Here is a 288,358-nt window from a genome sequence, read left to right on the forward strand (position 1 = left end):
GCACAAACAGAAAAAAAATAATAAAAGAGGATATTTGTAAAGTCTGATATGATAGTTTTCATAGTTGCTTCAGAGGGAAAATTAGAAGGCAGAGATAAGCTAAACGATTTTGTTAAATCCTAGGGAACTTTTATCTTCCCTCTGACACTGCTTGGGAATTCATGTGTGTTCATGTGATATATTTTCTGGTTCCCTTTGATATCCATTCTACCACCTCTGGACATAGTTCTTTGACTCAGTCCTATCTACCTGGAATGATACATGGCCTTCTGAGGAACTTTCCTCTGCCCGGAGAATATGCACCACCAGGCCCAGATGAATGTCCCTAGGAATCTTCCTGCCAAAACCTTAATTCAAGACTTGATTAACAGCAGGATGGAAAATGTTATTCTGCTTATAGTAGTGAATGAGCTGGCTCCTGAGGAGCACTGAGAATTGGCTCTCTAGGGAGGTAGGGGGGTGTTAAGCCCTTACACCTGCAGGTGACAGGCTCATTGTTCTAAGAGAAGATACTAATTGTTTGCTCTCTTTGTGGAGTTTTTCTGTTAAATTCCCACTTGCTATTATTGCCTGGCTTGCAGCAAAGAGTCCTATTTAGTCTAACCAGACCTTTGCAGTCTCTCCCCACCCTGGCCTTGGTCCTGAAATATTCTCTCTCCTTACTTGGCCTCTTAGAAGTCCTGACTCTTTTCAAGATTCAACTTAGATACAAAACAAGGCCTTTTCTGATGCCCTTCCCTTCCCAGGAGTCAGTGCACCCAACACCCTCAAATATGTGTGTGTAAAGCACATGCATATAAAATACACACATGTGTATGTATGGATATACATATGTATGTTTATGTATACATATATAACAAATGTAATTAAATTTTATTACTTGTTATAGAATATATGTAATAATACATAATACATTATATTAAATTTGTATTATATCTACATATTGTTGCTTCCCCTCAGAGAATGGAAGTACACAGTTCTTTCCAATAATAGTGTCTCACTCAGGGGAGACACTTAATAAATGCTTAAAGAAGAATTCAAATGGAGCAGCTAGGCGACACAGTAGATAGAGCACCTGCCCTGAAGTTAGGGGAACCTGAGTTCAAATCTGGCCTCAAGAAAATAATTACCTGCCTGTGTGACCTTGGGCAAGTCACTTATCCCCACCGCCTTGCTAAAACAGAAAGAAAATAAAAGAAATTAAATGACATTCTATCATTTATTCTCTGTCACACCAGGTCCCCATAACCCATTCAGAGAAAAAAAGATTCTGGAAAAGTCTGAAATAATCAGAATCCTTTGTTCTTCTCCTTGAGAATTTAATCATTAATATAAGGATGACTCTAAAACAAGATAAGAGTGATGTCAAAATCCCAGAACATCTCCTATAGGCAAGAGATCATGGGGAAGAATCCATTAGCATCCTGCTATAGGAGAGACAAGGGGATGGGTAAGGGCTTAGAACTGGAACCAATTCAAAGACAGAAGAGTGAACACAGTCAAAAAGAAGATACTTTACCCTGATGGAATAACCTAGTTCTTGATTAACCAGGAGTATAATATTCCCATAGACATCAGGAAATCAGATGCCCAGGTTCTTGTTAGAACTGTCTGTGTGACCTTAAGCAAGTCATTTCTCTTTTTTTTACTCCGTTTCTGCCTTTGTAAAAATGTGGGAGTTGGTCTACAAATTTTGGACTCTGTTTCAGCAGGTATGTTCAAGTTTTGTTTTGTTTTAAAAGATGAAATAATGAAAAGAATTTTAAACAACTTTATCAAAATGACTCCTGATAGCCCCTCAAATTGGTGACACAAGGCCAATCCATGTGAAGGGAAGAATGTATTATCAGTTACATAAAGTGAACTTTGTCTTGAATTGAAATAATTCTGGGTGATGTATGATTTTTTAAAGCTCAGATGAATGAGAGTGACCATAGAAAGCAGAGCTGTAATTTGGGTTGGACATCAGAGCTTTTTCTCAGGGCAACAAAATATAGAGTTGTGAAAACAATCATCCCTGAGCATGCTTCCTGCCTTCCCCTCATCCACAGCAGCTTCTCTCTATGTGAGCTCCTTCCTCCCCATCCACTGCTTCTCACCCAAGCTGTATTTCTGAGTGTCTCCAGACTTCTTTTATTCCCTTCCTTTTGGTGGTTCTAATTCTCCCAGATTTCATTACCATTATTCCAACTGTCTACTCACCTTGGGCTATCCCTTCACCAACTGTTCCTCTTCTCCACCTGGGAAATTTCTTGTTTCATTCCCCTGTAGTTTGTGGTCTTTACCATCATGGTCCACAAGGATACTTTCTCCATCTCACCCCCTTTTATGTATTAAATTCCTGCATTAGAATAGAAACTCTTTGAGGACCAGCATTTTCTCTTTGCACTTGCCATCCCAGCTCTTAGGGCAGGGGGGACACCAGCTAGTCTTTCAGCCATGTCATTCTATCATAATTACCCATCCTTTTGTGGCTGCATCTCACTTGAGCTCCTTACCAACTTTCTAACCTTACTCTTCCTGAAAGTTTGCACATTGTTAAAATCATAGGTCTGGATCAAAATAATAATATTAACAATGACTATCTGTAATGATAATAAGGGTAGGACCCACCTCATAGGGTTGATGGTTTTTAAAATTTGTTTTGGTTTTGGTGAGGCAATGGTATGAAGTGACTTGCCCAATGTCACACAGTTAATAAGTATCAAGAGTCTGAGGCCAGATTTGAGCTCAGGTCCTCCTGACTTCAGGACTTGTGCTCTATCCACTGCACTACCTAGCTAACCCCCACTCCCCTTATAGGGTTTTCATGTCCTGGAAGAGATAACATGTATGAAGTTTCAAGTACTATATAAATGTCAACAATTGTTATTAAAATGGATCTACAATGATACTTGTGCTACCAACTTTACAGTTACTGTGAAGAAAGGACTTTGCAACTTATAATGTAATTGATAAATGTTAACTAATGTGATTATTTTGCCTCACTCCCATGGCCAGGTCAAGCAAAACAGCTTCATCTATTCATTCCACAAGAAGAGATTGAGTATCATTGTCTACCAATAGATAACTAGCGTCCTTCCTTCTGCCTTTGATTAGTCACTTCCTAAAGTGACTAAATATTAAATAACTCTTCCGCAGACCAACTGCTTAACAGTGATTTTGATCTTAGAGGTAAATTATTTGCCCATCCATGATCACACAGCTAGTAGGTGGGCAGGACTTCCTGACTCCTAGGCTAGCCCTCTGTTCATGCTTCACACTCCTCATCTCCATGTGATGGAGATATCCAAGAAGACTTCCTATAATCTTCCTATTGCCACATAAGTGGTAAATGATAGAGGTGGGATTCAGACCCAGCTCTGACTGACTCCAAGGCCAACCCTTGATTCCCCCTTGGCCCCAGTGCCTTTTCCTAGATATACCCATCTGTTGCTTCCTCTATTGGGAGAGGGTTTAATCCTAATCTTTATCACCACATGAATCTTTTCCTAATCCACCACACAGGATGATATATGCTAATGGTCAAATATTAATTATTTCACTAAGTTATTGGGAGAAAATTGGCTTTAAAAAAAGTCATAAAGCATGATTCAAAAACCTAAGCTACTATTATCTTCAACAGGCACAATAGCCCTTTGCATCTCATCTGTGTTTATTTGGGGTTTTAATATAATGCCATATTCAGGACTAAATTGCTCACAGAATCTGAGCTGTGTCCATATTATTATGGGATTTTTAGGTTTTGCCCTTTCAAATGCCAGCTTATTATTTATTTTAACCCCAGATCTAAAGGAGGAGGGGTGAGAAGCTGGAGGATAGGCAGGCAGAAAATCAAGGCGGATACTTTAGTTGTGATATTTAAGCAAATTTTTATTCTAAAAATTACTTTATAAATAAAGACACAAGGGCTCAAGAAGGTGAAGAGATCCATCCAAAGCCACACAGCTAAGATGCAATATTAAAGCTGGGACTCCCAGTCCGGACCTTCTGACTGCAATGTCTGCAATTGTTTTTCCACTGCTTTAGTCTGCTTCTTTAAGACCTTGAGCAAGTCTCTTAGCTATTCTAGGCCAAGCAATCTTGGACAAAGGGAGACTGAAGATTCCAAGTGCTGTGAATTTCTAGGAAAGGTGTGCAGAGTGTCTGATCACATGGTCCCCAAGTGTTCAGGTCTCTCATTTCAGGAGCTGGTTTTCTTGTTTCATTATTTGATTTTGGGTTCACTCATTCCCTCAACAAATATTAACTGGATATCTACTGCAATGTGTAATGTGGTCTGAACCATCACTTATTGTTGCTATACTGGTAAACAAACCCTTTTCCCACTGGATTTTTCATGTTGGGGGGGACTTAAATGGGGGACTCTTCTTTCAGCTCTGACTGTGGACAGAGCAATGCAGCTGGGGTTGTTTATGGACAGGTTTCCACCTGGTTCTGAAGCAGGGCTAAAGCAAGTAGTGGGGAATTGTGGACAACTGCATTATTTCTTCCCTTAAAACCACAATTATCCCCCAAAGACTCTGCTCTGCTTTTTTTTTAAAATAAGTTGCTGTGGCTACAGATCTTAGAGACCTGATATCATTATGCAAGGCTTAACAAGTCTGTTAGGATTCTCACAACTGGGGGTTTAACTTCTCTTTGATCAAATACAAACACATGTGAATAAATGTATACAGATATCATACACATGTGTGCACAATGATCATATAAATATAAAGTATGACTATATGCACATGCACATATCTACAGTATATATGTACTGAAATATATATATATATATATATACACACATAACATGTATGCATAAATGCATGCATTTAGGGAATTTTGCAAGTTGGTCAGAGCTTCTGACCCTAAGGATCTGTGATCCTCTGGAGAAATCCTGGCTAAGGACCAAACACTGCCCACAGAAGGAACCAGGCCCTCCAAATTCAGTCACCTGGCTAGTGATTTTTTTTTTGTCTTATTGTATATACTTCTTGAATCTGAGCTTTTTTTAGCTCAATCAGAGATTTATTGAATCAAGGAACTAGAAGGCAAATAGTTCCATGGAAAACGTGCTGTATTTGGAATCCAGGGACCTAGGTTCAAATCTTGCAATGTCAATTAGTCCTCTTACAAGCCTTGGGTGAGTTTTTTTCATTTCTGTGGGTGTAGGTAAATGAACTCTCAACAGTCCTTCTAGATCTCATTCCTATGAGTCAAGAGAACTCTCATCAAGCACTTTAGGAAAGCTGTTTTGACCTGGAGTGGTCAGAACTGCTGACCTTGAGAATCTGAGATCCATCTCTGAGTCATGCCTAAGGATCAAAACAAGCACATGTCCACAGTAGAGAATAACAACCTCACTAAACAGGATTTGGTTTCCTCTTTAAATGAAAAGAACAATCATTGGTTTTAGCCATTTTTACCTATAAGGAAATAAAATATGTTCATTAGAACAATAATTACAATTAATTACAAAACAATCAGTAACATAAGACATATCACCCTACTATAATTACTGAGAACCTATGTGTGGAAATGGATAGAAATTGACCCCAGTGAAGCCAAAGATTCAAGTCAATGCCAAGTATTTCACACATGCGAGCTGTGTGACCTTGGGCAAGTCACCAGTGCTTAGCACAGTGCCTAGAATATCATAGGTGATTAATAAATGTCTGTTGACTGACTGACACAATGTCTCAGTATCCCAATCAGTCCTCCCCAATTCTGTTACAGCCAAATTGCTCATATGAATAATGAAAGGGATTTCAACAATGGGAATTGTGCCATTCTGATGAAAATAATTTCAGAACTTCTTATATCTATGTGTGTAAATACATATATATATATATATATATATATACATATTATAACATGATTATATGTTCCAGGAACTGTGCTTTAGGTCAAAAAAATTTTACCCCCTTGATCTCCACAATAAATCTTTATTATTCCTATTTTCCAGATGAGAAAGCTGAAACAAATAGATGGTTAAGTGACTTATCCAGGGTCACCAAGCTAGCAAGTGACTCAGGTTGGATTTCAATTCAGATTTTCCTGATTCCAGCCATGCTATACTGTCTCCCCTCAAATATGCATGCATGCATTCACACTTTACATTTATATATGTGACCAACATATACAAACTAATTGCATGCACATGTATGGATATACACGTAAGTGTATACATACACACAATAGACATATACATCCATATGGCTTAAATAATTATAAGGGCCAGTGATACAGCTCTCTCAGGTTTGCAAAGGTATTTCAATGTAATCTCTGCTGAATTCCTATACGTATTTCATAAGAATGTCATTCTTGTATTTAGAATAGTAAAAATCTCACTTAGAATTTTGCATGAAACAAAATCCATCCTCCTATCCAATATAAGAATCCCTTCTACAGAATCTCTGACCTTGAGGCAGCTGGTAGCACAATGGATAGAGAGGGCTGTACTTGGAGTCAGAATGAAGTGAGTTCAAAACCAGCCTTAGACTCTTATTAGTTATGTGACTTTGGATAAGTCACTTAACCTGTTTATCTCAGTTTCTTCAACTGGAAATTGGAGATAATAATAACATTTATCTCTCAGGTTTGTTATGCGTCTCAAAAGCAATAATCTTTATGAATAAAGTGATTATCACAATGGCACATAGTAGGTGCGATATAAATTCTAACTTTATCATTATAATCATAATAATCATTTATTATTATTATTATTATTATTATTATTATTATTATTATAGTATTTCCTTGAACACTTCCAATGAAAATATACTCACTACTTTGGGAAGTAATTCATTCCTTTTCCCTCTTTGAAAGTACATCTGTCTCCCTTTTGTTTACAGAATTAATATTAGTCTTGGTTCTGTCCACTGAAACAACTAGAAATGTTCTTTCCTTCCTGCCCAGGACAAGCCTCCTGATATTTAGAGACAGTCCTGAATTTTCTCTTTTCCATGTTAAATAATCTTCAACCATATGACATGGTTTCCAGACTCTTCTGACTCTTGAACAAGCTCCCCAAAACATCCTCTAGTTTGTTAATGCCACTTGGAACTGTGGGACACCAAATGGAATGCATTCTTTTAAATGTGATTTGGTCAGCACAGAACACAATAGGAATAGTATCACTTCATCTGAACATTACTGCATCCTGCTACCAATATAGGATTCCTTCAGCTCTGTCCCAGTATGGTGCAATCAAGGTGACCCTGGGTTTTTGAATGTTATACCAGCAGAATTCAAGGTTTGGAAAGAAATTTCTACCTGGAAAGCTATCTTGGGAAAGCAACAACAACAAAAAAAAACCAACAGGCAAATTAGATAGCCCACTGCTAGTTGGGCAGCTAGGTGGCACTATAGTGCACAGAGGGCTGGGCTTGGAATCTGGACAAATCTGACCTCTGACTCTAGCTATGTTTCCTGGGCAGGTCCCTTAACCCTATTGGTCTCAGTTCCTCATCTGTAAAAATGAACTGGAGAAGGAAATGGCAAACCGCTCCAATATCTCTACGAGGAAAACCTCATATGGGATCATGAACATGACTAGACAGCAAGAACAAAAGGTGGCCCAGTGGCCCAGTTCTTTTTGCAGCAAGTCCGGGGCTTTTCCTACTATATTAGAGTCCTGTTATCAGAAGATTGTGAAGAATATTTTCTTTTGTCCACAACAATTAATAAATCCATTTACTAAGGCATGGGTAGAAAGAATACTTAAAGGAAATAAATCTTTTGAAGTAAGATTTCATTTCATTTTCATTTTTTTAAAGCATCTATGTTAACTGTTGGCTTATACTAAGCTTGTATAAAAGTAAAGCCTCCAGGAGTTTTTATTTTCTTCTTACATCTCCCCAACCTGCAATTGTTTTTTTTTTAAACCCAAAATGGTGAATTTTACCTTTATCTCTGTTCAATTTCCTTGTGACCCATCCTCTCTCCATGTCAAAATAATTTTGTCTTGTCTCTGGTAATTGGCACATTACTTTTCTCCCCAGTCCTTTTTTGGGGGGGGGAGCTCTGAAGAAATTTGACAAGCAAGCCTTGCACATATTCCTCCAAATTATTAATAAAAACATTGAAGAAGACAGAACCAAGCATGGGGCACTGTGTCATACAGAGAGAGACCTCCTTTCTGGTTGACAATGAGTCATTAATCAAAACTGGTTGGTATTGATTCACAGCATGGACCCCAGGCTCAATCAATACTCTAATGGCACCTGTAATCAAAGCACAGGGTCTGCCTCATGTTAACAAATCAAACTATAACAGGATCTCCAACTCTTTCTTCCCTTTGCTAAGAACAGTTGTTAGCATTCAGCTGTCATCAACAGTAATAGTTGTTCTAAATCTACTGCTTATGTTACCTATCTTTATTAAAACCCCCAAAGCCAACTGCTAGCCACGTTCGTCTCTTCCTAGGGCAGAGGAAGTTCTTTCCTTCTTAAGAAGATAAACTTTGACTATTAGAGGTGAAGGTAAGAGAGTAAAGATGGGATGGCAAAAGGAAGGGTGATTTGTTTGGCTACCCTGCTGGGTCAGTTTTGCTTTTTACCTACAACCCTGGAGATTTTGAAATAATTGGAACACACTAGAATGACTATAATGGAGGTCAAGGAAAATCAGTTAGGCAGGAGGCAGATGGTGAGCCTTCCATTGCTTCTTCATTACCACTTCTCTCACCTTTCCTATTGCCCAAAGGGGTAAAGGGACTGAGCTGTCTGAGCATAGGGGAGGGGGAATGAATTGGGAAATGGGTCATAAAATTTGAAGACATTCAAACACCCACTGGCTATAAAAGCTACCTTATGCTTAATTCTAATAGTCACTGAGGCATCATGATTCATTCCCTGCTGGTTTCTCCTCTGCTCATGAGATTAGGTGGTGCCTGGGAGGAAGGGATTGGAAAGGGCAGATCTCCTGCCTTTCTCTCATCCTTCAGCTCTCAGGTCTCAGATTGGGAAGGAGAGGAACCAGTCAATGCCTTATTTCTCTGTCTTCACCCTCAAATCTAGAGGACTGAATATCTGTTTTGGAGGTGGAAGGAGAGAAGAAGAAAGTCTGAAAAGCAAAAAGAAATAGGAGAGAAAGGAAATGCTACAAGTCTCAAACAGGGATTTATTCTCCGATAAATCTGGAATTATCTCCAGAGAATTCAGTTGAGTCCCGGAGACGGGGTCATCTGGAAATGGGGCCCTAGTGAGGGATGCTTACTGGATTCCTGCATCAAGTATCCTGTGAGAGGATGGGGGACACAGTTCAAAAACCCCGAGGTCCAAATGGGACACCTTTAGCGCTAGTCAGATCTTGAGAGGCAACCTGTTGTAGTCTAGAAATATGGCTTGATCTTGGAGTTGGAGATCTGGGTTTGAATTCACTGGCTGTAAAAAGCCCCTAGGTTTGCTGAGCCTTAGTTTTCTCATCTGTGAAATGGAGACAACTGTTGCTTTCCCTACCTCACAGTGTTACTGTAAAGAAAGTATCCGTGTAAAAGCACCCCACAAAGGAAACTATTATTATTTCAGATTCTCCCTAGCTTCTTCTCCCCTTCTCTTTCCAGCCAACCGGCTGAAAAGAGGTCCTGTGCTTAAAGCAGGTCCAGGCTGTTGGCTCTTTCTACCCCCTCGAGCAGATGGGGGCCTGGAGGTTGGCAGAAGGGGGGTACGAAGACGATGCCACGATTTGGGTGTTCAGTCTTTCCAGACTCTGGCTCAGCTCGGCTCCCTTTCTGGTGGTCCTTTTTCCCCAGGACCCGCAGCAGCCTTCCTTTCTTGCAGTGCGCCCCCAGGCCCAGGCCCCGGGCGCTGTCCGAAGGCTGAAAGCCAAACATCTCCGAGTCTCAGGGGAGGAGCGCTGCCCCACCCGCCCCGCCTCCTTCGCTGGGTCGGACCTGGGCCGGATTACGGACCTCCCCAGGGAGGGAACAGGAGATCTGGGACCCCAGGCCTGGTCCCACCCCGCCTTGCAGCCCGGTTTTTTTACCCCTCTCCGGGCTGCTGTGACGCTTCCCAGAGGAGGTGCCGCGGTCCCCCAGTGTTGAAGCCGGGCAGGGGAGGGGTGCGAAGGTGCTGCTGCCGCCGGAACTGTCCGGTTCTTGGGGTGCCAGTCTCCTGTCCGGGCAGCGGGCGGCGAGGGGAGGGGCGGCACACACACACAGAGACACAGGCACACAGACACACACGCACACACACGCTCACAGACACACGCACACACAGGCACACAGACACACACACACACACACACACACACACACGTGCGCGTGCGCGCGCAAACCTCCAGGCACACCCCCCAAAGCCCACTGGCACACACACTCACACTCACACGCGCGCGCGCGCACATCCACGCACACTCACACACTCGCACACACACTCCCATCCCCAGACCCGCGTTCCGGCTCTCCCACTCTCGCCCTCCAGCCCCGCGGACAGAAGCCGGCACTTTACAAAGTCCGCGGGGCGCGGGTCCGGCCGGCGGCAGCCCGGGCCCGGCTGGAGCTCCCCCGGCCCGCGCCCCGCTCTCCGCCGCCCCCGAGGTCCCAGTCAGGCTGACGGGCTCGCGCCGCTCCCGGGGCTGCCTGCGGCGGCGGCAGAGGCAGAGGCGGCGGCACCGGCGGCTTCCCGAGGAGGAGGAGGAGGAGGAAGAGGAGGAGGAGGAGGAGAAGGAGGAGGAGGGAGGACAGGAGAAGGAGGAGGAGGACCCCGAGGAGGAGAGGAGGAGGAGGAAGGGCAGGAGGAGGAGGGAGGGGGCGCGCCCCGGAGCCCCGCGGCGGGCGCTAGCCGCGCAGCCGGACTCCTCCCTCGCCGCCGCGGCCGAGCCAGCAGCGGGAGTCGCCTCCTCCCCGGCCCGAGGGAGCGCAGCTCCGCGTCGAGCCATGGCGGCCCGGGGCCGGAGCCCCAGCCCCAGCGCCCGGCCGCCGCCGCCGCCGCCGCCCGGGCCCCTGCGCGCCCGCGCCTGAGGGGCCGCGGCTGCCGGACCCCACCTCGGCCAACCTCTCCGGCCCCCGACGCGCGGCCTCGCTCCCCGAGGGCAGGAGGCGGAGCGGCGGCGGCGTCCCCAGGCAGCCCCCCGGCCCCGCCGGCCATGGAGAGCCCCGCGGAGACCCCGAGCAAGGCGGCGGAGTACCTGAAGGAGCTGAACCGGATCATCGAGGCGCAGCAGGGGCTGCTGGAGCGGCAGCGGCGGCGCATCGAGGAGCTGGAGCAGCAAGTGGCGCGGCTCCGCCGGGAGAACGCCTGCCTGCAGGAGGAGCACCGGCGGCACCTGGCCTCCTGCCGCCTCGGGGCCGCCGCCCCGCCCGGACCCCCGGCCGGACCCCCGCCCGCGCACCCGCCCGCGCCGCCCCTCGGGGCCATCCTGGAGAACGCGCGCCGCGAAAAGTAAGCGGGGCCGGGGCGCGGGGCGCCCGGGCAGGGCTGGGGGGCGCACCCGGGAGTTTGCGCCCGCAAAGTTAACGGGGACTCGGCAGGCTCGCCCGGGCTCTTTGGAGAGGCAGGAGAGGCGCGTGCGGGTCGGATGCACCTTCTGGGCCAAAGCGAAGGGCGGCTTTGGGGAGCCCTGAGCTCCCCGGCTCGGCTGCGCGGGGCCACGAGGCTCGCTTCCCCCGTGGCCCCCGGCTCTCGCTCTCCAGCGGCGGCGGGCAAGCTCCCCAGCTGCTTTTTGGCCGGAGCTTGGCGGTGGAGATGCGAAGGGACAGGGTCGGGCTGGGAGCGGGGCGGGGGAGAAGAAAGCGGGGGGACTTTCTTCTCTCAGAAGCGTTTCTGTGTCCCTGGAGGCTCGCTCTCTCCCCCTCTCGTCTAGCCAGCCCAGGGGGGGATTCGGGGCGCGTGACGCTTTAGGGGGTCGCCCGGAATTCAGCAGGAGGGAGTTGCCCTGTTTCCTCCTCCCTCTCCCCAAACCCTGTAGATTTCCCGAATTCCGAGCCCTTTGGCGTGGGCTGGCTCCGGACCGGGGCGGACTAGGAGAAGCCCCCGGGGTTTGGGAGGAAGTAAGGGCGGCGTGGAGAAAGGAAAGGTAGGCTGCTTGGGCAGGTCCCAGGGCCCCTGGCCCCTACCGAGGCGGCAGGGTGCTTCTCTTCTCTTCTCTGAACGCTAAGCCAAGGCCACTTCGCCAAGTACCTCTCTGCTATTGGGGGGACAGGGGACGATCTAACCCTCCAGACCCCACCCGGCTGCGAGAATCTTTTTGTAAACTAAGGGGGGCGCTCCATATGGGAAACCAGACGGAATCTATGAAAGGAATGACTCCCTGTCTCCCCCTGGCCACCCTCAGCTGGGGACCTTTCCAGAAAGCACCTTCACCCCTCCACCCCACCACTGGCTGCCGGATGAGTCACCCCTCTCTAGTGAGCTGGGAGTAGAGAAGGGATCTATAAGCGATCCCCTGTCTCGGGAGCCCCTAGAGAAATTGTGTGCTGAGGCCACAGCTTTGTCCCAAACCTCCCTCCTTCCTGGCATCCATTGTACTACCCCCCCCCCCAGTCAAAGAAGACGATTTTTCTTCTATTTCCCCAAATCAAGAGACCAGGTTAACATTTAGAGATCGTGTGTGTGTGTGTGTGTGTGTGTTGTGCTGTAATTTATGTTATGTTCTTTATGATGTGTATTATGCTGTTTTATGTTGTGTATTGGGTGCTGTGTGTTTTGCTCTTTTATGTTGTATTTTTTATGTGTATTGTGCTGTTCTGTGTTTTGTGTGTGTAATGTTGCAGTGTGTTGTTTGTATTGTGTTTTATGTTGTGCTTTGTATGTGTGTTGTGTTTTATGCATGTGTTGTGCTGTTTTATGTTGTCTTTCAAACGTCGTATGACTGTTTAAAATGACTTCTTGTTTCTGAGCCCAGGAGCACTCTTGTCTCGGATGGGCTCCCCTGGGAGGAGGCGGTAGCCACAGGATGGCCGATTTTCAGCTTTTGCTACAGCCCCCTCCCTCCCCCTCTCCAGTTTCTTGGTTCCTAGAGCTCCAGCCCTCATTTCTAGCCTCCATGCCCAACGTCCTTAGCACTCTTAGGCCAAGCCTGAGGGGGGATGAAACTTCTGTCATCATCCCATGCCAGATCTTCTCCAGTGATTCCTTCCTCTTGGATTGGAGCAAGTGAGGCTAAGGTCTGGGAAATTCAGGAAGGGGCAAAAGTGAAATCCCCTTCTGCCAGGTTTTTTTTTCTCTTTTTCTTTTTCCTTATAGTTCCCTTCTCAGGACTCAGCTGTCATTATTGTTTGGGCTAGATTGTGAAAGGAGATTTAAACAGAGATAAAAGATGGGGCAAGAAGCCTATATTCTCCTTGCTCCCCATCTTCCAATTTAGCATAGAAGCTTAGAACCTCCAATTTTTGCTACATAACTCCATTGTCTCCAGAGTAGTAATCTTTCCCTCCTCTGCCTTCTATTTTCTTCTTGTTAGTGCCGAAATCTCTGTCTGGACTATTCCTCCATTGTGGTTCTTCCCTCTGTTGTTTCCAGAGGGAACTGGGTTCTTCTAAAGCTTCAGGACCCTGGAGCCTATAATTATTCCCTAGACCTAAGTTCATGGGGGGAGGCTGCCATCCATGTTTCCTCCTTGAGTTAGAAACAGAGATCCTTGAGGAAAGACCTCAGCCTTCCCCAGCCTGGATATACTTGTGCTATTTTTCAATCTCCCTTTAAATCAAGTGAAACAGCATCAGGGCTAACTTCTCCTCTGGCTGAGATGGAATTGGGACAGATAGAAACACAAGGATTGGAGGGGAAGCCCGAGATAGAGGTGAAACGATTAGGTGGCTAGTCCAAGAGAAGAGCTTATACTGAAGAAGTTTCTTCTTGGCTCAAGATCTCTGAGCAGGTTGTTCCAGGGAACTTTCTGAGAGGTTATAGGCACTTGGAGAAGACCACGTTTATTTTCAAATATGTCTTTCTGAGCTTAACTCAGTCACTGGAGAGGTGACATGGTAGGAACCCTAGAATTTAGGTGCTGGAAGGGTCTTTAGAAATCACTTAGGTGAAGTGGATAGGGTACCTGGCTTGGAGTCAGGAAGTTCACATCTGGTCTCAGACACCTACTAGGTGTATGACCCCCTCAGCAAGTCATTTAAACCCTGTTTGCCTCAGTTTTTTTCATCTGTAAAATGAGCTGGAGAAGGAAATGGCAAACCACTCCAGTCTGTCAAGAAAACCCCAAAAGGGTCACAGAGTCAGACACAACTAAAAGGAATGAACAACAACAAAGTCCAGCCTCCTTATTTTTACACACAATGAAACACAGGTCTAGAGATCAAGTGACCAGATCAGCATTGCATTGTATCAGCAGTTCCAGATTAGAACTAAGGTCCCCAAATTCTTAATTGATTCCCCTTTTCACAGCACCATGTTGTAGCAAGGTGAAGTGTTTCAAGTCTTAGTCATGGAGTCATAAGACTGACACTTCCTAGGTAGGTGACTTGGAAAAAATTACTTAAAAACCTCTATGCCTCAGATTCCCCCTTATATAAAACAGAGAGAATACTAATAATATCTATTCACTTCAGGAAAGCATTTGGTAAAATTTAAAGTGATCTGTAAGAGATATTGTTGGGGTTTTTTTAGGCTTTTTTGCAAGGCAAATGGGGTTAAGTGGCTTGCCCAAGGCCACATAGCTAGGTAATTATTAAGTGTCTGAGACCGGATTTGAACCCAGGTACTCCTGACTCCAGGACTGGTGCCTAGCTGCCCCCTCCTCAATCTTACTTATCAAACCAGGCCTGGAGTCTGGAGAGCCAGTTCTGGTTTATTTTGATTAAGCATAGGAAGGGTGTGATCAAGAAAGGACACCTACCTCCAGGTTACTTTCAATTCCAGGAGGAATCACAACTGTGCTAAGGGAGTGGTTGTTCATAAGTAACAAATATGTCATTAGGAGAGGAATCTTTGTAGTACATGGCTTTTTACACAGTGTTGAAACTCTCAGGTAAAGGGGTAGAAAGACAGAAACCCTCTGTTAATCAAGGGAGCCAGGCTACCATGGGGAAAAAAAAATCTGGGAAAAGTAGTAGGTTTCTGACCTTCATATCGGAAGAAAAGTCAAAATATGCTATCACATGGAGAAATAAGCAGTTGAGAGTGCAGAGGTTATCACTCTCCTGGTGGATACATTTTTGCTTCTTTTCAGTCCTTTCCCATAACCCTTTTCACAAGCTATCTTCCATAGCCTCCAGAGAGATTGGCAGGCACCTTTGTGTACCCAAAGTCCTTTCTCCATTTTTCCAGATGAAAGAAAAACAGATGATTTCCAGGAAAAATGCTCTTAGGAGTTTAAAGTCTGCCCAGGAGATGAAATTGGCATCACAGGAAAACCACCTTGTTGTTTTCATAGGAAACAGTGACACATGTTGGTCGGCAAATGTCTCGCAACACAATCTCTGGGGATCGATTTTTCTTCAAAAAATCATTCTTGGTAACCAAGTGGCAAACTTCGCTGATAGAAAGGAATCAACGATTTCAAAATAGAATGTATATCTGTCATCATCAGTAATTAATTGCTTTCCCTGTATTTAGTTCAGATTTTTCCACCCCTGGAAGGACTGGGGATGAGGTGGGGAAATGTGAAAATTGCCTTTCTGAAGGAACCTGGGTCAGCCAGACTGGCTGGCTTCTCTTGATTCCGGAACAGCCAATGACAATAAAATCAGGCTCAGAATAAACAAAATGTGGCTGTTAGTCTATTGTCAGGTCTTCTATGAGGTGTAATGAACCGGTATATTAACAATAACAATTGGTGCTCGTCAAGGGAAAAGCACTAGTCTCGTTTGCAATGGCTCCATTTCATTCAACATCTCACTGGTGAGAGGACCCCTCCCAAAATACACAAGACTAAGCCACCAGCTTCAAGAAGTTGGACAGTGACAACTGATGCCAGACAGGACCCCGAGTGTCTTGTCTCCGAGACAAGTCCTCATAGTCAGATGGATTAGGGTGAGACGGTATGCTCTGTACCCCTATTGAGTATTGAGATCACTGACCTCCTGGCTTGCCATATTTAATGGCTTGAAGCATCCACCATTGCTCCAGTGCTAGAGTAAGAATGTTGGACTTGGAATCATGAAAGATCTGAGTACTAATTTCATTCTTGATACTTCCCAGCTATGTGACTTTGGGCAAGTAACAGAACTTTACTGAGACTCAGTTTCCTCATTTTAAAAATGAGCATTAAGAAAAAAAACCCAAGCTGAGACAGCTAGGTAGTACAGTATATAGAGCACCTCCCCTGGAGCCAAGAGGACCTGAGTTCAAATGTGGTCCTCAGACACTTAATAATTACCTAGCTAAGTGACCCTGGGTAAGTTTTTTAAAAGGTTTTTGCAAGGCAAATGGGGTGAAGTGACTTGCCCAAGGCCACACAGCTCTGAAGTCATATTTGAACTCAGGTACTCCTGACTCCAGGGCTGGTGCTCTACCCACTGTTCACCTAGCTGTCCCATCGTGGGCAAGTCTCTTAACACCATTGCCTTGCAAAAATAAAAAAAAAAACAAATGGGGGAAGAAAAAACACAACTCCCTGCCCCCCCAAAACAAACCCCAACTTTTTCTCAGGGTTAATCTCTCTCAAGATCAAGAGCTAAGATATGGGACATGTTTTACAAACCTTAAAGCCCCATACAAATGGCAGTTATTTTTACTATTACTAGTCAATACTGACAAATGAGATTTTGGCTAAAGTCTATGATCTGATAATTGAGCTCTAAACACTAGGTCTCTTGGTGAATGAGCAAGATGGACTTTTTAAATTGCAATTGATGTACATGTCAGACTTGTTTTGTCCATATACTTTAATATAGTGTTGTAGGATGTTACCCAATTTCCTTATTTGAAAACTGAGAGTCAGGTTAGATGATTTCTAAGGTTCCTTCTAGCTCAAAATCATTATATTAGTACCCTCAAAGTTGAAAGTGACCAGATTCCATAGTTGTTTTAAAAGCTAACATTGAATGATCTTTATATACAGAGTCTAATACTTGATGCTATGAAGGAACACAAAAGGAATTTTAGGCAAGACCTCTCCCCTTAAGGTGCTAACATCTGGTTGGGTAGCCTGAATACTTACAAACACATCTGTGAGAAGAGAAATGAGCTCCATGTCTTCAAGCAGAGCAAGAAAATCTATACTTAAATATCATGAGGGTAATAAGAACATTCAAGTATATGCATAGTGTCTGACTTCACTCTCTCTTTGGTGGCTTAGTAAGATGAAAAATCACTGCTTAACCCAACTTCTGAATATTTATACTCTCCACCCTCTTTTTGGAGAATTGTGATTGTAGCAGTAAGCATGGAACTACCCAGTTGGGTTCATTGGTGTGGTTGTTCTTCAGATTCCTGTTTGTGTTGGGGATTGTAGAGGGGAAAATGTCCTTTCTTGAAGATAAAGATACTGAAATAGTGATCTTCTCTTAGGGTGAGAATGGAAGGAGTATTTCAAAAGTTAGTGTTTTTTACTCAAATCAGTTTCCTATATTTTAAGGCACTTAATCTAGGAGCAATCAATTTCTGGACTTTTAGTGCCTCTTTTGTGGTAGGTACTATCTTAGACCCTGGGGACATAAATAAAAATAAAACAATCCCCATTCAGTTTCTTATAACAAGGCAGTATCCACAACTAATTAATGCTCTGATATTTTCAGTGTTGATTTCCTTTGCCTCATCATGGTCATTGGTTAATTTGTACTGGTTTTGCAGCCTTCACTCTGTATTAGAACATCTAAGTCTTCCCAAGTTTCTTTATGGGAAAGCCATCTAGTCTGTAGCTTTCCACTGTCCCATTCCATACATACATGAATCACAGACTATCTACTGACATTTCTTGAGGGGAATATTTCCTGGAAAAGAGAAAATATTGGGTCAACTGGAAACTTGTAAATATAACAAATTCACTTAAAAAAAACACTTTCTTAAAGGAGTTAGTAAAAATTAGATCTTCCAGCTCTAGGTCTCTAGGTTTTACAAACTTTAGGCACTCATTTTTTTTGTTAACTTTTACATGAGTTAGCAAGGAAGTAACAAGAAAGGCAGATCAGACCCTTATTTAGTAAATTTGTTCTGACAGTTGGGCAAAGGTAAATGATGATCTAAGACACTGTAACTGGAGGGAAATCATGGGTTAGCTTGCAAAAGGCTAAATCTGAAAGGCAGAGTTCTGATGGAGTAAACTGATACTATCTCTGACACTGATGGTTGAAGAGAAGAGCCCAGTGTGTTAGGCTAAACATCAGGAAGGGGAACTTTGATCCAACTTCTGTCACTAGTTCTCTTTGTCCCTTGTACAAATCCTTCACCTCTCTGAACCTTGTTTCCATTTTGAAAAAGTGAGAGAGTTAGACTAAAGTTATCTTTCAAGGCAATGGTGTTCTGTGAGTCTTTGAAACTTTTCTTAGGCAACAATAATAATTCATGTAACACTTTTCATACATTATCGCCTTTGAGGAAATGAGACAAACTCCCAAGCAAACCTTTTAATCTTGTTATGTCTCCTGCATCTGGGTTTGTTCCCACTGACTTGGGGAAAAGCCAGAATTTGTTCATTTCTGTTAAAGTAAATATTTTATTGATAGTCTCCTAAAATATAGACTTGTCACTTCCAAGTGCCAACCCCCATCTACCCCTAGAAGAACCCTCCTTGATCACAAAGAAGCATAATTAAGCGAAATAAATCAACCCTGGGCATCTCTGACTCTGACAACTCCTTCCCTAAGATTTTACCATCTCTCAGTCACGAGGTCAGAGGCATTATTAGTCCTCTGAAGTCACAACTGGTGTTCTAATATTTTCAGTGTTGATTTCCTTTGCCTCATCATGGTCATTGGTTAAATTGTACTGGTTTTGCAGCCTTCACTCTGTGTTAGAACATCTAAGTCTTCCCAAGTTTCTTGAATTGTTCTGTTCATCATTTCCTATATGAAAATAATTCCATTGCATTCATATCAGTTTGCTCAGCCTTTTCCCTGTCAAGGGGTCCCCATTTTCCTCCCAATTCTTTTGTACTTCAAACTTAAATCTACTATAAATATTTTCATATCTATGAGCTCTTTCCTTCTGTTTTTGATGTCCTTGGGTTATATCACATTATGATTGTTGTTGTTATGATGATAATAACTATGATGACTAAGATACATTGGCGGAGAGGGAATGTGGAGAAGTAATATCAAATCAGCAAACACCAATTTGAAGGGCGGGAGAGAGACAGACAAGAGACACACACACAGAGAGAGAGAGAGAGAGAGAGAGAGAGAGAGAGAGAGAGAGAGAGAGAGAGAGAGAGAGGAGTACTTTCAGGCCTTTGTTTTAAAAAAGCTTAGTTCAGGTGGAAAGATAAGACATGTTTTAGACCCTGACCAAACTGATATCTGGGATTCTCTACAATGCATCCATTTCTGTGTTTCCATGCAGATTTGAATGTCAGTCTAAAGGAGTTGTTTATAGTCTGGAGTGGACTTTCCTCCCTCTTCCCTCTTTCTTCTAGTCCTCAAGCGCTGTCAAGTAATTCAGAAGAGTAGAACATTCTGAAGATCAAAATTTATGACTCATCCTGTGGGAGGATTCCAATGAAATCCAAATATCTATTTAGTTAACAAACAAGCTCCATTCCCAGGTCTGTGCTGACATTCAGGATAACGATGTAGCATAAATTAAGAAGGAAACCCAGTAGATATGGTAAGCTTAGAGGGAATGATTTCACAGAAGAGCTTACATGTTCAGGGTATTATTTATATTCTGTTGAATGTACACATTGGTGGGTCTCTGTAAAGAGCCCACTAAATGTGTAGCCCACTCTTTAAACAATGGCTAAAAATACCAGAATTGTGATTTAATTATTGTGACAATTTTGAAAGCTACTGAATTATGAATACAGATTCAAAAGGGAATGGGGTTAAAACTGCGATTTCATTTGTATGGGACATTTCCAGTTGAGGAAATCCTTACCTAATCTCTCCTTCTACCAAGAGTGGCTGGCATCTACCATGTAATTTATGGTTGTTATAGAGTTGCCTAGAGTAGTGAGAGCTTAAATAGCTTAGAATAGTGAATGACACTAGATATGGGATGATCAATGTAAAGATAGGTATGGTTTAGACCTGGAAGGGCTTTGAGATCATCTAAGCCAAGGTCCTCATTTTTAAGAGAAAGGAACATGAATTTGAATAGCTCAAAGTCATATATTAGTGGTAAGGGACAGATCTGGGCTCCTAGTTCATGTCCCGTGACTACAAGCCCATTGTCTTTTCTATTGAGTCATAAGTTAACATTGACAAATACTTACGTGTATTATCTCTTTAGATCTCAAGGTTCTTTTCATCTCAACTTCTGTGATTCATGTTGATCCTTGTAAAAACCATGTATTGTTATCCCCATTTTACAGATGAGGAAACTGTGACTTGGGAAGAAAACATGACTTGCTCAATATCTACCAGTTACCACATGGCAGTGGTAAAATTTGAGCCCAGGCCCCTGAATTCCAAGTTCAGTGTCTTTTTTTCCCCCCAACATTGACTTATGTCTGTTAAATGAAGAATATTTGAGTGCCTATGTTTTTAATCAAAAAAATGAGCTTCAGGTATAGGGAAATTGGAAATTGTTTTGTCTGTCTAAGTGAGTGCTGATAGACGAGACCAAGAATCATGGTACCATGAGATTTGAAACTGGGAAGGATCATATTACAGATTGGGAAGTTGAGGTACAAAGAAGAAAGGTGTTTTCCCTCATTTATCTGTACTTATTATTAATAATGAGAATAGTAGCTGACATTTACATGGTATTTTAAAGTCTGCAAAATTTTCCAGGAAGAAATCAAATATTTATTAACCATATACTCATTTGCACAGGCACTTTGCAAATATTTCATTTGATCCTCACAACAACCTTCTCAGGTAGATGCTATTATTATCTGTATAGTATTACAATTGAGGAAACTGAGGCAGTCAGAGTTAAGTGACTTACCTAGCAATACCCACCAAATAAATATCTGAACTCAAGTCTTTCTGTCTTCAGGTTTAGTGCTTCTCAACAATCCTGAGAGGTTGGTGTTTATACTAACTTTATAGATTAGGATACTGAGACTCAGAAAGGTTAGTCAGCTTGCCCAAGGTCACCCAGCTACTAAGTGTTACAATTGAAACTCAAGGTTATGTGGCTTAAAAGTTTTGCAGTTCAGACATTTGCTAGCTATGTGACCCAGGACAAGTCACTTAACCTTGATTGCCTCAAAAAAAACCCCAGTTGTTCAGTTGTGATTCTAATTCACATCTTCTTTCTCCAAATCCAGGGTTCTTTTGGAGCAGCTCATAAACTCAGAATACAGTGTAACAAAGTCAGGACATTTGATTGAGGCAGATGAGCCCCTTTCATGCTGGCAAGGAACCTTGGCTGATTAGGAAAGGAATTCCCTTCCCTCCTTCTCCCACCTCTATTTCTATCCTTTCTTTGTGAAATCTATCTGTCATAGTCCAACTCTTCCTGCTTCCATTCTCAACACTCCCCTGCTCTGCACTCCTTTTCCTGTATCTGGTGTATCTCTGAAAGAACTAAACTCTGAAATGTTTTAGTATCATTCTTCCCTTAGCCTAGGATACTTAGACCTTGGGAATCATTCATTCACCATTACTCTTGATTCAATGAGCTGTCCTTAAATGATCCGTTGGGGAATGGGGAGTGGGAGACACACACAGTCTCAGGAATTGGGTTTGACAATAAAGAACAGAAAGAAAGAACCCTACATATCCATATAAATGTATGTGTACACACACACTTACACACACACATACATATATTTTGGTAGCAATAGGTATCTCCTACACCTAGATTCAATGCAATTCAGTTTGATATACATTAATAACCAGGTACTCTACTCATTCTAGGATTGTTGTTGAGTCATGTCTGACTCTTTAATGACCTCATTTGGAGTTTTCTTGGCAGGGATATTGGACTAGTTTGCCATTTTTCTTCTCCAGATCATTTTATATATGAGAGAACTGAGGCAGAGTTAAGTGACTTGCTCATGGTCACACAGCTAATAAATGTTTGAGATCAGATTTGAACTCATAAGATGAATCACTCTATCCACTATGTCACCTAGCTATCCAGTACCAGGCTTACAAAGGCAAAAATAAAAGTTCCTGCCCTCAAGGAGCTTCCATTCTGCTGGAAGGTATGGATTGACAAATGTTTTACATCTGTCTGGAGATGGGGTGGAGGATGTAAGCAATTTTAATAAAATTAAAATTATATACATAATTAATATATTAAAATTTGAAACTTTACCTGTATTCTGTTGTTTGTTTTTGGAAGGAAATGCCCATGGGTTACATAGCTAGGTTATTATTGTGTCTGAGGTCACATTTGAACTCAGGTCTTCCTGACTCCAGGACCAGTGTTTTATCTATTGTGCCCCTTAATCTATATTTTTAACATTTCTTCCCATCACTTTCTTAAGTTTAGAAGATCAACAAAAAACTAAATCAAGCCTTGATTTGTAGTTTTTGCCAATTTCTAAAGTGTAAATGTTCATATCAAATGGTTCAGAGAGGTAAATATAAAATAATTTTGCCATATATGACAGAGTATTAATGACTGGGGTAGGAAGATCACATAAGAAGTGGTATATGAATTGAGTTATGAGGATAGCTTGAGATCCTGAAAGGCAGTACTGATGAGGGCAAGCATCTCAATCATAAGGAATAATCCATGGAAAGGCTGAGATTTGGGAGAGGGGAATTCACATATGGAGAATAGCCAACAGACCAGTTTGACTCATGTGTCTTTGTGGAGGGGAGCTGGAAAGATAGTGGGAGGTAGATTGGAGGATTGACTGCCAGCAGCTGAGGATTTTGTATTTGGCAACTGTGTGAAGGCTGAAGTAGAAGGAGAGAAGCTGGAAGCTGGGAGACCAGTTAGGAGTTGAAGTAAGAGTTGATTAGGATCTGAATGATGGTGGTAGTTGTGTGAGTGGAAAGAAGATAGGTTGTGGAGATAAGGTCTCAAAATTGACATCAGATTTGACATAGTGGGTGTAGAAAAAGGAAGGGTCAATGATGATTCCACAGTTAGGAACCTGAGGAATCAGAAGGTTGGGAGGATAGAGATGTCAGGAGTGTAGATCTGGAGAAGGTTCTATTTTGAACAGGTTGAGTTTGAAATGCCTTGGGGCATCTAGGGGGAGGAATGGAATTCAGAAGCAGGATTTGGATTGGACATAGATTTGGGAGGAATTGTATAGTTTAGGAGTTGATAAGATCATTTAGGGAGAGAACCTATATTCTTGTATAAAACTTGTTTTGAGGGGACAAAATGTATTTCCCTCTGAAGAGCAATTTGTTTTTTTTGTTTGTTTGTTTGTTTTTGTTTTTTTTGCTAGCACATGGTGAAGACAGTGTGGAGAAAAGGAGGGGCATTTCTTTTTAGGGGGAGAGAGAGAGAGAGAGAGAGAGAGAGAGAGAGAGAGAGAGAGAGAGAGAGAGAGAGAGCTGGGAAGCCAGAATGTGCCTCTGGGGATGGCTACTCTTAGTGGATGGAAACAGTATGGTGAACCAGTGAAGGTACTGAAAAGGAGCTGTCATATGGAAGGAGAACTGTGAAACACTGGAAGTGAGAAGAGGGTATTCTTTTTTTTTTAATTGTTTTTTGAACTTTACAATTTTCCCCCAATCTCTCTTCCCTCCATCCCTTACAGAAGGCAGTCTGATAGTCTTTACATTGTTTCCATGCTATATACTGATCAAAATTGAATGTGTTGAGAGAGAAATCATATTCTTAAGGAAAATATAAAATATAAGAGATAGCAAAATTACATAATAAGATACCTTTTTAAAAAACAATTAAAGGTAATAATCTTTGGTCTTTGTTTAAATGCCACAATTCTTTTTCTGGATACAGATGGAATTCTCCATCACAGATACCCTAAAATTGTCCCTGCCTGTTGCACTGATGAAATGAGCAAGTCCATTAAGGTTGATCATCAGCCTCATGTTGCTGTTAGGGTGTGCAGTTTTCTTCTGGTTCAGCTCATCTCAGCATCAGTTCATGCATAGCCTTCCAGGGAGAAGAGGGCATTTTAAGAGATCAGAGAAGAGGCTGTAAGGGTGTGAAGTGTGTGTGTGTAGGGGGGACTATGTATGTAAATAGAAATAAAGGAAAAAATATAAGAAATATATAAAATATATAAATATTTAAAATAAATAAGAAAAATATAAACTATTGATGGGTTAAAATAGGAGTTGAAAAGGTTCTAGATCTCAAGTCAGAGGACAATTTTAACCCAATTACAAACTAGTTTTGTGTCTTTGGGCAAATAGTTTCCTTTCTCTGGGTCCAGGTTTTCCCTTCTGTTAAATAAAAAGAGGAGAAGGTTGAACTAGATTGTTCTCCAATATCCTATCCCATTTGAAATTTTAGGATCATTACATCTTAGGGAGGATGCTCCTTAGCCAACAATTCACTCTAATTTCTTCTTGAAAACTTGTTTTTGAGGGGACAAAATGTATTTCCCTCCAAGGAGCAATTAATTTTTTTACTAGCACTTGGTGAAGACAGTGTGAAGAAAAGGAGGGGCATTTCTTTTTAAGCACCTCTTTGAACTCTGACAAGTTAAGTAAATTATGATAGCTAAAACTTTCTGGCTGAAATCTAGAAAAATGTCTAGTTGTAATGCATGTGAAATAAAATGGAGACCTTTTTTCATAAACTTTCCTAATTTATGGGAAACAAATGGGAAGATTTGAATGCCAAAAGGGAAGCATTGTACATGTAGTAATTCCGTAGCTTCACTGGATTAGAGATAGAAGGAAACCTTTAAGATCTTTGAGGTTAGAGTTTCTCAAACCTTTTGATCTCAGGAACTCTTTACTCTCTTAAAAATTATTGAGAACTACCAAATAACAATCAGTATTTACTTATTAGAAATAAAAACTATATGGTTGAAAATATTTTTCATTTGAAAAATAATAAACTCTTTACATGATAAGATAAATGACATATTGTATGGAAAATAGCTATATTATCCAAAACAAAAAAATAGGAATAGAGAAATAGAGAAAAAAAATTATTTTTCATGTATTTTTATTTTTTGCAAATCTCTTTAACGTTTGACTTAAAAAAAGACAGCTGGATTCTCATAGCTGCTTCTGCATTCAATCTATTGTGCTGTGTTGTTTTGGGTGAAATACAGGAAGAGCTGATAGTGATGCTATCAACTATCAACTAAATAAATTTTATCTATAGGATGAAAAACTGGCCTTTCATGTATAGATAGTTGGAAACGAGATGGGTATTGTAATAGGCAAATAACATTTTAAATATTGTTATGAAAATAATTGTAACCTTTTAGAGTGTCTCTGAAAGGGTCTGTCAAATTCAATGGCCCATGGTTGATATTATGAGAATGTAGATCTAGTGCAATTATTTCATTTTATAGATGAAGAAGTTGAAGGCCAGAATAGAGAATTGTCAGCTAGGGAATCAGGCTTACCTAGATAATTAGTGTTAGAGTCAAAATTTGAACTCAGGTCTTCTGACTCCAAAATTAAACTACACTGCCTTTTCAGATAAAGTCTTTCAAAGCAAAGTAAGTCATTATGTGGCTAGATTTGGGGAATAGCGCTTTGGAATAACTTGGATGGTGTTTTAGATTAAATTGTTCAGATTGCTGATCTATCATTTATTTTTTTTTTCTTAAGGAATCACTAAGATTTATTTGGAAAGAGATCTCTATTCAGCATCTCAGGGTAAATGACTGTTCTTATAATTGTGAGACTGGAAATTTGTCAGGGGAGAATAAATATGTATAAATAATAAGACAGGTGACTTGGGATGAGAAGGTTAGTGCAATAAAAATCAGCTAATTGAATGTAATACAGCAATAATAATTGTAGCCCACGTTTATATAGTGTTTTATCACATATTAAGGACTTGGAACTAGGAGGAGAGGGACTGACTTTCAAGACCTAGCCCTTTCACTAACAAAAATTAGACATGGGTCAAAGATTCTCCAGCTCTAAAATGTAGGGTTTGAGCTCAGTGATCTCCAAGATCTCCAAGGTTTTAGCCAGAAATAGCTTTCTGAAATTTGGTGACTGCTTGAGAGAGCTGGATGACCCAGTGGATAGAGTATTGGGCTGAGGGATCTCATCGGAAAAATCCGAATTTAACTTATTAGCTATGTGTAGAATATGTGTAGCTTCTTTCTATATAACCATTTTTCTATTATCCGTAATATCTTTATTATATCTCTGTCTGTCTATAAAATGATGATAATAAGAGCAACTACCTCATAGGGTGCTTTTAAAGACCAAATTGTAGAGACAGACAGACACACACTCATGCACACACACACACACACACACACACACACGCAGAGATACAAACTCAGAGACAGACAAACAGAAACAGAGGTAAGGGAAATAAGGAGGAAGGGAGAGAGGGAGAGAAACAGCTTTGCCCGCTTTAAAGTGCTAGATATTATTATTCTGTGATTGAGGTGATTCCTTTGTGTTTACTTACCCACATGTTTTTGGGTCTGATTTTTTTTTTTTGGCTTTTGCAAGGCAATGGGATTAAGTGACTTGCCCAAGGTCACACAGTTATGTAATTATTAAATGTCTGAGACTGGATTTGAACTCAGATCCTCCTGACTCTAGGGCCGGTACTCTATCCACTGTGCCACCAGTTGCCCCTTATCCACGTGTTTTTACTCCCAAAATAGAATATATGTTCTCTGAGGGTAGGGCCTGTTTCTTTTTTTTAGTCTTTCTATCTCCAGTGCCTAGCCTAACTCCTTGTGAATAGTCATATTATAAGTATTCTAGACTTTTCTTTCCTCTAACTCAGACTCAGCTCTCTGAGTGATTCTCAATTATTGAGATTTTGCTTTTTCTTCCCAAACCATATTGGGAATCTTTTCTTCATGTTGGCACTTCACTGATGCGTAGGCACCAATATAAACAGTGGGGCACCAGCTTATTTGTTTAATGCTTGGATTGGCTTGTGGATGTCTGGCATTGGAAGTTGCTAGGGATAGTTTTTTTTTCTCTTTTGTTGAAAATGTCACAACATCTCTTGGCCACTTTGGAGCTGACAGTGTCACTGAGACTGAGTTTCTCTCTTTGTGATGAGTCTTTATCTGCCTACTGCCACAAATAACCAAGTTCCTTCCCTGTCTTGTTGCCCTCCAAATTCTCCGAGCATATGAGAGTGACTCAAAAGAGCTTGCTGGGACTTCAGATTTTAGCCTTTGTAGTGGACTGTAAAGCTACTTGATTCTTCTCATCTATGTTTTGGCCGAGCTCTGTCTCAGTAGGTAGAGAGTCAAACCGGTCTAAGTCATTTGAAAATGCCTGCTTCCTCCTGGGGGAGAAGGTGTGACCTTCTACATAGGAATATGTGTAGGAAAAGAATGCTAATTTCTACCTACCTGAAATCATAGGTTGCCAGAACTTGAAGGAACCTTAGATCTAAGGCATCCAACACTTCATTGTACAGAAGAGGGGAATGAGAAACAAATTCACTTGGCAACCAACTATATGTCAGTCTTCAGATCAAGGACTACGAGGTCTTTAGGGTCCTATTCCAATTTTGCTTTTCAGTATTTCACATTGTCTCATGTAATACTTCACATTTATATAGCCTTGTTTATAGGGTTTGCAAAAGTCTTGAGAGATGATCTGGCACAGTGAATAGAGGACTATCTTTAGTATCAGAATTCCCAAGGTTGTGTCCTAACTCTGACATGTACTAGCATGGACAAGTGACTTACCCTTTCAAATTTCCAGGCAACCATCTAGGATTATTAGTTCCAGATGAATTGCTGATTGATTTATCCAATGACATGTAACTGGTAATATCATACTGGGATTGGAACCCATATCTCCTGACTTCAAGACCAGTGTTTTTTCTGTTATACTTCTCTGTCTCAGTGAGGACATTTGGTTCAATATAACATATGTGTGCATGTATGTGTAGATACATATAATATACATCCAAAATATTATTTTTGTGATATATATGCACAAAATATACACAAGACACATGCAATATACTATATGTGTATATACACATAGTCACACGATATAAGGAGCAGCTAGGTTGCACAGTGGATAGTGTTGGCCCACAGCCAAAAAGACTCATCATCCTGAGTCCAAATCCAGCCTTAGACACTTACCAGTGGTATAATCCTGGGCAAGTCACTTTATCCAGTTTCCCTCAGTCTTCTCATTTGTAAAATGAACTGAAGAAGGAAATGACATAACTCTTCAGTTTTTTTGGCCAAGAAAACCCCAAATGGGGTCACAGGAGTTGGATATAACTGAAATGACTGAAAAGCAACAAAAATGTGCATATATATATGTTTTGCAAAAATTCTGTCAAGGAACCTTCAGAGATTTCAGAGGATGACATGACTATCAATGGCCCAGTCTCATGCTATCGTACCAGTTAACTTCCATGCCCAGGCTCCAGAAACAAAAACTAATTTTGTTGCCAGTTAGCATCATCATTTGGATTTGTATGTCTTCTCTTTTGCAAATATTCGAGTTCTTTACATTAATCTCTTAGGAAACTGCTGGGAAATCTGTACTAAGTTTATGTATAAGATGTCGTGAGATATTACAAATGTTTTATATCATACATAAAAATGATCATTTCTATTCACTCCCTCTGATGGCTCTTGGACACTTAGCAGCATTATTCTTATGTCTGATGCAGCATCCCACTCAAGTTTTGGCCAGCTCCTGGTAAGGAGTTCAAAGCTTGATCCAAATCAGTTTTGTTTGAAACATAGAGTGAAAAGCAATCAGTCTAATGACAAAGGATTGAAAGAGCCTCTTGTGGAGGAAATTTGACTGTGAGCTGAGCCAATCTCTGAAATGGAGTAGTATACCATACACAAATGTTCCTATTTAAAAGCATTATTCCCTCTTAAAATGCCATCATTTTCCTGAATTGTACTAAAGGGCAGGAGTGTAAAAGTAAACATTTAGTCAATGGTAAGCTTCCAACAAGCAAAGTGACCCCAAACACTGCATAGAGGTATGAGAAGGCCAGCTTCTGATGGTATTCCCATTGGGGAAAAAAACTGAAGGCCAAACAGGGGAATTATCTGAGGTAGTTGTGCTGGAAAATGTGAATAATTCTTGGTAAGGAGAACTTTTGAGTCAAAATCTGTGGTTCAAACACATTTTAAAGCTATATCTACAAATATTTTTTATTTAGGGAAGAGGGGTCAGGAAGGGTCAGACTGATGATTTCAACAGAGTAGATAACACCCTCTAAAGATGCAGATCAACAATACTTTGAACCTCTCAGTCTTAGATCATTTGATCAAGGGCAGTAAGAGGTCTAGAACTAGGAAGGAATTTTTTAGGCCATGGCGTCTAGTCCCCTTTCAATTTATAGTTGAGGAAATGAGGCACAAAGAGGTTAAGTGATTTGTCCATAGTTTCATAACTAATTAGTGTCTGACTGGAGCAAGATCCAAACCAAAATCTTTGCTCTAGGTCCAGTGTTCCCCCCATTGGCTAATCAATACTATCTTTGTTATTGTTAATATTATCAGTTCCTCAGATTTGTCCTTGTTAGCAAACATTCACATTTATATTTTACTCTAGAGTTTGGAAAGCTTTTTCCACACAGCTACCTTTTGAGTATTTCCATTTTACAGACTAGGAAACTGAGACCCAGGACATGAAGCAATGTGCCCAAAGTCATCCGGCTAGTATATTCAGAGTGAAGACTTAAAATATGGATCACTTGACTCCAAAAACAAGTTGTTTATTAGTCATTTTTCAATGGTGCCCGACTCTTCATGACCTCATTTGGGGTTTTCTTGGCAAAGAGACCAGAGTGGTTTGTTATTTCCTTTTCCAGCTCATCCTACACATGAGGTAACTGAGGCAAACAGGGTTAAGTGTCTTGCCCAGGTCACATAGTTAGAAAGTATCTAAGTCTGGATTTGAACTCAGATCTTGACTCCAGTCCCAGCAGTCCATCCATTCTGCCATCTAGTTGCAAGCTTTCCACTATAAGCCAAAGCTTATGCAAGAGTGAAAAATAAATACCAGATCACAATCCTCTCTCACTCAGGCTAACCCAATTGGAAAATTAACCAGAATAATTTTCTACTTGCTTAGAACTGATTATAATAATGCTAATTAAGAAGATTGTGTGAAATAGTGGGATAAAGTGTTAGACTGTTAGAAAGTATCAGGAAATATGCATTCTCGTCCTGGCTCTGGTGGTAACTAGCTTTGTGACTTTGGATATCATATGTTCACTCCCTGGGCCTCTGGTTTCTCACATGTAAAACAAAAGAGTTGGACTTGATCCAATTTAGTCCGAAGAATATTTATTATTCTTAGTCTGAAGTATATATTATTAAGCCTCTGCTCTATGCAAAACATTTGGGACAAAACTATGAACAATTGCACAGTTCTTTGGTTCATTTCAGTCACAGGGAGTAACTATATAACTCTGGGTAAGATGACTTAACCACTTTTTGCCTCAGTATCCTTAGTTTTCAAAAGAGAGATAATAAGAGCCCCTAGGTCCCTTGATTGTTGAGAAGATCAAAGGAGATATTTATAAAGTATTTAGAAAAATGCCTAATTGTACACTTAATAAAGTTTGTTTCCTTCTTTTTCTTCCCCTTTCCCTCCCTTCCTCTTTCCTTCCCTTTCTCTCTGACTTTCTTCTTCCCTCCAGTCCTCTTTCCTTTCTTCCCTGGGGGTGGGGGAGGTTGTTAAGAATGGAATCTAGAGGCAAAGAGGATACAATGAGCCAGATAAGGAGGCTCAAGTTAAGATAAGAGGAAAAACCAGGGCAGAGCCACATGGAATCAAAAAGACCAGAGAACAGACAGCAGGGAGGTATTGTCCATTGTGTCAATCACTATAGAAATGAAAGGAAAGCTGAGGATAATATCAAAGATTTTTACTCATTCCGACATTCTGGATTAAGTTGTATTCTTCCCCTTGTTGACTAATGGAATGTAATGGCTCCTTCCTGGCTTCTCCTACGAGTAGTTGATGTTAAAGGGAAAAAATATCCCTTCCTCCCTGACCATCTTCAAACAAATATGGACGGAGAAGAAAGTCTCTGGACAGATGGAAAGTTCCCGTAGACTTTAGTTCTCTCTTGTCTCCCTTGAGGGCACTTTAGGAGGATCTTGTTAGCTGTTTTTTCATGCCATGAAATCATTTCCCAGAGCTTTGAGGGCACAGTGAAACCATCCTTCTCTTGTTGCGGATGGAAATTATCTACATTTTTGTTGTGTGTTTAAGGCATTGTCAAGGTTTTCAATAGTAGAGAAAGCTACCTGGATACTTAGTCATGGGATAATAGATTGGAATAGAAAGGGTTGTTAGGGAAGAGCTTGTCCAACCATTGTAATGTAGTTGGGGAAACTGAGATCCAGAAAGGTTATTGGATTTGCCTAAGGTCACATAGGCACCAAGAAACAAAATCAAGATTTAGACTCAAGTTCTTCCAACTCCCAAGCACAGAACTCATTCCAGAATACCAGGCTTTTTATCTACATGTCACCTGTTATTTTGGACATTAGGAAGGGGGCTGCACTGGTAAAAGCTGTAGAGCATTAATTGGACTTAGGTTTATTTGGACTTTAGGTTTATTTGGTAAAAATCTGTTTTGCCAATGAGTTAAGTGGTAAGACCACCTGAAATGGCCTTCAAGCCATAACTGGAACTTGGTGGGAATTGGGAGGATTTCAGATTTGAAACTAAGGAAGGAAAAGGCAATTGGTCTTGAATCCTGAAAAAGAAATAATGATTAATTGGGGCACCTGGCTTAAAGTAGCAAAGCCTATAGGTCTTTGTGGACCAGATTGTTCTGAGATTTTAGCTAGAGATAAATGACTAAATTTCACTTGAAAGAAGATCCAGCCTTACCCATAGTAGGCTGGCAAAAAGAGGTTGGGAGCAAGACCAGAATTTTCTGAGTCAAGTCAAATAGGTTAATTGGAAAAGATCTCTGGTCTAGGTCTTTGTAAAGCTTATTTTGTTTTATTTTACAGTTTTCTTTTTATTGTCTAGAAATCTTTTTTAATTCTAATTTCTTCCATCCCACATGCTCATATCCTCTGTCTGTCTATTAATCAACAGTATTTATTAAAGGCTTATTATGTGCTTGGAGAGGACATCTAGATGACACAGTGGATAGAGGCCAGCTCTGGAGCCAGGAAGGGTCAGTTACTTAACACTGTTTGCCTCAGTTTCCTCATCTATCAAATGAAGTGGAGAAGGAAAAGACAAACCACTCCAGCATCTCTGCCAAGAAAACTCAAAATGGGGTCACAAGGAGTTGGACATGACTGAACTGATTCAACAACAATTGTTCCTGATACTGTTCTTAATTGGATATAGAAAGATAGGCAGAAACAGACTTCTTCCTTAAGAGGATCACATTCCAATGCACACTTAGGAGGTGCCCCATCTACCTCTTCCTTACCCCACTGAATACCCACCCATCCTCTTTAAAGCCTAGATGGAATGGCACCTCCTCCTAGAAGTTTTTCTTGATCTTGGCCATCAGTAATGATTTTCCCCCTTGCAGCTCACATAGCACTTTGAACCCCTCTTATACATTTTATTTAGATACTTAAATATGTGTCCCAGTCTCCTACAGAACTGTAAACTCTAAGAGGTCAGAGGTCTTGTTTTTATCTAAACTCTCTATACCCTCCCCCACATCTCCCAGTCTCTAGTCCTGAATAGATAAGGAATTTAATAAATGTTTGTTGACTTGAATTGATCCTCAGGATTATGTATTGATTCTGATCATGTGCTTTATATCTTTTATCAGACAAGCAGCCCTGCTGACACCTGTTTTGGATTGTTGTGTGCTTTTAAAGCATTTACCAGTCTACTAAGTCAACTTTAAATCAATTGTATTTGTATTTAAATGTCTCTTTTTCCTCCTCTCCTTTTCACTTCTTATATCTCCTTTTCTCTCTTTTCTTCTCCTCTCTTCTTTTTTTCCCTTCCCCTTCTCTCTCCTCTTTCTTCTCTCCTCTTTTCCTTTTTCTCTCCTCCCTTGTTTCTTTTTTTACTCTTTTGCTCTCCTCTACAACCCTTTCCCTCTCTCACCCCTTTCTGTCATCCTTTCTGCCTCCCTCTCCTGCTCTCCCCCCTCCCCACCTCTCTCTGATTTCTTAAAAAGATCTGTACAGTTTAGCTGGAAGGGCTTCAGAGATCCAAATATCCAGTGGGGAAATTGGAAAAAGCAAATATCAATCCAGGACTCCAATTCCAGCTTTTCGATGGGCTGGTTGGCAATGCTTGAACAGCTGTTCCTCAGGCCAGGCTTGATGGTAGCAGTTACTGGCCCAGTTCTTTGGACTCAGTTGGAGCATGGGCTTGAGAGATAAAATCTCATAGAGAGAGAATGGAAGATTGAGGTGATGATGATGGTTATGGCTAATTATCAGGTTTCACCTTTCCTAAACAATTTCTCCTTAAAAATTACAGCAACACAATAACAATAACAAGAGATGAAACAAAGCAAACCAGAGAACTCACGTATAGCAAGACATTTGAATCCCCCTTACTCTGAGTTGTATTTTTAACTTGTGCCATATGGCAGAACAACCAAAACATTCAGTAAGAAGGAAAGAGAGCAGTGGAAATCTTCATCTCTAATACGTTTTTAATAACTACGGTAATTAAGAACACTGCAGTCATATCCCAGTCTTCCACCAAGGCATTTTGCCTAGTGATTGATCAAATGTGAGAAACCATTCCATTCTGTTTTTTTTCCCCCAGTAGAAAGATGTGAAAAGATAAGAATTGAATTTCGCTATCTTTTCTTTTTAATATCTCATTTGAATATTTTATTTTAATATCTCATTTTCTTACTACTAGTGCATCCTCTAATGGAAGTACAGAAGAAGCAAATAAACCACCTGATGTTTGCTTTCACTGACAAATCCATCTTTGATGGAGCTGCCAAGTTATAAGGACAAAATCATGGGTGAGGAATTATTGTGATGGGAGCCTGTTGTTGTCTTGTGCTTCTGGATGGATAATGTGATCTTAAACAGAAATCTGAACCTAGCATCTGGTGACCATCTGCCCATCCTTTGAGATTTCTTCCTCTGATGTACCAAGTTCTTTTCACTTTTTCACATAAAAACATAAATCAAACAAACAAACTTCCTAGCTTGTTCAACCAATAATTATAGAATCATAGAATGTTAGAGATAGAAGAGACCTTAAAGATCATATGACCCAGCTCCCTTCATTGAACAGATTAGGAAAGTAGGGCATCTGGAAGCCTATGCTCCCACATAGGAGACAATTGGACCTACTGGAAAGTGTGTAAACATCTGGAAGAACATTTTGAGTGTGGCTTGCCTCTGAAAAGAGCCAGGATTCTAAGTGTTACTTGCATCTTTCCATGGTGGCTCATTCACTAAGAGTGACAATAAAGTGCAGGACTTTAATATTCACAGGGGATTACAGTGAAGGGAGAAAACTGATTTATTACCCTGTAGTCTTAAAGCTTCATTCAGTAAGTGTTCAATACAAAATGACCCCAAAGGGGCAGCTAGGTTGCACAGTGGATAGAGCACTGGATCTGGAGTCAGGAGTACCTGAGTTCAAATCCAGCCTTAGACACTTAATAATTACCTAGCTGTGTGGCCTTGGGCAAGCCACTTAACCCCATTGCCTTTCAAAAAAAAAAAACCCTAAAAAAATGACCCCAAGCTTCTAGAGTCTGGTCAGAAATAAAAAACCTGTGGCTTTCGTTGCCATTGCATTGTATGTACAGAGCCACTGTTGCATTTTCCTGGGTATTATCCTAGTCTCATAATCACAAATGAAATAAAAGATGATTCCTTATTATTTATACCCAGTTTTCAAGTTGAGAACATAAAAGGGCCACATTTTTATTTGTCACTGGGGGGGAAAATCCCTTCAAAGCTCAAATATTCAGAATATCTCTTTTTTATCATTAAAGGATCTTGCTATGGGGGAAGGGGGAGGGAATCCTGATTATATACACTGTACTAGTGATATATTTTTATATTCCCCAAATGGAAGATTTAAGTAAAATCTAATGTGTTTTCTTTTCCTATCCTGAATTAAATGGATTGGGGGGAAAAAAAACCCTCCTTACTCATGTAACATAGTCATTGTGAATTGAAAAGGACTAAAAGACCTGGGTTTGAAACTTGACTTTGCTACTTAATTAATACCTTTGTGTCAAGGATAGCATTTTATTCTTGGGTACTTCAGTTTCTGTTTAAAATTTAAGAAGGTTGAATATAATATGAAGTTGATATATTGATAGGTGATTTCTGAGATCCTATAATTCTGGGTGGTGCAGTGGATGGAGCACTGGCCCTGGAGTTAAGAGAACCTGAGGTCACATTTGGCCTCAGATATCTAATATTTACTTAGCTGTGTGAATCTGGTCAAGTCACTGAACTCCATTGCCTTGCAAAAAACAAACAAAAAAAGATCCTATAATCTTATGATCATAGTGACTTTTCCTTCAGGTCTATCATAAGCGCATCATGCTGATATTTATTTCCGAATGTGGTTTTGTGGTGCTATTATATTCTGTATGGAGTGAGTTGGTTTTTGGGTGCTATTATGTTCTGTATGGAGTGAATTGATCTTCCTAGAGAAAATGTCAGTTGGGAATGTCAGTAGTTTTTCTTAAAAATATTAAATATAAAATTAAGTATATTTGATTGAGCTAAGGCCTCAATATATAAATTTATTACATGCATCATTTGGAGGAGAATAGGAAAATAGATTAGATTTCTTCTATTTTACCACTGGTTTTCTCAATCTCCTTTATCCTAGGAATTCTCCATGTCAACCCTTCTGGATCAGTCTCGTTGTTGTTGTAGTAATGGTATCAGTAATTGTTGATAGTGATGATGATATCAATATATTTCTGTTCCATGAACAAATTAGTATAGTGAGTTTTCCATTTACATCCAGGGTTCCATAATCCTTTCCATAATTGAAGTTCAACCTCAGAATTATCCTTGATTTTTCCTTCTGCCTCATTATCATCAATTGCCGAATCTTATTGTTTCCTCCTCTAAAACATCTCTTTCATATGTTGTCTTTTTACATGGCAGTCACCCTAATTCAGGGGCCCATTAACTCTTGCCCAGGCTACTATAGACATTTTCTGTCTAATTGGTTTCCCTAACTCCATTCTCTCTCCTCTATAATTCATCCTCTACTTAGCTGCTAAATTAATATTCTTTTTGCAGCTTATTTTTTATTATATAAATATTTTATTTGTTTTCCAATTACATTCAATGGTAGTTTCACAATTTTTTTTGAGGCTTTGAGTTTTTCAGTTTTTCTCCCTCCCTTTCCTCCCCCCTCCCTGCAACAGAAGGCAAACTGATATAAAATATATAAAACTGAGGTTTTATATTTGCAACCATGACAGGCATAGATTGAAACTGAACTTAAATTAATATTCATAAAGCACAGATGTGACCATGTCATGCTGCTATTCAAGAAGTTTTAGTGTCTCCCTATTGCTGCTAGTATATAATTCAGACTCCTTTATTTACCATTTGAAGTCTTTCACAGACTAACTCCTTTATTACATAAGCTATGTCCCTAGCTTATATATTTTTTCATGTTATTTATTCTCATGGACTTTATGTCTTGAGCAAAATGACTTACTGGCTTTCTTACATCCTTTATCCAGTCTCCCCTACCCCCTTCTAAACCTCCCCCCTTCCATATTTTCTCTTTTACTACCTTCACCCAGGCAGACTTCAGTTCAAATGGCTCTTCTTACTTCAGCCCTTTCCTAATCCCCTCCTTGCCAATTGCTTTTCCTATGAAGAACATAAGATTTTTGAAGGTGACGGTGGTTTTCATCCTTGTCTTTACCAAGGCAAAAATCACTGGGACAGTGCTTTGGTGCTTAGTAGGTATTCAACTGAATTAATTTTAGCAATACAAAGTAGAATATGATAAATACATGAGGGAAAACGTAAGGGACTTTGAGATCAGCCTCTGAGCTGAGCTGACTGAGGACGTATCTACAAGCTAGGTAGAGGCTTGTCCCTTTTAAAGCTGATACTCTGGGAGGCTGGTCCCCAAATCACACTGATGGAACAGTGGAATATCAGCTCTTGTGCAAATTAAATTGACAAGTGAAAAAGTCTTGAGCACTGATTGGGGAGAAGAGAGGTTAGGAGCCTACTTTTTATGAATAGGGGGTAGAAAGAGGGTGAATGTGAATGAGAGGCAATAGACAAGAGAGGGGGAAGAGCATTGGCCTTGAATCCTGTGAAAAATGGGGCTGTTTTTTGACAAGGTTTAGCTTATGTTACAGATGGCTCTTTTGGAGTAAGGGCAAGGGGAGAAAGGAGAGAAAATGAGAGGAAAAGAAGGAGAAAAACTAGGCAATAAGGGTCCCAGTAAGGGAAAAACTGAGAGCCTTTGAGAAGGAGGTAATATTGAAGGAAAGATCACAGAGCAGTGTAATACAAGGCTACCTCAGTGGCTGAGCTCCAGCTAGCTAAAAGTCCCATCCTTTACCTTGCCTGCCAACTCATGTTTAGGTCCTTAAAACCATTCCTGGGGCCCGAAAAATAACAAAGTGCTTACTTTCTTTTAGGATTTGAATTGTTTGCTCCTGCCTTCCAATCCTACAAGGGAAGCGGGATCCTTGGGGCTGAAATATTGTGTTTATGTGTGTGTGTGTGTGTGTGTGTGTGTGTGTGTGTATGTGTGTGTGTGTGTGTATGCTATTTCCTTTCTTTTACTTATCACTCTTCTTTCTTTCTTCCTTGCCTGAAATTCTAGGAATTGTGGAAACAATTCTTCAAGTCTATAATATCTTTCTGAATATTATGATGGATGCATGTTCCTTGAGTCTATAGTGGATTGTCTTTCATTTTTAGGCAAGCACCTACCACAGGGCCCTGCCCTGTGCATAGTAGATGCTGAATAAAAGTTGATTGTTGTTATGTAAATCTAGATAATCTCTGCCCTTATTCTTGTTGTTAGGAAAATTGAATTTTTTAATTTTATTAAAGTCTTGGTGAAATCTCCTTTGACTTGGAAATTGAATCAAGTATAGAAGGGAAAAAAGAGGAGGGGGGGCCTGAGGGGAAAAAAGATTCATATAGAAGAGAGAAAGGAAAATAGAGACAATAGGGAGATGGAGATGGAGGGGGACAGAGAGACAGACAAAGAAAAGAGAAGTAGAAAGAGAAGGTAGAAAGAAAAAGACAGGCAAATGATAAAGGGTAGGGGATGGAAAGAGAGTCAGGGATTGAGAGGGGAGAGAGGAGAATGATAAAAGGGAGAAGGAATTGGAAACAAATCAGAAGAGTGATAAGGAGGAAAACAGAAGTGGGGGAGAGAGGAGAATGAAGAAAAAAGAACCAGAAAGGAAGGGGAAAGGAGAGGAGAGGGAATAACAATATTTTTTTTCCATTTTTTTGGAAAACTGTTCTGCCTCCCATGCACATATCATCAACCCTTTCTGAGAGCCATGGTTTATGTGACCTTTGGGTCTCTAAGATGTGATTCTGACTGAAAAGAAGATAGTTCATTTTAAAGTTGGACTCAAGGGTTCAAACTACCTCATTCTGCCACATCTCAGGACTGGCCTGTCTTCAGATAATGACTGTGGGAATTGTACTGTAGCTGGACTATTTTTATCCACCTCAGCAAAGCTTTTGACCTCTCTAATCCTGTACATAAACTGGGTGGCCTTGGGTTTCTGGGACATGTGTTGAGATTGACTTTCATTTTACATATAACTTGACTGTGTCTCATTTGGTCATATTTTCTCTAGAGCCCAGACGGTGTTTTACATATGGTGGGTGTGAAATAAAGGTTTTGTTGAGTTGAGTTGAACTGATCTGACACAGTTCACTTTGAATCATGTGTGCATGTGGTGGTGGTGGTGGTGGTAGGGGATTGCAGGTCAGTTGATTGAGCATGAACATAAAACATCAACCCTATATGTAGAGAACAGTTATGTCTGGCAGCTTACATAATAAGGCTCTAGCAATGATGTTTTAGAAACCTGTTTTTGTTGACAGAGATACTATCTTTAATATTGCTCTTTACTTAGGGTCTTCAAGTAAGAAAACCAATCGGAGATGGCTTTGAACCCTTACCTAACAGGCACATATAAAATCTGTCTTCTCAAAGGCTATACAGTTGGCATCCAAGATGAATCAGAAGACCTTGAATTTAGCATTGGAAAGAACCTCACAGATCACTTAATCCAACCTTCTTATTTTATAGAGATCTCAAGTAGTTAAATGACTTCCCCAAGATGAGAGTTAGCAATTTAGTGACAGAGGCCAGGTTCGACCCTAATTTTTGTACTCCAAATCCCATACTTTCCCCACTGCATCATTTGGCCTCGCAAGGGGTCCTTTCCTCCCTCTCTCCCTTCCTCCTGCACTCTCTTTCTCCTTTCTTCTCTCACTTTCTCCTACCATATCTACCTTCCTGAGTGAGCTAGGTCAGATGGACAGGAGTCAGAAGGACAGGAGTTCAAATCCAACTTCAGACACTTGACACTTACTGGCTGTGTTACCTTGGTTATGTCACTTAACCCTGACTGCTTCACATTCAGGGCCATCTCCTGTCATCCTGATTCATATCTGGCCACTGGACCCAGATGACTCTGAAGGAGAAAGTGAGACTGGTGGCTTAGCACAGGGCGCCCCCCCACCTCCCTGCCTCCCTACCTCGCTCAAATCCAATCCACATGCTTGTTATAGTATCATCTCCCCTGATGCCATGGCCCTCTTTGAAGGACAAACGTCATTATGATTATCATCATCCTCTCTCCCTCATTAATGATTTACATTATACTTCATAATTTTCAAAACACTTTCATATAAATATAGATAAAATCACATTTGATTTTTACAGCAGCCATGTGATGTAGACAGGGTACTTTTTAATAGATGAAGAAACTGAGGCTTAGAGTGATTGAGTTACTTTTCCAAGAACAAAAGAGCTTTGATATCATACTGGACTATTTTTTGACTTCTATTGTACCATGATGTCTTATAGTACTGGCATAATTTATAATTCCTCTCCAAAGAACGTTAACTAAAGAGATACTACTCTCCCTTCTCAACTCCCCCCCCCCCCCATACTAATACTAATCAGCCATGGGTTCTCTCCCATTTAACACAAGTGGTCTGGAAATCTAAATCTTTTCCCTACTCTCATTTGAAGCTATGGGATTTGATATACTGATCTATGGATCTAGAATCAGAAAACCTGGGTCCAGATCCAGAATCTCTTCTCTTCTCTGGGACTCAGTTTCCTAATCTGCAAAAATGAAAATGGGTGACAGGATGGCCTATAAGGTCTTTTCCAACTGCAATATCCTATGGTTTTATCTCACCACCACCAAGATGTTGGGGCAGAGGGACATCCTATCCTTATCACTTAATACTGAGAAGGTTTACTCTTTCCTAGAATGAATAACAAACATACTGTTTTTACTGTTTCTATTTCTCCCATCCTCCCCCAATATTCCCACTCTTTGACATGAAGGGAAGGAAGGAGAGGACATCATATGATTTAGAAGGACTGGGTGGCAAAGGAAAAGCCAAAACCCAAAGCATGGCTCAGCAAGTGAAGGAAGCTCTCTAACTCTCAAGCTTATCTGTTCTCCACATTCATCATAAACGTGGAAGTCCTATCTGACTCCAAGCTTATGAGTAGGATAACATATGGAGATCAAAGTTCTTTTATTTAAAATTTTTTTTCTCCTACCATAGTCTGAAGGAGACAAAGTAACCAGTCTTACAAGGTCCCTGCCAGCCACTCCTTCTTGGCAGAGAAAGCAGCGGGCATCCAGGGAGCTGTTACTAAAGTTGGTCCAACATTGATTGGTTACAGTGTTTTTCTCTTTTCCTCTGTCCCTTTGCTCCAGAATAGATGACAGTGATGAACTTGCTACCACTTCTCAAGTTATTAACTTGTTTTTTTGAGGGGATCTTGGTGCTTTGTGCTCTGGATTGTCTATTTTTTATTCTTCTTAGTTTTTTAAGTATCATGGGCATTGCTGTGCAAAATCACAATAACCCTCCTTCCCCCCAAAAAGTTGGTGTCTTGTACCCTAATATTTGACTTAATTTTCCTTATTTCCCGATAAACAATATTGAAATGACTATTTAACCATCCCCCTTTTAGCCTCATTTTTCCCTTTTTAAGTTTAAGGATTTAGACTTGGAAGGAATCTTGGAAATCTGTTCATCCAACCCTCTTATTTTACACCTCAAGAATTTCATTTCTGCTGTTTGATGATGTAACACGCAACTCATCCAGAAACTGTGGGGTCTGGAATTTGGTCTCATTGCCCTTCCCCTTACCCAAGTATAGCATGGTGGAGAGCTCTGAATTGGGAGGTAGAAGACCTGGGTAAAAGTCCCAACCAATTTTGCCACTAATGTTTTCATTTATTTTGAATAATAATGTTTTATTCATACATTGTGTTTTTCTAGCAGTCCTTTCTTGACATATCTGATTCCCAATATCATCATTCCCCCAATAAATCCTCCTTTGCAACAGTTAAACAAAACAACTGACACAGTGACTATGTCAGGATATGTACCATTCCACCCCCAAGGTCCTTACCTGACCTCTCCTCCAACAATTTTCCCACTAAGCCCTCCTTTGTTACAAAGAGTTAAGCAAAACCAATTGACACAGTAATCACGTGACAGTGTATGCTTTGTGCAAACCCATCACCACTTCAGACAGTACACCTCAAATCACCATGCAAATCTCCCTTTCCCCTCTCCAGGAAATATTCATTGAGATCCCCATTTGCTAATGTCATAGGATCACTGATGTAAAGTTGAGATTTTATAGGCTATGTAGTCTAAACCCTGGTCATATGGATTGTATGTGTCCTTGAATCTAATACCTAGCACATAGCACTTCGGCTTGACAAATTTTTCATTTTATTTTTAAAAATTTTTATTTAATTAAGGCAATGAGGCTAAGTGACTTGCCAAGGTCACACAGTTAGGTATTATTAAGGTGTCTGGGGTTGTATTTGAACTTAGGTCTTCCTGACTCCAGGGTCAGTGCTCTATCCACTGCGCCACCTAGCTGCTCTGTAAAGTACTTATGTAGTATTGTATATAGTTAGTTTTATATCAATGTCTATATACCATCTTCTACTTTTAAACTATAACTCTTAGACAGTAGGATTTGTACACTTTGGGAATTTATGCATTTATATTTCCCATCATTAGGGCAGGAAAGTGGCACAGTGGATAATGTAAGGAAGACATCTTCTTAAATTCAAATCTGGCCTCAGACATGACCTAAGTGTATGATCCTGGGCAAGTCATGTACCACAGTTTGCCTCTGTTCCTCATTGTAAAGTGAGCTAGAGAAGAAAATGGCAAATCATTCCATTATCTTTGCCAAGAGAACCTCCCAAGGTGAATCATGAAAAGATGGACACAATGATTGAACAACAAGAACTTCCTATCATGCATCTCCTAGTTTTCTGTATATTGTGTTTAATAAATGTTTGTAAATGATTATGTTTGTCCTTCATTCTCAAAGAAGCCATGATATCAGGGAGGTGATGCCATGACAAATACATGAACTGGATTTGAGTAAGGGGGTGCTAAGTTACCAGCCTAACTTTCTCCTCTAGCACCATCTGGGTCCAGTGACCAGATATGAATCCAGATGACTGGAGATGACTCTGGATGTGAAGCAATGAGGGTTAAGTGACTTGTCCAAAGTCATCCAGCTAGTAAGTGTCAAGAGTCTGAGGCTGGATTTGAACTTGGATTCTCCTGACTCCAAATCCATTGCTCTATCCACTGTGCTACCTAGCTTCTCTAAATGTTTGTAAGTAATAACTATTTGAAAGGTTGAATGAACATATGACTGATAAGTTCCATTATTTTTATATCTAAAGGACAGTCATAACAACAAAATAATTATCTAGAATACTAGTGGTCACATCCAAACAATTACAGTGTTTTTTAGTGAATGTCTTCTTTTAAAAGAATGATTTAGAGAATTCTGTCATCTCAACAGGCCAAAGTGAGTGTTGAGGCAATATGGTATAATAGAATAGGTATTATATTTGGTGACAGAAGACCTTGACTCCAACATCTCTGCTGATTGTTCACTGTATGATTTTGGACAAGTAACTATTTCTTTGGGTCTGTTTTTTTTTCCACTTGGAAAGAGTTAAGATAGGGTAGTCTAAATCTTCCAGCCCTGACACTTTATGACTAACAAGTTAACTTTATCATAGGTAGATGAGTTTGCCAAGGACTTAAAATAGCCTTAGAACATAGAACATAATTGTAATAATAGCTCATATTTGCATACTCATTTATAGTATATAAAAATGTTTTCCCCTAGAATCTCATTTGGCTCTTACAAGAGTCTTTGAGTTAGGTAACATAAATATTACCATCCCCATTTTGCAGATTATAAAACTGAATCCAAGAAAAGTTAAGTGCCTTAGCCAAGGTCACATAGCTAGTCATTGGCAGATCTTTGACCCAAACCTAAGTCTTCTGACTTTCACTCCAGAGTACATTCTACCACATTGTAATTGGGTGAAAGTAGTCATTTTGGTAACCTTTCCTACCTCTTGAGTGGAAAGTAATTCACTAATTTATTTGAAAAGCAGGTATAAAGAATGGGCAATAAACATATTGGGTTTCCTTTCTGTTCCCTTATCTGTTCTTATCTCACCTCGCCTACCCTTTTTAACTCCCCAACTGTCTGTCATACTGATGTTTGTACATAGATGTTTTCATGTCATCCCTCCCATTAGACTGTGACCTCCACATAATATATGTTTAATAAATGCTTATTGATTGAATGATTGATTGGAATAGCATCTCCTTATCACTGACTTCACATGACTTGAAAAGGTACCCAGATCCCAAAGTCTGAGTTTGCAGGCTAAAATATGAATGCTGCTTTATATTATAATAGAAGCTACCATATTTTGAGAGGTATAAAATTTGTATCATTTATCTAATTGGTATAGGAAAAGAAGAACCTGTACATTATTTTTTACAAATTCATAAAATCCTAAAGTTTGAAGTTTTAACATTTGCTTCCAGATAACTTAGTTGCCTTTTTATAGTCAGAGAGGGCCCTGCTAAATCAGACTTCTGGAATCTGAGCTCTGGAAATCACCTAAAGAAACTAAACCTCTATATATTTCTAGCATTTCATTAATCTAGAAAGGTTAATCTCAGTAGATTAAAGTTCAGTCTTTAATTCTATGTCTTTCTAGTGTCAAAGCTTCCAAGATTAAGGCAAAAAAATTTTTTTGCTAATAAAGGCTGTGTTCAAATTATAGCTTGTTCTGGTCATCCTCCCTTCTGACAAGATAGTAAGTGTGGGGGCTGCTAGGTGGTGCAGTGGATAGAGCACTGGCCCTAGAGTCAGGAGTACCTGAGTTCAAACCCGGCCTCAGACACTTAATAATGACCTAGCTGTGTGGTCTTGGGCAAGGCACTTAACCCCATTGCCCTGCAAAAAACCTAAAAAAAAGATAATAAGTATGACAAGTAAAGGGGGCAGTAGCAAGAAATAAGTTTGCCAAGAGGTTTCTGGAAGTCAATACAAACTATCCCAAAGATCAAAGGTGCATAATTTATAAATTGTATCCTAAATTGCATCCAAAATTCACATTCTAGTAATATATGCTGAATCAGGGGAAGCCATCCAGGAGCTATTGTCAAAGGTTTCTCTTCCTATGATATGTAAATCTCAGACAAATTTCAAATCTCCATGGTTCCAGAGCAGCAAAACATCAAACAGGTGCTTAGAGATGATGACTTTGAGGTTTGATTTGGTTACAGTTAATGAACTAATCCTAAGGCTGGTACAGATAGGAATGGGTCTGTTTCTCCCTCAAAAATGATCAAAATGAGACTTCAAACTTCTGCCTGCCCACACCCTCTTCTATCTCCATTGGGTTCATGCTGTTCAGTGGTTCCCAAGTGTAATCTATGATAACAGGGCCTTACTTTCTGTCTCTTCCCCTCCCCACCCCCATCCTTTTTGTAGAACTATCTTTCTTTACCATTCCCTTTCCTCTGTCCCAGTTCCACTCTGTACCTTCAACCACTTGTCTCTGACCCCTCAGTGCCTGATTAAAGTGCCCCATTTCCCGCTGCCAATTGTGTGGTATTTCCCAGTGACTACCCAAAAAGTCACACACACATACACACACACACACACACACACACACACACACACGCACACACACACACACACGCCAAGGTTTCTGGCAAAGACCAGCATCAGAATGGGAAAGATACCTGCTAGTAGTATCAGTTACATCAGGGGTCCCCAGGTGGCCTACAAAGTCCCATAGTATGCTCTGACTTGGTCTTCCCATCACTAACAGTGACCAGGTGGTGCAGTAGATAGAGCACTGACCTTAGATTCAGGAGGACAGGAGTTCAAGTCTTGTCTCAGACACTTACCACTTACTAGCTGTGTGACCTTGGGCAAGTCATTTAACCCTGACTATCCCACATCTAGGGTCATCTCCAGGCATCCTGATTCATATCTGGTCACTGAACTCAGATGGCTCCAGACAAGAAAGTGAGGCTGGTGACTTAGCATAGCCTCCCCTTTGTTCAAATCCAATTCATTTGCTTGTCATGGCATCACCTCCCTGATGTCATGTTCATCTTTGAAAATGAAGGATAAACATTACTATTGTTACTCAAAGAGTTGGGCATGCCTGCACCCATTCCATAAATTTCACAAACTAATTATCATTTTAAGGAATTGTTAGTTTTTCAAATGGATGATGTGTCTAAACAGTTAAATGAAGGTGGGTCTAATGTGTCCTTTGATTTTGTCTGCTTAAAGCGTAGCCTTTCTATTTGTGCCCTTGATCCCATTCCCTCCAACCTCCATCAGCATGCCCCTTCAGTGATTTCTCTCTCATTTTCAGTCTTTCTTACCTCCTGTATCTTCCCCTGGTGCTTGCAAACAGATCTTTCTCATTTTTTCCAAAAACAAACCTTCACTTAACTCTGCCAGCTCCCTTAAGCTATGATACTATGTCTCCTTGTTTTAACTGCTGACCTCCCAGAAAAAGTCACCTTACACTTGTTGCTTCCAATTTCTCACCTCCCACTCACTTCTCAACTGCTTGCAATATGATCATCCCTCAAATGAAACTGCTGTCCCAAAGGTTACATAGGATCTCTACTGCTCAATCCCAAGACTTCCTTCAATTCTCATCTTTCTTTACGCTGTCCATCTCTAGACACAAATCAGCAACTCTGTCCTTATTCTTTGGATTCCATAACAGTGCTCTGTCATGATTCTCCTCCTACATAACACACTTTTCCCTCCATCTCCTTGCTGGATCATCTTGCCAAAATGCAGGCATCCTCCAATGTTGCTTCTGGTCTTCCTCTATATTTTCTTTTCTTTTTCTTAATTGATATTTTATTTTCTTTTTCCAATTGCATGCTATGGTAGTTTTTCACCATTCATCCTTTTGCAAATTTGCAAGTTACAATACTTTGCTCTATATTTTCTCAGTGGTGATCTCATTAGCAACTTCCCTGGGTTCAACTGTCATCTTTATGCAGATGACTTCTTACTCTATACATGCAAATCAAATCTCCTAAATTCTGTTTCTACACCATTAACTGCTTGTTTGACTTATATATCACATAGTTACTTCAATTTCACCCAGGCTAAAACAGAAGTCATTATCTTTCCTCCAAAACCTGTTTCTTCAAAGTGAATTATTTCAATAGGAGCAACCACTATCCTTCTGGTCACTCAGCCTCACAGCCATCAATTGATCCTTGGGCAGAAGACCTGAGTTCAATATCCAGTCTCAGACACTAGTTCTGTGTCTAGACCAATCACTAAATCTGTCTACCTTAGACATCTTTAATAATAGCATCTACCTCCCAGGGTGGTTGTGAGGTTTAAATGAGATGGTTTTGTAAAGTTCTTCACAAACCTTAAAATGACATGATGATGATGATGATGATGATGATGATGATGATGATGATGATGATGATGATGATGCTATTCTTATGGTAGTGGTTTTTGTAGTGGGGGTTGTTATTGCTGTCCTTAATTCTTCCCTTCCTTCCAGTGTACACATTTCATCGGTTACTAGGCTTGTTGATGCCACTTGAGTCACATCTTTTACTACTACCCTTTTGCCCAGACTATTGGAAGAGTCTGGTCCTTTACTTCCCTGCTCCCAGGATCTGCCTTCTCCAGGCCATCTTCCATTCAGTTGCAGAAATAATTTTTCCCAAAGCCACAGATAGGTCTGACCACGTCACTTAGTGGTTCTCTCTAGGAAAAATATAAAAACCCAAAACTAATCCTCAGCCTAGCTTTTAGAATGCTCCCTTTCTCATTTTCATTTCCATTCCCATTGCCTTATCTTTCCAGACTGATCTTCAAGCACTCTTCATTCAGCCAAAGGAGCCTATTTGCTCTTCGGCATTCAGCATCTCATCTCCCTCCTGTGCACCTCTCTACAAGCTGTTATTGGAATATCTTCCTTTCTTAGCTTCATGTCTTAAAATTATTAGCCTCTTTAAAGGCTCAGCTCATCTGCTACCTCTTTCCTATATAAACCTTTCCTGATACATCTAGTTTGTTAATGATCTCATTGACCTCGAGTTCTTTTATATCTATTTATCAATTTTCCATGTGCTTCCTCTCCCCCTAGTAGAATACAGGTTCCTCAGAGGCAGAGAATTTTCCCAATTTATCTTTTAGTTCTCAAGTTACTTCTACATTCTACTTCTACATTCTCAAGCTATTTCTCCTTGGTAAATTTTTATTGAATTAAAGTAAATAAAAGGAGAGCTCTATGTGTTCTAAGTTCTCTTTATGGATAACTAGTTACATGAATTTGGGCAAGTCAGATGATCTCTCTGCCCCCAGCCCCAGTTTTCTCACTTGCCCAAATAGAGTTGGGCAAGATCACCTGTGGAATCAAAAGATCATAGGACTTGGAACTTGAAGAGACTTAAGAGACCTCATTTTACTGAGGAAAGTGAAGTCTAGAGGAGATGCAATAGCTTGCCCCGAGTCATACAATAGAACTGAAATTTGAATTCAAGTCTTCTGGGTTCTCCTTCTGACCTTTTGTGAATTGCAGTGGTCATCATTATAGCTAGCTTTGGGGTTGGGGAGGAGATTATTACTTGACAGATAATGGATAGATAGAATGACCTTTTTAGAGGTGAGAAATTAAGAAACACTAAAACAAAACCAAAAGAATGAAAACCTAGTAGAAATTGTGAAATATCTAATTGGAAAAGCAACTAACCTGGAAACATCCAGGAAAGATAATTTAAAAATTATTAGGCTACCAGAAAGAAATAGTGTGGCCGGGGGGGGGGGGGGGGGGGGGATCTGTCCACTGGTGAATGGCCAAATTCAGGAAAATAACAGTTGACATGGGTTTATTACTCCTCACTGCTATTTCAAAATGTTTTCGCCTCCACTGACCTCTTCCTCCTTGTTCTTCCAAGAAATATCAGAGTTATAGATTATACAGTCAGTTTGCCTTGGGGCCTTATTCCTAGGTCATAAGAATCCTTTGGCTGGGGAGCTTATTTCACTGTTCCAATGCAAATAACACATCCTGATGGCAGTTGTATTGCAAACTCCCTCCCCTGCCTGCTTACCCTGGTCCTGGCCTCAGCCAAAATGCTCTTAGGCATTGCAATATCCAGGAGGTGAGCTACTTCCTGCCATTGCGCATCTGGCTTCTGTGTTGGCAGGGGCAAACTCTGTGCCAATGATTTGTGCTCTATGCCGAAGCTTTATTGCCGGCACAACCCGTCTAATTAGTCATATTTTGAAAGCAGAGCTGCTTAATTGCAAGCACTACTAAATATTGGTATATAAATAAAATCATTAATAACTGTACACACAGGAACTTTTCTTCCAAGTAACAAACACAAAAATGAGGTGCAATTGAGAATCTATTTGGAGTTTCAACAACGATCCTCCTGGAGGGTAGACTGGTGCTTGGGTAAGAGCTGAGCATGAAAGCCTGGGGAGAATGATTTCAGCCCACGCAGGTTGTTCAGAAGGGGCCTGCTTTTAAAAGCCCAGAGTGAAGTAATGGGCCTTCTGTGATTAGGAAGCTAATTTACATGGCACTGGAAACATTTATGGTTTTAACCACTCACTGCATTAATCAAACCATCTTCCTGAAAGCTATGTCTGGATTGATTGCATTTTATGATGTATCACAATTTCTTCATTTAGAAGAAAACATAATGGTAATTCCCCAGTTCTGACACTCTATTCCCAGCCTGACTTTGATTATAGAAGTTGAAAAACAGAGAACCTGAGATTCAGAAGGAAGTTGGGGTCATCCAGTCTAACTTCACACACCGGTGATAATAGCTGTTAATAAAGGCCTTATATAATTTTATGATGGGCAAACTATTATCAGGTTCTTCAGTCTTGAGTAAAATCAAGGCTCTGAATTTATTGTTTAGTCATGTTCATCTCCTTTGTGATCCCATTTGGGGGTTTCTTGACAAAGATAACTGCCATTTCCTTTTCCAGTTCATTTCACAGATGAGGAAACTGAGGCAAACAGGGCCAAATGACTTGCCCAGGGTGCAACGGCTAGTGTCTGAGATCAGATTTGCTCTCGGGAAGATGAATCTTCCTCACTTGAGGCCCCATACAATCTACTGCTCCACCTAGTTCCCAAGGCTCTGAGTGTGATACTCTAAAGTGTGCTATAGACTTCCCAGAATGGGAAGAATTCTGAATCTCAGTTATGGTAGAGATGGTAGAGACTTTAGGAATAATTTTGTCCAACCTTCTCATTTTATAGATATGGAAATTGAGGCTCAGAAATGTAAGGTGACCCATCTAAAGTCACAGAGGCAGATCAGCGATAGTTTAGTGGAGAGGAAGCTGGATCTGAAGTCAGGGATCTTGGGTTCAAATCTTACCTTGCTTGCTTAGTGCCTGTTTGACCTGAGGAAAGTTACTCTACTTCCCTGAAACCCAGATTCCTCATCTATATAAAGGAGAAGTTGGCCTGGGGTCCCCTAAGCAGTCCCCCCAATGTAGAACTCTTATCCTATGATTAAATGAGGATATCTTGAAGATCTGATAAGAATGGTTACTATATAATATCAAAGTGCTTGAAAGCTCTCACTTTGATTATTTGAACATTTTTACCTTTACTTTCCAGTCCTTTCCCAGTCTTCATGTCATGAAGCATGATTTTTCCATTTCCTGTAACCTGTATTTTATTAGGAAAATAAATAAGGTGCTAAAGCTTTTCCTGTAAATCTCTTACAATTTGAAAATATACTCCATTCAGCTGGCATAATTGCTCCAGAAAATAACCCAATCTAGTGATAATATGGATAAAGAAATGGCATAGCTAGAAATTCTGGGCTATCAATTTAGAAAAAAATTAAGGAAAACCTTTTTTTCAAAAGACAAAAGTGCTAAGCAAAAAGTAATATAGATAACAATTTCTTGATACCTGTTATGAATTGAACTGAAGATAACAGGAATTTCCAGCCTTTTGAAGAAATCAGAGGCAGCTATCTCTTGGGTTCCAACCTATACTAATTCTCTACCATATTTGCCTTATATAAATGTTTGTACTCATGAATATTTAAACTTTAAATAAGCTAAGTCCCTGCTGTTTATCAAGCATTACTTGATAAATTTAAAAATTTTAAAAGTGACACCTAAGCTGGCTTTTAAATATACTTCCATACACACATCCATATAACCATACATACATACTTATTTATATACAAACATACAAACACACATACATGCATACATATATGTGGAAATGCCAGGATCTTTTAAAAAATGTTTTCCCCCCAAATCTCACTCCCCTCCCCCTCCCACAGAAGGCATTCTGTTAGTCTTTACATTGTTTCCATGCTATACATTGATCAAAATTGAATGTGTTGGGAGAGAAATCATATTCTTAAGAAAAATAAAATAAAATATAAGAGATAGCAAGATTACATAATAAGAGAATGTTTTTTTTTTAAATTAAAGGTAATCATCTTTGGTCTTTGTTCAAACTCCACAATTCTTTCTCTGGATACAGATGGCATTCTCCATTGCAGACAGCCCCAAATTGTCCCTGATTGTTGCACTGATGGAATGAGCAAGTCCATCAAGGTTGATCATCACCCCCATGTTGCTGTTAGGGTGTACAGTGTTTTTCTGATTCTGCTCATCTCACTCAACATCAGTTCATGCAAATCCCTCCAGGCTTCCCTGAATTCCCATCCCTCCTGGTTTCTAATAGAACAATAGTGTTCCATAATGTACATATACCACAATTTGTTCAGCCATTCCCTAATTGATGGACATTCACTTAGTTTCCAATTCTTTTCTATCACAAGTAGAGCTGCTATGAATATTTTTGAACAAGTGATGTTTTTACCCTTTTTCATGATCTCTTCAGGTGGTATTGCTGGATGAAAGGGTATGCATAATTTAATTTTTTTATTTTATTTAAGGTAATGGGTTAAATGACTTGCCCAAGGGCACACAGCTAGGCAATTATTAAGTGTCTGAGACAGGATTGGAATTCAAGTCTTCTTGACTCCAGGGCCAGTGCTCTATATACTGTGCCACCTAGCTGCCTGGTATGCACATTTTTATTGCCCTTTGGATGTAATTCCAAATTGCTCTCCAGAAAGGTTGGATGAGTTCACAGCTCCACCAACAATGCATAAGTATCCCAGATTTCCCAACATCCCTTCCAACATTGATCATTGTCCTTTCTGGTCACATTGGCTAGTCTGAGAGGTGTGAGGTGGTACCTCAGACATGCTTTAATTTAGAAATGCCAGGATTTTTAATTTGGAAATGCCAGGAGAGAAGACTAGAGTGGCCATCATCCTTATCCCCCCCCCCCCCCATCTCTGTTGCCTCCTTATAATGAACTTCAGGCTTCTCTTTGGTAACCTCCGAACCTCCCAGGCATGGTAGGGGTTGTTTCAATTGTAACTCAATCTAGGGAACTAAATTTTTAATCTAAAATCATAATGGTGAATCCAATTAACGCTGAATGGAAGTCAAATGTTAAGACCATTTACCTTTTTCCTCCAGCTCTAAAGTTCTGTACAGGTGCCATAGATATTTTTACAATTTATGGCTAATATATCTGTAGTAATATTTATTTACCTAATCCTCAGATCTGAAGGAATAGTTGTTTTTATCCCAATCCCTGAGAATCATAGTCCTCAACACCTGAGTTTTTACTTTCTTTATTTTTCTGCTCCACATGGCACCCTCTTCTTATTTTTCTCTCTTCTCAAATAGTGTCAACATGCCACATGGCCCTAAGGAGACTTACCTTAGGATTTAAGTTGAACTTAATTTAACTTTCTTAATTGATTTTTGAATTGACCTTCTTTGAACTTAGAGGGGAAGGGAAAAGGCAAGAATCTGTGAGGGTGGGAAGGGGCATGGCCTCTGGGGAAAACCAGCTGCTAGTTAGAGAAAGGAGGTGGAAGAAGTGTAGGAAGATATCCTTATTGAAAGTGATTTGTTGGCAGTGGGTGATGGGAGTGGGGAAGTTGGGGGTTCCATGGGGCACAGTGAAAGAGGGTGGGCAGAGGAAAATGGGAACTAAGGAAAGATAAAACTGAGATGAAGAGATATATTCATAGCTGCACTTCAAGACTTACAAAGTACCTTACATACTTTAAACCTTATTTGACTGGCACAACAGCATTACTGACATAGCCATTTCACACATAGGGAAGCTGAGGTCTTGAGAAATTAAACTACTTGTCATAATAACAGAACTAGAAAATGCCAAAAGATTTGAACTCAGGTTCAAGTATAGCACACAACACTATAACAGTATCCTCTCAATTAATCAATTATTAAGTGCCTTCTAAGTGCCCTCAGATTTCCCTCCATTTTGCATTCTGGTAATCAAAAACTTGTTCATTCTTTGCCCAATATTTTGAGGGATGGAGCTTTAAAAAAACTTACTATAAACTATGTTTTCTCAAATCTATCATTATAACCTTTAAGAATTTATCTCTTCTAGCAACAAGTTTGAGAGACAGCATTTTGCTGGGGATTTCAGGAAAGAAATACAATGAAATCTCAAAGAGTTTACTTTCATATGGGGATATGTTGGTGCCTATATAAATACATACAGAATAAATATGAAGAAAATAAATTCAGAGAGTTGAGAAAAAGAGCAATAGCAGTCAGGAGGAACAGAAAAGACTTTTTGTATAGAAGGATACTTGGGATGTAATTTGTAGGAACAGATTCATGGAGATGAACGTGAAGAGCATTCAGCTAGTGGAAAGGGGAGAGAGAGAGAGAGAGAGAGAGAGAGAGAGAGAGAGAGAGAGAGAGAGAGAGAGAGAGATTTCAACAAACTGGGGAGAGAAAGGGGGGAAGTGGGTTTTCCGTTGAGAGGAGTTGTTTAGGATGCTCCAGGGATCAGGAGATAAAGTTGGTGGTGCAGTTTACATTAGAGAGACTTCGATTGCCCTATGTTTGGAATCTTTCCAAGTAGGAAAGAGTTTATTGAGTTAGTGAATCCTATGGTTCTAACTGGTTTCAAAAAATGTGAATATAAACTGTGGCAGGAGCTATTTGTTCAGATGATCTGGTTTTCAACTCCCAGATACATATAGATTTTTTCTCCCAAGTTTGCCTTTGGGTAGATAAGATAAATGGAAAGAATATTTAGAAAGGGGATTCTGTGACATGCTACCATATTTTTGCTAAAACGTTTCAAACCTGTATACTAAGTATTGCTTATAAATGATTATTGCCATAGGGAATAATGAAAGTGATAGTCACCATTCAGATACATCACATTTAGAGATATCTGGAAGATAACTTTACATGGACAGGTATAAAAACATGTACATATTCATAGAAAGTTAGGCATGAGAGGCAGCTAGGTGGCATAGTGGATAAAGCACTGGCCTTGGAGTCAGGAGTGCCTGGGTTCAAATCTGGTCTCAGACACTTAATAATTACCTAGCTGTGTGGCCTTGGGCAAGGCACTTAACCCCATTTGCCTTGCAAAAAAAAAATGTAAAAAAAAAAAAGAAAGTTAGGCATGATAAAGTTTCTTGTCCTTATTCAATCATTTCTTCAGTTGTTTCCAACTCTTCATGACCCCATTTGGGGTTTTCTTGGCAGGGATATATTGGAGTGGTTTCCATTTTCTTCTCCAGCTTCATTTTACCTATGAGGAAACTGAAACACACAGGGTTAAGTGACTTGCTCAGGGTCTCACAGCCAGTCAGTGTCAGAGGTCAGATTTGAAATAGAGGAAATGCTTTATAAAACTTGCTCATTGTTATTCATCTTGGTGTGGAATTTGCATCCTGACTCTTTACTTTATCGAATTGATCTTGATCTTGGCCCTACATTTTCTCTGATCAGGATAATTTTCTGTCTTTTGCCCCTCAGTTTACCCAATCATGTCATGATTACCAATTCTTACAATGCAGGAACTTCTCCAGACAGTCTTTTTTTTTTTTCTGCCCCAACTAGGGAGGCTTCAACCTGAAACTAAAAAAATAAATAAATAATAATAATAACACTAATGATAATTTCCTTAGACTTTAAGGTTTGCAAAACTTTTTATATATATTATTTCCCATAACCTATAGCAAGTTGGGACAGTTGTCCTGCCCAGGGATGTGGCCAAGAAGAATAGTATCCTGTTATCTTGGTAAATAAAGTCCTTCACATTCTCTCAATTAGTGAAAGAGTTTTCAACTGCAGTTATATTCAGAGGATGATAATCTGATTGCAAAATTATCCATTGGTGGAGAATTTTCAAGTTCCCCAGTGGAGTATGTTTCTATTTCTAATACAGGAAATGCAGTTTCTGTTTGATTACTTCTATTTAATCGCTTGCCAAATTCTGCAGAAGATCCCAGCATATGCATTTTAATTGATGTGCATTTTGCTTCTGTAATGTTATGCCATTTACATGAGGGCTCTGAATAACTACAGTCATTCAACATCATAATTTTAGTGCCCTTGGAAGAGCGTGAAAGATTGTGTGATGCCTTTTAGCCAAAATAAGCCCAACCCATTCACGGTAATATTTGTTTTTCCCAGATTTAGATGCAATTGACTGGCCTCCAGAGAAACTCCTTATTTTCCTCCCCTACTCCATGTTCTCCTAGGAAAATTAGTCAATGGAGACTTCAAAAATAGAGTTAAATTGATTGCCTCCACTTCCACCTACATTTTGCACTCTGGCAATCAAATGCTTGCTCTTCTTTGCCTAATGCTTTGAGGGGTGGAACTTTTTTTTTTAATTAAATTGCCATAAACTGTTCTCATACAAATCTATCATTATATATTTTAAGGATTCATCTTCTCTAACAACAATGTTGAGAAAAAGTTTTTAAATATTATTCTAAAATGGGCACAAATATTCCCCCCATGCAGTTGGATAGAATTGCTCTTGAACTCTTTTTTTTTACAAATGATTTGCCCAAGGTCACACAGCAAAGTAATTACTAAGGGTCTGAGACCAGATTTGCTACCTAGCTGCCCTCTTGAACCTTCTTCTAATGGGTTGTCATCTCTATAGTTTTGCATCTGTGATGTGTTCAAATGAATGAGCAGAGTTAGTTCTTCAGGCAGGAATCTTAGACTCTTGTTATATCCTCACACATAGCACATATTTAGTATCTGTCTCAGGTGATAGCACTGGACATGGAAATGCTGTTTATCATTTCTTAGATAAAGTTTTGGAGTAGGAGTAAGGTCTTTGTTGAAGATCCAGCTTAATCACTTTGTATATGATGTTGGACAAGTCTCTTAACTTCTATGGGACTCATTTTCCTCTTCTGTAAAATGTGTTCAACCAGCTGGTCTCAGAGATCCCCTTTTATTCCTGAAATTCAGTGGTTATATAATTATTATTAACTGACCATTGTCATTTACTATGATAATTTTCAATAAATCACAAGGAAAATGCTCTTGAAATACTATAGTACAGTGGTATCATACTAATAATGTATGTGATAATAACTTTCTATTCTAAAATTTTAAAATCCACAAATTAGTTAGGGAATCTATTGTTGTATAGAAGCAAGAACATTCAGAAGATCCCAGATACTAGCCCCAGCTCTGCCACTGCTTTTTGTGTGATTTTTCTTTTTACTTTATTTCTCTGACCTTTAGTTTTTTAATGTTTAAAATAAGGAGATTAGATCAGATAAGTGATAAAATCCTTTCTATTGTTCATTTATTTAAGTAAAATAGTTGAAATAAAACTCTGTCTACTGAATAACCTAAGAGAAAATACACTAAAATAATTCATTAATGCATGCAGTTAATTTTATATATAAATATGTATATATATGTATATATTTGAAGCAGTTTTGGGGTTCAAACTTTTGATTTCAACTATGTTGATGAGCTCTTGGTATGCAAAGTGTCTTCATTAACCCATCTGTAATTTTCAATAATTAAGATTTGCTGAGATATTGATATATTAAGTAATTTACCCATGGTCAAGCAAAAGTAATGTGTCAAAGTCAGGATTTGAATCCAGGGCTGCAACTGTGCAGCCTCTCCAAGGAAACCTCCAGTCCATTATCTCGATGCCAAAAATTGGATGTGTGTTTCATTATCAGTCTTTCAAAATTTAGCACGGTCACTACTTTGGTCAGAGTTCTCAAGTCTTTAAATTTGTTTCTTCTCTTGTTGTAATGTTCATATAAGTTGTTCTCCTGGTTGTGCAGTCTCATTAGTTCATAGGAGTCTTTACATATTTTTCTGCATCCATAGTATTCACAATTTCTTGTCTAGTGAAATTTGATTGCATTCTTAGATCACAATTTGTTCAGTCATTATCCAATTACTGAGTACTGAGTTTGTCTCCATTTCTTTGCCACAACAAAAGCAATGGTACTATAAATATTCTTGCATCAATGAATCCTTTTCTTTTGTTCTTGACCTCCTTGGATATATTCCTAATAGTAGTATCATTGTGTGAAAGGGTATATATTATTTAGCAACTATTGGAGTATAGTTTCAAATTATTTTTCAGAATGGTTGAACCAGTTCATAGAACCACCGATGATACATAATCTTTCCAAAAATTGCAACTTTCCACTTTTGTCATATTTGTCTATCTGAATTGTATAAAGAAGACTATCAAAGTTCTTTTAATTTTGATTTCTTTTTTTTCAAAATTTGGAGCATTTTTTAAAGATGTTGATGACTTGAATTTCTTCATTTTGAGACCTGCTTGTTTATATCATTTGACTTTTTAACTGGTGAATAGCACGTATATGCCCATATACATAAATGTGTGTGTCTGTGTGTGTGTGTGTGTGTGTGTGTGTGTGTGTGTGTGTGTGTGTGTGTGTGTGTGAACCCTATTTTTATCCTGGATTTTAGACTTTTATCAGAGAAATTTGATGGGGAGAGTTTTTTCCATCTATTTTCTGAAACTATTTTTTTCTTGCACAAATGAGTCAACATGTAAATGTATTTTGAAAACCTTTATAATATAAAGTACTGTATAAATATAAAAATACTTTTTACTTTTATGCAATTGAATTTTCCATCTTATTTTTTAATGATTATCTTTATTGCTTGCTTGGGTAGGAATTATCTCCCTAGTCATAGTTGTGAATAACCTCATTCCTTTCTCCTTTAATTTTTAATTATGATATAATCTTCTATAATTAGACTTGTGTCCATTTTTAGTTTATTGTGACACGTAGCATAAGATGTTAGTCTAAACCTATTTTCTCAGAAATTTTTCCTGGAAAAATTTTCCTAGAAATTTTTGTTAAATAAGGAGATCTTATCTCAGTGATTGGTGTCCTTAAGTTTGTAGAACATTATGCTTTTGAATTTTCCACTGCTTCTGATGTTCCATTGCTTCTTTTTTATATAATCTTATCTATTGTTCAACTTTTCTGTTATTGACAAGCATTAAATTTCTTTCATAATTATTGCTTCATAGTTTTTCCTTGGTCTCTTTCACACCTACTTCTAAAAATGATTTCTCTTGAGATCCCGAACATTTTGTTTTTCTATATGAATTTTGTTATTAGTCTGAGTAGTTCTCTGAAAATAACTCTTTGGTAGTTTGAATGGAACTAAATCTGTAAATTAATTTAGGTAATACCACTTTATTATATTGATGCAGCCCAATTGGAAGAACTTAATATATTTTATGTTATTTTTCTTTTAGTTCTACGAAAGTAGTTTACTCCAAGTCAGAGGCAGTTCACAACTCTCCCAATTGTGGCCTGAACTAGACTCAAGTCTTATAGGCAAATATTTAACAAGATAGACAAAAATACAATAGAACATACATAATGTTACATTTAAAAATCTAAGTCATTATGCAACCAATAAGAATTCTTATGTATGTATTAGTAGCCTATATGATACGGATGTGTCTTGCTAATTCAAGTCTAAGAGATTTCATATGTTCTATATATTTATTTTGAATAGAATTTCTTTATTTACCTCATCTTGTTGGGTTTAACATTATAGAAAGGGTAATGATTTTTGTGAGTTGATTTTGCATGCTGTGACTTTATTGAAATTATTATTTCAGTTGATTGTAGTTGAAAAATAAGGGTTTTCTAGGTCTTAAATCTGTAAATAATGGTAATTTTGTTTCCCTTTGACTTCCTTTATTTCCTGAATCTGTTTTTCTTGTCTTATTGCTAGAACTAGCATTTCTAGAATGATTCTATATTGAATGATTGTGATAACAATGTAAATCTTTGCTTGACCCCTAATCTATTGGAAAGTCCTATAGCTGTCAGATGTTCATCCCTCCCTCCACACTCCCCTTCCAAGCCCAACACTCCCCACATACATGTTTGTACTTCTTTCAGGTCAAACCTCTGCCTCTGGAAGTCTGATCTTTCCTGGGGTCTTCTCAAATTGTCTTAGGATAGCAGCTGCTTTACCCTGAGCTATTTCTGTTGCTCTAGTGTCATGTTCTGTTTTTTTTTTTTTTTGTTTGTATGTTTGTTTGTTTTCTGGAGGAAATAAATAAAAGTTTTCTGCCATCTTCCCAGAATCCTCCCTATGCATTCGAATATTTTCAACAAAAATGGATGTTGTATTGTCAAGAGCTTTTCTTCATCTACTGATTATCATGCAGTTTTTGTTGTTTTTGTAATTAATAGGGTAGGTTATGATTATAATTTTCCTAGTGTTTAAATAACTATGACTTCTAGTATAAATCCCTGAGTGGAAAACTACTTGGTTCCAGGCCCTGCCTTCTTCCACAACACTTACCTGGGATCTCAGTTCTGGCCTGGGACCAGGAGCTGGACTCTGTGTTGGAATCAAGCCTAACTCATTATTGTCTTCTGTAGCTTCTCTCAGTATTCTAGGGATTAGTCCATTGCAGGTCACACTGGTCTTCCTTTTCTCCTTGTTGAGTCACTTACTGGAAGTACCTGACTTCTGAAACTTAGGTTGAATTAATGGGCTCCCTATTGGGAAACTACCAGGGAAATGGCTAAAATCTCAAATTAATTTCTTACATTGTCCTTAGATTTTCAGGAATATTAACATTTGTCTAGTTTTTTAGTGTTGTCATCTGTTGGGACATGCTAACCAATGCAGTGGCCTTTTTTTGGATTGAAGGTCTTTATGATGTCTTTTATGTGTTAGAGGTAATCAATTATATTTTTCTTTGATTCTGTTCCATTTGGCATTCTTCATTGTTAAAATTTATTTCTCAGGAGAGAAATTTTTGTGTCATGATCTTTTTGGCAATGAGAGTTTAGGACCCCTTCTCAGAACATGTTTTTCAAAATCATCATTGAGTAAAATATTAAATTTCACTTTCAAGTTGGTGAAACTAAAGATGTGATTTTTTTTTTATATCCAATTCATAGACTTCCTGAAATCTATCTATTTCATCTATTATGAAATGGTTAGTAGCATCATGAATAGAGGGCTAGGCCCAGGATCATGAAGCTCAAATGTAGACTCAAACACTTCAGGTTTCTAGATTTCTGCATTTTTTTAAAAAAATGACTTTGTCATGTAGTATGTTAACTATCCCTCCTATTTTTATGCTAGCTGCCAATTTGATAAATATCTATCATCTGTGGCTTCATCCCAGTCTTTTGAGAGTAATGTTGAACAATGCAGGGCCTAGAACAAATTTCCAGAACACTTCCCTAGAGACCCACCTCCAAGTTGACTCTTCCTTGGTCATTTAGTCTGTAGAAATTGACTTTACTGTGCAAAACAGAACATCAGAAAGGATTGAGGTAGATATTGGTTTTATAATCACAGAATTTCAAAGTGTCAGGAGGCTTCATTGGTCTTAGAGCCCAAATCTCTACATTTCATTCATAAACATAGTAGGAAATATTTTTCAATGGGAAGACTGGAGTTCAAGTCCAGTTCCAGATATGTACTAGTTGTATGACCCTGGGCAAGTTGCTTAACCCCAATTGCCTCAAAAAATATTATACTGTGAGTGGAAGCAGTATATCTTTAGGGATGTGAATTGAAATGACATGTATGTATAAATATACTGATATATCTCACAATATACATACACATATATAATTCATGTATAAATATATTTATGTGTATATATATATATGTTCATATATAGACTTCCTCTTAATTGAAATTATTTTGATCAGTGACAGAGGAAGACATAGAATGTATGCTCATCAAATTTGCAGGTGACACTAAGCTAGGAAGGATAATTAATGTGATAGATGACAGAATTGAGATTCAAAACGATCTTGACAGACAGACTGAAATACTGAGTCCAAACCGATAAGATGAAATTAAATAGTAATAGGCATAAATTCTTGCTTTTAGGTTAGAAATAAATTTCCCAAATTTATTATGGGAGAAACATGACCGTGTTCATGTGAAATGTCCCTGAGCTTCTTGAGGACAAGAGATTTGCTTTCTTTAACTCTTCATCTCTCCCAGGACCCTGCATACTTCATTGTACATAGTAAGCAGATAGAGGCTCAGTCTTTAAAGGAATGGGAGGTGGGGCAGCTAGTTTGCCCAGGTCCTGGAGTCAGGAGGACCTGAGTTCAAATCTGCCCTCAGACACTTAATAATTACCTAGCTGTGTGGCCTTGGGCAAGTCACTTAACCCAAGTGCCTTGCAAAAAACCCCAAAACAACATCAACAGCAACAACAACAACAGAAATAGGATAAAGAACTAGTCAAGAAATTGATAGGAGGCAAAGGTTTCTGGAAGACAACAGTGTCAAATTTGTCCATGAGTTAAAATAAATGAAAACCAGGTCAAGGCAATCCCCAAGTCATTGTCAACCTTGAAGAATAGCTACCTTCATAAGGTGGAGCTAGAAACCCCGATTACAAAGGTTTAGGGAGAGTTGATGATAATGATGGTGAGAAAGGTGAGCCAAGGCAGTGGGCTTGCAAAGTGGCAGATTTCAAGTCTTTATGTAGAAACTGGATCTTCATGGCATCTAGAGCTGTCCAGCAATGAGATAGACGGTTGCCACAAACTGTAAGCAATGTGTCAGTGGAAATGTTTAAGTAGAAACTCAATAACTATACATCAATGATGTTTAAAGGCTTCCTGCACTGGGTGGGTTATTGGACTAGATGACTGATGGAGTCTGGTTAGACCAGGGAGGAGGGTGAGCTTGTGGACAGAAATAGGCAGAATGACTGATAGGTCCATTAAAAGCGGTCCCTGACAGGAAAGGAATTCTTCCAGCCCCTGTGATTAACCTTATCTAGCCTGTTCACAGAATTGATATATTCGGGAGGGGCGGGGTGGTGGTGGCTATTTACCTAGGTTTTAGTATGATTTCAAAGGACTGCAAAAGTCTTTGTGTCTCTGAGTACAAAGCTATCCTTTGAGCTAACCACACTTCGCTATTCAGACCTCCTGGAAGGTCTCCAGTGAAGTACCCCAGGGATCTGTGCTGGATCTTGTGCCATTAAATATTTTAGTTCAATACTTGGATTAAAGTCATATGTGGTAGCTGCTCCAAGTGATAACACATTGCATGAAAGACAGCATCCAAAAGCATCTTGATAGATTAGAACACGGGCAAATTGAATATGATAAGTTTTAATAGGAATGAATTTTGGTCTTGCAATTGATTTAAAAAATCAAATTCATAGTTACAAGATAGGAGAGATATCACTAAATAGTCATTTTTCTGAAAAAGATCTGAAGGTCTTATTAGAGATCAAGTTCAAAATATGTCAATAATATCATAGAACACTCAAAAGACTGTTTTACCATCATAAGTTGCATTAGGAGAGTCAGAGCCTCCAGAAAGAAGAATGTGTTTCTGCTGCTACAGTGATCTCCTCTGGACAAACCACATCTGGGATATTATATTTACTTCCAGTTACCACCTTGTAGGAAGAACATTGATTAGCTGGCTAGAAAGGATCTTAGAGAAAAAGACAGTTGGTATGATAAAAGACCCCTAGCTCATAACATCTGAGGCCTAATTAAAGGAATGCAGAATGTTTGGCCTGGAGAAGAGAAGAGACACTGGGGGAATATGATAGCTGAATTCAAATATTTCAGGATCTTCTACATGGAAGAGAGAATATACCTGTTCTGCTTGACTCTAGAAAGGAGAACTAGAAGTGAAGGTGTAAAAGTTTGAAAGTGGCGGATGTAGGCTTGATATATGAAGAAATACTTCCTGAGAATATTGTTTTTGTATGGTTGTATCTCACTCTTCATGACCCCATTTAGGATTTTCTTGGCTAAGATATTGCAGTGGTTTATCATTTTCTTCTCTAGTTCAATTTACAGATGAGGAATTGAGGCAAAGATAGTTAAATGACATGCCCAGGGTCACAAAGCTAGAAAGTGTTTGAGGCCAGATTTGAACTCAGGAAGATGAGTTTTCCAGATTGCAAGCCCTGGTTTGTTATGAGTGTCAAAGAGTTAATGTTTACAAAGCATTTTGCAAACTTTAAAGTGATCCATTGAAGCTAGCTAATATAGACATATGCACAAGTATACATTTATATTCACATATATCCTATATAAATGTATGTGGACATACATATTTTGGAGAGTTTACTACAGACTAATTTCCTTAGTTACATCACCTGAGGATAAAGCCACATCCTTGAGCCAGGTCAAACAAGTACAAGTTCCTTTATGTTTTTTTACCTCTGTGATTTTATAGAAATTGTTCTTTAGTTGTACAAACACCTAAATGCTACAGGCTAATTAGAGATATAAGACTGGAGGGGAGAGGAGAGCCCACAAGACAAAAGAAGGAAACTCAGACATTGGTTGGGGGAAAACCAAATACTAAGGTAAGAAAGGAAAGGAATGCTTACCTGCCTTAATCATTGAACAGCTGCTTCAGTCAAACTGAGACATTAAAGACCTTAGTTTAAAAAGACCAAGTCTCCCATTGCATCCATGGCCATCTACAATTGTCCTGAACTATATCTGGCCACTGGACCCAGATGGCTCTAGAGGAGAGAGTGAGGTTGGTGACTTTGCACAGCCTTTCCTCACTTAAATCTTAAATAATTTGCATGCCATGGCCTCACATTCCTGATGTCATGGTCCTCTTTGAGAATGAAGTTCAAATAAAAGCAAAGAAGAATAAATGAGATGAGACATTTATGTAGCATTTGGGGAATTGGAGATTGGAACTTTTAGCTGGAAAATTAAGATGCTTCATGGAGTGCAGTTTAGCCAGAAATGGAGTTAGGACCTAAAGGAACCATAAGGACAACAGCTTTTTCAGTTACAGGAGAGGAAAGGGAAGGCACCTCTAGTTTAGGTTGGGAGGCTGAAATAGAATGCACCTAGAAAAAATATTCAGAGAACTTTATCAACCTTCTTCTTTGCATTAGCTCAAATATTTATAGTTTTTGTCTTTCCTGACCACAATTACATCATAATAACTAACATTTGTAAGATGCTTTAAGATTTGCAATATGTTTTTTACAAAATGGATTATATTTGATTCTCCTAACAATCCTGGGAGGGAAGTGATGTTACTGTCTGTATTTTTGCAGATAATAATTGTACAGATAAGCTAACTGAGGTTAAAAGAAGGCAAGTGACTTACCTAGGGTCACATAACAAATTAGTCCCAGAGGCAGAATATGAGCTCGCGGTTTCCTGATTCCAGGTACAGTGCTCTTTCCACTAAACAACTTAGCTGCTGATCTTAGCTCTTTGAGAATAGAGTTTATATATCCAAGTTTATATCCAAGAGAGAGCTATCTTGGAATCTCCAGTACCTAACACAATGCATATGAGAGTAGATGAGCAGATTTCCAGAAAGTTTGTAATAATCTACCTTGAAAGCCAGGGAGACCAGAAGGAATGATTTTTTTTCCTGCTCAAGTTGTACCATTTAGCTGTTCAGTGTCCCTGTAATTCCTGGCCTATGGAATTTTTCCCCTGAAAAATCCTCACAGTTGGAGTAAAATTAATCCTGAGATACATCAATTGACTCCAGATGATTCACAGCAGAAGTGAATAGAGACCCCAGGAAGAGATGCCCTCACACAGGTGGTAGCAACGAAGGAAAGAAGCCTGGTGCTTTCTTATTGTATTTCCTGACTTGTGATTTTTCCATTCGACTCCTTTTCTATATCATCACTGAAGTTTTTAGTAATATTTATTAGTTCAGCAAGCTGTATTTTGAAGTTGATAGAGAACTTCAAATTTTCCATATAAAGCAACTGCCTGGAGACACAATGATGATGATGATGATGATGATGATGATGATGATGATGATGATGATGATGATGATGTTCATGGTCATTCTCACATTTTTTCTTAAAGTCATCACTAATGTTTAGATTTCCAGTGATGGATCCTATGCAAGTAGAGAGGATTGATTGAATCTCCCTGAGATACTGAGTTTAAATAGAATTATTTTGATTTGGCAGGTTTCATTCCCCACCCCATTCCCTCCCAATTTCATTGAAAGAAGCAGACATTGTAATAGGTAATTGCTTGTGTTGGACTGGGTATCAGTTGATCTAGACTTGAGCTTCAGCTCTGCTGCTATGCTCCGATGTACCATAGGAAAGTCATTTACTCTTTGACCCTCAGATGTCCTCTCTCAAAAATGGCAATGACAAAACTTGACCTACCTAGCTCAAAAAAAGTCATTAGGAGTGTGAAGCATTATGTGAATGTGCAGGGGTGAGGGTGGGAGCAGGGGATAGTGTGAGCTAGTATTATATTAAGGTGGGTTTCCCTTTGTCACATGATTATAAAAATTGTCAAAGAATCATTCTTAAAAACCCTTCTAATCTCTATAAAAATGAATAGGGGTCTGAGTCTAAGGTTCCCCCCCTAGAATCACTGTAATTCATTTTCTATTATAATTGACAATAATTTTATTATTCATATAATCATTGTCACTCAGTACAATTTAATTACCTCTTATGTGCTAAGCAGTGGAGACACAAAGCAAAATGAGATACTCTACTCATTGAGAGTACAGTTAAATTTTTAGTTAAAGTCCATCCTTTCTAATTCATCCTTTATTTCTTTGGTAATTTTGTAGAAAAATGATCTCTCTAGATGTTTAGATACCATCTGTTCTGAGGCCTCTCAAATTTTGTGGCTTTTGTCCATGCCTTCCCATGAACCTGTCACAAGGGGGTTGATCAGGTGTGCTGTAAGACTTCCTCAATATCTCTTGATTTTGTGTGGATACCAGTGGAGCATTTGGGCTGTCTATTGTCACTCTTTTTTTAAAAATCTTATTTATTTTAGGCAATAGGATTAAGTGATTTGCCCAAGATCACACAGCTAGGCAATTATTAAGTGTCTGAGGCTGGATTTGAACTCAGGTACTCCTGACTCCAGGACTGGTGCTCTTTCTACCACAGCATCTAGCTGCCCCTATCCCTCCATCTTGATAGATGACAGGCATATATATATACACATATATATACATACATATATCTCCGATAAGAGATTTTACTTCTAGGATGTGAGCCTTCATTGCTGGTATGTTTTTGTTGATTCACTCTCACCATGTGCTATGTTTGTACTCCAGTCACAGACTTTAATAGGCTGTTCAAGAAAGCAGTGATTGTACCAAAATGGAGTAGAGCAGGGGTCTTCAGATGCCTTGGCTTGTTTCTGGTGAACTAAGAATGTTTTTAACATTTTAAAATAAAATTATAATGTATTTAAAATATAAAAACTATTTTTAATTATAGGCTAAGTCTTTAGCAGGAGTTTACTGACTTCTGGACTATACCATGTATATAAGTCTATTTTGAGGGCAAGACAGTTTTGAGTGATCAATTTTCAAAATAAGTGAAGAAAGGAAGATGGTTAAACACAAAAATTATGAGTTTATTTTTTATCAGAAATAACAATACCAATGAGGTAGCCTAGAAAATATCCATTTATAGGCCTACTTTTGCATCTCTACCAAGTCTTTATGAGACTAAACTACACATCTACCAAAGAGATCATTGATAAAGGTATGAAAAGGACTTTTTACAAAAATAATGTACTCTATCAGATACCATTTTCACAGACCCATTGAAAAGTGTGAAGAATATAATCTGCCTTGCTTATTGTTTGTTGAATGAAAGCTATTAATGTTTACTTTGCCAAGAACTTTGTTAAATGTTGGGGATGCAATTTTTTTTTTTAACAGAGAATACTTTCTGCTTTCAAGGAGATCTGATTGATGAGTGTGGTGACTAAGGGAGGAGTGTTTTGTTCTGTAGAGGTGAAAAGCCAATGAACAAGGAAGGTGAATGGATGATGAAAGGGTCTATAGATGGTGAAATAGCCTACGAATAGATAGGATGTGAAACTGGTCCTCTTTTAAAAAAACAGGAAAAATAACAGTAGCATAGTCTGCTGTACGTAGCATGATGTTATGTCACAGTTTGTGTGGAAGGATAAGTATAGGCCTAGTGTCAGATTAGGTCTGCCTTCAGTGGACCTACCTAATTATGGAAAATCCCATCACTAGTAGGTTGTTCCCTTGGTGATGAATTCTTTGGCTATGTCAACCCATTAAACAAAGAAAAATGTACAGTAGATCTCAGTCTAGTGTGGCCTCCCACCACTTCTGCAAGAAGGGTAGGAAGAGGATACAAGTAATCACACATTTTTTGTAGACCACCTATTGTAATTGTTTTTCCTTTGTTCTCAAAGAGGACCATGACATCAGAGGGGTGATGCTATGACATGCAAATGAATTATATTTAAGTGAGGAGGGGCTGTGAAAAGTCACCAACTTCACTTTCTCCTCTGGAATCTTCTGGATCCAGTGGTCAGATATGGATCAGGATCACCATCTATAAAGATTTTAATGTTTGTCCTTCTTTCTCAAGGAAGACCATGACATCGGGTAGGTGATGCCATGACAAGCACATGAATTGGATTTGAGTGAGGGAGTCTCCCTTTCTCCTCCAGAGCCATCTGGGTCCAGTGGCCAGATAAGAATCAGGACTGCTGAAGATGGCCCTGGATGTGAGACAGTAAGGCTTAAAGGACTTACCCAAGGTCACTCAGCTAGTAAATGGCAAGTGTCTGAGGCTGGATTTGAACTCCTGGCCTCTTTTGACTCCATGATCCTTGTCTAGTGACTAACATACCAGGATACATACTAGTAGGAAAACCAAATCATATTAATTTCCACATTCTTGCCAGAAATGAAACTAGAAGATCAAAAGATATCGAGGCTAAATAGGATGGCTTTTCATTTTCCTTGAGGAACCAAATAAAGACATCCACAGAATTTCTCTTTTAGTCCATGAGAAAATATGAAGACACATTATTTCTTACGAATTTGGTTATTTCTTACTATAGTGAAAAGCATTTGAAAAAAGACCATTGTGAAGCTGATTGATACTTATATTACCAATACTTTTTGAAGAATGTGATTGAAGTCCTTCATGTTAATTCAACATAAATTTAACACTAATTTGACTTTAATTTGTTGTCTCAGAGAAGATGGTAAAAATCCATTTTGGACAATAGAGTTCAGGAATAAAAGATGAAGGAGATCAAAGGCTTATAGACAATCTGAAAGTCTCATAAAGAAAGAATATTTTTTATAAGAAGAGAGTCAATGCAGGCAGGAACACCAGTTTTACTCTTTTGGGGCTCCTCCTCAGAAGCACTAGGCCTGTGTTTCTATCTACAATTTTATAGTAAATTCCTTTGCAGGCCCTGTAGTCAGACCACTAGGATCTGGAAAAAGCCCTTCCTCAGGGAAAATCTTATTAAAGGTCCCAAACTAAAACTCAAGGAAGGCATTTATTTGAGTTTTCATCCCTCAGCAGAGTGGAGAAAACTAGTCTGATGGGCTCCCTCACCATAGCCAGTCCTTGCATAAGGGCAGGAGCTCTAAGAGGAGACTTGTGGATTGGAGCTGGCCAAAGGATCAAATTGTCATCCCTTAACCTCTGTCCAGGAAGTCACCCTGCAAGGCAACTTGGAATTAATTAGTAAAAAAGGAGGAAGGAGAAAGAAGAGAGAGAAGAAAAGTGAGAAAATGAATAAGGAGGGAACGAAAGACATAGAGAATTGAGAGAGAAAAGAAGAGAGGATGGAAAAGACATGGAGAGAGACAGGAGGGGAGGGAACAGCTGCTAGATATAAGTAGCACTGAGTAACATAAAAAATGAAATTGCTTATATTCTAACAGATGGGAAATATCTGGTTACTTATGAGGAAGTCACTTTTAAATTCACTCTCCATATACAATTGAATATCTACTTCTTAGAGCAGAGACAAAAATCAATAGTAAACTAGAAGAAAGGATAAAAATGTAAAGTGATTGCAATGAGGTAACTAGAAACTGACCTATTTAAAGAAAAACCATTTTGATGGAAGAATAAGATATGAATAAAAGTATAGACATTGACATGGACTACCATTTCCTAGGAAATTTTTTAATTTTTTTTTATCCATTCTATTTTATTTTATTTTTTTAATTCTCATTTTGTACAAATTTTTTTTACATTAATAAAATATTCTTGTTTAAGAGTAAACAAAATACCCCTCCCCCCATGAATATAGACTTGCTTGGGCGATAAAGTGAAGGGGAGAGAAAAAAATTAAAATAAAAAAAATAGTAATAATTGTAGGTATGGCCATGTGGCACAATGGACGAAGCACCAGCCCTGGAGCCACGAGCACCCGAGCCCACATCCAGCCCCGTAGACCCAACAATCACCCAGCCATGTGACATGCAAACCACCCGATCCCTACTGCCCTGCAAAAACCAAAAAGAAGGGGAAAAAAAGACCCCAAATAAAATAAAATAGTAATAATAGTAGGGGTGGCTGGGTGGCAGACAGAGCATTGGCCCTTGAGCCAGGAGCACCCGGGTCCAAATCCAGCCTCAGACACCCAAAGATCACCCTGCTATGTAGCCCCAGGCAGGCCACCCAGCCCCATTTGCCCTGCACCCTCCCCCAAATAATAGTAATAATAAATGTGCTTCAGTCTTTGTTCCAACACCAACAACTCTGTCATGGGTGGATCACATTCTTTATGGTAAGTCCATCACAAAAGTTACTTCTATATTTTTCCAACATTGCCATTGCTGATCACAACTTCCCTCCTTTCTTATTTCTCCACTACCATGTACTATATATTTCTCTTTCCTTTCACTCTGACTCTGCTGTAGGGTCTCTGAGTGGCACAGCAGACAGATCCCTGGTCCTGGGGCCAAGAAGTCCTGAGCCCCCCTACCACCCCTTAGGCCCAGAATCCACCTGGCCCCATGGTCCTGGACAGGCCTTCCAATCCCAGCCCCTTGCAAGAAGTAAAAAAGAAAATGTGTTATATCTGACCACTCTCCCCCCATGGTCCATCCTCTCCTCCTTTATTCACATCCCCACCCCTTCCCCCTGCTCCCTCCGCCTTCTTACTCCAGATGCCTATACCCCATTGAGTATATATGCTGTTTCCTCTCCTAGCCACCTCTGATGAGAGCAAAGGTTCCCTCATTCCCCCTTGCCTCCCCACTTCCATATCATTGCAATAGCTCTTTGCAATAAAAACAATCTTATTATATGAAATATCTTGGCCTATTCCCCCTCTCCTTTTTCTTTCTCCCTTTCCATTTCCCTTTTTTTCCTATTAACTCCATTTTTACACCATATTTTATCTTCAAATTCAGCTTTCTCCTGTGCTTCAACTATAAAAGCTCCCTCTACCTGCTCTATTAACTGAGAAGGTTCATATGAGTATTATCAGTGTCATTTTTCTATGCAGGAATACATGCAGTTCATCCTCATTAAGTCCCTCATATTTTCCCCTTCTCCTCCAATCTCCATGCTTCACCTGAGTCCTGTATCTGAAGATCAAACCTTCTGTTCAGCTCTGGCCATTCCAACAGGAACATTTGAAATTCCCCTGGTTCGTTGAAAGTCCATCTTTTTCCCTGGAAGAGGACATTCAGCCTTGCTGGGTAGTTCATTCTTGGCTGCATTCTAAGCTCTTTTGCCTTCCGGTATATTGTATTCCAAGCCCTACGAGCTTCCAATGTAGTTGCTGCTAAGTCCTGTGTGATCCTGACTGTAGCTCCATGATATTTGAACTGTGTCCTTCTGGCTGCTTGTAATATTTTCTCTTTGACTTGGGAGTTCTGGAACTTGGCTATAATATTCCTAGGTGTTGGTTTTTTGGGATCTCTTTCTCAGGGGGATCGGTGGATTCTCTCCATTTCTATTTTGCCCTCTGCTTCTAGAATATCAGGGCAATTTTCCTGTAGTAATTCTTTGAAAATGATGTCAAGGCTCTTTTCCTGATCATGACTTACTTTCATGTATTCCAATAATTTTTAAATTATCTTTCCTAAGTCTGTTTTCCATATCAGTTGTTTTCTCAATGAGATATTTCACATTTTCTTCTAATTTTTCATTTATTTTTTGTTTTGAAGTATTGATTCCTGATTTCTGGCAAATTCATCAATCTCCCTGAATTCTATTCTTTGTCTGAAGGATTTGTTCTCCTCAGAGAGTTTTCTTATCTCTTTTTTCCATCTAGCCAGTTTTGCTTTTTAAGGCATTCTTCTCCTCAATAACTTTTTGAACTGTTTTATCCATTTGACTTAAGCTGGTTTTTAGCATGCTATTTTCTTCAACATTTTTTTGGATTTCCTTGACTAGGCTGGTGACTTCATTTTCATGTTTTTCCTGCATCTCTCTCCATTCTTTTCCCAGTTTTTCTCCCAACTCCCTCATTTGATTTTCAAAGTCTTTTTTTGAGCTCTGTCATAGCCTGAACCCAATTTCTGTTTTTCTTGGAGTCTTTAGATGCAGGAGCTTGTGCTTCCTCATCTTCAGACTGAGTATTTTGATCCTTCTTGGGCTCATATGCAAAATATTTCTTAATGGTCTTCCTCTTGTTTCTCTGCTTGCTCATTTTCCCAGCCTGGGCCTGGTTTTGGGGTGCTTCCTGAGCTTTTGGGACACTCCCACAAGGGTCTCAGTGTGTGAGGCTCTGTCCTCCCTCCTGGTCTGTGAATGACCATAAGTGCCCCCCTCTGCCACGGGGCTGAGGTGGGGGGGCCCTGCTGTTCTATGGGGGGGCCTAGACTGGGATCAGGATCTGAATGTGGTCAGAGCCCCAGAGTCCTGTTCCAGGGGCAGAGGACAGAGCTCTGCAGTTTCTCTCTCTTCACTCCCCTCCCTCTGCTCAATGGGTTCATGCCCTGGGGCTCCCGCTGCTTGCTGTGTGCCCTGAGGGCTGGACTCCAAGTATTCCCTCTGGCAGAGGTCCCCCACTGTTCCCCCACTTTGTGCCCGGTGCTCCCCGGGGTGCAGCTCAGGAGACTCCATCCCCTCAGCCCTGGGGCTGCCTCCCAGAGGCTGAAGTTCTTTGGCTCTGGCATGCTGCCCCTCTGGTGGGCCGCCCCTCCAACCCCAGCGAGCAGAGCTTTTCTGCTTTTTTCCAGGTTACCTTGAGTAGGAGAACTGCCTCACTGGGTCCCTTTGTGGGTTCTGTCTTTTGAAAGTTTAGTTATTTTCCTTAGTTTCAAGTTTTATCAGAGAGCGCCTAAGACTGGATCCCTTCTTGTCGCCATCTTGGCTCCGCCCCCTTCTTCCTAGGAAATTTTAAATTAAGACTGTTTAACTGTTGTAAATCATTTGCTATATTGATTTGCTATATATTAAAGCCTTTCTAGGAATGTCTTAGGATTTTTACATCTGAGCAGGGACCTTAAGATATTGGAGGTCTATTGAATTTTTTTTAACGCCTTCCTCCTTTCCTAAACTTTATACTAACATCAATTTTCAAATCTTTTGGCTTCTTATCCTATAGCTATTCAACCCTTGCCAACCCCTCACCCCTTCTTTTGCTCTTCCCTCTCCTTGTTGCTGAACAGAGCCAGAGGAAGTCACAAAACAATGCTGACAACTACAAATTTAATTGGGCTCTCTCCATAACAAGGCAATCCTTTTATTCCTACCTGGAGATTATGCTTCAGTTTCATATCCTATCCAACCATCTATCCAAGCCAACTCAAGCCAACTCATCAGTTGCCCATCACCCATGACCTTTTTCCTCCCCCTTCTGAATCAGACACTACCACACTAGACCTGAGAGTTGGACCTCCACTCCTAGGGCTTCTGAAATCTTGAGTCTAGATCTATAAGTGTGTGCGAGCCTGTCCACTATTTCTACTAGTTGCTTATTCTGTCTCCAGCCTGCTTTTCCAACCTTATTTCATATTAATCCACTCTTTAAGCTATCCAAACTGTATTACATCAGTTCATTTAAGTTGATATTCCATCTCTTTTCTCTGTACATGTGAGCTTCTGCCTGGAGCAGACACCGGCTTCACCTCTCTTCCTGACCTTACTTCAAGACCCAAATCAGGTTCTACCTCCTTCATGAAGCCTTACTTCATCAACCTTGGCCATTGATGTTTTCTCTCTTCCTGGTTTTCCTGGAGCATTTTGATTGGATCTCTTTTATCTCCATCCCTTTATGTCTTTTAATAGACATATCAATATATATATATATATATATATATGTGTGTGTGTGTGTGTGTGTGTGTGTGTGTATGATTGAGTAGAACATATGCTCTTGGAAGGCAAGCATGGTTTAATTTTCTTTGTCTATTGCTGGGGTTCTTAACTTTGGTGTCTAGAGACTCCCAAGAGGTTTGTAGATACATTTGAGGAGAGTTGTGATTTTGGATAGGAAAAATTATGTCCTTTTATCATTAATTTCTACCTTAAGTTTAATAGTACCTTCAAATATTTGACATAATTTGGAGAAGATGTAGATAGGGTTTACCCCACTGCTAAAGTGTTGTTGCTGTTGAGTAGTCATGTCCAACTTTTTGAGAACCCATGTGAGGTTTTCTTGGTAAAGATACAGGAGTGGTTTGCCCTTTCCTTCTCCAGCTCATTTTACAGCTGAGACAAGTAGGGTTAAGTGACTTATTCAAGGTCACACAACTAGTAAGTGTCTGAAACTGGATTTGAACTGAGATGAATCTTCCTGACTCCACACCCAGTTCTCTATTCATTGCACCACTTAATTGTGATCATCAAGAAAATGAACTATTGGTCTGTGCATTCTCAGTACCTAGAATAATGACTGGAATATTGCTACTTGTTAAAAAAAATATACTTAACTCCATTGTCTTGCAAAAACAAAAAGTTATTTAAAAATATTATCAAGTTTTTATTTTTCCCCTCTACTTCCCTTCCTCATTGAAAAAAAGAGAAAAAATCCTTCTAAAATATAAACATTTATGTAAAATAGATTCCTATATTGACACTGTATCCCAAATTGTGTTACATTCTGAATATTTAGTCCATCTCCTCTTGGTCAGGAGGTGGGCAGTATCCTTCATCATTGGTCCTTTGGAATCATAATTGGTCATGGAACTGATTAGAGTTCTTAAATCTTTCTCTTTTTGTTTTTAACATTTATTGAAATTTTATTTAATTTTTCCAATTACATGCTAAGGTAGTTTTAACATTTCTGTTCTTAAATCTTTCAAAATGAACTTAGGAGAAATTTAATTTTATCTTGAGAAAAATTGAGCTATAGATGACTAATGATGATGATAATAATTGCAATTAGAAAGTACTTTAAGATTTGAAAAGGAAAGTGTTTTTATAAATGTTTTCTCATATAATTTCCCTTTTATTAAAATCTGTTTTATGTATGAGGAAATTGCAAGTGACTTATTGTGGGATCTTACAGCTAGTGTCTGAGACTGGACTTGAACATCAGATTTCCTGTTTCTAGGTCATACTCTATATCTTACATGATCTTGCTTTCTATGACTAGTAATAATCAACATAGTTGGTTATCATTGTATACTTGATACAGTGTGAAATATTTATAAGGGCCAAGTAGTTTGTAGACATCAAAAAATCAGATGTTATTGTTTTTGCTTACATCCATGCCTCCTTTTGAAAGATGCTATTTAGTTGTTAAAATGGACTTACGAAAAGCTTAAGAGGGGCAAAAAATTGCTCCATGCAGCCACTGCTGATAGAAAACTCCTCTTCCCCTCTTCCCCCTTTAACCCCTCTCTGAGGATCCTCTGAGTGCTTAGCCCAAGTGATAGATAGTTGTCAACATCCCATTAAGTCTTTAACTTACAGGAAATGCCTTCTTGGCTGCTCTGACCTAGTCTTTGTAGCAGTTTTTGCCCCTGTTGCAAAATTAAGACATCTTCCTATGGGGGACACAGAATGAAAAGAAAAATCTTTCCTTCACAGTCAAATGCTTCCCTTCCTGTATGTCTTCTATAAGTGTGATTATAACCCGAGTGAGCCAGACACTTAAAATGACAGGACTTTACAGCATCACAACTTGAGGAAGAGCCATTATATTAGATGAAAATATATAGGTTTCCACCATTGGTAGAAAGCTGATTGATTCAGAGTAAGATGAATATTTTTAAATGTATCCAATGTAGGAGAAGGGAATAAGGATTTATTAAGTGTCTATGTGCCAGATATGATGTTAAGTTCCTTGCCAACATCATTTCATTTCATTTGATTTTCACAACAACACTGGGAGGTAGGTGCTATTACCATCTACATTTTACAGTCAAGGAAATTGAGGCAGACAGGAGTTAAATGATTTGCCCAAGGTCACAAGTGAGGAAATGTCTGAGACTGGATTTGAACATAGGTTTTGACTTCAGGCCTAGAGTTCTGTGCCCTCTAGTTGTTTATATTGCTTCAATGTATTGATTTATTTCATTTGACTATACATATTTGATACAAGGGATAGTTTCTACTGAGATCTGAGATCAGCGAAGTGGATTAGCAGAGAGTAATAGACATGTTTTAAAAGAACATCAATAAAACATGAAAAAATACTGGTGTTGAAATGACAGTTGCCGATTTGAAAGGGAAAATGAATGTCATTGCATTTATCTGCATAAATAATTTTATTTTAGATTAGGAAAGAAGTAAGTCTCTTTTGGAGAGAAGTTGATTTAGAAATAGATCATTTCAACTGGTTTTTAGCCTTAAGGGACTTGTATCATCCATGAATGAAAGCGCTCCACACATGTTTAATTGGACATTCTTCAAAGGAGCAGATCTGCTTCTCAGAGAGGCAAAGACAAGGATGGGAGAGAACCTAAAAAAATACAAAACCCAATCAGAAAATATTTATCCACAGAAGGAAAACATTTGTCTGAAAATCTGGGAGGCCCTTCTTTAAAGTGAAAGGTGGCACATGACCCTCTCTATTTGCACATCTACATGATCTGGTTGATTTTGACCTTTCTGAGCTCCTTTTATTTTGGATGATAGCTACCATCAATTAATTTTTGAACCTTTAATGAGAATTTCACTTGGTGAGTGATGGTTAGAAATATATCTCATTAGTATGGAATCTAAACATCTATTCTTCCTCTCCTGTAGGTAATGGATCTCTGGGATGGCCACTACCCTATTAATGATCTGGTGGGGGGGGGGGGTTCAGGTGACCTGATTTGATCAATAGAATCAATCTTAATAATTAATGTCTGTCTTGTCCCATCAGCTCTGCCAATTAAAGTGAATCGTCTTCACTTAGTTCAGGGAAGCAGAGTAATAGAAACTGCGTTAGGAATTGGTACTCTTTGGCTCTCTATCAAGTAATCTGCCGTTTGTTTTCACCATTCCAGTTTAGCAGGAAGAGACCCAAGATTAACCACGTGCACAGAAACCATTCCCTTCCGGAGGAAGGATTGAGTAGAAGGTCCCTCTCTTGTTTCCATTAAACTGAAGATATTCATATTCTCCCTGGATTTTGGGATCTAATTGCAGACTAATACTTTATTCCTTTAATAAATCAACAAACATATTAAGCACCTGCTATGTGCCTGGTGATAAAAAGAAAGGCAAAAACTCAAGGAGTCCCTGCCCTCAAGGAGTCTGTATTCTAAGGAGAGAGGCAAAATGAAAACAACTGTGTACGTAACTATATCTATATCTATCTATACACACAAAGTAAATAGGTAATCTCGTAAGGAGGGTCCTCTGTGGGGGGGGGGGGAGAACCAGAAAGGGTTCCCCCATAGAAGGGAAGACTGTCCTGAAGGACAGTCAAAAGTAGAGATGAAAAGAGGAGTGCATTCTAGATTTGTAGAAATGTGAGTGGGAAAGCATTGAGTGGAAGATAGAATTCAAGTAAGGCAAAGGTTTAGTTTCTTTTTTTAAATGTTATTTTATTTTTTCAATTACATACAAAGATAGTTTTCAGCATTCATCTTTTTGTAAGCTTTTGAGTTCTATATTTTTCTAAAAGGTTTAGTTTTTCAATAAGAGATTTACTAAGAGAATGCAAAATAAAACAAAATGCAAAAAAACCCACTCTCAGAGTATGACAATTGTATCATATGATAAATATGACAGTCTAACTGTCATAGTTACGGAAGGAAACCCTCCTCTCATTCATATTCCCTCTTATAAATCTGTCTGAATTTTCATAACTCTCTGTCTGAGAGCTACCTTGGCAGAAGATGGCACTTTCCTCTCTGAGTCCCTAAAGATATTCGGGGCTGTCTGGGTCAGTTTAGATGACCTGTCCATACTTAGCAGATGCCTCAGCTGCCTTTTTCCTTGAGGGCAGTGTGTCTTCTGTCTGGGAAAGTTCTACCCTTGCTCTTGACCTATTTCATTGTCAGAATAAAGAGCCTGAAACATTCCCTTGTCATTTTTGTAGATTGGTTCTAGCCTAAGACAAAGATGTTATAACTAGCATCTGGCCAAACCTGGAACCAATACCCATTGTTCTCAGTAGTCACCAACCTCCAGGATCTCTCAAGCTAGCCTAGAAAAGGACTAAGATGAAAACTAATGTAGTCCTTAACCTCATAGAGCTTATAGTCTAACAGGAAACAAATGCATTAATAAATAATTTAAGATGATTTTTTGAAATGCATGTGTGATACTTTTTGAAAGTAAATTGAATTTGTTACTCCCACAGCCACCACCCTAGTCCAGGTCTTATTACCTCTTGCCTAGATTACTGCAATAATTGGGAAGACCAATTAGGACACTCCCAAGAGATTCAAATCCTTTCCTCCAAAAGTAATTTTCCTAAAGCAAAAGTATGACCATGCCATTCCCTTTCTTAATAAACTCTAATAGTTCCTGGTTGCTCCAGGAAACAAATAGCAGCTTTGTTGTTTAGTTTTTAAAGTCATTCACATTCTGGCCATCAGACTACCTTTCCTAACTTATTATACATTACTCCTCTTCCTGCAATCTACTGTCTAGCCACACTGTGATTGTCTTGCTGTTACTCACACATCCCTCTCCCATCTCGATACTTTTATGCTGGTTATCTCCCCTATCTGGGACACCCTCCCTCTTCCCTCTCTGCAGTTTAAGATCCCTTGTTTCCTTCAAAACTCTGCTCAATCAATACTTTCTACAAGAAGCCTTTTATTGATTCCCCTCCCCAAGCTGCCAGTGCTCCCCTTTCCCTTAATTTACATTAGATTTATTGCGTATAGATTTATTCATGTTACCTATTGCCCTCCAAGAGAATCATTTTGCCATAAGGGTTTTCTGAATTTTTGTCTTTAAAAAAAAAGTATAAGGCTTCTTCTCCCTCACCCCCAAACCCACAGACTATAGCCAGCTAATTTCTTTTCTCTGCAAAGTATTGCTTTAACCTGTCTTTAGAGAGCCAGCTGAATATAAGGAAAAGAACACTGATTTTTTGAAAGCAAAGGATCTGCTTCATGCCCCATCTAGGTCATCTATAAGCTGTCTGAACATGGGCAAATTACTCAACCTCTCTCACCCTCATGTTCCTCCTTTGTAAAGAGAGAAGAATAATATTTACCCTACATGCCTCCCAGAGTTAGCTTTGTGCATATAAATATAAAGCATGAAAGTTAACATTGTGATTAACTTTCTAACCCTATGAGACAATCCCCATTAGAGATCAGTTCTAGACACCAAACCAGATTGGAAGTAAAAAAACTTATTTCACTGAAGGAAATCTGAAAATTTGCACTGAAAGTCACTGAAGGTCTTTTTTCAATCTAAATACATGAGCTGCTAAAAAATATCCCAGGGACCATGTCTGGGAAAGTTCTGTTTTATTTAGTTTTCTGAAGTTTCTTGAGGGTAGGGATTATTTTTTCTTTTTTGTTTCACTTTTTTTCCACTGTGACTCGAGAGCTGATCTAGAAGCCAGGAAGGTCCAAATTCAAGTTAAGTTGTAGACATATACTAGAAAACTCATTATCCCTATTGGTTAAGAAAGTTTTCTTCATCTGGGAGCTACCTGTGCTAAATGAATCCACAAACCTAGTCTTTATTCCTGTCCTCACAGTGTCTAGCACATAGTAGTCTCATTAAGTGATTGTTGATTGGATTCACATTCTGGGCTTAGCATTTGAAATAGAGTGGGTTTGTGGTCATAAGTTTCTGTGTTGTAAATAGATTTATGGTCAAAACTTCTTAATCTGATTAGTATTCTTAGGTAGAGCTATTATAATAATAATGAAAGCTCATGGAAGTCTCAGAGAAGGTGTCTATCTTCATTGTGGAAAGGGAGTTTCTTCATTCAGGACTACCTTAAACCAGAGAAATTATAGGTGAGTCCCTAACCTTATGGGATAGCCAGGTGGCACAGTGGATAGAGTGCTGGGGCTGTAGTGAAGAAAAGGCATCTTCCTGATGACCTGAGATATTTACTATTTGGGTGACCCTGAGCAAGGCATTTAACCCTGTTATTCTCATCTGTAAATAAAGTGGAAAAGGAAATGACAAACCACTAGTATTTCTGCGAAGAAAACCTCAAATGGGCACATGAACAGTTGAACATGACTGAATAATAGCAACAACAGCCCTACTTTTGAGGAAAGAGCTCCATAGTTAGTTTTCCCGGGGTGTCTCATTGTGAAATAAGGGTCACCCTGAATTCTTCAAGGCTGCATCAGTACAATGCAAGTTTTTTAGGTCCTGTCTCATTAGAGCAGCCTTGACTTCAGGATCCATGGCAGACTGTATAGCATTTCTCAGAGTGTCCTCATCACTAGATTGCCCTAGGAGGTGATGAATCTTTGTCTGCAATAACTTTATGAGTATATCCTCTAAGTTGTAGAAGGGTGGCAATCTGCTTCAGCAGAGGGAGGTGCTCAACCTGCTAAATCACAGATTCTTGAAGTATTATAGACTTGCTAGCAAAGCTCTCCTTACAACAATCCCATGAGGTATTACTTCAAGAATTCTTGTTCGTGTTTCATAGGTGATGAAACTGAGCCTCACAGATACTCTGGACATTATATGATTCGACTGACCTGTTTGGGAATCTAGAATATATAATTCAAGTGACTGTACCAATAGTTCATAAGAGGCATAGTCAGGGTTCCTGAATCTGGCTTTGATCCACTTACAACTACATGCCATCTTGTCTTTTAGTTCTTTCATAAACATTGATTGCACTATAGCTCACACAACTACGACTCAATTTGAAGGGGAATCTGCAATTTTAATTTAATACAAACAAAGGAAGTATAGGACTTATTCTAATACTCCTTTGAAAATTGAATTCAGTTGCCTGTCTTTGCCCCCAGCAGGATCACCATGGAATTAGTTGCATTAGCTTAAAGAAACTTATCCTAAGATGAAAACATAAATGGGCAAAATTGATCTTGTGAAATTGTTTCACTTGCAAATTATGGGGACTAGTAAAAGTTATGAATTTTGATTTTTTTTCTTTTCCACTCCCAGTAATGGAAACAGAGTTAAAGTGATGTTTGGGGTTATTATCCCCTAACATTTTTAAACAACTTTAATCCTGAGAATTTGTTATCACATAAAATTTCTAGCTCACATTTCTAGCCACCCCTAAGTCTGCTCTGTCCAAAATCAAGATAACTGCATCAAACTCCTTCCCCCCCACCATTGATGGGCTCCACCTGGTAACTTACTGGGGGAAATACATTTCAAGAGGAAACAGCCTAGAGATAGTGAGATGCTGACATTGATTGTGGCTCTCAGCCCAGAGGAAGCAGCTGCTGTGCTTCATCCAGCTGGGATGTTGGGCCAGCAGACTTAGCTCAGCTCGCCCTTGCCCACAGCACTTCAAGTGTCCTAGATGGAAGGACATTGGCTTGAAGTCAGGAGACCTGGATTTGAGTCCCAGTGCTGCTACTTCCTAGATAAATGATTTAACCTCAAGGAGACCCCATAGTTTCATCATCTATAAAAGTGTGGATATAATAATTGTGCCTTTTCAGGTTCTTGTGAGGAAGGTACTTTTTAACATGCTTGTAATTCTTGCTATGGGAGAGACTAAAGGTTGGTGGATCACATGAGTTCAGGACCACTGAGCCACAGTGGGACTGAGGCCTATTGGATGGCCACTCTAAATCTGGCACCAAAATGGTAAACTCCAGGGAGTGGGGGGGAATTGGATTAGATCAGAAATGGAGAAGGTCAAAGCTTTTGTGCTGATCATCAGTGGCATCTGGCTTACAAGTGATTACTGAACATCCAGTCTGTGTGAGATGGGGGACCCAGTCTCCAGAAAAAGGCTTTTTAAACTATAAGTTGCTACATAAATGTCAGGAAGTGTTTATGATGATGATGATGATGATGATTAATAATAATAGTCATTGGCAATTGTATGACCCTGGATAAGTCACTTAGAGTTGTAGGCAATTCTGTAACACTCTAAGTTGCAGAAAAAGTTGAAAAGAAAAAATGTTGAAAGAAGAAATTTCCTCTCCAAGGAATTCCCTATAATAGCAAAATCACAGGTTTAGTCTCTGCTTTCTACCTACCTACCTATATTACTTGGCATGGAAATTACTGATTAGTATGTTAATTCCTTTTGTTCCCTCTTTCCTCCTACCACTAGTAGCTATCTGGAGGGAGAAACTGAAAATCATTTTTGGGACTTAATAACAATCAACAGCATGTTATACCACCCAATCAAAATCTTGGTAGCTGTTATCTACAGACTTCCAAGACACTTCCCTTCCTTCTTCAAAGAATTCAGCACCTGGCTCATAATCTTTCATTTTCCCCCCAATTCCTGTACCTGTACTAAGGGTCTTCAATGTATATATTAATATTTCTTTAAATTTCTTAATCTCTCAGGTCATAAACTTATTCATTTAACATGACTAACTCCTCTAGCCCACCTCAGCCACGTACAAAGATGGTTATATCCTTGATCTTGCTATGACTCATAAATAGACTACCTCTATGTTCATAAACTCAGAAATTCCCTTAATTTATCATAATCTCTTGTATTTCCATGTCTCTTAGTACCAAATCCTGCTTTTCATCCATATTGAGACCTCTAATCTCTCACTTGTTCAGTTCTCTCCCGGGTCATCACCCTTGCACTAGTCACATTCTCTTAATTACACTGTACTGATCCTTTGGTGGATCCGTCCAGTTCTTTATTATCTTCTTTTGATTTGTTTCTAACTGTTCCATGTCAAATTCTAGACTTTCATTGCTCTCATCAAGCCTCTGGTTTTGTTCCTATACAAGAAGTGCTGAAGAAGATGGAGGAAAACCTCCCAACCATCCTAACTGGGTCCAGTACAAATTTACATTACATAACTTCAACAGGGAACTCACTACAGCTCTCTAGTTAACTCACTCTCCCCAGCAGCTCTTCCAAATCTTTTCATCCCTCTTTCAAACCTTTCATGGCTCCCCCTGCCCAAACCTCTCACCTGAGAACTTTGCCTCATATTTTATAGCAAAAAGAGGCAATTTATCAAATGCTTGTTCTTCTCTCTTCCTGTTTATCTTATATCACCCAGATGTCTTCTGCCACTATTTCTTTATTCATTCCTGTCTCACATGATGAAGTAGTTCTTCTTCTTGCCAAAGCCTCTACATGCTTAAGTGATCCCACTCCATCCCATCTCCTTCAATATTTGTACCCTCTTTTTCCTATTTTCTCACTTATCTTTAATCTCTCTCCCTGTGTACTAGTTGCTTCTTTTTTTCCCAACAAACATGCCTTTCTTTTTCCCCCATCTACAAAAAACTCCTTGATCCTTCCATCCCTACTAATCATTGTCCAATGTATCTCCTTCCTTTTGTAATTAAACCTCCTGAAAAAGCCATCCACAATAAATGTTTCCTTCTCCACTGGTCCCCATGCTCTCAGCTCCAACTGCCTATTAGACATCTCATGTCTTCTAGACATCTTAAATTCAACCAATCCAAAACTCAATTTAGGATCTTTTCCCTCAACCCTCCCCCATTCCAAATTCTTTTATCAATATGGAGAACCCCACTACTCTCTGTCCCCCAGACTTGCAACTTGGTGTCATTCTAGACACCTCACTCACATCCACACATCTGAGGAAAGACTTTTATTGGTGATCTGGACTAATATAAGGCAGGGTTTTTTAATCTGGGATGTAAAAGCTTCCCCACACTGACAAAGGTCTTTATGACACTCACAAATATACTAAGAACTCCTGGTCTAAGAGCAGAGTCCTTTTTAGAAATAAACTAGAAATGGTCCATGTTGCCAATTTGTTTGGCCTGATGTTGAGTCGAGAACAATCTTAAAAACATTCAGGATCCGTTTGTCCCACCCTACCCCCCCAATCTGGAGATGAAGAAGGAAGGACTGCTTCCTGAAGCACTAGGGTTAAGAGAAAGATAGAAAAATGGGGGAGATAGGGATATTAGGAGGAGATAAAAAAGTATGGGAAATGATTAGAATTTCCATGTGAAATTCTTCCCCATGCTTACCGAAGCCCTAGTACCAAAGCTTCTGATAATGGAAACATTGGACAACATTTCCTTTAATAGAAGAGTGTTACTACTGTAATTGAGGGGACAAAACCAAGCCAGAGAACAATTAGAGAATATGAGACAGTATACAATTAGGTGCTAAATTATGTGGAAGATTTTCATGGCTGTAGGGGTCCAAAGGATAGGAAAATCAATGAGGGTTGGAACAATCATTGAAGGCTTCATGAAAGAGTTGAGTATTGATTTGGGCCCCACTGATAAGCAGCAAAAAAAAAAAAAAAATCTGATACTCCACTAATTTCCCTTAAAATATCTTCACAAATTGCTTTTAAAAATCAGCCTCTACTCCCCCCGCCCCAACCCAATGTCAGCTTGCTATGAGATTTCCATTGGAAGTCTGCAGTTTCCCACACCCTTCTTTGCTCTTTCTTCCCACCTTCTGGTCTTGTATATCTTGGATTGGAATTATATGAATACATATATGGATGTGTACCATCAACATGAATTTCTGTGTAAACCTTTGGCATAGAAATGGGTAGAATGTGGTCGGTCTCTTGAAAGCCAGCCACCAGAATTTTATTTGACCCACTTCCTCATTTGTTTCAGTTAAAATCCTTCCTTCAGCAAGAAGCTTTCCCTCTGCCCTTTAATGTTAATGTTGTCCATCTGAGATTGTCTATAACTTATCCTGCCTGGAGTATTTTATTTGGATAGATTTGTTTGCATGTTAGATTAGATTTTAAGTGAGATTAAATTAGATTAGGTTTTGAGCTCCTTAAGGGAAGGGACTGTTTTTGCTGTTTATTGTATTCTCAGTGCTTTATTTAGTACAGTGTCTGGATCATAGTAGGCACTTAATAAATGCCTGTTGATGACTTAACTGCACGTATCATAACTTCCCTTGAATTTATTGCCTATTATGGCAGGAGCAAAAAAAAAAAACCTAGTCTGGCTTTATGCTCCACCCTACTCAACCCCCAGCATAGAACAACTGGGGCGGCTCCCAAGTCATGCCTGAATCTCCCAGCATGGAGGGGAAGGGTTTCCAAGACCAATAAAAGGGACATCATTCTTGCCCAGGAAACCCATCCTTTTTCACCCTTTCTAGCATACTGGTCACTAATTTTCTCTAAATGAATTTCCATCTGTGTTATTTTTCCTCTCTGTTCTGTCAGCAGGAATACTCAACGAGGTACAATTGGGATGATTTGTGACAGCCCCCAAATCATCCTCATTTCTAAGGTCTGTCAGTGTGGGGAAAAAGTAGTTTCCAGTGGCTTCCATTTGTTGCTGGTAAAGGAGTAAGGTGGAATGCCCAGCAGGCATTTTTTGGGTGTTTAATTGCTGAAATATAAAGGAAGTCATCTCATGAATCACTTCCCAGATGTAAAACTTGCTTTCCCCTTTTCTTTCTTTTTTTTGCTCTCCCCCCCCCCATAATTCTTATGCTTGGTTAAGGGCAGGAAACATTAATGCTTCTTAATTCATCCCTTACATTTACAGCTAATGAGAAATGTATCGTATTCTTCTGGTCCTTGCTGTTTCTCGCTCCACGAAAGCTAATGAATCTCTCCTCCTTTTTCTTCTTCATTTTGTTCCCTCCAGGGCTTCACTCCATTTATTTTGAAATGTGACTTGAGTTTGTCAGCCATTGTCTATTCGAGTGTGGCTTCTTTAGGCTTTAGCAAAGCTGTGGGAGAAATATTAAAGGCGATATAAATATCAGGGCAAACAGGTTATTAATGAGTTTCTTTGCTTGCTGGATCTATTGCTCCTGTTGACTTAATATCTTATTGTGCTTTGTATCTTGAAGGCATCAGGTGGTAATGGATGAGGAATCAAAAGGCACCTCATGCCACCAGGTGGTGTTTTTATTAATGACTCCCCCGGCCTGAAAATTCTGTCTTCTGTTTATGTACTTTATTTTCTGCACCTCTCTGAAGATGGATCTCTGTGTTGGCAGACAAATAGAGGACAGGGCCTGGCATAGGATTTTTTATAAATGTCATACCTTCTTTCTGTAAAATGAAAGGGGTCGGACAGAGGATCTCTTAAGTCCTCCTGTATCTCTGAATTCCATAATCCTTTGATGGGGGGGGGTAGAGGTCCATTCATAAGAATTAGAGAGTCTGGGAGTGTGTGTACTTCTGATGTCTCTGGTTCAAAAATAGCACTTCAGACTGGGAGAAGGAGGGGGGGATTCTTAAGCTCATTATGACTAACTGGGGAAATTAACACTAACCTGGCACTGTTGATTGGGAAGTCGCTCGGGGAAATGTGGAACACGGAGTGACTTTTAAATGAGACTGTTTGGACTACTGTTTTGCCCAGCTGGCAATTTTACAGTTTGTACCTCTGCTTTGGGGCATGGCCTTTGTGCTTCCTGCCTTTCCGTTAATGGAGAAGCTATTGGGTCCAGATTATCCTGTGGCAGAGGATGAGAACGATGATCACAGAAACTGGTTTCTGGAGAGAAGGAGGAGATTATGAGGGGCCATAGCCCCCAGTCTGGACTCTATTTTACTTGTCCTTCAAAAATGTGGGAATATATAAGAAATATTAGTGGATAGGATGGGGGAGATGCCAAAGGGCCTGGTCTTTGAGTGGTTATTCTTCTGAAACCAAGAGAATAACCCTTGAGTCTTCTGATGGTATCTATACTTTGTTTGGGCTGAATCCTTGATTAAAAGAGAGATACTATTTCTTAGTCATAAGTATTGAGTGTATTAAGTCCTCAAAGCCCCAGTGTTGATGGGATTTTACAGAGAGATCATATTGTCTTTTTTTTAATTTTTTTTTTCAAGGCAAATGGGGTTAAATGGCTTGCCCAAGGCCACACAGCTAGGCAATTATTAAGTGTCTGAGATTGGATTTGAACCCAGGTACTCCTGACTCCAAGGCGGGTGCTTTATCCCCTGTGCCACCTAGCCACCCCGAGATCATATTCTCTTAATCATCATCATCAAGAGATAGGTATGTAAACCCAGGGGGTGAAAACGTCCCCACTGAAGTTTTTAAGTTAAGAAGTCAGATCTGTATGTGTTCTGGGCACCTCTTCTTGGGTTTGTTACCCCCACCCAAATTGAATCCAATTGTGAGTCCATACCACACCAAAACTCAGTTAAAATCTTAGGATCATAGATTGAGAAATGGAAGGACCCTCAGAGGCCATCTACTCAAGTTGTCTCCTTTTACAGATAAGAATCCTACAGTCCAGGAGGTTAAGTTATCTACTGGCACATATAGACAGACAGACAGACACACACACACACACACACACACACACACACACACACACTAAATTCTTAATAAATGCCTGTTGATTGATTGATTGCCCAAGCTAATATTGTAGTAAGGACTGGAGATAGGATTTGAACATGTATATTCATATATATCTTGAGCTCTTTTCTCTTACCTAAGGTAAGATAAATACAGTCTAAAAAACACATTTTCTATATAGATTATTCATTATCTTAGATTTCACTGAGTAATATAACCTTCACACCTTTCTTCTATCAATACTTAAGTGTCTTCTTCTAGCTATCAACATCTTATCTTTACTTTGGTATATAGACATTCCAACTCTCAACTGTACTTTCAATTGTAATTAGATAACAATTGTATTGAATGTGGCTTGGGGTAAATGACATGAAACACACTTTTTTTTTAATGACAAATTTTGCATATAGGTGTAAACCTGGAACTCCCTGAGTACAAAATGACAAACTGAGGAAGAGCATAGCTATCATTTGGTAGTTTCATTTCCAATTTCTCTCCCTCTTCAACATAGACTTGAGAAGAAAAAAGTCATTACACATATGAAGCCATGTAAAACAAGTTTCTGCATTTAATTGGTTATTCTTGATAGATTTCATGCCATTATTTATTGTTTCTCTGCCATCAAAGGACTATAGATGCTTCTGGATCTCTTTAAATCTTGGGTAACGCACTGATTGTTTTATCCTAGTCATGCGTCTGCTCTCACTGGAGGTGATCAGTAGACTGCAAGTTCCTTATATGTAGGAATGTTTTGGTCTTTGTGTGTACAAGGTCTGCTCCATAGCTGACACTCATTAAATGTCTGAGGGATTGAATTGTATGGAATCAGCTCATGTGTTTTTCTTTTGTATAATTAGATGTAGCAGTGTCCTCTCTTTTTAGAGCCCAGAGGCACTGAGCCGAAAGTGGTTTGATACACATTAATAAAGCTCCTTTTAGCATGCCAAGATGTTCAAGGACGTTGTCTTATTTCAGTAAAGTTGTGACAGACTGTGTGGTACATGGCTCAGAGAGGCAGTCAGGAACAAACAAAGGGGAAAAAACCTCTCCAAGTATGAATTTCTGGGATGTTCAGGACAAGCCCTGTCAGTCATTATAACCAGAGGTTGTTTTCTGCTGGCTTCTGACAGTAATGACTGCGAATTTCAGACTTATAATGATAAATGACAGGAAAATACTGAGAAGGAATGTGAATACTAGAGTTAACTGGTTATGTTCAATCAAGACCTTTCATTGGTTGGATGTAAGATTTCATGGTGTAAAAGTTTGAATTGTCCACGAAGAGTCAAATCTAGAATTTCTCCAAAGTTGAAAAGACAATTGTAAAGCTATATGAACAATGGTGAATACTTAATCTCCCCAACTTGCAACAGAGTGTCTCAGCAATCTGGAATTGGCTTTGGAGGTAGAAAATTTGAGTTTGGATTCTGGCTTTGTCTCTTATTGTTTGTGGGATTCTCGAGCTAGTCATTTCCACCTCTCAGAGTCTCACTTGTCTCTTTTGAGGGGCTTGAACTGGATGACTTCTAAGCTAGAAGTCTAGGGAGCTATTGTATGCTTTTCTAAAAGGATGGCTAAGGTTTGGTTTTGTTTCAGGTGGAAATTGAGGGCAAAAGTCTTGATTTACTGAGCACAGTAAAACTGTACTTCATGTCACTTGTGGTAATTGTTGTATCTGAGGAAATAAAAATGAAGTGTGTGTCTGCAAAGAAAATGGATCATCTCGGTCTTCAATAGAAGGACCAGAATTTAAGAATACTTCCAAGGATCAAACACATTTTTGCATTAATTGATGGGTCTGATCCTTCTCCAGTGTTCACACACTGTTGAGGTCATTATAATGGAATGATCTGGAATGAGAGTTAAATACCTATCCTTAAACTTTAACATTGAAAGTGACTTAGTGTAGTGTGGTAACCATGAATGAATTAGCTTGTAGGTGGATGTTACTATATACATATGCATCTTGGATAACTGAAAAGGATCAGGCTAAGTGAAAAAGTCCTGGATTCTTGCAAAACACAGTCCTTGGATTGTGTATGGATCTGGTTTTGACATTTAAGACAGAAGGATGAGGGGCTTGGATACAAGCTGACATATGGAAATCATATGTATATGGAAATCATTATATGTACACACACACACAGAAATGGACTACTTTAGTTTCTTACGAGAGGCTGTACAACAGAGTGAAAAAATGTCAAATTTGGGTTTAGGAAGACTCAAATTCAAATTCTTTTTTTTCATACCCACTAGCTGTATGAAAATTAGCAAATTGCCTAACCTTTCTGAACTTCAATTTCCTCATCCATAAATTGGGAGATAATAATAGCTGTGGTATCTGCCTCACAGTCCTCTTATGAAGATCAAATGAAGAATTATATGTAAAGTGTTTTGTAAACTTTTTTTAGTTTAATTTTTTTAAAATTTAAGACAATGGAATTAAATGGCACGCCCAAAGTCACATAGCTAGGTAATTATTAAGTGTCTGAGGCTGGATTTGAACTCAGGTCTTCCTGACTCCAGGGCTGATACTCTGTCCACTGCACCACTAGCTGCCCTTTTGTAAACTTTAGATTTTTGCAAGGCAAATGGGGTTAAGTGGCTTGCCCAAGGCCACACAGCTAGGTAATTATTAAGTGTCTGAGACCGGATTTGAACCCAGGCACTCCTGACTCCAAGGCCGGTGTTTTATCCACTACGCCACCTAGCCGCCCCCCTTTTGTAAACTTTAAACAAAGAGGCAAATATGAATTAATAAAGGGAATAGAAACAATTAAAAATAATAATAGCTAATACTTTAAGGTTTGCAAAAGTACTCTTGGAAGGAAGTTATTATTATTATTATTATTATCTCCATTTTACAGATGAGGGATCTGAGCAATTTTAGGCTAATTACTATAATTTAATAGTAGTTTATATGTTGTCAATAGAAATAGGAAGAAAGAACAATCATCAAATCAAGGAATTATCCTCTTTCTGACTTAAAAAAATGTTCTGGTTACCCAATCTGTTCACCAGCAATGGTAATTCATTAGTATGTGAAATTATTAAAGAAATGAAACTGTTTATCTTTCCATAAGTTCTTTGGAACTTCCCACCAAGAAGCTCAGTCATCCCTGGCATTTAGAAATAGCTTTGGTTAAGGAACAAAGCTTAATTTTCTCTTGATAGGAAAGAAAGGAGGAAAGCAAAATTCATGAACTTTCTCACTGTTAGGCCTTAGTATGAAACTGTCCAACTACTGCTCCCACTTTTGTTAACATTCATAGCAACAGACTTTATCTGCTAGAGGGCGTGATGGGTCATCCCCAAACCTGCCGGATCCTATTGATATTTTCAACTGGTGTCATCTCTCAGAGTAACAAGTTCCATCCATTTACAACCCACTGTGTTAAATGGATGTTTCTTTCATTTGTCCTAAAACTACCTATTTCATGCTTCAGGAAACCTTGACTCATCTCCCTGGTTGTCTATATTCTCCTTTCTGAAATTATATAGTATAAATTTGTCATTTTAAATATATCCAGTGTTGGGACAGCCAGGTTGTGCAGTGAACAGAGTACCAGCCCTGGAGTCAGGGGGACCTGAGTTCAAGTCCGACCTTAAGACACTTAATAATTACCTAGTTTTGTGACCTTGGGCAAGTCACTTAACCCCATTGCCTTGCAAAAAGCACAAATAAATATATCCAGTGTTTCTTCCCTACCTTCTCTCATGTATGCTTCCTGAGAGCAGGCTTTGTTTTCTGCCTCATTCCTAGCATTATATGTTTTTCAGAGTAGTCTCTCAGTAAAAGCCATTCTAAATGGAGCAAATTCAGGAAGCTTCCTTAGATTTAAATATTCTGGGAAATGATTAGTTTGTTTTCTCTCCATCCAGAAGTTTTGTAATTTTATAGAACTGGACCTTGATCCTTCTTAGTCTTTTTCCTTCTTGAGGAAAGGATACCTTCTGACTTTCTACACTTTTGTCTTTTCCTTTACCCTAGGGAAATGTAAAAGATAAGCATTCTTTTAGAAAAAGATTAGAAGTTGTCTGATTCTGCTGGACCCTGTTTGGGTTTTTTTTTTTTTTTTGGCATAGATTTTAGAGTGACATGCCATTTTCTTCCCCAGCTCATTTTACAGATGAGGAAACTGAGGAAAACAAGGTTAAGTGACTCAGACCCAGGGTCACACTGTTGGTAAGTATCCGTATCCACATTTGAACTCAGGTCCTCCTGACTCCAGGACCAGCACTCTATCCGCTATGTCCCTTACTGCCTCTAATAGTGATAGCTCATATTATGAAATTTCTCTTTCCTTTTCTCCATTAGAAAAAGAGGAAAACTAGAAATGACTAGTTTTATCTATGTTCCTAAAATGGTCAACAGAACTATCTTTTTTTTTTTGAAATTGATAAAATGATGAAGTATTTACTTTGTTCTCTGTGTCTTTCAAACAATTTCTTTTAGACATCAGTGTCTACCTGAGCTGGGTAAACCCTGGAAGAGCTTTTGGACTTTAAAAACCTACAACCACAGAGTAGAGATTAGGGCATTCTTTCTGGTTAGCATCTCTTAAATCCAAGCCCCAAATCTCTAGAGCAGGTAGGAAAATGGAGCTTAATTTTTCTACCTTGGAAATGAATTCTTTTTTTCAAAACCATAGATCTGTCCCATGCTGAACAAATTGGATTCATGAAGAGCTGACCCAACCCAGTGGACTCTGCTAACAGTTGGATAATAGCTTGGACTCTTTCAAATAGCCCCCATAGCTTTCAGCCTCCTAGTGGTCTGGTCCTGATCTGATCACCTGGAGGTTTAACTCTTTGATCTCACAGAGAAGAGTTCAGATGACTCAGGGCCCTCTGATTCCTCTTGTCCATCTTGCCTCCTCCTTACTCTGCCCCTCCTCTCCTAAGGATACCTCTCATCTCATACCACAAAATAGTCTCATCCTCGAAACCCTTTGTCTACCTCCTCTGGCTTCCTCTTGGCAGCTCTGGAGAGGCTCCAGAACCCTGCCAGAGGCAGATTGAAGCCAGCTGCCGGGTAGAGGGCAGAAAAAGCTGCCAGCAAAAAAGCAGTATTCCTTTTAATTACATTAAAAAGCATGTGGCAGACACCCTCCCCATTCTTGCCAGCTGTGGCTGTCAGCCTTACCCAAGTACATGCAAAAAGACTGCTTGGCTCTGGTAGATGAACAGCAACTTCCAAGGGGACTAAGACCAGTGGGTGAAGGTTAGAGGTGAGTGCTGAGGGATGTTGGCCAATTCCCTTTGGCCCCGTGCAAAGTCATTATCAGTGCAATTATTTATTTCTCAACTATAATGTTCTATGAGCTGGGCTAGGTATTGTAGGAGATGGGCATAAAGAGAAAATAAGACAGCCTGTGCTCTTAAGAAGCCAATAGGGAACAGATACAAACATTCACTACAGTTATAAAATAATGCCACCAATTCTCCATGGAGGAATTATGGGAGGGCATGAGCAAGACTTGCCCAAGATGAAAAAATAAGTACAAAATGTCTTTCCAGAATCTTAGTCTATATATAGTAATGCTCAGAACCAGATGTGAAAATCAAACTTTTCTCACTTTTGAGTTGGTAAACAACAGCTTTAGCTTCTTGGTGATGATAAGACTGGGGGAAAAAAACCCCAAAACTAATGTGGTCTTGGAAAGCATTGAAGAACATCATGTCCAGGACTAGAAATATGATGGCCCTACTTTACTCTGATTTGGTTTGATCATATTTGGAGTGCTATGTTCATTTCCGAGTGCCCCATTTTAGAAAAACCATTGATAAGATGGAAACTCTCTAAAGTAAGGCTACCCAAGGTAAAGAACCTTGATTTCATGTCATATGAGAAGCAACTGAAAAAAAAATCTTTTTAACCTAGAGAAGAAAAGACTTAGGGGATAAGACAGTCAAGATAAATGTTTTAATGCATGTTAAAGACTACCATGGAGAAGAAGGAAGCACGTAAGAATTATTTCATCCTTTTAAATTATTTTAAAGTTATAATAATATAGTTTTCAACATTCTTTTTCTTTTTGGACTTTTTGCAAGCCAATGGGGTTAAGTGGCTTGCCCAGGTCATACAGCTAGGTTATCATTAAGAGTCTGAGGCCAGATTTGAACCCAAATTTGGTCCTCCATCCACTGCGCCACCTAGCTGCCCCCAAAACATTCATTTTGTAAGGTTGTTTCCTTCCTCCCTTTCCTCCTCCCAGTCCAGAATAGCAAATCTGATATGGGTTATATATGAACAGTTGTGTTATATTTATTTCCATACTTGTCATTGTGTGAAAGAAGGATCAGAACAAAGAGGGGAAAATTAACAAGAAGGAAAAAGCAATAAAACAGATTTTAAAAGGTGAAAATAGTATACTTTGATCTTCATTAAGACTTCATAGTTCTTTCACTGAAAGTGGATGACATTTTTTTTTTTAAAAGATTTTATTTATATTGAGTTTTACAATTTTCCCCCTAATCTTACTTCCTCCCCCCCCCACAGAAGACAATTTGCCATTCGACATTGTTTCCATGGTATACATTGATTCAAATTGAATGTGATGAGAGAGAAATATACCCTTAAGGAAGAAACATAAAGTATAAGAGATAGCAAGATCAGTCTACAAGATATCAGGTTTTTTCCCTAAATTAAAGGGAATAGTCCTTGGTCTTTGTTCAAACTCCACAGTTCTTTCTCTGGATACAGATGGTATTCTCCATCACAGACAGCCCTAAATTGTCCCTGATGGTTGCACTGATGGAATGAGCAAGTCCATCAAGGTTGTTCATCACCCCCATGTTGCTGTTAGGGTGTACAGTATTTTTCTGGTTCTGCTCATCTCACTCAACATCAGTTCATGCAAATCCCTCCAGGCTTCCCTGAATTCCCATCCCTCCTGGTTTCTAATAGAACAATAGTGTTCCATGACATACATATACCACAGCATATTGTCCTTTCGGGTCATATTGGCCAGTCTGAGAGGTGGGAGGTGGTATCTCAGAAATACTTTAAATTGCATTTCTCTAATAATCAGTGATTTAGAGCAATTTTTCATATGACTATGGATCGCTTTGATCTCCTCATCTGTAAATTGCCTTTGCATATCTTTTGACCATTTGGAATGACGTTTTCCAATCCAAGTCTTTTAGAATCGTCCTTGATCATTGACCTGCCAAGAGGAGCTAAGTCCACCATAGTTGAACATCTCACATATTGCTATAAATGTGTGTACAGTCTTCTTCTAGTTCTGCTAATTTCATTTAGCATCATTTCATACATGATTTTCCAGGTTTTTTTGAAATCCACCTGCTCATTATTTCCTACAGAATGATAATACTCCATCATGTTCTGATACCATAATTTATTCAGTCATTCCCCAGTTGATGGGGAGGTCAATTTTCAATCCTTTGGCAACAAAAAAAGAACTTCTATAAATATTTTTTTGTAAATGTGAGCCTTTTTAATTATCTCTTTGGGATATAAACCTAGTATTTCTGGATCATAAGGTATGCACAGTTTTATAATCCTTGGGGCAGAGTCCCGAATTGCTCTCCAGAAAACTTGGATCAGTTCACAACTCCACCAACATTGGAGGAGTATATAGTCTTCCCACATCCCCTCCAACAATTGGTAATTTTCCTTTTTTTTTTTTTGTCATAATGGCCAATCTGATAGGTGTGAGGTGGCACCTCTGAGTTGGCTTAATTTGCATTTCTCTCATTGATAATGATTTTGAGCATTTTTTCATTTAACTATAGATAGCATTAATTTCTTCAACTGAGAACTTCCTGTTCATATCCTTGATCATTTATCAAAGCTGGTATTTATTAAGTACTTATCATGCTCTAGGTCCTGGGAGAAAGGTGCTATGTTATTCCCAGTTTATAGTTAAGAAACCTGAGGCAGGCAGAGGTGAAGTGACTTGCCCAGTTAGTGCTTGTCTGAGGCAAGTTCTAAACTCAGGTCTTGCTAGACCTTTAACCACTGCACTACTTTCATGACTTGTTTTCCTTGTCTCAGAGAGCAGCATCAGGAGCCTAAAACTAAGTGGCAGTTGTAGGTTTGAGGTTAGGAAAAACTTCATAAAGATTATCCAGAAATGTAATGAAATACCTCAAGTAGAAGTTGGTTTTCTTTAGGAAAGGTTTGTCTTTGAGCCTATGTTGCCAGACCAGCTTGGGGGGTAGAATGGTATGAGTTAGAGTGGATGATGACTTAGGTCTTTTCTGGTTCTGATGTTCTGCAAACTGACTATTCTTTGTGGTTGAATCTGCATCAAGGGATTTATTGATAAAATCACAGATCCTTGGAAGTCTTGAAATATATACAGACAAGAATCACAATCAGATGCAATAATTTAAATTTTCTCATTTTTGAATTGTAAACAGTAGGTTTAGTATCTTCAAAAGTAAGAGATCTGTATGTGACATTGTCCTTGCTACTGCCAAAACTTTCTTCATGCTTAAAAAGTTGAAGAATACATGGATACAAAACCCAGTGAAGAAACAAAACCCAGCTAGCCATGGAATGATTCTTAATACTCCTGGGATCAATCATTCCCTACAGATTGAGTAAGGAGTCTGCTTAAAATGGCTATGATGGCTTTAACTGAGAAGAGGAAGAGAAAATTGTATCTTCCAGCAACTTTCTATGCTGCTCCCCATTTATTTCTCTCACAGGTGCCACTGAGTTGGAAGATAACCTCATAGTGTAGGAAGATGAAACTTTCTCAGTATTGTGTCTGTCAGCAAGTTAGAGGCATCATGACTTGTTTGCTTTGTTGTGATCCTCATGGGCTTTGATTTTTTTTCCCACATTTATTATCTTCTCAGGGAAGATGGCCCATCCTCCAGTAACTGAAGACTTACACTTTGACCTCCTTTTGTTCTCCCCTTGCACCCCCTCCACAGCTTTGACTTCCATGATGTAGCTTCCCAACACCTATTCCTATCCAGATCCTACCCACCTATAAATGCCCTCTTTAAATAGTCTCTCCTCCATAAAGTTTTTCCAGACCACTCCTACCCCTAATGACTTCTCCTTCCTCTGAATTTCTCCAGCATTTCTATTTGTATCAATCATTGGAGAATTTATTGGCCAATAAGTAAATGCCATTATATGGAATCTCTTATTTTCAAACTTTTCATACATTTATTTCTCCAGTTAGAATGAAAACTCTTTGAGTGAATACACTGTTGCCCTCCTAGCAGTAGACTTTGAAGCTTCACTAAATATTTATTGAGTCAGTATCTCACATTTCTGAACCAATTTCAGGCTTGTCAACTGGTTTCCTCACAAATGAATTTTTAGGGTTATTATCTGTAATTTTATAGGTGAAGAAGTTGATGGCCAGTGATTCAAACTGACTAGGTTACTGACTCCAAATTTGGTGCACTTTCCATAGTACTGAACTACCTCTGAGTAATTTATAGGATTGTATATTTTATTCTTCTTCAGTTTGCAAAAATGAATTCATACTTCCCACCTGTGAAAGTTTCTTTATTTCAATTCAGTCCAGCAATCATCTAATTTAATTAATATTGTTAACATTGTATAATAAATATTAATAATATTAGTAATTTATATTAGTCTTGTTCATAAGTAACATATAGATGGTATTTTAAAGTTTTCAAAGCACTTTAAAAATAACTCATTTCATTCTCACAACCCTAGAAGGTAGGAGCTATTATTATCCCCCCAGAAATATTTGAAATATATTGAAATAAAATTTGAGAAGAATGAAAAAACATTTAATAAATTCTTATTTTCTTCCTTCCACTCTATAGAGAGGAAGATGAGATAGACAGAGATTAATTGAGTTGCCCAGAGTCATTCAGTGTCAGACTAGATTTGAGCTCATGTCTTCTCAATTCCATTTTCAGTACTCCATCTTACTGTACCACTTAATCACCTTGTGTTAAATATTTTCTGTGTTATTACATTGTCCTAAGTGTTGGGAATACAAAGAAAATCTAAAAACTCCTATTCTCAAGAGGTTTCCATTCTTCTGGAGGATACAGCATCAATATAAATAAATGTATTCAGACTGGTGACTTGTAGGGGTTAGAGACAAAAGAGTCAAGAAATTGAAGGAATTAGGAAAGGTCTCTTCTAGAATGTGGCACTTGAACTAAGTCTTAAAGTAAGCCAACAATAAGGATAGATAAAAATATTGAGAGTAAATGCACAACAATTTTGAATGAGGAAGAGTTCCAATGACTGGAAGGTAGAAAGATCAGGGAAAAGTGACCATGGGAACCTCTGTAGTGACCTGGTCATCTGTGGTATTATACTTAATATGATGTATTTTCTAATGCTAGTCAATGAAAAAGCTTTGTTTTCTTCTAAAGAGAGAAGACATTTAGTTTTAAAAAAATCAACTTCATAAATACAGGATGGGAGAGAGATGATTAGACAATTGTTTATTATTAAAAGATATGGTTCAATTGGGGAATGTCTTAACAAACTGTGGTATATGTATGTCATGGAACACATTTATTCTATTAGAAAACAGGAGGGATGGGAATTCAGGGAAGCCTGGAAGAATTTGCATGAACTGATGCTGAGTGAGATGAGCAGGACCAGAAAAACACTGTACATCCTAATAGCAACATGGGGGTAATGATCAATCTTAATGGACTTGCTCATTCCTTCAGTGCAACAACCAGAGACAATTTTGGGCTGTTTGCAATGGAGAATACAATCTGTTTCCAGAGAAAGAATTGTGGAGTTTGAAAAAAGACCAAAGATCTCTTTTATTTCATTTTTCTTCTTTAAGGATATGGTTTCTCTCTCATCATATTCAACTGAGATCGATGTATATCATGGAAACAATGTAAAGACTAACAGAATGCCTTCTGTGGGAGTAGGGGTAGGGAAGCAAGAACGGGGGGGGAATTGTAAAACTCTTAATAAAATCTTTCTAAAGAAAAAAAATCAAAGATATGGGAGTTTTTGTAAATTTAAAATTAAATATGAGGTTGCAGAAGAAGTGATATGGCAGCCAAAAAATTGTATTGTGAGGGGCATCTAGGTGGCACAATGGATAGAGTATGCTCCAGAGTCCAGGAGGACCTGAGTTCAAATCCTGCCTCAGCCACTAAATTACCTAGCTGTGTGACCTTGGGCAAGTCACTTAACCCCATTGCCTCACTCCCCCCCCCCATGGTGTTGTGATTTTGAACTATTGTAAGGCATGCATCACTTCCAGGAAAAGGAGGTAACATTTCCTCTGTTTGCTGCTCTAATCAAATGATATATGGAGTATTATGTTCAGTTCTGGGTACCATATGTTAGAGAGGATGCTTCTAGGTTCAAGACCATCCATAGAAGACTATCCAGAATGATGAAAGACCTAGAGTCCATGCCATGAGATCACTTGAAGGATAAGGATATGATTAGCCTGGAGAAGAGAAGACATAAATGGGAAAATGATAACTATCTACAAGTATTTATAGGGCTGTCATGAGAAGGGTTTATAATTTAAATGTATTCTGTTTTGTCTCAAAAGCAGAATCTTCAGCAATTGGTGGATATTGCAAAATAACAGACTTAGGTTTGATAAGTGGGAGAAAAATCTTCCTACAAACTTAAATTTTCCCCAAATGGAGTGGCATGCCTTGGGAGGTGATAGTCCCCATCCTCAGAGGTCTACAAGAGGAGACTGGATGACCATTCCTTACAATGGGCATTCTTTTGGGGCGTGGATAGCATTAAATGGTTATTGGGTTTCCCTTCCAATTCTCAGATTCTGTGACATGGAGAGAGAAATTTCATATTACCTAATCTCCAGTGGTCGCCTCTATGCTACTATGGGCTCTCATTTTGCCTTTATATCTAATATACTGGTTGTAACCTTTTGAAAATGTCTGAATCAATAGTCTATTTCATGATGAAAAAACTCAAATTCTTCCTTGTGTGGAGGGAGAACAATAGTTCTTGAATCAGGAAACTTGGGTTCATATTCCACCTCTAAAACTGACTTCCTATGAGACCTCAAGTAAACAAATTACTTAAGTTTCTGGCTGGGTAGCTTCTGAGGTACCTTTCTCTTCTAGCATTAGAATCCTAGGAGCCTATTCTTCGGGGTTATTCATCTATGGGCTTCAAAGTTGTTCTGTTGCCTTTGGGGGAACTGGGTTTTGGAGTTTTCCAGCATGATCCTGGCCTTTGCTTGGTGGGTTGAAGGCTTCCCAGGTGCCCCTGATTCATAGAACCAATATAAAGGAAGCAAGATGTGTCTCACTGGGGATTGCTCAGCAAATTCAGTTCAGGAAAGGCATACAAACCACTTACCATTCCCAAAGTGCCATCTCAGGTACTACTGATTCTGGGCACACATGATAGATAGGGTTGTTGAAGAAACTGGGTATTATGAGAGGAAGCATTCTAAATATATTGCCCTATATTTAGGGGCTTTTATGGCACAAGACATAAATGTGTTAGATTAAACTGACTTCCCTGCCACTGCCATTTTCACAGAGATTTAGTGGGTCTGAATAGCCTATTAAAGTCTTCTTAGGATTAGAGTCTATGGTCCTTCAGACCTTCAATTGAATTTGCATTACAGGACTGGGGAGATGGGAAGTTGCTTGTACCATCAAGCATTGCATGACTGATATTATTTCACCCTCCATTGTGGACCTCTAGGGATCATTCCAGTAGAGAGCTAAGTCATTCAGCTCTGAACTTCTTGGAAATGTAGGTTTATCCTTATATCTAACCAGTTCATTTTACTGCCTGGCTATTACTTGTGTGTCTCACCCCCACCACCATCTTTTTTGTTCCACTTCCCATTTGGAGAACTATAACCAAGTCAGCATTAACATTGCCTCTGGAAAAGATTGTACCACTGGGCTTCCCCATGATTCAATTTAGCATATCTATCTTTCTAAACCAAAATGCCCTTCCTTTGGGTAGCATTCTCCTAAGTATATTGTCTTCCCTGGTTACAATGTGAGCTCTTAGTATATAGTATTTGGCCCACAGTAAGTACTTACTGTTGCTTGGTGATGCAGTGGATAGAGCACTACTGCAGTCTGGAAGACTCCTCTTCCTGAGTTCAAATGTGACCTGACATTTTTACTAGCTGTGCGACCAGCAAGTCAAATAATCCTGTTTGCCTCAGTTTACTCATCTATAAAATGAGCTGGAGAAGGAAATGGTGAAGCATTTTAGTATTTCTGCCAAGAAAATGCTATATTTGAGGTCATAAAGAGTCAGACATAACTGATATAACTGAACAATTACAAAAGCACTTGGTGATTTTTTTTATTAATTCTTTTACTCACACATTATTCTTTCATTTACTTGTGATTTTTACTTAATTTTCCTCTCCACCCTGTAGATTTGTGTCTCTTCACAGAATGGAAGTGTTCCCAAAAAATATGGTCTGCCAAGTGAATTTATGTATGTTGAAGTCTATTTTTTTCATTAACTTGCATTGTAAAGTAGGCCTGTGTGTCCCACTAAGAATGAATTTGGCGACAATCCATAATGAAATCGTATTTAAAAATGTGATGATCTTGTAAGTCACATTTAGAAAGGAAAAGAGCATTTTTCTGATAAACTTTCAGTGATAATAAATTATAAACTATAATACCAAGAAATGAAGGTCCTTTTGATGTGTGACAAATTAGCTCAGATGTCTAAAAGAAAAATAAACTGACTGCACAGAACACAAGACAGAAAGATCCCTTGAATTCTATCAAATATTCTCTCTTATAGTTGATGGCTTCGATTCATGCAACTCTCTTTGGTGGTTCAGCCCCTGCTTCCTAGCTCTGTGCAGAAGACACCAGATTTTGTAAATAATAGATTTAACTCAGCTGAAGAGAAGAGAAAAACAAAATCATGGGCAAGGCAGGAGTAAATGGCCAGATGGGAGCACGATGACTGGGACTGATCGCAGACAATAAATGGGGGGGGGGGGCATAGTTATTGAAACACATGGCCTAGAGTGCCTTAAAATTCAGCTAGGGCACGCTCATCTCAATGTCTACTCTCTAGGCTTATGCTCATGCAGACCCCAGGAGTTGTATAACTTGTGTTGGGGGAATTATCTTGTTGAATAATCCTTTCATTTAACTATAGATTAGGAAAGCTATTTCAAAAAAGGGGGAAATAATCCAGGATTATTTTCAAGGGCCAAGAAGAGCTCAGGGTCTCAACCCCTACATAAGCTGCCAAAAGTGATGGAGCTTGAAATGATGTCTCATAGCCAGTCACTTTTCCCCTCCGACTAGGAAATGTACTTAGAGCCAGTTCCCTAAATTATAAATACTGCCTAGCAAGTTTCTATATAATGAGGTATAGTTGCCCCCCTTTTCTCTCTAACTTCCAAGTCAGACTTAATGTTCTTAATCAGCTAATAAAGTGCTGGAACAGACCAGGGAAGCTATGCAAATGAGCAGAGGCTTAAGACTTAAAATAATTAAGCTTTCTCTCTTCTATCTTAATTCTTTTTGTTTTGACTTCTTTTACAGACACAGCTTCCCTGTAAGCTCTAAGTATATCTTTGGCAGACAGAAGCCTTAAATTTCATAGTTTCATGAGATGGGCAGAGGGAAAAGATACAGCTGGAGTACGACTGGAGTGGTTTGCCATTTCTTCTCCAACTCGTTTTACACTTAAAGAAACTGAGGCAAACAGGATTTGAACCAAGCTACAAATTTTACATTGCATATTAGAAACCAGCTAGGTAATGCTGAGTGCTGAGCCTGAAGTCAAAAAGATCTGAGTTCAAATCCAGATTAAGTAGCTGTATGACCCTAGGCAAGTCACTTAATCATGTTTAGGACAGTTTCTTCAACTCTAAAATGAGTTGGAGAAGGAAATGGCGAAGCATTCCAGTATCTTTGCCAAGAAAACCCCAAACTCCCATGAATTCCATTATCATATCTATACTTATGCTTTGGGTGGCATTCTCCTAATGGAAGAGTCAGATATGACTGAAAATGACCTTGCAAAGAATAGGATGTCGATTCCTGGTTTTCTATAAGATTATATTTACAAACTGGAACACCTCCTTCAACCTGCTTTTTTTTAACTCCCCAAATCTAATCATCTTTTTCTGTATTTCTACCTGCAACTAAGGTCCTTCTCATTCTGACCCCAAGATTCATGAGATGAGGATGAGGCAAAGATGGAGCAGGATCATCTAAGATATCCATCTCTTAGGCATTGCTGAATCAGTCATTCACTACCTCCTTTATTGAGCTCACTTCCCTTATCTTAAACTGTGTGTAATATTGTTACACTCTGTTTCACAGAGCTGTGACTGGGAAAACTTTAAGAAGGCAGGGTGGGAAATGTGGCTATGGACTTGAATCCCAGATCTACTACTTACGATCTGCATGACCTGGGGAAGGTCATTTGCATTCTGGACACCTTCTTCATCTCTTCCTGTTCTTAAGAAACCATATAAATTCAGTCCAATAGTATTTCTTAAGCAACTACTGTAGGTGAGGAATTGTGTTAGAAACTAGGTTAGTAAAAAACAGTCCCTGCCCTTGAAGGCCTTGCATCCTACTTCAGGGATACAATGTATAAGGGAGAGAACAGCAACAGCTGATAGGAAAGTCTTCCCATGAAAGATGCCACATGAGTTTGGGATGAAGAGACTCGGAGAAGAAGGAAATGCATTTTAGGGATACAGGAAAACTGGACCAAAACCCAGAAGCATTATCAAGTGCCAGAAAAAGCTAAAATGAATGTGTGCCAAACATCAGGGAAGATGTTGAAGGATTCTTAGGGCTCACCTCAGCAGTTTGTCTTTAGCTCTATAAATTAGCAAGGATTTACTAGGTCCTGGGAGATGCTCAGGACCCCAAAACCTGTCCTTGCTCTCAATGAACTCAGTCTTTGGGGGAGACAACATGCAAACAACTATATATGAACAAGACAGATACAAGACAAATTGAAGATAATCCCTAGAGGGCAGGCATCAGTATTAAAGAGGACAGAGAAAAGCTTCATTGTAGAGAGTAGGGTTTTAAATGGGACATGAGGGAAGACAGGATAGTCAAAAGAAAGAGATGAGGTAAAGAGTTGTTGGGATGGTGGATAGTTAGTTGGAAGATGGACTGTCTTTTATGCAGACCAGTGTCATTTAATTCAAGACTATGTGTGAGGATTAAGAAGACTGCAAAGATAGAGAGGGTCTGAATCTCAGTTACCTTAAGTCCCCTACAGGATTTTGTATTTGATTCTGAAAGGGGGAAGAAGATGCTAGAGTTTTTTGAATGGGGTGGGCAATAACATGGTCAAACACAGTTTAGGAATATCACTTTGACAAATGTAGTGGAAGATGGACTGGATATTTGAGGCAGGCAGATCAGTCAAGAGTCTATTAGTAATCTGGGAATGAGGTGATGAAAATCTGAGCCAGGGGCAGTGTCAAAGGGAAAAAGGCATATCCAAGAGATGCTATGAAGGTAGAATTGACAGGATTTGGCAATAGATTGTCTATGGGAGGTGAGAGACAGTGGTCCAGGATCATGCCTAAATTGTGATCTTGGAGGACTGGGAAGTTGGAGGTATTCCTAATAGTAAGAGGACAGTTATGAAAGAGGGAAGGTTTTTTGGGGGAAATTCTTTTGCATATGTTAAGCTTAATATGTTCCTTAAGACATCTGGGTTAAGATGGAGAGAGAGAGACTGGAGGCACAAAATTGGAGTCTAGGACTCCAATCACTGATAATTGAATTCATGGGAGTTCATGAGCTCACCAAATAAAAAAGGATGGAAGAAGAGAACCTTGACTAGAACCTTGGGGTGCATCCTTACTTAGTGAATGTGATAGGGATATAGATCTAGCAAAGGAGTTGGAAAAGAAGCAGTCAGATGGAAGCATTATGGAAAGCTATTGAAGATTCTCAAGCAGGAGAATGCCATGGTCAGATTTGTGTTTTCCAAAAATTTTGAAAGTTATAGGAAAAATGACTTAGAGACTCTCGAAATCAAGGAGTTGGCATGACTTTAGCACCTCTTTCTATCCCATAGCACAGGAAGAGTTATACTAAGGTAATTATAAGATTTTCTTGCTGTACCTCATACAAGCATACCATCTCTCTAGACTTCTGGCATTTTCATTGACTGTCCCTCATATCTCCATCTCTCTCATTTCCAATTCTTAGATTACCTGACTTCCTTTCAAGTATCAGTTAAAGACAGATCTACTTTCTGTGAGAAACCTGTCCCCGGTCCTCTTTAATCTTAAAAACATTCCTCTGAGACTACCACCAACTGGTTTGACTGTGTTCAGTTTGCACATCATTGTTTGCATGTTGTCTCTACCATGAGACTCGTTAATTCCTCAAGACCAGAACCACTTTTTGGCCTCTTTTTGTATCTCTAGTCCTTAATACAGTATCTGGAATGGAGTAGGCACCTAATGATTGTTTGTTAACTGACTGAATAAACAGAACAAGGACACTTGACTTCTCCAGTTAAGTTCTAAGATAATTTCCTTTTTATATAAAATCGATTTGTCTTTTTTTGTTTATTTTTTTTGTGGCTCATTTCCACTCCTTGTGGAAAAACAATGGGATTGGATGTTTTCATATAACAACCTAAGCACCTACCATAGTCTTGCCTGTAGAAGATAATTGACATTTGTTAAAAAATTGAATGAATGTGTGAAACTGTAATATCTGAATGAATGAATAACAAGTACATTTATTAAGTGTCTACTGTTTCTAAGGTGCTAGGATGGAAACTTTGGAATCTGGAAGGGACAGTAAGAAAATGTAGTCTATAGTCCTGGTTCTCAATAGATCTTTTCACACAGGATGTTGCATTATCATCAGCATCCATGCTACTCATACATGTCTTAGCATGTTCTTGTCAATCAATTTTATATTAGGAGAAATTATGGACAAAAACCAGTTGTAACTGTAGAGGTCTTAAATCTTGAGCAGACTGTATTGTAAAGATAACAAAACATCTACTGGGCTTGTGGAGTTTTTTGTTTTTTTGTAAATCTGTAAATTACAGGCACTGTGCCTCATTTTCCAGATCACTAATTGCATGCAAAACTTTCTGAGTTTGTAGCAGATGCTTGTAACACCAACGGCTCACTGAGAAGGAAAGGGGGTGCTTTAATGTAGTCACTGTGAGAATGGACCATATGCTTTATCACTTGCCGTCACATTAAACCCTCTGCTGAGGACATGCTCGTCTTATTCTATACTTTCTAGGCGTATGTTCATGCAAACCCTGGGAGTTCCATGATTTTTGTGTTGGAGGAAATCATCTTCTCAAATAATCTTCCTGCATAGTTAGAAGAATGTTCAAAAAGAAAAAAAAAAGCCAAGGAGAGTCAATTCTGTATTATTTATGGCGATCAATGGGAAAAGCTCAGTGTCATCATGGACCTTGAATAAATTGCACAAGAAAGGTTGACTGTCCACAATATCTTCTGAAGCATCTTGTCATTGGGAGAATCCAATAGAAATGCCCAGACAATGACAGAATAATGAAGGTTGCAGGGCATAAGAGACAATTCCACTTGGAGATCAATGAAATGGATTAGATTATTCATACTAAGGGAATAGAAGATTTGAGGGGAAAAGGTTGCTTCTTGTCCTTCATGATCAAAGAAGACCAAAATGACATCACTATGCTTGAGACAAATTATAGTGGGTCTGATTGTGGCTGCTCAGACTAATATGAGCTCAGTATGCTCTATCATAGATTGATTAGGCAGAAATAGTCCATGTGAACACCTGGTCTGCTTGCATTAAACTTAAGTATGCCATATTTCCTTTGAGCTACTTCAATTTTACCTTCCTCTCAGCTCAGCTCACTACTGAGGGCACACACTTCTGGGTAGTCCTGTACCAGTGTCTCCCATGCTTTACAATCAGTTCTAAAGTTCTTAAGAGAGACTTTAGGGTGTTCCAGTATCACTTCTTCTGACCCCCTTGTGAGAACTTACCCTGTGTGAGATCTCCATAAAATTGTCTTTTTTTTGGCAAGTATACTTCTGGCATTTTAACAATGTGCCCAGTCCATCATAGTTGTGTTTTCTGTAATAATGTTAAAATGCTTGGCAGTTTAGCTTGAGAAAGGACCTTAGTGCCTGGCATTTTCTCCTGTCGGGTGATCTTCAGAATCTTCCTAAGACAATTTAAATGGAAGCAATTCAGTTTCCTGGTACGGTGCTGGTAGACTCTTCAGCTTTCACAGTATATAACAATGAAGTCAATACAACAGCTCTATAGACTTTTTTTCTCTCCCACACTTTCTTTTGGAGCCTCCAAAATATTAAACTAACTCTGGTATATATCAAATTCATTATCAATGTGTACCTCCCTGGAAAGTACGCTGCCAAGGTAAGTGAACTTGTCCACAGTACTCAAAACTTCTCCATTTGCTGTAATCAATGATTCCACATATGGATGGTGAGGTACTGGCTGATGGAGCACCTGTGTTTTCTAGGTGTTAATTGCTGGCCAGAATAAGTACAAGCAGCAGAGAATCCATCCATAATTTGTTGCATCTCAGCTTCAAAAGCTTCATTGAGTGCATAATTATCTGTAAATACAAGATCATGCACCAACACTCCCTTCACTTTTATCTTGGCTTCTGACCTTTTCAAGTTGAAGAATTTACTATCAGTGTGGTAGCTGATCTTGAGGCCATGTTCATCCTCAGTGAAGGCATTTTATAACATGACAGAAAACATCATGCTACAAAGCATGGGAGCAAGGACACATCCTTGTTTCATTCCATTGGTGACCAGACAATCTCAAGAACATCATCATCCACTATCCAGAACCCAGGCAAGCATGCTGTCATGTGATTGACAATACTGATGAACTTCTATGGGCAACCAAATTTTGACATAATTTTTCATAAGCCCTCATGCTTTGATGATATCAAAAGCCTTGGTCATATCTACAGACCATTTTTCCTGGGGTTGTTGGTCAGAAAACACCATATTGACTGTTCCTCGACCCTTTTTGATGCCACACTGGCTCTTATGGAAGTGACCATCTTCTAGGTGAAGGATCAACCTATTGACAAGAATCTTACAGCAATGCCTAAAAGAGAAATACCCCTTTGATTGTCACAGTACAATCTATTCCCATTACCTTTATAAGATGGACAATAGAGACATCCTTGAATTCTTGGGGGAAATCTCTTCATGTCATAAAACCTAGAAAATTTCCATCAGTTTTTGGATGAGCAAAGGAACCTCCACTTTGTAGATCTCAGCTGGAGTAGAATTAGCACCAGGTGTTTTGCCACTTGAAAGGAATTTAATGGCATTCAAAAACCTTCTTCTGTTGGAACTTCAACTAGGTACTGATTGACTTCAACTTGCAGGAAATGATCAATGGCTTCTGTGCTGATTAATGACAGTCTGTTCAGAACACCATAGAAGAGTTTAGCCCATCTTTCTAGGATCATATCCCTTTTGTTAATCAATGTGGCTCCATCAGCACTGAGTAGTTGAGATGCACCATAGGTCTTTGGTCCATAAATAGCCTTCAAGACATCTTAAAGCACTTTGCTTTTGTTATCGTCTCCATAAAACAGAATTTCATCTGCCTTCTTACTAAACCAAGAGTCCTGTATCTCTCTAAGTTTTGCTTGTATTTGGCTTTTAATAGAATTAAATGCTGCCTTCTTAGAAATGGATGAACTATCCTTCTGGTAAATCCTATAGAGTTCTCATTTTTCATTTAGAAGCTCTGTAATTCCCCTTCAATTTCTTCAAACAGTTTTGATGTTGGCTAGTGTTCTGACCCAGATGAGCAAATGCAGTACTGTACATCAGATCTCTTTTTCTACTCTACTGTTGTCAATTGTGTATTGGCTCAGTTTTCCTCCAATTTAGCAACAAACTGTTCCCTCTCAGAGAGATACTGTAATCTCTTGACATTAATTCTTCTGGTAGTCATTTTGACTTTGGGCTGCTGCTTTGATTGAATGTGAATGTTTAGCTTTCAGGTGATGATGAGTTTGTGATCAGTCCAGCACTCTGCACCACACATTACCTTTGTAACTCTCACATCCTGTCTGTCTCTTCTCCTTACAATAACATGGTCCATTAGATGTCAGTGTTTGCTGTGAGAGTACATCCAGAAAGTTTAATTGCATTTAGGTAAATAGAAGACAGTATTTGTGATGAGATGAAAAGATGTACAAGTCTTCAGGAGTAGGTGACCATTGCTGTTGTTGTTTTCAGTTCCATTCATCCCAAGGACTCTCTGTTATGTCTAATAATCTGAGCCTACTCTAGCATTAAAGTAACCCAGAAAAGGGAAGCTAAAGAACATGATAGATATCTTTAGTCCTTAATACAGTATCTGGAATGGAGTAGGCATCTAATAATTGTTTGTTAACTGACTGAATAAATAGGAAAAAGGACACTGGACTTCTCCAGTTATTTAAGTTCTAAGACAATTTCCTTTTTATGTATAATAGCTTTGTCTTTTTGTTTGTTTATTTTGTGGCTTATTTCTACTCCTTGTAAAAAAAATGGGATTGAATTTTTTCATTTATCAACCTCAGCACCTACCATAGTCTTGCCTATAGAAGATAATTGATATTTGTTAAACAATTGCATGAATGGATGAAACTGTAATATCTGAACAAATGAATAAAAATCCATATCATCAAGGGGAAAATAAAAGAATAAAAAAAGAAATCAGCATATAATTTGTACACCAAATAGATTTTGACAAATCTATTTGAAAGAATTTTTTACAATTATCTCAGGAACTAAGGAAGAAATTATTTAAAGCTGTATTATTTGATTAATGATCACAATTAACTAGACAATACTGTATATGATAGGAAACTAATGTGAAGTTCAAATGTAAAATATTTCATCCTATTGATGAACTTTAATTACATGCTGGTTGGCAACTGATCCCTGATGAAATAATTGGTGGGAGGAGAAGATGAGAGGTCAAATAAAAGCTAACTTGCCCCCTCCTGCAGGAAGATCCCCTAGCTATTAGTACTGTTCTCCTTATCACCACTTCCCTCCTCTCAAATTGCTTTGCATTTTTATTAATTTTTAATTAGTGTTCAGTTGTTTCCCCAATAGAATGCAAGCTCTTTGAAGACAGGAAGAGTTTCTTGCTTGCCCTTTTTTTTTTCCCTCCCTGAATAGTATTCTGAAATCTTAAAGGTTTCCTCAAAACAATGAGTAGCAGTTTCTGCTAATTGCTGGCCATATTCAGACAGACACCAGGAATTCAGGAGACAGACAAAGTGTATAGAAGGTTGGACCTGGAGTCTGGAAGACCCAAGTTCAAATTTGGTCCCTGAAACTTACTAGCTGTGTGAGCCTAGACAAGCTACCCTTCATCTCCCTCAGTTTATTCTCCTGTAAAATGAGGATAATAATAGTACCTACCTTATTGGGTTATTGTGAGACTCAAATGAAATCATATTTACAAAAATTGCTTAGTCACTTAATAAATAATTATTCCTTCACTCCCATAACTGTTGGTATATTTAAAGGCATACTGGAACTTAGAAGTCATGGGTTCCAAACTAATCTTTGCTATGTCCTTGTCATGTGGTCCCAATAGGCCTCAGATGAGAACCTTCCAAGGGCTATTGTCTAGGATTCTTCCATGACAGTTTCTTATACCTGAAGTCATTGAAGATCTCCAAAACTCTCACCTAGCTTCTCTGAGTCCTTGTCTCAGTCTCTGCCTAGGTTCAGATCTCCTACCTCCCTAGATGGAATAGGAACAGTCCAAGTATTCCATAGTATCAGTGCAACTTAAATATGATCATGCCTGAATCAGTATGGTGGATAGACAAGGTAGAACTGAAATGAGCTCAAATCCTGCTCTGTTACTTAAAACTGTGTGATTTTGGGCAAGATCCCTGGATTAGTTTTCACATTTCTAAAATTAGGGGGTTAGATCTGAATAAGGGGAACCTGAATAGTACAGTGGAATAAGTACTGGCTTTGGAATCAGGAGAATCTGAGTTTAAATCCAGCTGCAGACGCTTGCTAGCTATGTGATAGTGGGTAAGTCGCTTAACCATTTTACCTCAATTTCCTCATCTATGAAATGAGCTGGAGAATGAAATGGCAAACCATCTAGTATCTTTGCCAATAAAATCCCCAATGGAGTCATGAAGAGTTGGACATGACTGAATCCACTGAACAACAACAGATCAGATAACGTCTGATAAATGTACTCTTTTAAATATACATTTTTTTTCCCCACAAACATAGCAGAATTTTTTCTTCTAAATGAATGCCATCCCCTTCAATATAGCTATTCTGGAAAATTATTAAACGCAGTCCTTTTACAGGTCATGGTCTCGTAGAAAATCAGATTTAAAGGGAACATTAAGGGGTGATCTAGAAATGATGGATATAAGTAGTTCATAGAAACATTAGAAAATTTGTATCCTGCAGAATGAAGTCAGTGGAACCAAAGGAATAATGTACACCATCACTATAATAACATAAATGAAAACAGTATTCAAAGGCAGTTAAACCCAAATGAATTGCAAAGGTCAACTTTGAAATGGGAGAACAGGTAGTGAAACAAACTTCCTTCTTGATAAAGAGGTGAGGAAATTAGGTAAGCAAAATATTGCATGTGATCTCAGATGCAGCCATTTTATCATCTGGTTTTGTTTAAATGTTTGGTTTGTTGTTGTTCCCATGGAGAAAAATAACATAAAATATATCAAGAAATGACTAGACTATATAAAAAAGCTATTAAAAATGGTTTTTTAAGTATCTTTGTTAAGAAAATGCCAAATGGGGTCACAAAGAGTCAGGATTGACTGAAATGACTGAACAACAGCAAAAAGGGATGTCAAGAGCCTTAAGAATAAATTACTTTAGTCTGTCCCTTATTTTAAATAAAAGAAAACCAGGGCATTTCTCAATGGAAGTATGATATAAAAAATAACTAGATCTAGAGTTAGAGAACCCGGGTTTGAAGCTAATTAGTTGTATGATAATGGCCAAATCCCATCTACTCATCCCTCTCTAGACTTCAATTTCCTCCTCTGTTTGGTGAGACATCTGATGTGAGACTCTTGGAAATGGATTTGAAGTTGGGTTTGAACCCCCCCAAAGGAAGGTAGATTTTTCCCCCTTTGTTGTCACAATGTTTTAGATCAATCACCTTCTTTCCTCCCATCCTACTTCTCAAGTTTAGTGTCACTAGACTATCTCTGAATAACTTTTGATAGTGTTTTTGTGACTAGAGCACCAGGACATGAGTGAGGAAGAGTTATCTTACTGAGTTCAAATCTGGCCTCAGACACTGACCAGCTGTGAGGTCCTGGGTGATGCACTTAGCCCTGTTTGACTCAGTTTCTTCATCTAGAAGAGGAAAGGACAAAGCACTCCAGTATCTTTGCCAAGAAAACCCCAACTGAGATAACAAAAAGTCAGTCAAGGCCAAAATGACTGAACAACATGTTTCTAAAAATTGAATGCAAAAGTTTACTCTATGAATGCTACTTTTTAAAATATGCTGCAGACCTTGAAGACAGTTCCCCAAGAACAATCCAGAAATGCTTTGACAATGGTAGTTTCCTTGACTGCTGAGTCTTGAAGGATGAAAAGGATATCAGTGGATGGAAATAAGTTGAGTAGATGGAAGAGACTACCATAAATGAATGACATGAACAAAGGGAAAGATGGATTTGAAAAATAATGAAGAGTATAGAAGAAATGTAGTGTGTATTATGTAGAGTGTATTAAGCCTTGGATTAAGGCAACTACTTTGAAGGGCACCATACTCATTTCCTTGAATAACTTGTGGTCTGTGGGGAGGGAGGAAAAACAGTCCTGTTACCATATTGCTACAGCTCATCTATATCTGGTACTATTTATTCACAAGATTTGGAAATTGAGAAACTAGGTTTCTCTCCACCTGGTAGCTGAGTCAGAAATGATATGAGCAGTTTAGCAAAATTTAGAGACTAAGATTGAAGAGGCAAACATGCAGAATTTTTGTTGTGGGCTGTGCCGATGTTGAATTATTCATCATTTTAATATGCCCTTTTTACAAAATCTATTATAGTGTTCCAAAACTTACTAGTATAGGACAGCATGTAGCTGATGTAATAAATATTAATTATTTATGTAACATTTGTTATTTGGGTAGTGGAGCACTTTATATTCATGCTTAAGATTCCTCTTAAAAATCATTTGGGGAATGTTACTATTACCTTTGGTGTTATAAAATAATAATAATTATTTAGTATAAGCTTTGTTATTAAGTAACAGTAATGTTAACACATTTATAAAGCATTTATGATTTCCAATGCACTTTTCTCATAAGTATTGTGAGATCTATTGTTCAAGTATTTCCCGTTTCATTTTTTCACTTAATAGTATTTTATTTTTTTCAATTACACTTAATGATAGTTTTCAGCATTCATTTTTGTAAGACTTTTGAGTTCCAAATTTTTTCCCATTCTTCCCTTCCCTTCCCTTCCCTTCCCTTCCCTTCCCTTCCCTTCCCTTCCCTTCCCTTCCCTTCCCTTCCCTTCCCTTCCCTTCCCTTCCCTTCCCTTCCCTTCCCTTCCCTTCCCTTCCCTTCCCTTCCCTTCCCTTCCCTTCCCTTCCCTTCCCTTCTTCCCTTCCCTTCCCTTCCCTTCCCTTCCCTTCCCTTCCTCCCTTCCCTTCCCTTCCCTTCCCTTCCCTTCCCTTCCCTTCCCTTCCCTTCCCTTCCCTTCCCTTCCCTTCCCTTCCCTTCCCTTCCCTTCCCTTCCCTTCCCTTCCCTTCCCTTCCCTTCCTCCCTTCCCTTCCCTTCCCTTCCCTTCCCTTGCCTTCCCTTGCCTCCCCTCTTCCTAAGAAAGCAAGCAATCTGATATAGGTTAGACATGTACAATCATGTTAAACATTTTTCTACACTAGTCACATTGAGAAAGAATCTGGGATTCAGACCCAGATCTTTTTCAACTTGAAACTCTATGCTCTTTCTGCTGATATCAGCATTAAGGATAATCAACTAATCAAATTCATGCTATGTTCTAAATGACTAATAATGGCTTTATGTGTTACTCCCTTCCAAAGAACATTTGCATTTTACCAGGATTCTCTAATACCTTAACCTAAAGTATAATTTTTGTCATAGTGTAAAGTAAGGTAGATTGAGAGGAAGGAGGAGAGTCCAATGCCCTTAATCTTGTACCACATGGGCGACCATCTACTTTACCAAAGAGAAAAATGACCTGAATATCCAGGGACCACCTCCACTTCTTGACTTGTAAGAAGTGACCCCAGAGACATATTGATATTTTACATGAATACATTTTGCAGAAGGATATGGATTGAACTCCCACCCTTGGTTTTACCATATGGTTCTTATGGCTCCAGATCTGTGATCCTAACTATGCCACTTGAAAACCTACCTGCAACCAAATGCATAGATAAAATTTGGCAACAAAAGATCCTAAGGAGGGAAATGATCTGTGTAAATAACCCACAATTGGTAGAATTTTAAACCTAAAAGGGATATTAGAAAATCACTCTCCCTCCCATCACCATTTTACAGATTATGAAACTGATACACAGAGAAGGGAAGTTGTTTTTCCCAAGGTTATACAGCAAGTCAAGGACAAAGTTTACTTCTGTTAAAATAGTCTCTGAAGGCAGAAGTTTGACTTTATCAGTCCCCTATGGATTTAGTGACTTCCTATACCATTCTTCAGCCTGCCACTGAAGGCTCACTGAAAGTCTACAAACTTTCTTTCCAGAGGTGTTTCCCATTTTCTCTAGGCATTCTGTCTTCCAACTAGATTGATCTACTTGAGATTCTCCAACCCTCACATTCCATCTCCTTCCTCCATGATTTACTCAAGTCATCTTCCATTTCTGAACATATTTTATCCTCATCTCCACCTCTTGGAAGTTTTTTCTTCCTTTAGAGTTCAGTTTGTATGCCACCTCCTTCACGGAAACTTTCTTAATCTCATTCCCAGTCCCATTACCCATTGTTAGTACTCTCCTGGTCTCTAGTTCCTTTTATTCATTTACCTATGAGCATGTGGCATCCCTTAGGAGGATATTATTAGTTTGAGGACAGGGATTATTACTCTTCTGTTTAATTATCCCCAGCACTTAGTATAATGCTTTGTACATAATAGGTGTTTCATATATGTTTGTCAAATGACAGCAATTATGTTTTAGGATTCTGTAAGGCAATGCAATAGGATTAAGTGACTTGCCCAAGGTCACCCAGCTGAGTAATTATTAAGTGTCTGAGGCCAGATTTGAACTCAGGTCCTCCTGACTCCAGGGTCAGTGCTCTATTCATTAGCTGCTCCTGTTAACTCTTTAATTAAAATTTTAAATTATCTTCTCAATTAACAGGAATTTATGTCCAAAAAGATAATGTTTCATTCCTTACCTTTCTTTAGTCTGTATCACCTCTTAACCAGGAGGTAAGGAGCATTCTTTATTTTTAATTTAATTTATTTTTTCCAAGTATACACAAAGGTAGGTGTTCTTTCTGCAGACTTTTGAGTTTCACATTTTTCTACCACTCTCTTCCCTCCCCTCCACCTAGGCAGCAAACAGTCTTAGAGAGGCTGTACATATACAATCATTTTTAACATAATACCATATTAGTCATGTTGTGAAATAAGAATTAGAACCAATGGGGAAAAGTCATGGGAAAGAAAAAACAAAAGAAATTCAAAAAATTAACAAATTGTGCATGGCTCCGCATTCAGACACCATAGTTTTTTTTTTCCCCCTCTGGTTGTGGATGGCATTTTTCATACCAGGTTTCTCGGGATTTTCTTTGATAAATGAACTGCTGAGAGGAACTGCATCCATCATTGTTGATCATCTCATAATGTTGATGTTAATGTGTATAATGTTCTTCTGGTTCTGCTCACTTTACTCAGCAACAGTTCATGCAAATCTTTCCTGGCTTTTCTAAAGTCCAGCTGCTGCTGATTTCTTACAGAACAAAAGTCTTCCATCACATTCATATATTACAACTTGTCTAGCTATTCCCCAATTGATGGACATCCCTTCAATTTCCAATTCTTTGCCAGTACAAAAAGAGTTGCTGTAAATATTTTTGTACATATGGGTCTTTCTCCCCTTTTTATGATCTCTCTGCCATATAAACCTAATATAGTGGTAGTGCTAGTTCAAAGGGTATGCAAGTTTTATTTCCATTTGGCCATAGTTCCAAATTGTTCCAGAAAGGTTAGATCAGTTCCCAACTCCACCAACAGTGCATTGGAGTCCCAGTTTTCAATGAATAGCATTCTTAATAATAATTGGAATCATAGTTGACCAGGTATTGTTCAGAGGTTTTTAAATCTTTCAAAGTTGTTCATTTTTACAGTCAATATTGTGTAAGATGCTCTTTTGGTTTTGCTCATTTTAGGCTGTATCAATTCATGCAAGTCTTCTGAGATTTTTCAGAAACTGTCCCTTTTATCATTTTTATATAACAATATTGCATTATATTCATATACTATATTCTCTTCTGCCATTCTCCAAGTGATGAATGAGCACCCCCTTAGTTCCTAGTTCTGACTGACTCTTCTGTGCCAATCATCTAATGTAATGGAAAGAACACTGGACAGAAGAAAAAGAAAAAGGAAGAAAGAAGACAAATTATGCCAATTATATCAAACCTCATAGCCTAGCATTTTTTTCGGGGGGGGGGTTGTCTCTCCTTGCCCTTGCTAGAAAAATCTGTATAAATTCCAAGGGCAGGGAATGTGAGGACTGGTACAATGTGATTGAGGATGGGTGACCTTTTAAAGTTTCCTTCTGCTTCTGTTTATTCACCTGTAAAATGAGAAGAGTTATACTTAGACGCCTCCTAGGGATGTTCTGAGACTTGCTTAATTAATGTTGAAATTGCTTTGACAGATTCAGATGAAACGAAGGAGCAATAGAACTGCTAGGTGGCAATTTTACTGTTTGTTGTTTCATTTTTTTCCTGTACTTCCCCATGAGCCGGATGCACCAGGCACCCTGTGGGTCACATCCCTGATCCGGTGCTGTCTGAAGTCTCTGGGCTTGCTGAGTTGGATGATTGGCTGGAGACTTCGTATTTCAGCCTCTAGTTATTCTTGGCTTCACTTTCTTTCCCAATGAAGCTTGGAAGAGTGAGTGGTGGAGGCTCCAGGGAATGTCATGAGTTCCAAGGGTGCAAAAGAAGCCTCTCATTTAAAGCTGCTGAAGCAGTCTTTCAAGTGGGATGCTGATAGAGGAAGGAGAAGAGTCATATTCTCTTCTAGCTCCTGAACTGCCGGGAATAGAACCTTCTTCATGACTTGTAGTCAAAGGAGCAGACACAACAAAGGGAGGCACAACAAAGTTTTTGGTTTTCATCATGAATTCATAAAATTGGAAGTCTTTTATAAGTTGATCTCATTTAGGTAATAGAATCATAAATATAGAGTTGAAAGAAACTTCAATGATCCTGATTCCAAAGGAGCCAGCCTTCGTTACATTTTACCATGTTCTCTACTACCTAATTAGTTAATTTATCTGTCAATGTATTTATCTCTGGTTTGTGAGTTTAAATGCCACCAAAAAGAACACTTTTATATACAAAAGAGAACAGGAAAAAAGAAGAATTCTATGTAGAACTAAGACTATTATTTATAGCTTGATATTTAGAAGTATATAATAAATTCAATGTGTTTCTTTCAAAGCTGTCCTGCTTGTGTTTCTTTCTGAACTTCAAGACAGAAATTTGTCAGCATTTTGTTGATATGAAGCTAGTTTGATTCTGAATACAAGGAAAAACCTTCCTTGACTATGATAACAAGTTTGTCTATATTAATAAAGTCCATTGCCCACCATAGGAAAGATGGGGAGAAGAAGAGATGCTGAGCCCCCAGATTAGTCTTTTGTTTGGCAAGAAAATATATGAAGTTTCTCTAGAACTTGGCAACAAGGGAGAAATATTAGATATTTTAAAAATCTTATTCCTAGGGGCAGCTAGGTGGTGCAGTGCATAGAGCACCAGCCCTGGAGTCAGGAGCACCTGAGTTCAAATCCAGCCTCAGACACTTAATAATCACCTAGCTGTGTGGCCTTGAGCAAGCCATTTAACCCCATTGCCTTGCAAAAAAAAAATTCTTATTCTTAAATTTGAACCAAAATTTGCCTCAAAATGTTGTGCATCCCCTAATCCAATGTTTTACTGTCACCTGAATGTGACATTTCTGATTATTCAACATTATTAATAGGAATCATGCCACCCAACTCCACTCCACATATATTCATCCCTCTAGGGAACTGAGGAAAGTACAGAGAAAAACATAACTTTGTGTCTAATGAGGTGGAAGAGAGGAGGTGCTGGTTCATAGCAGTTAGAGATGGAAGGGTTCTTCAGGTGAGACTATTTCAACCTGTTCATTTGAAGAAGAAAGTGACTGAAATGTTAAAAGAAATAAATGCTAAGTGACTTGCTTGAAATATTAAAACCGTTAAAGCCAATAGTAGATTAGATCCAGGTCCTCCAACTCAAAATTCTGTGCTCTTCTGTGCTATGTATAGAATTGGATTGATTTTCTTGGTGCCTCCGCTTTCCCATTTATCTGCTTCAATTTTGTCGAGGGAGTTAGGAGGGGCACCTGGAGTCAGACAGATCTAAATTCAAATCTGACCTCAGTTTGTGATCCTGGACAAGCCACTTTCCCTCCACTTACCTCAGTTTCCTCAGTTGTAAAATAGAGATAATCTATTTGTGAAGATCAAATGATATACGATGCAGTTAATTAGAAAAAATGTTAGCTATTATTATTTTCTGCATTACACAAACAAGTTGTGGAGTTGTTAACTCATTTCAGCTACCGCATTTCCCCATGTATAAGATGCACCCTTTTCCAAAAAATTTGGAAAAAACTAAAAACTGGGAGGGTCTTATGCAATGGTTGTAGATGTTTTACTTGCATTTCCCACTTTTTTGAACTTGTCTTTGCAATCATTGTTTCACATTTGTTATCAGTGTATTAGAATACATTTTGCCACGTTCTGCTCAGAAATAGCTCAGAATAGATTTTTGTACAGTGCTGAATTCAAGTTCAAAATGATCCAGTTTGCAAAAGTGAATGGAAATTGTGCTGATGAAGTCTTCTGGGGATCATTGGATATCAGCAAGAAGAGTGAAGAAGCCAACTATGGGAGAAGTTTGTACCTGGGTGAAAAGATCCTGGGATACTATCAAGATTGAAATCATTGTCAAGTCATTTAAGAAGTGTGGCATTTCAAATGACATAGATGGAACTGAGGACGAGTGAGGCAATATATGAAGACGGTGATTCATCATCAATCACAGATGAGGATGAACTAATGGATGGGAGTTTTGAGTGATGTGGCGTTGTATGAATTTTATGATAAATAAAACTTGAGTTCAATAACTTTATGTAATACATTTTTATTTCAAATTTTGGACCCTTAGATTAAGGTATGTCTTATCCATGAAACAATATAGTATAGCCAACTCTTTGTGATCCTTTGTGATTTGGGATTTTCCTAGCAAAGATAATGAGTGGTTTGCCATTTTCTTCTCCTCATCATTTTCCAGATGAGGAAATTGGGGCAAACTGGGTCATCTGACTTGCCTAAGCCTGACACAGGTAGTGTCTGAGGTCAAATTTGAACTCATATTATCTAGAGTTTTTTTTAATTTTTTTTCTTTTGCAAGGCAATGGGACTAAGTGACTTGCCCAAAATCACACAGCTAGGTAACTATTAAATGTCTGAGATTGAATTTGAACTCATGTCCTCCTGATTCCAGGACTAGTACTCTATCCACTGCACCACCCAATTTAACTGCCCCTAAATTTGAACTCATGAAGTTGAGTCTTCCTGAATCCAGGTCTGGTTCTCTATACTAGTATAATTTTTGGGATGACTTTGGCTCATAAATAGCTATTAGGAGAAAAATGCAGAATTTAAGGGATTTAGGGGCAGCTGTGTGGCCTTGGGCAAGCCACTTAACCCCATTGCCTTGCAAAAAAAAACCCCTAAAAATAAAAAAATGAAAAAGAATTTAAGGAATTCAGAGTTTCTCCTGAGATGGAGGGAGATGACCCCAAGTTCTTCAGATTGGCTTTCTCATGTGAATTACTTGTGGTTTCTAAAGTCCTCTGTCTTGGCTTTTCACAAAAAAAAAAAAATACTCTTGGAAAGTCACAGTGGTTCTGGAGTTGGAGAATCTAGGTTCAAATTGAAGCTTTGTTACTTCCTACTTCTGTGACCTTTAGCAACTTCCTGAGCCTCTCAGTCTCAGTTGTTTTTTTTTTCTATAAAAGAATGGAATTAGATTAGATGAATTATAAGGCATCCTTCCAGCTCTCCTTCTATGATCCTTTGATCAGATCTATAGTGTGACTCTGGGTTTGTAAATTGAATGAGGTCGGAAAACCCTCTGGGAGTGACTTACACTAACCCTGCCAGAAGCTACTGGGCAATATGTTCACTCAGTTTACCTAGGCTTATTCACGTAGGAATGACGGCCCCAGAAGGATTTTGTTGTTGTTGTTGGTATCCAGTATCTGGGCTTTCTCAACTCATTCTACTGCTTATTATTTCAAATTCAAAAATCTAAAGTCAAAACCCTGCCAGATTATGTGGTTCTGTGCATTGGCTCTTTTACCCCTCCCCCCATGCTTAAACACTTGCCTCTAACAGTCCCAGTGTGATGTTCTGATATGGTTGACTATGCAATAACATTTCTGGATATTCTTTTAAAAGAATCAAACTGGATGGCAAGAATAGGAGAAAGCATGGTTATTACAAAGAATTATGCCTGGTTATGCCGTGTTTGTGATAGCATGCTTTAAATGATTTCAAATTGAATTGATTTACTCATGAAGTGTTGGGTATTAATAATAAATGCTAAATTCATAATGTCTTCTCCCACCATTTGAGTCCAAAGACATGACTGGACTGGGGATCAAAGCACTGAAATATTGGTCCTAAATTCATCACTTATGAACTGAATGACCTTACACAAATCACTTCACCATTTCTTCCTCGGTTCCATCATCTTTGAAAAAAGTATAATGGAATCATTGAGGTCATCTGACTCAACCTCCTTACATAACCGATAAGAAAAATAGACTCAGAGAGTACAGTAAATTGCTTAAGTGACAGAGGTGATTTTCAAATCTCTGGTCTTTGACTCCCAGTCTTCATCTGTAAAATGACGTAGTTGGACTTCATGGTCTCTTCTAGTTCTGGATTTATCATATTATAATGAAATCCAGCATTCTCTCCACTGTACTCTCTGGTCTAACTCCCTCTGTTTAACAGAAAAAGAAACTGAGGCTCAGTGGGTCACTTGACTTGGCTCAAATCACACAAGTGGTTGAACCAGGGTATGAGCCCAGGTTGACTATGAATCCAACATTGTTTCCTCAGGACCACCTATCTAGCTTATTATATGGGACTGTTACAAAGAGCAGATGAAATAGAGTTTTATAAGCTGCAAAATACTAGCAAATGTGAGATAATAATATTATTATAGCACTTTTAATCAGCATTGCACAATTTAACACTTCATTACATGCTATCTTCTTTTCCAGCTGCCTCCTGTATGTGAATTTTTGCTTTTCCAAACAAGAAAGTTAAAATTTTCAAACACAGGAAATATATGATAATGATAACAAATATTTATTGATTCCATCTACTCAGCATCCATGTAACCTTGGACACATCAGTTTCTGAGACAGTTTCTTCATCTGTGCTCATTTTCATCCTTTGTCTTTCTTTTTTTGCTTCCCTTCTATCATATTCCTGTTGCTAAGGCTATTTGAGGTTGATTAATCCAGCCTCTCTACTTCAGATCAGATTATCCTCAGATCTCTTAAGCTATTCTCTGAACATATATGGTTTTTCTATAATTAGCCACAGTAATAATAACAAACAACATGATTAATATGGAAATATTTTAAATATGATTGTTTAAACCTATTTCAGATAATTCACAGTCATGAGGAATAGGGAGGGAAGGGAGGTGGTAAAAAAATGTGGGACTCAAAAGCAAGATAAAAAGATGGATGTTAAAACAATCTGCATGTAATTGAAAAATAAAATAACATTCACAAATAATAGTAATAATAATAATCATAACAATAATAGCAAATAAATAAATCACTGGGAAGTAATGAGATTATTGATTGATTTAATACTGGAAGAATCCCTAGACATCATTTAGCCAATAGTTTTCTTTCATGTCATGAACCCCTTTGCCAGTCTGATGAAACCTATTTTTCCTTTCTGAGAACAATATTCATAAATGCCTAAAATAAAATGAATAGGAATGCAAACAAAAAGTTATGAAATAAAGTTGTAATTTTTTTTCCTTTTAAAGTTCATGGACTCACTAAAATCTATCTGTAAGCCCTTGGAGATCTAAGGATCTCAGTTTGCTAACCCCTATTTTAGATCAGTCCCCTGATTTTATAGATCATAGATTGGTTGATTGAGTACAAGAAAGTATCTCAGAAGTTGTCTAGTCTGATACCCTCATTTTAAAGATGAAGAAAACTGAAGCACAGGGAGATTTAGTGTCCTCCCTCAAGTTGTCAAATTTAGTTGTATTTTGTTTTTATCTATTACTTTTATATTTATGTCTGTGCCATAAATCTTCCTCTGCATTCTCAGTGTCTGGTATATAGTAGGTGCTTAATAAATGCATATTGATGGATTACTTGTATCATTAAATGACTTCCCCAAGGTCAGGGAGGTAATGTAGCAGTAGTTATGTCAGAATTTGAATCTATGACCTCTGACATTCTAGATGGCTTTCTATCAGGAGCACTGCCTGTCTCACTGGACTATTATGAAGTTAATGAGATCATATATGTGGCAGTGCTTTGTATCAGCAAACCACTCTATAAGAATAGGTTCTGTAATTGTTCATCCAATCAACCAATACTAATTGAGTACTAGGCAAAATGCTAAACTAAATCTGACCCATGAAGTCATTCAAAATAAAAATGGAAAGCAAAATCCTGGTGGTATTCCCCTTTAAATTCCTGAATGGGTCTGAAGGTGCTCTTTAGAACCCTTGTGAAACTATTGTAGAAGGGATATCATAGACAGCCAGGCAGTTCACCGTAGAAACCTGGGAATTGGACATTGTTCCTGCTCATGTACTTGGAGCTCAGACCTCGAGGCAATTATTTCAGATGCAAACTGATTGTTCTTAGATAATTTAATTGGTGTGTCATTCCTGATTTTATTAGACTCTAAACATGCTGCACATGGTCTTCTGGGAATGGTCACATGTCAGCTTCATTGTTCTCGAGTTGAAAAGGTTTGAGTGTTTTTGAGTTCTTTTCAATCTTAAAGTTATTTGCTGGCTCCATGGACTGTTTTCTATGTGCATGTTGTGTCAGGGTTCATCTTTCTAAGCTACCTAAATAATAAGGCCAACATAATACAGAATAGTTTTAGAAGGAGCAGTAGAGATAGATAGGTCCAAAACCACTTTTCACTTGCTAGATGAGAAACACATTTTGACACAAAAGTCAGCAAATGAGCAACTCAGGTCCTGCTATACTCAGCCTCCTGTTATTATCTGAGAGAGGTTGAAATTTTTGTGGAAGCTCCATGATGGAGAACACAAACACCTCCATTCATTAAGAATCTATTAACTTTCCATTCAACCAAGAGTTGGGTCTGTCATGGCACCTCTCTGTATGCTTAGTTCCTATAGAAGAGGGTTTTTCATACATGATTGTGTTCATCCCATTCTTTGAAACAGGATGGGAAGTTAAATGACAGAAAGATTAATTTAACTTAGGTCTAGATGACCTTGACTTCCCAGGCTGAGAGAAGTAGTTTAGTGTAATGGAAAGAGTCAGATTTGGAATGAGATAACTCTGAATGACTGGAGAAAAGTAAAGCCAGGAGTGGAATCCAATTTTCCTGATTCCTACCTTAGTGTTCTCAAGCTCCTCCCATTTCATGGCACCATGGGAAGACCTTGGGAGTTCATGGGGCCAAATCCTAGTTCCTAGCTCCCAATCTTTTACTACTGTTGCTAGTGCCCTTTCTCCATAGTGAATTTGTGTTTATTCTGTGTATACTTACTGAGCTACTTGTCATCTCAGTTCATTGGATTGTAAGCATATTTGAGAGCAAGGATAGTTTTTTTTTATCATATTTTAAAATTTATTTCCCTAATGCCTACCCCCGTGTTTGATATAAGTTAAATACTTAATAAATTTTTGTGTAGACTACAAGCTCATTGAGAGCAGGGGTTCTTTTTATTATTTTTAAAATTTTATTTCCCCAATACCTACTACAAAGTCTGACATAAGCTAAATGCCTAATAAATTTTTATGTATTGAGTAGTAGGTTATTACCTGTGTAATACAGTGAGACAGCAACTTTTGCCTTTATGTAAAATGGGGGTGGGGAAAGACAAATTTATCTCTGCCATCCCTTTCAGTTTTAAATCTAAGATCAAAAGACTAGATAATGTCTGAAAATTCCTTTTAGCTCCAGATCTGCTGACCTGTGATTATCTCCCTTGGATTTAACATTCTGTGCTTCTTTTAGTTCCTCTTCTACCATTGATTAGCTGGGTAACTGTAATCGAATCACTTTACCTTCCTAAGACTCAGTTTCTTAGATAATTTAATTGGTGATGATATTTATGGCACAGAATAATGGAAAAATGATGGGCTAAGAGTCAGAAGACTTGATTTAAAACCTGCCTCTTACTAGCTACTAAACCTAGGTATTCTTTTCATTTGCCAACTCTTGGCATCCGTTTTCTTATCTGTAAAATGGATATAATAAAAACACCTTCATAGGGTTGTTGTGGGACTTTATATAGAGTTTTAATGTACTTTACATGTATTATCACATTTAATACTCTTATAGATACGGTTAAGTAGGTTCTATTAACCCCCCCCCCTTTTTTTTAACAAAAGAAAACACTTGGGCTCAGAGATTGAAAGAGACTGGCCCTGAGTCACACAACTGGTAAGAATAGCTTCTTTTAAAAAAAAAGATGATGTATGTAAGGTGCTTTGCAATTCTTTTGTTGTCATTCAGTTGTTGTTCAGTCCTGTCTGACTCTTCATGAGTCCATTTTGGATTTTCTTTGCAAAGATACTATAATAGTCTGCCATTTTCTTCTCCAACTCATTTTCAGATGAAGAAACTGAGGCAGAGTTAAGTGACTTGAACAAAGAATTGGAAATTGGGGGGATGCCCATCAGTTGGGGAAGGGTTGAACAAATTATGGTATATGAATGTTATGGAATGCTATTGTTCTATAAGAAATCATAAATGGTCAGACTCTAGAGAAGCATGGAATGAGTTACAGGATCTAATGCTGAGTGAAGTAAGCAGAACTAAGAGAACATTCTACATGTTAACAACATTGTGAGTTGATCAACCTTGATGGATGCAGCTGCTCTCAACAGTTCAGAGAGCTAGGACAACTCTATTAGAACTGCTATGGACAGTGCTTTCCCCATCCAGAGGAAGAAAAACCAAATCAAACCAAACCAGAAAAACCTTCAGAATCTAATGAACACTGCATTCACCTTTTTAAAAGTTTTTTTTGCAAGGCAATGGGGTTAAGTGACTTGCCCAAGGCCACACAGCTAGGTCATTATTAAGTGTCTGAGGCCAGATTTGAACTCAAGTACTCCTGACTCCAGAGCCAGTGCTCTGTCCACCTAGCCACCCCTATATTCACTCTTAAAAAATTCCTCTTAAATATTTCTTTCCTTTAATCCTAATTCCTCATACTGAAAATGACTAATCTGTAAGCATATTTAATACAAACCTGTGTGTACAATATTCAACCAACTATGTTAGCCACTAAGTGGGAAGGGGGGTGGGAAGGGAGGGTGGATGGATGGAAATTATGTAACTTAAAAATATGCATATGCATGGATGAATGTTGAAAAAATTTCTTAACATATATCTAGAAAAATAAAATATCAATGAAATTTCAAACAAAAAAGAGTTAAGTGACTTGCCTAGGTTCACACAGTTTCAAAGTATCTGAGACTGAATTTGAACTCAGGAAGATGAGTCTTTCTGTTTCCAGATTCTATCTGCTGTACCACCTAGCTGCCCCCATTATAATTCTTAATTTGCAATTCTTAAAATGCCATTTAAAATGTGAGGTATTAGCAGGGGTGTGCTGGAGCCAGCTCTAATTGGTGGAGCCAAATGTGAAATTTTCAAGTGTGAGCATTTATCTCTTAGAAATCAACAAATGCTACAAATCAGGCTTGACTGATTGTTTTGCTGATTGTCCAGATTTTCAAAAGGGATGGAGAAAATGGTAATAATGTTCTGTACACAGTTGGTTTCCCCCCTGAAATATGGTTGTTAAATATTTGTCCCATTCATGAGCATCCATGGTATTTCTTGTAGAGTGTTTGGCAGGTTCAAATGAAATAAATAGTCAAACATTTTGTAACAACCACTTAGAGAAATGTCAGTTAGTATCCTATCCTGTGTTTGGATTTTGTGGTTGCTGAGGATAGGATGAGGAGATCCTACTGTCTTGCAGAATGTTTCTGAGGCTTCTCTTAGAGAAGCCTTTTGGGTCTACTCATGGATAAAACTCCCCTGCTTTTCAAGGAACAGAATGAAAAGAAGACAAGGAAGGTTTATTGCTCAAGTGCAGGACCCTTTGCTGATCCTGGTGATTTCTGGCAGGGTTGGGTTTGTAGGGAGTAAAGAAGGATGTCCTAACTCTGGTGCAGCTGTCTTCTGCCTATTTCCCCCACTGACCCCCCTTATACTTTCTTCCTTTCTCCCTCGAGGAGAGTAGCTGTTAAGCATCAATCTGTCATGGCCCACGCTAATAAAATCCATCATCAAGACAGCATTCTTGCCAGCCTGCTCCTTGGCTGTGGCACTATTGAATACTAATAGCTCCCATTTCTATAGCTCTTTCCCATTTACAAAACACTTGCCTCCCATCACACTGACCCAGTGAGGTAGATTGTGCAAATTTTATTATCCCCATTTCACAGATGAGGAAATTGTACTCAAACAGGTTAAGTGATTTGTCCAAGGTCACACAGGTCCAGGTCATTGGACTCCAAAAGCCAAGGCTCTTTTTCCAATCACATAGCACCTGTCCCAAAGCTTAGGAAATTTCTGAAGCTTATCATTTGGTTGGGCATGGGTCGCAGGAGTTGTTCTACAGAATAGCTTGGGGTTCAATCATATGGATTGATAAGGCTTAAATATATTATGCACTGGGGAAGGGGAGGTGGGATTTATGAATATTAATTTAATATGATAATAACAGAAAGAGTAATTGAGAGTCAGTAGATCACAGAGGATAGAGTTCCAGCTTTAGAGTTAGGAAGATCTGTGTTCAAGTTTTGCTTCTTACTTGTACTGACCGCATCATCCCGGGCAAATCATTTAACATCTCAGTGCTCTGGGCTACTTGATATGACTTTCAGTTGCAGAGAAGGTATTGATCTGCATTGCTTAAGAGACTTTCTTCATCAAGATTTCCAAAAAAAAAATGAAATCACAAGTCTGGTCCCTAAATAATAATTGTTTACATTAATAATAATAATATATTATAATTCTGAAGTATAATTCAGTCTGGGGAAGTATAACAATCACTTGATGTAGTTGTTAGGGATTAGGAGTCCCTTTGGACATATGAGAAAACTGAGTCAATTCCTAGTATCCAGTAGAAAAACTACATTATAATAATAAACAATCATAAGAAAAAATAAATAAATATCACATAGAATATCTCAGACCCTTAACAAGTATTATCTCATTTGATCCTCACAACAACCCTGGAGGAAACTGATATTATTTCCCCATTTTATACATGGGAAAATTGGAGAAAGACAGATGTTAAATGACTTGCCCAAAGTATCAGTCTGTCCTGAGGAGTCTAGGTCTAGCATTTTATCCATTTTCTGAAGAGTTCTGGAATAGATTGTGAGACTTGGAAGAAGATACTGGCACAGGAACACCCAGAGTGGCATCCTCACATCAAAGAAGTGATTTGCTCTGTGATCAAAGCAGAATTGCAGTAGCTCAAAGGAAACATAAAATGTGCAAATTTAGTGACATTTCCACTCCAAATGACCATATGACTTCTTTACATCTGACCTGTGGTAGAGCCTTACAAGCTCATATTAGTCTGATTAGTCATGATCAGACCTACTGCACATTGACCCCAACATAGTGATGTCATTTTGAGCCTTTTTGAGTACATAGGACAACAACCAATCATTTTATTACTTAACTGCATATGATAAACATGTTTGAAACTCCACTCAACTAAGGCAGTAGGATGGAAAAAGATTTAAAGGACACTGATTAACTAGTCAATAGAGTAAAAAGGAATCACAGAATCCTACAGTTGGAAGGAAATCCTTTCCTAGGGTGTACCGAAATTGTCTTCTAGTAACTTCTTCCCACTGATCTTTGTTTTGATCTAAGAAACAATACAAAACAATTCTTTTCCCTTTGCTATATGACAAGGTTTTGGATATTTTAAAGATGTCAGTTATCTCCTTCCATCAGTCTTCTCTTCTCCAAGTTAAAGAATACTAGTTAGAAGGATCAGAATTGAGGAAAACCTTCAAAAAACCAAACAAAAGTAAAGTGTCAGATGAGGTTCCTGGTTCTTCTGGTGTTAACTATTCTGCAATGTGCCATAATTTCTGAAGCTTGCTCTCTTCTGACCAACCTTCTCTGGACGCCTTCCAACTAGTCAAGCTTTCCCTCAAAATAAGGTTTCTAGAATTGGACACAAAGCTCCAGTGGTGATCTGACCAATGTAGAGTTTGATGAAACTCTTACCTTCCTTGATCTAGACGTTGCTCACCCTCTTCTGACCAAGTTTCTCTGGAAATACTACAATTAATCTAACTCTCCCTCAAAATGGGGTATCTAGAATTGGATACAATGCTCCAGCTGTATCCATCTGGATCCATACTCTGACCAATGAGGAGTGTGATCAAACTCTTACTTTCCTTAATCTAGAAATTATGCTTTATGATGAACACATGAGAGTTATGTTAACATACTTGAGAGAAATAAGACCCCGTAGATTCTTCCCAAGGAATACCCCCCATTACTCTCTCTCCCTGATTCCTCTTATCAGGACTTAGGGGGACCCCTCCAGATAGAATCCTGTTAGATGTCCTCCTCCTTGGGCTTAGGTAAGTCACTGCAGATTTTCAAGGACAGTGTTGCCTAAGATTCCCACAATTCAGTCCTTCCAACTAGGCCTCCAACATTGACTAGAAAGCAATCTCCAGAAATCTTCTGATTGCAGAGATCCATGAGGCATAGCATTTCTCAGTGCTTCTCCAGTATCCCATTCCTGCTTCCCCAAAATAACAACCTCCTCCTCTGTTTCTCCTGCTTCCCAATCCACCAGACTCAGAGGCAATCAGACTTTCTGCCAATGGCAGACAAATATTCCCATGAAAAAAGCGAGACAGAAAGAATGGGTGGCATATATATATATATGTGTATGTATATATATATGTGTGTGTGTGTGTGTGTGTGTGTGTGTGTGTGTGTGTGTGTGCTTTCCATACCTTTTAAAATATCTACTTAATTCCTTTTAACCCTCTTCTATGATTTTTTAAAAATCTTGAACCAAAGAGTCCAAATCACAATTCTAGTTTCCTCAGGTTCACCTGCAGTGATGTTGACTTCATCCTACAGCACAGCAACTGAAACCTTGAGTTCCTAGGGAACAGACTTGGACTTTGTTTTGCAAAAACCTTGCTTCTCGTTGTCCTAATGAAGCAAGGCAAATCAGAGCCAACTCTTGTGGAGGAAACTGCTGGTCTAGTTGTTTTTCCTGGAGGAGGGAGGGAGGGAAAGAGGAAGGAAGAAGGATGGAAGGAAGTGGGGAGGGAGGGAATGAGACCAGGTGGGACTTTTGTCCATGGGCTTCTTTTTGGATGGATTGTTTGCAAGATTATTTCTAGGCCCTGTCCTTCAACTCTGCTGCTTGCTTAGTGAATTCCACCAGGGCCCTGGTAACCAAGAGACCTGGGTTCCCATAGCAAACAGAAACAAAATAATGGGAGCAGGGAATAAATTACAATTTCAGGCTACTTCTCTTCCTTTTTTCCCCCCTAGAGCTGTCATGGAGACTATCAATGAAAACTCTTTGTCATGGGTTGAGGACATAGGGAATAATAGGAGGATATCAATGGAAAAAATTCCAAGTAAAGAAGTTATCCAGAATTTCATATTTAAGTTATAGTGATGGCAAGAAAAGTAGCAGGTAGTCTGTAGCCTGTTCTCCACTATTTTTCTCCTATCAGCAAACCAAGGCCTTCAGTGACTGGCTACCCCTCTTCAAATTCCAAACCATCACTACTTTCCTGGTGAAAAGAGTTCAAGGATTCCTTCACTTTACTTCTTTGCATAGTCTATTAGCACCTCTTCTGTATTTAAAGGGAATTTAGTATGAAGTACTATAGAGGAATATGTATAGAAGTGGTATGTCCTGACATTAAGAGATCACACTTTTATAAAGGGTCTTGGAGTTTAATCCTGGTCCTCCACCAGTTATAAGGCACAGGCTGCTCTTTTTAGTTTTCTCCTGCCTGTTTTCTTTTTCTAGGTTTGGGTCTTGATTTTTAAAAACTTAAAATTTGTAATCTTAATAGACATCAAGAAGATAATCAAATGCATTGTAAAGGAAAGAGTAAAATCCTACATAATACATATAGCAGTATTCAGGTAGAAATGAATAAATGAACTAACAAAAAATAAACTCAAAATACTTTTGGGCTCTGTGTTACTTTCCTGGTCTGTTTGGAGTTTAACTTATTTTCTTTCCTTCCCTCCTTTCTCCCTCCCTCCCTCCCTCTCTCCTTCCTTCCTTGTTTCCTTCCTTTTTCTATCACTAAAAACTCAATTTATATTACTTTGTAAAAATCCAATTTTTAATTTCCTTTTATGCTTTTTAATTTATCCTCTTTATTAGCATCATAATATTCCATCACAATGGTAGACCATACTTTATATAGATATTTTCAGTTTTTAGGTGTATAAGCGGTTTCCAATTTCTTTGCTATTACAAATAGAACAGCTATGAATATTTTGGGACAGATAGGTCATTTTTAAATTTAATGATGTTTTGGGGACAAAATTCTACCAAAAGGATTACTGTATTGAAATATATGATCAGTTTGATGACTCACTGAATATTTAGGTCTTGATTTTAGTTTATTTCTAGTTCTGTGTGTTGGATTTGGCTAACCCCAGCTGACCCTCAGTCTTCTAGAACTTGCTTGCTTAATCCACCAAAATACCCATAGAAGACTAGACCTATTCAGATTGTAGGGAATGAGGAAAAGACTGTAAGATTAGCAGTCCTGATTTTCAAAAAATGGAGGAGAATGGAATGTACAAACCATGGGATAGTGAGATTGAGTTTTAACATTAATGAGTTGGTTCAAGAACTAGAAAAGGAAACAGGAACCACAAAAACCCAGTAGGACTTTATCAAAAACAGGTCATGCCAGGTAATCTCATTTCCTTGTGTGATAGGCTTTCTAAACCATTAGATCAGGGACATGTCATAGATATTTTTACTTATGTTTTATTTTCTTCAAATTAAATTTGGGGGTAGCTAGGTGATGCAGTGGATAGAGCACTGACCCTGGAGTCAGGAAGACCTGAATTCAAATATGGCCTCAGACACTTAATAATTGCCTAACTATATGACCTTGGGCAAGTCACTTAACCCTATTGCCTTAAATAATTTTTTTTTTAGTTTTTACAAGGCAGTGGGGTTAAGTGGTTTGCCCAAGGCCACACAGCTAGGTAATTATTAAGTGTCTGAGGTCAGATTTGAACTCAGGTCCTCCTGACTCCAGGGCAGGTGCTCTATCCACTGCGCCACCTAGCTGCCCAAATAAAAAAATTTAAAAAATTAATTAAATTTAAAAATTCTTTTAATTTTATTCTAAAGAGAATTTTATCAGAACTTTTTAAAAACAATTTATATTTGTTTCCTAGTACTCTCATACCAACTAACAGTGGTTGCATTCTGCTTCTGGTATCCCCTATCTCTGAGTGGAAAGAAGTATGTTTTATCATCTATACCTTAGGATCAAGATTTGTGATTGCATTTAGAAGTCCCTATAAAGTCATGTAAAGGAATTAGAAGGCATTTTTGTCAAAATTACTACTGACAAAAAAATAGAAATGATAGCTGACATATTGGATGACAGAGTCAAAATCCAAAAAAGATAATTACCAGGTCAGAACTAGACTGAGTCTAATAAAATGAAACTTATTTGGAATAAACATGAAATTTCATTCTTGCCTTCAAAAACCAGTTTTACAAGTACAAGATGGGAGGGAGGAGAGTGTAGCTAGATAACTATCCATCTGTAAAAGATCTGAGGGTTTTTAGCATATTGTATTCTTGTATGAAGCAATTCTATGATATATCTGGATGCTTTTAGTTGAATGGAGGCTATATTACCTTCTGTTTTTAGTGCCTTCCTTATTGGCTCACCTACTTTGACTTAAGGTACTTAACTGAGTTTTCTTCCTCCTGAGACCTTTGCCAATTTTGGCCTTTTATCTTTTTTTTCTTTTTTGCTGTATCTCATTATCTAATTCATCTTTTGATTTGTTTCCCTTGTGACAAGACCTCAAAGCACGCTTAACTTCCTTCTGTGCTTGACAATTTATATTTCACTGACTTCAGTCTCTTCTCCAAGGGACTTATGAGGTGAGGACTGGTTCCAATAGGATGTTGGGCTCTTTCCCGAAGGCTTAGTGAAGTGCCACATAGTCCTTCCCCATCCCTCATGTCCTGACACCATTCCCTCTAATCCACAATTACAAGACTGAGCTTCCTGTTGCATCATGGACACTGCCCTGCTGCTTGCACCAATCAGACAAATCTTTTGGTTTTCCCTGGAGACAAGAGGAGGGAGTGTCCTTTTGTAAACTCATGGGTTGCCTTGTATAAACCTTTCAGTGAGGGAGTTAAGAATTAGGGATAGCCTTTTCTGCTATTACTTAATTGAATTATTTCCTTATTAGTGTCCTTGTTGTCTTAGATCATGGAGATAGTTGAAATTACTTTATTTCTTGAGTTTCTGTTTTGGAGAGATTTAAAAGGTTGTGAAAATTGGAGAAAATGTCTAATCCTCCATTTAGTTGGACATATGACCCAGAAGTCATCAATTATATGAAACCTTTACATGACTTTACAGGGACTTCTAGATGCAATGACCAATCTTGGTCCTTATGTTTAGATGATGAAACACACTTCTTTCCATTCAGTCAAGAGATAGGGGACTCCAGTAGCAGTGTGCAACCAGTGTTTGTTGGTATGAGGTAGAGTACTGGGAAATACTATAGTATTTGCACAGAAGATCCTAAATAGGGTTACAAATAGTCAGATATAACAAAATTATGGAACAACAACACTGTGTGCTGGGCCTACAAACAAACAGAAAAGACAATCCCTAGTCTCCTGGAGCTCACAGACTAGTGGGAGGATAACATGCAAATAACTGTACAAACAAACTATGTATAGGATAAATTGATGTGACTTAACTGAGGGAAGGCATTAAAATTAAGAGAGATCTGGAAAGGTTTCCTGTGTAATCTTAAGATTTTCTTTTATCTGTTTAAAAGCATTATTCTGGGAAGTGGACCATAGGCTTCACCAGAAGGTACCCAAGGGTGCCAAGACAAACAAAAATGGTTAAGGACCCTCAAATTTACTTGAATGAGCTGCCTTGGGAGGTAGTGAGGCTACCCCTTACTAGAGTTCTTCAAAGAAAGACCAGATGACTCTTTGTCTGCCTTATAGAGGAGATTCTTTTGGACTAATTGGTCACTGAATTCCCTTCCCACTAAGTGATTCTGTGCATCTGTGACTAAAGTTAGTGCATGTTTTGGAATCCTCTTCAAGAATAAAAACAAACAACAACAGCAAAAATGTGAGCCGAGACCCACGGGGCCTGAACAACCTGGGCATCCTCTCTTGATGGCTTATCCACCCCCCCCCCCAAGAAACTTGCTCCCTGAAGATGAATAGAATTAATAGGAAGAAAAAAAATGTAGATTGGACTTTCCAAACTATGTCTGTGATTTTTGTGGTTGTGTACAAGGAATTACTGAGGACCATTGAATTTGATCTCCATTCCCATTTGGCAAATGACCAGATTAAAATTTGCATTGTGGGAGTCCATCAGCTGTCTGTTGTTGAAACCATTTCTAGCTTCAAGGTTATCTTTGCTATACAAAGCTGAAGGACTGGATTTCTGCCTGGTAGTAGCTCTGAGTGAGTGTGTGTGTGTGTGTGTGTGTGTGTGTGTGTGTGTGTGTTTGTATACACAAATATATTACCTGTTATACAGTTAATTTAATTTCAGCTTACTATTAGGACTAAAAAAATATGAAATCCACCCAATTTTCCTCACTTAGCTTCCTGTTTATCTCTGTGGAGGTGCTCCTTTACTTGACTTTGGAGAAATTCTAGCATAAAAATGTTTGAATAAAATGACACATATTTTATGGTGGGAAAGACGATATTGAACTTAATGATATGTGGTAGATAACTCTTTTCAGGGCAATAAATATGGTGGGATATGGAAAGGTTTTCTGATATACTGAGCCAGATCTTGTACAAAGAATCATGGACAAAACTAAGCCAATTAAAAAATGGTTTCTATCATCAAAAAGCTAGCAATTTTAATTGGGCAGGCAGGACATAAACACATTCAGTTAAAAAATAATACAGGAGATTCAGCTCACAGAATTATTAATGGGAAATTTATATACTGTTTTAAAACTTCTGAGTAATTTTAAATAGGGATTCAATTCATCATTTCATTGTTTTAGGGAACCCAGATAAAGAAACTCTACTACCAAGGTAGATCAGTATCTTTTTATATCAAATTCTTAGAAAGCTGCCAAGGATACTGAAAATCTAAATGACTTGTGTGGTTACAGAGTCAATTTGTATCAGAGATTGGAGCTGAACCCAGATCTTCCTGATGATGTTTGTCCTTTGTCCTTGAAAACCATGACATCAAGGAGGGGATTCCATGACAAGCACATGAACTGGATTTGAGTGAGGGGGGCTGTGCTAATTCATCAGCCTCATTTTCTTCTCCAGAGCCATCTGGACCCAATTGTCAGATATGAATCAGGATGACCGGAAAATGGCCCTGGAAGCAAAGCAACCAGGGTGAAATGACTTGCCCAAGATCACACAGCTAGTGTCAAGTGTCTGAGGCTGGATTTGAACTTCTGACTCCAATATCTATCTACTACACCATGCTGTCTTTAAATAAAATAATTGAAGTTTCACTATGAACCTGGGAGGTAGGTACTGAGGATGTTATTCCCATGATGTAGACACAGGAAACTGTGTAGCATTCCTTCTAATGCCATAAAGATGGAAAAAATGTGAATCAGCTTCTTTCATACCAAATTCGTCAAAAGAATGAAATCTCCTTGGGTTAAGATTGGAAACAAAGAAGGAATCATAGCTATGCACTTATGAACATTACTCCTTGTTGATATGTGTGGCTTCCATGTGAAAGATGGTCCTCATCAGTCTTTTTTATTTTTTATTTGTATCCCAGACTTAATTGTAGGTCTCTGTTAGGACATAGAACCTGTCCAAGGCCCCATCCACTCTGCAGATGGCCTAAATGCTCTCCAAACAGACTGGACTTGGGTGTGTGACATGAAACCTTTTCCAAGTATTGCTTTGTGTCATTCTCTACTCCCCTTGTCTTTAGCCATCATTACTCACAGATCCTGAAACTCCTCTTGTTCCCTTAGCTGTGAGTGCCCTCCTCAACTGATAATTGTATAAGCAGCTTGAGGACAGGGGTAGTAGTTTTTCATTTGGCCTTTTTATCTTTAGCTTCTAGCACAGTACCTAGCTTAGAGAAGAAGCTTAATAAAATACTGGTTGGGTTGGGATTAACTGTTAGAGAAATAGAAGACATGACTACGGATTGGGAGTCTCACAGTGACATTGTCCCATTGGTGATTTATTGACCTCAAGAAGGAAGTTCAGGAGGAAAGCAGAGATTTATTTGAGAAGAAGCTCATGGTAGCTGGCTGCCTAGGAAATTTTTTTCCTTCTTTGACTGTAGGTTTCTAGCTCGTGTGCTGTGATTGATACAGCTCCTCATTATCTCTGCCATTTCATTCCCCTCTTCCTGGGGACTTCAGCCAGCTGCAGGGATCCATCTGGAAGAGGCACCTGCTAATCTCGCTCTTTCACCCTCCCTCCTTCCCTTCTCCCTCCCCCCCATCCTTCACTCCACCTTAGAAACTGGGAATCTTTCTCACATCAATGACTATAATGCTTTTTGTTTTATTTTTAACCTGGAAAAATAAAGTTCAGTGACTGAAATTTGAAAACTGATCACAGTGTGTGTTTGTGTGTATGTTTGTGTGTTGGGAAAAGAAGGTTCAGTAGCTGAAATTTGAAAATTGATTGTGTGTGTGTGTGTGTGTGTGTGTGTGTGTAAGGCTCACTTAAACCATTGCCAGGCTTAATCGCCTTTTATAGGCTTGTCATTCTATATCTGATTAAAATGTAGGGCTCTGTCTTTCCAGAATGTGTGGCCTGGATCACTGACTGACTACCTAGGGAGGGAGGGCAGAGATCACCATATTGCTCAGACTGAAGCACTGTGATCCCTATCAGCAGACCCTATCTGAGTCTCCTATAAAAACACCCACCCTGGACTCTTTCTTCTGCAAAATAGGAGGATTACCAAGGTCTTCCTCATTTTTCCTAGGTCCTGACTTATCACAAGTATAAGATAGCAAGGGAAGATTGTTATCATAGAAACACAGAGGCAATTAATGAATTCTTTAGTGAGAAAATTCCTTTTACCAATGCAGGTCCTTTTAGAGTCAAAATTGGCTTTGGAAGTCATTTGCTTTAATCTGTCATTGAATGGTGAAACCCCTGAACAAGATCCCTGAGAGGGAGGAGGAAGGGAGAGAAGGAGGGAGAGAATTCAGAACTCAAAATAAAAAAAGCACAATATTAAAAATTGTTTTTACATGTAATTGAAAAAATATTATTAAAAAAAGATCCAGAGGAATGGAAACATAGCCTACCCTTGATGAATTGGGATCTCAGCACATTTCTAAACAGCCTACAATTTTAATTTATTATAATAGTTACAATGAACTGAAGTATGTTTCATTCAGTGCCTACTATATTAAGCATTGGAGATATAAAGAAACATTCTCCCTCCCCCCCCAAACAAATCCCTCAACAAAACCTCAGCCCCTGATTTTAAGGAGTTTACAGTCTAAGGAGAAAAAATCATGCAAATAATTAGGTATAAACAAAATCTATACAGAATAGATTGGTGGTGAAAGTCACCAACATTAAAGTTTCTTGGAAAAAGAAGTATATTAGCTAGAACTTGAAAGAAGCCAGGAGTAGTAGGAGATACAGATAGAAGCCAAGAGTAGTAGGAGATACAGATAGAGTGAGAGAGACTTCCAGGTAGTAGAGACAAGCAATGAAAATGTTTGAAGTAGGGGCAGCTAGGTGGCATCTAGGTGGCACAGTAAAAGAGCACTGTCCCTAGAATCCGGAGGACCTGAGTTCAAATCTGTCCTCAGACATTTAATATTTACTTAGTTGTATGACCTTGGCCATGTCACTTAACCCTGTTACCTTGCAAAAATAAAAAATAAAAACAAGAAAAAAAGGAAAATGCTTGGAATAGAGAAGTGGAGTAGCAAACAAGAAAGAGAAGTTGCCTTTTGGGAACTTCATAACTGGCATGTGGAACCAAAGAGAATAAATCTGATCCTTCCCCCTCTGAGCTTAGATGAATATATTCCTTAGATATGATGGAGACTGTGGCCCATCTAGCCCTGATCATCTTATGCAACTTATGTTAATGTTCCCCTATGAGTCTACTTCAGGAGGTCCATATAAATGTCAGCCCAGTGAATTCAAATGGTAACCCTTCTAATATTTGAAGGTATCATCCATTCCCTCCTCTAAGTAATCTTTTCTCCAGAATAAGCATACTTAGTTCCTTCAATTAATCCTGATACATTATGAGTTTTTCTGCTCTGTGTTGTGTAGAGGTGAATCTCCATACGAAGCATCCACTCCTTCCTCACCTCCACATCTGACTCCCTTGTTTCCCCACAGCTCCTGCCCTTTCTTAATACTCCCAAATTATTGGTGCTTTCTGACTCATCAGATTATTGTGTTATGTTTGTGCTTTGTATTTAGATGTTTGTGTTCTCCTAGAAGAATTAAGAACTTTGAAGGAAAGCAATGTTTTACTTTTGTCTTTGTATCTCTAATGGCTAACATAGTCACATTGCACAAAGTAAACACTTTAAAATGTGCATTGAACTCAATTGGGTTGAATATCTAGCAGGTAATAACGTATTACCAAAACCATATTGTTATTTAGCCTGAAATAGAAGCATTCAACACCCTGTGATGTAGGTGGGAACACAGCAGGAAGGGAATTTATGATGCTTATAATTTTTCCACCTTCGTGCAAATTAACTATCCCATGTCTAAGAAAGACATATTCTGTTATTCCAGCAGATTTACGCTCTTCCCTTCCCATCCCACTCCCCTGTTCCCCCATGTCTACTACTCCCTGCTATCAAATATTATTAATTAAGGAAGCAGTATTTCAGTTCAATGCAGTATGATGCTGACTGTGTAGATTAGCATTAATTTAAAGGTTGGGTGAATTTCTTGGTATCTCCAGGAAATTTTTGGTCTTTTCTTTCCACCCCAGAGGGGTTTAGAGCAGATGGGTAGGTTAGGAGAGCTTAGTAAGAAACTGAGAAAGACATCAGAATCACCAAAGACTCAGCCTCCAAAGGTGTGAGTCTGATGTCATCTTCATTGTTTGCAACTAAGTGCAGAGAGGTGAAAAAATCAAAACAGAATTGCCCAGTAGCCATCTCACTCACAGGATCATTTGATTGTTGTGCCAGCCCAGACAGGTTGCTGCTTCTTCTGTACAGGCAAAAGTCATAGAACGTCTGCTCACTGGCATCATGGTGTTAATCCAAACTGAAAATTCACCTCCTCCTCCTAAATCAGTGAAGGCCTTAATCAAATTACTGTTAGTGATTAGCAAGTTGCTCCTGTTGGGTCAGAGCTACTAAGGGTGAAAAGGACATGTGTTTGGTTTTTTCATTTCTTAGGCACCCCAGTGAGGTGCAAATTACTGGTAAGTTTTTGGAATTACCTTCCCTCCAAGTGGCAGTAAGAGTAGTCAAATGTGTTAGGTTAGGTTGACCAGTGACACGAATTTATTAATTATATGGGGGTGGGAATGGATTTGCAATTTAACAGTTAGCTAAGCGAGAAGGGATTGGGTATTGTACTCAGGATATTGGGCCAGATTCTGGGGACTAGAAGATGAGATACAGTAGTCTTTGGTCTCAAGGAACCTTATAGCCTTTTTTTTGGAAGTGAAGTGCTCTCTTCATTACCAAGAATTGGATTTGGACCAGTGGCATTCTATTCTGCCATGATGACTGAACCTCAAAATTACCTCCCCTCTGTAGGAGAAAGTGACTTTTTTGTTGTTGATTCTCCACAAATCAGTAGAGTCACCTCTCCCCACAAATCCTGAAAGCGCCAAATGACTGTTTGGTTTTTTGTTGTTGGGAAAGCAAAAGGGATGGAGATAGAAAATAGACCTGTAATTCTAGTAGTACTGGAGAGAACTGGAGAGAACTACCTGATGACGAAACCCCAATTAATGTCAGTACCTTCTCCGTAACTTATAACAAAAATACTGAAAGTTCAAATAATTTATCCAGGGATACAAAGCCAATATGTATCAGAGGCAGGATATAGTGTTACTGTTAATTACTACTACCTCTGCTGCTGCTGCTATCACTACTATTTCTAACAATAATCTGACACCTGTATACTTATTAAATTTCACCAAGTACTTTATGTACTTTTTGCTACTCAGGTTATTTAATCCTCATTTTGTTTATGGAGAATCTCAGGCTCAAAAGATAAAACCTGCTCATGATTATGTAGGTGTTAAAATTCCATAAATAAATTTTCAACTCAGATCAACTCAGATCTTTCTTGAATCTAAGTCTTACACTCTTCCCAGTATGACACTTTGAGACATGAAGTATACAAATAACTTTGATAGAAATTAGAATATATTAAGTATGTATAAGTAGTCTAAAAGGGCAATGAGAAACTTTATTGTGATTACCCAGGGGAAATCAAGGAAAGCCTCATATGGGAGGGAATGTCTGAGAAAGCACTTGAGGGCGGTAGCTAGTTGGCACTGTGGATAGAGCACTGGTCCTGGAGTTAGGAGGAACTGAATTCAAATCTGACTTCAGACACTTAATAATTGCTTAGCTGTGTGATCTTGGGTGAGTCACTTTACTCCTTTGTCTTAAATAAATGAAAAAAAAAAGAAAAGAAATCCCTTGAAAGAAGGGCAAGATTTCAGTAGGGCAAAGATGGGAAACTCTCTATTCTGGTTGTAGAGAAAAAAAAATTCACAAAAGAAAGGCAAAGTATGAAATATGGACAACAGTAATCCTGTTTATAGGTTCATAGTATCCATGAAGAGAAGTTGGAAATAAGGTTAGAATTCTCATTTCAATGTATATGCTTTTTGGTAGATTGAAAGAGTGAGTATAAAACTCATGTAATTATGATGGGTTTTTAACAGTGATGATTTTACTCTTAGTTTTCAAAGAGAGTAATCACCAATGCAGCTATTATGACAATGTCAAAAATTCCATCATCTTCCTCGAGGTGAATTTAGATTTGGTTTTGACTGTTCCAGAAGAGCTCCTGAGATTTTTGAAATGGCATTTAGCCAAATGGTTCTCAATAATTTACCATGAAATGCCTATTAAGGATTCAAAGTCAAGACTAATTGGGAATCCATCGGGTAAGGTCATCAAAGAAGCAAAAATTCAGCCAGCAATGTATTTCCCAGTTGTTTCAATGTCAGTTTATGTGCTCTGATTCTCATTCATGCATCCATTCCTTCCTTCATCAATATTTATTAAACACCTTCTATGAACAAAGCATTTTGCTAGGCAACAGGGGGAATGTGGTTTATTGAAGAGTTGAAGTGTGGCCAGGTCATACAGCCTTCAAGTGTCAGAGGTCAAATTTGAATTCAGATCTTCCTGACTCCAAATCCAGTAATCTTTTTACTCTGCTATCTAGTTGTTTCCCTTCTGTTAGAATGTAACTTCTTAAAGACAGGGACTGGTTTTGTCTTTCTTTGAATCCCCAGCTCTTAGCACAGTGGATAGTGCATATTAAATTAAACTGAAAGTAAAGTTAATTTATAAATGGTTTTTGTTATTCTAAAACTGACAGGATATGACACCTACCTAAATATAAAAAAATTATAAATAAATATGAGACAATAATCCTGTAAAATAAAATATAAAAAGAGCATTAGAGAGTCAAAAAGGGCTATTAGAAATCTGGGGAAAGAAAAATAATTTCTGACTAGGGTGGATTAGGTTAAAAAAAAAAGAGCTAGAAGGCCTGTCCACTGCTCTGAGTTAGTGAATTATGATCTAATCATCTCAGTTTGGTCCCCCAGGCTGATGAAATCTGGATGGGAGTTCCAGTCACCATGCTTGCATATGGAATTGGGCAAATATGCAAAACCCATGAAAATTGACTTTGCATCTGGTCAGAAAATATCAGCAAAACATTTCTCTCTCACAGGGAAGATGGTAGTAGATTGTTTCTGGCCCCTGTTCTCTCTCTCTGATATTAAATTGCACAGAAGAGATGAAGATTCAGGCCCTGGTGTAGCAGGTTCTTTGAGATTTATTGGTTGGTCTGGCCACATCCTTGGGAAGAAGGACCAGTGGCTTCTAACTCTGGTGGAGTTTAGCATGTTAATAATTTTACTAGGATCATGAGAGCAGAAAACAAACATTAAGTGGCCACTCAGATTAACAGAGCAATCTCAGCAAGGAAAAAGAATTTGAGAACCAGGGCTCAGCACTGGGTAGAATGCTTCAATTCCTATCAAGGACTCTGTATTTAGTAGGCGCTTAATACATAACTATTAAATTGAAATCAACATACCCAAATCCTCTATATGATTGAGAAGAAAAGATGGGAATTGGAAGGGTCAGGGGAGATGATTAAATAGACTGACTTTGGTTCAAAGGCTGCAAGAAAAGACAATGATTTGATATTACACAAGATAGTTATTGCCACATTTACTTAAACAAATTGTGCCTTCTGACCCTAAATGACCACATTTATATTTTATGTCCTTACATGTGTCTATACTTTCTCCCATAAGCTACATGAAGGCAAACCTTTTTATATTTTTCTTTTATATCTAGTGACTATTACAGTATTTGACTATATTAGATGATTAATATTAAATGATTTATAAATGTTTGTTGATTGATTGATTTTCCACCACCCCCCTCTAATTTTTTTTAGTCTAAAATCCAGGAAGAATTATCAAAGTACCAGGTCCCCACTCAGTGAGTAATTATAATAAACACTTCAAAATGTGGACATGTCCTGTATTTAGACATGTCAGAGTGTTTGCAAGATAGAAGAGGATGCAAAATGATTTTTTATATGATTGAAAGCTGATTTTTACATAAATGTGGCTTCCTTTCCTTTCAAGTTTTAGCTAAGGAGCTTTTGTAGATGGAAGGACTGGGCAGCAATTGCAGCCTCATATCCCTGCATCATTGTGATTCTTCCAGATTGTATTTACACTGGAACTTACCAAGCTTATATCGTCAATGTGAGAGACTATAGGAAAAGAGGAAGCAAGAGGGGGTGAAGCAGTTGAGCTCAGGTAGATAAAGGTGTGTTCACTGCCTCTCATCTTCCACCTGTCTCATCAATGGTAAGCAACTGAATTCTGAGATTTGTCTTTTATTTAATGGGAGGCGTTGAAGGGAGGCAGGGATCTTAGCATATATCTGCTTTCTGAAAAATGAGGTACTTGCTTCTATCGAATCATTGCTAATAACTTGAGAGTGAAGTGGGCAATCCCTTTTCTCTTCAGTCTGATTACTGTTGTCTTACGTTCACTTCTCATCAACTGAAAAATTATTAAATTAGATGCTTTGGGGAACATGCCCTTTTAAAACAGAGCATTCAGTATCTATTGGAGACAGCTCTCTTCTACTTGAAAATTCCTTGATTGGTGCATAGAATCATAGAGGAGAGGTGGGAGATTAGATCAGTTGAACTTGAAATTTGGAGTTGTCCAATAAGACAAGAGGTGAGTAGGGATGCTAGACAGACTGAAATAAGAAAGAGAGGGAAGAGTTGTATTTTTTCCCCTCACTATCAGGATTTATGTCCTAGAAACTTTATGTCTATCTGATTCTGCCATCTTTCAAGGTGTTCCACAATATAAATCCACTGGATCCCAGTATTATATTCCATCATATCCCCAAACCCTCTCATTAATTTGCTTTGCCAACCCTTTTTTATAGTTATAAGAGACTGCTACTCAGTTTTTCCCCTCAGTGATCACTGGAACTGAATTCACATGGTTTTATCTGTCATCAACAAAAATTCCACAAACACTCTGTTATCCTTACAAGGAAGAGTGAATTCCATTATCAACCAGTTAGTTACCTAATCCACTGTATTTTCTAGATGCTCTGCTAACTGCTGGTGATGCAAGGAAAGGTTAAAACAATCTTTGTCCTCAAGGAGCTTATATGTACCTATGTAAGTAGCTGAGTATATACCTGACAGAGAGTACATGGAAGATATTCTCAAGATAGGAAGGCACTCATTGCCAGAGGGGTAGGAGGAAGTAAGGCATAGGAAAGGCCTTCAGAGAGTGAGATTTAATCATAACCTTTGAACTTCTTTTCCACAATCTTCAATCCAGATAGTACAACTAAATAGTATTAAATTTAAATTTTCAGATAGAGACAACAATGCATTTCTTTCTGGGTAGATACATACATGTGTGTGTGTGTGTGTGTGTGTGTGTGTGTGTGTGTGTGTTATGCACATATCCACATCTCGACTTTTGGCTCAGCAATTGATACCCATGATTCTTTTCAACTATGCACTTGAAATATCTGATGAAGTTGAAACTGGGGAGAAAGCAAGCTTGTGGGGAGCAGTAAGCAGGTGTTAGAACTAACTACCCTGAGTGTTCCATAAATAATTAGCAGTAGAGGTGGCAGCTACATGCTTATCTCTTCATCCTCTAAGGCAGACCTCTGGGGTCCTTCATTCTCTATCCTCCATAAGAATTCTCCTTTGAGGCAGGTGATAGATTGTATTCTTTCTATTGGAGGTAATAAAAATAACCCAGTGCTTCCTCCCTGAAGAATCCAAAATGCTTTTGTATGTCTTATCATTTCTCTTTTTTTTTAAGTTTTTTTTTGCAAGGCAAATGGGGTTAAGTGGTTTGCCCAAGGCCACAAAGCTAGGTAATTATTAAGTGTCTGAGACCGGATTTGAACCCAGGTACTCCTGACTCCAGGACCAGTGCTTTATCCACTGTGTCACCTAGCCGCCTTCTTATCACTTCTCTTGTCATTATTGGGTGGCAGTTTAAAGAGCAGGTATGAGCCCCATTTCAGATGAAGTAAGTGAGATCACAACCGAGATTTTGTCAGAAGTTTGAAGTGGAGTCAAAGTTAGACTGCTGATAACCTAATATCACAATTGCAACTAGGGTGATGCTATTAGGACTTTGCCCCAGTGTGCCAAAATGTGGTTGACTCTGACAGCACTTCTACACCAGAAGACAGAGACAATTGAGCTTAGTACCTAAGATGGTAAAATAATTCAAATAAAAAGTTACCAAATGACAGTATAGTCCCCCACTTCTGTAGCCACATGCCAAGCTAGCTCTTCCCTAGCCATTTCCCATATTGCTACTTCCCATAGTGGTGGTTTACTGAGCAGGAGTACATGTTCCTTGGTCTCCGATTCCAAAGGTCTCTGTCTAATTTCCAAAAGGTCAGTGGCCAGAGGTCTCTACTCCTTGTATCTTAAAGTTAAGGGCTTACCCCCTAGAGTCTCCTTTTTACCTCTCTCTTTTTTTTTAATTAAAGATTTTATTTATTTTGAGTTTTACAATTTTTCCCCCATCTTACTTCCCTCCCACAAAAAGCAATTTGTCAGTCTTTACATTGTTTCCATGTTGTACATTGATCCAAATTGAGTGTGATGAGAGAGAAATCATGTCCTTAAAGAAGAAAAATAAAGTATAAGAGTTTACAAGATCAGACAATAAGATATCTTTTTTCCCCCCCTAAATTAAAGGGAATATTCCTTGGACTTTGTTCAAACTCCATGGTTCCTTCTCTGGATACAGATGGTATTCTCCATTGCAGACAGCCCCAAATTGTCCCTGATTACTGCACTGATGGAATGAGCGAGTCCATCAAAGTTGATCATCACCCCCATGTTGCTGTCAGGATGTACCATGTTTTTCTGGTTCTGCTCATCTCACTCAGCATCAGTTCATGCAAATCCCTCCAGGCTTCCCTGAATTCCCATCCCTCCTGGTTTCTAATAGAACAATAGTGCTCCATGACATACGTATACCACAGCTAAGCCATTCCCCAATTGAAGGACATTTACTTGATTTCCAATTCTTTGCCACCACAAACGGGGCTGCTATGATTATTTTTGTTCAAGTGATGCTTTTACCCTTTTTCATCATCTCTTCAGGGTAAAGACCCAGGAGTGGTCTATTGCTTGCTCAAAGGGTATGCACATTTTTGTTGCCCTTTGGGCATAGTTCCAAATTTTTCTCCAACAAGTTTGGATGAGTTCCTAATTTCTCTTTAAAAAGTCATTTGATGGGGCAGCTAGGTGGTGTAGGTGGATAGAGCACCAGCCCTGGAGTCAGGAGGACCTGAGTCCAAATCTGAATTCAGACACTTAATAATTACTTAGATATGTGACCTTGGGTAAGTCACTTAACTTGCCCAAGTTAACTGCAAAAGAAAATTAAAATAAATAAATAAAGTTATTTGAAGGGGCTTTTCTGCTACTAGCTTGGATAAGAGTTTGTGATCCTTGCCCCCAGTGCAATTCCAACCACATTTCTACCTAATATTGCTTTGCTTTATTCTCTGTTACACAAAACTTAGGTACTGGTTTGGGGGTCAAGTTCCTGCAATCAATTTGCTTGAAAGGTACAATGAAAATTCATTTGATTTGCTTCCAATCCTTTAACCCTGCCTCAGAAGCTTTACCTTTGTGTTATCTAAGGCTTTTAAAAAGGGAATTACAAAGAAAATAATGATGTAAACATGATTTTAGGGATGATGAATAGTTAATCCCTAAAATCTCTTCCAGCTAAGAAAAACATTATATATAAAGTCCAAAATTTTCATTTTTCAGAGCAGAAAATTGAAGCTTACATAGCTTAAAATAATAACTAAGGAGTAGTAGATCTAGGATTTGAAACCAGGTCTTATCAGTCCAAATCCAAGCTTCTTTCTATTATACCACATTTCTAATCCTGGTAATTAATATTTAGCATATGTTATATATTATGTGATATTGTATTAATAATGATAGTTGATGGCATTTATATTTTGTTTAAAAGTTTGCACTTAAAAATGTTATTTATTTCTGGTGGATTAAGTGGCTTGCCCAAGTTCACACAACTAGGCAATTATTAAGTGTCTGAAGCTGGATTTGAACTCAGGTCCCTATGACTCCAAGACTGGTAGCTGCCCCCTAAAGTTTGCACTTTTAAAGTTCATCTCATTTGATCTTAACAATAACTGTGAGAATTAGCTACTATTATTACCCCCATCATACATTTGAAGAAACTGAGATAGAGAACACAGCTAGCAAATCTGAGGCATATTTGAGTTCAAACCTTTCTGGCTCCTAATCCCACACTTTATCTTCTACGTCTATAAAAAGGCCAAGTCATTTTGGTGTTCACTTCTTCTGACCACTGGAGTGGTTTGCTCATTTTACAGATGAGTAAATTGAGGTAAATGGAGTTAAGTGATTTGCCCAATAGCTACCAAGTATCAGAGACTGAATCTGAATTCACAATGATGAGTTTTCTTGACTTCAGGTCTAGCATTCTATTATATCACCTGACTGCCCTAATCAGTCTTGGAATAAAAAGGAATTCCTTCTTTAGACCTTGGCACTGTAGTTCAATTCTTAAGAGGAAAATAATTCAGCCTTTGCCCTTTCCTGAGAGGGAGAATTTTCCTTTTGTGATAATGTAAGGAATGGTACATTTTAAGCACACAGACTTGTTATTGAAATCACCTCTTCAAGGCTTTTTGATTTCTTTGTTTTTTGCAAGGAAATGGGATTAAGTGACAAGCCCAAGGTTACACAGCTAATAAGTATCAAGTATCTGAGGTTGGATTTAAACTCAGATCTTCCTGCCTTCAGGGCCAGTGCTCTATCCACTGCACCACCCAGTTGCCCCATCTGTCACCCTTAATGAAGACTATGACTCTTTTGGTTCTTATTGTCTCCACCCACTCCCACATCAAACATATCCTTGTACCATACACTTAGCTTTCATCCTATTTCATCTCTAATTCTTAAGGAAATAAGGTTTTTTCCTGACTGATTGCAGGTTCATGCTCCCAGTTCAGCTTGAAACGACTCTCTGTGGACCCCTAACAGATGAAATAGTTGTTCTAGTCTCTTATTCCGACTTCCAGACTTGAACATGTTCCCCAAGACCCTGGCTTGGGTCCAATTCCATAAACTGCTGCTCTGTCAGATCCTGCTCTTGATGGCTTAAAGAAGTCCCCAGCTTCTCTTTCTGACTTCATTTTAGCTCTCTTCCCAGATATCGCCTTCCCTCCTCTCTGACTCATCCTTACTTCCCCCAAATATCCAAGGGTTTGCACATTTTTAATCCTCCCTTCTATGCCCAATGAGTCAGTCTCTTACCCATTACAAACACCTATTTACAAAACAACTGTATTCTCATAAGCAAACTTCTGGATGGTCAAAAAAAAGAGAGATGCATAGATACATATTTAATGGGGGAGTAACTCAGTTGACCTTCAATTTTGAAGAAAACCAAGTCAATAAAATTAAAGTTGGTATGACTTGCACATTCTGTTTATTAAAATGAGGGTATATTGTGCAAAGAGATCCTTCTCACTTGCCTTTACCAGCACCATTTCAATCCCATGGCCTGATCTGAGAGAAAACAGGACTTTTGTGATGGTCTGTTTGCTATGGGAGACCTTGGCCCCTCAGTCCAATTTTTTTCTCCCATGTCACTGAGACAATGCCCCATATCTGCAGACAAGATAGCTACTCACAGCTAACAAGACACCTCGATATTTCAGCAACATTGGGCTGCTACATCTTGGCTAATTCAAACCAGTCTTTCGATGGACTAATTGTCAGGGCAGTCTTTCCTCTTAGGCCTTTAAAAAAAGGACAATGTCAGCTTGCTACTCTTAGGTCAGTGCTACTCTGTTCTGCTACTACACTACTCAGAGCTCTAGCTCACTGAATGTCTCCAAAACCACCACACTTTATGAGGTGCTGGGCCCCTCTTTCAGGGTGAACCCATTTCCAAGATGACCCTGCCCTTCATATGTAAATAGAACTTTCCCCTCTGGAATCAGTAGTGTTATTGCCCTGGACAACTCATGGCTCCAGTCTCAGTGACTCGGGTTTAGAGACCTGAACCCAACTCCCTTTCCATTGAATAAGGGCAAAAGAGGCCATTGGCCATTCCCTTCAGAACATCACTTACCTTTCTCTCACGCCTGATTGATCCATGTTCAACTACTGTTCACATGGAATCCTTCTTCACTTAAGCCTTCAAAGTTCATGGGAAACTCGGCTAACTTAAGACAAAAAAATATTGAAGCACTTTATTGATAACAAAAACTCCTAGTTATAATGTTCTTTATAGCTTACAGTTTCTTTATAGTTCTTTATAGCTTATAGTTTCTACCCAACAACCTTGTGAGATAAATAGCACAAGTATTTTTATTTAGGACCTAGATAGGGAGACTGAGGCTCAGAGAAATTATATTTACTCATAGTCCATGAGAAGCTGTACTGACTTTAATTCAGGGTCTTTTTATCCAATCCTGGCATTCCTTCCACCTAGATACCTATTGGCCAAGTACTAATTAAAATTACTCATTGAAACATAGCAGTACATTCTAGTCCTGCTACAGTACAAATGAGGTTGCATGATCATGGATAAGTCATATAACCTCTCAGTGTCCCAGACAACTCTCTTAAGATTACAGTTTTCTAGGTTACCAAATAAAGGGGCGGGGGAAAGAAAATTGAATCATTGGAGGGAGTTGCCACATCAATACTTTGATAAATTGATCTGAATTTCATAAAAAATTATGTTCAATAGTATATTCTATCTTCTATGTTCAGGTAGAATTCTAAGAACCATGTTCAAAAAGAATAATTCTTTGACCTGCCTTTTTTGAGCTTGGTTAATCATATTGCATACTTCTATCATCTAACCTTTCTTTTTTATTTTTCTGAATTAATGAATTTAATACATTAGTGTTTATTCCTGAAATGGAACTTCTAACGTAGCAGTTAAATTAATTGTTTGGAGTACTGTGCTGTTGATATGTTAGGAAGGACACCCTCTTAATGGAATTTTGAAAATGTAAATGCTGTTCTCCCCATGGATGCAACTCTGACTTTTAACCACTTGGGAAATAATCATGATTGAATTTTAAATGCTTGATTGCCAGTACGACTAACCATGTGTATCTCCTGGGAAGTTTGCTTATCAGATTAGAATCGGGAGGTATTATTATTATTACTATTATTATCATTATTACTGCTATTACTTCAGATGATAGAACTGATACAATAAAACTTGGATTCCAGGTTTCCTAACTATTCAGTACTTTTATTAACAAGCAAACAAAACCTTCTTGTGTCTTTGCTTTACAAGGAAAAGTGTGGGACAAGGGAATGTTCATTAGGGAGTTTAATATGAAAAACCATAGTCCCAACTCAATATATTTAGGGCATTCAGCTGGGCCTATCTTTTTAAAAATTAAATTCCCTTATGATTCTCATCCTCTCTTCTTTTCATCTCCCAATTCACTCTGCAAAACAAAGCCACAAGAAGGTTGTGTTTGCTCCTTAATAAAATCCAGCAGAGCCAGGAGACATAGAATTCAGTCTTGATTCCACCAATCAATCTCATCATTTGCTGTTATAATGAGGAGATTTTCATCTCAATGGGAGGAATCTCCCTGGTGGAGCTATAGGACCATATAATTGCAGCTAGGTGGCTTAGGAGTAATCGATGGGATATGGTCTCCATCAAGAAAGAACATAGTCACAAAGATAAGATCATGGATACATTTTCTTTTTCAAAATTTAATTGATTTTCCCCTCATTTATTTAGGGAACTGATCAATATAGCAAATAGAGGCTCAGCTTTGGAGTCAAGAAGAAAGATATGCTAGCTAAGCTGTATGGTTGATCCAGTACAACTGGCCTAACCTTTTGGAGTTTCTGGGAACTTCCTGCCCCACATTGATAAAATCTAAATCTAAATTGATCTAAATCAATCAATCAATAGGCATTTATGAAGAGATTGTCACCTTCCTCTCACATTGTACTGGGCACTGGTTTTACAAAGACAAAATCTGACAGTTCTGCCCTCAAGGAGCTTACATGCCATTTGGGGAAACAATGGAACATGATAATAAGTAAGTACAAAATGCATGCAGCCATTTATGTGGAGAGGACATCACAAAAGGTCTAACTTGGCATCTTAGCTGTGAAAGAAGTGAGGGAGCACAAGATGTGTGTGTGTGTGTCTCTATATGAAATAATTATATGTAATAAGTCAGAAAAGACAGGTTGAAGCCAGGAGTTTGTATATGATTTTTAAAGGCATCAAGGAACCACTACAGTTTATTGTGTAGAAAGGAATATCATGGTAAGGATTGTACTGTAAAAAGAATACTTTGATCGTTCTGAGGACGGATCGGATGAGGTCAAAATTTGAAGATGAGGATAATAGTAGGAGGTGATTACAATGGTCAAGGTGAAGCAATAGAGCTCTGGATTAGGGCAGGGGCCATATATGTAGACAGAATATGAAAATACAAGAGAGATGCTGGAGAGATAGACTCCTCAAGGGGCAGTGAATATGAGGGGTCAGAAGAGTAAGGATTCAAGGAAGATGCCATTGTTATGAACGAATAAAGTATTGTGCATTCTCTTTTTCATTTTTGTATTCCTTGTGTCTAGCAAAGTGACTAACACCTGATAGGAACTTAACAAATCCTTATTGATTAATGGATTGGTACTTTGAATTGAAAAGGGAAGTTGGAAAAAAATGTGGATTTGGGGGAAGAGGTAATGAGCTCTGCTATGGACGTTCATTTGATATTTTACAGAAGGTCAGTTGGAAATGTAAAGAGAATAGTTGGTGATGTAGGACCAGAACTTGGGAGAAAAGACCAAAAAATAGTGCTTAAAGAATTCTTGTTATGTCTGATCTTTTTAAGGTCCTTAAGAAGTGAACTCTAGAGGTGTTGGTCATAAAAATTTTTGGGATAACTATTGGTAGATACCAGAGGTCAAGAGCTAACATGTTTTGTTCTGACTTTTCATATACATGTGTATCTGTGCATTTAGATATATGTATGTATGTTGTATGAATATTTTATACATTCTATAAGTAATGTATTTTATATAGCTAGGATTTATGAAGCATGTAATGGTTTGTAAAATATTTTATAAATATTATCTTATTTGAATCTCCCCCTGGGAGGTAGGTGCTATTATTAACTTTATCTCACAGATAAGAAAATTGAGGCAAGCAGAGGTTAAATGACTTCTTCAGAGTCAGCTAAGTGGCACAGTGGATAGAGCACTGGCCTGGACCTGAGTTCAAATATGACCTCAGACACTTAATAATTGTCTAGCTGGGTGACCTTGGGCAAGTCACTTAATCCTATTGCCTTAAATAGATAACATTTTAAAAAAATAAATGACTTCTCCTGATTCAGATGACTAGTTTATTTCTGTGGTTAGGTTTGAACTGTGATCTTTCTGACACTGGATCTAACTCTATCCACTGTATCACCCAGCTGTTTACCATATATTCATGTAAAAAGCAAAAGTAATATAATATTAATAAGAGTTGTTGTGTGGGTCACAACAACGATAATAATTTCTCATTATAAAGTGCTTTAACATTTATGAAGTGTTTTCCTTACATGAGAAAACAAGTAATATAATTATTTTTATTTTGGTCATATAAATGAGGAAACTGAGACTTGCTGAGGTCACATAGCCTAACTGGTGAAGTTAGAAATTTGAACCAAAATATTTGGACTCCAAACTATCACTTTTCTGTTGTACCATAATTTGTTAAAATTGTGATAATAAAAACCTTCTACTCACCTCACATGTTTTTATAGATGTTAAAAAACAAAACCTTTGAAAGGGATATAAAGTGTTAATGGCCATCTGGCTCCAGGAGCTATGCCAGCCCTTATGAACTTTGACTTCTCATTTGGTCATTATTTCCACTCCCTTCAAAACAGTCTTTCTTTTGTCTTAATATTCTTCCATGACCGTCATCTACTACTGCATAGGGAGAGGCTGTCATCTGCCTAGCTTTTCTCTAGAATATAGGAAAATACCCATGAGTGGATTTTTTTTTCCTGAGGATTTTTCCAAACAGTCAGCACTTGCCTAGGTGATCTTTAGCTAGGCTGACAATAAAAATAATACTGGGAATCAGCCCTTTTCACACTGCCTAGTACAATATGGTACTCTCTGGGTGGTTCATAAAATCAAAGCTTCTTTGCATTAGTAAGGGATTCAGAGTCATTTCATCTAAAAGTCAGGAAATCTTAGATTAGAATCCCAAACTAGACACTTACTAGCTGTGTTGTTCTAGGCAAGTCACTTAACCTCCTGGACCTCAGTTTCATCATCTGTAAAAATAAGGTGGTTGGACTAAATTACCTTTCAGGTTCCTTCCAGGTCTAAATCTATGTTTCTATTGTCCTATGAAACATGAATCTTCCCTGTGTTCTCCATGATAGAAGACTAAACTAATGTAGAGCTTTGTATCTAGTAGACACTCATTGTTTGCTATCTTGAATGAAATGGAATTAAATGATTGAGCTCTTTCAGTGACAGGGAGCTCACTCTCTCCTAATTAGCTAATCCACTTCATCATCAGTCAGTTGTCAATCAATTTTATTAGGCAGTTCTTGTTCAGTCATATCTGACTCTTTGTGATCCCTTTGGAGTTTTTCTTGGCAAAGATTCTGGAATGGTTTTCCATTTCCTCCTCTAAATCATTTTATAGATGAGGAAACTGAGGCAATCAGGGTTAAGTGACTTGCCCAATGTCTCACAGAAGCCAGATTTGAACTCATGGAGATGAAACTGCCTTACTTCAGTCCCAGTATCTACTGTACCACCTAGCTGCCCCGGGAGTTCTTTTGAGTTCAAATCTGCTTCCCAGGACTTTTTCCCCCATTGGTTCTAGGTATCCTCTCTGCAGCCAAAGAAAATAAAGCATAAAAATAATATAACTATCTGACAAGAGCAGTCATGCCTCAATTCTCATCCCGACCTCCCCAGTCCTCTCCAGGGCTCTGGCCCTGGGGTTTATCACAAAGGATGCAGGTGATGAGCCATCTGGCCCAGATGAGCCCTCCTTCCAGTCTGTGTGTCCTCTTGTTGACAGTTCAAGTCGAAAAAGGAAGCTGAGGAGGGAAGATGTCCAAAGCAGATGTTACAGTTTGGAAAGGGGCTAAAAGTGGTGAAGAAATGAAGAATGAAGATGGTGAAAGCTGCTGATAGGGCCCTTTGTTTTATTGATATGTGTGGTAGTGAGTGGTGGCCCCTGGGGGCTACTAGGGTGGGTTTGGGGGTAGGGTCCCTCCTCCTGGGAGAATGTCTATACACTCACTGTAAGGGAGGGAGAACAGAGAAGGAGGTTTTGTTTTGTTTCCTTTCCTCCTCAGAGGTGAATGATGCTTCTGAAATTTTAATAGCCTCAAAGTGTGCTTGTGTTTATGTCCAAACCCAGTACTAGAAGCTCTGGGAAAATGTGAATTCTTTGAATTGAATGGCTGGGAGGGATCCAACGTAGACCCTCTGTTGGAGTGCAGGACTGTCTTTGAAAATACTTGTTTTATCTTGTTTTCTGAGCATTTCATGTGGCATTGGTTTTCTCTAACATTCCTTTCTCTGTGCTTAATATAATTATAATGTAATTAGTAATTATTATTTTCATGTAGTCAACAAACATAGAGTGAGTACCATTAATTCATGTTCTTTTGGGTTCCATCTGAAGAATACCATTACCTAGAAGCTTTCTCAACAGTCTTAGCACCTACTGAGCTGTTACAGCAAAAATTACAATTTCACTCTGCACTTTAATTCTTTAGCTACAGGAAGAAAAATGATAGAATATCAGAGCTATAAAGGACCTTGGGGCCATCTAGTCAATTCCCCGGCAAGATGTATGAATGTTGACTTTGACCATTTCAGGCAGCATAGGAATGAAATGATGCTAAATTGGGAGACTTGGGTTCAAATCTGGACTCCACCTGAGCCTCAGTTTCTTTATCTGTAAAATTTTCATTGTCTGACTATACCAATCTGACAGGATTGTTATGAGAAAAATGCTTGAAAACTCCAAGCCCTCAGTAAGCCATAAGATTATCAGTTTCAGCCTGGAAGGAACTTCAGCTAATCCAAACACCTCATTTTGCAAAGGAGGAAACTGAGGGAAAGAAGCATAATAATCCATCCATTCTAGGACATAGATACAGTAAGTGACAGCTAGGACTTGATCCCATATCTTTCCTACTGAGTTATGCTCAGCAAGTATCATGATTTAAATGTTCTATTGCTGTTCCAATGATCACAAATGATTATCCAGCTTCTTCTAAATAACCCCCTGTAACAAGGAGTTCACTGCTTCAAAAAGTAGATGATTTGATGTTCAGGCAGCTCTTCTTTTCAGAAAATTCCTTCTAACTCCTCTGACTAAAGCCAAATTTTACTTGACCACCAAGGGAGAGTCTTCCTCTGTTAGATTTATTGTAAATTATTCCATAGTGAGAGAGACCATCTGCAAACCCTGCAGTAGGAACTGTCTCCCTTGACTTTGCTTGCCAAACTATGTTATCGTTTATCTATTGTTATGGTTGATGATTGCCTGTAGGTATAGGGTAATTTGTGGTTGGAATTTCTTGGCAGCCCCAAAGCTAAGGCCCATCAGTGGAGAATATATTTGCCACAAATTCCAGGCTGAATGATATAGGAATGTTAGTTAAAGTTCCATTGATTGCAAAGGAAGAATTCTCCAAATTCCTCGTTCCTGTCCTCTCACAAAAGAGCAAATATGTATTTGTCTTTTTGAAGAGTATAAAGTAATAGTGTACATTTATTGCTCTTTTTGTATGTTGTTTGGAAATCTGGGATTGAAGTGCAGCTTTTTGAATTTAAAAAGTAGTAATATTTAACACTATGGAAATTCCACTTAGTTAAAAAATATATCTAGTATTCTACTGAATGGCCAGTATACATTACATACAGGGTCAACATTGATTGGGCTTGAACTTCAATTTCCTTTTTCCAATTGGAGGGACAGAGAGAGCCATTATCTTACTCTTACTCAGTGCTCCTTATGATCATTGGTACAGAAATATAATATGAGAATGTCTGGCATATCGGTCTCTAGTTGAAGTCAAAGGTCAATCTGGGACAAGTCTGACTACAACTCAGTCTATAATTGGGGTGAGGAACAAACCTATAATTGATATTAAGGAGCAAGCTGTGATTGGAATTATGTGCTCTGTAATAGTTTCCCTAGACCTTGAACCAGAAGGGACCTCAGAAGACATCTTATATCATCACTTTGTTTTACAATGAAGGAAACTGAGGTGAAAAGAGGTAAAGAAATTTGCCCAAGGTCACGTACAAAGTAAATGGAAGATCTGGGATTTCAAACAAGATATTCTGAATCTAAGTCCTGTGCTTCAAGACTTGGAACCAAAGTTCTGATATCAAACAAGTTGAGAAAAATCAATTAATAAATAGATATTTATTTAGTATCTGCCATACATCAAAGACGGTACTAGATTGTATTTAAAAAAAATATATATATATATACAATATATGGTATATATATGTATATATATACATACATATATATATTTATATATATGTGGTTAAAGGTCTCTATATAAAGTATTATACAAAGCCAATACAAGGTAACTTGGATGGGAAGCCACTAGTGGCAGGGGAACCAAGAAGTGCCTTGGTGGTGCTTGAGTGAAGTCTTGAAGGGAGCCAGGGACTCCAGGAGATGGAGGGGAGGAGGGAAACCATCTTTTTGCACAATACAAAGGTAAAGAAATGGGAGGTGAAACATTATTAGTGAAGAATAAGAAAATCAGAATGGTGAGACCTTGGAAAGAATATGTAGAGGAGAGTACTCTGTGTTAGAGGCTGAAGAAATAAGAATGGTCCAGGGTTGACAGGAAGTTTAATGAAAAACAACAAAGCTGATATTTGAACCTAGAAGCAACAGTGATCCATTGGAGTTTTTCTTTGTTTTATGCAAGACAATGGGGTTAAGTGACTTGCCCAAGGTCACACAGGTAAGTAAGTATTAGGTCTCAGAGGCCAGATTTGGACTCAGGTCCTCCTGACTCCAGGGGCAGCACTCTTATCTGCTGTGCCACCTAACTACCCTTCATTGGAGTTTGAGTGGGAAGGAAGTAATGTGGACTGATCTGGACTTTAGGCAAAAAAAAAATTTTGGCAGCTTTATGAAAGATGAATTGGAGTGGGGGAGAGGTTTGAAATAGGAAGACCTTTTAGAAGGTCATTGCAATTGTCCAGACAAGAGGGGAATGATGATTAGAACTAGAAAGATGCTCAAACACTATTCATTAATTATTAGAAAAATTGGCTCTAAGACATACAGTTTGGAAGACTCGATAAAAAGTCATACCTGACATATAGGTAAATTGTGTAACTCTTAGAATTCTGCCCCATTCTGTAAGATCTTTAGGGGAAGAAGGAAAGAGGGAGTTCCCTACATTACTGACATCACAGACTCATTCTCTGACATAAAGGACTATTAGGTTTGCAAGGTACTTCATGTTTGCTATGACATTTATCCTGCTTTGCAGATGAGGAAACTTAGACTCAGAAGGGTAAATGACTTGCATTATAGGATCAGAGACCTAGAACTAGAAATGACCTAGGTTAGCCGGTACATCACACTTATTTTACATTCAAGAAAACCAAGGCCCTGAAAAGTTCTGCTTCTTATCTAAGGTCACAGAAGTGGGGGGGGGGGGAGCAGAACTGGAATTTGATTGGAGGTTCTTTTTTATTTCCTCTTTTCCCTGAACCATCTGCTTGCCCAAGGGTATCTCAACTCATGTTACCTTCTACAGAAGACCCTTCTTGGTCCCCTTCATGCTAGTGACTTCCTATCCAAGTTTACTTTATATCTGCTTCTTAGGTTTATTTTGTATATGTATAAACTATATAAATAAATAGTTTTCATATATATGTACATAACTATATAAATTTATATATGCAAATATATGTCTATACATGTAACATATATATCATGAGTGTTTTTCAAGAAGTACAATATATTCACTCGATGAAATTGCCTCCATCTCTGTGGGACACGTGATGCTTCCTAGTCCTTTCTACTCCATGATGCAAAGGCTCATTCCACTTTAAATTTCCACTTTTTATTTAAAATACTTTCAGCTAGTCTCACCTTTCCCCTTCCTCTTTGCACGGTTTTTGAAAATAGCTTCATAGGTCACCAGGAGATGAGGAGCAACCCTGGACTCCTTCCTACCTTGCAATTGCTGTTTTCAATTCTTTTTTTTTTGCATTTATGGGGGCATAGGGCTTGTGTTTTTGGGGGGAGGAACCACAAACTAATAATAATAGGCAGCAGAAGCAGAGACTAAATTAACTTTTAATGTCCAAATAAGTTTGCTGACCCAGGACTAAATTATATCAGCCCTCCAAGGGAAAATGATTTCAAATCTTTTAAAATTAGAGAGAGTGGAGATGGGAGTTGACCCTTGGATCACCTGCCCTGTGTTCTGTAATTCTCTCCACTGCCTTGGTGGTCACATCCATCATAAGTATTGTTTAATAATTTGCATGTTCTCCAAACAGAAAATACTCTCTAGGGGGCAAGTCAAGGGCCATTCTTAGAACAGCAGCTAGGAAATATGTGAGGACCCACAGTGGGGGCCCTGGTTCGTGTGTGTGTGTGTGTGTGTGTGTGTCTGTCTGTCTGTCTGTCTATCTGTCTGCCTATCTCTATGCGTGTGTGTGTGTATGTGTGTGTATGTGTGTGTGCACGTGCACTTAAATAGGTTAGAGGAAGGGGGAAAGTGAGGACTTTCTCTTTGGTCAGTCCCCTGGGAATGTTCCTAATGCTCCCCTATTCCCTAGCCCTATATTCTGAGAAGGAAGTAAATCCTAGGTTATGTTCTCAACAAGAAACTCTGCTGGGTCACGGTGGGGGGAAATGAGGATGATAGCAAAAGGAACAGGATCGGCAATCTTGCAGATGCCCATATCTTAGTCCTTGCTTGATAAAGGTGATTCAGCATGTGACAAAAGTTAATCACCTTGCATACTGGCACTATCCCAGATACATGCATAGTGCATATATGATGTATGTATTTATGTAATATTCATTCCATATTTATATAACACACATCTAGTATATATCATATGATGCTTGCAACTAAAAATGTATGCATAGACACAGACAGTGTCTATGTACACATAGATTTCCCCAAACTTCATTCCAACAGAACTCATTATCTCTCCCTTCTCCCTCCTCTTCTAGGACCCCCAAGTCTTTGTAAGAGCAGACAGTTACTTGCCACATTTCCCACTCCAATGACTCTGATGGCATCATTACACCAGTCATTACATCAGCCATTACACCTCACTGATTCTTGGGTACCAGTGAAATCCTAGGGGCTACATATGAGCTAATGGAAGAGTTATGTAGGTTCATGCACATACATTCACACTCTGAGTCTGATTAATGCTCCCATTTTCTGCCCTCTATCCCGCACACCTCATTTCTCAAATGATTAGATGTTTGAGGCTTTTTTAAAGTTTATCTCCCATATTTTCATCAATTCCTATTTATATGATTGTTACCTAGTTCATAGGTTCTTCCTGCTCTTCTCTCCTCCTTGCTTCTGTTTTTTAAACTTGGTTTTAAACAATTTATTTCAACCCTTAGTGGCTTTCAGAAATTGCAGAGCTGAGCAGAAGCTTACAAATACAGCCTTTCTATTTGATATTATTTACTGCTGTGAGGTGGTCAAGGAGTTGATCAATTCTGGCCTGAAGGAGAATTGTATTTATCATTGGGAACTGAGAAGACTAGGGGAGAGTTAATGCCACTTAGAATAAAATGTGAAAACAGTGGCTGAACAGGGTTAACAGTGCAGCAGTGGTACCCGAAAAGGATGGATGCCCTCCTCCAGTTGGTCATGGCAACCTCTTCTCCACTCTTCCCAACAGAGCTCTCGTTGAGAGCAGGAATTGTTTAATTTTTGTTTTTGTATTTTTGGAGCCTAATATGGGGTAAAAGCACATAGGAGGCACTAAGAAAATGCTTGTTAATACCATATACCAAAAATATATTCATATATTTAAAAAATTATTTTAATTCATGAAATTAAATCAATATTTCCATAAGATAGTATAATTTTAAAAATCATTGAATATGAAATTGCAGAGCTGTTTTGTTTTTTTGCAGAGTTGTGTCAGTACCTCCAAAACAAAGGGCTGTGACATAATTCATCCTTTAATTCCTAAATATATAGCACAAAGTTTACATATGATGGATACTTTGAATAAATATCAAATGAATAAATGAATTGGAGGGAAATAATTTTGTATTAATCAAATATAGCTTGTCCCTTGGAAGGGCAGAGAGAAGAAAAGAATGCTCTCTCTCTCTGTGCATATAAAATGCTAGTTTGTGTTTGTGTGTGTGTGTGTGTGTGTGTGTATGTGTGTATGGAGAGAGAGAGGGAGGGAAGGAGAGAGAGGGGGAGGGAAGGAGAGAGAGGGGGGGAGAGAGAGAGAGAGAGAGAGAGAGAGAGAGAGAGAGATGAGAGAGAATATGAATGGGCATGGGTATTCTATAATGGAATTTCCATCTTTGGAGCATTTCTTAAATCATAGTGCTCACCCTGAGGAAGCTCCAAAAGAATAGAAGTTCATTCAGAACAGGACTAGTTTTCTTTTTGCTTATAATATCTTTAGTACCAATAATTGTATCTTGCAGATGTCTGATAAATACTTGTTGGATTGCGTTGGAAAGTTAGTTGCAGAAAATAAGCATCATAAGCTAGTAATGGAAGTTTTTAGGGACCTGAAAGGATCCTCACTTAGTAATAATTTTGTAATAACTTAGTAATAATTAAGAGTGAAACAAGTGTGGGGTAGCTAGATGGTGCAGTGACCCTGGAGTCCAGGGGGGACCTGAGTTCAAATTTGACCTCAGATACTTAATAAGTATCTGGCTATGTGACCTTGGGCAAGTCACTTAACCCCATTGCCTTGCAAAAGCAAAGGGAAAAAAGAGTGAAGTAAGTAGCCTTTTATTCCAGCTGACTGGGAAAGATTTAAAAGTGAATGACAATCTATAACCAGAATGACATAAGGTTCTCCTTATTTACAGATTTTTAACTTGGTCAGTCATTTCCCAATTGATGGGCATCCCCTCAATTTCCAATTTTTGGTCACCACAAAAAAGAGCTGCTATAAATATTTTTGTATAAAGAGATCCTTTTCCCTTTTTTGTCTCTTTGGGATACAGACTTAGTAATGGTATTACTAGGTCAAAGAATATGCACATATAACTTTTGTACATAGTTCTGAATAGTAGAGCATTTTTATGTGATAGCTTTGATTTCTTTTTCTAAAAATTGCCTGTTCATATTCTTTGACTATCAAAAGGGGAAAGATTCTTATTTGTATAAATTTGGCTCTCCAAACATTTAATAAATTCCAAACATAGTAAATGTGAGAAAAGAAATTTTTATCAGAAATTTGCTATAAAAATCCCCCCCTTTTCTGTATTAGTTTTATTTGTGCAAAAGTGTTTTTTTTTAAAAAAATTTCATGTAATCAAAATTATCTGTTTTACTTTCTGTGATCCTCTTGATTTTTTGTTTGGTCATAAGATCTTTCCTTATCCATAGATATTATAGGTACATTTGTTCCATATTCCCATATTTTACTTTTGATATCACCCTTTATGTCTAAATCATTTATTCATTTTGTACTTATCTTGGTATATGGTGTGAGAAGTTGGTCTACGTTAAGTTTGCCAAACTGCTTTCCAGTTTTCTCATAAATGTTCATCAAATGAGGAGTTTTTAGTCAAACTACTTGCATCTTTGGGTATGTCAAATAATATATTGCCATAGTCATTTACTACTCTGTATTGTGTACCTAGTCCATTCAACTGATCCACCACTATTTCTTATCCAGATGGTTTTGATGATTACTACTTTGTAATATAGACTGAAACCTGGAAGTGCTAGGCTAACTTCCTTAACAATTTTTATTGATTTCCTTGTTCCTTGTTATTCTTGAACTTTTCTTCTCTTAGATAAATTTTCTTCTTTTTTTCCTAGCTGTATAAAATAATTTTTGGTAGTTTGATTGGCATGGCACTGAATAAGCATATTAACTTAGATGGAATTATTATTTTTATGTCTACCCATGAGCAATTAGCATTTCTCCAGATATTTAGATCTGTCTTTATTTGTGTGAAAAATAATTTTGTTCTGTAATTGTGTTCATATAATCCCTGGGTTTGTCTTTGCAGGTAGACTCTCAAGTATTTTATTTTTTCTATAGTTACTTTAAATGGAATTTGCTGCTAGATTTTACTGTTAGCATATAGAAAAGCAGATGATTTTTGTGAGTTTTTAAAAAAATATCTTGCAACTTTGCTTAAGTCAGTAATTGTTTCAACTAGCTTTTAAGTTGATGTTCTAAGTTCAGTGTTGAATAATAGTAATGATAATGGACATCCTTTCTTATTGGTAAGGCTTCAAGTTAATCTCCATTATAAATAATGTTTACTCTTGGTTTTACATAAACATTACTTATCATTTTAAGAAAAGCTCCACTGATTTTTAGACTTTCTAGTTTTTTTTTTTAATATTTAGTCAATATCGGGGTGGCTAGGTGATGTAGTGGATAAAGCACCAGCCCTGGAGTCAGGAGTAACTGAGTTCAAATCCAGTCTCAGACACTTAATAATTACCTAGCTGTGTGGCCTTGGGCAAGCCACTTAACCCCGTTTGCCTTGCAAAAAAAGCAAAACAAAAAAAAATATTTAGTCAATATCTTTTTCTGCATCTGTTGATCTAATCATGATTTTTGTTATTTTTGTTGTTGTTATGGTAAATTATGCTGATAGGTTTTCTAATATTGAACCAGTCATAAATTCTTGATTTAACTCCTACTTGGTGATTATAAATCCCACCTGTGATATGTTTCTATAATCTCCTGGCTAATATTATATTTAATATTTTTTGCATGAATATTTCTTAAGGGAATTGACCTGTCATTTTTTTGTTTGTTTCTCTGCTTTTGATCTACCTGGTTAGGTATAAAAGCAATATTTGTGTCATAAAAGGAGTTTGATAGAATACCTTCTTTACCTAGTTTTCAAATAGTTTATGTAATTTGGGGATTAATTGTTCCTTAAATGTTTGATAGAATTCACTTATAAATCCATTTTTTCTTGAAATTATTTTTTCTTTGGGAGCTCATTGATGGCTTACTCAATTTATTTTTCTTAGATACAGTCTTTTAAGTACCCTATTTCTTCATGTTAATCTTTTATTAATGGTTTATATTTTTGTAAATATTCATCCCTTTCACTTAAATTGTCAGTTCTGATGGTATATAATTGGGCAAAATCACTTCTAATATTTTTTAAATTTTATCTTCATGCTACATTTACTCTTTTCATTTTTAGATCCCAGCAATTTTTTTTATCTCTTGTAAAATCAAATTAATCAATGGTTTATTTTATTTTTTCATAAAGCCATCTCCTAGTTTTATTTATTAGTTCAATTTTTTTCTTTTTCTTTTTGCAATTTTATCAATCTATTCTTTGATTTTCAGGATTTATGTTTCGGTATTTATGAATTTTAATTTGTTCTTTTTAAAAACTTTTTTAGTTACAAACCCAACTCATTAATTTTCTTTTTCTCTCTTTAATTGATGTACATATTTAGAGATATAAAATGTTCCCTAAGTACCGATTTGGCTACATCCCACAGATTTTGGAATATAGTCTTATGGTCATCATTCTCTTTAATAAAATTATTGATTGTTTCTATGATTTGCTTTTTGACCAATTCATTCTTTAGAATTATGTTATTTAGTTTTCAATTTAATCTATGCTTCTGTGGCCCTTTATTACATGTAGTTTTTATTGCATTATATTATTTAAAAGGTGCATTTAATATTTCTGCTTTTCTGAATTGGATTGTGAAAATTTTATGCTTGAATGCACAATTAATATATGTGATAGTGTCGTGTACAGGTTTTTATGTCCTAATGCATGGTTAATGTTTTTGATGGTGTCATGTACCTCCTTTCTATTCCCATTCAGTTTCCTCCACAGATAAGAAAATATCTCTCTTTTCTGTGATTCTATTCATTTCCTTGATTTCTTTCTTATTTATTTTAGGTAAGATTTATCTCTCTCTGAGAGAGAAAATTTGAGATTCCGCACTATTTCCCCTCTATTTCCTCCCATAATTCTTCTAATTTTAACTTTGAGATTTGGAAGAAATATCAATACCAAACATATATGCACTAAATGGTATACATTTGTATTGATATTTCTTCATTTGTCTATAGTATGTTTTAGCAACATGTAGTTCCCTTACTTATCCCTTCCAATTAGGTTTATTTTTGCTTTTGCTTTATCTGAGATCATGATCCCACTACCTTTTTACTCATTCCTTTCCCCTCCTTTTCCCCTGTTGGATAAGATAGATTTCTTTTACCACTTGTGTTTGTGTGTTTGTTTTTCCCCTTCACAACTTAGATGTGAGATTCCAGTGTTGCCTACTCCTCTCCCCTCACCATTTTTCTCTCAACTGATAAAGCTCTTCTTTGTGTGATGATTTCCCCCATTCTTCATCTCCCTTCCCAACTTCTTCCAAGGTATCCCTCTTTCTCACCTATCCATTTTATTTTATATCTTATCTCAACATAATCAACTCACTTCCATGTCTTCTTTTTATAATGTAGAATACTTCTGCCTGCCCCAATAATGGTAAAGTTCTTAGAACATACATCTTCTCACTTAGAAAAGCAAAGCCCTTTATTGAGTCACTTGTGATTTCTCTTTCATATTTACTTTTTTATGCTTCTCTTGAGTCTTGTATTTGAAAGTCAATTTTTCTATTCAGCTCTGATTTTTTCATCAAGAATTCTTGAAAAGACTATTCCACTATTTTTTTCCCTTGAAAGATTATACTCAGTTTTCCTGGGTAGTTTATTCTTGATTGTAATCCTAGTTCTTTTGCCCTCCATAATGAAATATTCCAAATCCTCCCCTCTTTTTACATTATAACAACTAATTCTGGTATGATCCTGATTGTGGTTCCATGGTATTTCATAAACAATATGAGTTGATTCTCTTATGTGATGAGCCCTAGTTAGATGCTTTTACTCTATTCTGGTCACCACAAAGTTGAGAAAGATATAGAAGATATAGAAAAAGTTCAGAGGAAAGTTTCCTCTCTGTCTTCCTCTCATTCAAAAAAAAATCTAGAACTGGAAAGGAAGAAAGATGAAAAGAATTAAGTTCCCTCCCATCTCCCTGTTATGGGAAATCTGAAGATCCAAGGATAATTTAATAAATGTCAAGAATTTCAAGGGCTCTTGGATTTAGAATTGGAAGGGACAATTAGAGGCCATTGAATCTAATCTTCTGATTTTATAAGTGAAGAAATTGTGTCCCTTTCAACCATCCTTCCTTTCTTCTTTCTTTTTCTTTGCAATTGAAGGACAAACAGCAATAATTGTCTTTTCATAGTTTTCTTCCTTTGCTTTCATTTCTTCATCTAATTTTTCTCTACTATTTTCATTTGGTTTTGAAAATAATTTTTTAGCTCTTCCACAAATTCTTTTTTGGACTTGTGTCAAATCCTCAGTTATTTTTCTGTTCTGACTTCATTTTCTTTTTCTAAGTTTACGTCTTGATTCCCTGTTGTCATAATATTTTTTTTTTATATTTTGTTGTTGTTGTTTGTTCATTTTCCCATCTATTCCTTTATTTGGAGTTTCATTTTAATGTTGAGTCCTTATTTCTGGCATGAGGAGAGAGGCAGTATTTCAAATTTCAGCCTTTTTGTCATGCTATCAGAGATAGTTCTAGGGATTTGAAAGTTTCTGGTGCTTCTATGGTGGTATGATCTGGTGTCAGATGTGACTTCTGATCTGTATTCTGATCTTTGCCTAGAAAAGACTCCTAATCCATTGTGATTACAATCAATACTGCTTCTCAGGGGCCCTGATCCCTTCGGTCCAAAAGCAATACTGTCGTCCTTAAGGGTTCTCAGTCCCTGTTGCCTGAAAGTGCTCTTCTCTGCCCTTGAAATATGATCCAGAGTGGATATGGGCAATGGAGTTGCCAATGTCTGGTCCTATATCCAATGCTGCCATAAGGGTCCCTCATAATCTTTCTTACAATTTCCCAGGTCCCCTTAGAAAATTCCCAGTGCTGATTCCCAACCACTTGGTTCCAACCCCGGAATTTCTTCCACATGAGCTTCAGAGCAGGCTCTACCCCATGTCACAGAACTCTCTTCCTGACCTTGTATGTTGTCTTGGGCTAGAAGAATGTTGTCTCCCTTTTATTTTTTGTTGACTCTGCCACTCCAGAATCCAAATTTGATTATTTTAAAGCTGTTTGGACTCAGTCATCTTGACTTTGCCCCAGAACTCAGTCTCCAGTTGACACACTTGCCACTTCTCCTATAGAGGGATTTTTGCATTAGGGAGAGATTAGTCTAAATACCCAGAAAGTTACCTTCCAACTCTTCCAACTTCATAGCAATATCCTGGAATGCTCCATTTCTTCATTTAAGTAACAAAGACATTTTTTGTCCCAGTCCCCAACAGTGGAGCAGATGATCCACTCAGCCTTGGTAGGAGTCAAGGTGCAAAGGGTTGTCCAGTCATCTGACACAGAGAACCTTAAATATGCTCCACACCTCTGAGTTAATCTGACCTCAAGACTCCACTTACCCTGCTTTGATAGTCAAACAGGAGCAGGAATTTGAAAACTGGTCTGCTCCTGAACATAAAAGTGACCTTCTGTACTCCTCATTTGGCTTTCTGACATGTACCTTGGGTAGGATGAAACTCCCTTCCTGGATCACTAATCTCTGCTCCTTCAGATCTATCCCTATCAACCTCATCTTCACACCCCTCCCTGAGCTTCTTATATTTAATTATAGGTGGACACGTTCTTCTCTTTTCCCCACTATCAAAAGGAAAGCAATTTGGTCTTTAGTTCCCCAGCACTTGTGTGGTGCCTAACGCATGCAATAGGAAACAATAAACACTCATTAAAGAGATTGAAATTGATGAAGTTTCCATATATGGCATATATAATTTTTGCCAATATATAATCAGTATAGAATGTCATACAATAAAATATATAGCAATCCCTGAAATAATAAATCTTAAAACTCTATTGAATATAATTTAATCTTTGTTCTATTCAGAAATCTTTCACTTTGGGAGACATTTCTTACTCTCCATGGTGCTGTGGACAAGGAATTTAATCTCTCTCTTTCTCTATTTGTAAAATAAAGGAATTGGATTAGACACTCTCTACATTAACTCATCTTTCAGTTTGATGACTTTAGTCTTTCGGTATATTCACTACAGCCTCTATGGTCATTTGAATTTTCTAATTGCTGAAATTCTAGATAAATGTGGGTTTTCTCTAGCAATAATCGTTGACTGGAGGCAGTTCTTGGGAGCATATGGAGGTGCAAAAACCATTTTCCCCAAAGCATCTTTAATTAAGATATACATTAACTGGTCATCAACTTTGGTGACTGCTTCTTTCCTGTTATGAGTTCAATTGTCTCTCTTAGTGCCTGAAAATCTCTCACAGTGGTGGCTGAGTTCTGCTTTCTTTGGGCATGTTTAAAGTAGGCCTTGGTTAGAGGTGGCATTGTATCCTGGTCTCTGAAAAGCACTTTTGCTCACTGGCTTATTTGTGTGTGATAAAGAAACTTCACATTTATATGGCACTTTAAGGATTATCAGTTTCCTTATAACAACCTTACATTATTGGTTAGCTAAAGAATTCTTATTTCCTGTATGATAAATGACATGGGAACTGAGGTTTCAGAAGATTGTTTCTTGATCATACAGTAACTGAAGATCCAAGTCAGAATCTGAATCTAAATTATCTGAAAGATCCTCCTTTTCCCTATACAATTTGATCTCTGGTTACAACTAAAAATGAGCAAATTAATGCATTTTACCTCTGGTGAAGCATCTGTCTCTGAATTTTTTTGAGAATTCAACTACAAGTCACCACTAAAATTCTACCTTCTTCAGGAAGACTTCTCCAAGCTTTCTTATTTCTAGTGCTTTCCCTCTGTTAATGATTTCCCATATGAACCTTGTTTGGACATATTTGTTTACTTGATTCCCCCTTTAGATTGTGATTTCCCTGAGAGCAGGGACTGTCTTTTACTCTCTTTGTATCATTAGCACTTAGCACAGTGTCTCATACCTAGTAACTATTTAATCAAGGTTTATTGACTGACAGACTGATGGCTATAACCTTGTTAAAAAAACTGTGTTTGTTTAACTTGATACACTGACATTTCCATAAATCTGTGAATTTGTGCTCTTACCAATGTGGACACTCCTTCTATTGTTGCAGATGGTTACCCATCTCTTCCTTTTGCTTGTCTTTTGAAGGTCATTCATAATCTGACCCAATCTGCTTTTCCAACCTGTTTGCACATTGCTCCCCTACATATACTCTGAAATCCTGTGACATCAGCCTCTTTGTTGTAACTTGAACATAATACTCCATCTCCACCCTCCAGGCAACTTCACTGACTGTCCTCCATTCTCTCTTTGTTATCACTATCTACTGGTTTGCCTGAATTCTTTCAAGTCTCAACTAAAATCCCACTTCTATAAGAAGGCTTTTCTGGTTCCCCTTTAATGCCTGTCCTCCATGATTATCTTCTCTTTATCCTGTATGTATCTTTTTTTTGGTACATATTTGTTTGAATGTTATCTTTGTCATTAATATTTATATAGTGTGTACTATTTACTAGAAACATTGCTAAACACTTTCCAATTGGGAGACCAGTTTTTTGCCTTTATTTTCATCCCCAAAGCTTATCACATACCTAGTATGTGCTTCACTTTTAGCAAATGCTTATTGACTTAACTAGTTGTCTTTTCATTGTGACCAATGACCTCCCCAAAATTGGCTACTGTGAGTTCACCCAGTGTGCTGGGGACCTTCCTCTAAATCTCCTGAATTTACCTGGGTACTTCATAAATTCCTGTTCCTTTCTCTTCCCCTTTTGCCTTATGGCAAGTATACCACCTTTACTGGTAATATATTTCTATGATGTTACTTTTTTATGAGATTTCTCTTGAGCAAGTCTTCTTGGGTAATATTCTGCAGCCTCCTCATTGGTCCTAGGTTACCAGCAACTCTGGTATTTCATGATTCATAGTCATATAGTATCACTCCAAGGATATCGTTGAAAAGATGGAACTTTGTTTCAAAGAGCTTGATAAAGTAAGAGATTGTGTTTACTCATTTATTCCAAAGACTAACTTTAAAAGAAACAATTCTCCTTGATGGGCTAACTCTCAGTTCAATAAGGCATCATAGAATTAATATATTTAGTAATGGTGGTTATTTTTAGGTGATTGAGAAACCTATTGAAAGACAAAAAAAATAAGAATCTCCATCTGATGGTGAGAGAGCCTCCCCTCAAAGCTCATGCCCTGGTCTAGCAAGGGGCAGTTTGAGAAGTGTGAGAAAAAGATAATATTCACTGGAGTCATCATTTTTTAAATTGTTTTTGATTCTCTTGTTCTTATACTATAGAAAGACTGCATAGCCATGAGTAGAAAGATTTGAAACCAAAATAGACTCCCTTCTAAGTATGTGAATATGGACATATAACATACTTTAACTCTCTTGGTCACAATTTCTTCATTTGTAAAATGGGAATAATGATATTTATACTACTATTGTATGAAACATATAGTGAGGAAAGTTCCTTCTATCTCCTTAAAATTCACTTTGTACCTGGAAGCTTTTGTAGATATTGTTTCATTCAATAGGAGAAACCAAAGTTAGCCAGCTTAAGACAATCAATCCACTGTGGGAAAAAACACTTACTAGGGATTCACAAGACCTGGATTAGAGGCTTGGTTTAGCATTTCAACATTAAGTCCATGAACTTCCCTGTGACTCAGTTTCTACTGCAATGTTATCATCATTGATATTTATAGAGCATCTTAAACTTTATAAAGCATTTTTCATTTATGATAATAATAATAATAATAATCAACAATTCATTTTGATAGTATTTTAAGATTTATGAAACACTCCAGAGACATTTTCTCCTTTCTTCCTCAGACATCTCTGTTAGACAAGCACTACAGGTATTATCAAGTCCATTTATAGAGGAGGAGGAGGAGGAGGAGGAGGAGGAAATGGATTCAGAGAGTTTGAGTCACACCCTTTGATGCATAACTAGGAAGTGTCAAAGGCAGAATTTAAACCTAGACTCTGGTGACAATATAGGAATGTCCCACCTTCCACTATTCCTGCAGAGAGTTAGCTAAAGATTTTAAATAAAAGAAGAAAATAAATGTGTTATTCTTATTTCTTGAGTCTGCAGAATGTGTTATTGAATGCTCATGTTCAGAGTAGTCCCAACAAAAGCAGTGTGTGTGTGTGTGTGTGTGTGTGTGTGTGTAAGTATATGTGTGTATGTATGTATATATATGTGTGTGTGTGTGTGTCTGTGTGTGTATAAATGTTTGTGTGTGTGTATAAATAAAATCTGTGTTCATGTTGCTTTCCCTTAATAGAATTTAACATACACTGGGGCAGATTGGGGAGGGGGAAAGACTCTAGTCAGCCAGCCAGCCCCAGCTCCATTTTCTGTCTCCCACTTCTTTGGAGGTGCAAAGAGTATCCCGAACAGAGAAGAAGGTGAATCAACCTCCCAGGTCCTTTTTGAGATGCAGCTGAGTGAGACACTGTTATTTTAGGCCCTAATTAATTCTAAAGCCAGTGGCATTTAAGGATTGTTGTTGTTTGTTGTTGTTATTCCTAATGACATTTTTAGAAACGGGGCCCTAAATCGGCAATGTGTGCTGCCAGGTTAGAATTACGTTCTTGGTATTCTAAGGGGGAAAAAATGCACCAAAGTTGGCAGGAGTTACTAGAATCAGTGTTAAACTCTTGAAATAAGGCACCCTGTCTTGGAGTGAACTCATTCCCTGAAGGAAACAGTGGCAAGAACAATCTTTTTTGATCTGCAACACTGGGTCTTGTATTTCCTTAGCAGGCTTATATGGAGAGAGCTGTCTTCTACCAGCTGAAGGGTTTCATTTGGTCTTCACTAATAGAATCTGCCAGTCCCATTAAATACACTGTGGCATTTTAACAGTTTTGTCTTGTTTGGTGTTTTGTTCTTTTTTTATGAAGATTGGTTTTCGTGTTACTATGTTCTATCTCATGTTGGGTAAGCTGATTTTAATAAAAATTCCATTTCATTTTAACAAAGGAGCTATTGACTCTTTTGCATCAAAAATTTCACCTCTTTCAGGGAAGTCTCATAAGGTTCCTGAGAAGAGACAGGGCCCTTGTAATACTAAATGATACTGAAGAAAACACTGAATTTGGAGTCAGAGATCCTGGGTTCTAGCCCTGACTCTACATTACCTGACGATGTAACCTAAGCCAGGAACAGCTGGGTGACACAGTGGATAGAACACTCCTTCCTCAGGAGTATGGGAGTTCAAATTTAGTTTCAGATACTTGGCACTTACTAACTGTGACCTTGGGCAAATCACTTAACCCTGATTACCTCACATCCAGGTTTGTCTCCAGTCATTCTGATTCATATTTGAACACTGGACACAGATGACTCTGGAGGAGAAAGTGAGGCTGGTGACTTTGAACACCCCCCTCCCAAAATTCAGATCATGTCCTTGTCATGGCATCACCTCCCTTATGTTATGGTCTTCTTTGATAATGAAGGACATACATCATCATGATCATTCACCTAAGCCAGCTCATTCCTTTTAGGACCTCACTTGTCACCTCTGTGTGAAGTGGAAGTGGGTAAGGATTGAATGAGCTGACCTCAGACCTCTAGTTCTGACATATTATAGGAGAATGATGCTTAGTTTGTTTTTCTTTCATTATAGTGAGAGATACGAGGCAACCAGGCATGGTGAATAGAGGTAAAGATTGAAGTCAAGAAAATCCAGGATAAACTATGTCCAATGACAAGAACAAATCAGACCTAATTGGTTGTGAGAGGAACTCAAAGTGAAATTTTCAGAATGAATATTAATACCTCAGTAATTAGTAATCAAGACAAATTAGTGCTTGATTTATTGTTTTGTTGACTATCTAAATGCAAAATGCAGAGAAATACAGGTTTAATTTAAAAGTGTGTGCCTCTATTTGTCATTCCACATGGCCCTCCAGTCCAGTCATTGAACATTTCCTAGCCCACCTTTGTATCACTCTATAAATGAGCATTATTTGTCTCCAGCAATGATGTCATTATAAGAGTGGCAGACTGATGTCTGAGGGACAATGGTAATAATAAATGAAATTTATCTTAATACTTTAAGATTTTCAAAGTGCTTTCCATACATTATCTCATTTGAACCTGACATCTCTGCCCCTTCCACATACTGACTTTGATCATGGGAAGTCATTTAACTCAGAACTAGGGACAACTTTCTGAAGTCATAAGACAGTGACTTTGGGTGAATTGCTGAATTGTAGAGCAAGTTTCCAAACTACGAACATGATATACTTAGATTTTTTTTTGATCTGCAAGCAAAAAAAGTAAATGATAACTATTTAAGGTCAGGTCTTTGTTACCAGAAATTATTATCATTCAGTTATTTTTAGTCATGTCCAAATTTTGTAAGTGCATTTGGGTTTTCTTGGCAACAAAACTGAAGTGGTTTGTCATTTCCTTCTCTAGCTCATTTTATAGATGAGGAAACCAAGGCAAACAGTTTTAGTAACTTGTCCAGGGTCACAGAGCTAGTAAGTAAATTCAGAGCCTAGATCTGTCTACTGTTCCATCTGACCACCTGAAATTTCAGTAAAAATGTTCTTTTTTAAGAAAGATTTTATTTATTTTGAGTTTTACAATTTTCCCCTAATCTTGCTTCCCTTCCCCATCCCCCCACAGAAGGTAGTCTTGTTGGTTTTTTCATTGTTTCCATGGTATACATTGATCCAAGTTGAATGTGATAAGAGAGAAATCATATCCTTAAGGAAGAAAAATAAAGTATAAGAGAGCAAAAATTGCATAATAAGGTAACATTTCTTTATCCCCTAAATTAAAGGTAATAGTCTTTGGTCTTTGTATAAACTCCACAATTCTTTCTCTGGATACAAATGGTATTCTCCATCACAGATAGCCCAAAATTGTCCCCAGTTGTTGCACTGATGAAATGAGCAATCCATCAAGGTTGTTCACCACCCCCATGTTGCTGTTAGGATGTACAATATTTTTCTGATTCTGCTCATCTTGCTCAGCATCAATTCATGCAAATCCTTCCATGTTTCCCTGAATTCCCATCCCTCCTAGTTTCTAATAGAACAATAGTGTTCCATGTTGCATATACCACAGTTTGTTAAGTCATTCCCCAATTGAAGGACATTTACTTAATTTCCAATTCTTTGCCACCACAAACAGAGCTGCTATAAACATTATTGTACAAGTGTTTTTACCCTTTTTCATAGTCTCTTCAGTGTATATACCCAATAGTGGTATTGTTGAATCAAAGGGTATAAACATTTTTATTGCCCTTTGGGTGTAATGCCAAATTGCTCTCCAGAAAGGTTGGATGAGTTCACAGCTCCACCAACAATGTATTAGTGTCCCAGATTTCCTACATCCTTTCCAACATTGATCATTGTCCTTTCTGGTCATATTGGCCAGTCTAAGAGGTATGAGGTGGTACCTCAGAGATGCTTTAATTTGCATCAGAAAAATTATTCTTAAAGAGACCAGTCATCAATGTTGAATTTGCATCATTTTGCAACAGACTGAAATTGTAGCATAATTCATACGTACTTAATAAAAGACATATTGACTGACCATAGACCACAGAAATTTAGGACCCATCAAATACCTAATAAGACACAATTTAGTGGCTAGAATTAGACACCAGAAATTTCCCTAATATTTTAAAACTAACAAAGGACAAAATTTATGCTAGAGAGATCTCAAAATTGCTTGAAAATTCAACAAGTAAATTTCAATAGAACCAAGGCATCATCCCAAATAGAATACTTGTCCACAATCATCTGAATTTTTTAAAGAAAAACATTTTAAATCTTCATTTTTAGAATATAAAGACAGAGAAAAAGAAATCAAAACCATGTAGGGAAATGATATGGTTTGTGTTATTCTGTCTTCTACTACAGTTGTTGCAAAATTATTTCAGTGAGCCTCAAGGGGATCAGCTTAAATCCCCAAACTTTTATTCAATTGCAGAAGTAGTCATTTTATCCACATGTACAGTGGTCCTCAAAATAAGAAATAGAAAAGAATAAGAGGAGAGTGATTTATCCCAGAAACATTGCTATCTAGATGCCATCAAATTACTAATGAGAACAAGAGGGTAACGGTAGCAAAATAATAGAAATAAAAAAATAATAATTTTGTAGATACCTCACTGAATAGCTGGGTTACACAGTGGACAGAGTTCTGGCCTGGAGTTGGGATGAAGTGAGTTCAAATGTGACCTCAGACATTTCTAGCTGTGTGACTCTGGGCAAGTTACTTAATCTTTGTTAAAAATGAGCCAGAGAAGAAAATGACAAACCACCCCAGTGTCTTTAACAAGAAATGAGGTCACAAAGAATCAGACAGTTGAAACAACTGACCACCAACAATCCCTCTTCCCTATGTCAACCCTTCAGACATTTTAGGACTGCCTATGTCCCTCTAGTCAGTAAGTATAAAAAGAAGAAGGGAAGGAGGAGGTTAATAAAGAGTTCTTTTCTTTTAGCAGGATGTAATGAGATGGTCTTGTAATGATAGAGGAACTCAACTGTGAATCTGTATGCTGCTCACATCTACCCCCTTCACGGACTTGTAGTGACAGAAGTGAACTGCAGTCCAAAGCTGAAGCCCAGGGCCCTGAGTAGACCAAGGAATATAGTTTACAGAGATGAGCCCAGCATTTGCATGAAGATGGGAGAAATGCATGAGAGAAATGAGTGAGAGACAGCAAAAACAGCAGATTAAAGCACTAATTTATGAGTTCTAATAGGGAAGGAAATAAGCCCCAAAACAGAGTTATTAAAATGCCAGCAAACAAATTGCCTGCAAACACAAATAAAGCAGTAGTAAATAGGATGGAATCGAGCAAAACAAAAATCAAAGTGATTTGAGTAGATTAGGCTTATGGGTAGCTAAGTGCCTCATGTAATTCAATGAAGCATAGTCTGAAGCAGGGATGCTGGGGAAGGAATGCAGACCTGGAAGGAGTGATGCTTCCTTACCTACACAATGCAAAAGCCTTAGATTATCCTCTGCTCTAGGGAATAGTTTTTGGGTTAAAGGATACGAGAAACAGACTAGGAACATACACCATATTTCTCTGGGCACATGTCATAGATGCTACATAGATCCCTGGACTTCATATTTCTCTTCTGCAAAGTGAAGGGTGAAACTTAATCACCTTATAGGTCTCTTACAAATCTATCATTCTATAGTTTTGTGATTTGGGGCAAGGCCAGCCCACCTGCATCATAAATCACTGATACCTTTAGATATTTAAGTTACAAAGATGGCCTTGGAGTTAGAAGGTTCAAATATTGATTCAGTTAGCTAACTGGGTGTGTTTTTCAATTACTATTTGTACTATGTATAAGAGGCTGGGTGCTAACTACTAGAGGATATCTATCAGAATAAATAATATAGTAACCACCCTCAAGGAGCTTCTAGTTTAAAAGGAAAGAAAAGACAATTTTACAAAAAAAAATTTATGTATATAGGATAATTCTGAGCCAGTTTCCATATAAGTAAACTAGGAATAAAAATTAGTCCCCATCCCCCAGCAACTAGTAGTACCTTCTTCTCACTGGTTATCTTCCATCTATTCTGTATTTCACATATGTTATTATTATCCTTTGAAATCTTTTTGTTTGTTTTGTTTTGTTCATTCTTTGTTTTTGCAAGGCAATGGGATTAAGTGACTTGCCCAAGGACACACAGCTAGGCAATTATTAAGTGTCTAAGGCCGGATTTAAACTCAGGTCCTCCTGACTCCAGACCCAGTTCTCTTTCCACTGAGCCACCTAACTGTCCAGTGTCCTTTGTAAATCTAAGAAAACCATGATATCAAATGAATGATAGCACAGCTTACACATTATGATTATTTTTAGTGAGGAGAATGATATTCAAAGATATTCTTCTCACTGCCTTTTCCCGAACCATTTCGCCCCATGACCTGATTTGATAGGAAACAGAACTTTTGGTGAAGATCCTTTGTGAGAGTCCTTGGTCTTTTGCACATGTTCCCTCCCTTATTAGTGAGGCACCATGGCGCTCCAGCAACACCAGGCAAAAACATCAATATGTGATGTTCAGGTGACAAATTGGTGACCATCGCTTGATGGTCTAATCATCAGCAGGGTTTCTTTCTCTCACGTCTGCAACTAAACTCCCTCTGGAGCCCAAAGACTTTGGTTGCTGCCCAATGGGACTTGGGAATAATGCTGCTGGATCTCTAGTCAGCATTGTGTATAGACAAAACTGTGACAGTATCTGATTGTCTCTGACTTTTGTTTTCACATATACCTATTTATGCATATCACTTGGGGCAGCTAGGTGGAGTGGTGGATAGAGTACTGGTCCCACAGTCAGTGAGACTAATCTTCCTGAGTTCAAATCTGGTCTCTGAGATGCTTACCAGTGTGTGACCCTGGGCAAGTCACTTAATCTGTATGCCACAGTTTCCTCATCTGTAAAATGACTAGAAAATGAAATGATGAACCACTCTAGTTTCATTCCCCCCCCCCCCAATGTAGTCCCAAAGCAATTACCATGGCTGAAATGACTGAACAACATCTATTCTCATTAAATTGTGTCCTCCTTGGTAACAGGAACTTTTTTTTTACTTTTGTATTGTATCCCCAGTGCTGGTAAGCAACAAATAAATGATTGTTCATTCACTGATTAAGTGACGCCTCTCTTGTCTACCACATTTGATTTATTCTGGGATTCAAATGAAGAAAATATTATTAAAAGAGTGATATTTCATGTACACATAATATTTGTGGTTTTTATATATGATGAAAATAATATCTAACAATTATATAACACATTAAGGTTGACAATATGCTTTTTATAAAAGATCTCATTTGATTTCATTTTATATATGCACAGATATGTTTTTAAAATAAACAAAAGACTCTAATATATCCAGTGTTCAGAGTGCTTTCCCTACCTCCCATTCTCATGTGTTGAATTATTACTCATCCTTTCTTTTTTTAATTCAATTTTTTATTTCCACTTCCAAACTCTCTCTCTCCCCCACCCATCAAGAAAGCAAATATACAAAACCTATCAGAAATATGAAGTCATGCAAAACATATTTCTGCATTAGCAATGGTATAGAATTAAAAAATAGGAAAATTATGCTTCAGTTTTTCACTCCAAGTCCATCAGTTCTGGAGGTGGATGGCATTTTTCATCATGTATCTTTTGGAATTATGGTGGATCACTGCGTTGATCATTTACTAAGTTTTTCACAGTTTATATCTTTACACTCTTTTTAAGACCAATTATGTCTCACGTGCCCCATGAAGCCTTCCTAGATTCCAAAGGTCAATAATCCTCTATCCTCTGTCAATGTTCACTTTGCTTCAGTATGTACCTTATACACTGAACACTCACTATTCTGTATCATAGACAGTTGGGTTTGTGTCATGCTCTATTGAAGTCAGACCCTAATATCTGACTTCATAACCTAGAGGTGACCCTAGGTTCTTGAGAGCTAGGACAGCAGAATAAAATCTCTGGCAGGACTCGCCAAACTAGGAAAGACTTTAAGCATATATGTGGTAAAACATTGTTGCCCAGAGCTTAGCTTGGAAGCAATATAATTGATATTAGCCTCATAGTATCTGTTCTATGCATAGACATGAATAAATTTATCCAGGATAAATGTATAATACAAAGCAGTTAATTAGAAGGTGATTTAATAGGGACATAATTAGCAATTGAAGGATTGGAAAAAACAATGTAAAAGAGTGGTGCTTCAGTCACATCTTGAAGGATGTAAGGAGGTAGTGCATTCCAGGCATGAGAGGTAGCCAGTACAATTGCAAAGATAGAGTGCTGTGGGTGAGGAACAGAGAAAAGGTTAGTTTGGCTAAATTGCAGAGTGAGGGAGAAAAAGTAATGGAGCAAGTATTTACAAATGATTGTTGAATGAATTTAATTTCCCTGACCCTCCATAAAAAAGAAAGTGAGGGACTACATGATCTCCAAGGTCTCTTTGACATGTATCCTATGATATTCATTTGAGCATTAGCAGGTGTGTTTGAGTCTGGGTTTATGAGTTCATTTTTCTCTTTCATTATTCTACCCTCACACTGACAACTTACAAGATTTCCCTAAAAAATTTAGTTCAGTATGTTTTACCTTTTCTCTGATTTTAAAATTTTTTTAGGAGATGGCATTTTTAGGTTTCATGAGAGATATGCTATGGGTTGGTGTGGCTTCTTTAACATATATCTGATGAACCAACTCAACTCTCTCCTATAATAGTAAGATCTGTTCCATTGACAGAAATTAATGTGATGATCCAAAGTTGGGGAAAAATAGGAATTCGGAAGTATTTCTCCCTCTCCCCCAATGAATCATCATGAATCAAACACTGCTGATGCCAGTTATGAACATAGAGTCAATTAGAACCAGGATAAATTATTACTTCCTCCTAATGTTCTTTTAATGCAATTAATAATGATGAAAAGTGCTAGGGTTCTACAGTTCTTTAGTGTGGAATTAAATGTGTTTATGCATATTACATAAAAGGAGATATTAGAATTTAGGGAATTTCTCTCTTCTCATCATGGTAGGTTAATGAAATTATACTTGTTGTTTGTCATTAATAGTCAAATACTTAGGTAATAGAAAAGTTCCCATCTAAACCTCTTTGGAAGCAGATTTTCTCTTTGAGGTATAGGGTAGGATTTCCATTCTGGGTAATGACATCCCATTGTCCTTTTCAATCAGTATATGAAATGTGGGTTTGTCTGTTTTTTCTCTCCTTTTCAGTAAGTGGCACATTGACTTTTTCCAGCATTCAGATGAGATTTTTAAAAGCAAAGCTAAATGGAATAGTTTTCTAAGTGCCTATAATCACTCAACTCCCGTTGCTTTTAGAGAACAGTGAAATATCTTGCCAGGTATAATCCTATCCATAAACTCTAATGTCACTGCAAAATCACCAGGAAGTCTCCCTTCCCAGCCCCCTCATCCCAGTTAATTCTGTGTTGCCTGCATTGTAGACTCTATTGTCTCATACTGTTGACTTCCAGTTCATGGAAACTAACTATATGTTAGTAGCCAACAGGCAGATTTTAATTTATCAGTAAGAATTATATAAGGTTGTAAGGTTTTTATAGCTAGTCCCTTCTCCTACTGCCCATACTTTATTTCTACTGTGTTTATTTATTTATATATCTGCTGTTTCCTCTGAGGGAACAGAAGCCTGTTGAGGGCAGAAATAGTTTTTCATTTTGTCCTTATATCCTCAGCTCCTAGTACAGAGCCTGACCCATGGCAGGTACTTCAAACTGCTTGTTGATGGGTTTGATGTTCAGTATATATATATATATATATTGAAAGACAAAAAGGTTAAAATTTTAAAAATCATAGAATTTCATATATGAATTGAATGACAAAGAGTTAAAATTTTAAAATCATAGAATTTCAGAATTGGAAGGAACTTACTTCATGTCCCTATATGGTATCAACCCATAGTCAAGCAGGCTTACCCTCTACAAGATATCTAGTTTTTTTCTTGGAGACTACTTGACTGGATCCTCATCTTATCTGGACAGCCCTTAGCAACCCCAGGCTGCCAATGATACTTTGGAATAGAGTCACTTGATTCTTCTCAAAAATGATTCTTCTCCCTCTCACTCCTAGGCAGGGACAGATGACTTTGATGCTTTTATGAGGATGGGTTACATAGAATTATCCAAACTTTCACATTATGGCAGTGCATATTATTTTTAAAAAGAGATATCCAAAAATTAGGAATGCAAACATTGGTTGGGGAAAGGAATGACAATTTATTTCAGAATCAGATGTGTGATCCCAGCTTCATTAAGGTCATGCTTTAGCCAACTGAACTAAGATGACAAAACCTCTCTGAGATTGAGTATACTCCTATATTGGGAACACTCTTATGTGTCACAATCACTTCATCATAAAAACTGCTGTTGTCTTGCATATGCCTAGGTTTCTCAATTAGAAGACTGAACTTGAAATAGAGGTCAGGAGTCCCTATTTCTGCTATTAACAGCTCAGGGCAGCTAGGTGGCATAATGGATAGAGAACTGACCTTGGAGTCAGGAGGACAGGAGTTTGAAACCAGCCTCAAACATTTGACATTTACTAGATGTATGACCTTGGACAAGTCACTTAGCCCTGATTGCTTTGCATCCAGGGCCATCTCCAGTTGTTCTGATTCCTATTTGGCCATTGGACACAAAAGTGAGCCTGGTGACCTAGTATAGTCCCCCTGACTCAAATCCAATTCATGTGCTTGTCAGGGCATTACCTCTTTGAGGGCGTGGACTTCTTTGAAAATGAAGGGCAAATATTATTAGCAGCTCAAAGCAGAGTTATGACTTTGACAGCTCTCAAGTTGGTAGTTCAGCAACTTCAAGAGCTCAGTACTGGTAAATCCTTAGCATCTTAAGTGAACCAAGGATTGTAAGATGGTAATGAACCCAGGACCTAAAACAAAACAAAACAAACAAACAAACAAAAGACTGGTGAAGAGATACTCTGGGATTACATAGAAATTATTTAGAAAGTGTGACTTTTCCTGCAAGGGGTCCGGGAAAAGGAATTATTAGTAATATTTATACAAGTACAAGCTTCTGAAGAATAACATACCAAAGTCCCCAAGCCATACATATGTGCTCCAATTTCAGAAATACAAAGTATTAGGTCATTTATAACAGAAGCAGAAAAGAAGGCAATGGGACAGCCAGCATCAAAGTGGAGAACAAACTGCCAGCTGGCCTTTGGATGTCAGATTGACCTGAACAGTCAAGCTCTAGGGACGCTCCCAAGGAGATGTTTGACTCTCAGGCTGAGATTCAGAATGAGTCAAAAGATGCATTTAATTCAAACCTGGGGATAAAATCAGGGCAAAATTAACTACAGTTTAATGATCCCTACATTGTGTCCAAATACAGGAGACAACATCACAGGGCCTGGCAGAAGGGACTTGTACTAGACAGAAAGAGCCTAGAAGGTATCAGCAGATGGATGAAAGATTGAGTCCTGAAATAGACAAATCTGAGAGGATTAGGCTGATAGAAAAATTCCATATTGCTAGTTCTACAACAGGTTGACCTAGAGGAATTTTCCAGAGCTAAAAGAATTGGCTAAATTCTGTAGGGTCCAAAAACAACAATGTGAGTTCTAGTAAGCTTGGAAGGCTAAAGTAATCTCTGTTTCTCAACTAGATTTTTAGCTGTTGGAAACAAAATATTATGACTTTGGGTCCCCCCATACCACCCAAAGCTAATATGAAGTGGTTGCTCAGTAAGCATTTCTTGATTATCCTAAGGCGAAGCTATTTTGTTCTTTCTCATTTTAGGCTGTCTCCTGAGTGTGGGCAGCCCTGAGCTGAGGTATTGTTTGTACCAATAAAAAAGTCAAAAGTTGGAAGGTAAACCTTCACCCTGAAGGAGATAGCAACCCAGGAGTTTAGGATTTCTTTACTTTGAGAATTGCTCTGTTCAAGGCAGGTCAGAGATGCATAGATCATTAAAACTGAATGGGATTTTGCAAGCCATTTTCTTTCTTTCTTTTTTTAATGAAATAGACCCCCTGGGCAGTCTGGGGAAATCTATGAACTCCTTGTGCAAATAATATTTTAAATGCATAAAATTAAATACATTGGATTACAAGGGAAGCCAATTTTATTGAAATACAGTGATCAGAAAGTTTTTTTAAAAATAAGTTCCCACAGACCCCAGGCTAAGATCTCCTAATTAGTTCCACCCCTTCAGTTTCTCTATTGGAAAACTAAGGCCTAGAGAAATTGGATGACTTTTACAGAGCAAGTGAATGGGATCAAAAGCTGAGGAACCTTCCTGGTACCATAGAATGATCAGAGACATGGGGAATTTTTCGGGCTGCATTCAAGGCACCCTCACTCCCCCCGAGGCTTTCAGGTGGGACTTCCGGGTTCCATTGACAACTACTGACTGGTAGACATAGCTTCATCTGAGCACAGAGGATATAGTTTCAGGATAGCATCCCAAACTGCCTATTTTATTAAGCTCTCAGGCATCCCTTTGCAGCCTCTGTTTTCTGTGGTACAAACCTGGAACCCTTGAAAATGGCTCAGGAAAGGTGAAGAGAAGAGACAAGTAGCTGTTGCTAAAAACTAAAATTTCGTGGTAAATTTTGTGATAATATTGAAGTGCCAAACGGAAATCAAGGAAGAGAATTTTTTTTTAAATTGACAATATTCTTGCATTCTTTCCCTGGAAAACACCATAAATGCACTAACTTATGACTGTTGCTCCAGAGTTATCTTTTTGTATTCTCAGCCTGGTGATGAGGGTAAAACAGGTGGTAGAGGGCGTAGGGGAAAAAAAAATGGACAAATGCTTTAAAACCGGGAATGGCCTTGTGGGTGGGTTAGAGATCATTTTAGTGATCAGAAGTAGTGTCACAGTGCTGGAACTAAGAAGATCTGGGTTTAAATCTTCCCAGTAATACTTACCATGTGAGCATAGCCGAGTCCCTTTGAGCCTCAGTTTTCCCCTCCATAAAATGATAATAGTATATCTATGATGAAATAATGTCTGTAAAATACTTTGTAAAATTTAAAATGTGTCCTAATAATAGTTCCTCATGATTTCTTTTCTATAGTGAAAAACTTGCCTTTATCTTGCTCCTTTTTCTTTAGAATTTCTTCTATCTGTAAATTCTCACTGAGATTTTGATTTCCTTAACAATTCTGCATCCCTAATACATTGTTGGTGGAGCTGTGAACTCAGCCAAACTTTCTGGAGAGCAGTTTGGAACTATGCCCAAAGGGCAACAAAAATGTGCATACCCTTTGATCCAGTAATACCACTACTGGGTCTGTACCCTGGAGAGATGTTGAAAAAGGGTAAAAACATCACTTGTACAAAAATATTCATAACCACCCTGTTTGTGGTGGCAAAGAATTGGAAATTAAGTAAATGCCTTTCAGCTGGGGAATGGCTTAACAAACTGTGGTATGTGTATGTCATGGAACACTATTATTCTATTTGAAACCAGGAGGGATGGGAATTCAGGGAAGCCTGGAGGGATTTGCATGAACTGATGCTGAGTGAGATGAGCAGAACCAGAAAAACACTGTATACCCTAACAGCCACATGGGGGTGATGATCAACCTTGATGGACTTGCTCATTCCATCAGTGCAACAATCAGGGACAATTTGGGGCTGTCTGCAATGGAGAATACCATCTGTATCCAGAGAAAGAATTGTGGAGTTTGAACAAAGAAGGAGGACTGTTATCTTTAATTTAGGGGGGGAAAGAACGGATATCTTAATGTCTGATCTTGCTATCTCTTTTACTTTATGTTTCTTCCTTAAGGATATGATTTCTCTCTCACAACATTCAATTTGGATCAATGTATACCATGGAAACAATGTAAAGACTGGCAAATTACCTTCTGGGGTGGGGGTAGGGGGAGGGAAGTAAAATTAGGGGAAAAATTGTAAAACAAAATAAATAAAAATCTTAAAAAAAAAACAATTCTGCATCCCTAATCATCCTCTGTAGCTCTTGTCATACCTTCCCTGACTCCTCTTCCAAATGCTCCCAGAGAGTTAGAATATTCCCTGTTCCCCATATCCACTTATAGGCTAGCCCTTTACTAAAATCACTAAGTATCTCTTCCTCTGAATTCCATCCAATTAAAATCATGGTAGTTTTTGTCTAATAGCTGCCAATCATCCTTCTTCCCTTTTTCAGAGACTTTAACACCTATTTATTTTCTTTCTTCCCCCTTAAGGGAGTTCAGTGTTCACATTGTTGATCCTTCAAATTACCTGCTCTCTCAATTTCTCATTCTCCTCAGATCTCAGGACCTTCTCCTTCACTCCCCCTCAGCCATATGTAGCAGTGACCCCATATAGCATCTGAACTCTTGCCTTCCCCTTTTAGATTCTCCCTCATGATGATCTCTTTTGTTCCCAGGCTGTCTCTATGGACATTATTCCCAGCCCTATATATCCAGCCCCCATCTCTCTCCTGAGTTTCAGTCTAGGATCATCAACTGCCTTTTGGATATTTCAGGGATTTCTTAAACTCAACAAGTTCAAAGTTGAATTTAGTCTCCCCTCTCCTCAACACTTTCCTCTATTCTAAATTTTATTTCCATCAAAGCTACTGCTATCTTTCCAGTCTCCAGTTGCATAATATTGCAACTGTTCTCATTTTCCCTTACCTCTCCTATTCAGTCAGTATTTGCCAAATTTTGTTGCTACTCCCAAGACATTCCATATCTGATCCTTTCTCTCTATTCATGAAGTTACTACATAAGTTTAGATTCTCTTCACATCTCACTTAGATGATTGCAACAGCCTCTGAATTGGTCTCCCTGCCTCAAGTCTTTCCCCCGCATTAGTTCATTATCTCCACTGCTACTGAGATGATTTTCCTTGATCACAAATCACACCATGTCACTCCCCTACTCAAACAACTAGAGTGACTTCCTATTGTCTCTAGGGTAAAACGTAAACTCTTCTGTTTAGCTTTCAAAATCCATTACAATGTACCCCCAGTTGATCTTTCCAGTCCCATTGAACATTACTTCCCTTTTTTCACTATGATCCAGTCAAACTGACCTCCTCTCTGTTGATGTCCCAAAATACTCCACTGCCTATCTCTCTCCTTTGTACTGATTGGAGTACATACCCTCCTTACTTTCACTTTAAAGAATTCCTCTCTTCCTACAAGACATAGCTTAAGTACCAGCTTCTATATTGAAGCCTTTCCTAAATTCCCCCATTGCTATTGTGTTTGCTCACTCATTCTCTTAATATTTAGTCTGTCTTTGCTTATTTGTGTATTTATTGTCTCTGGTTACAATATAATAAGTCTCTGGCTCATAGGGGGATCTTAACAAATACTTGGTGATCGATCTTGGATATCTCTACAAGGTTGCCAGAATGCTTGATGTACAAAGGTAGTCTTGTCTAATCTCTAGAATCCTGAGCAAATCTTTCTAATCAAACTTGTCTATAAATTCTAGTATTTCCTTAATCTCATAGAGACACAAGTGCTATTGTACTTGGACTTTAAAACTTTTAATACTATCTGTTTTCTATTTGCCACATATGTTTATAATTGTGTGTGTGTGTGTGTGTGTGTGTGTGTGTGTGTGTGTGTGTGTTTGTCCAACATTCTGATCTAAGGGCAGAATAGGCTTCTGCAAGCACAAGATCCCATTGTCCATCTTTGCAAATGACATGAGTAAATATTGCCTGTTTTCACGTGATTAACTTTGTCATACCTTTTTGGTCTTGTATTTCATATTGGTCCATATGTTTTTTATCACAGAGGAAACTGTTTTCATTCTCTCTACAAGTACAAATCCCACTAGTCTCCAGAGAAAGCAATACCAGATGGACCTCTTCATTTATTCTACATTTATTAAGCATCTAATTATTAGGATATGGAGGATGCAAAGATGAATAAGATACAGTTCATACCTTTGCAGAGTTAATAGCCTAGGAGAGGTGGTAAGACATATCAGCAGATACATAAATGTACAAATTAGAATCCAACTGATTCTCAAGAGGCAGCATGGTTACATAGATGAAGGGTTTGCATCAGTGTGTGGGGAAAACCTGGGTCATGTTCTTGCTTTGTGGACAAATCCTGACTTGGCAACCATATGCAAGTTACTTAACAGCTCAATTGCATGGTGAGTAGGCCAGTAAGTCCTCAAAGACAACATTCTAGATAAATTTATGTTTGAGTTCCCACATCTATGAAACCACAAGCCCAGACCTTCCTTCCCTCCCAAAAATTGGAGACAGGAGAAATACCAATTACTGTCATGAATAATTGTAATAGCAAACACCTATTTTGCATTTTAGGATTTGCAAACATTTTATAAATTATATTATTACAGATTTAAAGCTAGAAAAGAACTTGGAATTGAGCTAATCCAGACCTTTCATCTTATATATGAAGATACCAAATCTCAGAGAGAGGAACTGAGTCCCTTTGTTCATGGTCAGATCAGTACTAAGGACAGAGCTAGCATTATCATTTAGTTCTTTGACACTTTTCCATGGTCCTACATTACTGCCCTGGGAGTGTTGAAGAGGGAGAGATGCTTTCTGGGACAGTTATACAGAATCTGAGATGGTTACATTGGAGCTGCATCTTAAAAAATGAGAAACTTGTCGACAAGCATAGATAAAGTGTAGAGTACTTGGAAAGGCAGAAGAAATTCATTCCAGATGTGGGGGTGGCAGAAGGGGGAACATGAGCAAAGACTCAGAGAGGGATGAGCAATATCTCATGTTCAATGTGGCATTTGACACTTTAAAGGATAAGTACAAGACAGGGCCAGTATTATTATCATTCCCAGTTGACAAATGAGAAAACCAGAGATCGTCTAAAGTCACATAATTGGTAAAATGGCAGAACTGGTAATGAAGTCAATGACTCTTAATATCCAGTCCAAAACTCCTCTCACTCTACAGAATCATAGAACTTCAGAGTTGGAAGACATTTCACAGAATCATAGAATTTTGGAGTCGGAAGAAGTTTCAGCAACTATGTAGTCCTTATTAGAATTCTTATTTTAAAATGCTTGACAAGTGGTTATCCAACCTGTGTTTGAAAATTTCCAGTGTGGGGGAACCACCCTATCTCCCACAGCAACTCGTTCCCCTTTTGGAGAGCTTTCATCATTAGAAAGTTTTTCCTGACAATTTTTAAGCAGAAATTATCTCTGAAACTATACCCAGTTTCCTTATTCTAATTTCTGTGGCTAAATAAGACAATCTATTCTTCTATCTGACAGCTCTTGAAATATTGGAAGACAGCTATCCTGTCCCCTGTAAGTCTTGTCTTCTCCAGGCTAAATGCCTCTCTTCCCTTTGACTCTTCTTTTCAGAACCTCAAGGTCCTCTACCATTTTGACTGTCCTCTCCCTAGTTCATCAATGTCCTTCTTAGACAAGTTGAAATATGTTACTCCTTTCATAAGATGAACAAGGCAGAGCAGAATGGAGTGATATATCACTGTCTTATTCCTTCTTCTCTTACTGAAGACCAAAATCATACTAGTTTTTGGTATTGGTTTGCTTTGGTTGTCTTTATGCTGTGCTTTTGTTATTCAGTTGTTCAGTTGTATCCAACTTTTCAGTGACCTCATGGATCATACTTTCCATGGGGTTTTCTTGGCAAAGATACTGGAGTGGTGGTTTGCCATTATCTTTCTCCATCAAAACTTTTAAGGACATAAAGATTTATTCCTAACCTCAACAATTTTACTTATGTGTCCTTCTCAGGGGGCAACAAAACGTTTCTAAATTTTCAATTAAGGATAGTTTTATAGAAATACAAGTCAAAGGGCACCTAACTATGTACTCAAGGTTCTGTGATATGGCTCACAAAGCATCATTTAAACATCTCCTTAGCAGCCGTGCTGTGTCTCTCATTGCCATGACAAACCCTAATTACTCTTTCAATGCTCAGCTCAGTTGTGTCCATAGGTAATTAGAGAATCATCAATCCAAATCCTCAAGCATGCACATTAACCTTGCATTTTAAAAGACTTATGACATTTTTATCTCAACAGATAAGTGAATTCTTTTGGCATACCAAGAGACACCTACCTTGATGACTACGTATCTGTGAACACATGTCTCTATATGTATATGTATGTATTTTAAAAGTAAATAAAAACAGAATAGCTTTGGAATTAAAGGGCTTTTATTATTCCCAACTGTTTTCACCCCATGGACCTTTCTATTCAAATATGGTACTTGAAACAGCATTAGAATTCCCGGTTTGTCCACCTTGCGTTTGTGATATTGATCGGTTTTATGAAGCCCGTCTCTGAACTTTTCTTGATCAAATCTCATTTTGTGCTCAATACTCAAAGATCTCTGATCATCCTGCCCAGAGGTTTCTGTTTTGTTTCTTTGCAGATGAGAACTTGATCAGGTATGTTTTGCTTGAAGAATAGAGAACCTTTGGGAGACTTTGTCTCTGTCCTCATAAATCTTAAGGTTGCTATATAAGATCAGGGGCCATTTATTATCTTGACTGTATTTTCTCTTAGATTTATCATAGATTTCTGTTTGCAGTAGGCGTTTCATGTATATTTGTAGTTGTTGTTAGACCTTGTGTTGTTTGAGCTAGGAGGCAGAGCTTGAACCAGCAAGTGGAAGTTATAAGGAGGCAACAAATTTGAAGGTCAGGACTTTTTTCTTGTGAGGTAATGAACTCTTTCCATTGTGGGAGATTTGCAAGCTCTGGGTGACCCCTTGTTGATGTGGTTGTAAAGACTGGATTAGATGACTTTGAGAGCCAGGTCAAGTGGCTCATATCTGTCATCCCTGTCCCTGCCCCTCAGGTGGCAGAGTTCTGGGCTAGTGCAGAAAGGATGTCTCATGAATATGATGAGACCTAATGGAAGGCCCCCAGGCTGCCAAATGGGGAGTGCATTGGTCAGGTTTGGAAAGACTGAACAGATTAAAAGTTCTGTAGTGATCAGTATTAGTATCAAGACCAGGAGCAGTTGTTTTACATACAATACTTGTTAAATTTACTCTTATCTCACCTGATGAGATAAGGAAACTAGTCACACATGATGGAAAGATCTGGCCAGCTGCCTTACAAAGTCCACAAAATCAATTGGTCTGGCACTGCCACAGCAATTGCAGGCATCTTGAAATTCAATAAATCTAGTTTTTAGGTGTGAATTAATTGAATAATTGACCAAATACAGCAGGCTTATTGGAAAAGTTAAAAAATTTATATGGCCCAGGAATGAAGTTCTAAATAGCCAAATGACCCTTGGTTCCCACCCCTGATCTATAGCATTACATATAATTTGAACAAATCTTACAGGCTTTGAGGGTCCATAATAGAAACGAACACATTGATCCTATCTGTATAATGGAAAGAGTGCTGGATTCAGATCCTTCCTAGTTGTTTTGCTTTAGGACTAAGGCTTAGGTAATTCAATTCCCTGTTCTAGATCTCAGTTTCCTCATTTATAAAATGAGAAATTAGGTCAATTAGGTCAACTCTAGACTACCTTCTACTTCTAAAACCATTCACCCTATGTGCATGTCAAAGATGGTTCTGGGAGCAGAATTTGACCTGGGATGGAGGACCTGGGAGTCCTTTACTAAAGTGTTTGGAATAGGGTAGAAAATTTAAATTGCCAACCCTTTGTCCATAGGCTTAACATCTTTCTGTTCACAATCAATTTGTAGATGGGATCTCTTGACAACAATTATGGAATAGTAAATGATTCTGCACCTGAAGGTAACTCCTAAGCCAGCTACCCATTGAATCTCAGCAAGGATTAAATCTGTTTCATGAACTCAATTATTGATGTTCCCTTTTTTTAAACCTCTCTCTGGTTTAAAGTCCTCTCTCAGGACTTGGCTGTAGGGAATGGGACCTAATGATTCTTAAAGATGCATTTGGCTCTCATTGCTGGTATGTTTCCCATAGAGAGGCAAGTGGCATTGTAGAGACACATTTTATCTAGGCATTTGAGAAATTTTTTTGTGTTTGGAAAACCCACAAATTTTTTCCCCTTGGCTATCAGCATTGTCCTTCTCTATGTTAGTCATATTTCCAAATATTGGGGACTTGACTATTTTTGACTTGCATGACCCTGAGAAAAATCACTTGACCTTTCTGGATCTCAAGCTAATTTAATGGGGGATTCATTCTAGCCCTAAATCTATGATACTATAAATTTAACTCCTAAGAACTAGCTTCCATATTATCAAATCTTCTCTTTGAGAGAGACTGAGACACAGTCAGAGACATACACACAGAGAGACAGAAAAAGAGAGAGAGACATAGAGAGAGATAAAGTAGAAACTTACATTGTATTTAGATTACTGATCTGTTGTGGGGGGGATTTTTTGACAATGAACTAGTCATGTGACCTCAGGTAATTTGTTTCCCTCTCTGAATCTCAGTGTTCTCATCTGTAAAATGGGGATTAAAAATAACTTGCACTATATCAAAGGATTATTTTGCAGAAAGACATTTATAAACTTTAAAATACTACATAAAGCACACACTATTATTACAATTCTATTGACATTTATATGACACCTTTATTTTTTCAAAGTGTTTTCCTTTCATTATCTAATTTTATCCTCACACCATCATTGGAACATTGATAAATCAAACATTATTATACTCAATTTGCACAGAAGAAATTGAGACATTAAATAACTTGTTTAAGTCCCCACACTAAGTTCTTTGGGAATTACTTATGTCTTAGATATATGTATATTGTCTATAGATGCCTCTTTTCTTCCAAATCAAGTTCAATATTTTCTTATGAGAGTAAGATGACAATCACTGTCACATAGCCCTTTGAAATCATGACAAGGTCTTCTTGTTTGGATGTACAGAAATCCAAGAGCAAGAGATCCTACAAATATTATTATTCTCCTTGTACAGAAAAGAAATGGAGGCTAGGAAAGGCAAGGGGATTTCTCCAAGGTCACACAGTTGGTAAGTGTCAGAAGTAGGATTCAAACCCAGGCCTTTTTGACTTCACTTCCAAGACTTGACATGATAACGTATTGCCTCCCTTGAACCAAAAGTCTTCTACTGTGAATGACTTGATTCAAGCACCAAAGTCTAGATTTATTTGTGACTTGTTGCTGAGGTCCAATGTTTACTTGGATTCCAACTTCAATAATTTCATCCACATAACTTTTATCAAATAGCTTACTTGGAATGGATACTATTATTTTTCATCAGCCCATAGATTTAGAAAAGAAGTGGTTTTATTTCTCCTCTGTTCTAGTGTTCATATTTTACAGATGAAGAAACTGAGACTCATCGAGGTGAATGGTCTGCATTTATAGAGTCATTTAGCAAGAGAATTGGGATTAGAACTATCACTCTGAATCTAGTTTCTCTTCTCCTTTCTACCATGCATATACCTCTTTCCACCAACCACCATTATAGATCCAGGAATCCCAGTCCATGACAAGATCGCTATTCAGCTAGGGTGAAATAATCCTTATCAACTCTAATGAAGAAATGTTGAAGTCAAAGAAAGAGGTCTCAAGACTAGAAGTTAGGCAGACTGGGCTGTAATGCTCATTCTAGGGCAAACCACTTCACTAGGACAAGTTTTCCCCTTTGTAATTACAGAATCTCAGATCTAGAAGAGACCTTCCTCTGCAGAACTCTCTTCTCCTAGGCTCCTAAGCCTAGACCTGGACAGGACCTCCCACACTGTCCAGCCCAGCTCTTTCATTTTATAGACAGGTAACTTGAGATCTAGGTGCATTTCTTGTCCAAGATCAGACAAGTGGTAAGCATTTATTTGTCATATCCAACAGATTTCACTATTCTTCACTAGACGTCAAAGATGTCACCAAGTTTATTGGCTGAGCCAAAAAGAAGGGAAATGTCAACAGGATCTTAGAACCAAGAGTAAGAATGTGTCTGTGGGAGATGAGGACAGCAGTCCAAGGGTACTAACTCCAAATTAACTGTAGAGAAACTTAACTGGGCTTCCCTTACTCAGTGAACTTTTTCCAGCATTCTGGTCTTATTCAGTTCCATGACCTGGAGCAATTCTGGTAGTGAAGTAGGTTAGGTGGTAGGGAATGGTGGTAGGGAAGTAGGTTAGGAGGAGCTATGGGGCCTAGATCTCTGGCCTACTCTCCAAGTCTGAGGTCCAGTTACTGGGTGAGAAAAAGAAGCCTCTCCTGAATGTGCCTGGGGACAAGATCTTGGTAGGGATTTCTTTACCTTTATGTACTCTAATGTAGGATATCTATGTGATCTACTCTAGTGAAAACTCAGGAAGAGGTAATGGCAGCTCCCATTGGTATACCTCAATCCTTCTGTACCTTCGTGGTCTCAGTCATGGGAGGGTTCCCAATATCTAAGGGATATTGGGACTAATGAACCATGCCTTCACATACTGTGTGATTCTTGCGCATATTCTCCCAGAGGTCCTCTACAAAAAGTATGGTGGCACTTCCCCTAGATCCTTTTACATTCATGAAATCACTCCATCGCAAAAATTGAATAGTGCCTAAGATGGTCTCCCTCTTGATCACCACCTCTTGACTTCTATGGCCTCCTTCCATAATGACCTTCTTCTAAACCTACAATCCAGAAGAGGCCTTTCCTGAACTCCTTCAATGATAGTGTATCCCCTCTAAGAGTATCTCCAATTTACTCTATGTGTATCTCATCCATAATAGATTGCATGGTGTCTTCCCCCCATTATATTGTGAGCTCCTTGAGGACAGGGACTGTTTGTTTGTTTGTTTGCCTTTACTATTTTTATATCCTTAGAACTTAGCATAATGCCTAAGTAAGCAAACAGTAAGTGCTTAATAATTGCTTCTTAACTTTATTTGACATGACTACATTTCTGTTATGTATTTATTTATTTGTATGTTGTCTCTTCCAAAAACCAGAATTCCTTGAGGGAAGAAATCGTGATTTTTCCCTTTTCTATATCCCCAGTGCTTAGCCCATTTCTTGACTCATGATTGACAATCAATATAAAACTAGTCCTTCCCCTTTTTATGTGGTCTGTTCAGCACTTGGTACTTTGGAAAACAATTTCCTGGATTTCTTCTTATTCAATGACTACAGTGAGGTGAGGTAGGCAGGAAAAAAGTTGTCATTCTACTGTCACAAGTGAAGCAGTATTGTACAATGGGTTTGTAGTCAGAAGACCTAGGTTCAAATCCTGCCTTCCCCACCTACAAACTGTATGATCTTTGATAAAGTCACTTGGGGCTAAATGTGTGTATTTGTAAAATGACAGAGTTGGGCTCTAACAGTTCTTCCAGTTATGCACTTGGTATAAAATGACCCGGCTAGGAAGATGACTCACCCAAGGATATGTGGTTAATAAGTGGAAAAATCTGGGACTGGATTTCAGGTCTTCTGTTCCTGTTTCAGTGCTGTACTTTCTATGATGTTGGACTTCCTCTCAGCATCAATTAAGGCTCGTGTTTTGAGTTGTCCCAATAGTAAGGACATTATAACCAGCTGGTTCCCTTTACAAGATTGGGCAGTCTTTTGTAAGACGGCTGCCTAGAGAGAGATAGGAAGGCAGTCTGCAATCACAGAATGGAGTAATGCCAGCTAATCATATAGGAAGTGAACCTGTGATCTTGGACCCATGAGCCCTACTGAACTAAAGACCCTTTATCTCAGAATTAAGTCCTACTCTGAGGAAAATGCTCCTTCCTCCCTGATCAGCATTCTGCAGTGAACTAGTTTGAGGGACCCCGTATTACCTTTTAACCACTGTCTCTGAATGCAACAAAAAGCTATCTTGTAAACAAGAGAAAAAAAAGTTGGGGTAAAGGAGAGATTTTTAGGAAGACCCTTTAGGGTATGGAGAAAGAGAGTGTGATGAAGCAGGACAAATATCGTCAGTGGAAGAATAGATCATAAATTTTAATCAAAAACAGCAAGTGTTGGAAGAGTGGAATCCAGTAGGGAGATGCTTGGACAGCATACCTTGCATTTTTGAATATGTTATATAATCTCAGTGCATTGGATAAATGTTACTTCTCTGATGGTGGTGTCATTAAAATTGACTCAAAGGGTCAAGAAAAGACAGTCATGTAATACTTGATGTCTCTGAGTTTTTAAAGGTTATACTGTTATGATTTTCCTCTCTGAAAATTTTGTATCCAGTCCTCTCTCTCCATTCCTATCCTTCATGTATTCCAGGCCCCTAGCAAAGAGGTGTTTTTATTCTCAGCCATTATGGAAACCATCATACAGCTATTTTCTATCTTTTCAATGCCTATCCCTTCCACTACTTGAATACTTCCAAAGAATTGAGGTTTCCTATCTGTGGATGCCTTTGCCAGTGTTTCAGAACCCTACTCTATCTATACCTCAGTGGATGACTTCAAAAGTTTCCATGGTCAAAAAAAAATTACCTAGTGACTAATTTTTAATTATGATACTGTTACAAACATAATTTGATTGATATTTGCTGGACCCATACTCGAAGCTACCTACCTCCCTTTGGTAAAATCTTTTTGAGGATACTCTCCAGTTGAGAGCCTTCAAAAACTTCAACACACTAATATAATACATGAGGAGATATCAATAACAAAAACAGAAAAATCATGTCAGTAGAACTAGGAAAAAGCCTTTGACAAAATACAATACCCATTCCTAGTAAAAACACTAGAGAGCATAGAAGTCAAATTTTTAAAAATGATAAGTAGTATTTATTTAAAGAGAAGAACAAGAATTATCTGTAATGAGGATAAACTTGAAGCCTTCCCAGTAAGATCAGGAATAAAGCAAGTATGTCATTAACATCATTAACATTTAGTATTGTACTGGAATTGCTAGCTGTGGCATTAAGACAAGAAAAAAATTGAAGGAATAAATATAGGCAATTAGGAAACAAAACTATTGCTATTTGAAGATGATATGATGGTATACTTAGGGAACTCTAGAATCCACTAAAATTAATTGAAGCAATTAACAACTTTAGCAAAATTGCGGGATAAAAATAAATTCACATAAATCACCACCAGTATTTCTATATACTACCAACAAAACTATCAAAAAGAGATAAAGAGTAAAATTCCATTTAAAATATAAACTACTTGAAAGTTTACCTGCCAAAACAAACCTAGGCATTATATAAACACAATTACAAAACACTTCATACATATAAAGATTAGATCTATACAAATGGAGAAATATCGCCAAGTTAATAAAATGGTAATTCTACCTAAGTTAATTTACTTAAGCAGTATACCAATCAAATATAAAGCTTAATAGTAAATAGAACAGAAAGCACTTTGCAAAATGAATTGTCCTATTAGAAATTGTAGATCCTTGAAAGGAAAGAGATGGGTTGTGGCCCTTTAAATGTAGTCAATGATGCTTCCTCTTTTTCTTTAATGTCACCTCCTTCAAGAAGACATTTCAGGTGCAGAAGCCTTTCCAGAAGCTTCAGAATTATTCCCTCCAGTATCATTGAGCAAGAACAGTCTGGAGCACTAAACTTTTTATTGTAAAAGCTAACAAGACCTGCTGCTCAACCTCTCTTCTTTATGGCTTGCTGCATATTCATGATGCAGAGTAAGGATCCTTTACAGCTCATCATTGAGAATCCATGTCTATCTACCTGAGAGTATACCTTGGGGAGGGAGGTGGTGCGAAGTAGAAATTCACTAGTCTCACCTTTCAAACTCTCTGGATCAATAATAGCCAGTGCTATTAACAAACCTGCAATGGGAAGATGAGGATATGCATGTAAAGAGAATAACCAGACACGAGTTCTTGCTCACATTATCCTTTTCCTTGGATCTCTGCTGTTCATTTGTGACACTCTAATTTATTTCTTTGGCATGTATAAGCTCTTTGAAGGCATGGATCCTGTCTTATTCATATTTGCATTTCTCCAGCCCCTAAACTCAGGAATTAGCACAATACTTTATGCATAATATGCACGAGTTAAGTGACTGTTGAATGTGTCCTTGTCTTATTGTCCTTTACTAGATTGTTATTTGGGCAGGAAACTCTACTTCCATTGCTCAGCTTCTTTGATCTAAGCATTTCAACTAAGGAGACAACATGAAAACAAATGTATACAACACAGGTTATATATAAGATAAATAGGAAATAATTAACTGAGGGAAGGCCCTGGAATTAAGGAAGTTAGGGAAGGCTTCCTGTAGAAGGTAAGATTTTAGTTGAAATAAGAAGAAAATAGAGAGGTCAGAAGTTAGAGGCAGGGAAGGTAAGAGTTTCTATCAAAAGACAAGTCCATGACCTAAAGGAGGTGGGAGTTAGGTAGGGGATAATATACTTTAGATAGCTATAAAATTACAGGATTAGAAAAAGATGAAATGTTGTCTTTTATCCAATGGAAAAATAGGAAAAGGAAGGAAGAAAGACTTCTTAGAGAAAATAGCCCTTGAGTTATATTTTAAAGGATAAGTCAGTTTGAGAAGAGGGGAGAGAAAGTGTGCCAGATATAAGAAACTTCATAAACAAAGGCATGGAGATGGGAAAACTCAGCACAGATACAGAAGGCAGAGACTGACTGAAAGAATAGAATCATATGGGACAAAGCTGAAAACATATTATAGAGGGAGGAACACTAGTTTGGGAATAAACGGATCATTCCGGCTGCCAGGATATTGGCGACTGATTGAGAAATGTTCTCTGAGCTGCTCCTGGTCATGAAGCAAAAAAGGGATCTGTGAGGAGATTTCTATAGATACTTAATTCTTTTTTCTCTCAGCAGTGTATAGATTTTAAGGGAGGTAGATAGCTTCACATATGGGCCCAATACAGCAAGGTAGCTTCCTCTCTGATTCCAAGCATATTCCTATAGTGTCTGGCCCAGGACCCTGATGCAGCAACAGAGCAGAACTGAGGTCAAACTTAGTTCTTAGATATTTTTCCCAAATGCACCACTACCAGCCCTCCAGAGAAGCAACAAGAATCAATCCTGAATAGGTTATCAGAGCACTTCTCTCTAGTCCCAGCTCCACAACTGACCTGAAACAAATTAATCCCTCAGTTTCATAGAAAGCTAGTGTGTGATATTGTGGACCTGAAACAGAGAGATGCCTAATCTTTGGTCTTGATTCAGACACTAAATGTATAGCCCTGGGAAGGTTAACTAACTTCTTGATGAGTTTCAGGGTCATCATCTGAACCAGAAAAAGAACTGATAAATAGAAGTATGTATAGAATGATTTTGTGTATATATGCATTTGTATCTAATGGTAGCCATCTCAAGCACAGGGTGGGGTTCAAGGATGGTAATGGAAGGGAAAAAAGGAGAAAAAGGCAACTTACATCATAATTTTATTATATGATTAAGAGGAATAGCAAATTGGACGTATTAAATTTGCTATTTTGTGAATCATCTTTTGTGTTCTACTGTGTTAAGGAAATACTTATTTTATTTCATAATAAAATTTTTGAAAATGTTTTAAATTTATAATAAATACAAATATATAACAGATAATATCATATAAATATATAATTTTTTAATTTTTTAAAATAAGAATAACAACTCTAATACCTGATTGTTGTTGTGAGTCTCAAGTAAGACATTTATGGTTAAAACACTTTGTATATTTTCATGTTCCGTATAGATTTTAATTATTAGAATTATTATTGCACTGGACCAGTGATTGCAATGACAGAGAAACTTCTCACTAAGGAGACTACTTCTGTTAAAAGGAATTGGCCCTCAGCATGCAGCTTGTTTTCTGAAGACCTAGAGCAATTTATGATCAAGGTCACATTACCTGTATGTTGTCAGAGGCAAGACCTGAACACAGATCTTTCTTCTTATTTCTCTCTCATTAGAATGTGAGCTCCTCAAAGGTAGGACCTGTGATCTAGCTTTTCTTTGTACTTCCAGGCCTTTAGGAAAGTGCCTGGACTATATGAAGAATATCTGTTCTCTAAATAACTTGAAGACAAGCTTAATTTCTCTTAAGTCCTTTCTTTTTCTAAGGTTTCATATCTATTCTTATGTCTGCCAGTTTTTTTCAGATTCATCCTCATTTTCCATGAAAATATATTTTTATTTCACACAGAACTCTTTAAGGTGAACAGAGTGTTTTACATGTATGATCTCATATGAGCCTATAACAACTTATGAACTAAATGCTTTGGGGTTTTCTTCCATTTTACAGATGAGGAATCTGAGGCTCAGATTTTACAATTTTCCATAGTTTCTTAGCTAGCAAATATCCAGTCAGGATTTGAACTCACATCTTCATGACTCCAGATATAACACCCTATTTAGATTCCTGTGCACCTAAAATTCAAATAGGGCTTTAGAACTGGGACTTAGCAAGTCCAACAATCTAGTCTCAGCTCATGGTTTTGCAAAGCTGAATCCCAATAAAGGCAAACCTTTTCCCATCATAAAAGGAGTTTAAATTTTTTTTAGCTATGTTTTCAGAAAGAACACTTGTTTAATGCCAGAGTCAGAGGACTCTAGTTAGATTCCTAGTTGCATACTAGCTTCAAGTATCACAGAATGAGTGGTACATTGTAAGTCCTTAATAAATGCCTGTGGACAGGTTGTATGACCTTGGCCTAGTCACTTAGCCTCTTTCAACTTCAGTTTCCTCAACTGTGAAATGAGAAGGTTGGATTAGATGGTCTCCAAGGTCCCTTGCAGCTTGAAATCAATGATCTTCTAATTACCTTGTAGTACCAACAATCTGTGGTCCTTTCTTGGACAAGTGCCTCAAAGAAACTTCCACTCTCCTGTCCCTTTCTTCCCTCCATCTTTCTCCATAGTAAAATCGCACATAAATTGAAGGATTAATCCATCCAATCTAATGGCATCAAATTCATTATGTGTCTCTCAAAGATACTTAAAACCAGACCTCAGAGGGCAGCTGTTGGCTAAGCAATCTATATATTGAGTAGCAAACAAATGTTATCATAGTCATTAGCTTGATGCTGCAACACTCATTCAACACCATTTAAACTTCAATGTCAGCTCAAAGTATTTTCTAAAAATAAAATCTTTTTACAAAAGGCCTTTGACTGGAGCCAAATTAAAGCCATCTTCCTTGCCCTCAGGGGAGGGATGGAGACAGAACCAGGCTAAATGGAGCCGGTTAGTACAAACTGAACTTGACTTTGGTATTTGACCAAGGAGTGGTTTGGTGCAGGATGGCAGGGTCCCCACTGCTGCTCTTCACAGAAGTCATCAATGACAACGTGCCATATCTGGAAGGGGCCAGAGAAATCATCTGGTATATTTTACATATGGGGAAATGCTGAAAGTCAAGAGAAAATGGACTGGCTCAAAGTCACATAGCTAGGAATTGGCAAAGTTGAGACTTTTTTTCCCCTTTGTCCTTGTCCCTTCCTCTAATATTGGTCTGGGATCTCGGAAACCTGGGTTCCAGGCCCTGCTCAGCATTAGCTCATGAGCTATGTGAGCTGTGCATGCATTATACAAAGATCACATCAAAATAATCCTTATCCTAGAGGGAATTTTGTTCTAGTGCCATGATAGAGCATTTACACACACACACACACACACACACACACACACACACACACACACACACACACACACAAACAGTTAAAGTAACTTAAAGAGACAATCAAAATTGCAACATCAGTATTTCAACCTAATATTTATATATTGCTTTGTGCTTATGAAGTTCTTTCATTTTCTTATTTAATAAATAAAACTACTTTGTGAGATGAATCATAAAAGTTTTCTTGAAAAAGGAAGTCTTTTTTAATACCAACATTGCTAATATATTTCCCTTCTCTCTTAGAAACCCTTTCTTGAAATGAGGAAGGAAAAAAAAGAAAAAATACATTAGAAAAATTAATCAATACATCAGTGAAGTCCCACAGGGTGCCTAGTATTCCTTATCTGTAGTCCCACAAATCTGAAAAGGAGGGAATGCTATGTCTCATATCTCTTCTTTAAGACTAAAGTGGGTAATTATAGTTTCCTAGCATTAATTTTCTTGTGACTGTTGTAGTCACTTGTGCATTTTGTTTTCTTGGTTCTGCTTAAATCACTTTGCATCAGTTCCTTTAAGTCTTTCCTTGCTTCTCTGAGGTACCAGTGAGGTGGTATAGTGAATAGATTGCCAGTTCTAGAATCAGAATTCAAATCTGGTCTCAGATACTTCCTAGCTATGTTACCCTGAGCCCACCATTTTGGGAATATTTAACCAATTGGTGGTATATGAATGTAATGGAATATATATATATATAACTAGAGCATAAGATATGATGAATACAGAGAAGTATGATGTTATTGAGTCATTTCAGTTATGTCTGACTCTTCATGACTTCATTTATATACCACCAATTGATTAACTATTCTCAAAATGGTAGGTCTCCTCTCTTTTCTCTCAGTTCTTTACTGCTTTGAAAAGTGCTGATGTACCCTTTGATCCATACATGCCCTGAAGAAAAAGGGTAAAAATATCACAAAGAATTTAAAATTCTTTGCCACCACAAAAAATATTCTTGTCAGTCCTGTTTGTGGTGGCAGAGAATTGGAAGTCGAGTAAATGTCCACCAATTTTGGAGAATGGATGAACAAACTGTGGTATATGTATGTTATGGAACACTTTTGCTCTTTTAGAAACCAGAAGGGATGGGAATTCAGAGAAGCCTAAAAAGATTTCATAAACTGATGCTGAGCGAGATGAGCAGAACCAGAAGAACATTGTACATCCTAACAGCAACATGGGGGTGATGATCAATCTTAATGGACTTGCTCGTTCCATTAATGTGATAATCGGAACAATTTCAGGGTATCTGCAACAGAGAATGCCATCTATATCCACAGAAGGAACTGTGGAGTTTAAACAAAGACCAAAGACTATAGCCTTCAATTTTTTTAAAAGTTGTCTTATGTACTACATTATTTTGCTATCTCTAATATTTTATTTTTTCCTCAGGGATATCTTTTTTCTCTCAACACATTCAACTTTGATCAGTGCATAGCATGGAAACAATGCAAAAATTATCAGATTGCCTCCTGTGGGGAGAAGCAGGAGGGCAGGGGAAAAGATGTGAAATTCAAAACCTTATCAAAAAAATGATAGGTAGAAACTACTATTGTATATAATTGGAAAACAAATAAAATATTTATAAAATACAAAGTACTGCTGTCTTCCTTGCAGTGAAATCCATAATTTGACTAATTTAGTCAATTTCTTGGCATAATTCTACATGTTTGGACCCATTCACAACTGTGCAAATAAAGTAGTCACATAACCAATTTTATACAACACCTTTAATATTCTCTATTCTCATCTTTTGTCATCTTTGTCATTTGCAAGAAGTGAGGCAAAACCTTACAATTGTCTTAATATACAATTTTATTATTATTAATGATTTGTGGCATTTAACATTTTGCAATTCCTCTTTGAGAAATGTTAATATCCTTGGATCACCTATCTAATGGGCAATGGATTTTCAATTTATATATTTGTTAATTTGTTATATATCTGGCATGTTAGAACCTTATCAGAAATAATTATCACAAATATTTTTCTTCCCAGTCAACCATTTCTCTTTTCATTCTAGTTGTATTACTTTTGTTCCTGCAAAAGCTTTTCAATTTCATTTGATCAAAACTATTTTATCTTTTGTGATTGTATCTGTCCCATTTTTTACCCTATAAAAAAGATTCTAAATATATTATTACTTTTCCTTTTAAAGATATATAACAAATCCAATATATTAATTTTTAAGGCAATACTATAGCTAATCCCTTTTGTTCCCCAAATGAAAAAGAACTAAAACACTTGTAATAAATATGTAAAGTCATGCAAAACACAAGTCCCTTTTTAATTGTTCTAATGACTATCTATTAAAGGACAAAGATACTCACTGAGCTTACTTTCTTTGGTGGTAATGCTAAGTAATTATCCAGTTAGCTCACCACTGAGGAATGTTGGAACAGATTCTCAAACTCTTGCTATACTGAGATTATTGGCATGTGACCACAAACAAATTCCTTTTACCTTTGGATCCTTGAACTTCAAAATGCACATAATATAGTATTTATTTATAGGAGAGTTGTGAGAAAAGAATATCTGTCTTTCTCCTTCAGTGTCTATGTCTCTGTCTCTCTGTTTTAGTGTATTTCTGATCTCTGTTCTATTCAAAGTTCTTTGTGGGGCAGTTAATTGAGCCTGGAATCAAGAAGACTTGGGTTTAATCTGACCTCAGACATGTACTGGCTATATAACCTTGGACATTTATTTATGTTTGCATCAGTTTCTTCATTTGTAAAATGGAGATAATACATACTATTTCTCAAGGCTATTATGAAGATCAAATGAAATAATTTTTAAGTACTTATTACAATACCTGACACATAGTAGGCTTCTTTTCCTTATGAAAATCTAAGGCGCCCTATAAATGTGTATTATTGTTATTATCAATTAGTTAAATTCCTATCAAAGAAAAAACAAAGAATGACTATTATAGAGATGTGATTCTATAGGGACAAATCTTTATAATAGTCATTCTTCATTTATTGCAGACAGAAAGTGTAAAAAGATAGAACTTGGGCCAGAATTGAACAGGATAATGAGGAAAGGGTGGATTTGATTGGAGAAACTTCCCAGTTCTTTTAATTACCCCAGATTTCTCCTTGAAATAAAGACCTGACTTTTTGACATTAGTGTTTATTCAGGAATATGGAATGACTAAGTCATGAAATGCCACAGTTTCTGAAGAACTGAAGTTCCCCCAAAGGGGGAAGTGCATGATGGATGTGAACAGGTCTCAATTCCATTCAAATAGGGAGCTACATGGGAAAAGCAGAGTACTATCAAACGCTATCAGAGAAATGCATGTGAAAAGTAAAAATACAAAACAAAACATAGAGTTGTCATATGGGGAGAGTGATGAAACCCAGATGCCAAGAGATCTAGAGAAAAGTCCTAGAATCTAGAGTGCATAAATCACCATGGTGGATTTATGAGAAGAAATAGCCAAGAGGTGAATAGTATGGATGAATCCACATCATTGGGAGGGAGCTCTCACACTGATGCCATCCTAGATCGACCCAAATATCAAGGTAGACATTAACATCTATCATTTTTATTTTCCTCTGGTTTTGTTTGTGCAACAAATCAGAAACTTGTAATATGTAGACCCCACTCAGTACTATAACAGCTCACTCTTCTTTCCTCCTATATTTCTAAACTTGAAGCCACCAATTCACTTCCCTTCCCAGTCTTGGCAGGTTAGGTTGTTAATAGCACCATAATTCAGGAGAAGAAATAATACATGAGTCCCGATGCCACAGTGTGAGACAAAATAAAAGAATATGACACAGTGTCAGTGCTGAGAGGGATCTTAGAAGTCATCTCTTCTAACTCCTTCATCTTTTAGATGAAGCATCTGAAGCCCGGAAAGAAGAAGTCATTTACTGGTGGTCACACATCTAGTAAATAGACCTACTTAAAATCCAAATTTCCTCATTTCTCCTCTGATACTCATTCTACTTCACCCCCATGTACCTCCTACTGGTTATAAAAACACAGCAAATAATTCTGATGAAACTGCATCTAAGGGAATCTTAATTACATGTGTGTGTCTTGTTGAATTTGAGAGGACGCAGCTTTGTTTATTTCAAGATCTTACTCAAAAAGAAATTATTACTTTGTTTTCAAATGAAAATGTGCTGTCAGCATTGAGTTGTCTGGAGAGCCTCCTATTTTTAAAATGGCCCATTAGATCAAGTTTCCTAATTCGTCAGGAGAGAATAATAATTTCTGCTCTCCCCTGCCCTGGCTACCTCATAGGACCTATGCCCAAGTGTTCTTTATGGGATGGTCTTGTGTCCTTAATTAGATTGCAAGAATCTCAAGAGCAATGATTTTGCTTTTAGCTAGCAACACGAAACACATGGTTACATCCATAACTATACAGCATAAGTCTGTAAATTTCAGAGCTCCCTCAAAAAACCCAGTTCAATATGACTGGGTTAAATGGTGAGACAATTTTGGGTTTTTTTTTTACCCCAGAAGTATGATCAGAGTTAGAAAGGACTTTAGGGCCAGCTGTACCCCTCAAAGGATCCCCTCTATAATATCCCTGCTTAAGTTCTCACCCAATCTTTGTTTGTAGACCTACTGTGAGAGGGAACCACCAGAGGCAGCTAATTTCACTTTTGAATAGCTCTATCTTTGGTTAAAAAAAAAAAGTCTTATTTTTGGTAAACAAGTATTTGTCTGCAAATTTTTTTGGGGGGGGCTAGTTGGCGCAGTGGATAGAGCACCCGCCCTGGAGTCAGGAGTACCTGAGTTCAAATCTAGCCTCAGACACTTAATAATTGCCTAGCTGTGTGGCCTTGGGAAAGCCACATAACCCCATTGTCTTGCAAAAACTAAAAACAAATAAAAAAGTACTTGTCTGCAAATGTTATCCTTTGCTGTTAGCTCTGTCCCTTGGATCCATATAGGACTACTCTATTCTCAAAAACTTGAAGACAACTATTGTAGCCCTGATCCTCTTTAGGTCAAACATCCTCAATTCCTTCAATCAATTGGTTGTCCTTCATTAAATAGACTCCCATTTAGCCTCCTCCTTCCTAAAATATAATGCCTTGAACCAAAAACAGTATGTCAGATATGACCTGACCAGGGCAGAGTAGAGGAGCATTATCATTTCCTACTGCCTCCTGTTTATTAGTAGTTTTTGGAAGACAAAGGCAATTAAAAAAGTCCCAAACCTCCAAAAACTTACAATTTAATGGGAAAGGATAACAGGTAAATAATCGGTTACAAGCAAGATATGTGGAAAATAAATTGGAAGTGGTCTAAGAGGGAAGGAACTAAGAATAAGGGGTACAAAGAAAGGATTTTTGCAGCCAATGAGACTGGAAGGGAGCCTGGACAATGTACTTTTCTTAATGTAGTAGTGATGTCATTTTGGTTTTCTTTGAGAAGGACAAGAACCAACCATAAAATTATAAGATCTTACCATCTGAGAATTAAAATACCTTAGAAGGAGGTTATCAGCTCAAAGGAAGTTCTGGAGCTAGATAGGATCATACAATCCTACCCCTTCTCTTACAGATGAGGAAACAGAGGTCCAGAGGGGACTAATGATTTGCCCAATGTCACATAGGCAGTAACTATGATGAAATTAGTAATCAAATTGTGCTGTTTGTGGGGGAGCAATTCCGTAAGAAAAATGAAGTACTAAGATACCAAATTAAAATCAGCTATACTCACTATTCCCAAGAAATTTCCTGATCGATACAAATAATAAAAAGATCTAAGATTCTCTCAGCCCTGAATCCTCTACCAAACCAAATATTGTAGCTTGCTGAGTGCTTTCTACATATTAAGCAAGTGGCATTGCATTTCTTTTTACTGATAAAGGATCAATTGTACTTTAGAGATTAAGTGATTTTTTTCCTAAATCATGAAGTTAATTAATTACTGGATCTAGGACTTGAAACCTGGTCCTCTGGTGTTTTTGGATTATGCCTCTAAGCTGTGAGATGTTTACTGCATAATGTAAGATATTGTAAGGAAAATCACTCAAATTTTACATAACCTATTTTGATAGTTTATTATTTTTCTCTGACAGTCACCTGCCCCTAAAGGTTTATGACTCACCCAACAGACAACAAAGATACTTAAAGATGAGAAATGGAATTGGATTTTTATCATTTTTGAGGTTTCGGGCTGCTGATTATCTCATATTTCAGGGTGTAGTGACTGTTGGGCTATAAATAACTTTGAAAGTTTGCAAAAAAAAAAAAGAAATGGTCTGTGTACTTTTGCCATTAGAGAAGAAGTGTTATAGGGGATTGAAGTCAAAAACATGAGTTTCCTGATTTAAATTTTAGCTTCTGGCACTTATTAATCCTTTTTACCTCAGTTTCCTCATCTGTAAAAGGATCTGGAGAAAGAACTAGCAAACCATTCTAGTATTTTTGCCAAGAAAATACCAAATAGGGTCCCAAAGAGTTGGACATGAGTGAAATGACTGAACAACAAACAACAATAGAGAAGGCTGGTTTTGAGTACTTAAGCATTCACCTTAACCTTCAACAGAAACCTACACTTCCAGGATTACTAAAACTATTCACATGGAGGATAATCCAATAAACACTAGAGAAGGGTTGAGAAGACCAATGTTCTAATCAAAGTTTGGCCACTTAAAAGCTGTGTTACAGTGAATAAGTCACCTAATTTCTACCAGCTTCAATTTTCAATCTATTAAGTGGGAATAATAATGTTTAAACTATCTATCTCACAGGATTATATAAGGAAAATGCTTTATTAGGCTCAAAATGTTCTCCAAATGTGTGCCTGAATATTATATATTCCATTATTCTCAAAGCTTTACAAAAACATTTTTAAAAGATTGATATAAAACCCAACTTAATCTTCCAAAATCAGTTATCTAGGTCAACCTGTTTATTTTACATGTAAGGAAACTAAGGCATAGTCAAGGTTAAATGATGTGTTGAAGGTCTCACCAGAATTTGGATCCAAGTCCTCTGAGTACTACTTTGTGCCACATTCCCTCTTTTCTGTGAAAAAAAAAATCCATAAAAAGAAACCAACTGGGTTTTCTTTTTTGGGCCTATGACAATTAAGTAGCTGTGTGACTTTGGGAAAATCATTAACCTCTCAGAGGTTCAGTTTCCTCATCTGTTAAGTGGGGACAGTGACACCTATAAAATTCCATCACACAGAGTTGTTGGTTGGTTGCTTGCTTGTTGTTTGCCCTTTGTATCTGAAGAGGACAAATGACATCAGGTGCATTCAGATGAGATGATGAATGCAAAGTGTTTAGTTTATCTTAAACTATATAAATGTCAGCTACAATTATCAAAGGAACACTAGCTCCTTGAGGAAGCTTGGTGAATTGAATCCTTGGCTTAGAATCTATCATTTATCCTCCCACTTTTCCTCTAATGTCAAAGGAACTGGAAAATCTTGGGAATGACTTTTAAGAGGCCTGGTGGATTGGGCAAGTTTAGAGGCAGAGGGTGGGGGATCACTTGAATTCCATATTTCTGAGCTCAGTGGGTGAGAACAGAATAAGGGTTCATACTAGGTCTATTACCAGGATGGTGAACCCCAAGAGCAGAGAGCCACCAGACTGCCAGAGGAGGACTGTACCTCTCTGGTTTGGGGGATAAAAGAGATGGGTTAAAGTTCTCATGAGGATCAGTATTTGAATCATTCTATAAGTGACTGATGTGAGATTGCTGGCTGAGTCTCAAACAAACAAACAAATAGAGATCCCAAGTGTGCCATACAGTTTCACAGATTTGTTAATTTGATTCTCTCAACTGGGGCATAAGAAGAAAGTAGAGGAGATAAAGAATTTGGGCAAGTAACTTAGGGGGATTGCTTTTTCATCCAAGCTAAAACTGTCTTCAAGTGTACACAATAGATTATGTCCAAGACGTTTTTAAGATGCTGCAGGATGATTCAAAGGATGAACAGATAGAATAAACATTGAGAAAGGACTAAGGGAAATATGGGAAATAGTTTTTCTCCATTCCATCACTGAATTTACCTTATATATTTTAGGGCATTGGACTTGGAATCATGACTAATCACCTTTATGAGTTCAAATCTGGTCTCAAACACTTACTAGTGTGACCCTGGGCAAGTCACTTAACCCTGTTTGCCTCAGTTTTCTTATCTATAAAATGAACTGAAGGAGATGGCAAATCATTCTATTATCTCTTCCAAGAAAATTCAAAGAGTCACAAAGGGTCAGACACAACTGAATAACAAACAAAATCTTAAAGAGATTATTTATTTGATATCTATGAAGGTAACTCTGTTGGTATCACCTCCTTTGCAGTGAGTTCTCTGTCCTATAAAGGGGTCTGGAACTATTCCCAGTTTGGATGATGAAGATACTCTTCCATTTAGCAGGAAGGTTTTCTTAGACTTTAGTGCCTTCCCTCAGAATGATCTATAGTTTCTCGTTTGTGTGTGTGTGTGTGTGTGTGTGTGTGTGTGTGTGTATTAGTTTGCATGTTGTCTCCTCATCATACTGTGAGTTCTTTGAAGACAAAGACCATTTTTTGAAGACAATTATTTGTTTATTTAAGGCAATGGAGTTAAGTGACTTGCCCAAGGTCATACAGCTAGGTAATTATTAGGTGCCTGGGTCAGATTTGAACTCAGGTACTCCTGACTCCAAGGCTGGTGCTCTATCCACTGCACCACTTAGCTACTCTCCAAAGACCAATTTTTGGTGATTTGGGGTTAGTTTTTTGCTTTGTATCCTGGTATTTAGTACAGTGCCTAGGTGCTTCATAAATACTTTTTTAACCTGATGTAGAACTCAGATAGTTGAATGATGCAGCTAGGCGTCACAGTGGATGGGTTGCCTGGAGTCAGGAAGACCTGAGTTAAATCTGACTTCACCTATGTGACCCTAGGCAAGTCACTTAACCATTGGGTACTACAGTTTTTTCAAGTATAGAATTTAAAATAATACCATCTATCTCCCAGGGTTGTTGTGAGGATAAAATGATTCAATATCTGTAAATCACTAAACATAATATGATTAATAAATATTTATTTCTTTCCTTCCTGCTCTGTGTGGTTTAAGGTCTCTGAGATCCTTAGTGATCTCTGAGAATTTATGGAACATATTGGAGATTGACAAATATTGTCTCAGTTTTCAAGAAGGAAGAAGTAGATGACTTCAGAAACAATAGATTGTTAAACTTGGCGTTGATCCTCATCAAAATTCTACGTTTGATTCTCAAATGACTTGCAGGCATCAAAAAATAAAAGAAGTTGCTAATCACTATGGACCAGCATTGCTTCATTAAGAACAAGAAGAATTTGATTATTTTTTTTTGTGAGAGAGAATTAGCTTGACATGTTTAGAAAATGCTTGTCTCAGTTATTAGTGTGATGAAACTTTAAAAAAAGGTAAAATCCGATCTAAGGCCTTCTACTTTTTTATGTTGATGGTGCTAGAAGTGATTGTTATTATTTTTTCAATATTTTCAAGTTTCTTGGTTAAGCTCTCAGTCAGTGGATTTTTTTGGTTCAGTCTTGACTTCAGTTTTGAAGATTGGTCAAATGGATAGTATTTTATAGATGGAGAAGTGTAGTAGAAAGAAGGTCTGCATTTGAGTCCTTTCATTACTTAATAGCCGTGTGACCCTCCCTGAGTCACTTATCCTTTGTGCCTTGATTTCCTCATTTTCAAAATGGGGATAATATTATTTGCAGCATTTAGCTGTTGTAATGAAAGTCCTTTGTAAACCTTAAAGATCAGTAGAGGCCTGCATTTTTACTATTATTTCCTATAAATTTATTGATACCCTGGGAGCAAGCAAATAGGGTTGATGGCAAAAATCCACTGAGTCATCAGCTCCTAGAAAATTGAGATATTTTTGCTTTTTTTGAATCCCAGGCTCTTAGGATGATGGCTGAAATATAGTTTGTTGACTCAACTCGAAAATCAAAGAAGGTGCATTCACAAAGACTCTCTATCCCAAAGATTTCCTTGGAGAGGACCATGAACATTTATTTTGATGGTTTTGTGTCTCTGGACGTCCGGAGCTGCTATCAGCAAAAACTGCCCCAGATGGGTTTATATCTTTGGGAGACCGAGCTAAGTTGGGTTGCTTAGGAAGAGATGAGGAGAAGCGGGACAGATGGGGCAAAGGTCACCAGCCTAATCAGCCTTCTCTAGACAGCACAGATGTTTGCTGTTTTTGTAGACATGAAGTGCATGAAAGGATGAAGTTGAAAGTTTCCTTACTAGTTTGTTTTCTGTTTGACAAGGTAGATCTCAGAAAGTTGAAGTGATTTCCCCAAGGTCATATACCAAGGAATTACTGAACCTGAACTTGCAACAGTTCTTCTGATTTCAATAATAATAATAATAATAATAATACCAGCAACAATAATACTGAGAACTAACATTGACATAGAACGTTAAGATTTATAAATCACTTTACAGCTATCATGTCAGGTGAGTCTCATAGCAATCATGTTTGTTATTATTAATTATCATCATCAATTTTAAATGAGGAAATTGGGGGCAAACAGAGCTTGAGGGATTTGCCCAGGGTCACACACGTAGTCACTGCCTGGGTTTGAATTTGTGCCCAGATCCTGACATCGATCAGAACATCTATGCTAAGTATTATTCTTATTTTGTTTTTACAAATAAAGAAAATGAGGCTTAGGAATGTTAAATAATTTACCCAGGATAAAACAGCTAGTAAATTTTGGAGCCAATATTTGAACCTAAGTTTCATCCATTTATTTATTTATAAAACATCCTCGGTAAACAGATTTTTCCCCCAATGTATTAAAGTGATTAAAATGCTTCCCCCTTCAAATTATTTTATATTAATTTTAAAAGACAAGTTGATTGTCTCATTTAAAATAATAATGTTTGATATTTATGTAGAGCTTTAAGGTGAACAAGACCGTATAAATAGTATTTTGCTTGATCCTTACAAACTGTGAGGGAGGTGCCATTATTAGCCCCATTTTACAGGTGACTACTTGAAGACTCAACAAAGTCCATCAATGTGCCTAGGATCCTCCAGGTAATCACTGACTACAGTGAATGCAGACCCAGGTTTTCCTAACTGATTCCAACACCTTGCCTCCTCTGCCAGTCTGACTCCGAATCTGTTCATGGTGCTAAAGTTCACCTTGAGTAGGCATTTAAGTTGTTATTGTGAGTCAGTTGGGAAACATTGTTGGTAACAGGTAGAGGGGAAGGGAGAAGAGAGTTGCTTGAGTGAACCTCTGGAATGACTAATATTAGTATGCAAAGTAGATGAAAATAAGGAGAGGAAATTTGTTAGATATTTGTACTACGCAGCCTCTAAATAATAGTTTTGAAAAAAAGTTAATTAGCAGAAAAGATTTGTATCCTGGGGTGGATGTTTTGCTTATACATAATTCCTGCTCCCTCTTTAAAGCTTTCCTTCATTTCAATCTGGCTACTGTTTTCCTTTGTATTCATGCTATCAGCTGTTGAGTTATGGAGAAGTGTCTTGTTACTGTCCTATTGGAAACAATCTAATTCTTTTAAACTGAAGGCTTTGACTAAATTATCCCTGACATGTTCACTCCTCTTTATCCAATGATGTCTGTTTATTCCCTTTCTATTCATATTCCAGGAATTAATTCTAAAACTGATTGGAGATCATCAGAGGGATACTTTCCCCATTTTTTAAAACATTTTTACAAGCTAATGCTCTCAAATATAACATGGTAGGGGGAAAAGCTTAGTAATTGAAAGAGTGGTATGGGGTTTCATTTATACATTAAAACTCTGTCTCAGATTTAGGCAAGGATATTAAGAGACTTTGATTCTTGAGAAATCTCTGCTCTCACTACTATCCTTGTCTTTGTGAATGGGCTACTTTCTACCTTGCAAATATGGAGAGCAAATCATGCTTGTAAGAATGGACATCATAAGCTGTCCCTTCCCTTTGAAAGTTTCAAAAACCAGAGATTAATTGGAGGACTAGAGAGGGTTTGGACTTAATGGATGCCATCTCATTGGAAACATTTTTTATTTTTAATGATGAGTGGGGAAAATAGCTTTTTAAAAACTTTCCCCCCAGTGGGATACAAATGGTTTGTAAGATGAAGTAGCTTTTGGAGGGGAAAGAGGACATGAGAATTTCCCAAGAGGACACAAAGTCAGTAGAGGAGATCAGATATGGCCTTTTGGGGCTGATTGATGTGTCTGGAATTGAAACAAATGAATTGTTGCATTGAGTGGTAGGGAAGATCTTTATTCACCAGGTCAGTGGGAATTTCCCTCCAGATCATTTGGGGGGTGGGGGGGAAGATAGCAAACATGATTGAAGTGACTGAGCACAGACTAGAGAGGAATAGAAATGTTGTTGTGTTAATGCTTTTTTTTTTTTTAAGATCAAAAAACCTTCAAAGAAAAGTATGTGTTTGACTGGATGAGTCTCTATAGTTATTGTTTGTGTGATAAATTTTTAAATCACCTGCAACAGGGAAGAAGATGCAAATAGAGACGGGGGAGAGACTGTAGAAGTTTGGAGCTACACAGATCAATTTAAGATTTTGGCATGCCCTCACACTTGAGATAATATAAAAACAGAATAGGGGCAGCTAGGTGGTGGAGAGAACACCAGTCTTGGAGTAAGGGGGATCTGAGTTCAGATATGGCTTCAGACATTTAATAATTACCTTTAATGGGGGTTAAGTCACTTAACCCCTATTGCCTTGCCGGGAAAAAACATGGAACAGTTTAAGCCTTGCCAGTGGTGACAAGGGAAGTCATGTCACAGAACTAATGCCCTCTGATATTTACTAGCTATATTCCCCTTGAAAAGTTAAAATTTATCTAAGTTTCAAAAGTTTCTCCATGTGTAAAGTAATAGAGTTGGAGTAGATATTTCCCAAAAGGAAATGGTTTCCTAAGTGTATTCCACACTTGCAAGGGATGCATGAAATCACAATTATTTTCAAAATGATACATTTTAATTTATTTAGAAATTTTATTTGTACATTTTAATTATAATTGATTAAATAATCAGTTGACCTAACCTACATATACAAAATTTCATGGGTAGGGAGGGGTCCTCAATAATTTTAAGAGTGTAAAGTGGTAATGGATGGAGCCAAGATGGTGGAGTAAAGAAAGTACTCAGTCTTCTCCTCCCAATATTCCCCTCCAAATAACTTTCAAATAATGCCTGAAATAAAAATCTGGAATGGCAGAGGCAACAAAATATCAGAATGAGACATTCTGCCATTCTAAAACTACACAGAAATTCAGAAAAAGGGGGTCTGTTACTTGGGACATGGAAAATTGGCTCAGAGCCAACATGAAAGTACAAAAGTACAAAAATTCATTGATATAAATGATTCCTTAAAAAGGAGAATTTGCTAAATAGAAAAAGAGGTAGAAAAAGCTCATCAAAGAAAATATCTTAAAAAATTAGAATTGGGGAATTGGGAGCTTTTGACTGCATGAGACATTAAGAAATAATAAAACAAAGACACAAGAAGGAAAAAATTAGAAGAAAATATAAAATATATTCTAGGAAAAACAACTAGCTTATAAAATATATCAAGGAGATATAATTTAAGAATTTTAGTCTAAAAGGTCTAAACATCATATTTCAAGAATTTTCAAGGAAAACTACACAGATAAACTTGAACCAAAGGATAATATAGAAATTGAAAGACTCTACGAACATACTTGAAAGAAAACCCAAAATGAAAACTCCAAGGAATAGTATACCAAAGTCCAGAGTTCTGAGATCAAAGAGAAAATAGTTCAAACAGTCAGAAAAAAAGCATTCACAAACCATGGAGCCAGTTAGGATCACACAAGATTTAGCAGCTACCATATTAAAGAAATCGAGGACTTAGAATTTGATATTCCAGAAGGCAAAATAACAAGAGATTACAACCAAGAATAACCTGCCAAGCAAAACTGAGTGTAATTTTAAAAAAATCAGTGAGAGGACTTTCCATCAATCACAAGACAACAAAAAATCATATATCAATAGTTATAGAAAAAGCTTTAACAAAATACAGCATCCATTCCTATTAAAAATTCTAGAAAGCATTGGAATCAATGGAACCTTTTTAAAATGAGAAGTGTTATCTAAAACTAAAAACAACTGTTTTCTCTAATGAAGATAAACTTGAAGCCTTCCCAATAAGATCAGAATTTCACCATTATCATTTAATATTGTATTATAATTGCTAGGTATGACAATAAGAAAAGATATATAGACTTGCTAGGCATAACAATAAGAACAAATTAAAGGAATAAAAATAGGTAATAAAACAAAACAATCACTTTTTATAAATATGATTGATGGTATAGATAGAGAACCTTAGAGAATCAACTAAAAAAAAACTAATTGAAATAGTTAACTTCAGAAAAGTTGCAGGGAATTAAATAAAAATCACATAAATCATCAGTATTTCCATATAGTACCCAAAAAATCATCAGGAAGAGAGAAAAATTCCATTTAAAATCAAACAATATAAAATATTGGGGAATCTGTCAAGACAAACCCAGGGATTATATGAACACAATTACAGCCATTTCCCCCTACAAATATAGATCTAAACAATAGGAGTATTCATTGCTCATGTATTGGTGGAACCAATGTAATAAAAATGGCAGTTCTACTTAAAACTAATTTACTTTACTATATCAATCAAACTATCAAAGAATTATTTTTTTTATAGCTAGGAAATTATCCTGGAAACAAATTATCCTGGAAAAAACAATAAGATTAGCAAGACAATCAAAAGAAAAAAAGTGTAAAGGAAGGTGGTCTAGCAGTTCCAGATTTCAAACTAATTAGAAAAATAGGAATCATCAAAACTATCTGATACTAGCTGAGAAACAGAGAAGCGGATTAATGGAATAGATTAGGTCCACAAGTGTCTTGTTTGGTTATTTCAGACAGTCTGATTCTTCTTGATCCCATTTGGGGTTTTCTTGGCAAATACATGGTAGTAAATAACTGTTGAAAGCTAATGCTTGATAGATCAATGATCTAAGCTTTGGGTATAGAAAAAATTCCTGGTGAAAACTAGGAAGCAATTTGGTAGAAATTAGGCGTAAACCAACATCTCATACCATATATCAAGATAAAGTCAAAATGACTGAAGTGATTTAAACATAAAGAATTGGCTTATCCAAATTTTAAAATATAAATGGCATTCTCCAGTTGATAAATCATTTTTGAAGCTATCAAAACTATCAATAGTCACATGTAAAAATGCTCTCTAAATTAGTAGTGATTAGAGAAATGCTCATTGAAACAACTCTGAGATTCCACACCTATCATATTGGCTAATATAGTGCAAAAGGAAAATGACAAATGCCGGAGGGGATGTGGAAAACTTTAGACACTACACTAATTGACTGTTAGTAGAGTTGTGAACTAGGGCAGCTAGGTGATACAGTGGGTAGAGTGCCAGAATTGGTCAAGGAAGACTGTTCTTCCTGAGTTCAAATGTGGCCTCAGACATTTACCAGCTATGTGACCATGAATAATTCACTTAACCCTGTTTGCTTCATTTTCCTTATCTGTAACATGATCTGGAGAATGAAATGGCAACTCACTCCAAGTCTACCTAGAAAATTCCAAATGGAGTCTGACATGACTATAAAGGACTGACCAAGAACAACACTACCACCAGCAATGGAGTTATGATCTGGTTCAATCATTCTAGAAAATAATTTAGAACTGTGCCCAAATGTGTATGAAACTATGCATACCTTTTGATCCAGAAATACCACTACTGGGTTTGTACCCTAAAGAGATCAAAGAAAAAGGGAAAAGAACCTAAATGTACAAAAATATTTATAGGAGTTCTTTTTGTGGTGGTAAAGAATTAGAAATTATGGAAAAGCCCATCTGTTGGGAAGTGGACCAAAAAGTTATGGTTTATGATTGTGATGGAATACAATTGTACTGCAAGAAAGAATGAAGCAGGATACTTTCAGAAAAACCTAGGAAGTCTAACATGAACTAATACACAAAATGAAGTGAGCAAAAGCAGGAAAACATTTTACACAGTAACAGCAATATTGTAAAATGATCCACCTTGCCCAATGAAGAAAAATGTTTTCTATCTCCAAAGAGAAAAATGATGAACTCTGAAGAATACTGAAGATAATTTTTTCTACCTGATTTTTATTGTTTTATTTTCTTTGTGTTTTCTTTTGCAACATGACCAACAGGGAAATATGTTTTGCACAGCCTCCCAATTATCGAATTGTTTGTTTTCTCAAAGAGGGCTGAAGAGTTGAGAGGGAGGGAGAGAAATTTTTTTAAATTTTTTTTTTTGGTTTCTTTAGGACAATAGGGCTAAGTGACTTGCCCAGGTCACTCAGCTAGGAAATTATTAAGTTCCTGAGGTCAGATTTGACCTCAGGTCCTCTTGACTCCAGGGCTGGTGTCTATCCACTGTGGCACCTAGTTGCCCTATCCACTGTGCTACCTAGCTGCCAAGAAATTTTTTTACATGAGTGTTTAAAGTATTTTTCAACTAATTGAAAAATATTTAATAATATAAAAATAAGCTAAAAAGTTAAGATTCTAAATGGAACCCAAGACCAAGTAGTGTAAGAAGCACAGCTTGCCATAAGATAACTTTCTCAGTTGTCTATGATCCTATGAATAACTGTCCCTTAGACATTTCTATGCAGCTCCTTATTGGAAAAGGCATGGGGGGGGGGGAAGGGGGTGGCACAAAACATCTTGTTGCACTATATTTAAAGCTGTTTTGACTGATTTTCGCATTAAGCTACTTAATAACTAGGTATTGTTTCTGTAATTTTTAAATCTTTATTTCAATGCTAATTGCACATTTTACCAAGATGCTAATAATGGGAAAGGAGCCCTAGTGAAATCAGAGCTGTGAGTTTCTCCTTGTTATACCCACATCTCCAAGCTATATTCATTGTTCTAGAACAGATGCTGGAATTTGGCAGGAAATGTAGCTAATGGAGTGTGTGTTTGGGATTTTTCCTCCAGCCTTTAGAATCTCACTCCCTTTCCTAATCAGCTTTGTAGATGGCACACGTGAGTATAGCAAACCAAAGCTGGCTTTTTTCCCACAGCATTTTCGCCTCTTAATAAATTTTTGAGATATAGTCAGCTAGACAATAGGCACAAAGTCTCCAGGCTAGTCATAGGACCTTTTATCTCCCGCCAGATGGGAGAATTTATTTCTGTTTTTCATCTTTAGCATTAAAATAATAGGACCTTAGAGTTGGAGGGGCCCTTATAAAAAAATCTAGTCCAACTTTCTTATTCCACAGATGAGGAAACTGAGGCCCATAGAGGACTTGCATATAATCACAGAGTTGACTGATGCATAACCAAGGCAAGAACTGGCTTTTTTCCCCCTCAGGTCTGGACTTAAAACCTCATACCAGAATGCCTTCTAATTTTATGGAGCAGGAAGTCCTAGAAAGCTTTCTAATTCCATGCTTCTCCTGTGAGAGGAATACTTCTTTTTTTCTTCCTCTTTATACTGAGGAATTTTATTTTGTATATGTTAGGCTGAGAGTAAGCGTAGTGGTAAATATTCTTAAGTAATACTGTTCTTGGGTTGTAGGAAAGCATTTTCATTGTGTAGATGCTGAGAAAAACCTTGAACCTCAGTTTCTTTTTTTGTATATACTATTTTAAAATTTTTTCTTTTTTTACATTAATGCATTTTTATGGAATAAAACAAATAAAAAAGATGATTGTACATAAAACTGCAAATCTACTATGCACAGCTTGCTGTTCCTTTCAAATATACAACAAAATTATCACATAAATTTCTTTTTCTTCTTTTTTTTCTATCTTCCCTTGTTCTAGAAATGGCCACCATTAGACACAAATGCATATGTGTATGAGCGGGTATAAAATTATTCTATACACATTTCTATTTATCATTTATTTCTCTGGATGCAGATAGTGTCTTTTTTCATATGAATCTCAGTTTCTTGTTTGTTTTTGGTTTAGTTTTGTTTTGATTTAGTTTGGGCTTTTTCTGCATTTGGATGTGGATGGCTTTGTCTGTAACAGGTCTCCCAGGGTGAGAGCAGCTGTATCTATCAAAATTGATCAACTCATAATGTTGTTGTTAATGTATAATGTCTCTTGGTTTTAGTAGTGTTAGTGATATTCCTTCTTTCTGTAGCTATATCTAGGACAAGGTGACTGAGCCTGGGATCCAGGATTCCAATATCCAGAGGTATACTTCCTTATATCTTGTAGTCTGATACCAGGTCCTCTCAAACTAAGTGTAGATACCCCTGTTTCCTTACCCAGTCCACCCCTCCTGCAGAATACACTGTCTCTCAGAATTTAGCATTCCCTTCTGCTATTCTCTACTGTTGTTTCCAACTCACCAGAGTGTCTCACCTGCCACTTTATCGTGTCTGTCCTTTCCTCAATTCGGATGATACTAGAACACTGAGAATGCTGCCTTCAAAGTTCTAATGACTCTTGTGCTTCAGACTAAGGATTCATCCTTGATATAATGATTCTTGAGTTCTCTGCCTACCGAAAAGCTGACTGGGCTATTTGATCCTGCCTTTCTTGAGTCTGCTTGAATCAAATGAACTGGGAAGTATTTGACAAAATAAACAAAAATACAATAGAACACAGATAGTGCTATGTGGTTTTCAATCTCATTATACTGTAGGAATTTTGATTTAAGATTTATTGATCCCTAGATCTATGAGTTTGCCACCACTGCTATAATTGAGATCTCCTAAAGACCTTAGCTCAAAAACATCAGTCTCTTACTGTAACCAGGACCATCTCCATTCATCCTATATATGACTCCAAAGGAAAAAATTTGGCTGATAACTTTACACAGCTCTCTGAATCCAATTCACTTGCATATCATGACCTCACCTCCTTGATGTTATGGTCTTCTTTGAAAATGAAGGACAAACAACAACAAAGGACATAGAAAAATAAAGCCTTCTCTGCTAATGGTGTGCTTTCTGATCATTGAATAGCTAGGTGAACCCCTAAAGGCCCCCTATTATTCCTACTTGTCACCTCAAGGATACTCTATATCTTCATCTGTCTTTTCTTCTTTCCTTTCCTTTCTCAGTGGAAGAAATATTTTTATGTATTCTCTGTGTCCCTTCTCTCCTTGGACCTTGCTTCATCAGTAATTTATCTCTCAAGTATCCTGTACTCCCACCCTTAGTTCCCCCGCTGAAAGTGGTTTCTCCCTGTGTTCAAATTTCTCTTCTATCTTTGTGACCTTGGACATGGCCACCTAACCTGCCTGGGTCTCAATTTCTTTTTTTTTTTTGTTATTGATATTTTATTTTATTTTTCCAGTTACATGTTATAAAATTTTTTCAACATTCATCCACATGCATATCTATATGTTAAACAATTTTTTCCACTATCCCTTCCTCCCCACTCTCCTTAGTGGCAAATAGTCTAGTGAACATTGTAAACTGTACGTTGTAAGTGCGCATTTTTGTTTAACATGTTTACATATTAGTCATTTTCTGTATAGACTAAGGAATTAGAACTAAGAGAAAAGACAGAAAACCATGGGATAAGAAGAAAAAAACATAAGAGAAATTTTTTAAAAAGTGAACATAGAGTTCATTCAGATTCTATTGTTTGTTTTTGTTTAGTTTTGTTTTGTTGTTAGTCTGTAACAGGGCTCCCAGGGTGAGAGGAGCTGCATCCATCAAAGTTGATCAACTTATAACGTTGTTGTTAATGTGTACAATATCTCTTGGTTCTGTTCCCTTTGCTCAGCATCAGTTCCTATAACTCCTTCCCTGCTTTCTAGAATCTGATCATTCCTCAATTGATGGCTATCCCCTTGGTTTTCAATTCTTTGCCACTTCAAAAAGAGCTATTGTGAATATTTTGGAACATGTGGAACTTTTCCTATTTTTTATGATTTCTTCTGGATATAGGTTTAGTACTGATATTGCTGAATCAAAGTGAGTCTCAGTTTTTTTATCTGAGTTTTCTTCTAACTCTAGAGATGTGATTCCATGTTTCTTTATGTTTATCTGTTCACTTCTCTTATACCCCATGTATATTTCCTAGTCATTTTAACTTTTTTGGCCTCACTTTCCTTCTCTGCAAAATGTAAAGACTGTATTCTTAAAGTCCCTTTCACCTATAAAACCATGGTCCCATGATCTTGTGGTCCTTCTTTTATCCTCCCTACTATATGGTAAGCTCTGAAGGCAAGGACTGTGTCTGATACAGACACTGTTTGTATCAGACTGCCCCTTTTGCCTTCTTTGGACTTAGTACAGTGGTTTGCACTTGGTAGGTACTCAATAGAAATCTGATAAATAAGTGAATGCCTTGAAATGTGTTTCCTTTTTTGTTAGTTCATTTGCTTATCTCCTTTCTTTCCCCTTATCATCAACAACTATTGGCAGTGGGGTCAGCAGACCTACTCTGTGTCCCTGTTCCTGTTATTGATAGTTACCTAGCTTGACATGCACGGGGAACTGAGGTAAGATGGTGGCAATCATTGGCTATAAGGATTGTGAACCAGTCACCTGGGCCATCAGAGACATAAGACAGGAAATCTCAATTAAGCCAAAATATTGCTCTCTCAAAATTATGCTGTCCAAAGGTGACTGTTTCTACACTAACTAGTGATTTGTTTCATGTTAAGAAATCTGTCTACCCAAGCTTCAGTATTCATTCACTCTTGAACTTATTGAAGGTTGGTCTCCAACATGTCAGCTTTCAACTTATGAAAACATAACCTGTGCTCAAGGGGCTTACAGTTTAATGGGGCAGGGCATATACAATATATGGTAGAATGTGATGGCCCATAAAGATACACTTAGACAAATTTCTTTAAGATAATTTGAGAAGGGAAAATTTATTTTTTAGATCAGAAAGAACCAGGAAGACTTTTTTGGAAGAAATGGGTAACCTTTATGGAATTTAAATTTTTATCAACTGTGAAGCATTTTTCTTTCCTTCTTACCTCCCAATTGAATAAAAAACAAATAACAATAAAAATACCCCTGTGACAAATATGGTACTTAAGCAAAATTTCCATGTTGACCCTGTCCAAAATAAGTCTGTCAGCTATCAGGAAGTGAATAGCATGCATCCTTATCTGTCCTCTAGAATCCTGGTTGGTTAATCCATTGATCAAAGTTCATAAGTCTTTCGATGTGTTTGTCTCTTCAAGGATGTAATTGTAGAAGTTGTTTGAAAAGAACAATTTCCAAAAGCAGAGAGCATTCTAGCATGTCCTCATCAAGTACAGAGAAGAGTATAAACTAAGATTTAGAAATAGAAGCAGCTCTGTTCAACTAAAACCCAGAAACTGAAGTAGGGCAGGACAGCCAGGACATTGACTCAGGAGGACTGAAATTTGGAAGGGGCTAGTACACATGTACTCTAACAATTAGGAACAACTAAGCTTGGTGCTTATTTAGCAAAAATAAGTAATTGAAATAGAAACTACCAAATTCCCATTTCCTCTCCTTTACAGCTGTAGCCTAGATTTCTTCCCCTTTGCCTCCTATTAAGGGAGTGACCTTCCCAGAAACATTCTGACACAGTCTGAAGTTTCTATTATCTCTCTCTCTCTCCACTATGGGCCATTGCTTAGGGTTTCTTCCTCCATAGCTCTTTATGTTGTTCATTCATTTGGCTCTCTCCCCAAGGTCACCCTCCTTTCCAACAGAATTTGCCTTAAAAATAGTTAACTTGGGGAAACGTCAAGCTAATTCCCATTGCTTCAAAATTACTATCTATGGTCCTGCTTCCCCCCAACTCCCTTCTCTAAATTCTCTTCTTTTTGTTTTAAATTTTATTATTATATTTTTCTTTTAAAATTAAAAATATTTGTAGTTTACTCCCATTTCATGAGAAGTCTCTTGTAGCAAAGTAAAACTGCTAAGCAGAACTAATTGCCCTCAGCTGAAGGTACATACATTTCCTATCTGTAGGAATCTCTGCCTCTTCAATTTTTTAATTTAACAAAACTATTTTCTTTATTTATTTCCCCAATCCCATTGAAAAAAAAAGGGAAAATTAACATCTTTTTTTTTTTGGTTTTTATTATTATTTTTTTTTGCAAAGCAATGGAGTTAAGTGGCTTGCCCAAGGCCACACAGCTAGGCAATTATTAAGTATCTGAGGCTGGATTTGAACTCAGGTACTCCTGACTCCAGGGCCGGTGCTCTATCCACTGAGCTACCTATCCCCCACTAAAATAAACATCTTTTAACAAATATACATTGTAAAGCAAAAAAAGTCCTCAATGTATGTGTATAACAGCACACACAGATATGTTTGGATAATACTCATATGTGTATATACACATAGATATTTTATACACATTTGTACTCATATTGTACTGTCACTCCATCATCTCCCTTTCATGGGTAACTTATTTCATGATTATTCCTTTGGATTCATGAATGGTTATTGTATTGCTCATGTTGGAAGAACTATTAGTTTACAGTTGTTTTTACAGTGTTATTGTATAAATTGTTCTGATCCTGTTCATTCTTCTTCATTTTATAAAAGTTCTCAAAATTTTCCATTATTTTAGTATTATTGATATTATAAATAGAAATTCTTCTGGTTCTTTTCACTTCTTTCTGTCTCAGTTCACATAAGTCTTTCCATGTCTTTTTGGAGTTTTTTCTATGTCTTCTTTCATTTATTACAGTCCAATAGTGTTCCATCATACTCACATAGCATATTCCATTCAGCTTTTCTGCAATGGATGGGTACTTTTCTAAAGTGTCTTGGTTCTCTGCAGATGGTTCTAGATCTCATTATTGGGTTCTTCTAAGTTGGTGTGGGGGCTCCCTGATCTCCAATTCTATTTATTCACTATTCACAGATTAACTCTGTACAGAAATATTTATGTCAGAAATTATAATTGCGGATATAAAAAATACTTCCCAACACTGGGGAGGCATAATTTCCTTCTTCTTTGTATCACTTCAATCTCTGGGAAAGGAAAAGAATTGAGTTTTTTAATTAGCATGATTCCTATAGAATAAGTCCCAATTCCAAATCCAAAACCTCATGAGGTCTCAATTCCCAGACACCCTGGCTTCTCAGGTCTTCCCTGTGGGTTAACTGCCTTGGGGGGGGAGGTTCTGGTCTGGCATTATTAGAAGTAAGGAGCTTAAGAACTGGGTGAGGCTGTAATGGGAGAAGCAGGCTGCAGAAAGATTAAATGTGGCTAACTCTGAGGTGGGGAGGGTTCTTCAGTGGAGGCAGGGAAGGAGAGTAATATTGGAAAATGGGGGAGTGCAGAGGCAGGATGTGGTCTAAATTCAAAGGGGAGGGCAGGAAAGATCTCTGAAAGGAGCTTCCTGTGATGTTTGAGTGATCATTAAGACCCATTTCAGTTACTAGTAGGTAACAAAAATCACTATGTTCTAAGAGCCCAAGTGGAGTGAGGAAGCATGAACACTGTTGAAACCTTGTGGTCTGAAGCGTGGTGAGAATACAGTGGCCAGTACTGACCAAACTGGCCCATAGCAGAGTTTATGTATCTCTTCTTGATCATGTCCTCAAGGAGGCAATGATGTGGTAGAGAAGCCAGTCCCAAAGGTTGATGTGAAGTGGCCTATTGGGCCATCAGTCATGAGGTGGACCTTCAAGAGGTCATCTTTGATGAGATCATAGTTCAAATTCAAAATTCCATGGGAATGACTGCTGATAATCTGAACCCGAGAAGGACAAATGACACAGAACAGAAACAAACATCCCTAGGCTCATTTCTTGGTGCTAAGATAAAAAAGAAAGTAGGGGAAAGAAGTTCTTTCCTTTTTACCAGTTCAATTCATGGCCTCTGTGCTGAAAGATCTGTTCATTATCTTTCTAGCCAGAAGAGAAAAACTATCTCAATCTCACAGTCCTAAAGATGCAGGCAATCAGTCAAAGGAGGCTATACTCATGCATTTGGTGGAGGACATAGAGACCTCTAGATTAGGCAAGTTGGATATGTTCCAAAGGCTCTTCAGGATGTCACCTTGTGGGCAAGACATGCCCAGATAAGCTTGGGTTAAACTGGATTGTAAACGCTTTGTTGTTCTCTTCTCAACTAAACCCTGGAGAGGTATCCTTGGCACCACCTTGCCTTCAGCCTTGAAACTCAGTGAAGAAGACCTCTTGCTTGGTGAATATTTCCTGGGATAAATCAAGTACCTGGTATTCCCTGGAGATCAGCAACGTTTCTAGGGAAAGACAAACAGGTCACCTGCCTCTTGTGCTTGTTTGATGAGCATTTGTTCAGAGACCAAAGGAGCTATTCAATTGTCTTACTTTTCCTCCAAAATAATTTTTTTCTCTGACTTTCTGAGATCTCTCTTCCCCTTTCTCTTGTGACATGTCAGCTGTAAATCATAGAAAACCAGTCAAACAGACACACGTTGGGGAATTTGCTGACAAGAAACAGACAAAAGAAAATGCTGGGTTTTTTCCTCTAAGCTCATTCAGGACCACTCTTTTCCCTTTTAGTGGTCGCCTTGTGTCCTCAGAGGTTTATGGAATCTTAGATTTATGCTGGGGAAGGCTCCCAGGGGTCTTTTAGAGGAAATTGAACTTGAAGTGATTTGCCCAAAGTCACAAAAGCTATATTATCAGAGTCAGATTTGAACCTAACTTCTTTGATTCTAGTGAAGAGGTGAAGAGAAGATATTCTTATATAATGACAAGAGAAACGAATTTGTTGTTACAGGATCTAGGTTCAGATTTCAAACCTTCCACTATTGCTATCTGTATGATCTTAATGAAGTCCATTCATATGCATTGCATATGAATTTAGACCTGCCTTGGTGGGGGCAGGGGGTTCTGGTCTGGCATTATCTCTAAGTGTCCTACATCTTGGTGGATGCTGGAGAGTCAAAGACAAAAGAAAAACAATCTCCTCCTTCAAAAAATATATGTTCTTTTGTAGACAATGATGTACACAGATAAGGAATATTCAAATATATAAATAGTACTTGTGAGAGTGAGAGGGTAGGAAGTCTGGAGGGGGGGAGATGACTCAGAGAGAGTTTTGACATTTTCTTCATCTGTCAAAATGTGGCACTTGAATTCCATCACCTCTTTCACTTCTAAAGCCCAAGATCCAGTAAGGATCATTATTCAAGTGAGTTAAGCCAGGAAAAGTCAGGGGTTCTTTACTTTGACCCTCTCCATCAACCAAGAATTCTAAAACTGAATATGATGTTTCCCATCAGGAAGCCAGAGGCTTCACAATAGAGCCTATAGGGCCCATCTTGGAGAGTCAGGGGCTCTTTACTCTGACCCTTCCCATCAAAGTAAAACTGAACATGATGTTTCTCATCAGGAACCCAGAGACTTCACAACAGAACCTGTAGCGTCAGAGCAGAAATCCTGCTCCTAGTGAGAGCCCGATCCTTGTCTTTGGTTAACTCTTCCTAAGCGATGATTTTAGGGTGTTCCAGTTGACTCCTTCACAGTTGGTTCTGATACTTTTGTTTTCCTCCCTCTCTTTGTACCTTCACTTAAATCATATTGTGGCCAGAGACATTCATGCTGGAAGAACAACCATTCTGTGCTATCTCTATCGGTTGTTCTGATCTTAAAAATGACATCTTGGTGGTCAAATCCAAAACCGAATGGTGTTACCCATGCTGCTCTCTTGAATTCCTACCTGAAGTTGGAAGAACATTAATCAAATTTTCTTAAGAACAAAGAATTTATATTTGGGCATTTGGAAAGCTCACCCCAGGTACTAACTGCTTTTTTGCCTCATTTACTGCTAGAGGGAAGGAAGGAAGAAACCAGGGCCTGATTAAGAGTAAGGCAATTGAACTGAAGAAGACTGTTAAATAGAATCCTACTCTAAAGTCTAGGCTAGGATAAACTGCCCCAGGGTGCTGGAGAGAGGCCTACTTTTTAAATAACAGTCATCTTTCCATTACTAGTTCCTCTATCCCCACTCCCACCCCCAATCAGTGCCTTTCCACATCAGAGATTTTGATTTTTTCTTAACTTAAACAGACTTTAAAAAAAAATTGACAATAGTATATTGTATAAAGAATACTGGATTTGGAGAAGAAAGATCTGGGTCTGCCTCCTGGCTTTACCAATTACAATAGAAATTTGGACTAGTCATTTCACCTTACTATTCTTACATTTCATTGATAAAAAGAAGGGGGTCCCTTTGTTTCATTGTCTTCCAGATATCTTATGTGATAAGACTATTTTTGATCCTTCTCCACTGACTTGATGATAACTCATCATGTATTTGACAAGTCTGTGATAATAAAGTAGCCTTGAGTTGCTAGAGCTGTGGCTCTGTATGAGATTCTATGCCATAAATCTAAGGGAGTTAAGCGGCCTTGATGTAATGGTGCTTCCTTTGGTGGCACCCTTCCTGAAACATGGAAAACTGGCAGTGAGCTCAATATTATATTGCATCTGACCAAAAGTTCCATTATCACTTACATGGCCCCATCAGTTTTGCCATATGTTCTCAGTGGATCCAAGAAAACTCAAGTACAAACCTGGGCCAGCACAGTCATCTATGAATGCTCCCACATACCATGTTAGGAGAGCCTGTCGCTAGCCTAAATTAGTTGGTCACTCACATATACATTTGGTTCTTATCAATGTTCTCTCATATTCTCACACTCTCTCAAACTGACATAAAGGCCAGTTTCCATGTACCACTAAATAACTATTCACTTGTTCCCTTCCTATTTATTGACATCTTCAAATGTCCTGGCAGAAATGCCCTAAGAATCAACAATTCACTTCATTTGTACCTGAAGTAGGAATATGTCAACCCAACTGCCTACATACCCTACACCCCTGTGTTTATTCGCTCTTGACTCAATTAGAACAAGTATTTTGATTTCCAGGGGCTTCCTTGCTGGTCTGGAGAATGGTTGCCAAAAAAGGTCACTTTGGGGGAAGAGGTACGAAACTTATTCCATTTACCCTAGAAGGCAGACCTAGAAGTAAAGAGTCAAATTTACAGAGAGACTGATTTAATCTTGATGTAAGGAAGACCTTCCCCATAAAGTTTTTCAAGTAAAGACTGAGTGACTACTTCACCACCTTTGTTTTATAGTGTGGACTCCTTTTCAGCTATGGGATAGGTCAGATGGATGGAAGGATTTCTTTCTAAGATTCATTGATTCTCTTCTACATAGATCCTAAGATAACAATAATTGATAACATATATGTATATGGTTTTAAAGTTTACAAATATTCATTTTATCCTCACAGTAAGACTTTAAGTTAGACATTACTATTATACCTTCTTTACAGATGAAGAAAATGGGCAAGCAGGGGTTAAATGACTTGCTTGAGGTCATCGGTTAGTAAGTGTCACAGGCCAAATTTGAGCTAGTCTTTCTGACTCCAATGCACTGTACACCCTAACTACTTCTGATCCAATGAATTCAATTTAATAAGGGAGCTGAACTCAGGAAAGGGCTGATAATCTTTCTCTCTGCCCAGCCTTGAAGCATTACAAATTGGGTTGGTGAGGACTTAAATGACACCTTACAAAATGTAGTGTGGGAATCAGTGGGTCATATTCCTTGGACTCACCCTACCAGAGGTGATGTCTTGGCTCACTTACCAACTCCATTAATAAATCATTGTGGCTGAAATAACTCCTGCTTTCCATGCTTAACTGGATAATGAAGAATCAACAAGCAAGTTCGAAACTCACTTTCACCACTGAGCCTCACAGCATCTGTCACTTTTGATAAATGAAGTTACTTCCCTTCTGCCCCTTCTCCGAGCCAAACTAAAATGCACTTGGGATATCTAAAACTGCAGCAGGTACAGGAGACAGGGTGTCCTGGATGCATATTTCCATTTCATAGGTTTGTTATAAGGTTACTTCCTGCTACAGTCTTATCAGAATTTTTATATGATTTTTATTCTGGGGGAAAAAAAATCTGTACATTGGTATTGATCATTCCCGCCAATAAAGTACTGTGGTACACTGGACAGAGTGATGGACTTAGGGTCAGAAAGATTTCTTTCATTCAAAAAGCATTTATTAGGCACTTACTATGAGCCAGAAACTATAACTAAAAATCTGGGAATACAAAAGAAAGATCAAAATATACTTTGCCTTCCAGGAGCTCACATTCTAATGGACAAAGATAGAAGGGTATATGGAAGGACAAATGAAAGGAGGAAAACCCTTTCATTAAAAGGATACAAGCAAAGGAGGCTTCTTACAGATGGTAGAATTTGAGCTGAGATTTGAAGGAAGTCAGGGAAGCCTGGAGGCAGAGATAAGGAAAGAGAACTTTAAGCTTGGGAGAAATCAGTGAAAAATAACAGTTTCAAAATGGAGTATTTTTTTAAATGTCACGATATCATTGAGTATATGGAAGAGAGTAAAATGTGAGAAAACTGGGAAAGTAGAAAGAGACTAAATTATAAGGGGTTTTTCAAAACCAAGTAGAGGATTTCATATTTGATTCTTGAAGTAATAGGGAGCCATTAAAATTATTTAGTAAGGGGAAAACATGAATAAACCCATATTTTAGGAAGATTACTTTGATAGCTGAGGTGATGATGGACTAGAAAGGGGAAAGAGTTGAGACAGGAGAGCAACCAAAAGTCATAGCAATAGTTTAGGCATGAAGGGGTGAGAACTTACTTGCACCAGAGTTATAAGAGTAAAGGAGGATGTATTCAAGTAGTTTTATAAAGACAGAATTGATAGAACTCATCAATAGATAAACTGAGAGCTGAGATTATGAGAGGTCCAATCAACTAATAAACATTTATTAAGAGCTTATTAAGCAGGGCGGCTAGGTGGCGTAGTGGATAAAGCACTGGCCTTGGACTCAGGAGTACCTGGGTTCAAATCCGGCCTCAGACACCTAATAATTACCTAGCTGTGTGGCCTTGGGCAAGCCACTTAACCCCATTTGCCTTGCAAAAACCTAAAAAAAAAAAGAAAAGAAAAGAAAAAAGAGCTTATTAAGTGTACAAAAAGTAGTCAAAAGACAGTCCCTGCTTTCAAGGAACTTACAATGTAATAGGGGAAATATATAAACTAAGTTATATACAGAATAAATAGGAAATCATTGAGCAAGGAAAGGTACAAGAAGGTTTGGGGAAGGTTTCCTTTAAAAGGTGGGATTATAGGAATTCAGTAGGTAGAGTAGAGGAGAGAAAGAGTTGTCACATAGGTGACAACCAGAGAAAATGCCTAGAGCTGAGTGGTTCATATCCTACATATCTAGTAATCATTTACTGGTTGTGGAACCCTGGACTAGATAGAGACCTAAGAGATTGTCTAGCCCAGTCTTCTCATTTTCAAGAAGAAACTGAGGCTTAGGGAAATTAAGGGATTTGCACAGGCAACCAAGTCATAAATGTCAGAGTTGGGACTTGAATCCAAATCCCCTGACTCCTAGACCACTACTTTTTCCACTGTACCAAGATATTTCAGGACCTCAGTTTCCTCATTTATAAAATGAAGGGGTTGAACTCATTGATTTCTTAAGACCCTTCCAGTTCTAAATCCTGATCCTATGATCACACACTCCATTAATTCCTATTGTAGAAGCCTAAATTGAAACATTCTGAGGCTGGATTATCCAATAAAGAGTTAGAGCTTCATAACATGGGCTCAGCCATGCAGAGAGAAATATGAATGGCCATTTTAGTTGGGGAAAAAAATTGGAGAGCTGAAGCATGTCCATAGATTCTAATCTTGCCCAAGGATAATTCTGGCTCCTGCTACAGACCAATAGCTTAGAGTAGGCTGTATTCTCAAGAGGAGTTGGTAAATTAAAAAATCAAATTGTTTCAGGAGAAATTCACTGCTGGGAGGCTGCTATCTGAGTCCAGCTTTACCATTTACTACTTTGGACCTTTGAGCAAGTTCCCCTCACACATTCCTCAGGCATCCAGTGTGCTAGCCCCCTCCCTCATGTACTTAGAAGCTAAAAGAATGGATTATGAAGCCAGAGGCCTTTGTTTATACCTTCCTGCAATGAGTCACAGCACACCTCAGGGAATTGAGCCAAAGAGAATCTAGGTGACCCACCTTAATACTCGACTGAACCCAAATAGAGATTTCTTTTGCTGTCTCAATAATTGTTGCTTTTTGAATAACTTTCTGTTAGTGCCCTGTATGTTAGAAAAATGAATCAAGGTATTTCAGAATTGTAAGGTGGAGGTAACAGACTCAAAGCTGAATTATATTAAAATGAAATTGAAAAACAGTTCACAAAATAAAAATATAACAAAACATTTGTTGCTGTTGTTGTTCAATCATATCCAACTCTTTGTGTTTATGACCCTGAATTGGACTTTCTTGGCAAAAATCAGAGTGGTTTGTCATTTTCTTCTTCATCTCATTTTACAAATAAGGAAACTGAGACAGAGTTAAGTGACTTGCCCAAGATCTCACACAGTGACTGAATTTTGAATTTAGGATTTTTGAACTCCAGGGTCAGTGCTCTATCTACTATGGCACCACCTAGCTGCCACAGCAAATTGTAGAACATGTGATTTTCTGAGTCACTATGTAATAACCCATTTATCAGTTCTTGTTTGAGATTGACACCACTCTTCTGGTTGATTTGATCCATCTATACCTAAAAAGAGTCCCAGATACCATATACAGAGGTGCTTAAGTGGTTATCCAACCTTAACTTGAAGACTTCCTAGGAAGACAGAACCCATTACCTCCCCAGAGAACCCATTCTATTTGAAGGAAACTCCAATTGTTAGGAAGTTTTCCCTTACATCAGGGCTAAATCTTCCTCTGAAATAGATTTTGCTTTAAGTTCCACCTTGAGGGGCCAAATGGAGCAAATTTAATTCTCTTAACTTCAGGTCTAATTTGACATCTAACTAAAGCACAGCAGAGAAACCTTGGAAACTTACATTCATAGTTCAGTTGATGTTATATGATAATGGCATACTGCAAAGTACACAGAAACACACGGCACCATATGTAGGTCACTTGGCAACATTTCCTTGGGAAATTGTTATCTGAAAGATCCTAGAATCATAAATCTGGAGCTGTAGCAGCTAGTCCAAAGGTCTTCTTTTTCAGATGTGGAAATGGAAGCTATAAGGTGGTCAAATGCCTTGCCCGAGATTACAAAGATCAGTCAGAGGTGAGATTAGAAACCAGATGTTCTCTACCAGATTAATGTGAATCTAAGTTTAGAATAATTATACATGTAGAGCCTATATTAACCTGCTTTCTGTCAGGAGGAGGGAGGAGGAAAAGGAGGGAGAGAGAAAACTGTAAAACTCAAAACTTTGCAAAAAAATTGATTGGTGAAATCTATTGTTGCATGTTGTTGAAAAAACAAATAAAAAAAGAAACCAAGTGTTCTCACAGTTATTCCATATCTATTAGTGTCAATAACTATGCAAAGTCCTAGGGAGACAGTGACAGAATCAGGACAGTCCTTGAGTTCAAGGAAGTGCTATTCTACTAGGGCAAATAGCATGTACACCAGTAGGTCAACAAAAACATACGTGTGTATATATATATATATGTCTGTGTGTACATACAGAGAGTAATTGGGGGTGGTTTCAATAACAGCAGAGGATCAGAAAAAGCCTGTGCTGGATCTTGAAGAAAATTATAAGTTCTCAGAAGAGGATACAAGAAGGGAGAGAATTCCAGTCATGATGGGATAAGAGGGTTTTGGGATATTATCCATTCAAAGGCACATAGAGCTGGAATTTCATACCAAGTTTATAGTAAATAGGTTGAAATAGTTGAATTCAACCAATTACATTGGCTGAAATGAAGAGTATGTAATGGGGAGTAACACATAATGAGTTTCAGGATTTAGTTTGGAAGCTGACTGTGAAATTAGAAGTAATAGGAGCCATTTCTAGGGCAGAGAAATGACAGGGTCAAACCTACAATTTATTACAGATTTGTTTTTTTTTTTTAATCAAGAGTGATGGTGCAGAGAATCCTCAAGTTCAGAAAATCATTTATTACAGAAGAACCTAGAGGGTTTAGTATTTACATGTGAGACTGTGTGGGAGTATAGACATTCTTTAAAGAAGGATGCCCAGGGCAGCCATATCATCGTTCGCCTTCTGGCTGTCTGACTGCACCAGGCTCCTTCATCAGTCACCTTCTCAACACCTTTTCACGTCTTTTTATGTGTTAATATGTTGTCTTCCTCATTAGATTGTGAATTTCTTGCCTTTTCTTTTGTATCTTTTGCCTTTCTTTGTATCTCTTGAACTAAGCCCTGGGTGCCTGGCACATAATAGACCTTTAAATAAATGGTTAGGGCAGCTGGTAGTGCAGTGGATAGAGCATGAGACCTGGAATCAGGAAGATCTGAGTTCAAAACTGGATGTGTGGCATCTGGCAAGTCATATCCTGTTTGCCTGTGTTTCCTCATCTGTCAAAATAGCTGCAGAAATAAGTAGCAAATCACTCCAGTATCTTGCCAAGAAAACTTCAAATGGAGTCACAAAGAGTTGGACATGACTGAAAATGGCTAAACAAAAGCAATAAATGTTTATTGACCAATGACCAACATACCTCATCATATCAAAGTTTAATGTGCACAAATTAGAATTAAAGAATTTTAAACTTGTGGATCAGATTCTTTTTGATAAATCTGGCAATTCAATTGCAAACTTTTCAAAGGCAGAGATAGCAGTAGAGCCCAGCACTTCTTTTTGCATTTAGGGTTGACCAAATAGCGGGTAGTTAATAAGTGTTGATTGAACCAATGAATAAATGGTTGGCTGAATGAGTGAATGAAATCTGAACTAAATCAATAATAAAGAATAGTCAGCTATTTTTTCCTCTTAAAATCAGTACTAGAAATATTTCAGAATCAATGGATTTGTTTCCAGATGAGCTGAAGGGAGGTGTTTTCAATTACTTCACTATTACTACTCATTCTCAAATATGGTTTCAGTATGAACCCTAAGTGTTGCCAGTGACCATGCTATATAGCCCCATTGACCAGATTAGGCCATGATAGACTCCCTAATAGCAGCAAAAAGAGTTGCTTCCCTGGAAGTCTGCACACCAGAAGATGGATCATGTGCCCATTGCCTCTGTTGCTGGTACCAAAAATAGAAAATCCAGATCCCTTTCACCTGAACTCAGCCTCTGACTGTAACCCTTACATGGATTCACTTTGGGGAGGGGGCAATAGCCCACCACAGAGACCATTAAGTTTTCCTCCTCATCCCTGTATCAGACTTACTGTAGGGATGTGAAGATGGGTTATTGGAAGGGATCTTGAGAAGTCTTTCCCCCAAAGTGTTTGTATCCTGCCCTGTAGGGAGTTAGCTTCCTGCATATTAGATAGTTGCCTCTGAGTCTGCAAATGGAAGTTCAATTTCTTATTCATTGTCATAAAGTGAAAAAGCAAAGGGATGATGGTGAGTTGGTCAATCAAGCAATTCATTTATAAGTATCTCCTATGCCGGGTGCTGTCCTAGGGACTGTAAACACAGAGACTAAATATCTTTTAAATATGCCCTTATCATATAACACCAACCAAACTATGAATGTTGGTTTAATAAGGTTTCTCTGCTGGGCTTTAGATGGATGTCAAATTAGACCTGAAGGGAAGAGAATGAAATATACTCCTTAAGGAACATACTATATACATATGTATGTATGTATATATATGTATATATATGTATATTTATATATATATATATATATATATATATATTTATAAAATGCGTAGGGTTGCTTAGTAGAATTTCCAGGCTTGGCAACCAACCAAACAACTGCTCTAAAGTGAATTGAGGGTAAAATGGTGTGTGTATAGGGCAAGGGAGAGTGGAAAGAGTGGTTGAAGGCCTCCTTTGAGGTTCTGAGGTCTCTATCTCTAAAATTTAACAGTGGCAGAGAGTTTTTCATGAAGAAAAGAAATGATGAAACAAATTCAACTTTATATAGCACTTGAAAGTTTGCAAAGTATTTTCTTTTCAATAATCATAATATGAAGAAAGTCTGTATTGTTGGTTTACTTATTATTCCCCAAAAGCCTGGATCTCAGTTTGAGTTAAGGTAGAGGATGTAGAATATAGGGATATAGGGAGTAAGATAGAGATGGGGAGTGGAATGAAAGCTGTTATAAAGATTTGGAGGAGAAATAATAAAAGTCATTGATAATAGCACTTAAGGTTTGCAAAGCAATTAACAAATATCGTCTAATTTTTTCCTTATCACCATTTTATAGAAAAGGAAGGTTAAATGACTTGCCCAGGGTCCTCCCCCTTGTAAATGTCTGAAGTCCATTTTGAACTCAGGCCTTCCAGATTATAAGTTCAAGACTCTATCCACTGAGCTGAGACATCTATCTGTCCTGGGGGGGGAGGGGCTTACCTAAAGAGACCATCAAGACCACCCTTCTCATTTTACAGATAAGGAAACTGGAACCCAGAAAGATTGGATAGCTTGCTTGAGGTCACAAGAGCTGGAAAGTATCCGTGATACCATTCAAACCAAAGTCTTCCTGGTTCCTGGATAAACTTAGGCTGGCTCATCAGGTACCTCCTGAGGTATCTGCTGAAATGGCAATATGACTGAGGCAGAGCAATGTAAGAATATGCAGTGGGATCAAAGATGAACAGGAAGACAGTGAAGAAGTATCATCTGTCTTCACCACTGCCATAGACAGGGGAAACCAGGGGGAGGGAAGACTGGCAAGATATATCTTCCTGGGGCAGCTAGGTGGCACAGTAGATAGAGCACTGGCCCTGCAGACAGGAGGATCTGAGTTCAAATCTGGTCTCAAACACTTAATAATTGCCTAGCTGTGTGACCTTGGGCAAGTCACTTAAACCCATTGCCTTGCAAAATAAAACTAAAAAAAAAAAAAAGATATGTTTTTCCCAAAGTTCATCTTTCTTCCCTCTTTTGATCCTTAACATTAATATAATTTATTTTACCTGGATGGGATGGGAGCATTAGAGGAGGTCATCAATATAGACAGAAATAAAAAATATGAATTGCAGAAATGTCTACCAGGAGTCTCCATCTCTGGCCTAACACGACTTGGAGAACTCTTAGAATTTACAGGGTTGGATGTGTTGCTATAGTATGCTCAAATTTAGAGCTGGTCTGATACCTTAGAGACTCATTTCACAGATAGGCAAAGTTGAGGCCTGCAGCAGTGATGTGATTCACCTAAAGTAATGTAGGGAGTCATTGCAGGTCTGGGACACAGCCCTAGTCCCTCTGACTCCAATTCCAAATCCACACACCATGCATCTTCATTTACAAGGATGCATTTTTATAGGCTCTTTGCTTTTGTTTCTCTTTTACTGCTGTGTCTTGGTTCATGCCAGCTCCCAATCTCATCTGGTCGCAGTGCAGTAAAAGGAAGTAAAATCTGAGAATCCCCAAACCAATACTGCCTAAGGCTCTTAGAGAGAGAGCACTGTTCCACCCAGGAGGCTGTACTGACTGCATTGATTAAACAGATTTTGTTTATACTCTATTAGATTTTATTAGAAATTTAAATTCTTATAAACAGAAGCAAATGACCTTTCAAGTTATTTCACATTTTAAAATTTCCATTTGGGGAGATTTCCTTGAACTTGCTATAGTGCTTTGGAGTTGTAAGAATTATGTTAACTCATGGGTATTTCATAAGATGTCGTTATTCCATACAATTAACTTTTAGAAGTCAAGATCTGGGTTGAATAAGTCTCAACTTCTTGGTGCCCAGGCAACTAATATTAGAAATTATACAATAGTGGATGGTCTAAACTGATAAAGGGAATTTCTTCCACCAGGAGTTTCCTACATTAATAAATCATAGATTTTCAATAATAATAATAAATTTCCATTTATAGATTTGTGTACTTTTTTCCTTTTCAAGGAGATCTCAGTCTAGGTTGGAAGCTTATATTTGAAGGTAGCTAATATCTTACTCATATACTGTAGGGATTAAGTTTTGTTTACAAGAGCAGCTGCCATATTGGAGCTAGCAAAATAGAAGGCACTTAATAATTGTTTGTCCACCAAAAGAGCAGATGAATGGATGGATAAGCAATGGACTCATGAAGAACTGAATCTTGGGTTGAATTGATAGTAAAATAATAATAATAATAATAATAATAATAATAATGCTGTAGTCTCTTTTTTCTTCCAACTTTAACAAATAGCAAATAAAAGAAGCATTTCCATATACCATACTAGAGCAGAGAAAAAGGATCGTACACAAAACTGTAAATATTTTTTATGTAGATCTTGCTTTACTTTTTAAATATAGTAACTTTCAAAACTGTCCTGCCAGTGTATGATTCTTACTGGCTTTTCTTGCCTCTTTTTCTATGCATTTTTTAAAATGCTGAAATAACTCTCTTTTCTTTCTCCCTCCCCCTTTTTTTTGTTTTGTCCAATCACCCCTGTCTCTCCCCACTCTACATTCCTCAGGGATTCATACTTAAAGTCTCTTTTCAAAATATAGAACCCTAGAGTTTGAAGAGAGTTAATCTAGTAAAATCCCTTCATTGTACAGATGAGAAAATTTAAGCCTAGACAAGAGGGAATGTGTGTTGCCAAGGGTTCATAGGATTATAAATCCAAAGCTTGAAGCCACCTGAAATAACATATTGTCAAATCCCCCCATTATACTTGTGAAAGAAAGGGACCAGATAGGGTAATTCTGCCTTTTATGTTTGGGGACCTATGATTTTATCTGAATAGCTCTCCTCCACAAGTTAGGGATTTCATGATGAAACTTCTCTTTTGTAGCACCAGCTTCTCTTTTGCATCTCATTACAGTTTCCCTTCCACCTCATGGGGCTTAGAGGCATGGTGCCTCTGTGATCTGGAAAATTTTTTAGCCTTCCCTTCATCCCAGTGAAGTCTGAATTTTTTCTTTCTCTTATATGGAGTGTCTCCGATACTTTATTGTAAAATTTAGGTTAAGTATTTGGTCATAGGCTATATATGTAGGTCAATGTTAAGTAAAAATACTTTTTCTTTGTTATCTGTCGGCCTTTGTGTGTCATCTGTAGCTTCTGCAAAACTTTCCTAAAAATTCCCATTTAATTTCTTATGTCAACCTACAGGATATAAAAACTTCAATGGGGAAAGTTACATTGTAGAAGGATAACTATTTCCAGAGGAAGGTTCACTTCTGACATCTGTGTCTTTGGGACCTGCTATCCCCGGGGGGTGGGGTTTATAGTATCACTGCATTTCTGCTGTCCAATTTGATCTATCACAACAAGTGCAGGGAAGAGAGCCCTGAACCTGAAGTTAAAAAGACTTGAATTCAAATTCAGCCTCAAACACTAGGCTTATTATGAGTATAAAATGAGATTACATGTGTAAAGTCCTTAACCAACTTTAAAGGGCTAATTTTTGTTGTTATTACCAGGTAAAGTTCCATCACTGCCCATAGTTAAAACAATACAGTATTCTAGTCAACCAGGAGTCTTCAGTTTAAATCCTAACTCAGACACATATCATGTGACCGTGGAAAAGTCATTCACCTTTTTTGGGGGGGCTCAGTTTCCTCACTTGTAAAATAAAAAGGCTATCCTAGATATCCCTTGTGACTTTAGGTTTTTGCAAGGCAATGGGGTTAAGTGGCTTGCCCAAGGCCACACAGCTAGGTCATTATTAAGTGTCTGGGCCACCCCTCCCTTGTGACTTTAAATCCTATGATACAATGAACTGTCAAGTAGGGGTAAATAATACTTATAGCTTTTGAGCACAGATGAGAAATCCTCAAGTGTGATATGAGATCATATGTTACCTTACTTATACAAAGTGAGAGCTACCTGTCCCACGATTTGTTGTCTTTTTCTTTTTTAAAAAACTTTCTAGGGGCGGCTAGGTGGCGCAGTGGATAAAGCACCGACCTTAGAGTCAGGAGTACTTGGGTTCAAATCTGGTCTCAGACACTTAATAATGACCTAGCTGTGTGGCCTTGGGCAAGCCATTTAACCCCATTTGCCTTGCAAAAAAAGAAAAATTTTTATTTTCATCCATATGTACATGCAAATTTCCAAGATACAAAATTTCCATCCACCCTCCCTTCCCACCCCTCTCCCCTCATCAGGGAACAGTCAGGTTAGCATTTCACATTCATATTTTGATAAACATGCTTACAAATTAGTAATTTTTGGCATGAAGAATTAGGGAAAGAGATACATAAGAGATAATTTTTATAAAGAATTCATTAGATTCAGAAGGGTTGGGGTTTTTTTTCCTGTGTGTTTTGTTTTGTTTTTCTTCCTCTGGCTGGGGATAATATGGTCCATAATCAGTCAGATACAGTTGTCCTAGCTCCCTGAACTGCCAAGTGGAGTTGGCTTCCATCAAGGTTGTTCATCTCATAATGTTGTTTATGTGTATATTATTCTCTTGGTTCTACTCCCTTCGCTCAGCATCAGATCCTGTAAGTCATTCCATGCTTCTCTAGGGTCTGACCTTTTATGGTTTCTTATAGAACAATAATCTTCCATAGTATTTATGTGCTATAACATTTTTAATCATTCCCCAATTGGTGGGCATCCTCTCAATTTCCTATTCTTTGCCACTACAAAAAAGAGCTGCTATGAATATTTTAGAACACGTAGGACTTTTCTCATTTTTTAATAATTTCTTCTGGATATAGTCCTAGAATTGGAATTGCTGGGTCAAAGGATATGAACAGTTTTATTGCTCTTTGGGCACAGATCCATCTTGCTCTCTAGAAAGGTTGGATCTGTTCACAACTCCACTAGCAATGCATCAATGTCCCAGTCCTCTCACAACCTCTCCAACACTGATCATCTTCCCTTTATCTCATCTTGGTTTTTCTAATAGGTATGAGATGGTATGTCATTGTTGTTTTGATTTTAATTTCTCTAATCAATAGTTATTTGGAACATTTTCTTTCATATGATTACACATAGCTTTAATTTCTTCATTTTTCTTATTTATTTAATGTATTCTGCTTTATGTTGTAGTTATTTGCATAGATAGCAAGAAAAGAAATTTAAAAATTTACTGTGTGAAATTCTGTACTAAGTTTTGGAATTACAAACACAAGCAAAGAGGATGAGCCCTACTTTCCAAGTGCTTAATTCAGATGGGAAAATACAAAATGAAAAGTAAAGTTGCAAAGGGAGAGGAGAAAGGGTTTTTTATGCATGGTGTATCTTCCAAATTGGACCATAAGATCCCTGAGGACAGGGGAGAGAAGAAAGACAGAAAAGAGGGAGGAAAGGAGGGAAAAAGGAAAAATGAGGGAGGGAGGGAGGTAAGGAGGGAAAAAGGAAAAGAGAGAGGAAGGAAAGGAGAGAAAGATAAAAGGGAGGAGAGAGGGAGGGAAATAATCAAGCAATAATCCATGCTGCTCTTTCAAAGTATCTCTTCCTACAATAAGACAATGAATACAATTGAAGCAGCCACATTCCATTCCAGAGGTGATCCATTTTCCTTCTTGTGAGATAATTCAATCAAGGAACACTATCAGAAAGTTGCCAAGTAATTGTTTTACAAGTTTGGTCAGATACTTGATTTTCTCAGAACCAACAACTTTGTGGTACTGGAAGTGAAAAGCCCAGAAAGAAGAACATATTTTTTAAAGATGGTTTTGATCACTTCCAAGTATTGTGGTATTTAAGTTTACATGGGCAAAGTTCAATCATAGAAACTCCTTAAATAATCATACTATTGGGCCTATGCTTTCATCCTGCTTGTTCCCTGGGAATATCAGGTTTTGATTCATTGCAACAAAAAAGAAAAAGTCTTTTTTTTTTCCATACAAATACTCAGGCCAACAAAATATCAAATACTGGACAGGGTTTATTTCACCTGCCCCCAAAATATTCAAAGAACTCATACCCAAGCTCATAAACAATGAAGAAAAGCCTTCTTTCCCTTTTTTGAGAGCCCTCGTCTCCCCAGAGACCTATACATCTTCTTAATTCATGGTGGTACCCTGAGTAAATCTTCCTTCCTACATACAGAAGGGGAGGTAGGGTAGAGAAGGACTTTGGTTTCTAGACAATTAAGCAACCTTACCCCTCTGATTGGACCAACATTCCCAAAGACCTATACAATCCTCTAAGCATTTCGGTACTCCCTGGGATGTGGGGAAGGGATTCAGGATCTCTATCATCACAACCTCTCCCCCCCCAGCCCTACAATGAACTCACTCTAATAACCATTTTTTTCCTTGCATGGAAACCTCAGCTGAGAAATAATACTACAACACTTTGTTTGATTTTCTGTCTTTTCAGGGGTTCGGCTATTTTGAAGATTCTTACTCATTTCAGCAATAAAATTCCTGTTTCTTCTGAGATTGTGTTTTTAAAAATATTAGATATTTAAAAAGACATCATTTAAACAAACTTTCAAATTTAAGAATGAAGGGGGAAAGCATAGTGTTAGCTCAGAATATTATTAATTCCAATATCCTCTCTCTCAGTGAAGGAAATTTTACCCTAGTTCTTTAACTATACTATAAGATACTGATGCTCTTTACAGCAGCCCTTAAATGACTAGAACCATCTAGCTAGACATAACTTCCAAGAGAACCCATTTCATATTGAAGCAGCTGCAGGGTTATTATATTGGAGTCAGCCCTGGGGGACTCAGAAATGCTTGTTGAATTTTCAGTCGGAGCATTTCCACCTTAGAAATGGGCAAATGCCACAAATCAGAACTTGATTTATTGTTTTCAGAAAGTTATAAAGGAAGTCATAATAATGCAAATTAAACTTAAAAGTGTGCTGCACTTTTTTTGGGGGGGGGAGCTGGTTACTAGCAGCTTTAAATATTAGAAGGATTTTATTTTGTCCAGCAGAAATCTGTCTCTCTGCAACTTTAACCACTCACTCCAAGACTCTGCTTTTTTGGTGTCAAACAGAACAAGATTTATCCCAAATCCTTTCACATTGAAGCCCTTCCAGTACTTGAAGACAGCCCACATGTCTTCTCTTTTCTACTCTAAACTTATCCAATCCCTTCAACTGGGCTTTCTTTAATTATCCAACTCTGACTTAAGTATGTTTTTATTTTGGTAATAAACTCCATTTAGAAAATCCAAGGATTAAATTCTTGAACCTGTTTGCACATGGCCTTTTAATCCAGTCAACTGAGTGGAAGGCCAACCACCATTAAATTAATCCTCTTGCCTCCAGTGCAGCCAGTCCAGAGAGCATATAGTTTGGTTTGCAGAATGGGAAGTCTCCATCTTTGATTCTGTATGTTTTCCCCTGCCTTTGAGAAAGTTCAAGTGGGTGATACAATCCTATTTCTTGACTTTTGCAGTTGTCTCCTTTTTAAAGTGGTATAATTGATTTTTTGGTATTTGAAAATTGAACTTGTAGTTTGGAAATGCTTGAGAAATACCAAATAGGTAATAAATGAAGCCAGCCTCCATTCCCTTACTCCCTCCTCTTTCCTCCCTTTGCCTCCCCTTTCCTGCTGGCATGGGAATGTGTGGCTCTTGATAGAGTAGATGATGTTTGCATTTTTCTTTTTTCCCTGATTCTATTTTAATGTTTTTTTCCAATTCCATGTAAAAACCATTTTTAACCTTTGCTTTTTACAATTTTGAGTTCCAAATTCTCTCCTCCCCTCTCTCTCCTCCTCCCTCGTTGAGAATGCAAGCAATTTGATAAAGGTTATACATGTGCAGCCATGCAAAACATATTTCCATATTAGTCATGTTGTGAAAGAAAACAGACAATAAAACCAAGAAAAATAAAGTTAAAAAAAAACCCCAGTATGCTTTGATCTGCATTTAGATTCCAATGGTTTTCTTTCTGGAAATAGATAGCATTTTTTATCATGGGTCCTTCAAAATAGGATCATCATATTGATCAGAATAGCTCAGTCATTCACCCTTGATCATCACAATGTGAGCATTTTTCAGGAGAAAGTGTCAATAGTATTCTAAGTATCTCTCTTCTGTTTCCTTTCAGGTCTGAAGGAGAAGGCTCACGGAGCGTCAGGTACGTGTTTAATTAGCTCCTCTGCTTGTGTCATTGTGATCCCCTGGAGTTTGTTGTTTTAATGAAGCCATGTGCTTTGATTTCTGTCTGACTAGTGGTCTTATTAGGTCAGAACCACTGAAGCAAGGAACTTAGTGCTTTGCATTTAAATGGATTTGTTTAGAAATGCAGCCCAAAATGAAATATACTCTTTCCTAGCCACCCAAAACTGTGGCTCCTTTTTCTTCCTCCAAGCAACTCCAAAAAGGGGTTTCACTCAGGAGGAACAAAGTAAAGAGCTTGGGCTCAGTTTCAAAAAAATTAGTTTTGGTCCACAATCCCTCATTTGTTCCTTCCCCCAATCACATTTGAGGGACACAAATGAGGGATATGGACCGAAACTACATTTGATCGAATTTAGCAAAGTAAGAGAGCCCATTTCAAGGCCAGCCATGATTTCAGTTACATAATGAGTGACAGAATATATTTAATCTTGATGTGAAAATTTTCCTCTCCAAGGATAGCAGGCATTCTTCATTTTATGTATTGCTTTCTTACCATTCTCTGAAAACATCCTCAGTCTTCCATGGCTGCCTTGTTGGGTCAGTGTACGAAGGGCATGGAATATTGTTTGTCTTTGGACACTGGCTTTAGAAAAAAAGCCAATACTGATAAAACAAAGATTACTCTTTCAGAAAAACCAAAACTGCCATGGTTTTTCACTATTAGCATTTGAAATGGCTGCCTCATTTGAAGGAAAGAAAAGAAAGCAATCAATATTGATGCAATAGCCATTGCAGGCTGTCACCTTTAATAGTGGTTTCCTGTCTTTTTCTTTAGGAATTGAGGTTTCTCTGCATAGGATGTAGATCCTACCTAACTAGAGAAAGTTTGGGGAAAGGGTCTGACCAGAACATTACATTTGTCTTTACTATCTTTGAATCCTTTACAGTGGGCTATATTTGAGCCTCTTTAAGTTCTGTATGATACCCAGAAATACATGTGTACATGTTGTGTCTGTCTGTCTAGCTATAGCTTATTGTAGATAAGTTGGATGATGGAAGGTTGGAAGAAAAGAATATAGATGGATGGATGGATGGATGAATGGATGGATGGATGGATGGGTGCTTGAACAGACAAGTAGCTAGTTGGATGGAATAGAAGATGAATGGGTGGATAGATAGATAGACAGACAGACAGACAGGCAGATAGATATGGAAGAAACATACCTTTTCTATCAATTGGAGTTATTCTAAATTAGGACAGGAAATTTGCACACTCTATTCCCCTTGTTTCATGAAGGCAGATTTTTGCCTTTCATTGTATTGTCTGTTTGTTGATCACTTTTGTAGGATGGGATTCTTGACCTTGGGTGAGTCCTCCCAAAAAGCAGCCATGATTACTTATTAACTTCACAGTCAGGCTACATTTCAAAGAAAAAAAAATACCTATAGGACTTGCTCCTCTAAGTATTCAGTACATCCACCTGGCAGCCCATGGTTCTTGGATCTGTATTCAGATTGAGTTTAGTTTGCTATCAGAAGCTACTTAGCATGGATGCCTCTCAAGTCTCTATCGTGAGCCTCATCTTTAGTTCAGTTCATCAAGCATTTACATTGCTACCACATACTGAGAATTAGATGCTCAAAAATAACAACAGTCCCTCTCCCCTAAAAACTTCCTTTTTTCTCCCACTGAGAAATCAAATGTACATGGATAATAAATATAAACAATAAGCAAAATAGAAACTAATTTCAGAGAGATCAAAGAGATGTCTAGGGATTATAAGTGGGAGGAGGCACTTAAACTGAGACCTGAAGGGACCTAGGGATTTGTAGGGGAGGAGGAAGAAGGGGAAGGGGAAAGGGATTCTTGGCACAGGCACCAAAACATGCAGTAGAATGTCATATATAGGGAACAAGTAGGCCAGTTCAGTTGATGCATAAAGTATGGGAGGAGGAGGGAAAGGAAATCAGTCTGGAAAGAGAGCTTGCAGCTAGATTATGAAGGGCTTTAAATGTCAAATTGAGGAATTTTTATCTTATCCTAGAGAAAATAAGAAGTCATTGAGGCTTCATGAACAGGGGGGCCATGGTCAGATCTGTGCCTTAAATGATCACCATTTTGGCATCTTGGTGAAGGGTGATTTGAAGAAGAGAAAGTCCAAATTCAAGGAGAAAAAGGAAAGAGAAGGGAACAAATATTATATGTCTATTATCTACCAGAAACTATACTGCTTTACATATATATATATATATATATATACATATATATATATATATATATATATTAGCCAGTATATATATATATATATATAACAATATATGACAATTTTATATAAACATATACATATACATATATATATATATATATATACATATACATATATATACGTGGCAACTATTATCACCATCTCATACCTGAGGAAATTGAAGCAGGCTGGAGGCAAATGACATTTTATTATATGGGTCTGGGGCTGGATTTGAACTCAAATTTTTCTGACTTCACACCTAGCACTCTATTGGTCATGCCACCAAGAGCAGTAGTCAGGTGAAAGTGAAGAAGTCTTGAACCAGGGTAGTGGATGGGGGAATAGAGAAAAGGGAATGACATAAGGGAAGATGGATTGGATACTGGATATTGGAGATGGATTAGATGGGCCTAAAAGAGAGGGAAAATTCCAGAGTGACTCTGAGGTTAGGAAACTAGGTTGGAGTTACCATTGACTAGAAGTATGGTGGTGACCTTGACAGTAGGGAAGTTGGAAGGAGTGATGGGAATTTTCCTTTCTCTAAAACTCAAAGTGATCTCATCCAATCGCATAGATTCATTTTCATCTTGAACATAATGAATTCAAAATCTCCATATCTAGTCCTAATTTCTCTTTGCAGTGTATAATTCTTTTTTCCCAGTTGGATGCACTCTGGCTGTACTGTGGACATCTCAAAATCAATATGTCCAGATGCATAACTCATCATCTAACTCCCAAATGCAACCCTCCTTTAAACTTTACCATGTCTATTGAGGACACCACCATCCCCAAAGCCACTCAAGTTCATAATTCATTAATCCTTAATTCTTTTCTCACTCTTCTACCTTCCATATTCAATCTGTTGCCAAGACAGGATTTCTCTGGATGCCCAAAGTGTAAATGCTGAAACCTTTTTTTTTCATTTTCAATATTTTTGAAGGAAATATTTCTAACATGTGTTATGTGCTTCCTATCTTAGGAAACAGAGCATATGGAGCATAATGTAACCTTTTCTTGATGACTCAAGGTCATCATTACAATCATTAGGGCAGGACTGGTGTCATATTTATTTTTGTCTTCCCTATGGAACACTATGGAACATAGTGTCTTGAACATAAGAGACCCTTAATACTGTTTATTGCATTAATTTTACTGTTCTCTAGGTGTTGTGGGGCAGTGAATATAATTTTGTAAAATGCTCCTAGGATGATTAGTCATTTATGTTTTGTAACCTGTCTTTCTCAGCTGAATCCCTCCATTCAACATCTTTCTTAATAGATATTTTTTGGCTTGAACTGAGTTGTTTTCATTTTCTTTCTGGTAAGGATGAAAAAAAAAACTCCTTTCCTTGGAGAAGTGGAGGACTTTGAGTGTAGAATGTTGCATATGCTGTCAGATATACCAAGTTGTTTAGTTTCTTTTTTGGTTTGTTTTGGGTGTTGTTTCTACAAAAGAAGGTTTACTGAGTAGAAGAGGGAGAAGAGTATCTTCAGAATTTGATGTGATGCAAAAACAAAAGGCACCATTAAAAGTTTTGCAATTCAGAAAAGAATAAAGGGCAGAATGTTCAGCTGCATGAGCTTGATGACAATGCAATTCAAATCTTCCTAGGAAATCAAGCATTGAATCAAAAATAGAAGCAGCTTTTCCTCAGTTGTTTTCTCACCCTCAATGAAGAATCCACTCTTTATGAGCATCCTTCCTCTACTTAACCAAATTCACAGCATTCTCTGCAATTTCAAGCTCATTGTCCCTTGGAGGACACTTTTAGTTAAGTTCCAACTTACTCTAAAAGCAAGGCCTTTTCCCTGGGGGTACCACATCTTGATCCTGTAGTCCATCAGGCTGTCACCACTATTGACTTTAAAGTAGGTTATATTTTGTCAACTAATTGCAGTCATCAGTGCTGACTTTATGGACTTGGTGTATTGTGAGCTATCAGCTATCTGATTTGGGTGTGCCAGATAATCTAATTTTTGCCCTCTTTTCCATGTAAGTTTTGTAGATAGAAAAAAGAAGTCATTATCATAACTGCTGAGACTTTTGACTATTTTTTCTTCTTCACTCCCATTATTTGTGTAATTTACAGGTGAGACCCACTTGGAAAAAACACTGTGAAAAATTGGACCTCACAAAACAAATTAGGGGTGATTCATTTGTATCCTATAAGGACTCCTTGCTTTAGCAAAAGTTTCTCCTAATTATATCTGTGAATATTGAACTCTTGCAGCATATTCAAAATTGAATTTAACTGACATTTGATTTATGTGCCCTTTTCCAAAACCATATCTAGAATAAAAATAACTCATGGTCACAGGGAATTTTATGTTTTACAAAATACTTTCCTTAGGGCAGCTGGATGACATAGTGCATAGATAGAACACCAGCCCTGGAGTCAGGAGGACCTGAGTTCAAATGTGACCTCACACATTAATACTTACTTAGCTATGTGACCTTGGTTGGTTAAGTCACTTAACTCCTTTTGCCTTGCTATAAAAAAATACTTTCCTCACAAAAACCCTATAAGTGGTAAAGCATGGGCATGCGTATTCTCATTTTACAAATAATGAAACTGAGACTTAGAGAAGTTTGTGACCTAGCCAGTTACACATCTACTGAGTGATAAAACTAAAAGAAAATTCCATCATTTGATTTTTGAATTGTAAAGGACCTTAGAGACTACTTAGAATTGTAAAGGAACTCAGGACAGCTAAGTAATGTATTGACTAGAATACTGGACCTAAAGTCAGCAAGACATGAATTCATATCCTACCCCAGACACTAAGTAGGCAAATTACTTTAAGTCTGTCTGACTCAGTTTCTCTATAAAAATATTATCACTTACTTCTTAGGGTAGCTGTGAGGATCACGTGAGATATTTCTAAAGTGTTTTGCGAACCTATCCATCATCTATTCCAACCTCCCATTTTACAAATGAGGAAACTGAGTTCCAGAGAAATTAAATGACTTGCCCAAGTTGACCCACTGGCACACTTAGGATTTGAACCCAGAATCTCTGACTTCCCAATGTATCATCATAATAATGTTTGTCCTTCATTTTCAAAGAAGACCCTGACATCAGAGAGGTGATGCCATAACAAGCACATGAATTTGATTTGACTGGGGGGTGGGCTGTGTTAAGTCATCTGCCTCACTTTCTTCTTCAGAGTCATCTGAGTCCATTGACCAGATATCAATCAGGATGACTAGAGATTGATCCTGGATGTGAGGTAATCAGTGTTAGGTGATTTGTCCAAAGTCACACAGCCAGTAAGAGTCAAGTATCTGAGGCTGGATTTGAACTCTCTCCACTGTGCCATGGGGCAGTGACCCAATGACTGAATTAAATTCTCCTGTCTACTTTCATGCCATCTCACTACACCAGTCCTGAACCTTTTTGATCTCCTTGAAGTTAGAATGACAGAGTAAACTGGGAGCGAGCAAACAACTGAGGTATGCAGTTATACCTCAGTTTCTCATCAGGAAAAGGAGAGGAGTAGAGCCAGTGATCTCAAAGCTTCCTTCTAGCTCTGACATCCTATGTTTCTGATCTTAGTGTTAGCCTTCAGAAAGAAGATTGGCATCATTAGAGAACTTCCCCCTGTGGGCACAGGGAAGATGATATGATGAACTGTTGGTGGATCAAAGGAAAGGGATCATTTATATAATTGTCTTTTCCAAACGTTGCACTCTGCCTATGGGCCCCAGGATAAAGTGGTCTCTATCCAGAGCTGCATCTGGGAGAGACTTGTAGGTGCCCCAGGGGAAAAATCTCTGTTTTTCTCTTCCCTGGACAGCCCTGTGCCTGGTTGTGGCTCTTTTGTTGCTGTCTCAGCTGTTCTGGCTTATCTTTCCACAGCCTCTCTCTTTTCTCCCTTGCTCACTTTACGACCTTGTCTCTGATTTGTTCCCATGATGGTTTTTGCCTTTATTACATCAGTACAAGATTTCAGCAGGAGGCCTCGACGTGACCACAGCTTCATCATCTAGAGCAGAAGGAAAGGAGCCACGTGGAGAATGTGACAAAGGGCAACACCATCCCTCTGCACAGTGAGGGACGGCATCAGAGAATGTACAAATACCTGGGAGATTAGTATGCAGAGTGTAACATATGTTAGCAGCTTCCAGCCAAATTGTTCTCAGTGGGATGCATGAAGAGGAGGAGTTACCAACATTGATCAAGCTGGGGGGAAAGGCCAGGAAGAAAATACTGTGTTTAAGTATTTATGGCCTGATGAATTAGGTTACATCTGGTAATGACTTCTAGTCTAACATGGTGTGGAGAATCATGAACTGGGAGCAAGAGGCATGGCAGCACTTGGTGCAGAAAGCTCTGAAAAGAGAGCTATTACCTTAGGAGGACAGAAATATCCAGCTGGTGGTTGGACAGAAGGAGAGGTGGGTTGTTTTTTTTTGTTTGTTTGTTTTCTGCAAAGGAAGAACCAGAAGAGAATTGAAATCTTGGAGAACCTTTCAGAAATGAATCCCCATTTCTCTCTTATAGGTCTGACTCAAACAAAACTTGGGTTAATGCATTAGAACACATCTAAATGAGATCATGTGAGATGGAAAAATATTTTTTCAGTACTTGCGATGCCTAGAGGACTGCTTGGTACTGTGAGGGCATCCAGAGCAAAGATGAGAGGCAGTCTTTGCCCACAAGGATTTACAATCTAGTTGGGGAAACAAGTCATAAATAGATTAAACTGGGAAACAAGACAGCATATAATCAAATACTACACTGCTCTTGCTAAATTGCTCTAGGAGGTCAGAGAAAGAAGATAGCAGGGCCATGGGAAGCTTTGGAGGTGGGAGGCAGGATTTGTCTTGGGTCTTAAAGGATAAACATGATTAAGAGGGGCCAAAATGAAAGACAAACAAATTCCCAGGTGGGGAGTATTATGAACAAATAGAAGGAAGTCCCAGTGAGTGTGGCTTGCAAGGGGGTTTGAGAAAAGGAACTGGGCTCCACAAGATGAACCACTCTGTAGTCTGAGCCTATGCAAGAACTATGGTTTGATTCTTCTGCATGATGCTGAGCACTGGCTTCTCTTAGTTTTTTTTTTTTTTTTTTTTTTGGCAAGGCAATGGGGTTAAGTGATTTGCCCAAAGTCACACAGCTAGGTAGTAATTAAGTGTCTGAGGCTGGATTTGAACTCAGATCCTCCTGACTCCAGGGCCAGTGCTCTATTCACCTAGCTGCCCCCCTAGATTAAGCATTTGTTATCTACTATATACCAGGTATTTCACTAAGTACTTTTAGAAATATCATCTCATTTGATCCTCATGATATCCCTGGAAGGTGGGTATTGTTATCATCTCTATTTTACAGGGAGAGAAATTGGGGCAGATAGAAATTAAGGGATTTGTCAAAGGATGCACAGCTAACAGCAACTATCATTTAAATAGTGCTTTGAGGTTTGCAAAGGTCAGACCAGTGTGCCAAGACCGGAGTCAGAAAGACTCACCTGTTCTCAGATACTTATTAGCTGTGTGACCCTGGAAAAGTCAACTGACCCTTATGTAAAATGAACTGGAGAAGGAAATAGCAATTTACTCCAGTATTTTTGCCAGGCAAACCCCAAAATGGGTCATGAAGATGCAGGCATAACTGCACAGTAACAACCTAGCTAAGGTTTGCAAACCTGTTATGTGTTATTTCATTTATTAAGCACCTCCCATGGGCCAGATGCAGTGCAAAGTACAGGGAATGCAAAGTTGCATCCAATGAACACTGTTAGTACCAACTGTGTGCCTGGTACTGTACTTAGCAAAACACACACAGACACACACACAGAGACATACATACGCACACAGATACCACTCACACATACATATATCCCCCATACTCTGATATACACACACAGCACAATCATACAGCACACACTCACACACCACACTCACACGCCACACACTCACATCCATACCACACTTATACCACACACATATATCTCCCACACTCAGACACACCCACACACTCACACACATCACACACACTCACTCCCATACACACCACACTCACAGACACATCTTCCACATTCACCACATACACACATTCACACATATCACACTCACACATATTCCACACACTCATCCACTCACTTACATACATGCACACAATCACACACCCCACACATTCATACACAAACATTCACATACTCAGTACACACACACGTGTCCCATACACACACATCACTCTCACTTGCACTCACACACACAGCCACATACACACATGCTCATATACACACCCCACATACCTCCACACACACATACACCACATTCACTTGCACACACCTCACACACATGCCCCACATACACATATACCACATACCTCTCTCTCTCACACACACATGCACATATGCCATACTCAAACACACCTCTCCTCACACACACAAAACATCACACTCACACACACATGCCCCACATATCTACATACTTACACACCCACATCCCCACATATAGCCACCACACTCATACACACCATACTCACACTCACATACCGTATACACTTGCACATACATACACACCTCACTCACATATGCACACACCACACTTACACACACACATATACTCACCCACACCACACACAGAGCCCTTGCCCTCTTGTCTCTCAAATCATATTTTGTTTTTATTATTCATAAAGGCATGAGAGCATAGATGGACTTTGCAGCATTTTAGCCTGAAGCCCCAAGAGATCATCCACAGGCCACCTTGAGAACCCTCTTTGGAGAATCGCGGTCTTGGTGGCAGAGCTTGGTACAGATCCATGTGGCTTAGGCTCATCAGTGAAGAAGTGAGATCTGATTGGCCGGCAAAGGCATTTACCAGGAGGCACCTGGAGCAGAATTAGCATGCTTTGCTTTCCCCATGGTGGATTGCTTATTTTCCACTTCATGCCGCCTCATTTCTGATCATTTTTGCCGGCGTAGGACTTTTTGATTGTGGCTCATTGTTCCTAAAGAGAGGGTGTCTCCAATTTTCTTTGAGCTCCTTCCAGTGGAGTGCCACAGGTCACACCAGTTGTGACTCCCTGATGATTTTGACTTGGGGAGGGAAGCAAGAGGGGAACCTGTCACCCAACAGAGATGAGGAAGGTGATAAAGGCCAATGGCTCATATTTAAAATGCAAGACCTCTCTAGAGTAGCCACAACTCCGCCTCCCCTCCTGGATTTACAACAAAACAATGGAAAGAAATGCGACTCCAGCTAGATTGAAATATGATTGCACTCTGTGTTTTCTGGGAACAATTCATTTTCCAATGTCAGATTATGCTAATGTTCCAGAAATGAGAGCTGATCAGTGTTTTGCAAATCTGATTCTGTTTAGAAAATATTGCAAGAAAATGCTCGCAGTGCATCCCCTGACTTCTCTTTGAGGCCAGAATGTTCACTGAAGTTTTCTGAAGTAACCATTAAGCTTGTTTAGCTTAAGCCTGGTGCAAGTGACTATGAAGGGTGCTCTCTCTCTCAGGAGAAGTGGTGCTAGAAGAGCCAAACTCAGTTACAAATATTATATTAAATGGAAGTGAGTTGTTTAAGCTAAAGCAATTAGTTAAAATTAATTCATTTTTCTGTGAACATGGCTCCTGCTGACATGGAGCCAAGGCACAATGTGTGAGCATTGTAGCCATCATAATTAACTGTGCTTTTTTACAAATTCAAAGTGGAAAAAATGCAATTTATTTTGTGGATAAGGAGGTATGAAGATTGTTCTAATGCAACAATCAAAGCTGGGGAAGTGGGCCCCACCAAGTCAATGGCATCTGGTCCATCCCTTCATTAGGTCCTTCAGTCAGGGTGGGCAATAGCCCCTCATAATTGAGAGAAATTAGTCTATTTGGGAACTGTGCCAGAAAGTTATTGGATATTCATGATATATCCCAGGAAGAGAGAAGTCTAAAGCAAATGGAGATAATTACTTTCCTGATGAGGGAGAACTATGGGAAATTTTCCCAGTTTACCTTCCAATCTTCAAAAGAAATCCTAGGGACTGATCTCAAAAATAATAATCCTGAGATTGATGACTTTTTCAATCTGTCATCCTCAACACACTACTCCCTCTGCCAGTACAGATTGCAGTCCTTCCTTGTACATTGCATTCTGTGAGTAGATCAGTTTTTTATATTGCCTTAACTAAAAAAACCAAAGTATTAACTACCCAGAAACCAATCTCTCAATGATCAATCAATCCATGCTTAGTTGAATTGATCCTTGATGGGCAGACATGCCATCCCCTACTTGAAACCTTTCTGGCTTAGAGGGATCAGCAAAAGCTTGAACCCTGTTGGCATAACCTAGGACCTCTTAGTATGGTCCTTGAGAACCCATGGTCATTCCCATTCCTTGATGAGGTATCAGTGAAGGATTTCAGAAGGAGAATGATGATAAATAGCTTGCATTTACATAGCCTTGCAATCTTATAAATTTGATTCAATTATCTATATATTTTAGAAATGAGTCCTTTATCAGAAACACTCTCTGAAAATTGTTTTCCAGCTTTCTACATTTCTTGGCTGCATTGGTTTTGCTTGTGCATAAACTTTTTTTTTAAGGTTTTTGCAAGGCAATGGGGTTAAGTGGCTTGCCCAAGGCCACACAGCTAGGTAATTATTAAGTATCTGAGGTTGGATTTGAACTCTGGTATTCCTGACTCCAGGGCCAGTGCTCTATCCACTATGCCACCTAGCTGCCCCATGCATAAACTTTTTAGGAATTCATCTTTTTTAAAATAATAACCTCTTTTGGCAATCTGATGGAGCCCATAGAACCATTCTCAGTATAATCTTTCAAATGCATAACATAAAATACATAGGATTCCAATTATATTGAAATATAGCTATTAAAAATTCATTTAAAAAAAGTTAATGGACCCCAGTTTAAGGATTCATCTACAGTGCCATGGAATTTTTATCCTCATTTTATAGATGAGAAAATTGAGTCTCAAAGAGGTAGCATGATGGAATTGGGTAAATATTAGGCTAAAAGTCAAGAAACCTGGGTTCCCTAATCTACATCCTATCACCAATCATCTCCATGACTTTGGATAAGTCACTCCAACTCTCTGCTGGGCCTCCATTTCTTCATTTTTAGAATGAGGCTTTAGGAGAAATGATAACTAAAATCCAATGCAAATCTAAAATTAATGATTCAGTGACTTACTCAAGTCATGTAGCTAGTGAGTGTTGGAAGTAGAACACAAACCTAGGTCACCTGACTCCCAAACCACAGTTTTTTCCATAATTCTACATGACCTCTCAATCCTCTGGATGCAGCTTTAGGAGCCTCCTTGGGGTAGATAGAGATGCCATGGATAGAGTGCTTTGCCTGGAGTCAGGAAGACCTGGGTTCAAATCTTACCTCTGCCATTTCCAAGCCGCATGATCCTGGGCAAATCACTTAACCTCTGCCTCAATTACCTGTAATATATAAAACTGGCATAGTGAAAGCAGTTACCATGAGATATCTGTAAAATTAGCTAAGACAGGGTCTAGCACATAGTAGATACTATTTCAAGGATTACTTCCTTCCCTTTCTCTTGACCCTAACTCCTTCCCTAGGCATTTCAGGTTAGAGTATGAACTCAGATAGAATAGAAAAGAACCAATAAGAGCTCTGGTATTTATTGTCACCATGCATGAGACTGTTACACTAGACCAGACAACAGGATCTTATTTGCTCTAACCTTCCTTAATAAAATAAAATAATTGGTCTCGCCCAGTTTCCTATTTGAGTTGTTTGGATCACTTTGAATTTCTGTTTCTGTTCATTTTAATTTCACGCTTCTTCTAACAGTTCATAAGTTCTTGCTTTAGGCAGCCAACTCTGCCAGGACTCAGGTACCACATTCACAGTCATGTCTCTGTCTACAACCAAGAAATAAACATTCCACTGTCCTTGGCCACAGGTCACTGGCCCTGGCCACTGGGGATGCTCTGTCAGCTATTGGTTACTTTTTCTTTTGCAATATTTAGTTAAAACTATAAATGTGAGCTTTTGGAAAGCAATTGCTTCCCTGGAAGCCAGGTAATGTTATGCATTAAATTATTCAATTTAAAAAGTATTTTTTTAATATCTATTAAATGTCAGGACTACGCTAAGTATACAAACACAGACTCAAAGCAGTCCCAATCTTGATTTGTTTACAGTCTCCTATGGGGTTAGAATATCAGAGAAGCAATGAATTTTAAAATTGGAAGGGATCAAAAGGAGCTATCTAGTTTGACCCATACACAAAAGGAGTCCCCACTAAAACAGTCAAGAAAAGACAACTGATTCCATTTTTGGTCAGCTATATATTTTATCTTGTTCCCCACTCTCATTAGTCTTTTCTAGACAATGCCCAGTCTTTCAACCAAGATGTCATGATCTGAAGGCCTTTTGCCACCTTGGTTGCTCTTCTATGGACATCTCCATTTTATCAATGCCATTAAACTGAGGTACATGGAACGGAAACCCTACAGCTATGACTTCTCTATTGCCTCTCTTGATTCAGCTCATGATTACATGACCTTTTTTGGTTAGCACATCAGATAACTCATAAAGATCTTGTGGTTGCCCGAGATATCCAAATCTTTTTCAGAATAACTATTCTCTAATTATATCTTTCCCCATCTTCACTAATCAAATGCTAAAAATAAAAACTGTGAGATCAATAGAACTCTTTTAAAAGTTTAAATTAAAGAAATTAATTTTTTGGTGCCCATGCTACCTACCAGAGATATAACAAAGGGCAAATTCACCTGAGGTGATAGGTGGCAGTGGACAGCTTTATCTTAGAGTATGATGAAGTAAGAAAGATGAGCTTCTAATCCTAAATACTCTCACCTCTGAGGGACAGGGATAGAGAAGGGTAGAGCCTGGGGATAGGGAATGGGATAATTCCTCTGCACATGTGGGACATATCTTAGGAAAGAGCACCAGCCCTGGAGTCAGGAAGACCTGAGTTCAAATCACTGCTCAGAAACATGATGTTTACTAGTTATGTGACCTTGACACCACCTTGCAAAAAAACCCAACAAAAATAATAGATAAGAGTAGCCAAGGGCAGGAAGACATTGAGTCTAGAGAAGATAGACAGGGAACCTTTCCCATTTTTTGTCAGAGCTCTGCTGCAAATTTCTGCAAATCCCTGCTGAGTGTGACCTTTGTCCTCCAACCTCCATCACAGGAACTATTTGTTCTAAAGTCAGTGGGGACCCTTCTAACATTTTTCTTACCAGGTCCCTAATTGTTAACTTCTAGGCCAAAGAATGGTTTAGCATCATATAGAACTTTTCAATTTACAGGATAAACTCCTTAAAACATCCTGATAAGAGAAGAAAGATTACCAGCCTTAGTTTCCAGATAAAGAAAATGAGGTTCACCTTTTTTTGGAGAGTTTAAATGATTCCCTGAAGGTCACATAAACAAGCAAAGAGTATATCTAGGGCTTGAGCCCTGGACTTCTGATTCTGAGTCCTGTGTTCTTTGTGTGATGCTACTTGCTTCTCAGAGGGAAAAAAAGAAAGAAAGAAATGATTAATCTTAAGATTGAGAATCAAATAGGACATTTTCTTTTGTGGGTTTATTAAGCAGCATGGTGCATGGGTCAGGTGTTAGGCTGACCCCTGTCTCCCTCATTATTTGCAGTCGATGGGAAATGTTCAAATCCATGAACAGTAAAATATGGCAATGATCTCTGTTAATTTATTTGACAATTTTACTGCTAGAGTCAGGGGACTGAAGCACACAGAGTCAATGCCCTCTTCAAAGACATTTTTGACTCTGAGATTTGGAGGAAGCAAACCTGCAAAAGCTATGAAATGGATAGACCATTAGAATAAATTTAATGTGGAATATTGCTGTCATTGCAGCCTTTTAGGCTGTCAGACCTTTAGGAGAAAAGAACAATCACACTTTCTATTACAGACTTAGCCCTGAGTACACTGGAGCTGTCTCTGGGAAAATGGAGAATGTTTTGAGGTGAGGAGCCAAAAATCAGCAGGTTGAATAAAGGATAAAAGACTGAAAAAGTTGGCCTTGTAAACTGATCTGAAAAAGTGTTTTAGGCCTAGAAGCAATTCAACTCAATGTGCATTTATTACTTGCCTCCTGTTTTCACAGCAGTATAGTCATTGCAAAGATAAATGAATCAGGGTCTTGGAATTTGTGAACAGGGTAGAATGCATTCACAAATAATTAGAATACAAAATAGAATGCTGAGTGCAAAAAGAGATAGATAGATAGATGGATGGATGGATGGATAGATAAATGGATAAATAGATACACGGATAGATAAATACATAGAATAGAGATATGCTCTTATGGAAGGGACCTTAGTGAAGAGATCTTAAAAATCTATCTAATCTAATACCCTTATTTTACAAATAAGAAATCTGAGTCCCAGAGAATTTAATTGAATTGCCCATGGTCACAAAGATAGTAACTGACCAAGACAATATTTGAAATCTTGTTGAAAGTTCAGTTTGATAAGAAATTGGGAGAATGCTAGGCTTGGAGAGGGGATAGAGCATATATGGAGGTGGCATTGTTTTCACACAAAACTTTCCTGCACAGTTGAAAAGAGGAGGTTCAATTGATTTCATTAATGATTTTGGTGATGGTGAAAGTTATGATAATGATGATGATGATGGTGGTAGTGGTGGCGGTGGTGATGATGATAATAATGATGATGGTGGTGACAGTGATAGTGACAATGACAATGATAAAAACAATTCACATTTCCATAGTGTTCTAAGATTTATAATGCTCTTTCATCACTAAAGCCTCACGAACACTGTCATCCCTGTAATTTCAGATAAAGAACTGTCAGAGAAAGAGTGATTTGTCAGAACCAAGTCTGACTCTAGGTCCTGTGCTTTTCCAATGTAGGGTATCACAGTGCACCCTTGCATAGCATGTGGGCAGATTTCTGGTGTTTGGGGTGAAGTGGTAAATATGAATAATTGCCTTATGGGAAGCATGCAATTATATATGAAAGTGCTCTGTGGGAGAGGAGCAACACACCAGACAATATTGCCCAAGGAAGGAGAAATCATTGTGAAATAAATTCTACAGGTTGGAGGTGAGAGAGGGCAGGAAATTGTTGGGTAGCAAGAGTGATACAAAAAGGAAAAAGAATAAATGAAAGATTTTTAAAAGTATACAGAGAGCAAAAGAGAGTCCAAGAGGGCAACTAGGTGGCAAAGTACATAGATTGTTGGACTTGGAATCAGGAAGACTTGAGTTCAAATCCTACCTCAGGTACTTAAGTAGTTGTGTAATCTTGGCAAATGTATGCTGAGAAATATTTAACAACAGGCTCACCCCCCCCAAATGTATAAATCACATACTTTGAAGTTTAATATTCATTGATGACATTTTCCCCAATCCTTCCTAAGTCCAGGAAATCAAGAAAATAATAAATCAAACCTGAATTTGTAACATTTGCTGAATTTCTGAGGTATAAATTTCCACATTAAAAATTTAACATTCAGCTTCCATAAGTGTTGGTTTCAGTACATTATATCATTAGACCTTGGGGCAATCACTTAACCTCTGTCTACCTGAGATCCTTCATCTGTAAAATGGAGATCATAATTGCACATACCTCTCAAGTTTGTTATGAACATCATATGAAATAAATTTGTAAAGCCCATCATAAAATTTCAAAGTGTTATATAAGTGTTGGCTATTATTATAAATGTTAACTATTAAGGAGCCAGAGAAACAGGAAAATCTTAGTCCCATATCAAATTTATTTATTTGTTTGTTTCTTTATTTTTTAGATTTTTTCAAGGGTTAAGTGGCTTGGCCATGGCCACACGGCTAGGTAATTATTAAGTGTCTGAGGCCGGATTTGAACTCAGGTACTCCTGACTCCAAGGCCAGTGCTCTATCCACTGCACCACCTAGCTGCCCCCCATATCAAATTTAATATATACTTTATTAAACATCAACTCTAGCTAACCATTTAAATGTACATATCCTCAAAGTTTCATTTTCGATCTTTTTTTCTGCACTTTATATATTGATATAACAATGGAAAAGACAAACCCTGAATGCTAGCTTTTTCTTGTTATTTTTTGAAATGTTCATATTTGTTAAGTCGCTAATATAAAAGAATTTTTAAAAAATTTAAAAAGCAAGTTCTCTGAAAACTGTTTCTTTGTTGTAACAAGTTCAATGTTAAATCATTTCTCCCCACTAGAGAAGTGACTAGATTTCTAGGAAAGGATTTCCTGTGCTAAAATGATCTAACATGTCTCGTTTGTGGTCATGGGTTTCCCAGTTTCCTTGGAGCCAAAAAAAATGTTATTATGACTTTGTAATCCAAGGTCAAACTAGTCAATAAACATTTCTTAAGTGTTTATCCAACATTGTGCTAAGTGCTGGGAATGAAATATAAATTAAAAGACAGATCCTACCTTCAGAGAGATTATATTCGAATAAGGGAAAATAACACAAATATGGAAAGGCAGATGGAACTGAAAAGGAGGCATATGGTAGCCCAATGGTAAAGTCTAGAAAAATAGAAGCATAGATGACTAGGATAATGTTTGTCCTTCATTTCAAAGAAGACCATGACATCAGGCAGATGATTCCATGACAAGCACATGAATTGAATTTGGGGGGGGGAAGTGTCCAGTGGCCAGATATGAATCAGGATGAATGGAAATAGCCCTGAATGTGAAGCAATCAGTATTAAGTGACTTGCCCAAGGTCACACAGCTAGTGTCTGAGACTAAATTTGAACTCAGGTCCTCCTGACTTCAGGGTTGGCACCCTACCCACTGCTCCACCTAGCTACCCTAGATGGCTAGGAGAAGAATAAAGAATAGCTGGCCTGAGTTGTTCCTCAAAATGGAAGTTCTGGGAGAGACTCACTAATGTGAGATGGCATTGCAAGGAAGGAGGGATGTACCAGAGTGTAACAGAAGCATGGTGACATTCTGAAGAATTAGAAGCAGGACTGGGAGAGGAATGTTGCTAAACTAAGCCATTAATTGGCTTTACTGAGCATGGCAGCCAGGTTTAGGGACTGAGAGAGCATCTATTATAGTAGTAAGCTTCTTGTAAAAACCAATTTGCCATGGAAACAAGTTTTTGAAATATGTTTGTAGAGGGCATAGCCAGGAATAACATGGCAGCAGCTAGAGGCAGTGATAGACTAGCAAGAGCCTTTGAGTCCAGTCTTCTAAAGAGAAAGGGGAGAATTCCATATTGAGAGTTCCATCCCCATGTTCCTTCTTTTCTTGTGTCCTTGCAGTTCCTCCCTTTAGTTTGTCAACCATGAAGGCTGGACATTTTCCTGGCTTGGACTGTGAAGAGAAGTTCACCCTCCCTTTCCAGGGACACAGGTCAACCCAGGCTGCTACTCTCCATCTGTAGCATGGCAGGGATGGGCTAAGGGACTTCTCCCATCCATTCCAGCTCTAAAGATGCATAAGTCTTACTGCCATGAAGAAAGAAATGACAAAACTTAATGACAGATTAGATATAAGGATAGGAATTGGCTCTGTGATTCCATTCATACCTGGAAGTTCCACTGGGGGAACTCCTTCTAAATCAGGTCAGCTCATTCTCAGGTATAGAATTCTCTGGTCAGCTAGTTGCAGAGAGCATCTAGAAGCTGTGACTTACTGAGGTCATACAGTCAGTAAATGTTAAAGGCGAGATTTAAATTCAGGTCTTCTTGGTGACAAGACTGGGGACCTAGCCATCACTTAACATTCACTTCTATGAGCTATAGGAGAGGAATCTATTTTTAAACTCTAACGGTCATAAAATTTCTTGTCTACATGATACCTAGCTACCCTTTTAAGGATCTGTAATTCCTGAAATATGGGTAAAGCTTCATGAATACTCAGTTATATACTAAAAATAAATAATCGCCATTTTGTGGAAAAATTTCTATGTGGGGAACATTTCATATATATATACATACATATATATATATATATTTCTACTTGCTTTTTATAAGTTTGACTTGTCTTCTCAATTAGGTTATAGTCATATTTCATATTTTTGAATACCCTATAAAACTTGTGGCAGTATTTTGCCTGTTGTTAGTCCCTAAAGCTTGTTGGAATGAATGAATAAATGAATGAATGAAAGAAAATAATATAGACCTAGCCAATATGTCTTTTACTTGTAAATCCCTTGTAACCTTTTTGTTTACAGTAATAGAAAAAATCCCAACAGCTAGTGTCCTCCTTCCTTAAATACTTGCATGTATTTTGTATTTATTCTGTTTCCAGTTTTATTTATGTTTTATTCATGTTTCCTTTCTCCAAAAGGTTTCAAATTCCTCATGGAAAGGGACGATTTTTGCCTTCATATCATTTGTACCTGGCAAAGTATTTGGCACAAAGTAGGCACTTAATGAATGCTTGTTGACTATTAATTGATGGTAACTTTGGCATAACTGCTGTCATAGTCTAAGGGGATTTTTGAAGTTGTATAGCATTTACTAGTCTAGTAGAAAGAACTGTTGAGCTGGTGCCAAAAAAGCCTCAGAATGAGTACTAGCTCTTTTCTGTATTAATTGTAGAACATCGGATAAGTCACCTAAACTCTTTAAGTCTCAATTTGCTCATTTGTAAAATGGGAATAATAACATTTGTACTAATGTCCTTACATGACTATTGTGATGAGAATGGTATATAAGTGAGGTACTAGTATGATAGATAGATAGATAGATAGATAGATAGATAGATAGATAGATAGATAGATAGAGTTAGAGATATGATCTTATGGAAGGGACCTTAATGAATAGGCCTTAACATCTATCTAATCTAATAACCTCATTTTATAAATAAGAAATCTGAGCCCCAGAGAATTTAATTGAATTGCCCACAGTCACAGAGATAGTAACTGACTGAGATAATATTTGAACCCATATTCTCTGCCTCCAAAATCAGTGAACTTTCTAACTTATTAGACAAAAAACTTTCCTTGAAAACCTGGAAAGTAGTTGGGCAGAAGCTAGGTATAGATGACTGAAGTCATATTTGAGGGGAAGTTTGAAATGTATTTGTGATTTAGATATAAAGGATACTATCATAAACTAATTAGAAGAATAAAGAAATTGCCTTTCAAATCTATGGCTAGGAGAACAAATTCATGACCAAATAAGAAATAGAAAACTTCACAGAAATAAAATGGATGATTTTGATTACATAAAATTAAAAAGTTTTTGCATTTTAAAAACAGATAAAATTAGAAGAGGAAACAAATACCTGAGGAAAAAAAAACTTTGCAGAAGAATTGGAAATCAAGTGAATGTCCATCAATTGGGGAATGGCAGAACAAATTGTGGTATATGCAAGTTATGGAACACTATTGCTCTATTAGAAACCAGGAGGGATGGGATTTCAGAGAAGCCTGGAAGGATTTGCATAAACTGATGCTGAATGAAATGAGCAGGACCAGAAAACCATTGTTCACCATAACAGCAACATGGTGGTGGTGGTGGTGGGGATGATCAAACTTAATGGACTTACTCATTCCATCAATGCAATAATTGGGGATGATTTTAGAGTACCTGTGATGGAGAATACCATCTGTATCCAGAGAAAGAACTGTGGAGTTTAAACAAAAACCAAAGTCTATTACCTTCAACTTTTTTTAAAGTGTCATGTCCTATATAATTTTGCTATCTCTAATATTTTATTTTCTCCTCAAGGATATCATTTCTCTCTCAATACATTCAATTTTGATCAATGTATATAGCATGGAAACAATGTAAAGATTATCAAATTGCCTTCTATGGGGGCTTGTGGGGAGGGAAAGGGGGGAACTGTAAAATTCAAATACAGAAATGATAGATAGAAATTACTATTGTATATAATTGGAAAACAAATTTTTAAAAATTGAGAAAAAAATCTTTGCAGCAAGTTTTTTGATAAAGGCTATATTTCTAACATCTGAAGGGAACTGATTCAAATTTACAGAACAAAAATCCATTCTCCAATTGATAATTAAGAAAATAAATAAAAATTTTTGGAAGGAATCCAAGCAACTGATAGCCACATAAAAATTACTCTAAATTATTAATAATTAGAGAAGTAAAATTAACACATCACCTCAAACCCATCAAATTAGCAAGTTGACAAAAAAGGAAGGTGATAAATCTCAGAGTGGCTGTAACAGGTATAGTAATGCATAATTAGTGGAATTGTGACTTGATCCAGCTATTCTGGAGAGCAATTTGGAATTATGCCCCCAAAATTATTAAAATGTTCACATTCTTTGGCTCATTGATATTAAATCTCTAGCACAAAGAGATCAATGAAAGAGGAAAAGGACCTGGAAAAACAAAATATTTATAGAACTTTTTGAGGTGGCAAGGAATTGTAAAGTTAAAGGGGTACTCAAAACTTGGAGAATGCATTTGTTCAGCAGCAAATGATGGTGTGTAAATATGCTACACTGTTGTGCTGTAAGAAATGATGGAGGGATGGTCTGAGCAAATTTAATGTAGAATGAAATGAGCAAAACCAGGTCAATTTATATAATAACAGCATTATAAAGACAATCAACTTTCAAAGAGTTAAAAACTTCAATCAGGGTAATAAAAGAGGGTTCATTGTTTTAAAAAAAATTTCATTTTCTCAAATATTTCCCAATTATATTTTAAACAACATTGATTAGATTTTTAAATTTCTAAGGTTTTGGACATGAACATTGAAACTTGTTTATTTGCATTAACGGGGGAAAAGTTAAATGTAAAAAAAATTTGAGTTCCAAATTATCTCCTTCCTGCCCCTCCCCCATCTCTTGAGAAGGCAATTAATATGATATGGACTATACACATGAAGTCATATAAACTATATTCCATATAAACTATATTTCAAAAGGAAGTCATTCTTTCTCTCTCTGGAGGTAGATAGCATTTTTCATCATGAGTTCTTTTGCTCATTGTCTTGATCAGAATAATCAAGTTGATCTTTCCTATAATATAATATTTCTATTATAAATATTATATGAATTTATGTATATATAATATTTCATGACTATGTACAATATATATTTTCACAAATTTTTCTGAAACCATCCTACATGTCATTTCTTTTAGCACAGAAGCATTGCATCATAATCATATACCACAACTTGTTCAGTCATTTTCCAATTGAGGAGCATCCCCACAGTTTCCTATTCTTTGTCATCACAAAAAGAACTGCGATATATATTTTAATATGTCATGATGAAACATCCTACCATCTCCCTGACAGAAATAATAGATTTAGATGTAGATTGAGACATCCATTTTTTGAACATGGTCAGTGTTTAAATGTGTTTTTGCCTTTTGATTCATTTATTCATCCAATAGATAATGAAATACAACTTACCTACAACTTTTGATTTTTAGAGAGTTGTATGGAAGCACTGAGAGTTCATAATTTGTGCATAGTCAGACTTGTACTAAGAGTCAAAGCCAAGACTTAAACCCAGTTTTTCCTACCACAATTGATGGTCCTTACTCCATTATACCATAATATCTTCCATTACTATTATAATAATATGCCGATATGGTTATATTTAAAGAGTTGTTTTTATCATGATGACAATAATGTAAGTAAAACAATATACAAGAACTGGATTTAGATAGGATAGGAAGTCATTGATAGGTTATGATCTACATAAGGAGTGCTCATACCATCAAGAGCACAGACACTGGAGAATGTAAGCTCTTATGGCCAGAAACTAGATTCTTTTCCATCTTCACATCACCATGCCCAGCACGGTCCCTTGTATGCTTAAGAAAAAGTTTCTCTGAACTGGACTGAAATGAATGCAGTTCAATTGCCTTGAAGTTCAAATGTATGTCCTTTTTCTAGTACAACAATTATGTACATATTGATCTGGTCACTTTTCACACAGAGAAACATCTAAAAATCAGTTTTCCCCTTTTCATTCTTATCTCCATGAAATAAGATGTTTCACCTAAATTGGCCTCAGTTGACTGGTCAAGCCTAATATTCAGTAGTATGTCCCTCAGCAAGGCGTGAAGGAAGAAATGAGTTGGCATTGCCATTTATCCCCCTAGTACATGTAATCTCTAGAACTTGAGAAAAAAGTACTTTAGGAGTGACCCTGCTCAGATGACTTTTTTTTGCAAGGCAATGGGATTAAGTGACCTGCCCAAGGCCACACAGCTAGGTAATTGTTAAGTGTCTGAGGTCAGATTTGAACTCAGGTACTCCTGACTCCAGGGCTGGCGCTCTATCCACTGCACACCTAGCCACCCCCTCAGATGACTCTTTATAAATATGGACGCTTTTTCTGCTAAAAATCCAGCAGAAGGTAAACAGATTGTGAATTCATGTCATATGAGTATTACTTATCATAAAAGATTACTTATCATAAAAAAGCCTTGGTGGGTGGAAGTAGGCCAGAGTTGAAATCTTAAATTATTTGAAGGACTATCTTATGAAAACAGGGTTAGATTTGTTCAGCTTGACCCCAGAGCACTAAACAATAATTAGATGTTTTACAGAGGGGAAATTTAAAGTTTGATGTCAAAAGAGATTTCCTAATAATGAATACTATCTGGAAAACAAAAGTGGTGAGTTGCCCTTCATTGGAGGTCTTCAAGCAAAGATAGATTGGTTATTTGCTGAGTATTTTGTAGAAGAATTCTCATTCAAACATGATTGGGCTAGATAATTACTAATGTCCTTCAAATCTAGCCTTCATGGATGCCTTAATGTTGAAATATAGAATGTCTGACTCAGGGATCAAAATGTGAACCTTGATTTCATTTCATCTGACCCCTGGGTCAAAAATTAATATGTCTACTTATGCCTATGATTGTAAAAAATTTAGCATGTTAACTTGCAACAAGATGTAACATTATAATATTACTTCTTTTACTTCTATCTGGTTATCTGGGTCCCTATGTCTTTCTTTCCATCTCTGTGATTCTGTGAATGTGCATGCACTCATGTGCACATATATTTTTCTAGTCTTTTCTATATTGGGGGAATTTATAAAAATACATCCATATTTTTACATATTTCTTATCTTTTTCTTTGTGTTTATGTGTGCCTGTGGTTTTCTAATTCTGCTAATCCCATTTCCTCATTTCAACTTCTTTATCTCCCTGTTTCCTTTCCCTTCCTTCCCTATCAAAAGCCCATTTGATTTAGGAGAGAATCTTGTAGCTCTTCTAAGTTTACTGCCTCAGTTTATAGATAAGAAAACTGAAGTCCCAAGAACTGAGGCAATTTGATCTTAGAACTGAACCCTCCCATTCTTAATTGACTTTCTATAGAATATGATGACAATAATCATAAAATGTAACTCACATTTAGTTCTTTAAGTTTTACAAAGTACTTTCTTCACTACAACACTAAGATTTGCAGTGAACATATTGGGATTTTCATTTTTGGAAGAGAAAACTAAAGCTCACAGACTTTAAATAAGTAACTCACTTTATGATCACATTGTTATTTCATATGGCATTTAAACCCAAGTGGACTCACTAGTTGCCATGGTATTGACAAGAGCTTTCCATGGCCTCTCTATGGACAATTGCTTCAGCTCTTTTTCAGCACTGATTTTTTTCCTGGGCTGCTTCCTGCCTTAGTGGCCAATCCTGTCTTGGTCCAAGTTCATGGACAAGTCTTAAACTTCTTTATTGACAATGATCCTGTTTGGTCAGATGTGATCTGCTAGGTCATGACTCTTGTCCAAGCCTTCTAGTGTCACGTACATTCATTGTTATGCCCAACTAAATCTCTTATCCTTTGCCCTGACCCCTTAGCAGGAAGGCATTCTCATCAACAGTATTCTAGTCTCAGTTTTACCCCTAACTTTGAAAAGTTTCAATTCTAACATGCTGTGTTGTATGCATCTGATATAGCATCCTTTCCGGGCTTCTCCCTAGAGGATGGCTGCTCCTCCATGGATCAAGGTTCAAGAGGTACCTTGTTGATACCCACTCTTACTACTATAGTTAATTAGCTCAAAGGAAAAGACATTTATTAAGATGACAAAGTAATAGCAATACTTAATTTCATTAACTAAGAAGCAACTTCCACATAAATACCTACACCCTATTCTCCTTTTGCCCCTTTCCTCACTTTTGTATGTACACAACCTAGATTTACTTGACAAATATCAATATTCTGAGAGAATCTGTACCATGGTCCCAAGTCTCCTACCTTTATCTTTTTCCTCCCACAAAAGAATTCCCCTGTGTTCTCTCCTAGAGGAAGCAGAATCCCTTGGTCCCCCTATAGCTATCCAAAAGAAGGCATTCTCAAATCCAGTATTCATGAACATGTTCTTTTCCTTAGTCAACTGTTTTCTAGCTTTTAACTTTTTTGAATTGATTTTTACTCAGGGGCAACAAACCAAGTTTGTAGATGGAGCTATAAATTCATTTTTTGGGGGGGTTTGCAAGGCAGTAGCGTTAAGTGACCTGCCCAAGGCCACAACAGCTAGCTCATTATTAAGTGTTTAAGGTCAGATTCCAACTCAGGTCCTTCTGCCTCCAGGGCTGGTGCTCTATCCACTGCAACACCTACCTGCCCCTAAATTCACTTTCAAAAGGCTCACTAGTATTGACTGCCTAATGAGACCAGAAGTACTCAGAAAAAGGGACTTCAGATAACACACATTTCTTTTGCCAGACAATAGCCCTCCTGCTGGATCATAGAAGCATAGATTTAGAGCTAGAAAGAACCAGAAGATCATTTTGTACAGCTCCATCATTTTATAGATCTATTTGAAACTGTTCTTCCTTAAGTTATAAATGAGCTCTTAAATTGCCTAATGCAATGGTTTTTTTTCCCCCTTGATTCTTATTCTTCTTGACCTCTGGGGAGTCTTTGACACCCTCCTCTTGATATTCTTTTCTCTTAAAGTGTTCCAGATACCACTCTCTCCTGCTTCTCCTTCTACCTACCAGACTGCTTCTTCTCAGTCTTCTTTGCTGGATCTGCATTTAGCATATATCCACTAACCATGGATTTCCCGTAGGGCTTTTTCCTGAGAATTCTGATTATCTCCCTCTATACTAAGTAGTATATATACATATATATATATATATATATATATATATATATATATATATCACTTGTTAATATTAACAACTTCCATTACTTTAATTATTAACTTTTTACTGATGGTTCTGAAATCTACCTAACTTCTACAATGACCACCAATCTCACATTTCCAGCTGTATTGGAGACATCTCAACCTGTATGTCCAATACACATCTTAAATTCAATATGTCCATCTTTCCCCATAAACCTTAGCCTCCTTTAAATTTCTCTTTTCTTATTTGGAGCAACATTGTCCTTCCAGTCCTCCAGGTTTGCAAAATCGATATCACCCTCAATGCCTCACTATCTCCTTTACTCCATATCCCATCTGTTACCAAGCCCTGTCAAATTTACCTTTGTTACATCTCTTGAATATTTCCTCACTTCTCTCCTCTAACACTGCCACCATCCTGGTATATAGCCTCTTTCTTCACATTTAAACTATTACAGTCTGCAGGTAGCTTTGTCTGTCACAAGTTTCTCGCTATTCTAAATGTGTCATTCAGCCACCAAAGTGATTTTCTTAAAATGCCCATCTGACCATGTCTCTCTCTCTCTCTCTCTCTCTCTCTCTCTCTCTCTCTCTCTCTCTCTCTCTCTCTCTCTCACACACACACACACACACACACACACACACACACACACACACACAACACCAGTGTCTCCCTATCACTACCAGGATCAAATACAAAATCCTCTTTTTGGCATTCAAAGCCCCTCATAACCCAGCCCCCTCTTACCTTTCCAGTCTTCTTACATATTGTGCTACAGTTTTTTAATTCAATTGTTCCAGGCTTGTATGTCTCTCTGTGACTCCATTTTGTTGTTTTCTTGGCAAAAATAATTAAATGATTTGCCATTTCTTTCTCCAGCTCTTTTTATAGATGAGGAACTGAGGCAAACAGAGTTAAGTGACTTCCTCAGGGTGACATGGCTAGTAAATGTCTGAGATCAGATTTGAATTCATAAAGATGAGTCTTCCTGATTTCAAGTCCAGTACTCTGTCCTCTGTACCACCTAGTTTCCCTATAGCTTATAATCTCCCACATACTCTTCAATACAGTGACATTGTTATTTTTTGAGCAAGAAAATCCATCTCTTGGCTCCAAGCATTTTCTCTGGCTTTCCCCCCTTTGTTGAATATTTCCCATTTGTCCTTTATATAACTTCTTTTTACATAGTTGTTTGTGATGTGACCTGAGACATTTAATAATTACCTATGTAACCTAAGACAAGTCACTTAGTCCCACTGCCTTGCAAAAAGAAACCTCCCAGGGGCGGCTAGGTGGTACAGTGGATAGAACACCAGCCCTGGAGTCAGGAGTACTGAGTTCAAATCCAGCCTTAGACACTTAATAACTACCTAGCTGTGTGGCCTTGGGCAAGCCACTTAACCCCATTTGCCTTGCAAAAAAAAAAAGAAAAAAGAAAAGAAACTCCCCCCAAAATGCTTATTGACTAACAATGGAAGAAACCAGTACCAGGATACTTGCCCAACATCACACACCTAAGAAACAGCAAAGATTCAGACTTGGATCTTCCAATTCTAAATACAGCGATCTTTCCATTGTGCCTAAGAACAAAGTTCCAACATCACTAGATGACTAGATCACTAGCTGCTGGTTCTGGTTGTGTTCTGCTTTTATATCTGCCCAAATGCTTTGACAGCCAAGGGATTTTGTTCACAATTCTGAGTGCCTCCATGGTGTGGTAGAAAGAGCTTTGACTGTAGAGCCAGAATACCTGAATTCAAGTCCTCATTCTAATAATCCAGAGATCCTGAGTAAATCAGTTTAGATCTCTGAAACTCTGTTTCTTCATTTCTACCACAGGAATAATAATCCTTATTCTTCATTTCCATTTTAAGAACCTTAAAGTCCTTTTAACTATGAGTTATTACTGTTCTTGATTCCCAGATGCTAGATCATATTTTGAATGAATTTTGAAAGTCACTTTCAGTTAAAACTAAATTCTTTACACAGACTCATGTTGGCCTCATGTATTCGTTGTAAGTACCAACTTGTACAGGCAGAATCATATCTTCTTTTAAATGTCATTGATAGAAAAAAAGTGCTCTTATTCCAATGCACAAAAGGGGATATGAAGATTGGTATGACACAGTCTATTTCATTCCTGGAGTTTATGGCTTAAGAGAAGGATAAGACCTATATATCTTAGGAATGCTTCTAGCCCATTGTCCATAGTCATCATCCTGGGTACAACCACTGTGGCAATATAGCCATGATTGCCACATCTGTTGAAGGTCTAGAAAAGAAAGTTATTGGCACTAAAGTTCTTGGAATTGTCAAAGGGTTTAAGAGAGGGAAAAAGGCATAAGCAGTAAAATATAGTTATGTGCTAGATACTGTTTTGAGTCCTTTACAAATATTGTGTCTTTTAATAAGTAACTGATAAAATATCAGTGAAAATGATATTAAAGAATGGTGTTGCCATCTGCTTTGATTCTGCACTGGGCTTGCTGCTGAAATGATCCATATACCTTGTCTCCCCTAAATGAATGTGAGCTCCTTGAGATCAGGGACTGATTCTGATTTTCCTTTACAGTCACTGAACCTGGCACAATGACTGGCACATAGTAAATGCTTAATAATTAGTTGTCAATTGATTGGTATAAGAGAGCATGCTTGCTGTCTCTCCAGAATTAGATAGATACAAAAAGGGATTTCCATGAGTCTAAGAGAGAGGGAAGGCCAATTAAGAAGTGCAGTAGATAGAGTGTCAGACCTGTTTGTTAGCTTACTTATATAAAGGATATTCTCAAGTATAATAAATAGATCATGTTAAAGGCTGGCTTAGATTCTTGCAATACTGGATCCAAAGGTTTTTTGCAGGTTTGATCGCTGTATAGACCAAGTAACTTTCCTCTGTTTTATGGTCCTAAAGTCCCTACTCTCCTTGCACTTCTGACCAGTTATCTTCAACAGGTAGGTATGCCCTCAGTCATCTAAAAGGTCATCCAGAAGATTCCCTGCTACATGTTGTTCAGTCATGTCCAACTTCATGATCTTTTCGTGATTTTGTGTGACTTTGGGCAAGTCACCTAACCAGAATCCAAGTTTCCCTACGTATAAAATGAAGGTAATAATACTTACAATACCTCCTTTTTAGAATTTGTATGAGGGAATCAGTTTTAAAAGCTTAAAGTATGCTGTCAATTTAAGAAGATATTATTATGATCTCCAAGTTCCTGTTATTCTTCCCCTCTCCTCCTCCCCATCCATGCATTTTGGCCCTAATTTTATTCATGAATTTTTCTCGTAGTGCCTTTTTCTCTACTCCTCCACCCCAACCCAGTAGTTCCAACACTTGGGTGAGATAAAAAGCAGCTTTTCTTCATGACAAGTTTGGGGACCCCTTCTAACCATGGTGAGTCATCCAAGCACAAAATATCATTGGAAAGACTTAGTTTGTGTAATTTGGAAGTAATGCAAATGTCAGTGACTCAGAGGAGGCAATTCTTCTGCCTTTCTTCCATTGTGACTCATGGTCAGATGCCCCCCTCCCTTCTATGAGTGAATTTAAATATGTTTTCCCTTACCTTCAATCATCTCTGCCAAAGTCATTCCCAGTGGGAGACTTCAACTTTGGTTTCTTTTTTTAAACTTTATTTTTACTGAGGGCATTTAATAAGTGTGTAGTTCAGTAATGAGCAACTTAATTATCACTTCAAGGACAATGATCCTTCAGTTGTTTCTGAGCCAAGGCAGGACAATATGGAAGCATCTTGATTAAAGTAGAGATAATCATTCTTTCACTACCTACCTCATAGGAGTTTAGAGGGGAGCTTATTTTTTGAAAACTTATAAGTACTAGCAATCAATCATCCAACAGTCATTTAATTAACTACTGACTATATATGAAGCACTGTAGGCACTAGAGATACAATGATAAAGAATAAAAATGATTCGTACTCTGAAAGAGTTGGCATTCAGTCTAGTAAGACAATCATCACCATAGCTAGCATTTATGTAATTCTCTTTTTTTGTTTTGCAAGGCAATGGGGTTAAGTGGCTTGCCCAAGGCCACACAGCTAGATAATTATTAAGTGTCTGAGGTCGGATTTGAACTCAGGTACTCCTGACTCCAGGGCCGGTGCTGTAACCACTGTGACACCTAGCTTCCCTGCATTTATATAATTCTTAAAGGTTTGCAAAGTGCTTTACAAATATTATCAAAAGCCCTGAAAGGTAGATGCCATTACCCCTATTTTACAGATGAAGAAACTGAGGCAGACTGAAATTAAAGACTTACCCAGGGTCACATAGCCAGTAGGATTCTGAGACTGTAATTGAAATAAAATCTTGTTAACTCCTTGACAATTCTCTAACCTCTGTGCCAACTAATTAACTATCTAATTAACTAACTATATAATTTCTTTATATCTCTATCCACATCTAGAGCACAAGCAGACACATAGTAGAGATGAAATGAAAATTCTGTCCCTATAATGTAGAGCACAGAAGCATAGAATTAAAGTTTTAAAACTGGAAGGGATTTTGGAAGTCATCTACTCCAACCCACTTACTTTACAGAGGAGGAAACTGAGGTCGAAGTGATTTGGCTCATGTTATACAAGTAGTGAGTGGAGGAGGAAACATTTGATCCCAGGTCTTCTGATTCCAAAGCCGATTCTCAGAGCTGTCTGAGACACCATGTGGACTAATTTCCTGCCCTTGGCAGCACAATTAGCATGTGTCAGAACCTAGGTCTTCTTGACTTCTCAGCTGATCCTCCATGTTTCCTTTCAAAGCAAGTATGCATATAAGTTGCTGTTGCTAATAATATTATTTATTATTTATTATTATTATTATTATTCAAGTCAAGAGGAGCAAACACTCCCCCAGGTAAAGCGTTGGTAGAGACCTTTGGTAGGGGAGCACTTGAACTCACTGTAATTTTAGCACAATTTTCCTGTGGAGAAATAAGCTATTATCAGCCTAAATGAGGGAGGTTAAGTCTCTGATTTCCTTGGCATCAATAGCTTTTCATATCCTGTGCCTTATGCTACCATGGTGCTCTTCTCTTGGCACTTTCTCTGGCTTATCTCTAGTTAAGTTAGTCATTTCATAGAAAACAGGGCTGCTTCAGCATCACGTGAAAATTAATTTGGGGTTAGTCAGAATCAACTAATACCTTGGGAAATAAGCAGGGTGGACTAGATAATCTTTAAGGTCCCAGCTAGCCCTAAATCTTTGGTCATGTGATTTTATGATTATAGGGAGCTGAGGCAATCCACCTCAACTACTGAGATTGTGATTAAATTGATGAAATGGGGAAACTCATAGAATTGAAACAATGAGGCATTCAAAATAAAAAAATTTACAATAGGAGAATTGTGTAAAACAGATTCTCTCTCTCCATCTCTTCATCTCTCTCCCTCTCTTTCTTCCCCATCTCTCCTTCGGTCTTTCTGTTTTAGTCTCTTTGTCTCTACACACACACACACGTGCACACACACACACACACACACACACACACAAAACCTCTGCAAAGGCATAATGGATGCAGAACTGACTTCAGAACTAAGAATTTCTGGTTCCAAGTACTACCTCTGACACATTGACTGGGGTGTCAGTTTGACTCTGGGCAAGTCACTTAACTCCTCAAAGTTCCAGACAACTCTCTAAGATCAAACATTGCCTATTTGAACCAGTCATGGGAAATTCTTCACCTATGTTAAATTACCTTTCAGCTCCCATACCTATCCCTATATTTGCAATTCAACCTGAAATTATGTCTATGGTGTTCTTTAGGATCATAGATCTGTACCAGAAAGTGATCTCAGAGGACATCTAATACAACCCCTTTCATTTACAGGTGAGCAAAATGATCTCACAGGTAGTCATTTTTAAAGGGTTGATTTGAACCTAAGTCCTCTGACTCCAGAACTGGTGATTTTTCGTCCACTATATCACTCTTTCCCAGGAGAAAAATTTGCATATTTCCTTTCGAGTATGAAGAAAAAAGTTGTTTTTTTGTTTCAGTTCTGCCCAAATCTTTGTGACCCCCCATTTGGAATTTTCTTGGCAAAGATACTGAAGTATTGTATCATTTTCTTCTCCAGTTCATTTTACAGATGAGGAAACTAAGGCAAACATTGTTAAGTGACTTGCCCAAGTTCACACAGCTAATACCTATCTGAAGTCAGATTTGTACTCATGAAGGATGAGATTTCCTAACTCCAGGTCTGATGCTTTCTCCATAGTATGGTACCACCAAGTTGCCCAAGCACATGAAAATTTGTCCTTCTTTCTGGAAGAGGACCATAATATCAAGGAGGGGATGCCATGACATGCAAGTGGACTTGCATGTTCAAAGACCCAGCTTCTAGTCTTGGATCTTCCTTTCACTAGCCCTATGACTATAGATATTTCACTTAACTTTTCTATGACTGTCAGTTTTTTCATCTGTAGAATGGGCATAATCACTTTTCCAGGGTTGTTTGAAGGGGGGGGGAAGTGCTTTGCAAACTGAAATGCTATGGACAACCTGTACCAAAAGTCTTAGTAGAGTTTTCAATTATTTACATTTAAATTGCTTTTAATAGTTTTAAACTTAAATAGCTTAAAACTCTACTAAGGCTTTTGAGATACCCAGTATATGGAAATGAGCAGCAACATCATTCCTTGCCAGTGATATGACTTTGGACCAGACACTTATCCTCTCTGATGTTCAGTTCCTTTAACTGTAAATTGGGAATCACAATACTTATACCTCTTACCTCATCCTTAAATGTGCTATAAAAATGTGCATATTATCATCATTGTTACACAAAGGCAGAAGTTTGTTTGCACATTACCAGGTGAAATCTGTTGTGAAGCCATGAAAAAGCTTAATTCAGGGCCTGTTAGGAAACAATGCAGTAACTTGTATTACTGAGTTGGAAAACAACCAAATGAATTAAAAAGAAATTTTATCGAACTTGCTGTCACAGAGCCAAAATCTTCAATCCAAATTCAGTGCTTTTTCCCATAGAATTGTTTCTTTTTTTCATAGTTTATTTTTCTTTCTTTAACTTAAGGTCAATAATGGAGAGATTTTTCCTTCTGGCCCCAATGCCACTGGAGTATAAGCTCCTTGAAAGCAGGAAATATATATTATTCATGTCTTTATCTCCTGCCTTCACTTCCCCATGATACCTAGCATTGTAGATAGTTAGAGTCTGATAAATGTTGAGGGGAGTGAGGAAGAAAGGCAAGAGTAAAGAAAGATTAGGGTTGAAGGAGGACTCTTAGAAATTAGCTATGGTAAAATGGCAAAAAATGACTGACCATCTCCTCCCCATGCCTATAAGATATATTTTCTTTCCCAACATAACTCACTCAATCATGTAGAAGTATAAAGAGCAGTATGCTATTATATGCTTCTAGAATTTTAATGTATTCATTGCAAGACTTTAAAATTTTAAGGGGAAGTCATTACCTTTCAATTGCTTTGCAACAGATGGCATCAGTGCTGGCATACACAGCCTCTGTCATCTCAGACTCAGTGTGTGTTAATTAATCCCTAAATGAACTTTAGCAAACTTGGTTTGCTCTCTGACATTTTGAATAGACAAGAGATAAATTAGTTATTTGTTTACTAGTAGCTCAGGGACCAGTGGGATGGATCAGGTAAGTCATTTTAAAGTGTAAATAAGATGGGTAGCATTTGATTGGACAGTCTTTGAAAAAGCCCTTCCTTGATAGGCAGGCAATGCAGTATGGCAGAATGGCAAAACATACTGGAACTAGAGTTCAGGAGTCCAGGATTCTGGTTCTAACTGGGCTACTTGCTGACTTGTGACCTTGGATAAATCCTCAAGGCTTCCATTTTTTCACCTGCAAAATAAGGGGGTGAAACTAGTCAATCTTTTTTGAAATTCTAAGATTCAATGAATTGTTTTATCCTTCACTAAAATTCATGCTCTTCTTTCATTTTCCTGGCTCTCCTGCCTAGGATGCTTTCCTTCTGGCCTCCCCTAACTTCCTCCAAGACTGTCTTTAGCAGGAGACCTCCCTAGATCTAAGTGTACTTTGCATCTATTCTACAAGTATCTTATGTGTACCTATTTATTTGCATGTTATTGATCCCACCAGACCATGAGCTCCTTGAAGTCAGGAACCATTTTTAACCTTCTTTGTATCTCTAGCACTTTGCACTGTGTCTGGCAAACACTTATCTCCTGTTCTTCATCCTCATCCTCTTCTTTCTGCAACTGGTGCAATGGAAAAAGCTATAGATCTGGATCCAGGAAAATCTAAATTCAAATCTGGTCTCAGACACTCATTAGCCAAATGACCTTGGGCAAGTCACTTTAATTTTCCCAACTATAATATTAGAATAATAATAGCACCTACCTCCCAAGGTTGTCATAAGGATCAATTGAGATAATATTTGTAAGAAGTCCATAAGATGGTGATTGGCACATAGTAAGTGCTGTATAAATGCTTACTTGCTTCCCCTTCCTTTACTCCATGATGCATCTGCCGCATCATTGTCAGCCTCCAGAGTATTGACTTTTACCCCTCAGAGAGGGCTCTGAGCCTCCACCCGACTTGAGCTCCTTTTAAGGTTGGGGGCCTAACAAATATTCCTCCAATATTGTGTGGTTTGACTTTCCAGAGAGTGGCTCTGGTTAGTCCCATCAGCCTCCTCTAATTGGTAACACCCCTCTTCAGGCGTGTTGATCATTGGCTCATTAACTTTTCAAGGATGGATCCTCTGATCATAACTATGAACATCATAACTGTGAACTAAGTGAAATCAGGATTAATCCCCAGCACGCACGAATCTCAAGCTTCACTATTCTGGATTTCCCCTCTAATGTCTTATACAGTCTTGTACAGTCCGGTACGGACCAAAAATCTAACCATAGGAGATGTAGTCATTTTTGTCAGCCTTCTTACCTGCACACACCATGGGTCCTGTGATTGACACTGAGCAGTAGAGTAATTGAGAAATTTAGGCCTTGTTAGACAACTGTGCACAAGATCTTAGAGTTTTAAAAGAAATTCCTCACATTCCTTTTTTCAAATCTACTACTCAGTCTTTTTGCTCACTCTCTGCATCTAGAACAGAGTTTGGTGTCCATGAACTTCTGTTTTATTTTTTTTTTTCAGTAATATTTTGTTTTTTCCCCTCTTACGTATCAAGAAAACTTTTGGCATTCATTTTTACAAGATTTTTCTTCCTCTCCCCTCTTCTAAAAATGGTAGGTAATTTAATATAGGTGCTATCATGAAACACACATTTCTATATTAGTCTTGATTGTGGAAGAAAAAGTAGATGAAAAGAAAAAAAAACACAAAAAAGAATAAAGAAACTGAAAAAATACTTCAATCTGAAATCTGAGACCCTCAGTTCTTTATCTGGATGTGGATACCATTTTCCTTTGTGGGTCCTTTGTATTGCTCTTGAATCAGCTGAGAAGAGCTGAGTCATTCATAGTTAATCAGTATATGGTATTGTTGACACTGTGTACATTGTTTTCCTGGTTCTTCTCATTTCACTCTGCAGCTGAGCTTGTGATTTAAAAAAAAAATATATATATATATATATATGTGTGTGTGTGTGTGTGTGTGTGTGTGTGTGTGTGTGTGTGTTTTGATAACCACATTTTACTATAACTGATTGTCTCGCATTTATTGCCTTTATTATATTACATTTAATAAATATTTTTTGGGCGGCTAGGTGGTGCAGTGGATAAAGCACTGGCCCTGGAGTTAGGAATACCTGGGTTCAAATCTGGTCTCAGACACTTAATAATAACCTAGCTGTGTGGCCTTGGGCAAGCCACTTAACCCCATTTGCCTTGCAAAAAAAAACCCTTAAAAAATAAATAAATATTTTTAATAAATTTTGATAAAGATCATGTTTATTATATTTTAAAACATTATGAAAAGGGATCCAAAGGTTTTTAATAGACTGTTATAGGAGTCTTTCACACATATCTAAATATAAAATCCCTTATTTATATTAATCAACTAGCATTTATTAAAGTGCCTACTCTGTGTTAGATCCTATGCTTAGTATTGGGTATGCAAATGTAAGCAAAAGACAGCCCTGGCTTTCAAGGAGCTCACAGTAGAATGAGGGGGGAAAAGGCATGAAAATGTAGCAAAAAATAGAGTGGAGGATTGGGGGTAATCTCAAAGAGAAGGTACTAAGATTAAGAACTAGGAAAATTGGGGGCAGCTAGGTGGCGAAGTGGATGGAGCACCAACCCTGGAGCCAGAAGGACCTGAGTTCAAATCCAGTCTCAGACATTTAATAATTACCTAGTTGTGTGACTTTGAGCAAGTCACTTAACCCCACTGCCTTGCAAAAACCAATGGAAAAAAAATTGGGAAAGTCTTCTTAAATAAAGTGAGATTTTAGCTGAGACTAGAAGGAACCCAGAAGAAGGGGAGGAGGATACTGAGAGCTTCAGACTTGAGGGATCACCAGGAAAAACCCTTAAAGCTGAGATTTGGAGTATAAGAGAAACAACAAGGCCAGTGTCATTGGATTGCAGAGGGGATTCAAGTACAGTCATTATCATGGACAACTACTCTTTATTAAGCACCTACCATGAGATTAACACTCTTAAATGTTCAAAAGGTAGAAAGGGGTGGAGTTATAAAGAATTTTATAAGCAAAATACTACTGGAATTCATTTAATGACAATTCAAACATATATATATATCAATTCACGCCTCATAAAATTCTCCCATCTCTATAAACTGTGTGCAAGCATGATTTTCTCCCTTTGGTGAATGCAGAAAATGAGATTCAGAGGGAAATAGTTTGCCACTCAGTCCATCAGTAAACATTTATTAGGTACCTATTATGTTCCAGTCATTAGCACTGGGGATACAAAAAGAGACAAGAGTCTCTGTCCTCAAGGAGCTTATAATCTAAAGGGGGGAGACAATAAGTGAGCAAATATGTATGTATATATATATATATATTTATCTTGTATTTAGCTTTTATATAATGTAAGCTAAATACAAGATAAGTGAAAAATAATTAGCAGAGAGAAGACACTGAAATTAAGAGGGTTTGGGGAAGTCTTCTTGGAGAAGATGGGATTTAAAGAAAAGCAGGGAGGTCAGTAGAGAGAGTGGTGGAGGAAGAGATATTTAAGGCATGGGAGACAGCCAAAATATGTCCTGACCAAAAGACCTACCTGTATAAAAATATTCATAGCAGTTCTTTTGAGTGGATAATCATCAATTGGGGAATGGCTGAACAAATTGTTGTATTTGGAGGTGATGGAGTTAATTGTGATCTAAGTGTTCTGTAAGTAGTGTTCTGTAAGAAATGATGAGCAGGTGGGTTTCAGAAAAACCTGGAAAGACTTGTATGAATTGATGTTGAATAAAGTGAAAAGAACCAGGAGAACACTGTAAACATTCACAGCCACACTGTGTGATGATCAACTGTGATGGACTTCGCTTCTCTCAGCAGTTCAATGAGCAAAGACTATTCGAAAAGAATATGCCATCCACACACAGAGAAAAAACTATGGAGTCTGAATGCACACCGAAGCATACTATTTTCACTTTTTAAAAAAGTGATATTATTTTTTTTCTCTCTCATGGTTTTTCCCCTTTTGTTCTGATTCTTTCACAAAGTGACTAAAATGGAAATATGTTCAGCATGATTGTACATGTATAACCTATAATAGTTTGCCTGCTGTCTGAGGGAGGGAGGGTGGAAGGGAAGGCAGGAAAAGTACAGATCTCAAAATCTTACCACAATGTTGAAAACTGTCTTTCCCTATAATTGGAATAAATAAAATAATATATTATATATATATATAGATATTAAAAATACCCAGAGTAGAGAGATGGAATATCTAGTTCTTATAATAGCCAGGAGGTTAGTGTCATTAGATTAAAGAGTAAGGCATAAAAAAAAAACTGGAAAGGTAGAAAGAGGTTAAATTACGAAGAGCTTTGAATGCCAAACAAAGCATTTTGTTTTTTCTCTTCAGGCCAAAAGGGAGCCACTAGAGTTTGGGGGGTGGGGGGGGAAGATGAGTAGATCTTTTAGGGTCTTTTAGGTGGTTAAATGGAGGATGAATAGGGAAACAAGGCAGGCAGACTCCCCCCAGCAGGCTATTGCAATAATACAGACTTGAGGTGAGGAGGGTCTGTACCAGAGTGGTAGCAATGTCAGGAAAACGATGGAGTTATCTGAGAGATGTTGAAAAGTGTAATTGGCAACAGCTTGGATATGGCAGAATTAGAGACAGTGATGAATCCAGGACAGCTCCTGGGTTGTGAGCCTGAGAGACTGGAGGATGATGTTGCTTTGCATAGTAGGTTGGAGAAAGGGAAGATGTAAGGAGAAAGCTAACTCCATTGTGAACATATCAAATTTAGGATGTCTCCTTGATATCCAGTTCGAGATACCTGAAAAGCAGTTGGAGATGTGATTTTGAAAATTAGCAGAGAAATTAAGGCAGGAAAGGTAGATTAGAGAATAACAACATAAAAATGATAATTAGATCAACGGGAGCTTATGAGATCACCAAGCAAAGTGGTATTATAAGAATAAAAAAAAGATGACTCTAGAAAAAACCTGAAGGGTCACCTACAGTTAGAAGATATTATGTGAAGGGGGATCCAGCCAAGAAAAATCACAACAAAAGAAACACTTAAATAGTTAAGAGAAAAGGCATGAGAATGGTGTCCTAGAAACCTGGAGAGAGGCAAGGAGGAAAGTGTGATCTACAGTGTCAAAGACTACAGAGAGTTCAAGTACAATGGGGATTGAATAAACATAAATGGATTGAGCAGCTGAGATCATTAGTAACTTTGGAGAGAGCAGTTTCAGTGAAATGATGAAAGTCAGAAGCCAGATTATGAGATGTGAAGAAAAGAGTGAGAGGAGAGAAAGTGGAGACTCCTATTGTAAATGGATGTTTTGAGGAGTTCAGCTACAAAGAGCAAAAGAGATCTAGAATGAGTTAGCAGAGATACCAAGTGAACGTTTTGTTTTTCTGAATGGGGCTGACAAGTGTGTGTTGGTAGGCAGTAGGAAATGGACAGTGATGACTGTTGGAGGAGCCAGGATGGAATGGGTTTGCTTGAACAAGCAGAAGAGTTAGCCTTGGTAAGGAGGAGGGTCACCTCATCATGTGTGATAGGGATGAAGGAGGAGAAAGTGACAGAGTGCATCTGAATGAAAGTTTGTGAGGAAAGAGGGAACTCTCATTGAATAACTTAAAGTTTTTCTGTGAAGAATGAGATGAAGTACTCCACTGAGAGAGTGCGGGAAGGCGGAGCCATGAGAGGTTTGAGGCGAGTTAAAAAAAGATTTGGAAGAGCCACTGTGGAGAGCAGGACAGTGAGTTGATGAGATACATAGCATGACTGTCAGATAAGGTTGTGTAACAATTTTATTGTGGACAAGTCAAAATAATTGCACCCTTTTTTTCTACCTTCATTCAGCAATATGTAGACTGGAGTAGAGACAATAAATGATGGGAGTATTCCAAGGCTCAGTCTTGTGATTAGTGATAAAGGGACTAAGGATTCAAGAGAGGAGGACAGTATAAAGTGGAATTGGTTCATCAAGGAGTCAAGATAGGGAAAAGAGGTGAGAGACACTAGTGCATTGCAGGGAAGATGGTCTGAAAGAGAATGGGTGGGTGGTTAAGGGATTATATAAATATTATATAAATTATATAATTATATATAAATATACAATATATAAATATATAATATGATATATAATATATAAATATATATATAAATATAAATAAAAATTATATAAATGAAGATCAGAGTTAGGTAAAGGAAGGCAGAAGAAGAGGTAAAAAGTCAATAGATTTTGGTCAGCTAAGGTGATTTCAGAATTCTTGAACACATTTTGGCAATATATTAGTAAATGATGATAAGACCAAGGATATGGCCATCTTTGTGTGTGATTGGAATAAGCTCATAGATGAGGAAGCTGTGGAAGTGAGTAGTTCCACATCATTGTGTTTGTTAGTCTCCTGGTTAGGAGAGTAGGAATTAGAGAGGAGAAAACAATTATGAACCATGTTTTGAATGCATTGAAGAAGGAAGGGGAATTGAGGCAGAGTTAAGTGATTTGTCTAAGATCACACAGAAGTATCTGAGATCAAATGTTGAACTCAACTTCCTGACCTCAGGACCAGTGCTCTCACTTGTGTTCTCCTATACCGAATTGCCTCCCCATTAACTCTGACAACCTTATGTAATAGATTTCTCTATAACAACAGAAAGCCACTGTATGTTACTAAAATGTGCTCTGGTCTTCATGTAGTGCACTTCAAATACTCAGCATCACTGTGCAGTAGAACCACCCAGGGCCTGAGCTCATCCAATCCAACATCATGTGACCACTAATATATATAATTTTAATAACTCTCAATTCTATAGCACCTTTGTATTTACAAAACACATTCTATACTATCCACCTGTGAGGTAGATAATATAAATATTTTCATGCTCCTACCACTCTGCCTCATATATAAATATGCATTCTTTACTTTGTTTCATGGAAACTTTCTCAGAATAATATTTTTTAAATTCAGAAATAAAACAGAGAAAAATAATTATAATGATATGGTTATTAAAGTATTTTTAAAACCAAATTCATTGACTTTAAGTTAAGATTTCCTGTCTTAAAATCTTATGGAAATGTCAGATATGTTCTGTTGTTAATCCTAAAGTGGGGTTGAAACGTTGCTAAACTTTACATTTATTTCATCAAGAACTATTGTTTGATCCTTTTAGAGTGAACCTTTTTGTATCTGAAAATGTCCAAATTTCAAGAACACTGAACAAAGTTGTTTGTCCTTTGTTATCTGACACGCACACAAATTGGATTTAGGTGAGGGGTTGCTGTGCTAAGTTACCAACCTCTTTCCTCCAAAGCCATCTGGGTCCAGTGACCAGTTATGAATCAGGATGACTAGAGATCCTGGACGCCTGGCACTCAGGGTTAAGTGCCTTGTCCAGGGTCATACAGTAAGTATCAAGTATCTGAGGCTGGATTTGTCCTCAGGTCCTCCTGATTTCAGGGCCACTGTACCACCTAGCTGTCCCAAGGATAAATGTGTATGGAGGAAATGTCCTTTCCACCAAATCCCTTCCTCACTCAGAAGACATGACCTCCACAAATAGTGCATTTTATTTATTTCAATTAAATAATAATATGTGAAACAACTCAGGATCTAAAGAGAGCATTGGTCACTTTAATATTCTTATGATGAATAAATAATCTCCTGAGGTTGTGGGGAGAAACCAGCTGAGAGGAGTAGAAAGATGAAAACAGGTTCGTCTCCATTAGCAGCTCTTTTGGGAGGCATTTCCTTGGAGAGCTCCAAGCACCAACTATCAAGTGAAGCACCATGATCTGGTTTTATGTCCCATATTTAAGCTTCATAAGGAGAGGGCAAAGGCACAGAAGAAGAATGATAGCTCTGCTATACTCTGCCCTGGTCAGATCTCATCCTGTTGTGGGAAAAGTAGGATTAACCTAGAAGGCAGATCTAAAACCAATTAATATAAATTTTTAAGGAGGAATTATATTTTGATCTTATAGCTTTTTTGGATTGTTCCTATAAGTAATGATCTCCCCAGCAGAAAGGATATTCAGGTAGAGTCAGGATGACTGTTGGTAGACCTATGTCATTAGTAGGATCCATGCTCTCTGTAGGAGCTAGACTAGATAATGTCACAAAATCTCAAAAGTTGGAAAGGATCTCCAAAACCAGCTAGTCACATATCTGAACAAAAATCCCCCACCCCCCTGCGCCATGGAGCTGGCCTAATTTAGCAATAGTTAGCATTTATAGAACCTATTAACTGTCAGGTGATACAAATATGATCTCATTTTATTCTCACAATAATCTTTGAAGGTAGGTGATGATATTACCTCATTTTATATTTGAGGAAACTGAAACAAACAGAGCTTAAGTGACTTACCCAGGGTCACACAATGTGTAAATGTATGGGACTCAGCACGCTATCTTCTGTGAGACCTAGTTGACTCATCAGGTGAGAAACCTGGGGTCCAACGAGGTTAAAGAACCTCTATTCCTTTAGACAAATAAGTGATAAAGGTAGATATTGAACTCAGGCCCTCTGACCCAAACCAGTTTCCTTTTCCACTGTATCATATGACATCTTAAAGCACCCTTCCAATCTAAGCAAAAGAATTTCTTTTATACTCTGACTGTTTCATGATACTGATAAGATTCCAAATGCTTCTACCACTTTTATACATCAGATACATAGAATAGATTGTACCTGATCTTTGCTTAGTTCATTAAATACTAGAAAATGACCCCCCAAGAAGGCATCATCTTATGATCTATCACTCTGAAAGGCAGACCGAGAAGAACATAGATTATTCATCTACTGGAGTGATAGCATCCTGTTCTTGTGGTGTTTTAGATGATGAGAAGGAAGACAAATATAATCATTGGATTAAGCAAGCGGTTTAATAAACATTCATTAAGTGTCTACTACATGCTAAAAATAGAAATACAAATAGAAAGAGCAAAACAAAGTCTTTTTTTTCCTCTCCTCTCCAGTCCCAACAATATAAGCATCTAGAGAGCAAGAATTGTTTTATTCTTTGTATTTGATATTATACACAGGATAAAATGTATGTCCAAGATTGAATGTATATAAAGAAGTGGTCTTTTTACCCAAAGTCTTCCTCACTCATAGGACATAGCCAACACTTTGTTCAGTATGTATTGATAGATTGAGAGATAGATAGATAGATGATGGATGATGGATGAATGGATGGATGATAGAGAGATAGATATATAGATGATAGATACATACATACATATGTATATACATAGATTCATAGATACATAGATGGATATAAAATGATGGCTGAATATGTGTATAAAGTAAATATAAATAGAATAAATTTAAGGTAATAGCTATCTTTATTTCTAAAATGATTGCACTGATTCACAGTTTCAACAGTGCATGAGTATGCCTGCTTGCCTCAATTCTTCCAGCATTAATCATTCTCATCTTTTGTTATCTTTGACAATTATCTGAGATAATTGATCAGTTATTTTGATATAAATTTCTCTAATTATTAGTAACTTGGAACCTTCTTTGACATGTTTGCTACTTTGCATTTCCTCTTTTTGAGAACTGTTTGTTCATATCCCTTGACCTCTTATTTATGGATGAATGGTTTTTGATAGCATATAGATAAAGATAGGTACAGACACATATAAACATTCATTCATATATAACTCTTAATTGTTTATAAATCTTGGATGTCAAACTCTTATTGGGGAAATTTGGTACAAATATTATTTCTACATTCAATATTTTTCTTCTTACCTAAGGTGCATTAGATTTGTTTGTGCCAAAATCTTTCAGTTTCATGTTCTCAATTTTATGTTTTAATTGCTTCTATATCTTGTTTGCTTACAAAAACATCTGCCCATAACTATGAGAGGTAAAGGATCTGTTTCTTTTCTAATTTTTTACAGTATGATCTTTAATATTAAGATCCTATATCCATTTAAATATATTGTAGAATATGGCATAAGATGTTGATCTAAGGCTAAATACTTTCTAATTTTCCCTCATATTTTATCAAATAGGGTGTCCTTCATGTTTTCTGACTTATTGAACACTTGAGTTATTAAATTTCTTCCAATAATAGGAGTTATATTCAATGATAAAGGCTGCAGTTAGAATTTAAAATTCAGCAACTAAATAGTTTATCCTAGAGGCAATAGCAAGCTAGTGGAATTTCCTGATAGGGGGAACAGCATGGAAAATCACTTAAGGAGTTATCTAGAGGATGACCTGGAGGAAAAAAGAAATTTAACAGAAGGATACCAATATCTCCTAGTTTTTAAATCTAAAATTAACAAGTCAATTAAAACAGGTCTCAACTTTTTGGGTTTGTGTTGAATTTTAATCACTTCTGCTCATTTGTTGTTAATTTAAAGTATACGATAAATTTGTCAGAAAATGATTGTGGAGAAATGAACTTCATCACGTTATTCCTCCAATATGTGCCATATGTCTCAAAGTAATTTTCTGTTATGAGGTACCAGACTGAGCAGACTGTTTTATAAATTGAGTCCTTTCTTATAATAATAACAATATGATAGAGTCTTCTGTTAGTGGTCCACTTTGCAGTACATCAAGGAATTCATAGTGGAGGAAGTACAACAGAAGTGAAAGGCTTTCTCCTGTAGCAAACCAAAAGGATTCTCACAGGATGGAAACTTAAGGTGCAGTCATATTAGCCTATCTAATCTCCTAGCTTGGTGCCTTTGCCCGGGCTATCTCGCAAGCTTCTCCTTTGCTCTAATTGTTTGGATTTAGTGCTTTGCTCAGGAGTCACTTCCTACTGGAGATCTTTCCTAATTCCATCACTTGATTGTGCCCTCTTCTTCCCAGAATTACTTTGTGTCTACCTAATCAGCCACCAGAAGGAACAGAGTGAGCCAGGATTCAATTCAACTAAATAGGTATCATCTACAGGATGAAAGGGTTTTTGCTGGACACTGGAAAGAAAAAGAGAGAGGAAAGAATTCTTACTCTCAAGCAGTTTCTATTTTATGGGAAGGATACAACATATATAGAGATAAGTAAATACCAAATCAAATTTCATCAGGACAAGAGGATAGAGAAGAGAATCAGCAAAGATCTTGGTTAAGATGAGACACTTGAGTTGAGTCTTGAAGGGTGGGAAGGATTCCAAGAGGTAGAGGTGAGAAGGGAGAAGATTAGGATGTGGCAGCCAGCTGCTCTGAGCTCTCTGTCTAACCACCACAGGCCCTTGAGTTTCTGATTAGAATTTCCATTTCAGGAACCCCTGTCATAACAGATGGCCAACATAATTGCTTATGTTTATCTGGTGCATTCCCAAACACTCTCTCCTTTGAACCTCACAATTTCACTGTGAAGCAGCAAGTATCCCCTTTAAATAAATGAAGAAGATAAAGGATTGCATGGCTAATAAATGCCAAGACCCTGTGAAAGATCATATGTTGTGTTTATATATGTATATCCTATATCAGATTACTTGCTTTCAAGAGATGAGGGGAGGGAAGGAAGAGAGGGAGGAAAATGTGGAATTCAAAATCTTACCCAAAAAAGGAATGTAATTGCATATAGATAAAATAATAAGGAAATGAGAAAAAAGAAAGAGGAAGGAAGAAGGGAGGGAAGGAAGGAATGAAGGAAGGAAAAAGTAAAAAGAGAGAAAGAAGCAAAGAAACAAGTGACAAAATGAAACAGAATGAACAAAAGTAAGAGAAAGAAAAAAGGAAAGAAAGAGAAAGAGAAAGAAAGAAAGAGAGGAAAGAAGGGTTACATGATAGTAAAAGCAAAGGTCTGAACTTGACAAGTCTTAACATCAGAGAAGTTTTTGTTTTAGATCTGGTCAAGTCCAGTGTCACTCTGTCCCATGTAACAGATGAGGAAACTGAGGCCCCAGAGATCCAGACTGATTTGGTGGGTAGGGGGAGAAAGAAGACTAGAATTCAGGTCTAGGCTCTTTCCAGGACACCACACTATGCTTGTTAGTAATAAAAGGGCACTAAGGTTAAAATGTTAATCTACTTAATTCAAAACCAGCTCAAAGAGTGTCTTTTGCTTGGAATATTTCTTTGCTGCTCTGCGTCTCAAATGGCTAATGTTTTATAGATGAGCTCATCATTTCCCCTGTCTGCTGTGTTTTTGCATTGGCAGTTCTCTTTTAACTCTATTATCTCAATTGTTACATCATAAATCTGTAAGACATTAAAGGTCTATCCCTGCCTAATGCAGAGGAGATGACATGGTAAAGGACAGGGAGTTGTTGGTGGACCTTTTTATTGGAGTTGACACTTAGAAAGGACAGTGTTTATGCCCATAATAAGATTCAATTTGAAGCTAAGTACTCTTTCCCAGAGCCAAATGGCCAACAGGAAAAGTCCTATGGGCCCAAAAAGAAATGAGACAAATGGTGATTGACTATTGGTTTTTAAAACAAATCAACTCCCCAAACAATAATCATTTACTCTTTGAGAACCTCTTCTAAACCTCTTGTCAATGACTGCTATTAGTCAAGCATTTGAATGCTTAACCATTGGTAACCTGTTTAATTAGCTGCCTAGCCCTGCATTTAGAGGTCATAGTTACCTGATTACTAATATAATTACACACACACACACACACACACACACACACACACACACTTTCTAGACCCCCCCCCTTCAGGTGCAAATCAATACCATGTAATGACTTTTTTGCCCTGGCCAGCGGCCAGGTGCTGACCAAGCAGTTTTATATTGAATGTCATCAGGTCTCTCTGGTGATTATTCAAGTTAAGTAACTCATATGAAAGTCCTTGAAGCAGATTGTCTGAACTAGGCTTGGAATGACTTGAGAGCTCAGAGCCAGCCTCTGATTTACATATATTTGCATATATATTTACACATATATACGCATATACACACATATGGACAAATAAATAAATATACACATAATATCTGTGTGTGTTCATGTGTGTATATGTATTTGCACCTACATGGCTCAGTGAATAGAGTACCTGACCTGGAATCAGGAAAATTCATCATCCTGAATTCAAATCTGACCTCAGACATTTTCTAGCTGTGTGACCCTGGGTAAGTCACTTCACTTGTTTGTCTCAGTTTCCCTATCTTTAAAATGGGCTGAAGAAGGAAATAGTAAACTACCCCACTATCTTTGCCCAGAAAACCCCAAATGGGGTCATGAGGAATTGGATACAACTGAAATGACAGAATAGCAACAACACACACACACACACACACACACACACACACACACACACATATAAATGCATATAGACACAGGTACTATAAAAGATGAGTTCAGATTAAAAGGTGCTAGGAAAGGAATTCCTATCAGAATTCTGAAATGTCTAAATTCTATTTTAAAATTAAATTTTATTAGGATGATAGTCCTTGGAAATTAGGATAGACCTTAGAGATCATCTCTATACCTCTCTCCCATTCACTTTCCAGAAGAGGAAACTGAGAACTATAGAAGGGGAATGACTTATCCAAGGTCATATAACCTATTACTGACAAAGCCAAGACAAGAGACTAGATTTCTAGATCCCAGGGCCTGAATTCTTTTCCACTGTGCGAGACTGACCCTCTAGGAAATGTGTCTAATAAGGAAGTTTTGTATTCCCCTCAATACTATTGTAATGAATTGCAGACAATAGGGAATAAATAAATATTGCTGAATGAGTGACTGAATGATGGTTTAAATAATTTATTGCCTCTGGACTCCATGAATGATTATGCATTGTCATACAAATCCCATTTCCAGACAGGGATTGAAAACTAAAGAGTATTCTATGAGGAGTCAGCCATATGGGAAGGTTGGAGCAGAGGGTAGTAATGGGAATGGCAAAGTCATGAGTTTCATCTTCTAATAGCCTAAATGGGATGATTGCATGGTAGATGTCACTGACACATAGCCAGTACAAAAAGAAGTCTGGATTTGGAGTCTTAAAGTCAAAGTTTGATTCCTAACTTTTCAGCTTACAACTGACCTTATGCAAACGGCTTCTTCATCTCTTCAGTTCTGAGTTCTCACATAGGTAAGATGAGGGAGTTAGATCATCTCTAAGGCCCTTTCAAGTTCTATATCCAATGGCTAAAGGCAGAATTAGAGCTAATGTCTATAAATAGGTAATAGCTATTAGCAAATTCACTAATGAGTACCGTGTTTACACTTTTGTTGTCAATTATAATTATTTGTTTGAGCTGAGGGTTCTTTGGTGTATTAATAGCATTACTCCTTGTCAATGAAATTCAATGTGACTGAATTTTAAAATTCAGGTTGTTCATTCTTAGGTCCTAAAGGGAGAGTGCTCAAACACGAAGATCATACACTTCCAGATGAGCTACAACTAACTCATTCAGCCACAGACCTTGTTAAGACCCAAGACCCTTTCCAGAACTATCAAGGCCCCTGGGGTTGGTCTCCCCTCTGAATGGAATGAAAGCAGTTTCTTTGCTTTGAGATGATCCAGGCTCACCTGGTGGGGATAGCAGGATAGCCACATTAATGAATCCTAGCACTAAACACAACTGGAAGGAAGGTCAGAGATCAGTTAGTCCAACCTCCTCAGTTTTCAAAAGAGAAGTTAAATTGGAGTCTGTTGTGCCTGCTCCTAGGGATACTGCGGCTGGTGGATTGCTGGAGTTTGTGAATTCTGATTGGCAGTAGGGCCATAACCTATCAGGTGTCCCCACCATGTTTGGCATCATTGTGTTGAACCCCTGAAGCTAGGCAGCTTAGGCTACCTAAGGAGGGACCAATCAGCCCAAGACTGAAATGGATATATCTTGTTTCTTACTAACTCAGTGAGAGGGGAGGGAAGGGAAGGAAGGAAGAACAGCATTTGTAACTCAAAACTTTTAAAAATTGTTAAATTGTTTTAACATAATTGGGGAAGTAAAATATATTAAATTTTTAAAAATAAATACTCAGGCCTTTAAAAAAAAAAGGAATGGGATAGGTTAAAAACTTAAGTGTAGATCAGCAGTGGGAATGAACTGGAAGCCCTGGCTATATAGGAAGATCCAAACTCCAAATAAAGCACCCCCTCCGCCCTAAAAGAGGTAAATGATTTTTTCAAGGTGAGTTGTTAGCTTTGTACAAAGGAAAGAGCATTGCGTTTTTTGGAATGTTATTTTATTTCATTTACTCCAACTACATGCAAAGATAGTTTTCAACAATCATCTTTTTGTAAGCTTTTGAGGTTCACATTTTTCTACCTACCTCTCTCCGCCCCCCCCATGACAGTGAGTAATCTGATATGGGTGATACATGTGTAATCAAGTTTAATATATTTCCATATTAGTTAGAATATTTTATTTCAAATGAGAAAACTTTTATTCTGATTTTTCTATTTTATTTAACAACCATTGTTACTTTTACCTCCTTTTCTTCATTTTCAAAATAGGCATCATAAGATTTGGCCTGCATTATAAGATCATAAGCTTATGAGAAAAGAACTCCAAAAAGGGTAAAATGCAATATAAGTGTAATGGTTTCACATGACTGTACAACTTAGGACTAAGACTAAAATTGCTTTATTCAGTTTTCAGTGACATCATAGCCATTATTCTCACAGGAAAGCTTCAGTCCTATATCACTGCAATGTGGAATATTTATAACACACTCTCTTGCCTCTAGGATAATATATAAGCTTCTCTATTTGGCATTCAAAGTTACCTTAATAATAAGACCTTCTCTCTCCTAATTATTTCTTAGATAGATAGATATAATGAAAACATATGTGTAAATATGTTTATGTATATAGATATATTTCTATATATTCATATTTATGTATATATAACATATTTATACATAATTCTTGATATGTTGTCTTCCCCATTAAAATATGAGCTCCTAGAGAGCCAATCTTGTTACTTGCCTTTCTTTGTATTCCTGGTGAATAAGCCACTGCTAATTGCAAAGTAGGCACTTAATAAAGGCATAGTGATTTTAGGTTACTCTTCCCTCTTGCTCTGTGTTCTGGCTACAGTGACTTCTTTATTGTTCCCCACACATTTTATTTCCTCTCCTACCTCTTAACTTTACACCTAGATGGGGCTGTCCTCTTCACCTAGAAACTGGTCCTTCCTCCCTCTTCCTCCTACCTTTAACTCTTGGAATCCCTAGGTCCCATCAAGGCTCATCTCCACCAGTTGTGGATCAAAGCTGAACAGTATGTCATCCAGAAGCTTTGCAAGCATCTTGTCTGTTAAATGAGGACATTAGAGAAGATCCTCTCCAAGGTCTGCCAGATCTGAA

At 38.0% G+C, this 288,358-nt stretch overlaps 1 protein-coding gene across 1 annotated transcript; it reads left to right on the plus strand.

Annotated features, from left to right (window-relative positions):
* Window positions 1-11,000: 11,000 nt before the first annotated feature.
* On the plus strand, window positions 11,001-241,443 carry LOC141496158 (IQ motif and SEC7 domain-containing protein 2-like). The gene is made up of 2 exons (XM_074198387.1): window positions 11,001-11,369; window positions 239,241-241,443. Exons 1-2 carry the CDS (start codon window positions 11,074-11,076, stop codon window positions 239,284-239,286), a joined length of 342 nt encoding a protein of 113 aa, XP_074054488.1. The 5' UTR covers window positions 11,001-11,073; the 3' UTR covers window positions 239,287-241,443.
* Window positions 241,444-288,358: the final 46,915 nt, after the last annotated feature.

This window comes from Macrotis lagotis, chromosome 8, assembly GCF_037893015.1.
Source record: "Macrotis lagotis isolate mMagLag1 chromosome 8, bilby.v1.9.chrom.fasta, whole genome shotgun sequence".
Classification (NCBI taxonomy): domain Eukaryota; kingdom Metazoa; phylum Chordata; class Mammalia; order Peramelemorphia; family Peramelidae; genus Macrotis; species Macrotis lagotis.

Coding starts and splice junctions, on each gene's coding strand:
- LOC141496158 (XM_074198387.1), top strand. CDS start 11,074: ATGGAGAGCCCCGCGGAGACCCCGAGCAAGGCGGCGGAGTACCTGAAG. Junction 11,370..239,240: donor GAGAACGCGCGCCGCGAAAA/GTAAGCGGGGCC, acceptor GTTTCCTTTCAG/GTCTGAAGGAGAAGGCTCAC.